The sequence below is a fragment of the Taudactylus pleione genome, unplaced genomic scaffold (genome assembly GCF_031769625.1).
Source record: "Taudactylus pleione unplaced genomic scaffold, aTauple2 ptg000051l, whole genome shotgun sequence".
Taxonomy (NCBI): domain Eukaryota; kingdom Metazoa; phylum Chordata; class Amphibia; order Anura; family Myobatrachidae; genus Taudactylus; species Taudactylus pleione.
The window spans coordinates 1,348,073-1,636,430 of NW_028284453.1; the positions used below are offsets into that span (position 1 = coordinate 1,348,073).

At 43.8% G+C, this 288,358-nt stretch overlaps 2 protein-coding genes and 1 pseudogene across 3 annotated transcripts in view; all 3 read left to right on the forward strand.

Moving 5' to 3' along the window:
* The first annotated feature begins 12,571 nt into the window (after positions 1 to 12,571).
* On the forward strand, positions 12,572 to 39,586 carry LOC148535436 (cell adhesion molecule CEACAM19-like; annotated as a pseudogene).
* Positions 39,587 to 60,404: 20,818 nt separating this feature from the next.
* On the forward strand, positions 60,405 to 190,710 carry LOC148535437 (cell adhesion molecule CEACAM7-like). 2 transcript variants are annotated; one of them, XM_088462560.1, is made up of 9 exons: positions 60,405 to 60,452; positions 69,651 to 70,007; positions 82,419 to 82,685; positions 163,216 to 163,572; positions 166,481 to 166,504; positions 180,325 to 180,453; positions 183,286 to 183,347; positions 187,104 to 187,136; positions 190,361 to 190,710. In XM_088462560.1, the coding sequence occupies exons 1-9, from the start codon at positions 60,431 to 60,433 to the stop codon at positions 190,424 to 190,426; spliced, it is 1,317 nt and encodes a 438-aa protein (XP_088318686.1). In that variant the 5' UTR covers positions 60,405 to 60,430; the 3' UTR covers positions 190,427 to 190,710. The 2 variants fall into 2 exon arrangements, 1 of the variants encoding a protein (XP_088318686.1); XR_015875369.1 differs by lacking the exons at positions 163,216 to 163,572; positions 166,481 to 166,504; positions 180,325 to 180,453; ... (1 more) ...; positions 187,104 to 187,136; positions 190,361 to 190,710 and adding exons at positions 97,519 to 97,776; positions 102,688 to 102,819; positions 103,278 to 103,339; positions 116,461 to 116,493; positions 117,739 to 118,631.
* A 27,981-nt stretch (positions 190,711 to 218,691) lies between these two features.
* LOC148535438 (cell adhesion molecule CEACAM16-like) overlaps positions 218,692 to 288,358 on the forward strand; it is a 140,281-nt gene continuing 70,614 nt past the window's right edge. The window contains exons 1-3 of the mRNA XM_088462607.1: positions 218,692 to 218,788; positions 225,635 to 225,991; positions 237,433 to 237,699. Coding sequence (XP_088318733.1) covers positions 218,692 to 218,788; positions 225,635 to 225,991; positions 237,433 to 237,699 — 721 coding nt within the window. The remainder of the gene's footprint in view (positions 218,789 to 225,634; positions 225,992 to 237,432; positions 237,700 to 288,358) is intronic.

Genomic DNA, 288,358 nt, shown 5'->3' on the forward strand with positions numbered 1-288,358 from the left:
CAGATGTACAGTACAGCAAACCACCAGAGCAGCAGTGCACAGGGATTTTTTTCCATAAAAATAGCAAACTTGACTGCTAATATGTTGTGCGCGCAGTCTTTAATAAAATTAGATGTTGCCATTATAAGACATGTACTCTAGTTAAATGCTGACACATCCTCTAACAGCATACAGTACAGCCTATGCACTAAAAACCGTTAACCTAAAAAATGACGCAGACCAGTGTTATCGGTCTTCTGAGTAACCATGTCGTCACACCAGGGGAACTGAGCCGCCGGAGCCAATTTTCCTGTGTACAGGATCGCAGACGCAGGATGTGACACGCCCCGAAATGGTCACACCAACTTTCTTTGCCGTCACTCCCCATTATCAGCCCCAAATACTCCCTGACTGTCAATCAGGTCATGGGAAGAGCTAACCCACCCTACTTCTTAGAGAGGGTCTTTCTCTGAAAATACATTTTCGGAGGTTTCATTTTCCATACAGTGTATAGGAGGAATTAGTATGATTTACCGCCGGCCGACAGCGGAACGCCGGCAGTGAAGATCCAGACAGGTAAGTTAATTTTTCTATTTACTAACCTAACCTCCCCCCCTAATCCTAACTCTACCTTAAGGGTGCCTAACCCTAACCTTCCCCCCAAGTGCCTAACTCTAACCCCCCTCTAAGTGCCTAACCCTAATCCCCCCTTCCCCTAGCCTAACCCTAACCACCTGGGGGGGTTGCCTAACCTCAAGTCCCCCCCGGGAGCCCCTAACCTAACCCCCCCTCCCCCGTGGCTGTACGTGCCCGACGCCCGACTTACCTTCGTTCGGTAAGCCGGGTGTCGAGCTCTTGGCGTAGGTCGGGATTTCAACGCCTGTCATTATCATTAGACACTTGCCGGGATTAGACAGTCAGGATGCCGATGGTCGGCGTCCTGACTGCATACCATATAGGATAACATTAAAGAATGACGTGTGGCTATATATTACTTAGGAGGAAGATACTGTATGGAAAATAGTGTAAAATATTTACATCTTCTTTGGCAGCAGAATCACATTAAATGCCGAAGGGTGGCCTAACATATTTAAGCCAAGCCTTCATCAAGCAAAATAGTGCCTAAATAAGTCAGGGAAATTGATGCAACCGACGGAGGTGTATGTATTCTGAGATAAGGAATGAATCTTTCTCCTAAACAATTTTAAATTCCATTTGCAACATACCCAGGGAAGAGTATATAATATTAATGGGCAGTGCTTCAGACTTTCATGCTTAAATAGGGAAGCAACATTAAAGTGGAGTAAAAGGCCATGTAAGATGGCAATGAAGTCTCTGGGATGGGATGTCCAGGGGGCATTAAAGTTATCTAATAAGTCATCAAGTAATTTGGGTAAACATGGATCTAAAAATGAGGAAATGAAAGCAGCTGAAAGGGGATCCAGTCAAGAAGCCGGCGGACGAGTTGCCGGACATCAGGATACCGACGCCGAAATCCCGAAGCTCCTCAGAATGCCGACGCCGGCATCCCGAAGGGATCAAGATAACGATGTCGGCATCACGAAGGTAGGTATGCAGGTTAGGCTTAGGGTTAGGCTGGGGATGGGGAGGCTAGGTTTAGGGACCTGCCGGGGTGGGTTAGAGTTAGCCACCAACCGGGAAGGATTAGGGTTAGGCTACGGGAAGGAGGGGTTAGGTTTAGGCACCACCGGGGGAAGATTAGGGTTAGACACCGCCTGGGGAGAGTTAGATTTATGGTGCGGGAAGAAGGGGTTAGGTTTAGGCACCGCTGGGGGAGGTTAGGGTTAGGTACCACCAGGGGGAGGTTACTGTTAGGCACCACTGGGGGGAGGTTAGGGTTAGGCACCATCAGGGGAGGGTTAGGCTTAGGGGGGAAGAGGGGGAACTGTCCCCTGTTGGGATCTTCACCATCGGGATACCGCTGTTGGTCTTCTCACTGTCGGCATCCCATCCACCATTATATCATACCATATTCGCCTAAAGTCTTTCAAATTATAAAGATGGGCATAATATCTACCAAATTCAGCAGCATTAACCATATTAGTACTCTGTTAGATTATATGCTTGACACCGTTTTCGGCTTGACAAACTCATTTATGAATGGGCATCTTATCATCTCTATTCCCAGCTACATATAACTTCTGTTGATGACCCATAATAGAACCTAAGCTCCTTTTTCAATTTCCTTCCAGGTTGACGTTTATTACAGTCCTCCAATAAGACTACTTTCTTCTCCAAGTCAGCTTGATACTTGGAATGCTGCCTCGTGATTCTAGTCCGGATCTGTATAGCCTTATTCAGAAGCACCTCTTTAAGGGAACCAACAAGTAGGTATCGAGGGATCATCAATGTGGTGGGTAAGAATATATTTTGTAAGGTCCTTTTTGAACACTGTCTTAGCTTCCACAGAGGACAATTAATAATTTGGGCACCTCCAAGGTCAAGGAGGGAGAGTAGATTGGTGGATATCCCATATCCAAAAAAGCGGAGTGTGATCGGACAATGTAATTGGGAGGATTTTAACTAAGGGGCATATTCAATTAGGTGCGAAAAGCCGTTTTCGGCGAAAAAGTTTCGCCGGTGACGCCATTTTACCAGGCAAAAACTCATGCCCTTATTCAGTTGTGACTTTTCGCCATTGTGGAAACTCAATGTATTGGTATAGGCCTATGAACCCATAATAAAGTGCAGAATTTCGGTTTTGGGATGCAAAGGTGGGGAAACCACCCTACACCCTTGGGACAGGTCCCCAAAGGTTAACTGCATCAAAAAATAATCCATTTTTTTTTAAGAACACCCCAAAAAATTACTTTGAAAAAGGTGGCCAAAAAGTTTCAAAGTTGGGGTACAAACTTAAAAACTAGTGAAATAGACTTTGGGGGGGGGGGTTTGCAAGTATGAGTAAGGTTTTTTTTATTGCAGGTGCTTTATGAAGGTGCGTTTTTCATGTTTTTTAAAACCTATCTTTGTGATTTTTAACCATGCTTGCACCCATTTTCATGTACCCCAAATTTGCTAGGACTAGTTATTTTCACCAAAAAAACCTGCTAAATGCTATTCTTCACCACTTGTGCAAAGACGCTAATTAGCAGCTAATGAGAGCATTTAAGTACCCCAAATATCTTTAGTAGGGCTATTCGGGGGCATCTGCAATGATCCCCAATGTTAGTGCATCTTTTCGGGGGTGTCAGGCTGATTTCCCCAAATCCGATGGTACTTTTAGCCTGTTTGCTTTTTGCCGGGTCCCCTTTTCATGTCCTTTGGAATTGAATAGGGTGAAAAGCGGCCGCGCACAAAAAGTTTCCACCAGCATAACACGCGAAGATGGCGAAAAGTACGGCATACGAAACCTTTATATCTTTTTTGCACGTAATTGAATATGCCCCTATGTGGGAGTGTTGTAAGGTCCACCTATCATATAGGCTGAAATCTATTCAGGAATATATATATTATGTACAGGGGAGAAAAAAGTATAAAAAGTATAATCTCATTCTCGAGGGGCATTCACTATCTAACCACTTGTGATAGCAGCCAGCATCAACATCAGTACTCGTCTGTACCAGCCTCATTCTTGGTGCAAGAGACCTGACTAAAATCTCTGCATACGCACAAATCTATATAGTTTGCAATTCCAACAATGGTTCCACGCAGGGATGGCTCTTGGGGTGTTCAAATAGCGTGGTCGAGCAGGGGCACCACCCCATAGAGGACGCACCCCTCCCAACCATCTTGATTTCAGGAGGACAGTCCAATTTTTTGGGCACTGCCCCGCTTGTTGCACCCCCAACTGAAGTGTCCTGTGGGTGCTCGGGAGGTTGGGGACCCCCACCGCTGCAGCTCTGCTTTGCTAAGCAAAGCGCAAAAGAGTCGGACTCCGGAGAAGCTGAATGGATGCCGCACTCATTCAGTGCAGGGAGAGTGCTGGGGGCAGCCCAGCTATTGATGGAGTGGGCTCGCCCCCAGCCTGACATTAAAAGGGAGGCGTGCCATACGGTCATGACCCCAAATAACATCATCCAGGGGGAGTGGCCTATGGTAATTAGACCACACCTAATTCCGGTTGCGCACGGCTTTGCCCGGTCAGGATTAATGGGCGCAGGAGTCTCGTTCATGCACAAGGCCCAGCTCCTCCTGGAGCCGGCCCTGGTTCCATGACATGCCCACTTATCCTACATCCAAATGCCACATTGTCACACAGTTATGCCCACTGCCCACCCAGTATAGATCTGGCTGAGATCTATATACCTGTGAAGCGCCCCCCCTGCTCTGAGTTGCGAAGGCCCCAATATCTGCTACTGTAAAAATTGTGAGACCCGACCACAGATGGAATTGTGGGCCTGATTCAGACCCGTTCGCTAGACTGCGTTTGCACGCAGCCGTCAGCAGCCAAAAAAAGCTAATTCCACAATCGCTAGCAAAACATTAGCATGCTCACTATGTCTTGCCATGAGATCGCAGTGTGTATTTAGACGCCCACCAGCCTGACACAAGACGCCCACTTTCCCTTTGTAACATACGTCATCTCCAGGAAGTGTATTAAACAATCGGTAACATTGAGTTACACCGGACCCATACGCAGCACTTGTGGCTGACCATACCCTACCGCAAGCACTGCGAGTGCTGCTGTGTGTAATTCAGCCATGTGACGTGTATGCTGACGCTGCGTCTTAATTATGCACACCTCTGAAACGTCGTTCAGATGCACAGACACACCTGCGTTCGCACCACCACACCCCCATTACTCTCGACCACCCCTATCACCACCCACAAACGGCACGTCCTGATACTCATGCTTGCGGAGCATCTGTGTACAGGGTGCGAGCGCTTCCCAATCGCATGGACTAGTTCGCGCACATGCACTGCATCTTCTACGCATGCGCAGGTTGCAAACATCGGCAGGCTACGTGCGAACGCAGCCTAGTGAATGGGTCTGAATCAGACCCCGTGTTTGATGACAGAGAAAAATATTTGTACTGAGTAAATTATTAAACACTTCCATGAGACAAAAGAAAGTGATAGTCTGAGTATCAGAAAGGGGGAGGTTAGTTAAACATTACAGCATGGGAAAACTAAATCATCCTCTTTATACAGGACATAATACAGGACTAAGGTATGACCTACTGGTCACAGACATCAGGCAGGATCACTGATAAGATGTGCTACAGACTAGCAGGTACAGAGGAAGCTTTTATTTTATTACTTTACTGTATACAATTTCTATAATATTATATGATGGTTCATATGATACTTGTACATTTTGTTGTACTTTTAAAAAAAATATATATCTGTAGTAATAAAAATGTGAAGTTCCCCTATTGTCCTGGGGCATATTTTTCAATTATTTGGAACTGGTCCTGGTAGTTATAATTTGTTATTGCGGCTTATTCGGTTCACGGATGGTGGCCATGAATTTACTTCCTGGTTCTGACCCCAGTCTTACTTCTGCCCATGCACGGTCATCAGACCACACATGTGCACATAAGCAAACAAGAAATCTGACAACTGTATTGCCAAAAACTTTGCCAAAATCAACTAGCAGCACTTGGGTTCCCAGTTCCCAGAATGATGTCTTTATCTCAGATGATATGTCCACGCTGAGGGCAGTGAGCATTTGGTTTAGGGTCCGAACTGTTAGATGTGCAATCGGTTTGTTGCATCACATCATGCATTAGAGGGAATCAGTATGAATTACCGCTGGACTGGCCGGCGGTTCAAATCCCAACAGCGCGTGGCCGACAGAGGAAGAAATCCCGATCGTCCCTAGGTAAGTACTCACTAACCTAATCTACCCCCTAACCCTAACCCTCCTTTAGGGTGCCTAACCCTAACCTCCCCCCCCGTGCCTAACACTAATCCCCCCTCTAAGTGCCTAAACCTAACCCCCCCTTCCCTGCTGCCTAAACCTAAGTCCCCCGGGGGGGTGCCTAACCCTAACCTCCCTCCGGGGGTGCCTAACCCTCCCTCCCCCTAGCCTAACCCAAACCTCCGGGGGATGTGCCTTACCCTAAGTCCCCCCGGGAGCACTAAAGCGAACCCTCCGTCCGCGGCTGTTTGCTGCGGGCCCGGCATTCGCTTGATCGGGATGCCGGGCGCCGGTCTCCCGACGTCGGTCAAATCACAGGCGTCTAGATTTAGATGCCTGTCATTTGGCCCTAGTCGGGATAACAATGTCTGGAAGCTGGCGGTCGGCATTCCGTCCACCGGCTTCCTGAACGTATACCCATGGAGGATCACCGATAGACAAGATTATCAGACTTTTGACATTGAAACTCTCATGGCGGAACACTAGTCTCATAAGGAGTTATACGGTCCTGATAATGACATACCTCCTTGTTTTGATATTATTTATCCCATCAACTATGCACCCTAAATTTTGCCATATTATAGATATCATAATCAGAAAGTTGAGAACCCTAATCTGGCATTCTAAGATGGTCTCTTTCTCCTGCATTCTATACTACTTGCAGACATTTCCATTTTGTTGAGTTGGCGTCAGAACACAGCATAAGACCCATAAGCATGATTTTCATCCCTAGAAGCCCTTTTCCCATTAAACGTACCCTGCTCGCTGGTACTTGGTTGGCCCTAGGTTTTGAGCATGTATTAGTAGGAGATATTGGAGACACCATAGCAACCAGAAATACACCTAGAAGGGAAATAAAGGTAGATTCACAATTGGTTCTAGGTGCAACAGGTTCCTGCAAGAGTTCCAGTTCCAGGCAGAGAAGCACAGAAGGCAGAATATGCCTGTCGTAGGTTAAACGTAGGGCAGCACAGACAGTGAAATGGTTAGCGTGGCCCTAACTGTGTGGAGCTTATATATTCTCCCTGTGCTTGCGTGGGTTTCCTCCAGGTACTCTGGTTTCCTCCCACACTTCAAAAATATACTGGTAGGTTAATTGGCTCCCAAAAAAATTAACCCTAGTGTGTGCATGTGTGTGTGTGCATGTGGTAGGGAATATAGAGTGTAAGCTCCACTGGGGCAGGAACTGATGTGAATGGGCAAATATTCTCTCTCTAAAGCGCTGCGGAATATGTGTGCGCTATACAAATAACTGGTAATAAATAATAAATAAATAAACCACAAGGCTATGGGTGGTTTGTGTGAGGTCACATGGGTAAATCTTAGCTACTTAGGTGTTAGTGGGTGGGGTTAAAGGTCATAGGTTTTGTTTGGTTGTTGGCTATTTTCCATTGGTGGGAAAGAACAACAGGTCATTCAGCCCAAGTGCAGTTGATTTGTATTTGGGTGCACTCAGGGACTCATTCAGACCCGCTCGCGAGCACAGGACGCTCGCAAGCGGGTCGATGGTACCCAAATGCGCATGTGCACGATGGAGGGAGCTCCGTCGTGCGCATGCGCGAGACCTGGCGAGCAACGGGGTTATAGCCGTTGCTCAGGGTCTCGCACCAAAGGGGGCGTGCTGTCGATGGTGAGTGACAGCACGCCCCCTTTGGTGGGCGTGCCGGGGGCTTGGCTTCCAGACGGAGGTGTTCCCATGGGAACGCCTACCGTCTGGGTCCGGCCCCACTGACATCACAAGTGATATCAATGGGAGTGATTTTGGCTCTGATAGAGCCAAAATCACTCCAGGGCTTGAGGCAGCGAGACCCTTCCGCAGGATCTCGTCGCAAGCCCGATGGTCGCGATGGTCTTGACCATCGCAACCATCATCATGGACGCTCGCATAAGCTGTGGGTGGTAACCCACAGCTATGCGAGCGTCCAAGAGACCGCTCCAAGTTTAGGTAGGAGGGCCCTGATTCAGAGCGAGGCTCTGGTCAGAGTGTCCGGCTCTGAATCAGGCCCTCAGTTTTGTCTGAAGTCTGAACCACCCCACCGGGGGCAGCACTACACCTTTCCGGATGATTTTTATGTTGCAAGATTGAGTTGGATACCTCCTTTGTTAGTTGTGTTTTGTAAGCACCCATATCGCGGACTCCACCTGTAATGCATGTTTTGTGTTTGCGTTGGTACATTGCTGGGCTGCGATGATTATTGCCCGTCTTTTCTGGCTACCATACAGTCTTTTATTTTGTGATCTTTTTAAATATAGAGCTAACCTTTTTTAATACCATTCCTGTCTCAGTGTCATTATTTTATATAACTTTAATGTTATTGGGACCTAAGCACAAAACACACGTCAGCTGTCAGGTCAAGAGCAATAGGCTGGGTACAAGGTTACAGACAGAGAAGGCAGTGGTCTGAGAGTGAACAAAATTGCATGCTAATGTACAGAGATGGCAGTGGTCACAGGGAGTAATCTGATTTCCAGACAAATGTTCCCGGAAGTCAGCAGTTGGAGAGGGTGGTTAAATTACAAGTCAAAAGCTTAGAGTAGGCATTGGTCAGAGAGAGAGGTTACATTCCAGGCAAAGGTTCAGGGAAATGATCCATCAGAGAGATAAGGAGCAGGAGCACAGTATAACAAAAACAACATATAACCAGTATATATAGAGGCCTATTCATCATTGGAGGCCATATGCAAGGGATACTTAAGTGTCCAACTCGCAGCAGGTGAAACTGGATAGCGGCGCAATTCATCATTGCTCCAGTGCGGGGACAGGTGCTCAGAAAAGCAGCTGTCCCCAAGGTTAATATCACAGCCAGGGGCGCTGAGAGGGGGGGGAACGGGTACAGATTACCCGGGCCGGGCTTCCTGAGGGGCCCGGGTCCGGTGCCGCTTCCCCTCCCTCACAGCAGCCCAGCACACAGCGTGTGCTGATCTGCAGTGGAGACTGCTCATGGCTGCTGAGCAGCAGCCACAGCAGTCTCCTAAGCCTGTGGGGGGAGCGATCACACTGATCGTGCCCCCCCTGGCTTTGCGCCGGGCTGAGCGGGCTCAGAGCGCCCCCCTCCCCAGCTCGCATATCTTTTTTTTTTTCCGGGAAGGGGGAGTGGCCACGTCTCCCACGATTAGGCCATGCCCCCTATTACCCGGGCCCGCCGGAGCTCTCAGCGGGCCTGATCGCAGCTACAGAAGTAGAAGTAGCTGCATTATTTACCTCTTCCCCGTCGGCCTGGCTACGCATGCGTGAAACGCGGTCAAGCATGCACACAGCTGCCGGGGGGTCAGTGAGGAGGTGGCGGAGGGATCCACTCGGATCCCCGGAACTCCTTCCCATAGGAAGGAGCGGGGATCTGAGAACAAGCAGCATCTGAAGATGACGCTTGTTCTCGGAAGCAAACTCAAAAAACATTCAGTTTTCAGAGTTTGCTAAATATCAGGTGGTCTATTTGGGACCCCTGATGATGAATGGCCCGGTAACTAAAATATGCGGAAACTAGCGTTTCCGCGTGGTTACTGGGCAATTTATCGATGATGAATAGGCCCCATAGAGAACTTCCTGCTTTTAAAAAGGCAGGGGATCAATCAGAAAAGAGCTTCTGGGCAGAGGCTTCTCTGTAGCATATATACGTTTAGTGTGATCATGTAATTTCCTGCACACTCATTTTGGCTGCTCATGCTGTAGGTTTCCTGGGTAACTGAGCTGCTGTGTAAAATAACAGTAAATCGCAGTGGGCACATTTGTACCCACCACTCGTAACACTTTTATGTTGATTAAGCCACTGTTTGCGAGATTGCAGCGATCAGGTTTATGTGGAGGGGGAGTCTGCAATCTCACCATAGTAAATATTATTTTCTTTCTTTAAGGATGGAATCGGTCACCCTAACCTAAGCAATTTCAGTGCGTGGCTCTAATTATAATGTATTCTTACAGCATTTGTCGTCGTATATGAGTCTGAATCATAAAACCTAGTCTGGGCATGTGTCACACGATGTATCCAGAGATGCAAGTAGGTGCTTCGGTACCGCATCTTGTGTGAATGGGGCCTATTCATCATCGATAAATGGCCCAGTAACCATGCGGAAATGCTAATTTCCGCATATTTTAGTTACCGAGCCACTCATCATCAGGGGTCCCAAATAGACCACCTGATATTCAGCAAACTCTGAAAACTGGGGAGTGGTCTGCAAAACGCAGGCGTCCCAGTGCGTTCCCACGCCATTGCAGGGGCGTGCATAAATTATCCACTGCGATTGCCATACGCAGCCTGAGGCCTGATAGCGTGTGATGAGGTTAGCAATTCCTGAGTAAGGTCAGGGCTTGTGCAAGTGTGTGTGAGGCTGCAATGGTACTCAATGGTACCATTGGTTTCGCAGTCTTGCTAAGGATTACGGATGTGTGCTGAGTAAAGTGGGCGTCCTTGTGCAGTGTTGCGTCGGAATAGTGATCGCAATTAATTAGCATACTATCGCAGTTGTACTGCGTGCTAATAGCAATTGCATACACAGATGTGTACAGCAGTGAATCAGGGCTTCAGTTCAGACAGCCATTCTACACCACTGTAGACCTACTCAGATGGACCATTACTGAATGATCTGCGATGGCGGCTGCGTATGTGTACACAGTTGCTCGGACTTCCGATGGCCCCGGTGGGTGTCTTAATACATATCCTGGCGTCTACGACATTGGCATATTTTCACCCAGCAGCTGCGTGCAGGATCTCAGCTGTGATTGCATTAGTGTACATATCTGACTCAGCCCTGTGTGTTCACTACACTGTACAGAATCATTTGCACTGACTCTTTCTCAAGGCTGGGTAATTTATAGACTTTCCATACGGGATTTAAAATAATGTTGTCCTTATACTGTATACCAGTGATTCCCAACCTCGGTCCTCAAGGCACACTAACAGTCCTGGTTTTAGTGATATCCATGGTTAAGCCTGGATAGTAAAGTCAAAATAACTGAGGCACTAATTAAGTCAGCTGTGTTCAAGTATGGTTATCCTTAAAACCTGGACTGTTAGTGTGCCTTGAGGACCGTGGTTGGGAACCCCTGCTGTATACACTAGATAGAATTGAAATTTAATTACAAATTTCATTAGATAGAACTGAAATATTGTCCTGGAAGCAGTTATCAGACACTGTCTATGTTGGAAATTTGTACAGAACAGAAGTAGTCAGTAAATGATTAAACCGCCTTGTGGATGTAGCCGCAGCTAGTGTGCGGGTAAAGCTCCAGCTCGCTGACTGGTTCTGGTGTCTCCCATAGGGATGTGCTCTCCGCTCTCTCCCAGTCTTAAAGGGATAAACTCCCCTGAAGTCACATTTGCAACAAATTCAACCCTGCAACCTATTTAAGGCAGGCTCTGAGGTCTATACAGCGCTAGAGCTTTAGGTCACTTTACCTGCCGCAGTGTGTGTTTGTGCTTCTGCCTTGTACCATATCCTGATATTTTGTGATGTGCCCCAACTTTGGCTTGTCTCATCTTTCTGCTATTTGCCTGTGCCCCTCACCTCAGCTTGTCTCACTGTTCCGCTACTTTGCCTGTGACCCTGACCTCAGATTCACTGATTCTGCTTCAGACAGCTGATCCTGTACCTCACTATTGTTACACTCCCACACTGTCACCTCGAGGGGGCAGCTACCCGCGGACATCCAGGAGCAGAGTCCATCCTACAGTACCTTGCAGTGGTTCTTGGTGAATACTGTGGGGCCCTGTTAAACTCTGTTACTCAACCATGCCAGTGCAAATCCTGGCCTGACAGCATCCATCTGCCCACAAATGGGATACATCTAGAGTCCTTCTCGATTTTTGGATGATCCAGTCCCCAACCTGTTTTTAAACCAGCTTTTATTAGTGCTAAGCCTTTTGGAAAGAGGTAAATCATTAACCTTATGCAATTAATGGGCTACATAGAAAAATGGGACCAACATACAGGCCATCTATATTCTTCCCAGTGTTTCTATCAGGATGTAGTTGGCTCCAGAATCCCGACCGCTGACATCACGACTGTGAGTATTAGGGTTAGGTTTAGGGTTTGGCACTAGAGAGAGGGTTATGGTTAGGCTGTGGTGGGGGAAGAGTTAGGGTAAGGGTTAGGGTTATTTACCTAATTCTGTCAGGATTCTGACTGTCAGGTTGCCGCTATCGGTATTCTGACCATCAGCATCCTGACCGCCGGGTATCAGGAATCAGGCCCATAATACGCATGGAGTTCTTGCTTCCTGATTCAGTGTTGTACGCTATTGCCATCACTGCTGCGATCCCGTAAGCAGCTACTGTGCGAAAATATTCAAATATCTCAGACGCTGAGGATTGAATTGAGACGCTCACCTGCAGCTTTGCAAATCCAAGCGTCTGCAGACAAAGACGCAGCATTAGCCCCATTCGATAATCGGACTTCTGAGTAGACCTACGGTCGCCCATAATGGCCGTGTGTACTGAGACACCGAAGCCACTTTCACTGTGTTGTTCATTCTATGCTCCATGTACATTTTGCAGCATATTCACAAATGTTGCCTTAATGCCTTATTTGTGTCTGTTGTTTTACTATACTAGAGTGCTTGTATGTATGCAAACTACCTATGAAAAATAATTATTTCATAGATATAATATGCTACACAAAGCAGATAAATAAGTAGTTATCACACACTAGGCCAGGACCAGTGGAAGATGTAACTTGGATTACTACAGTATATGTCTTTGCCTTTATCTTTGGATAAGATGAGCGGATGTGTCACCATTTCTCCTATTGAGATTGGTCGGAGTTTGATGTTTGGGTTCTTGTCTTCCAGTTCTCCTCAGTCTGTGGATGGATCTGACCATTGGACGGATTATTATTCATCTGATCCCTCGGTATCCAGTGATCCAGGAATCCGTCACTATGAGTGTTATTGGGAGTAACAGGAAAATGTTAGCAGTCAGTTGGTATAAAGGGGCAAACATGAATGCTGGGGATCAAATCCTCACGTATCTTCCTGGTGGTTCTTCCTCACATGTTTCTGGACCTCTGTACTTCCCTCGGGCCAGTGTTTTCCCTAATGGCTCATTACTGATCTCAGATCTCCATATAACAGATAGCGGTGACTACACAGTAAAGATACAGACTGAGAGACAAATAGAACAAGCCTCTGTGACCCTGACTGTCTATGGTGAGTAACATGTAATCACTGGGCCCATCAGACATGTGAGTAGTACTTACTTTTGCTTCTTCTACTTTGTGTGTAGCTGAATACAGTAATAGTTTCATCTATGAGTTTTAACCCATTGGGCTTGATTCACAGGGAGTCGCAGCTGCAGCCGCGACAAAAGACGCTGCCCCAACTGTATCTTTATGCTAATGCTGCAGCCGATGGCCTTCCTACTGAGACACCCACTGGCTGCCGAACTAATCTGTCACTGCGCGTACTAAGACGCACCATGGAAGATTGCACCAGCCATATGGAGGTGCAGGTTTTCTGTCGGAACATGGGCACCGGTGTCGGCGAATCTTCGGCTTTAGAGGAAAGACAACCAAAAAATTAATGACAATAATTACATTTAAAATCATATACTAAGTTAATAATGTTGATGCACATATAAATGATAGTATTTCTACTTCAGGGTCCATAGGGGGTCCACAGGGTTGATCTTGGGGTATAGCTGGATCTGGATCCACGGGCACCACACAGTTAAAGCTTTAGCTGCTCCCAGGATGCACTTGGGTCCGTCCTCCTCTATACCCCACCGCCGAGCCACAGGCACCCCAGTTTAAGTTGGGAGTCATTTCTTTTTTAACATATTTGGCTCTTCAGAGCCGCAGCAATGGACTGTCTATATAGACGTCCATGCGGCCGCTTCTACTCCCCGCTGGCGCCGCGATGCCATTATTGCACTGGGGATCGCGGCGGGATGCCAGAGTCCATACTAGCCGGACTCTGGAGACCTCCCTGGACTGCTGCCGGAGACGCCGGGGAGTAAAAGGTAAGCTGCGTGTCGCCAGTTAGCGGCGGCTCGCGGGTACCTTTTTAAAATGCAGTCCGTTGTCCCCCGGTTCGTGGGGATAGACCGGGGGTTGCTAGCTGTGGCGGCGGGCTCCCCGTCCTCGGAGGCATACCCCGTCAGACCACTAGACCACCAGGGATAATTGCTAGCCTGGGGAGGAAGCCTTCCCTGTTAAGCGGCTCCTCCCCTCAGCTCAGCACACCTTTCAGCACGAAGTCTGGCGTCGCTTAACTGCAGATTCCTCTGCCACTCCTCCTCTGGGGTCTCTGGCAGCCATTTTCTCTGTGGCAGTGCAGATCTCTCAGGGAGCACGCGTACCTCTCTGTATACCTCTCCCCTGTTTTAGGACAGCGTACACAGCACTATAGCCCTCCCAGACACTGAATCTGGGCGGTTGATTGTAGTGGAAAGGTGCAGTGAGTATATCTTCTCTGCATGGTATGTGAATTTTGCTAGTGCTGCCTGTCTATGCTTATTTCTACTTACTGTCAGCCTATACCTATCCCTTTCCTTCTCCGATGCCCTGCAGGTGTGTGGGGGAGGGGTGTTTCTACAGACCTCACTTATATAAATCACGTATTTGTGAGGTCCGTCACATACAGTTGTGTGCTACACAGTGCCATATTGTGGGCTGTTGTTCAGCACACGGGTGAGTGTGCTTGATTCTGCTCTGTTGCCATATATATTTATTTATATAATATACTTTGTCATGTCAGAAGAGGAGATTGAGCACTCCATGGCTCCGGTGTTGGTCTCCTGCAGACGCTGTTCTGCAGGAGTGGATGGGGAGGATTTATCACAGGATGGCCTGTGTAGACGGTGCCAGGTAGTTCCTGGCCCATAAAAACCCCCTATGACGCAGGAACCACCATGGGTGATGTTTTCTCAGGTGCTGGTGTCTATTGTGGACCGTCTGTCAGTCTCGTCTGCTGTCCTTAATAGGGCATTGCCCCAGCCTGCCATCCCACATTCCCCGGGTGTCCCGCAATTATTGCAGAGCCCCCCCCCCCCGGGTCTCAGTCTGATGGTCCTTATGCGGGGTTACCTATGTATATACAATCTACCCCTATGACACAGCAGTCTGTGGTGCCCTTTCAGGCCCCTGTGTGGATGTGTTCTCCAACTAAGTCCAAAATTTGGCAAGCCATTCTCCTAATAGAGGATGAGGCACCAGCTCCTAAGTCGAAGTATCCTAGTTTCAAAAAGACTAAGGTGGCTTCTGCGGTGTTTCCCCTGTCTGATCAATTGACGGATCATATGGTGGTGGCTTGGCAGGCGCCCAGTAAGAGATTCCTTCGCTTCTAATTATCCTTTTCCTGAGGCACATTGCAAAAAATGGGAAACTCCACCGGCGGTGGATTCCCATGTCACCCGTTTAATAAGGAGCGCTACTCTGCCATTACCGTCTATATCCTCGCTGAAAGATCCCACGGACAGAAAAGTTGAGACTTGCTTAAAGTCCATTTACTCCCTCTCAGGGGCAGTGGCCTGACCATCCATGGCCATCTCCAGGGTGGCCATGGCCATTGAGGGTTGGGCCAACGCATTAGAGGATACCTTTCCGGACGATGCTCAGGATGTCCAGAGGGCATTGTTAGGACAGATGAGAGACGCTGCTTCCTACATTGGAGAAGCCTCTTTGGATGCTAGTCTGCTGACCTCTCGAGTAACGGCTGCAGCAGTGTCTGCCCGCTGATCCTAATGGCTGAGGTCCTGGAGAGCAGACGCTGTTTCAAAGAAAAGTCTGGAGGCCTTACCTTTCAATGGAGAATTGCTATTTGGTCCGGACTTGGACAAAACAGTGGATACCCTGGCTAAATCCAAGTCAGCTTTCCTCCATTCAGCAGCAACACCTGCCAAGGTCCGGAGCTCGGCCTTTCGTTCCTTTCGGGTTCAGGGTAAGGCAAAAGGTCAGTCCTTCCCGAGGCAGTCGGCAGCTAAAACCACCTCTAAACCCAAGAAGCAAGCCTGGAGTGCTCGGCGCCCTTCTTCCAAGCAGGAGGATAAACCTGCTGCCTGATGGGACGGGCCTCCCTCTGGGGGACCTCAGAGTGGGAAGCCAACTTCTCCAATTTGCCCAGTGTTGGCACAATACCAGCACGGATGCCTGGGTTCGAGAAGTAGTCTCTCAGGGATACGCCCTGTCTTTTCAGTTCAGGCCGCCCCACCAGTTTTTTTGCACGAATCCTTCTCTGGACAAGACCAAAGCTTCCCAGATTCAGGTAGCTATAGAATCCTTGCTACAAGCAGGGGTCATTGTTCCTGTTCCGCAGTCTCAACGCGGGACTGGGTACTATTATACTCTGTTTCTGGTACAGAAGCCCAATGGTTCTCATTGCCCTATCCTGAATTTGAAGTCTCTGAACAATTACCTCAGAGTTCCCAAATTCAGTATGGAAACGTTACATTCTATCATTCTGGCGATGGAACCCGGGGATTACATGGTCTCCCTCGATATCCAGGATGCCTATCTCCACGTGCCCATAGCACCTGCACACCAGCGGTATCTGAGGTTTGCTATCCTGCAACATCACTACCAGTTTCGGGCGTTGCCTTTTGGCCTTTCCACGGCTCCGAGGGTGTTCACCAAGGTGATGGCAATTATGGCCGCCAACCTTCGGGGCCAGGGTATATGGCTGCTGCCGTATCTGGATGATCTTCTTCTGCTGGCGAGCTCCCCGGAGGTACTTCTTCGACATCTCCACCTGACCATTGCTTGTCTTCAAGCACACCGGTGGTTGATAAATTGGAAGAAGTCATCTCTGATCCCATCGCAATGGATGGTCCATTTGGGAGCCCTTCTGGATTCTCGTCAGCAAAGGATTTTCCTGACTCCAGAAAAGGTGTCCTCCCTACAACTGAGGATTCACAGTTGCCTGAGCAGTTGCAGGGTGTCGGTCCACTCGGCAATGAGAGTCCTAGGGTCCATGGTGTCGGCATTTGACATGGTAGAGTTTGCCCAGTTCCATTCCAGGCCCCTGCAGGGGCAGATTCTGTCCGAATGGAACGGGTTCCCTCACCGTATCCGATCCCAGATGCTGGTCTTGTCCCCGGCAGTGCGCCGGTCTCTAGCTTGGTGGCTTCAGACAGCTCATCTCATTGAGGGTCGCCCCTTTTGGATCCCGGACTGGGTTCTGCTCACAACAGAACCCAGTCTCCAGGGTTGGGGGGCAGTGACTGGCTTACGTCTGGCTTCCCTAAAGGTTCATGTATCGGCTCTGTCTGTGTGGTTCCAACGTAGGATCGCTACACTGCCTGATGTTCACACCTTTTTCCAAGGTGTTCTTCGAATCCAGCCTCCCTTTGTGCCTCCAGTGGCTCCGTGGGACTTGGCGGTGGCTCTTCGGGTCCTGCAGGGACCTCCTTTTGAGCCTCTTGAGTCGGTTGACCTCAAGTGGTTAACACTTAAGACTGTTTTTCTCCTGGCAATTGCTTCACCCAGGAGGGTATCTGAGTTGGGGGCGCTTTCCTGTAGTCCCCCATTCTTAATTTTTCACCAGGACAGTGCGATGCTTCGCACTCATCCTGAGTTTTTGCCTAAAGTAGTCTCTAAGTTCCACATCAATCAGGAACTTGTGGTGCCAGCTTTTCAGTCACCTGATCTTACAGCTGGTGAGGCTTCATTGGACGTTGTCCGTGCCCTCAGAATTTATGTGGACTGGACTGCTTCTGTTAGAAGGTCTGATTCTTTGTTTGTCCTCTTTGGTTTTCACAGGAGGGGTTGGCCTGCCAACAAACAAACTGTTGCCCGTTGGCTTTGTTCTGTTATTCGTGAGGCTTATATACAGGAAGGTTTACCTGTCCCGGCCTCTGTTAAGGCTCATTACACTCGGTCTGTGGGTCCTTCTTGGGCTGCTAGACGTGGTGTCTCCGCTGTTCAACTGTGCAAGGCAGCCACTTGGTCTTCAATTCAGACGTTTTTGAGGTTTTATGCGTTTGACACCTTTGCCTCTCAGGATGCATCCTTTGGGCGCAGGATTATCCTTTCTGCACAGGAGCGTCCCTGCCCTTAGTTGAACTGCTTTGGGACATCCCCAAGGTCAACCCTGTGGACCCCCTATGTACCCTGAAGTAGAAAACAAGAGATACGGTAAGAACTTACCTTTGTTATATCTTTACAGTATGTCAATGTCACATTTATAACTAGACATCAATGACTGTACCTTTCCAGGCTTCAAATGTTTCTTCTCCCACTGGTACAGGCTGAATACCTGAAAATATCCTAAGTCGCCTATAATTCCCTTTATCAGTGCCACAGTTCTAATTGAGTAACTACCCTCTCCATTATATTTTAAAACTGGTTACCTAATGTTCGCTGACACCAAAGGTACAGATCATCCCTATTGAAATATTCCATTCTTTAAACATAATAATGATACTCCTGAGTAGTTTATACTGTAAATCTCAGCAACAGTGACTCCAAATATAACCCACGTTAAGGAGTTAACCGAAAGTGCCTCCACCCAGATTATATTTATTTTATGCTATCTAGGCTAACCTGGGAAAGCCTGAACAGGGTATTGGTTGGTTGTATTATCTAATATACTGTGTGTATGGTGTTAGTGCAAAGCATGGCCGTACAATACGATTCGTATACATAACAAACTCAATCACTTGTTTTCTTTAGGTTCCTGTGACCCTGGGACGTTCTTCGACACTTCTTCCGGTAAGTAAATCACACAAGATATATTTACATATTTCAGTTATTATTTTAGAAAAGAAAGGCAACATACTGTACATAGGCAAGTACAACCTATCATTATCAGTACAATATAAGATTACCTCATAACATATTATCACATAATCTGTGCTAGGTTTAACTAGTACAGTGGCATCACAAGGGGGTGATTACAATCATGGGAGTAATTGTAGCAAACTGTGACCTAAATAGAGATGCTGATTACACAGGAATAGAATGACATAGTGTTAGTGCAGTAAGAACAAACAGAACTGCACCAGCAGGATAACAATGACTGTAACCAGAGCACAGCTAAGCTTCACTCAGTAAAGGACCGAGCTGGACAATGTACTGGCAATGGCTGAGAGCCAGCAGCTAGAATATATACCCCAGGGTTAGCCAAAATTGGATGAGCAGCGTCAGATGGTCCCGGCTGACTCAGACTGGGTAGTGATTGGCTGGATCAATCAGGTGATCGGGAAAGTAGTTCTCTGGGGCTGGCTGGATGTGAGCTGCGTTGCAGCAGGCCGTAAATGATGGAGCCTGTGAGTCTCACTGGGACGACAGGGGACACACAGACTGAGTTCAGGGAGGAGTGGTAAGAGACCCAGCGGCAGGGGTAACAGGCCCAGGTTGTGACAGTACCCCCCCCCCCACCTTGGGGAGTGGCCTCAGGACATCTCTTTGGTTTTTTAGGAAATTTGATATGAAAACCAGAAACAAGACGAGGAGCAGTAACATATTCGGCACTCACCCAGGATCTCTCTTCAGGACCGTATCCTTTCCAATGGACCTGATACTGAAGTTTTCCATAACAACATCGAGAGTTGATGATGCATTCAATCTCAAACTCCACTCCACCCTGAGTCTTAACTGGAGGAGTCTTGGGCAGCAATGTCTGGAACCTGTTGAGAACAAGGGGTTTGTTGGGAGATGCATGAAAGGAATTGGGAATTTTGAGTGATGTAGGAAGCTGTAGACAATAAGCCACCAGATTAATGATCTTGATGATGGGGAATGGACCGATGAAATGGAGTGCAAACTTCATGGATGGTACTCAAAGTCTGATGTTGCATGTAGATAGCCAAACACGATTGCCCACCTTGAGATGAGGAATATCCCTTCTTTTCTTATCGGCAAAAATCTTGTAGCAAGCAGATGACTTTTTAAGTGTGGCATGAACTCCTTCCAGATGTTTGCAAAGTATTGAAGAGATGCTTTGGCAGCTGGTATATCGAATACTGGAAGAGATTGAAACTCAGAAATTCGGGGATGCCGTTCATACATAAAAAAGGGAGTAGTTTCAGAAGAAGTATTGTAATTATTAAGAGCAAATTCGTGCCATAGCAAAAAGTCTATCCAGTAGTTTTGGGAAGAAGAGATATACAGTACATGCAAAGGAAAGTCTCTAAGTCCTGGTTGACTCTCAGTCTGTCCATTGGACTGTGGGTGGTAAGCCGTGGAGAATTTTAGTTGGATCTGTAAAGATGAATGAACAAAGAGCTCACCAGAAACGAGCAACAAACTGTGATCCTGTGTCTGATACAATCTCCATGGGCAATCTGTGTAGGCGGGATATTTCGGAAATATAAAGCTGAGAGAGACATGGAGCTGCAGGCCTGCCAGGGGTACAAAGTGTGCTATCTTGGAAAACCGATCGACTATCACCCAGATGGTGGTAAAACCTTTGGAGGCTGGGAGATTGGTGATGAAGTACATTGAAATATGGGTCCATGGTTGTAATGGAATGGACAATGGTTGTAACGGACCCACTGGAACCTGGCGAGAGATCTTATGCTGAGCAAACTGAGGACATGAGGAAACAAATTCTTGTACAGCAGAATGTAGAGAAGGACACCAATAGGAACGTTTAATGAATTCTAAAGTCTTTTTGACTCCTGCATGACAGGAGAATTTGGAAGCATGGGCCCATGACATTAATTGCTTGCAAAGCTCTGGAGCCACAAATGTTTTTCCTGGAGGAGGAGCGATCGCATCTGTAGCCGCAAATACCATGGGATTCAACAGTGGATATTGTTCAGACACATCAGATTCATCCTCTGGATTCATGGAATGAGATAAGGCATCAGCCTTGCAATTACGAGATACAGGATGAAAATAAATTTTGAAATCAAACCATGAGAGATGGGGTAATTTTTCTCAGCAGTCAGGAATTTTTTGGAAACAAACCCACTGGGGTGTAATTTATCCTCAAGTGTTTGTGATGGAACTGCACCCACACCTTTTGAGGATGCATCCACCACCAAGGATGAATGGTTGAGTAACATCTGGCTGAGTACAGGAGCTGAAATAAAAGATTGTTTTCACAGTTGAAATGCTGACTTTGCTTCTGGAGATCATTGATTTGGATTGGCACCTTTTTGGGTTAGGGCAGAGATGGGTGCTGCCAATGTAGAGAATATTTTGATAAATTTCCGGTAATAGTTGGCAAAACCCAGAAACCTTTGAATGAAAATTTGGTTCAGACCAGGAGATGACTGCTTGGACTTTCTCAGGATCCATTTTGAGACCGGCACCTTGAAATAATGTACCCTAGAAAAGGAATGTCAGGAACTTCAAAGACACATTTCTCAAGCTTGCACTAGAAATGGTTTACTTGGAGCCTCTGGAGGACTTCTTTGACTTGATCGCGGTGAGACACATGATCATTGGAAAAGCTGAGGCTCTCATCTAAATAAATAACAACAGAGTGGTACAGAAGGTCACAAAAGATTTTGTTCACCAAGTGTTGGAACACTGCAGGGGCGTTACTCAAACCAAAGGGCATGACAAGGTACTCATAGTGCCCATCTCTTGTATTAAAAGCTGTTTTCCATGTGTCTCCCTGGCAAATAAGAATCAAGTTGTAAGCACCCCTCAAATCTAGGTTTGTGTAGATAGTCAACCCTTTCACCCTGTCAAAGAGCTCTGTGATTAATGGCAAGGGGTATCGATTGAGTCTCATTGAGACCCCTGTAATCGATACAGGGACGAAGTCCACCATCTTTTATTTTAACAAAAAAAACCCTGCTCCGGCAGGAGGAGTTGATGGGTGGATGAAGCCTTTCTCCAGATTTTCTTGGATATAATCGGACTTTGGTTTGGTCTCTGGAACAGGCAATGGATAGGTGCGATCCCTGGACAGAGATTTGCCAGGAGCCAAGTCTATGGGGCAATCCCACTCTCTGTGAGGAGGCATAACAATAGCTCCCTGTTTGCTGAACACGTCGGTAAAAGAATGGTACTGGGATGGTAATTTCTTATTGATAACTGAGGGACTGATTCAGCAAAGGATTGCCGCTGCTTATACGCAAGCAATCGGCCGATTGTTGCGTTCTGCGCATGCGTATGCATGTGGGTGATAAAGCGTGGTCCTTGATTTAGTAATATCACATAGAGAACACAATTCCTTTATCAATCTACTCTCAAAGTCTCTGACTTGGTCAGAGTGCAATCGATTTAATAATTCATAAAGGATGAAGAATTTATCCAACAAAGTACAGTCCACGGTGGAGGCTTTCTGGTTAGTAGTGACATACGCCTGTGCATAGCGTGTAAAGTGATCAGTGACTACAAGAACATTACATTTCATATCGGCTTCTACTTCCAATTATAGATAATGCACATGAGATCCATAGGGCCATTACTTTGTATATTAACTAAGGGAGCAACTCTAGCTGGCAGCGCTTTCCACACAACACAATTTCCATGTTTGGCAGTATTCATAATCTCAGCCCCCCATACCAGGCCCAGAGAATCGATCAGCGATCTAACCAAAAGTCTTTTCATACCCTAAATGTCCATGGCTGTCATGTAAAGACTGCATCACCAAGGCATGGAATTTCTTGGGGTTTTCTTTTCCCATTTGCTCTCACTTGGTCTCTTAATAGTAGTCCTTTCTCTATGTACAAATTCTTCTGTTGCCTATTCAATAATTTGATTTCATTAGACCATCTCTAAGGAATAGACATAGTTGAAGATTTGGTATTTTGCGACAAAATGTGTCAGAATCCCGCTGTTGCTCATCATAAAGTTCTCTATGCTTGATTCTAGGCTCCCCTTCCAACTCCATGGTACTAAGCCAACAATAGGATAGGGGCAGAGCTTGGTCAGTGGCCCCAAAACTACTAATCAATTCTTGTCCCTTCCTTTCTCCAAGTCTTACCATGCAACACAGTCCTTTTATTTTCCTCGCAGGTACTTCCACTCACTCCTTTCCAGCTTCATCGGGCAATTGATTTGGTATTCTTGAGTGAGAATTTGCATCAATATTATTAACACCAGGCCGATATTTTATCTTGAAGTCATTTAAGGCTAAAGCCGACAACTATCTGTGACCCGTAGCAACCAGTTGAACTGTTGATTGAATGTTAGTTAACGGATTATTACCCGTGTGTACTTCAAAAAGATCCCATACAGATAATTGTGGAACTTCTCCACTATACACCATTTTAGTGCTAAAAATTATAATCTATGGGTTGGGTTATCTTTTTTCGCTTTTTGACAGCCCCTCGGCTGACAAAATATATTGGTCTTAACCTGTCCTGCTGCATCTGGTACAGTACTCCCCCAATTTCTTCCTGAGATGCATCGATGAGCAAAGTGTATGGTAGGCTGGGGTCAGCATAAGCCAACACGGGAGCATTGGTTAAACTTGTTGTTGATTTGACAAAAGGACGCTCACAATTAGGGGACCACCTGTCCCCAAAGGGTTAATTCATCTTAAAGTACACCCAGGCTGGAAGCACTTTTTTTTCTCCCACATTCTTTTTCCAAACAAGGGGGTACTCTTTAGTGAGATCCATTAAGGTTTTAGTATTTTTGGAATACTGAGGTTCTAGCCTGCAGTAATATCTGCAAAATCTTAAAACAGAACGTAATTTCTTTAACTTGAGGGGTCGGGGCCATTTATTCACTGCCTCTACCTGGAAGGGTCAGTGGCTACCCCATCACGACTGACTATATGACCCAAATAAGTTACAGAAGACTGACATAATCTACATTTCTCCAATCCTCCCCCTTCCAGTCGGTCTAGTACTTTCAATAACCGCTTTGTCAGGATGTGGCCTGGGATCGTCCACTACTCACCATTGCACCAGATCCCCTGATCTTCCAGATGGTCAGACGCCAGGTTCAGCGGCGGAAGGTGCGCTGAATATTCTCACCAGGGTCTGCTATGACTTTTATGCGATGCTCCATTGTGGAGTTCCTGTGGATGCAGTCATGGGCACATCTATGTTGGTCTGTATCACCTGATTAGTGGTAGCCTTGTTAGCTCTCAGCTGACTCTCTCCTCCAATGGACAGCTACCTAAGGGTATAAAGCAGCACTCCAAGTAACAGGAAGTGGCCTATACAACTTCGCTCACTACTCCAGTGACTGTGGCTATTACACTGCTCCAATGCTACTCCACGTCAGGATCTCTAGTGTTATATTATTTCAGCTGTCACGCTGATTCCCAGGGGTATATTTACTAAAGTGAAAGTTTTTAGAAATGGAAATGTTGCCCATAGCAACCAATAAGATTCTACTTAACATTTAACTAGCACCTTCTAGAAGATAATAGCTATAATCTGTTTGGTTGCTACTTCTAAAAACTCTTACTTTAGTAAATATAACCCCCAGTGTTTCATTATCAGTCTCTGTACTGATCTCCAGTAATTTACTACATGGTTTCACCTGCGTCTAGATCTTCTGTGTGTGTACTCAGTACATCATCCGTGTACTGATTCCAAGTATTTACTAATGTTTTACCTGCATCTGGATCACCTTGTGTGTACTCAGTACATCTTCCGTTTACTGGTTCCAAGTATTCTATCACAGAGTTTCACCTGTGTCTGGATCACCTGTGTGTGTCCTCAGTTCGTCATCAGTGTACTTCCTCCACGTATCATTCTGCAGTTTATCCTCCACGTGTTATTCTCCAATGTATTCTCCACGTATCATTCTCCAGTGTATCCTCCACATGTTATTCTCCAGTGTATTCCCATGTATCATTCTCCAGTGTATCCTCCACATGTTATTCTCCAGTGTATTCCCATGTATCATTCTCCAGTGTATCCTCAACGTGTTATTCTCCAGTGTATCCTCCACGTGTCATGTTCTAGTGTGTTCTCCACGTGTCATCCTTCAGTGTATAATTTGCAGTGCATTCGCCAGTGCAAGTAGTTACTCCTTTCAACTCTATCACCTTGTTTCTCGCTAGTTTCCGGGGACCTGACCAAAGGGCTGCGACCTGCTCACTGCATGCTGTGAAGCCCAAATCCCAATTGGAGGGGTCACTGGTGAAAACCTCCAGTGGGTTAGACTAGGCACCTTTGGTCAGGTCTCGCCAACACTCGGATCTAGCTGAAGAGGCAGACATACCTACTTCCTCCTAATCTGCTGTCACTCCTCACCCTAGTACCCTGACTTCCAACTCTCCTGCCGAGGTTCCCAGTGTGTGGTCGTGACACGCTTATTGTGTTCTTTCAATGTACTACCAAAGACAATTATGTCGTCAAGGTAGACAATGACTTCCCGACAGTTCATGTCTCCTACAATTTTGTGCATGGTCCTCTGTAAGATTGCTGGGGCACCCTTGATCCTTTGTAGCATAATTAAAAACTCAAAGAACCCCACTGGGCGCAGATAAAGGTGTTTTTCTCTCTATCATCAGAACACATGGGAATCTGATAAAACCCACTACGTAAATCTAGTACAGAGAACCATTTGCTGCCTTGAAGGCAGTCTAAAGCTTTGTCTATTTTAGGCACGGCATATTGGTTTGGTACCGTTCCCTGATTAAGCGTCCTATAATCATAGCATATGCGTATATTACAATTTTTTTTCCATGCCACTAGAATGGGGGAGGGCTGCAAGATTCAATGATCCACTTGGTTTTCTAGAAAACCCTTAAGGTGTAACCTAGTATCCTCAAAATCAGCAGGGGCTATCCTAAGGGAGCACTCTCAAAAAGGAGTTCCATCAGTTAATCTTATGTGGTGCTCCATCCCTCTGACCACACCCAAATCCCATTCCCTTAAGGAGAAAGCCTGTTCTCTCTTTCTTATTTCAAGTTTTCTCTATCTGTTAGGGAGATGTCACTTCCTCTAAAACAAATAAGAAATATGTCCTCATTATTAATTTCTAGGGTTACTATCTCTGGTTGTATGGAAAATGCCCAAGCTTGGAGTATTTCTGATTCTTTTTTACACCAATTAGAAAGTTTGTGGTTTAAGTTAGTATTAGTCCCTACTATAATGGGCATATCATCTCTTCCCCCAGGATACTAGGGCAATAAAGGGAACCTGCCCCTTCCCATCATTGGGATCTTCAAGCTCCAATGCCACTTGCACATATCCTAGATAGGGTTACTTTTCATCCCTATATATGTATATGTATAGTTACGTCAGCCAAATGTTCTCTGTACCAGGGTTAAAAAATAATGGAAACTTGAGAACCACTATCAAGTAACACATTACAAGAATGTCCATTAAATTTAGCCAACATCATTGGGGTTGGTCACATTATACCATCAGGTAGGGCCCCATTCCACCAGATATTCCCCATAGCACATAAACTGATTTCTAGGGGGCCTGTGAGGGGTCACAGACCTCCCCCTGCCGTATCCCTGTTCTCCTCTTACCGCAATTCTGCTCATAACTATCATAAGAAACAATAGTGGCAATATCTGGGTGCTGATTACACTCAAATGCATGAAGTCCCATCCTTTCACATCTAAAACAAACCCTTGTCACTAGTCTGACTCCTCTTCCCATACCCCTGCTACGGGCAGCCGAAGATACTTCCCTTGTAGAATAAACCCTAGTTTGTGCCTCTAGAAACTGATCTATTTTTTTGTTCTGGTCTCCATTATTTTTGTTATCTTTTCCTCAAACAAATTTTGTTTTAAAGTAGGCGTCACCACCTTCACACTAAACCTAAGTCATCTCTCCATTTATCTACATTGTGAGGCCGTACTACTCCATATAATGTCTTTACTTAGTTTATAATATAGTCATCAGTAAACTTCCTTCCTACTCCAAAACATCTTTTTGGATTCTTTCCTTTTCTCTGACACCAAAGGTACAGATCATCCCCATTGTAATATTCTATTATTTAAATAGGATACTCCCAAGTAGTTTATAAATCTCAGCAGCAGTGTAACCCATGTTAAGAAGTTAACCGAATGTGCCTCCTCCCAGATAATATTTAGCTTATGCTATCTAGGCTAACCTGGGAAAGCCTGAACAGGGTATTGGTTGGTTGTAATTTCTAATATACTGGTGTTAGTACAAAGCATGGCCGTACAATACAATTCGTATACTTAACAAACTCAATCACTTGTTTTCGTTAGGTTCCTGTGACCCTGGGACGTTCTCCGACACTCCTTCCGGTAAGTAAATAACACAAGATGTATTTATATATTTCAGTTACTATTTTAGAAAAGAAAAGCAACATACGTAGATAAATACAACCTAAATTTTTCAGTACAATATAAGATTACCTCATAACATATTATCACATATTCTGTGCTACTGTAGGAACTAGTCATTGCTTTTATCATCTATTTGTTCACCTATAATATTCCTTAAAGATACAACTGGAATACTATAAATTTCCTACGATATTTAAGTGTCACAGTATAATTTCAACAAGTATAAATATATTTTGCATTATACAATCTTTAAGAGTTCGGTTAATTAATTGTCCTTTCAACAGTTCTAGATCAATCAATAAATTACTGCCAATTAGTTTAGTCCAGGTTTAGTGGTAACAGTACTGCCATCAGAATTTGTGGGGCCCGGGACTGACAAAATAGACAGCCCCCCTGTTTCTGCAACTCCAGACCCACAGTGTCTCTTCAGCTCCAGCCAGCCCCTTTCTGTCTCCACATCCAGAACCCCTCCTGTCTCCCCAGCCAGCGGCTGCCCGGACGGACTCCACAGTAATGGAGAGGATAGATTCATCTGTGATCAGCAAGGAGCAGGCAGTGGTTATAGATGGATCTCTCTGTGCCAACCTGACAGCTGGTGTCCAAAGGCCAATGCTTCTATGGCCTCTGGGCATTCAGGTACTGTGCGGCTGTCAGGTATCAGTGGTAGGAGCCAAGGGCAGGCCCCCTCTTTGTCTGGGCCTGGGACTCCAGTCCCGGAAGTCACCCCCTGATGGTGGACATGAGTGTTAATATTATACGTCTGTCCTCTGTTAGCTTTAAACTATCGCTTTGCACAATGTTGACACAGTTTGTAGCTTGCAGAGTTATTTAGCCTTTGTCTCTAAATTTGCATATGTATACAGAATTAAGTAGAGCGGCAGTAGTTAAGGAAATAATTTATATGTATTAAGGTTACAAACTATCCTCAGACTATTGTGATACGGGTGGTTACTTTGTAATCCTCACTGTATTTGGCTTCTATTAGAGTCCCACTTTATATAATATTGCAATATAGAGTCCCAGGGACGTAGATTAAATCTCTCTGTAATTGTTGTACTGGATACATGGGCTGAAGTTGCTTTCTCCTAAAGGTGCCCATCCACTAGACGATTAAGTTGAGCGATTGAACGATAACGATCGTTCAATCGTTCAATTGTTCATAAATCGTTTGCAAAAATGTCCAAAACAACCAGCAATGCGTGTGCCTGCTGGTCGTTTAGACATCTATCATGGTGCAAACATGCTGGACAATATGACGATAACGTCAGGTTGAGCATGTTTGCAGATGACTGATGAGCCTGCACTGAACTACTGATCGTTCAGTGCAGGCTCATCACAGACTGACAAATGACTGCACCATTACAATGTCGTAGTAATGCAGTCGTTTTCATGTCTGCTAGTGGATGGGCACCTTTAGTCCTGAATTTCACTATCACTTCTTTAACCCTGTGCACACCTTCTATTTAAACTTACTCCTGCTCCTCCAATATAGCTGCTATCGATATTACACATACATCAACTGCAGGGTGATGATGATTATACAGTATTTGGTTGATGACCAGTGTCTTAATTGGGATATAGAAGGTTTTACGGTATATGTATATAATTATAATTCCCCTCTTACTCAACCTTGCCTTTAAGCTGACCCCGACAGTCTAAATTAGTGTTTCTGACAGGGGACGTCTGTGTGACTGGAGTGTATTGGCAAGACATTAATCACTCACATAGTACAGTGCTGCTGCTATACCTTTCCTAGTCCCTGAGGTGTACACTGGCTGTAATCTCTTTGACTCCTGTTTCAACAAATGACAGCAGCTAATGGTGCTACACTGAAACGCTGCTCAGCCCAGCCGGTACTCGGCTCCAACTGCGACCTGCAACTATGGCCGGCTCCAGTAGGAACCACGTCCTGTGCCAAACAAGATGGAGTCACCAGTTGTCCCATAGGCCACACCCCCTAAATTACATTATTTGGGGGCGTGTCCGCATGGCAATGCTCCAGTGTAATTTCAGGCTGGGGGTGAGCCAAGCCCTCTGTCGCTAGCTGGGCTGCCCCCAGCCCTCTCCCTGCACTGCATTTTCCCGCTATACTAATAGCTTGAGCCCCAACCCTGTGTGCTCGTGTGCCCTACCATGACTTCTGTTTACCCTGTACAGCAAAAATATACATTATTATACACCATACATTCATATACTGTATAATCACCTATATATATAACAACCCTTACTGTATTATAATAGCCATTTTATCATCAGAGCACATGAATAAAGTACCTTATACCCAGTCTATAGATGAATTATTACTTATTAATTCTTTGTTAAATTAGGTGTTATAATTGACCAATAATTAACCTTTCCTAGAAACGGTTTTATTATATTAGCCATAAATTTTGACATTATGGCTACAGAACTAAAAACAATGGCCCTCATTCAGAGCCGCTCGTTAGCGGCAGTACGCTCGTTCCGAGCGATGTTTGCACATCTGCGCATGCGTACGCTTTTTAGTACGCATGCGCGAACCAGTCAGTGCGGCCGAAAATCCTTTGTACGCTATATAGCGAGTGCCTGCTATTTTGAGTGACAGAATGAGGCGTATGTGGGTGGTAACAGGGGAAGGTGCTTGAAAATGGGGAGTGGAGATCCGAACGCAGGCGTGCTTAAAGGTCAAAGCGGGCGTTTTATGGGTGTGTATATTTAAAACAGCAGCGTCATTGACCACGTCACTGGGTTATTTTATAGCCAGAACTGCACGCAAATTTGTGGTAGCAAACACCAACCACAAGAATAGCGAGCAGTTCATACGCTGGTCGATGTACTCGATTAATCTAATAAATAGCGGACATGACGTAGGATGCGAGCGGCCAGGGGGCGTTTTTAAGAAATAAACGAGCGTATGTTTTGCACGCTCGTTCAGACTTAGAGGTGTGAACAGACTGCAATGTGCGTACGGATCATTTGAATAGCCACCCCTTGTTTTTGAACGAACGACCGCAAATAGCGAACGGCTCTGAATGAGGGCCAATGTCTCTGCAACTAGAAGTAGCAAGTGCTGTAGTCACAGATGCTCAACGCGTTTCTTTACTTAACATGCTTTCATCAGGAGCGCTCCTTAGGAAAGTACGTTGAGTACAGACTTTAAAAACTTAAAAATACATAACATTCAGCACGATCCATGCCTTTTAAAAATAACCTTTACTAGAAATTAATAGGACCCATATGTAAAAGTGTTATCCTTAGAACCTTCAGTGTTATTGACCCTTGGAGATAGACTTATTGCATTTCCCAATAAAACATGTTCAATTTGTTCCTTTATGACAGGACATCTTAATTGTCAATTCTGAAAGATTGCACATAAATGTATATAATGTAAAAAACTAAAAAATTACCAAATTATAAATGAAATATTCAAATACACAGACACTTTTGAAACTGGTTGAACACTCCATTATGCCATTTAAAATGAATAAATGAACAATAAATATTATGATTAGAGATTGGTTTCCTGAAATACGAACATACCAGAACTTAAGGGTTCTGAGTCAAATCGAGTCTCAGCTAGGATCACTTTTGGGGTTCCGAGTGGAACAGAGTCCCCGCTCGGCTGTGCTGTCAGTTCGGAATTCAGATTTAAAAACCAAACTCAGGTTTTGGATTGCATGTAAACAGGTTTGAATTACAAGCTGGGAAAGTGAAAACATTCACAGATCATGTGGAATATAGCAATATCCAATATCCATTTAGGTAAATAGCAGTCAGAACTATTCATGAGATCACAGAAGTTATTGAACTGAATTATTTTTGTATTTGGATTTAGTTTTACCTGCTCATTTTAATTTATTTTTTACTTGATATCTGCTTACATTATAGGACCATCCATTCCAGGTGTCTGTGAATCTCTTCCTGGGCTCAGTGCTGGAGAGACAGCTGGAATCATCTGTGGGACGATCCTTGGAATTGTGCTGATTGTTAGTGCAACTTTTCTACTGTATACAAGATTTGTCCTTCCTGTGAGAGAGGAGCAGAGAGGTAATGGGAGAGACATGCAGAATACAGTACATGTGATTGGATGAGATTTAGGGTGTCATTCAGGGGTGGAGCAGACGTGCTCGTGGGTCGCCCACCTCCAACTTTATGCAAATGCCTCTACAAAGTCCTTTCCAGGTGTACATCATATCAATGTGCAAGCACTGAGACACCTACTTTGAATGGGATGTAGTTGGCATCCCATCGGACAGGATCCCGGTGCCAGAATCCCAACCGCTGACATCACGATGGTGATTATTAGGGTTAGGGGTTAAGCACTGGGGGAGGATCAGGATGAGGCTGCGGTGAGGGGAGGATCAGAGTAAGGCTTCGGGAATGGAGGGTTAGTCTGTGGGAGGGGAGGGTTAGGTTTCGGCTTTGGTAGGTGAGGTTTAGGGTTAGGCTGCGGGAGAGGAGGGTTAGGGTTAGGCTGCGGGAGAGGAGGGTTAGGGTTAGGCTGTGGGAGAGGAGGGTTAGGGTTAGGATGTGGGAGGGGAGGGTTAGGTTTCGGCTTTAGTTGGTGAGGGTTAGGGTTAGGCTGCGGGAGAGGAGGGTTAGGGTTAGGCTGTGGGAGAGGAGGGTTAGGGTTAGGCTGCGGGAGAGGAGGGTTAGGGTGTGAGAGGGGAGGGTTAGGGTTAGGCTGTGGGAGGGGAGGGAATAGGCTGCAGGATGGGAGGTTTAGGGTTAGGCTGTGGGAGGGGAGGGTTAGGGTTAAGCTGCAGGAGAGGATGGTTAGGGTTAGGCTAAGGGAGAGGAGGGTTAGGGTTAAGCTGCAGGAGAGGAGGGTTAGGCTGCGGGAGGGGAGAGTTGGGGTTAGGCTGTGCGAGGGGAGGAAACAGGCTGCAGGATGGGATGTTTAGGGTTAGGCTGTGGGACAGGAGGAGAAAAGGGTTAGGCTAAATGTGGGTCATGGTTAGGAGGAGATTTAGGCTAAAGGTTAGGGTTACTTACCACATTCTGCTGGGATTCTGAATGTCAGAATGCCGCTGTCTGTATTCTAACTAACCATTAACATCCTAAATTTTGGGATCCTGTACTCAACCCACTTTGAACATCTGTGGCTTGCACCATTGAAACTTGCACCAGCCCTATGGTAGGAGCAGATTTTTCATCTCAGTTTGGCCTACAATGTGAACAATTGAGTGTCTGTGTGCATAACCGCTTCAGTGACACACTCGCGACACTCCCATAACACATGAGTCTGTTGAGTCACCTCCTAATTCACCGCCCAGTAACGCCCAGCACATTTCCAAAACATTTCTGATTTCATGGGCTGAGTTTAAAGCTACAGTAAACTCACATATTATTACAACTTGCACATGCAATACGGTGCGAGTACATACAAACTCGCATGTTTCTCGCATTGCTGCAACTCGCAATGGTCAAACTTGCATCCAGATGTTTTCCCATGGAAAACATACAACTCGGTCAATGTAATAGAGTGCGAGTTTTTAACTCGCACAGAATTACTTACAGTAAATAACACTCGTAAAATAATAGACCTGCTTCAGGGTAACGAGTTTAGCCTGAGCAGGTGCAAGTTTCACAGAAGCTTTCACAGATCAGTGAGATCCCTAACCATCCCCTCCCCTCTCAAAAGCACAACCAGCACCGGGCTGTGTAAGCTGGTTTGAAAATATGGGGGAAAAAAACGTAGGGGTCCCATGTATTATCCAGAATAGCACCAGGCTCTTTGTAACAGGGGTGTAATGCCGCAGCTATGCGACCCGCTTTACGGGGTCCTCTGGCCAAAGCATTCAGCACCCCACGCTAGTCAGCAAAGACCCCTTTATTGGATAGATTCCACTTCTGCAGGAATCCACAGCATAGGTTATCTAGTTAGGGAGATAAATGGGGAAGCAATCGGGAAGCCGACTGCCTAAATACCGGCAGCCGGCTTCCTGACTGTCATTTCCTGGCAAGGGTGAAATGCCGGGTGTCTAGATGTAGACGCCCGCATTTCCCCAACGCCGGGAGACCGGCGCCCGGCATCACGATCGTACTGATGCCGGGCGCCGCGAGCAGACAGCCGCAGGGGGGAAGGGTTAGGTTTAGGGCTCCTGGGGGGGACTTAGGGTTAGGCACCCCCCCGGGAGGGTTAGGGTTAGGTTAGGGGGAGGGAGGGTTAGGGTTATGCACCCCCGGGGGGACTTAGGGTTAGGCACCCCCCTGGGGGACTTAGGTTTAGGCATTGGGGAAGGGGGTGGTTAGGGTTAGGCACTTAGAGGGGGGATTAGGATTAGGCACTTGGGGGGGAAGTTAGGGTTAGGCACCCCTAAGGAGGGTTAGGGTTAGGGGGGTTAGGTTAGTATATACTTACCTATCCACGATCGGGATTTCCAGCGCTGTCGGGCTTCCGCTGCTTCGAACTCTGCTCCTGTCGGGCTGCCGCTGACGGGAATCGAACCATGCGGCCGGCGGTATTTCATACCAATTCCGATAAATGTTATGGGTGGGGGTACCCCATGAAATGTGTTGCCTGGCTGTAGCATTTACCCCCTGTTAGTGGAGCTGGGCGCAGGTTCTAAAAGTATGGGGGACCCCTACTCATTTTGTTCCCTGTATTTTTAGAACCAAGACTGGTCCAAAAGCCTGGTGCTGGTTCATTAAATCCAGGGAAACCCTACATACTTTTTCCACTGTTTTTTTTTAACCAGAGCATTATGCTTTTGGGGGGGGGGGGGGAACCCACACCAATTTTTTCTTGATGTTTGACCTTTCACACACAGAAGCATGCACTGATCCCACTGATCTGTGTCTGCTTCTGTCAAACTCACACCTTGTAATTAAACTTGCATTACAAGGAGCTTGTTTACCTGCAGTTTACCTCGCATGCACTAGCATGCCAGTCAAACTCACACCCACAAACTTGCACCATATTACATTTGCGAGTTGCGGGACAAACTTGCATCTTCAAAATGTGCAAGAAGGTGCAAGTTTGTACTAGTGCATTAACTCGCACCCTATTACATTCCGCCCCATGTGTCTCAATCGCAACAGCGCCTCTGTGTGTACACTTGTGCAACGCATGCACCATAGGAGATTTTAGGGATTTCACCTACATGCAGCAAAGCATTTCTGAACTACTGTACATGAACATCGGCATTGCATGTGACTCTGGACCTCATTCAGAGTCGGTCGAAGCGGCCGCACGGTCGTACGCCACCGATGTTCGCTATACTGCGCATGCGTAAAGTTCGCAATGCGCGTGAGCAAACTAGCGGCTACGATCAGAAATTTCTCTCTCCTTGAATACAGCCTGGCCGGTAGTTTGAGTGACAGATTGAGGCGTTTGTGGATGGTAACAGGGGAAGGTGCTTGAAAACGGGGGAGTGGAGATCCAACCGCAGGCGTGCCTAATTATGCGAACGGCGTTTTATGGGAGTGTATACGGTTTATGGGAGTGCATAATTAACAAAGTAGCGTCATGGCACATGTGACATGGGTGGTTTTTACACTGACATGATCGTAGAGCTTAAGAGAGGGTATGGTCAACCTTAAGCTCTACGACCAGGTCCGATGGTTCCCGATGGTCTCAATTAATCATTATATTCCCGGAGATGACGTGTAATGCGTACGAGAAGGGGGCGTATTTTTGTCTTCCGGCCGCTTCCTCCCCTTGGTCGGCCAGCAGCCGATCCTACCTTAGGGACGCAACTTGCGAGGGAATCATTTGCATATCCGGCCCCTTTTCCCGTACGACCGTGCGGCCGCTTCGACCGACTCTGAATGAGGTCCTCTGTATCAGGTTCTTAGTGTACAAAATCTGGGGTGAAATAAAAGCAGTAAATGTTTTTCACAGTGTATACAGTCCTAATATCAGTTTACACAGTAATGGACCTGCATGAAAACCATAAAAACATTTACGTACACAATGGGCCGAATTCAATTCAATGTGAAGATGAATAGCCGCGGGAGGAAGCTCCCGCAGCTATTCAATACACCGCGCTGTGGGCCTAATTCAGAGCCGCTCGCTGCTAGCAAGCACTCACTCTGAATCAGGGCATGTTTTTTTTTTTTTTTTAACCAGGCCACTCGCAAAGCTGTGGGTGACCACCCACAGCTTGTGCGAGCAGCCTGGAGCCCGTCACGATTATCGCGACCATTGGGCTTGCGATGAGACCCTGTGGTAGGGTCTCGGCTGCCGCAAGCCCGAGTGGACTTCCTGCTCTAATGGTGCATACAGTACTGATGTCAATAGGTCCGTCCTCAAATGGCAGGCGTTCCTTAGGGAACGCCTGTGTTTGCCTAACCATCCCCCCTCCCCGCCTTCAAAACGGTCACTCACCATTGACAGCAGCTCCGCCTTGTAGTGAGCCCCGGAGCGATTGAACTTCAGTCGCTCGCCGGGGCTCGCGCTCGCCGGACGCGGCGCATGCGCAGAAGATAAACATTGGGCAGCTTGCGAGCGCACAGCGCTTGTGAGCGGCCCTGAAATAGGCCCAGTGTGTCTTGTTGGGTATTGGTTAAGTCAGAGAATGCCTCTTCTAGCGACGTAACCTGGGTGTTTAAGCGTGAGAACTGGCATCTCCTAACTAAAGTGCGGGGCGTGCGGCTGTTAGTGCCGCACTAAGCAGGAAAACAGCTGCACGTCCGGTACTTTTGTTTTTAGTTATGATGGATAGCAATCTGAATAGAACAATATTGTATAAAGTATAATGTATCATTATTCCTTTCTGATACAGTAATAAAATATTCTAGATCATAGTCAATTATCATATGTCTAAGTATTTTTTTTATGCAACCCACAGACACATCAAATAAGACTCAAGAACCACCGTCAGAGTATTACAACATACATGCTGCAACAGTGGTGAGTAATATTTGCTGCTGGTTGACAATCAGACATTACATCATACTTACCTAGTCTTCCTGAATGTCAGGGACATTACCAGAAATCACTCTCTACCTACCAATGAGGAAACACTGGGAAGAAGATGTGTGCTACAAGAAAATGGCCAGTGTTCTCCAGCAAACTGACAGCTCCATGAGTGGCTGCGCGCTAAAGGATGTGTGATGAATTACTGGAGATGTGTGTTTACATTTTTTGTTTACTTTAACAACAACACATGGTGTGTAAATCTTAAATACTTGTGTCAGAGCACAGCCTACAATCATGTTTGCACCTAATGGTGCATACACATGGTCCAACTTGCAGGATGATATGAACGATAACGATATCATTTATCGTTATATCGTTCATACTGTTGACCTTTTTACATTGAATGACCATCGATGCGTGTGGCCGTCTGGACGATAATGATATCGGAGATCGACCGTACATGCAGGCCAACTTGGTCGAAATCATTATTTAAATACTGTCAGATAACGTTCATCGTTCATGAAATCGTTCATGATCAATGATATCGAAGATCGAGCAAGTTGGACCTTATGTGTATGCACCAGTACAACCATTATCTAGCTGTCACTTGGAAAATAAAGAAACATCATAGTACACATGTCATAGATAAAACACTCCAGCTGCATAGTACAGCATGTAGGTAGTGTGGGTTGGGCTCAGGATCCTTTTGCTTAGAATTCCAACACCGGCATCCTGACAGGGTTAGGATACCGGCATCTGTAGGTAAGTATCCTAACCCTAAACCAACCAATAATCCTCCGTCCCTGCAGCCTAAACCTATCCTTCCCCCCAGCAGCCTAACCCTTCCCCCGAAGCCTAACCTTAACCCCCCCCCTAGTGCCTAATCCATAACCCTAACCCTCCCCCTAACCCTAATACTTACCATCTGGATTCTGGCAGTCAGGATTCTGACTGGTGTCGGGCAGTGGCGCCGAGAGGGGGGGAGCGGGTACTAATTACCTGGGCCCGAGCTTGATGGGAGGGCCCGGTGGGGGCCCAGGTCCGCACCGCTCCCCCCACCTCTTACATCACAGCAGCCCAGCACAGGCTCACTGTGCCCATCCTCCCCTACCTAATGGGCGTGGCCACGCATCCCGCAATTCAGCCACGCCCCCTTTTACCCGGGCCTGGCGTGGCTCTTGGTGGGCCTAGTGTCGGGATTCCGGCACTAGTATACTGAGTGCCAGCACTACGACAGCTGGGATATAAACTACATCCCAGTTGTGCAGATATACATATATACAGAAAAAAATGGTATGGGTACTCACCTGTCACTTGTCAATATAAGATTTAAGTCTAAACTCTGGACATGTCTTCAGCAGCTTATTTTATTAATTTCTCAAATGAATACATCAATTTGCTCTGGTTTCTGCAACTAGTTATGAGAATAAAACAAAAAGACGTTGCTAGTACTGTTGTGTACCATCAGAAAATAAGCTGTGTGTATGTACAGTATATACTGGATAGATCCGAAAACATCCATAATTCTCATTTATTAGTATACACAATTAATGACTGAGGGGGTAGATTACTCAAATTGGTGCATGTGTGTTAAAAATTTATGCAACTTGCAGTCAAAAAAAGACAAGATGACATTTAGCTCTCACTGGCAGGGGTCGTGGGTGCCGGAAAAGCGCACATAGATGCCCGCTTTGACATCTATAAATTACAGTACACTTTACATTCATATTTTTCAACCTAATCTACTTTCCCACAAACCATAGGATACAACAATGTTTGTTACTGTATATATACTGTATGCTGCATTTTAGAGAATGTATACACATTGCATTCCTTTTAGAGATTCTACAGTACAGTCCTGAATTCTCATGAAACTCTACCATCTTACCATGATCAGGATGTCTGTTCCAATTTGCGGTTAGGTTGTATCTATAAACTCTGTGCTGCAAACTCAGCCTTTTGTTGGCTGGAAATCCGTTGTGAGCGACATACCCTCTGCACGGTGGTGCACTGAAAATGTTAATGACTAGTTCCTGCACTGTATTATATTTAATGTTCATTTATATTTAATTTTAGTGTGCAGATCACTTCTATTTTCTAATGTGGATGGGTGACACCACCTTCACAGATGGAATCACTGTATATATCTATAATAAATACACATTCTACTACTAATTACGCTCCTCTGTTTTTGTGATCTTTTGTAGTGCCAACCTGCTAACCAAGAGTCTATTTATATGGTAAGTGTTTTTATGGCATTAAAGAACTGATTGACACAGGTTGCGGCCGTTTAGCGGTGGGGAGGGGTCGGCACCGCGCTGCTGTCCTGGAAACGGGGTCAGCGTCATGGACGCAGGTTTCCTGGCCTTACAAGCGGACAGGAGCTGGCCAGGGTGATAGTCACAGTCGTGTTCCGAGGCAGCACCAAAGGGACGCTGAACTCGAAGCGCATATGCCAGCTGGAGGGGTCCATCTCCTACAGACACCTCCTGCTGCATTTGCATATTAGTTGGACGGTATTGCTCAGCCGCTACCGAACCTGAAAACAAATTGATACAGTTCTGATTTAGGCCAATGAACTTGCAAGACATTTTTGCTAATATTCATTTTCACTTTGTGAATTTAGTCAATAATATCACATCACTTCCAAAGTAAAAAATGCAGGATGTGATAAATAGGGCACTTAGGAGCATATTTATCACAATACGCATCGCGGATGCGGACTGGCTGTGATAAATTCGCCCAATATCGCAATGCGATATTTGAATATATCAAAATAATGTATCAAATATCACATGCAGGGACAGAGCTTGAGCTAAAGCTCTATCCCTGCGAATCCACTTCACACTTTCACTCCACTTCTGTCCCTGCAAATTCACTTTTCACAACAAATACAGTGAGAAGGTGTCCGTGCATGCACAGCCGGCTCACCAAACCCCCCCTTGCGCCCGCAATTGCAGTTGACCAGGGTCACAGTGCAGGAGCCCATAAACCAGCTGACCGGATGCACAGAGGACCTCACCGGAGCATTGATCACCAGTCCCTGGATGCAGGTAAGTGTTTCGTTTTTTTATCCTTTTATCTATTTAGACCACAAAGCTGATCAGAGGGGCTGGCTCTTGGCTCTGCTCTGCCTGAGAGCAGAAGTCGGGGAAACAGGGGAAACCCTGGATAACACCATCTGAATCTGAAGATGGGTTTATTATCACAGGGCTTCACCGGTATTTTTTCACATTTTATTTTTAGTAAATCTCAGCAGATCACATTTCCCATTACAAGAATGGGAAATGCGAACTGATTGCTAAAATTATGTGAATTGAAGGGATTGGGGTAGTTTTCATGAAAACTGCTCCAAAAACCCATTAATACATTTATATGATACTAAAATAATTTGAAAAGGAAGCGAAAACACCCTTTTTTGATTTTTTTTTGTGAAAATAATATTGATAATTAGGGCCCTCAGTATCTAAAGCTGTATACTTCTCTCCCACACCCATGCATTAATGTGCCCTCAACCTTGAGCTTGCTTCAAAAGCACTCAGTCGCCTAAATGTGCATAGCCCAAATATAGCAAAATGTACCCCAGTCACTGTTTCTCCTTCCACCAAAAAATTGAAAACGTTTGTACTTCCAATGAGGATGGTGCCATCAAAATGAGCAGATCCATGCTCTATGTATAAAATAGTAATCTACGATATGTGAGGTCCCTGTTTGTGAGTTTGTATACTGTACATATATCTATCTTTGTAGTGTTGCCCATTTATTGTATAAAATGTATAAACAATATTTGTATCTCTTGTAGGATTTGCAGTACAAATCTCAGGACACTTATAGTGATCTCCAGAGTTGAGACGGATACACAGCATGACTGAGGCTCCCGTTATCATCCGGTCGCACCAGTTTCTTTATAGAGTGGACTCTCATTTGCAATCATAATTACAGTGACATATTGTGTAGGGTGTATATTGTAAAGACTGACATATCGAGTACATTCTGCTTTATAGGTGTGGTTATGCTTAAGCATCTCACATCCAACATATTATCTATTATCTGCCAAGGGAGGTTGTGCTGGATAATACAGTACGTAAGATAACCGAAGTTCGGATAGATCAGAGGGCACATAAACCCCTAGTCAGGGATGCGTGGGGTTAATAAAGTTAGGTAGGGGAGTGTTAGTTTTTTATGGTCAGATTGACATTAGGTTAGGATTGGTGGAGTGTTGTGCAAGGGGTGTGGTTAACAGGAGTATGGGTAGGTCTGTAAGGTTAAACTGCCTCTTTGGATCTGATCTCCCACCCTCCCTCCCACTTTTTTCCTCTTGTGTCTTGTGTCGGCTTTATTTCCAGGGCGGGAAAGAACGGCAGTGTCTATAAAGCGTCCACCTTGCTGCAGTACGAGCGGTGCGCCCCCTTCAATGCACTGGTTAGGCTGATTTTACCCTACAGGGGTCAGAGGCACCTCTCTTCGGAGAGGGCTAAAATAGTGCTTTGGGATGGGGCTGGATACCGTTTAACTTGCCAGAGAGGGATATCGGCCCTTGCAAGTTTTATATCACTATTACACTTGAATTGGGATATTGGCCCGTTCAGTGAGTATTTTACATCCTTGCATATGTCAAGTGTGGGGCGTCAGGTTACTGGCCGTTCTTTCTTATGCCACCATATTCTGATTGTAAATTAAATAAAGCTGACCATATATTTTTGATTGCATATATACTTGGTCTGTCTCTTTATTTTATTTAAGCTTGGTTTTAATAACTTTATGGTAGCACGCATTATCTGACGATAGGGAGTTTAATACATATGAATCCAAATTACTGTATGTGACGTATTAACAATGGTGCAGTGCACATGGGCCCATGAGCCAGGGGAGCCCCATGCAGCACAACTTACACCCCCCATCTGCCATGGGGCAGAAGAAGTATTTAATGAGCAGAAGAACTACTGGCCATAGTCCCCATCAGCATATTGGAACCTATTGGCTCCACCTCCCACCTCCCATGTTGCAACTGTCGCTTTCAGAGCTGTTGTCCACCGTGACTTGATCAACAGACAGCACACAATGCAGGACAGTCAGAGCAGAGCTTGAAACCACAACACTAGCATGCAGAGGACTTAAAGGCATGTGGGCAATTTATTGCTATGCTCATTTGATGCCCTTTCCACTGTTGTCCTGCAGGGTTGTCGAGAGCTGTGACAGCCCTTGGTACTGGGGGCTATAGCCAAATCCAGGAGGCATGGTCTCTCCTCCTCCCAAAAAAACTGGCTCCAGGGGGAGGATTGGTCCAGGGGCCCACCTGTATCAATTATTCTGTCTGCCCACCACTGCTGCAGCCACTTCTGTACAGCAGCACATCTTGCAGTTAAAAAGAGGAGACTGCTTTCACTGCCGAATGTGCAGCTATACAGACTCGGCAACAGTGGTAGTGGGCAGTTTGGAGAATTTTTCAGGTTGTGGCAATTGCTGATCACAGTCCCTGCTGGGCTCCTTCAACTGGCCTATGCCCAGGTTAGTAGTACCAGCTCCCCCTCTTTCTGAAACTTCCCACACTAGTGGGTCTTGCATATGGGCCCACTAGTTTCTAAAACAACTCAGTCTCCTACATATGGGATTATACAACAGTTTACAGTAACTTAGTGGCTCCCTGACAGCAGCAGTGAGGAACCTTTTATTCTGGTGATACGGGCATGAGACCAAGTTGCTCAGATATCTTAATATTCATAAATACTGCAAACTGAGGAGGGGCATAGTGTAAAATTTTTTGTTTCTATCAATTAAATAACACACATATTTGATTCAAAGTAGAAGAAGATTATGAATAAGGCAGAGCAGTGCCCACTAATTGGGCTCATTAATGGCATAAGAAAAATAAATTTTCTATAACCAGTAATAGTAAATGTCCTACCACATTGAACTGTTCATATTTTCATCTTAGAATTGTGCAATTTATATAATACAATTCTTATTAAACTAAATTATTTTCTGGTTATTATATTTCTAACTTTCAAAGAAAATACACAGTAGCACATCCCACATCCCTACTACAGTACAGTGGGTATAAAAGGTATTCACCCACTTTGGGCTTTCTCATTTTGCTGTTTTACAACATGGAATCCTGTTGCAGACTCTGGGATTAATGTAGAGTTGGGCACAATTTAAACTAAATATGTAGGCATAAATTGCATACAGAAAGGTATACCAATAGCTTATTGTGAGTAGTTATTATTAGAAATTATGATTATGAATGAAGAACACATGGATTGTCATCATCCAAAAGTGGCATTACGAGTTTGCACCAATGCCTATAATGCCTAGAGAACCTATTCCAGCTCTTTTGCCCAAAACAGGACCCATTCGCTTTGCCAGGCTTAAAGACAGTGATGGGGACATTGATGTTTACAAGCAAACGCCATGAGTTGCCAAGCAGGAGTGGGTTCAATACCCAGTGCCTACTCTACATGGAGAGGCACTAGAGGCTTATCGAGGAATGGCCACTGTGGAGACTATGAAGAATTTGTAACATCCCTCCTAAAGGAATATGTAATACCTTTTGAGTCTTAAAGGAAAAAGTTTCCAAGAGCCTGGCTTTCTTATTTGACCTGTGGAGGTGAGTCCAAAAAAGGCTGTTACCACTCATCAGTCCAATGGAGTGTAGTGACAAAAGGAGAACTCTGCAAAGAGAATCCCCTGCTTGGCCAAAGGTCCAACACAAGATATGTAGAGACAGCTACATCTGGTCTAAATGGGACCCCTGCAGGGAAAACAGCTGAGAGACTCTATGGCCCCAAGAACTGTAGTGAGCCCCCACCTTGCTGATCCTGCTGCAGTGTTACAGGGCCATACTACCAAAGTGACTGTAGCAGGTGCACTGAAGTAAGAGGTACCCATGGCGAAGGTCTATCAGGATTTTGGAGCTGGACAGAAGTTGAGAGATGTTGCTGTCATGATGGGCTCTTATCGATATGGTGCAGGGAATTGATCTTGATGGAGGAATCATTACCACATTTCTAATGCCATCACCTGGAGTAAAGTTGTCAGACTGCAGTCTTCATCATCTGACCCAGCACTGCCCAGCCCAAAGAAAAAGGTCACAGCAAGTAGACAACTGCAAGCGCACCAACCAAAGCATCAACCAGCCCAAAGGAGAATTAATCAATAACTAGATTTAGTCATTTACTCAACATGTTTTGCCTTTAGTATACATGCTTCCCAAAGCAATTCAGAGGGTGTTTGTTCCAGATCATTGGATCTTTTGGGGGTGCCCAGAGAAGCTTCTGTCCTAGTGGTTTGCCATCTCCAGCAGTGAGTATGAGTGACTGCACTGACCTCCCTTTAACTGACCCCAATCAAACTGAACCTAGCAATCCAACTTAGACTACCCTGTAGAGTGTCCCAACTTAGGAGAGAATAAGGGCTGCAGAGAAGTGTTCAGGGAAGCTAAGCTCTCTGACCCATTGCTGGAAGGCACAAATGCCAAACTTCTGTCTGCCTTTCAGAGAAGGGGCATTGAATGTAAACTAGCAGGAATGGTTCATGTACAGAGTAGCCAGGAATGTTGAAGAAAATATAACAGACAGGAAACATGTACAACTGGTTATCCCCTGGAGCTTTTGGGCACTGGGGTCATTTGCCCATGAAACACTTTTGGTCAGTTACTCAGGGATGGACTGACCAATGAAGAGCTTGACACCAAACATGTCCTAGGCTGGAATGTAGGAGTGATGAAATAAGCCCAGTCATGTTGTTCAAGGCAAAATAACCTCCTCTGCGTACAATAATATGTGATCACCTAGTGTGTAGAGGTCATCTAGTCACAACATACATACAAAAGATATGAAAGTTGAAGTCTAATTCACATTGTAATAACTAATAGTAATTAGGCGCCCATAGGTAAACATCTTAAATAGTGTACATGCACCTTATTGAGATTTAGTTAAATTTATTATGTAACTACTGTATGTATTTTTCCTCATGCATTTGAATGACAACAGATCTATAATACATCACATGTGTATATTCCATTATCCACGTGAAGAAGACAGCATATGGTATGTGGATGACATTACAAATGGCTTATGAAGATAAAGGGGTAATGAGAACAATTATATTGAGGCACACACTATGTGTAACTAAGCTTAGTGCATATAAAAATATGAACAAATATATAGACAGTATGTTATCCATCTCTCAACAATTACCTTTAGTGGGCATTACAATAGATGATGAGGAGGTTGCAGTGGCAATGTTGCAAAACCTTGAGCAAGAGTACGACTTCTTGGTTGTGGCATTAAAGTCTAGTACTATGAAGCTAACTACAGAGACTGTACATGCTAAATAACTGCAGTTTCAAGAGTGCATAACTATTGGAGATGTGCGGTTCGGTTTTACTCGGATATGCTCGGATCTCAATAACTGCATCATACTGGCTATCCGGCTGTCACGTGTTTGGATAGCCAATAATAGAATTACAAACTAATTACAAACTAATACAAAGTTGCGGTAATTTGGTGATAAGAGCCGAATAAAACTGAACCCGCACATCTCTAATAACTATAGAAACAAACGCAAAAAATTATTTCCTACTATCTAAAAAGTTCAAAGCACACATAACCTATGTACAGATGCATCCCCCCTCATTGTTGCTCAGGTCGTGTCATATAGGCATCTTAGTCATGTTATAAAAATACCATGGGTGGGTGTGGTAAGATGCACTGAATCCATGGGATGCAATACAGAGCTTATCCGCTGGGTGGCCAGTGCTCAACTGAAGAAAATGACAGAACTGAGGGACTGATTCAGAGCCGGACGCTATTTGCCGGCTATTTAAATTGAGCGCTCGCTAATTGCGGTTTGTTGACACCTCTATGTCTGGGCGAGCAGACGAAAAATGCGCTCGCTATTTTGTAAAGACGCCCCTTTGCCATTCGCATCAAACGTCATCTCCGGTATTTATTTGATTAATCGGGTACATCGAAAGGCATCTGAACTGCTCGCAGTGCTTGTGGTAGGTTTTTCCTACCGCTATCACTGCGAGCAGTTCAGGCTAAAAGACAACCAAGTGACGTGGTCGATGACGCTCCTTTACTAATTATGCACTCCCATTAAATGCCCTTTTTACCATTAGGCACGCCTGCGTTCGGATCTCCACTCCCCCATTTTCAAGCACCTTCCCCTGTTACCACCCACAAAAACGGTACATTCTGTCAATCAAATTAGCAGTCCCTCGCTGTTTTGCGAGCGCACGATTCTCGACCGCAATGACTGGTTTGCGCATGCGCATTACGACCCATAAGCATGCGCAGTTGTGCGAACATCGCTCATAGCGAACGAGCGGCCGCTTACGAGCGGCTCTGAATCAGGCCCTGAATACAATAGCAGTGGATGCAGATGGCAAAAAAGTATAGCAAGTCCTGACAGGCAGGCCATGCACATGCTGCTCGTGGAAGTAGTCGCTATAATGTCGCAGATGTATAGTACGGAAAACCATCATAGCAGCACTGCACAGGGATTTTTTCCTGCCTATAACTTGACCATTATTATGTTGAATGTGCAATCTTTAATAAAGTAGGATAGTTTCATGATGAGACTTGGGGATAAATTTACTAAGATGGGAGTTCTATTTAGAAGTGATGTTGCCCATAGCAACCAATCAGATTCTACTTCTCATTTATCTAGCACCTTCTAGAAGATAATACCTGGAATCTGATTGGTTGCTATGGGCAACATCACTTCTTAATAGAACTCCCATCTTAGTCAATTTACCCCTTGTACTCTAGCTAAATGCTGACATATCCTCTAACAGCATACAGGATAGTATCTTATTGCTTGCAATAATGACGCAAATACATCGGCCTTATTCAAGGTGTGAGCATAGGGACAGGCCTCAATGCAATAACAGTAAGAATAATCAGGGCCAGCACAAGGGAGGTGTGCAGCTGCTTAACATTCCTGTTAAGGATTGTGGTATTGAAGAATCATTTCAAATTTGATTTTGTTATCAATAGTATATAACAGTATATACAGTATATTTTTAAAATGTTAATTTTAGATTGCTCTGCAAGTGAACTATTGACAATCAAGACACTAAGTAGTATATGCTATATGTACAGTGTACATCTCTTACTGCAGAACTTCACTAACTCTACCATTGCAATCCAGGTTTTCAGGATATACATTCTTATCAATGGATATCAATAGAAGTTTAATATAATTTGTTCTCTTAGTAACTGTATAATGTAGGGGATGGGTGAATTTCTCTTTGGCAGAATGTGTAACAGTAAAGTGACCCTTATGTACTGTGGGGTGAGCTGAATGAAAACAGACCAACATTAGGATAAAAGGTGGAAAAACCCATCACTACAGTACCCTACTTTCGTATCTTCTAAATAACAAAACAAAAGAAAAACAGAAAACATGCAATAAATAATTAAAATGGGGGGGGGGGGGAAATGTACTAAGCCTTGGAAAGAGAAACAGTGGAGAGATAAACTGCCAACCAATCAGCTCCTAACTGTCATGTTACAGGCTGTGTTTGCAAAATTACAGTTAAGAGCTGATTGGTTGGTAATTTATCTCTCTGCACTTTATCTCTATCCAAGGCTTAGTACATTTACCCCCCTATGGAGTTTTATTGTATTTCAATACAAGTCCCTGCGGCTGCGATGTTTTAAAGTCGCAGATGCACAGAATGGTAAACCACCGGAGCAGTAGTGAACACTGATATTTTTTCCTGATCTGTGCAGGCATCTCAGTGTTACTGTATACTGTTGGTTTAAAAAAAAAAAATGTTGTGGGGTCCCCCTACTAAAGGCATAACCAGCCCTAGACCTCTGAACTTGGGGTCTCATTCAGAGCCGCTCGTAAGCGGCCACTCGTTCACTCCGAGCGATGTTCGCACATCTGCGCATGTGTATGGGTTTTAGTACGCATGCGCGAACCAGTCAGTGTGGTCAAAAATCGTGTGCTCGCAAAATAGCGAATGCCTGCTAATTTCAGTGACAGGATGAGGCGTTTGTGGGTGGTAACAGGGGAAGGTGCTTGAAAACGGGGAGTGGAGATCCGAACGCAGGCGTGCCAAACGGTCAAAACGGGCGTTTAATGGGAGTGCATAATTAACAAAGCAGCGTCATTGACCACGTCACTTGGTTGTATTTTAGCCTGAACTGCTCGCATGATTGCGGTAGGAAAATCCAACCACAAGCACTGCGAGCAGTTCATACGCCTTACAATGTACTCGATTAATCAAATAAATAGCGGAGATGACGTAGGATGCGAGCGGCCAGGGGGCGTTTTTTCCTAAATAGTGAGCGCATGTTTCGTTCGCTCGTTCAGACATAGAGGTGTCAACAGACCGCAAAGAGCGAGTGCTTAATTCAAATAGCCAGCCCCTTTTTATGAACGAGCGTCCGCAAATAGCGTCCGGCTCTGAATCAGGTCCTCTGTGCCTGATTCAGAGCTGCTCGCTATTTGCGAGCGCACGCTCTGAATAAGGGTGGGGAGTATTTATTTATTTTTTCCCTGTCCACTCGCTAAGCTGTTGGTGCCCACCCACAGCTAGTGCGAGCGGGCAGGATATGGTCGCGATTATCGCGACCATCGGCATTGCGAGGAGACCCTTGTGGTAGGGTCTCAGCACTCGCAATGCCGAGTGGACTTCCAGCTCTAATAGAGCCGGAAATCCACTACTGACATCACGAGTGATGTCAGCAGGAACGCCCACAAATGGCAGGCATTCCTTCGGGAACGCCTCTGTTGGTTCAGCCACCCCCGCCTACCCCCCTACAAAATGGGGCGAGCTGTCGATCAACATCGACAACCACCCTGTTTTGCTGCGAGCTCCGGAGCGAGTGAAGGTCTCACTCGCTACGGGGCTTGCGCATGTGCGTTGTGCACGCTGCGTGTGTGCACTGGGCCACCATCGACCCGCTTGTGAGTGCAATGCTCTTGCGAGCGGGTCTGAATCAGGCCCTTGGTCTAGTAGAGGAAAATTTTGGGGGAAACCAATGTGGAGTTCCCCCTATTTTCATTTAAGCAGCACCGGAATGAACCAGTCAGTGGGGTTACACTACAGCAGGGAGGTACACATTCGGGGGTCCCCCTGTCGTAAACCAGCCCCAAACTGGTCAGCCCAGGAATGGCAATCTTTGGGAAGTGGAGACCACCAAAAAAAAGGGGTGCCCCTTCCCAAACATTAACCAGCTCCGGGCACTTCCCTGCTTCCCTGGAAGCAGTCGATGCAGTGATAATGGTCTGTGCGAATGTATGCAAATATTGCAGCTACCTGGATTTGTTTTGAGATCCCCACTGTAGGCGTCTCTGAACCGCCGCTTGCATACAAAGACACAACCATTGGATGCACATCAGACAAACATCGACCTTCTAAGTGACCCTTTGGTAGCACAGCATAGCCATTGTAACTACGTACAGGATTGCAGTTGCGAGCTCTGACACACATCAGAAGCAATCATGACACACCTGCATTACCAATACAGATGCTCCTCACTTAACGAATGAGTTCTGTTCCCATGACTAGGTTGTTAAACGAATTGGTAACTAAACGAGGAGCCATATATACTTTATACAGGTAATGATTTTTATTTATTCTGAAAAAAGAAAAGGTCTGAAGGAAACTCAAACTTGATACTGTATCTGTGTTTTACTTTGCATAACTCTTACATACTGTGCAGTACAATTAAAGGGCCTGATTCAGAGCCGCTCGCGAGCGCTAAGCGCTCGCAAGCGGGTCGATGGTGGCCCAGTGTGCATGCACACGATGGAGCTGGCTCCGTCGTGCGCATGCGCGAGACCCAGATAGCGACGGGCAATCCGTTGCTCCGGGTCTCGTACCAAAGGGGGCGTGCTGTCGATGTTGAGTGACAGCACGCCCCCTTTGGTGGACAGGCCGGGGGCGTGGCTGCCCAGACAGAGGCGTTCCCATGGGAACGCCTACCGTCTGGGGTCGGCTCCACTGACATCACAAGTGATGTCAATGAGAGTGCTTTCGGCTCTGTTAGAGCCGAAAGCACTCTGGGGCTTGCGGCAACGAGACCCTACCACAAGGGTCTCGTCGCAAGCCCGATGGTCGCGATGGTCTTGACCATCGCGACCATCTTCCTGGCCGCTCGCTATACCTGTGGGTTGTCACCCACAGCTATGCGAGCGGCTAGGAGGCCGCTCTGAAAAACAAGAAGGACGGCCCTGATTCAGAGCGAGCGCTCTGTCAGAGCGTCCGGCTCTGAATCAGGGCCAAAGTTCTATAAAAAAAATAAGACATTCAGAGTAACATTTTAGTCATTGTACTATGGGTTCCAGCTGGTCATAAGTCCGAGCGGTTGTTAAACGAGTAGGTTGTTAAGTGAGGAGCATCTGTAATATGCATACATGAATATTGTTTTTATATGTATTATGAAAATGTATCAGACTCTGCATGATATAAATGTATGATTATGTGCTGAACGACCTGCTACATGAAACACATCTGTTTACAACTATGGTTTGTTTTCTAATTAGTGATACCTTCCCCTTAATGGTTACTTGAACTCAGTATTATACCTAAAAGGATTCATTTACAGTATATATCACTTTGTTTATTTCAGCCTTATATATTTATACTAGGGATGTGCGCCGGACCATTTTTGCCGGATTTGGATTTGGATTTGGTTCTAATTCGTCGTCCGGCTTTGGATTTGGATTTGAATTTGCCAAACTGCGGTGACTGGCTTTGGATTTGGATTTGGATTTGGATTTGGATTTTTTTTACAAAAATTGACAAAAAAAGCTAAAATCACATAAATTGGTCTTTTTTTTCTTCCTAGAGTATTATTAACCTCAATAACATTAATTTCCAGTCAATTTAGACCATATCACAGCTTATAATATTGTTTTCAACATTATTGGCCAAAGGTTGCAGTGAGCTGACTGGTTACTAAGCGACAAAGCAGCGGCACAACGACACAGACACCACAGTATAAAGCACATCTATGACACATTGCCACACAGCAGTGGCAGAAATGAAAAGTAGTGCACCCACCCAGTGGGGTACGGCCAGCAGAGTCACAGTACTTGTTTACAAAGTGGGCTACGGCCCTAGGAGTCACAGTGCACAATCTTATTAGCATTACACCGCACATAGGGCCTGATTCACATTACACCATAAAGTAGTGTCTCTTATTTATGTTACGACACACAGTAGTGCCCCTTTTACACAATGCCCACAGTAGTGACCCTTTTACACAATGCCCACAGTAGCGGTGTCCCTTACACAATGTCCCCCAGCAGTGGTGCCCCCTATGCAGTCCCCTTAGTAGTACCGTCCACTATGCAGTGCCCCCAGTTGAATGCTCCCCAGTAGTATGCCCCCCATTAGCAGGCCCCCCCAGTAGTATGTCCCCCATTAGCAGGCCCCCCCAGTAGTATGCCCCCCATTAGCATGCCACCCAGTAGTATGCCCCCCCAGTAGTATGGCTCCCCCAGTAGTAGGCTGCCCCAGTAGCAGGCCCCCCCAGTAGTAGGCTGCTCCAGTAGTAGCCCCCCCTGTAGTATGGGCCCCCCCCTGTAGTATGGCCCCCCCTGTAGTAGGCCCCCCCAGTAGTATGGCCCCCCCCAGTAGCAGGCCCCTCAGTAGTATGGCCCCCCCAGTAGCAGACCCCCCCAGTAGTATAGCCCCCCCCAGTAGCAGGCCCCTCTGTAGTATGGCCCCCCCAGTAGTATAGCCCTGCCCAGTAGCAGACCCCCCCAGTAGTGCAGACCCCCCCAGTAGTATAGCCCCCCCCAGTAGCAGGCCCCTCTGTAGTATGGCCCCCCAATAGTGCAGATCCCCCCCAGTAGTATGGCCCCCCCAGTAGCAGACCCCCCCCAGTAGTATAGCCCCCCCCAGTAGCAGGCCCCTCTGTAGTATGGCCCCCCCAGTAGTATTGCCTCCCCCAGTAGCAGACCCCCCCCAGTAGTGCAGACCCCCCCCAGTAGTATAGCCCCCCCAGTAGCAGGCCCCTCTGTAGTATGGCCCCCCCAGTAGTATAGCCCCCCCCCAGTAGCAGACCCCCCCAGTAGTGCAGACCCCCCCCCCAGTAGCGCCCCCGGACCTTTGACAAGTAAAATAATAAAAAAAATAAAACTTACCTGTATCCACCGCTCCAGCGCCGTCCGCTCTGTCACACGCTGAGGAGGGAGCCGGAAGACGGAGCTCATGTGTGAGCTCCAGCCGGCTCCCTCCGTGCAGCAGCCAATGAGAGTCTGTGTGACTCTCATTGGCTGCTGTAACAAACACACAGCTGCCGCTGGCGGCTGTGTGTCTGTGTCTGTGTAGGGCAGAGCGCTATCACTGCGCTCTGCCCTACACGCGAGGAGACCTGATGTCGGATTCTCTAGTGAGAATCCGACATCAGGCGGCCGCCGTTCGGCCCCGAACGGGGATCCGAGTCAGGCGGTGAACACCCGAACAGGGTTCGGGTGGACTCGGATCCCCAATGTTCGGAGCGGTTCGGATTCCACAGAATCCGAACCGCTCATCTCTAATTTATACAGATCATATATTCCACTGTATGTTTCTATATGATTGGTGGTATAACTTTGAAGATTCATTTGAACTGTAGAGGAATTATTAAGTGTCAGGCTTTTGCTGTTTATTATATCATTGCTATATATGTGGGCTTGTCACAAACCACCACACTGCAATGCTGTGTGGGATGAATGCCGGGCAAGCGTTCGCTGAAGTCTCCTCCTTCCTCCTGTTTGGATCTGTGGTTAGCAGCATATTGTTTGCAGTTGCAGTCTTGGTTGCTGCTGAGGCTCTGCACTAATTACTGCCTGTTTGTGTGCAGTATCAGGTGCACACTAATTAATATTCCTGTCTGTGCACTGCCCAGGTGCTCAATAGTCTCTCATTAGGGAGCCTTGCTCTGGTTGGGCCCTGTGTTTGTTAAATTCCAGCCAGCCCTTCACTCCATGCCGGTGACAGGGTTTACTCGTGTTTCCGGTAGTGCCTGTCTCCTGTTATTCAGTCAAGTTCCTGTGTCCAGTTTGCTATCAATCTTCTGTCGTTTGTTCCATCCAGACGGCACAGTCCGCATTCCATCTGCTGTGTGCTGCTTGAGTTATCTAGGCAGCAAAATGTGCATCTCTATCCTCAGCCATTTGTATCATCCCAGTGGTACAGAGTGCATCCATGTCCAGGGGCGCACACCAGTGTTCAGCGGCTAGTGTCAACCCAGCAGCAATGGTCGCACCCCAGCATCCAAAGTGAGCAATCCGGCGCACCAACCCCAGTGTCAACCTAGCGGCATTGGGTGCACATCAGCGTCCAAAGTGCGCAAACCAACGCCCCAACCCCAGTGTCAACTCGAAGGCATTGGTCGCACCTCAGCGTCCAAAGGGTGCATCCAAACCAAAGACTTTTCAGCCATCTAGGCTGCCACACAGCCAAAGGGCTGCATCTCATCCTCGGCCCCCAGGCCGTAGCTAGCCAAGGTCTCCCAGCCCTCAAGGCTGCTACCCAGCCCAGAGGCTGCTACCGGCCCAAAGGCCGCATCTCACCTTATTGGCCCACAGGCCCAACCAGCCCTCAAGGCTGCTACTCAGCCCAGAGGCTGATACCGGGCCAAAGGCCACATCTCACCTCATTGGCCAACAGGCCCAACCAGCCCGGGATCCTACCGGCCCAAAGGACGCATCTTACCTTTCTGGCACACAGGCCACTACCTACCAAGTCACCTCCAGCCCTCAAGGCTGCTACCGCCCAAAGGCCACATCCTGCTTTACTGGCCCACTGGCTACAGTCAGCCAAGACACTTCCAGCCCTCAAGGCTGCTACACGGCCGCAGCAAGCCAAGGTATACCAGCCCTCAAGGCTGTGGTGGTACTAATACCCTATTGCCTCACCTGAGCCTTCAGAGGGCCATTGTATTAGGGGAATCGGTGTGCAATGTCGGCGGCTTATTAGCCCCCGAATGAAATACTGATGCCGGAAGCCTGAACAGTCTACATCCAGCCAGGGCTGGTAAGTACTCTAACCCTAACCTTCCCCCCCTAATGCCTAAACCTAACCTCCCCCCACGATGGTCGATGCTTCTATTGTCGGGATTTCGACGGCCAGCATTCCGGCCGGCGATAATCTGACTACATCCCGTATGGGGATTATAAATATCCAATATCGTGCGTAATATTTTGATTTGCGTGGTGCTGGCAAAATACACTTGACAGTTTAGATAATTGTTTATAGTATTTCAGTTTATACTTTAGATATTAATCCACCAGGATAGGCAGGGACACAGTTTCTACATTTTTAACTTTTACAGTATGTTGTCATGTTGTTACATGGTGTCTTTTGTTTACTCCATACAGTACAGTATGTCTGTTACTGATGTGCATTCCTTCAGTATTTCCCCAATTTCATTGTATATTTTGCTGTTTTTTATCACCAATGAGTAATCAAAAACTAATTCCATTTTTTAGTAATATTTCAATAAAAGATATGTATTATGTATATGTATTATTGATTCAAATTCCTTATTGAGTGTGTCCACAAAATATCTTGATTTCTTTCTTCATTTTTCAGTATGCGTATCTAGCACTAACAATATGAGTAGTCCTGTGAGATAATTGGGTATATTGAAGTTTCATTCAAATTGAAGATTATTGAGGTTGATCCTCTTCCCTCACAGACCTCTTATCCCTCTGAGGCCTTACCTGTATAAATTAGAGATGTGCACCGACCTCCGAGTTTTGGTTTTGGTTTTGGATCTGGATTTCCCCTGGTTTTGGATCTGAATCTGGTTTTGGATTTTTTTCCCTCCGTGTTTTGGTTTTGGATCTGGATTTTTTGCAAAAAAAATCATAAAAACAGCTAAAACAACATAATTTGGGCCTGTTTTTGTATTATTAACCTTAATAACAATGATTTTCAGGCATTTCTAGGCATGTTTAACCACCGCACAATATTGATTTCACTATTTTTCACCAATATAGGCCAAAGGCTGCAGCGAGCTGGCTGGCTAAAGTAAGTGACAGAGCAGCGGCACAAACGCACGGCGGTTTAAAAAATATCAGACATCTATGAAACATTGCCACACAGCAGTGGCAGACAGGATGGCAGTTTAATAAACTATAATAATGTCAGTCGACAATGCCCCAAATTGTGCCAAATGTAAAGGAAATAGGTGCAAGATGGAATTGTTCCTCCCACCCACTCTTATGTGGGATATTACAAAGGACATGCACAGTTTAACAAACCAAGCACTTTAGCCACTAGGACTGACACTTTCGTGGCTGAACTCCTTGGTTTGTTTGGGCCCCACAAAACATTTTTGGAAGGACTACCTTCAATTATTAAGGAGGAGATTGATGATGAGGGTGTTGGTGGTGGATATTGCATGTGCTGGTCCAAGCTACTGGTAGCTGATACTGGACTGCTTGTTATTCATTTACAAATTATAATTTTGTTAAACAAATTGCATGAACTCGCTGCAAATGATGTAACAGGGAGGAGGTGCCTAAATGGTTAACGTCCCTTCCTCTGCTAACTTTGGCTTTACAAATGGAACAGATGCCTTCACAACTGTTGTCAGAATTTAGATTAAAATAATACCACACCCAAGACGTTGCTTTTCTGGCTTTCTTTTTATCATTAGCAAGAACTGCTGCCACTGGTGGCTGATTTACGCAAACCACATCCTCATCATCAACATCCACATTAGCGTCAGATAGGACACAAATTTCCCCCTCATCCTTCTTTTGCACTTCCTCCACACTATCATCGTCATTTTTTACTATTTCACCATCTAATACTAGCACAGCCATAATGGCGTCAGTGATCCGCTGTGAAACTGGGTGACAGCTGTTATACTTACTTCCTCTATCAAAGGACTGTTTAATAGTCAATTGTTTGTTTAAATTACTTCTGATCACGAATGAGGATGTAGATGATGATGATGCAGATGTTGGTGTTGGAGATCGAAGGCTCTTGGATCTCACAGAGAGGGAGCAGGTAGATGACACTGGACTTGTTACGTTTTCAGTTTTGGAACTTGGCGACGTACACTTGATATTTGATGAATGCGCTCCAAGTGACGTAACAAGGAGGAGGTTCCTAGGTGGTTTAGGTTCCTCCCTCTACTCACTCTTGCATGGCAACGGGCACATATGGCTTGACAACTGTTGTCCGGATCGGGATGGAAATAATTCCACACGTGAGAAGTAGATTTTTTTGTCTTTTGTCCCGGCATGACAACAATGGGCTTTGGCTTTTTCAAAGCATGGGCAACAGCTGTTGCCTTACTTACACAAAAGACATCCTCGACATCAACATCCTCATCACCAACACCAACATCCTCATCATCCTTAGCACCTTCATCCACCACAATATCCTCCATGTGCAATTCCACAGAAGCATCCTCAATGACTATGTATGCAAGATGTTGACTTCCCCACATTTACAGAGGGCACACAAATGTTTGAACTTGGAGGATCCTCCAGTACACTAGTATTTAGGTCGGGCTCACACATGGCAACCGCGGACACACTTGCACTCTTCTCAGGGATTTGTGATTTCGATTTCTCAGGGCACAAAGTTGGTTTTTCCGGAGCTGTCTTAACAACTTCACATTTTTAATTGGACCGCCACCACTACTACTACTACAAGCAGAAGGGCTATCAGAATCAGCAGTCTTCTCCATAAAGTAAGAAGGCCAAGGCCTTATCCTTTCCTTGCCACTTCGTGTAGTGAATGGCATATTGCCAATTTTTTGTTTATCTAAAGTCAAATATCCTTTCAATTTTTTTTCTTCATTTCAGTAAAACCTGCTTTACTATTACTACTATATTGATTGTATTTTTTTTAAGAACGATTGGAGTCTGTCAGCACAATGTTTCAACTTGCATTATGTTTTGGATCTTGTCCACTACTATGGTTAAGCCGAAAACCCACCCACACAGAAAGAAAAAAATATAACACTTTAATTGTTTTTTTTTTTATTGAACACGACTGTAGTTGCTGGATCTTGTGCGCTAATGTGGTAACACACACGCACACACAGAAGAAAAATATATATAAGACAGTGACACTTGTATTGTTTTTTTTAAGAACGACTGGTGTCGGGCAGCACAAGGTTGCAAATGCAACGTGCGTTGCTGGCTGGCTTTTGTGCGCTACTGTGGTTAAGCCTAACACGCATGCACAAACAGAAAAATATAAAAAGACACTTTTTTTTTTTTACTTTTTTACTTTTCTTTTTGGAGTCCAGAACTTGGGCCCAGAGATGGACACAGCACAAGACCAGGACACAGCAGACAGCCCAGGACACAGCAGACAGCCCAGATGGATCACCAGACAGCACAGTGACAGTGACAGCACCGTGACCAGAATGGATCAGCACAGACAGCACAGTGATAGTGACAGCACCGTGACCAGAGACCAGAATGGATCAGCAGACAGCCCAGTGACAGTGACAGCACCGTGACCAGAGAGACCAGAATGGATCAGCAGTCACCAGCCCAGGACACAGCAGATAGCACCAGTACCTCTCCCTGCCCTACAATACCCACCCTCCCTGTTCACTTTACACAGCCGGCGTGGAAATGTGGCATCTGTCGCGTGCTCCCTTATATACTACATTCATCATAGAGACGAAAGCTCGCGAACCGCGAGATTTCCGTCTCTATGGTTTTGCCTCGGTTTTGAGAACCGAGTAAGGTGGGAACCTCCGAGTCAGCTTGGATTTGACTCGTATATGCTAAATTCGGGTGGCCTCGGTTCTCTGAGAACTGAACCCGCTCATCTCTAGTATAAATGCAGTTGGAGAGAAGCAATACCCATTGTAACCTCTTCAAGAATTACATATATATTTATTGATTTATTTACCTTTCTTCTCCAAAGAAAACGATCTTAGGAACACTGATTTGACAGCATCTCAGCAAGTGGTGGGCGTATAGCCAGTGGAAGTGCTCCATTCCTGTCAAGTGTGTTTAAACCTGGAATGGTGAGGGTGAGATCAAGAATGCTCGGGAGAGATGTATCAATCCTTGGAGAGAAACAAAGTGGAGAAGTTGGCCATGGCAACCAATCAGCTTCTAACTGTTATTTATCTAGCACAGTATTTGAAATGACAGTTAAAGCTGATTGGTTGTTTTGGGAAACTTATTTTTATCTCTCTCCAAAGCTTGATACAACTGCCCCCAGGCCTTTACCGTTCCTCCAACTGCCATTTTCACTTGTGAATCTATAGACCCCCATATACATTATCTGATGGATTGCTCGATCCATCGATGTTCCATGAGCCATTGGAGGATCTGTGAAATTAATTTTAGGGATGTGCAGGCTCGGTTCTACTCGGTTCCGTTCGGTTCTTTTTACCGGATCTTATTGGGTTTCAGCTGTCACGAGTTTTGGATAGCCAATAAGATTCGGTAAAAAGAACCGAACGGAACCGAGTAGAACCGAGCCTGCACATCCCTAGAAATTATACATTTTAAATTTCACAGATTTGCTAATCACGTTCATATTTTGATTGTGAATGGCAAATTGGTGAAATCCAACACTGATCCTCCAACCCGGCATCGCAGGTTCGTAGCATTGCGGCAATCCATTGATGGTGTATGGGGGCCATATACAGTATGATGGTTGACATATTCTAAGAATATTGATTAGAAATGACAGATGATTTAGTTAAATCAATGTTGGGTTTTATTTTTGGATGATTGAGGGGGGGCGGGGGTATGAGAGATGCGGTATGTAAAGAACTCTGGGAGTCCAACCGTGCTGATTGCAAATCCCTGGCTGTAATAGATATCACTTTGCTTTGGGTAAATAATATGTGGAAAAAAAATAACTGAGACCTAAAATAATACAGAAAATCAAATACAATTTTTGATAACTATTAGCACAATAATTACTATGTTGAACACTATTTGTAAAGCATCAATATAAAACAATGATAAGTAATCTCAGGGAAATACTGTACGAAGGAGTGAAGTTAAAAAAAAAAAGGTTTCTTACAGTTACTCAATATAGTCCGAGTTCCCCATAACATCTTCCACTTTGTAGAGAAATAGGACATGCAATACTTCATATACAGTAAGTCTTGTTTTATTACTTTTTAAAATACTGTACATACAATTCTTATCCAGAGTTTTTTTTTTTTTGTTTCCTGTACTGCACCTAAAGAACTAATACATCTCTTTCTAAGGGCCTGATCCAGAGATGGAGGCTACTGCACAGACACAGGGCAGCGGCTGTGCAGTATCGCCCAACTAAAATGCAAATGCAGCAGTAGGCTTTTGGCATCTGCCATCCGAGTGCAGCATCCGTACACGCTGCCTTGGATCACTATCATCGGTTTGCCACTTTGGCCGGGCTGCGTGAGCTAAAGCTTACTCAGTCTGGCCGTTGGAACTGGACAGCGTGGTCCAGGAAGCCTGCATCCAACCCAGGGCTTGAACGGCCGCTCACCAAATGCCACAGCTAAGGGGGGACTGTGAGCGATCGAGCAGCACCCTTTCTGCACATGCGCAGGCTCCCAACAATCAGAGATGTATGCAAACCATCAGGTATAATAGCAGTGAAAGATGTATTGGACTCTGGTGGCCACTTACTCTTGTTTTCAAAACCTAATAGACAAATATAAGCTATGCCACACACCCTGCCATGCGAGTCACACAATAGGCCCTCTATACATTTCAGCTGCAGGCCCATGTGGACCATAATCTGGCACTACTTGAAGGCCATCCATAGACACAGCGGCTCATTAAGTGAGGAGGGGTCTGTATGCAATCATTGTCCGGGCCCCCTACTCTCTAGACGGCGCCACAAGTGAGTAAACTCTGCCAGAATTTAAAGGGCTTGAACAAGTCTCTGCGAAAATGGTACGGCTGCCATTCTCCCGGTGATTTTTGTACTGTCCATCATCTTAGTGATATGTTCAATGCTACCATGGGGCTACGAAGAGATAAAGAGATAAGTATTACAGAACATGGGTGCAGGGTGTGCCCCCAGAACCATGTGCATGTGCACTGCATACCCTGTACCCATTGTAGATACTCCACTGCCTAGTCAGCGGATGTCATTACACAGCGGTAAAGAAACCAATTTGTGGCTTCAAAAATATGTAACGTTTTCCCATAGATTTGAGAGCTCAAAGTTTCTGTATAGGGCCCCATGTATATTAGATCTGTATAACACCTTTGCCAATATCTGGCATAGTGGATAGTCTTTCCAAATTTATTGTACCATCTGTAGAAGAAGAATTTTAACAAGGAGAGGGGAGGAACCACTTTAGGCCTCAGGTTCTTAAACTCAGTCCTCAGAACCCTAAACAGTGCATGTTTTCCAGGCCCCCTCACAGAATCACAAGTGAAATAATTAGCTCCATCTGTGGAACTTTTAAAATGTGTCAGTGAGTAATGACTACACCTGTGCACCTACTAGGTGACCTGCAAAATGTGACCTGTGTGGGGTCCTGAGGACCGAGTTTGAGAACCTGTGGTATATACTATAAACCACAGGTTCTCAAACTTGTTCCTCAGTGAGTAATGATTACACCTGTGCACCTTCTGGGTGACCTGGAAAACGTGAACTGTGTGGGGTCCTGAGGACTGAGTTTGAGAACCACTGCTTTAGGTCAGTGTTTCCCAAACTCATTCCTCAGGGAGCGCCAACAGTGCATATTTTCCAGGTACCCTCACAGAATCACAAGTGAAATAATTAGCTCCACCTGTGGATATTTTAAAATGTGTCAGCCAGTAATGACTACACCTGTAAACCAACTAGTAAAAATGGAAAACATGCAATGTTATTGCTTCCTGAGGAATGAGTTTGGGAAACAATGCTTTAGGTTGTAATATGTTTAGGCTTACCATACTATCCCTTTAAACAGGGACACTCATGAATTAAGGCCCCCATACTTCAGCAATCTGAAAACCACAATTGAACAATTTGAAGATTTATTGCCCAATGTTAAGAATTCACAATCTAGCAATCTGCGCCCATACATTACAGATCTTTTTCAGTGATTTACAGATTGATTGCAGCAAACACAGATCTGCCAATCTTGAAAGGCCCATTACTTTACTAGTAACGGTCTGCAAATCTGCTGATCATCTCCATACACTAGCAATCTACAGTCCCAATCCATCTGTGAAATCCAACATGTTGGACAATCTGATTTAACAATTCCAATCACTTTTTGGTTGCAATCTGCCTTCTGTGAAGCCCATACATTGCAGATTTTTATACTCGATTGCAAATTGCAGAATTGCCACAATCGATTGCTGATGTATGGGGGCTTTAATTCATATGTGTCCCGGTTTAAAGGGATGATATGGTAAGCCTATGTTTAAGGTCCCCTGGTTTACTGCTGGGATTTTCTCTCTCTATTTAACACTGGAAGTGTTTTCCAAATACTGCATTGCTATGACCTTATGTGTGTTCTTTTCTTTCCCTTTTTTGTTTGTAACATGTTGCCATGGTTTCTTTACACTTTATATCATGTTTTTTTCCTTTGTCGAAAATTCCTTAAATACATTTTAAAAAAATAAAAAGCATTGAGCGTCACAGCAGGTATACACTGTATTTCTCAATATACTATGTGTCATTTGCCAATGCAACTAGGGTATCCTCAGGAAGTACTATGGTTATAGTTGCAAAACCAGAAATTTCTGCTCCCAGGCTATATAGCCACACAGATTTCTCATTCTACAGATGATTAACAGGAGAAACACATCTACAATGAGGGGTTCTATAATAACAGGTAAGGTTCCTGTCCACATGCAGTACCACATTCACAATGGTACAATATTACATTTATGTACTAGTATAGGTCACCATGGACTATACAGCACAGCTACTGTAGGATCCTATTTCTTTCTAATGTTAGGCTTTGTCAGTCTGTAATTATTTGGGATACTGTGTAAACTATGCCAAATTATACAATTAACAGCTGCTATACAGGAAGGAGCGTTAATGTAATCACTCTAGAATAGATATAATGAACCAATTTGATCAATAGTTCTACAAAATGTTTTAATATTCATTCATATAATAAATTATATACAATATAACATAGAAAAAAAACAGAAAGACAGAAAAAATAAATAAATATTAAATATAAATCTTGGGACTTGCTGGAGGAATTCAGTGACTGTATTTTATGGAAATTACATAAGATGTTTTGTATCCAAAAATGGTGATGAAGACAAGACAGTAAGAGCCCTGAGGTAATTAAAGTACTTCAGGGGTTAGAGAACAATGAAAAAGGTGTTGTATAGAAGGATCATTGTGTTTATTACATATTTTAGATATATATGGCAATTGCTACCCTCCTAAAAATATACATCTGAATTTATGGTCCCCATGAGGGTCAGTGGAGGGGGAAGGTTCTACTTACATGGGCCCAGGCTGGCTGGAGGGGCCCAGTGGGGGCCTGAGTTAGTAGCACATAGGGCAGGGAGAGAGAGGAGACTGCTGCTGTACAGTGGCAGCAGTCTCCCTCCCCAGCTCAGTCCACCTTGCTGTGTGCTGGGCTGCAGAGGGTCCAGATAGGCTGCTGCCGCTGGGCAGTAGCAGTCTCCTCTCTCTCTCTGCAAGTGTCATGGGATGAGGATGATCGCACTGATCACCACCACTGGATCTTCCCTCTAGCCAAAGTCAACAAATCCACCACCCTTCTCAGCGTGTGGTGCTGCTTTGCGGTGCCACACATAGTACTTTAAAAATAGTTTTTAGGGCAGACCTCTCCGCACCTGAGCTTCAATTAACTGAGGGAAACTCTTCATCATACATGATGTTCAGAAAAAAAAATCTATGGTCAGTCACCAAGGCAGAGTACCAAGCATATATACATGTTGCATGCTGCACTGTCTTAGTTTCTCAGTTGAATTCCAACATGCACAACACTCCCTTGGTTCTAACTGGTCTTACTGTCCCAGCACAGACACCAAGTCCATAAACAAGTAGCTTATGTAAAACTAGCTGGGATACCCGGCATTGCCTGGATTGAAGACTGGACCCTGAAGTCCACCTGCAGCATTGTCCTTGTCTGTAACCCCATTCCATTGATCCTGAAAAGGACCCCACTGTTTTCCTAACATGCATGCAAACAGTGGCATAACCACTGTGGGTGCAAAGGGTTCGGCTGCTATGGTGCACGAGCTCCCTCTGTGCCCCGTCGCTCCCCCTGCACCCAGTCATGCACACAAGGTGGGTCTATCCAGTCTGGGCCATTGAGGGGGGCCAGGGTGTTAACAATGTTGTTTTCGTGCCGGCCCTCCAGATGATTACAGCTGGCATACTGGCAGGCAATCATGGAGAGACAGTGCCCCTGGTCACGAGGCAATCAGAGCTCACAGACCAGCAGCCAATCAGCAGTGATGGCTCCTGATTGGATGCTGGTCTGCGAGCTCCGATTGGCTCGCGACTGACAGGGCCACCATCAAGGGAGACCACCTGGCCTCGAGTACCGGCCCTGGAGAGAGCGGAAAGAGAGGGGGGCCCAGTTAGAATTTAATTGATATACTGTACATCACCGGCGGCATGTCATTTATGGTGCCAGTCACGAGCTAGCCAGAGCTCGCAGAATGGCAGCCAATCAGGAGCGGATGCTCCTGATTGGCTGCTGGTCTACAAGCTGTGATTGTCTCATGGCCGGCACCATATTTGAAATGCCGCCGGTGCAGCATTACTGCCAGAGCCACCAATGCCCCCCTCTCTCTCTCTGCTCTCTCTCTTTCTTGTAATTCAGTCGGCGCTGATTCTGGTTGGCTGGCTGCACTGGCAGAGCCAGCTGAAGAAATTCTACAGGTACACTACTATTACTATATCATAATCTGACCTAGCCCTGTGCCCCCCCCTAGTACATCCAGCTGTCCCAGCCCTGTCCACTCATTCCAGCCATTTTTCCCTGCCCAGTGCTTACACCCTTAGTCCAGGTAACCTTCCCTGTCTCCCTCCTAGTCCTGCCAGCCTTCCCTGTCCTGCCCCCCCATCTTAGTCCAGCCAGCCCCCTCTGGCATGATATGTGGATCCAGCTATTTCAATGTATTTATTCTATCTGCAGCCAGCCCTTTTAGTGTATTTTATGCAGTCTAGCATTTTCAATATATTACATGGTTCTGCCCTTTATTTATATATATATCTATATCAGAAATCAACGTTGCTTTACAGCTTTTTAGACTGGCTTTTTAAATGAATTGGTGTACTACCCCCTGGTGTAGCGCCACCCACTTCTACCACATACACACCCCCTCTGGTGGGGGCCCTGCCTATTTTGTCAGTCCTGGGCCCCACCATTTCTGATGGCAGCCCTGGCAACTGGCGCAAGGTTCAAATTGTGCTGACACTGTCTGTCCATGTCTGCTGCTGCCTGCTGTAATTAGCTGGTGGCCACACCTGCTGGCTGCTGATTGCATATAGGGGAAGGCGAGAGGCTGCTGAAGGGATACGGGAAGGTGAGTTGCTGGGGTGGGGGGTAAAAATGTTTAGGGGCACTACTATTGTGTGGAATAATGTGTTATATGGGGCTTTACTACTATGTGGCATAATCTGTAATGGGTATAATGTGTAAGGGGCATTACTGTGTACTGTGTTCTAGTTACGCACTTGTATGCAAACACAGACACTCTGTATTTAATATGAACTTACATGAATCATCAAGTTTGCTCAGACTGAGGTTAAATTATACTTTATTGGCATTTCACGGGTTTTTGGCTGACTGCCAATTTCCACTTTAGCCAGCACTGGAACCTGTATATTTTAAGAGTGTCCACATTTTTAGAGATTGTGTAACAGTGTGTGGCCCTGATGAAGTTCAAACCTAGGAAAAAATGTAATAATGGTCAACCTACGCCACCATGCCAAAATGGTAGTGCTAGGTCCAAAACTGTGGTCGTGCATAAAGAACAAAAAGAGGTACGGACAGACAAGCTTTCTCTCTTAGTATATAAACAACTTTTTCCACATATCAGTATAATAGCAATATTTTGCACAATAATAACTTTCCTGCACATGTCAACACACAGGGCCGGACTGCCCATTTGATACTTATGGCAAATGCCAGAAGGGCAGATGGCAAGATGGACTGGTCCAGTGTCAAACCATGACTACCAGTACTGACTCCAGTAAACTAAATTCCAGCTTTGATCTATTGCCCAGTGACTTTCAATTTAAGAGACCTCAACATTCTGGTTACCCTCTTGGTATCCTGCCTACTAACAGCTATTCAAGGCTCTTCTCATTCTACCTAAATCATTCTACATATTTGTTCATGCTCAGAAATTATATCAAACCTCCAAGCTTTCTGCACATTGCTGTGTCAGCAATACCAAACCCAGACACCAGGTCTGGAACACAAATTAACCATGTACTGGCACCTTGTGTATTACCCTTGCCCTCTCAGTACCACCTCTCCATCCCTTGCCTCCTACTTATCCTGCCTTTTTTTATTCTACCCTTCTCCCCCTCTTTTGATGGTCCTGGACTTACTCTATGGATTGTTGTCCCTTTCACACCTGGAGTTTTGGATTTTGGAGTTGCCAGCTTATCCACTATTACCGTTTTTTTTGCTCATTCCCTTTTTTATATGGACTTTCTCTTTACTGCCCTTAACCTACTCACTACACCAGGGTTTTTTGCATTCACTATAAGAACTATATGTTCTAGGTATATTCATTGTACCATTATATTACTATTTTGTTGATACCTTAACTTGCAGCTCATTAATAACTGTGATAGTTGGTTTAAACCTGTAGCTGTACTTTTCCATATGCAACACCCCCACCTAGTGGTGTTGCAAGGAAATTATCTTAGTGGTTTCTTTCCATTACCTTTCTCAGGATTGTTATTGTGTGAACCTAAATACTGTAACCTTTGTATACTTCAACTAGTGAAGTTTATGATTGTTTGTGTATTATTGGTGACCATATAGTTTAATATACAGCTTCTCTACACCCAAAGCTGTATTACTTAGTTTTGTGCACTAGTTATACTTCTCCTTATACAATACTCCCACCTTTTACAGGGTAAAAAGTTCTCTGCTGTACAATGTTTTACATTTATGAGACTCTTTGGCAGCTGATTACATCACCATTATTAGGATCATCACTATTTGTTCCTAAATGTGATGTTAGGGATAAAGTTTAAATTTTCTTATTGTAACCTGTGCATAATCTAACTGGTAAAGCTTACAATTGTGTGTGTATTAATGGAAACCACATAATTTTTGTAACCTGCTTTGTTATGGCCTACAGGCCCACAGGTATGGATAGAAGTTTGGCTAAGGCCTCTTCATCCAAACCCTCAGAGACACCGTCATCTGTTAATATGGGTAAATCCGAGTCAGGATCTAGTAAAACTGCTACCCTCTCCTTCCCGTGAGCAACAGGATGCTCTTAATCCTCCGGGTCCCGCTGCACCGGGCCTCACCCCCAATTTCCTCCTTATCAAGGTCTGAGATAGTTGAGGCCATCTCTAAAGTGCTCATGCCCCAATTTGATAAATGATTGGAAAGCACCGAAATTAAGATAGAGGCAGCCCTTGCTAGAATTGATGCAAATGCTGCTCGTTTAACCAAATTGGAAATGAGGGTCAGTGACGTGGAGGATAGGGTCCAGACTATCCAAGATGACAAGACATCTCACTCCTCCACTATTAAGACCATTTTAGAAAAAAATAGATGATCTTAAAAACCGACACCGTAGAAACAGCATTTGGTTCACTGGCATCCCGAGTTTTACAAGGGCCCACAAGGATTTTCTTGCCAAGGATATGCCCTTGGCCTTAGATATTACAGACACGTTGGGCACCCATCGCCTGGGCCCAGAGAGGCAAGGTGATAATAATAGGCCCCAGCCTGTAATAGCAAAATAACTAGACTAGAGTGCTAAGGAACACATTCTGACCGCTTATCACAGGGCTGACTCCTTAGTATTCCAATCCCACAAAATTATAATCTTCCATGGTGTTTCTGTGTTGGTCGGCAGAAATGTAATCACTTCCCCGATGTTTGTAAATACCTACATTCCCATAACCATAGATTTGTCCTCCTATATCCGGCAAAATTTTGAGTGTTTGAGAATGACTGCCCAGTGATCTCTGAAGACCCTGATCAGGCTAAACGTTACCTTATGCCCGATTGTTGAACTTCTCGGTCACCACAAACTCCTTGATTCCTGCCTATTCCATTTTTCTGAGACCTTGATCTATGCACTCCCTTTACTGTAGTATTTGTCTTAGGTGTCGTGGCGAACTATTGTTGTTTATATTTTGTTTTTCTTCACCACACCTGAATTGCGTTGTTGAGCCTATTACTCTAGCTGCTTTGGTCAGTTTGAAATAGTTATGTGATCATTTAAGTAATTTAAATGGCCTACACATTGGTTTTCCTTGTAAATGTCAGACTCCTCTATTCATTAGGGTTTCTTTGTTCAATGTTCTTATTGTTCTATTTATTTATTTATTACCGGTTATTTATATAGCGCACACATATTCCGCAGCACTTTACAAAGAATATTTGGCCCCTGCCCCAGTGAAGCTTACACTCTATGGGCCTGATTCAGAGATGGACGCTAAGCCGCGATCACTTGCGGACAAAAGGGACTGGGTATGCAAATTCCGCGATCGCACTGTGTGGCGTAAGGATGCCCTCTATGTCTTAGAGAGCGACGGCAGTGAGCGCACGCTGGTGTATAAAGACGCCCCCTTTCCCTTCGCAGCACACGTCATCTCCAAGAAGTGTATGAATAATCGGTAACATCGAGAGCCATCGGAGCTGCACACAGCGCTTGTGGTAGACCCTACCCCACCGCAAGCACTGCGATCAGTTCTGGCTAAAATACAACCAAGTGACGTGTACAATGACGCATCTTTGCTAATTATGCACACCCATAAAACTCCGTTTTGACGCCCAGACAGGCCTGCATTGGCAGCACCACTCCCCCGTTCACAAGCACCATCCCCTGTTACCACCCACAAACGGCGCTATCTGTCACTCAAACTAGCGCTCAGTCTTTGTGCTACGAGCGCACAATTCCCGATCGCAGTGATTGGTTCGCGCACGTGCACTGCGACTTATACGCATGCGCAGATGGGTGACTATCACCCATAGCGAGCGTTCGCAACTTAGTGTCCAGGTCTGAATTAGGCCCTATATTGCCTATCACATGCCCACACACTTACACACAAGGGTTAATTTTGTTGGGAGCCAATTTACTTACCAGCATATTTTTGGAGTGTGGGAAGAAACTGGAGTACCCAGAGGAAATCCATGTAAGCACAGGGAGAAAATACAAACTCCACACAGTAAAGTTGGCCATACACTAGACAAACTTTCATCCAACTATCCAACTAGTTGGTTGGTTGGAATGAAAATATAGCAAGGTATGAAAACAAATGACAATCAATCATTTACTCCCAAACCCTGTAAAACGGACAAAAACTAATATTTAAACAAATTGTTTAAAACAAACATTTGGGTATCCAATTCACCATGAACATTGTTCGGACGCTAATTGGGTTTTTTCGACGATTATCCCCGACTTTCGACAATGTTTTTTTTCACCGTATCCCAGAGGTTCCCAAAGTCCGCCATTACAGTCCACGTTTTAGGGATATCCATGCTTGAGCACAGGTGACTTAATTAGTACCTCAATCCATTTGTTTTAACCATCTGGACTCAAGCTTGGATATCCCTAAAATGTGGGCTGTAATGGCAGACTTTGGGAACCTCTTCCCTATCCTATTATTTTGGTCAAAATAATAGGATAGTTCTCACGAAAACACATAGGTGCCACGATAAGCTCGCAGACTATGTGTTTTTGCAATTTTTCAGGTGAAAAAATGTCAATTTTCGTGGATTCTTTTTTGGGACACATCAGGCTGACTTTGGGGCTAATTGGATTGCCCCGGGTGAGCCCTGGACTAAGTAATTAGCCACAGCTAATTGGATACCCCCCTTTACCAACTTGCTTGAACAACCATTTTCGTCTGTTTCCCGGCATTTGGGAGCAAATTTCTGATTATCATTTGCTCCCATACCTTACCAGAGTTTCATTCCAACTGGCCAACTAGTTGGATGGTTGGATGAAAGTTGGTCTAGTGTATGGCCATGTTTAGGTCTGATCTAGGGTTCTAGATCACAGTTTCTCAAACTCAGTTCTCAGGACCCCAAACAGTGCATGTTTTCTACATTTCCTCACAGAATCTCAAGATAACTAATTAGCTCCACCTGTGGATCTATTAAAATGTGTCAGTGAGTAATGAATACACCTGTGCGCATGCTAGGTGACCTGGAAAATGTGACCTGTGTTGGGTCCTGAGGACTGAGTTTGAGAACCACTGTTATAGATTAATCATGTTAAGTCTTTGATTTATGCACCAATATAATATTTAGTTCATGTTTTGCGATCACTCTGAACTACGTTTCTGAGTCCTCTATTTTAGTCGTTTTGACAGAAGAGTGAACTTTACATAGTTGTATGTGCACTTGCATTGTCGAGTTCCTCCCTTTTTAAAAGATTGGGCTCATAGGCAGAATCTACAGTTTTTTTAGTGATGTGAATTATATTTCTTGTTTATCTCAGCCATGTAAATGGATTACACAATAGTATTCTCGTACATGTCATATACTTCTACCTACTTTGTGTGTGTTAGTCCAGGGTGCACCCACCAGATATTAAGCAGCATAAATCCTTCATTGAATAAGCATAGGAGCAGGCAGCAGTCCAACGTTTTCATTCTCTATGGAACCATTATATAAGTATGTATACTTTACACAGAATGTCAGACACTAAATACCCGAATCCCTACCCCCAACAACAACCCCCAAACAAAACTAAAATAAAACCAGAGATGGATCACAGTGACCATACAAATTCCTGAAAGGGCTCACACATATTAAATAATAATGTAAATGTAGTCAATGCTCCATACCTTATAGGCAGCCAGGTGTTAATGTACTGTATGTAAATAAGTAACAGCTGTGCAGAGCTGTACTATGTATGTGCGTCACATGACCATGACATCACATCTAGTTCAGCAGTAAATATAGAAGCTGGATGTTTGTCTGACATCCCAGTACTCAATGCCAACCTAATCAGGAGTGGACCTAGCGGTGGTGCAGCTGGTTCATTGCACCAGCACATTCAGCAATGAAGGGGCCTGCTGCTGCCCAACAGCATTATCAGCAGGAGGAGAGATAGGAGCCCCTTCCCTCAACTTACCCCTGACTCCTCCTTTCTGCCCTCTCTTGGAGGCTGTCCTCCTCATGTTGTCACCGGTGATCTGACAGAGAGGAGCCATCCTGCCTGAATAAGATGTGTAGTGGCCAATCAGTGTACATCAGGAGTCATCCCCAGCAGATCCCTGTACATGCCCATGCTGAACCACAACCAGGCCCCATACTGGGAAGGCAGCCACCAGGTGTATTATACAGCCTGTCATTAAGAGATTACATTGTGAGCCAGTGCCCTGAAACACATGCAGACATGGACCTCAATTTTATAGACTCTGTGGCATAATGTGAATAAGGGGCACTACTGTGTGGCACAACATGAATTGTGGACACTACTATGTGACATAACATGAATTGTGGGCACTACTGTGTGGCATAACATGAATTGTGGGCACTACTGTATGGTGTAATGTGAATTTTGGGCACTGCATTGTGGTGTAATGTGAATAAGGGGCACTACTGTGTGGTATGTGAATAGGGGGGATTATATTAAAGTATTTATGATGCAACTGTGATACATTTAATGCTAATGTTATATTACTGGTGTATACAGTATATAACTGTTTACATCAGCTTTAAAATACTGTATGCTACCAAAATTTTGAACTTCAAAATGAAAATGAGTCCTCCTCAGGGGTCAGCACCCTGCCCAGAAAAATCCCACAGTAATGTGTGTGTGTGTTTGTGTGTATATATAAGTTTCAAGTCTGAATTGTTCTTTTCCAGCTCTCCTCAGTCTGTGGATGGATCTGACCAGTGGGATGATCACTATTCAGCTGATCCCTCAGTATCCAGTTATCCATGAATCTGTCACCCTGAGTATTACAGGGGTCACTGGGAGGATTCGGTCTTTCGCTTGGTATAAAGACCCAGACACAGATACTGAATTTAATATCCTCATATATATTCCTGGTGATCCTCCCCTACTACTTCCTGGACCTCTGTATTTCTCTCGAGCCATACCTTTTCATAATGGCTCATTATTGATCTCAGATCTGCAAATCACAGATAGTGGTAATTACTCAATAAGAGTACGGAAAGAGGGAGCAGAAGAACGAAACTTCATGACCTTTAATGTTTATGGTGAGTAACATGTTATCACTGTGCCAGGCAGCTGTAGTACTGGGTTGCTGCTCCTGCTCTTCTATTGACTGATTCATGATTGGTTTTATTTTTGACACCAGTCAGGAAATTAATTTTTTACACTTAAGAATTGTTTTGGGGTGTAGATGATGGGATACCACTACATACAGAACAGTAATATATGATGTGTCACTCGTCTGAACAAACACTAAATAAATACACAATATAATTTTTTAATTCATTTTGAAAAGTCTGCAGGGTTTTTTGTTTTAGACAACAACAGGAATAAAATATTTTATTTTGCTATTTTTTTTTATAGCTGGAACTCGTGAAAACAAACAGGTCTTCTTGGGGTGCACCATCCTCAAACACAGCCGAACAAACACATTTTTGGGCAAATATTATACAATATAGTCTCCTGCACTGATAGATTTCCGAGAATAAAAAAAGGTGCAGGTTCACTTTAATGGCACCCTAATAGCGTTGAATTTGTTTAACACAGTGCCTCACAGCGCTCTTAGTAATGGTACCCTAATGACATTATTTTTTAACACAATGCCTGAACTCACAACAGAGTCTTTTATTTACATTTTTTTTAAACACGGTGCTTGGATGGGTTGTGTATGGGAAGCCGGCGCTCGGGATCCCAGTGGTCAAAATCCTGACATTGGCATCTTGACAGGGTTAGGATATCAACACCTGTCAGTCAGTATCCTAACCCTACTGACTGACAGTAGGGTATTCTAACCCTACGCCTCCCCATAATCCTCCTTCCCCAGTGCCTAACCCTAACCTCCCCCCTAGTGCCTAAACCTAACTTCATCCTCCCCGCACCCTAAACCTAACCCTCCCCCCTAGTGTCTAATCCTATCCCTACACCTAGTGCCAAACCTTCCCATAACCCCACTATTTACCTTCGGGATGCCAGTGGCCGGGATGTATGTTTATATGTGTGTATAGATATATATATATACAGACTAGTAGTGCCTTCCCTTCATTGTTGAGTGTTTATTAGTTTTATTCAAAGACAAGGAGACATCACCCTGGGTGCTCCTGATCGCTTCCCGGGTGTCCGCTCCTCTGTACATGGTCTGATGTCCCAGCAAAGTTTCCTGGATAAGTTTCAGTTATGACAGAAGTCGTCCTGGAAATGCTGGCCAGGTAGATCCCAGAGACTGCGGTGTGCCCGGAGCTCAGAGTGGCTCACTCCCACCAGCAGATGGGAAATCAGCAGTAGCAGCAGCCCCGAGGACTCATGCTTGGCGGGAGGGAGGGACGGCACACACGGGTAGGGGCTGGGTGAATGAAGCCCCAGCAGTGGTCCCTAAACATCCAGATGGAAGAGGCTGATGGGGAGCATAGATCCTGTGTGGCCGGTGCTGGAAAACAAGCATGCAGTAAAGACACAATAACATCTCTGAGCTCTTCCTCCACCTCCCCAGGCACAGAGCACCGGAACCAGGTGGCACAGACCCGCACAGTCTTCTCATCACACCATGCAGCTGGCACTGTATGGGGCCATTGGTGTGATGGGGCACATTCTCTAGGCCTTGGTTGAAACTGTCTTAAGTGCCCTGTACCCCCAAAGCCTTAATCCAGCTCTGAATATGGCAGTGGCAACCTAATGAAGTTTTTTTTTTTAAATAACACACTGCTCCTTTAACACAATGCTCCTAATAGCTTTTTTAAAACAGTTCCTAAACACACAACACAGTGTTTTATTTAAAAAAAATTTAACATAGTGCCTGAACATACAACACAGTGCCTCACAGTGCTCCTAGTAATGGCACAGTAATGACGTTTTTTTTTAAAACAGTGCTTGAACACACAAAACACTCCTAGTATTGGCACCATAATGGCATCTTTTAACACAGTGCCTGAACACACAACATAGTGTCTTATTTTAATTATTTTTAACACAGTGCCTGAAGAACACACAGTGCCTTTATGGCAGTGGCACCCTCATGGAGTTTAATAACACAATGCTCCTAATGGATTTTTTTAACACAGTACCTGAATATACAACACAGTGTATCACATTGCTTCTGTGGCAGTGGCACCCTATGTGTGTGTTATTTTTTTTATAATGCAGTGCCCCTTTAACACAGTGCTCCTAACTGCATTTTTTAGTGCCTGAAAGTGAACACACAACACAGTGTTTTTTAGTACTGTGCCTGGTCCTGAACACACAACACAGCGCCTCACAGTGCCTCATCCCACAGTCCACACCCTCTCCCTCTGATCTCCTGTGTGAAATGACACCTGATCACGAGGGAGGGACTTTTATATGCAATCCAAAACATGCAAGATCCGGCGCTGGGAAGATTACGGTATGCCTCGTTTTTGGTATCCAAACTTGGCGGGAAGACCCAAGCCGCGACTCGGTTCAACTTGTAACCTCTAAGTTCGAGTGTGTTCTGTTTCCAGGAAACTGACCCCACTCATCTCTAATAAACAGAACCCTTAGAGGACATAGCTGTGGAATCACTGACTTAAAGTTTTGTCCACTAATGGATATCATTTGTCATTCCACCAATGAATATCACTTGTGGGCACAGAGCTGGTTTTAAATATATGGAGAAAAAAATGACATGAGGTCCCCCATATATTTAAAACCAGCACTGGACCCTTTCTAATGGGGGACTGATGCCACAGCCAGGGCCCCCCAGCCGCAGCATCAGCCCTGACCGTTAGTCAGCCCAGGCCAGGGATCCCAGGGGAGTTGGTGACCCCTCCAATAAAGGGGACACTCTCTCCAGGGCACCCCTGGCCTAGACTGTTAGCCCAGGGCTATCCCCGCCACCCCTTGCTGGTGGGTGGCGGGTTGATAGTGCTTTGTGTTGTTTAAAAAATAGATTGTTCATCATTGTCTTTACAGTGTCTTTACAGTGGAACTACAGGTCCCAGCCAGCCACCCCCGCATGCTGGTACTTGTAGAACCACAAGTACCAGCATGCAGGGCATTAAGGGACCACTGGTACCTGTACTTCACCTGTAAAGAAATGGTTAAATAAAAACACAACACACCGTGATAATAAAGCTTTATTACATACATACATACGCATACATAGTCACCTGGTTCCAGATATTCACATCCACTTGTCATCGTAAAGTATCCATTTGGAATTACCTGTAAAAAAGATCCAATACTCACCTTTCTGTCCCTCAATGTTCTCCGCAGAAATCCAAGACCGGCCCCTGATACGGTGTAACAGCATGCTTCTGCATGCTGTTATACTGCGCTACTGTCTGCTCGTGGGAATGAGCAGACTTCAATGCCGGGCCGCAGGCCAATCAGCGTCGGCTAACATTAGCGGCCGCTCATTGACTGGGGCCCACGTGGGCTTAGCCAATGAGCGGCTCCTCCACGTGGGTCCCAGCCAATGAGCGGCCGCTAATGTAAGCCGCCGCTGATTGGACCGCGACCCGGCATTGAAGTCTGCTCGTTCCCACGAACAGACAGTAGCACAGTGTAACAGCATGCATGTCACAGCCAGGGTTTCTCGGCATGGTGGTCACCGGGTATTACCTGTGAGGTCATTGTGGTGAGGGGTGTCTGGCAGCGGTGCTGGTGTTTGGCGAGGGGCATTGGCTGCGCGTGGTTCTGTGCGGGCACATTGTCACTAGGGCTGGTGAGGCCTGGCGGTGCTTCTGTTCCGTTTGGTATGGGCGCCGCCATCTTGCCTGCGGCCATGTGATTCAAGCTGTCCAATCCTGGTGGGTCATGTGTTCTTTCCAGCCAGTCACAGTGCAGCATCGGGTATTTAGGAAGATCCAGAGCCTTTCTTCCTTGCCAGTGCAACGTGTTTCTCAGCTGCGGCTAAGAGAGAGTACCTATGCCTTACCTGCCTCCATGGAAGCACTACTAGCCTGTACCTTGCCTGCTCCAACCTGCTGGACTTACCCTGCACCCTCCATTTACCTTTTCCACTGCCTGAGTACCTGAACCTGCTGTTTCCCTGCACCTTGCCTCCACTTACACCCAGCTGGACTTCATTACCTCTGCCTGCATTCTGTTACAGCTCACCATACCTGCATACTGGACTGTTCCTGCCTGTCACTATCTGGACATTCTCCCATTTACCCCACTACAGTTATCAAATGCACTTTAGTGCTATACCTGGACTCTTTTGTTTGCCATTCCCATGTCTACTAAGTCACTTATTAAAAGCTCCACCTAATTAATTAAATCTGCTTCTGTGTTTGCTCCTATCACCACTCTGGGTCCACGACAAAATCAGAACCTCACAGTTTGCACTGGCCCCATAGATCCGGCCACAGAACACGAGTCTGGAGTGGATTTATTCCGCTGTATTGCTGGCCGTTTAGAAAACCTGGAAGCTATGCTGCATCAAATGGCTCAGTTTCTACAGGAGATGTCTAAATGACAAGATAATCTGCAAACCTCATTAATCACCCCTGGGGTATCAGCAACTACACCTCCTCCTGTGCCTGGTAATACAGGGACCAGGGTATCCCCTAGTTTACATCTTCCTATGCCAAGCAAATTTGATGGCAATCCTAAACTCTGTTGTGGTTTTTTAAATCAGTGTGATATACACTTTACATTACAGCCTGATAACTTTCCCACTGCTAGAACTAAAGTGGCATATATTGTGTCTTTGTTGTCCGACTCGGCTTTGGATTGGGCCTCCCCACTCTGGGAGAGTTCAGACTCGCTGCTGGATAACTATACAGACTTTGTATCATCATTCAGGAGAATTTTCGATGAACCTGGATGCACTGTGTCAGCATCATCCAGTATCATGACCCTGAGACAAGGAATCCGTCCTGTCAGCCAGTATGCCATACAGTTTCAAACCTTGGCATCAGAGCTTAAGTGGAATGAGGAGGCCCTCACCTCAGCCTTTTGGCATGGCCTTTCTGACCGACTAAAAGATGATCTGATCACCCTTGAGCTTCCCACTAATTTAAATGATATGATCTCACTCTGCAACAAAATTGACCTACGCTTCAGAGAACGTCAGGCTGAAATGCACAGAACTGACTGCCAAAGGTCATTTATGCCTCCCTTGCCTACCCGTCCACCCCATCCTCCTATAGATGAGTAGCCTATGCAGGTGAACCAAACCCATCTCTCCAAAGAGGAACATCAGAGAAGGATGCTAAAAAACCTCTGTCTATACTGTGGAGATTCGGGTCACCTGGTGGCCTCCTGCTCCCGTAAATCGGGAAACGCCCGTTCCTAACTGACCCTGGGGACATCAAGTTAGGAGTTATGAGCCCATCCCCAAATACTAAAGATTTCAAATTTTTCTTAGCTTTGGATCTCAAGCCTAACCCTGTCTTTGTTTCTGCTCTATTAGACTCTGGAGCAGCTGGAAACTTCATGACTTCCAGCCTAGTTGTTAAACTACAGATTCCTTGTTCATCTCTCAATCACGCAATTTCCCTGATTTCTGTAGATGGATGGCCTCTAGCTAAAGAAGTGGTCACCAAGGAAACTCAATCAGTATGTTGGGGCACTTCACTCCGAGTCTTTAAAGTTCTTAGTGATACCTGAGGCTTCCCAAGAAATCATTTTAGGACTACCCTGGTTACGCCTGCATAATCCCAGGATAGATGGATGTTCTATGCAGATTCTTTCATGGGGAACTGACTGTCAGAAATCCTGTCTTCCCAAGATATGACCTGTAAGAAAGACAGCTTTGTTAATATCTCCAGCTATTCCCAAGGAGTACCAGATGTTCTCTGATGTTTTTTCCGAACAACAGGTGAATGTCTTACCTCTCCACAGAGAATGGGACTGTCCAGTCGAGCTGCTGCCTGACAAGATGCCACCTCGTGGTTGCACCTATCCTCTATCCTTGCCTGAGACTCAAGCCATGTCTGAATACATCGAGGACAACCAAGCGAAAGGGTTTATTCGTCCTTCCACCTCTCCTGCCGGAGCTGGGTTCTTTTTCGTCGGCAAGAAGGACAGTGGCCTAAGACCTTGTATAGATTACCGGGGCCCTAATAATATAATGATCAAGAATCGATATCCTCTTCCCCTGATCACAGAGTTGTTCGACAGAGTTAAGGGGTCTATCATATTCTCAAAGTTGGATCTGAGAGGGGCTTATAATCTCATCCGTATTCGTGCAGGTGATGAATGGAAGACCGCCTTTAATACTAGAGATGGACACTTTGAATACCTTGTTATGCCCTTTGGGTTGTGCAATGCCCCTGCTGTGTTTCAGGGCTTTGTTAATGAGATTTTCCGGGACTTGTTGTACGTCTTGGTTGTTGTTTACCTGGACGAAATATTGATTTTTTTTCGTCTTCTGTAGCAAAACATCATGAACATGTGAAGGAAGTATTATCCCTTCTAAGAAAGAACCACCTTTACTGCAAACTGGAGAAATGTGTCTTTGGGGTACCCAGTGTGCCATTCCTTGGTTACGTCATCTCTGGCTCCAGTCTAGAAATGGACCCCAAGAAGGTGCAGACGATATTGGATTGGTCCTGTCCTCAAACTCTGAAAGCCATCCAGAGATTGCTTGGGTTCGCCAACTACTATAGATGCTTTATTAAAGGATTTTCATAATTATTGGCTCCCAATACTGCTCTGACCTGAAAAGACGCTAATCCTGTCCTATGGTCACCCGAGGCAGAGATTGCCTTCCAGCTTTTAAAACAGGCATTTATTTCTGCTCCAGTCTTATGACAACCAGATCTGGATAGGCCATTTCTATTGGAAGTGGATGCGTCATCAGAGGCCGTGGGTGCAGTTCTTTCCCAGCGTTATGACGATAAACGAGTTCATCCATGTGGGTTTTTCTCCAAGAAATTTTCTCCTGCCAAAAGAAATTATGCTATTGGTGAACAAGAACTCTTGGCATTGAAGTTGGCATTAAAAGAATGGAGATACCTGCTGGAAGGGGCCAAGTTTCCCTTCACTGTCTTCACGGACCATAGAAATCTCCTCTCCCTCAAGAATCTTCAGTGCGTGAGTCCTCGTTTGGCCCGATGGGCAATATTTTTTGCTCAGTTCCAGTTCACCTTGACCTTCCGGTCTGGAGCCCTTAATCAAAAGGCAGATGCTCTGTCCAGATCTCTCCTCTGTGATGACAAATCAGAGAATCAACAAAATACACCTGTTTTGGAGTCAAGAGTGTTCACCACCTTACAGTTACAGCCCCCTACTGGGAAGTCCTTTGTGGCCCCGGAGTTAAGGAAGCAACTCCTCACCTGGGCTCATTCCTCTCACTTTGCAGGTCACTACAGGTACTCGGAAGACATTGGAATTTTTAAAGAGAGGCTATTGGTGGCCATCCGTGAAAGCGGACGTGTCAGAGTTCATTTCTTCATGTTCTTCATGTGCCCAGCATAAATCTTCACGTCAGGCTCCGGCTGGTGAGTTGTTGCCACTACCTATTCCATCACGTCCATGGACGCATCTCTCCATGGACTTCATCACGGATCTGCTGAACTCTCAAGGGTTCACTACCATCTAGGTCGTAGTAGACCGATTCTCTAAAATGGTCCATTACATACCACTAAAGAAATTGCCTTCTGCTCCTGACTTGGCTCACTTGTTTGTTCAACATATTTTCCGTCTCCATGGTCTTCCTGCTGAGATAGTCTCTGACCGTGGTGTTCAGTTCACAGTGAAATTTTGGAGAGCCTTATGTTCTGCATTGCAAGTGAAGCTAAATTTTTCTATGGCTTATCACCCACAAAGCAATGGTTCCACTGAGAGGGTTAATCAAGACCTTGAGACCTTCCTGAGGATTTTTATGACATCTTCCCAAGACAATTGGTCTGTATTGCTGCCATGGGCTGAATTTGCACATAATGCCTCCTACCACTCTTCCACGAACCAAACTCCATTCCAAGTGGTCTACGGTCTTCATCCTCGGGTCCCTGAGTTTCAAAGCCTGCCTGTCTTTAATGTTCCAGCTGTAGAAGACACTGTACAGAGATTTGCATCAATTTGGACTCAAGTTCGTGCTGACCTGGACCTTTCATGTCTCCCTGCTTAAACCCCTGGTGCTGAACAAATTCCTGCCTGCTTCTCTCCATGACTGAAAGGGGCGTGGAGTTTGAGGTCTCTCAATTCTGGGATTCTCGTATCTGCAGAGGACATTTGCAGTACATGTTGGATTGGAGGGGCTACGGCCCAGAGGAACGTTGTTGGACCGATGCCCGAGATATCCATGCTCCTGCACTCATCAAGAGGTTCCATGCTGCCCATCCGGATAAGCCTGGTGAGTGTCCTGAGGCCCCCCATAAGGGGGGCATACTGTCACGGCCAGAGTTTCTCAGCATGGTGGTCACTGGGTATTACCTGTAAGGTCACTGTGGCATGGGGTGTCTGGCAGCGGTGCTGGTGTTTGGCGAGGGGCATTGGCTGCATGTGGTTCTGTGTGGACACATTGTCACTAGGGCTGGTGAGGCCTGGCAGTGCTTCTGTTCCGTTTGGCATGGGCGCCGCCATCTTGCCTGCGGCCAAGTGATTCAAGCTGTCCAATCCTGGTGGGTCGTGTTCTTTCCAGCCAGTCACAGCGTGGCACTGAGTATTTAGGAAGGTCCAGAGCCTTCCTTCCTTGCCAGTGTAACATGTTTCTCAGCTGCAGCTGACAGAGAGTACCTGTGCCTTACCTGCCTCCTTGGAAGCGCTACTAGCCTGTACCTTGCCTGCTCCAACCTGCTGGACTTACCCTGCACCCTCCATTTACCTTTTCCCCTGAACCTGATGTTTCCCTGCACCTTGCCTCCAATTACACCCAGCTGGACTTCCTTACCTCTGCCTGCATTCTGTTACAGCTCTCCATATCTGCGTACTGGACTGTTCCTGCCTGTCACTAGACATTTTCCCATTTACCCCACTACAGTTATCAAGTGCACTTTAGTGCTATACCTGGACTTTTTCGTTTGCCATTCCCATGTCTACTAAGTCACTTATTAAAAGCTCCACCTTTTTATTTAAATCGACTTCTGTGTTTGCTCCTATCACCACCCCGGGTCCACACCTAAATCAGAACCTCACAATGCAGAAGCATGCTGTTACACAGTATCAGAGGCCCGTCTTGGATTTCTGCGGAGAACATCGTGGGACAGAAAGGTGAGTATTGGATCTTTTTTTACAGGTAATTCCAAATGGATACTTTACGATGACAAGTGGACGAGAACATCTGGAACTAGGTGAGTATGTATGTGTATGTAATAAAGCTTTATTATCACGGTGTGTTGTGTGTTTATTTAACCATTTCTTTACAGGTGAAGTACAGGTACCAGTGGGCCCTTATTGCTCTGCATGCTAGTACTTGTTGTTCTACAAGTACCAGCATGCGGGGGTGGCTGGCTGGGACCTGTAGTTCCACTGTAAAGACAATGATGAACAATCTATTTTTTACACAACACAAAACACTATCAACCCGCCACCCACCAGCAAGGGGTGGCGGGGATAGCCCTGGGCTATCAACCTAGGCAAGGGGTGCCCTGGAGAGGGTGACCCCTTTATTGGAGGGGTCACCAACTCCCCAGGGATCCCTGGCCTGGGCTGACTAATGGTCAGGGCTGATGCTGCGGCTGGGGGGCCCAGTGAAAGGGCACCCCTGGCTGTGGCATCAGTCCCCCGTTAGAAAGGGTCCAGTGCTGGTTTTAAATATACGGGGGACCTCATGTAATTTTTTTTCTCCGTATATTAAATATCAGCTCTGTCCCTGATGCCTTGTGCTGGTTCTTGAAATACAGTGAAACCCTACACATTTTTTCCATTGTATTTTTAAGAACCTGGACAGGCTGGCTAGCCCAGGGCTGGTTAGTGTTTTTTGGGGGGCCCTACATAATTTTTTTTAAACATTTATCTATTTTTTACAAGGGTTAACAAACAAGCAGCAAGCACCTATCTCACTGATATGTGCTGGCTGCTAGCTCGGGAGAGATTTGCAGAGAGAAAACACTGCAATCTCGGGTGGCAAATCTCCTGCAAAACGAGTTACTCGGGAGAGATATCTCGTTCTGCTTCACCATTGGCAAACTTGTTTAGCTTCAAATCGCCTGTTGGTAAATTTAGTAAAAGAAAAGGGATTAAATCACCCGAATTTTGTCGAATTCCAGCGAGTTAAATCACTTTGAAAACCGGGACCATCTCGAATCTTAGTAAATTTACCCCTAGAATCACTGATAGCAGTTACTGGTATTGTACCTATGGAGTGGATAAGTAATTAATAAAGATTAATATACAAACATTGACTTCAGAGAGGAGTGCTTTTATTTCACGTAAACCCAACACCACTAATTTCACGATTGTCACCATATTTTTTGCCCTCCATATGATTTTAAGAATTTGTTAATAAAAGTTATATTTTCATATATTTGGATTCCTTTTTAGGTTCTGTTTTGTAAGAATTACTGTATTAGTCTAACAATTAATCCCATGAGTGCCACATATAGGACTACTGTTGTCTTCCCTTGTATTATGTGCCTTGGGGTCAGACCTGCCTTGAAGAAAACTAAGGGCTTTATGTATCAGGCAGTGAAAAGCATGGAGAAGTTGCCCATAGCAACCAATCAGCTTTGAAGTAGCATTTATCAAGTACAGTCTATAAAATAATAGGTAGGAGCTGATTGGTTGCTATGGGCAACGCCTCCACTGGTCCACTTCTCCACGCTTTTCACTGCTTGATTACACACAATATAAAATTACTTACCATCAACAAGTATCAGTTCACTTGGTGAGACCCTCCATCCCCTATCAATTTGGCCATCTTTACGGTATTGAGCATATAACATAATCTTGCTTACCTGCCTTGGCAGTGGATGGTACTGTTGATAGAAAAACTGCTGTGAGAGAATGCCCCTGAAGGATCCATTTATCAATAAATATTTGCAACTTATTTAGTATGGGTGTTTTCAGGGAGTAACCGAAAGTATTTAGTATCCCCCAAAAGTACGACAGAGGGACCGCAGCAGATATCTCCAATACCTGCTGCGATCCCTCCATTCCTGTCAGCAGTCGCAATCCCCATAACTTCTATGGATGATGCGATGCTGCTGTATTTAACAACTTACGGAAAGCAATGTATTCCGGAGATTGGCCCCCGCAGCTGCCGCAATCTGAAGCCCGTTGTAGACTATTGGCTACACATTGCAAAATTAGCCAGCAGAGGGTTCCCCCTGGAATCCACCCCGGAAATGGGGAGGTCCCTGTTTCTGCGGATGCCAGATAATACATTCCTGTGCTATGATCGCATCTTGCAGTGCAATCATGGGCGGTAATATCATGCTCGGATCGCATTACAAATGTGATCATTAATAATTGGGCCCTGAGGTCCCAATGAGGTAGATCTTGTTTCTGTTGTGATAATGGAGTACTGCAAGTTCTGACTTTATGGTAAGGACCCAGCTGTCAAAGTGCAGATCTGGTACATCGTATTTCCATACTGTATATACTGTGCTGCAGGGTCTGTGCTGCAGCCGTAACGTCAATGCCAGTTCCTCTCAGAAAATATACAGCAAACTCAGGCTCTCCCTGCAGCCTCTTTTATCCATTTCCTCATGTCCAGTTCTGGGTCACCAACCCCACCTGCCATTTTTCAAACACAACCTGAAAAATGACAAACAAAATTACAGCTAGGAGCTGATTGGTTGGTACTTTATCTCTCTCCACTTTATCTCTCTCCAAGCTTTGATAAATTTCCCCCATTCTTCCATATGTTTTTACAATTAAATTGCTATACCCCCAGCCTTTTACACAACAGGTAATAAATGCAAACTAGGGTCTTGTAGTTCCTTCTCTCTGCACTTACTGTAAATATTGAAAGAGAAAGTAAAGGCTGTAAAAAGGTAATTTTCTGTGTCACTACATTGTATAGGATGAGTTGCAGAGGCTAATAACACGATGATGGACCTTCATCTTGTCACAGATTATGGGGTACATTTCTCTAAGATTCGAGTTTGCTCAAGATTGCCATCTCGGGTGAGATTTCTCTCTTTTCACTGAAAAACTCAGGTGAGAAATCTTGTTCTAAACTTGCAACTCGGGTGAGAAATCTCAATCTGCTTCACCATCGGGCAACACGATCTCAGCTAAACATGCATCTTAGTAAATTTTAGATTTTCAGCCTCGGCGTTGCAAATAGAGTTTTAAAGAAAAACAAACTCGAACAACCTCGAATCTTAGTACATTTACCCCTAGGAATCTAACACATTTCGGTTCGGTCCTGATTTAGAATATAATGATGTTGAGACGTTTGGATAGACCCTTTTATGGTATGGATTTGACACTGAAGAAATAACTGTATCCACCATGCAGGTAATTCCAGCGTGCACTTCTACCGTAAACTTTGCATGGTATTACATTACCTCATTCATTTTATTTCTGTATTATATTACTTATTAATATGAGTGGTAGAGTCTGTGTGTGACCTCTTAACTGTCCATATATTATTACATCCACAGAGCGGGTCAGGAAGCCTAAGGTCACAGCGTCTACCTCCCAGCCCAAGGAAAATGACACAATTACCCTGACATGTGACGCCAGTGATGCTGAGAGGATAACATGGAGCAGGAACAGTGCCGGTCTCCCCTCTGAAACCAGCTTATCAGCAGATAACAGGACTGTGACACTCTCCAGTGTTACACGGGCAGACTCAGGAGAGTACAGATGTGAGGCTGAGAACCTTGTCAGTAAGAGTATCAGTGATCCCTACACAGTAACCGTAGCCTGTGAGTACTTGTGATATTACTGGTTGATGAAGTAAACTTACTAGAAAATGTTTACTTTGTAATTAATGTGTGTTAATGTTAATAGCCATGTATGTATTAATTATAAATTAATAATTTCTAATGAAATGTCACTTTATATATACTAGTGGACTTGGAGGATATTGGTCAGCTCCAAACCTATGTACCAAAAACTACAACCTGATTGGGCAATATCACTCTGGCCCATATCCTCTGCTAATATTTGCTTATTGCATTTAACAGAATTATAAACAGTCAATTATTTTAGGTTTACTTTTTGGTTAATTGTATATTTATTGGCATTAATGTATTACTTTTTTTTTCCTTTGTTCATGTTTTTCATTTTTTATGGATAATATTGCATTCTAAATATAAATACATTCTAAATATATGTCAATTATAGTACATTGGTTGGAGTGAGCTTTACAACACACACACACGTCAGATAATATTCCTATATACGGTCCTGTGCAAACGTTTTGGGCAGGTGTGGAAAAATGCTGCAATGTAAGAATGCTTTAAAAACTAGAAGTGTTAATAGTTTATTTTTATCAATTAACAAAATACAAAGTTAATGAACAGAAAATAAATCTAAATCAAATCAATAGTTGGTGTCAAAGCAGCATCAATTCTTCAATTCTTCTAGGTACACTTGCACACAGTTTTTGAAGGAACTCAGCAGGGAGGTTGTTCCAAACATCTTGGAGAACTAAACACAGATCTTCTGTGGATGTAGGCTTGAGCAAATCCTTCTGACTCTTCATGTAATCCCAGACAGACTCGAAGATGTTGAGATTAGTGCTCTGATGGGGCCATATTATCACTTCCAGGACTCCTTGTTCTTCTTTAAGCTGAAGATAGTTATTAATGACATTGGCTGTATGTTTGGGGTCGTTGTCCTGCTGCAGGATAAATTTGGAGCTAATCAGAGGCATCACTGATGGTATTGCATAAAGGATAAGTACCTGCCTGTATTTCTCAGCATTGAGGACACCATTATTCTTAACCAAATCCCTAACTCCATTTGCTGAAATGCAGCCTCAAACTTGCAAGGAACCTCCACCATGCTTCAATGTTGCCTGCAGACATTCATTATTGTACTGCTCTCCAGCACTTCAGCTTAGAACTGGCAGAAACCAGTGGACCACTGTAGATAACAGATAGATGTAGAAACCCACCAGAGGGTGAGAGGCTATGGATAGATAGATAGATAGATAGATAGATAGATAGATAGATAGATGTAGAAACGTCCAGGGAGTAAGACACTGTAGATACAGTAGGTAGATAGATAGATGGGACAGCACAAATGGAGATGGGAGCATCTAGTAGCAATTGCCAGTACTGAACTCAGGGGTGACACTGACAGCAGCTCTTTATTAAGAGCCATCCTCTGGTCAGAACTGTAGATAGATAGAGTGTCTGCCAGCCAGTACTGATCAGGGGAGGGGTATCTGGGAAACCTCCCCTACATGCACTACTGTAGAGCATATTCTAAGGTCAATATTAAATACTTTAACCCCTTGGCTTATGATTAGGGGTGTGCACCGGCCACTTTTCGTGTTTTGTGTTTTGGTTTTGGATCTTTCTTCGTGTTTTGGATCTGGATTGGTTTTGCCAAAACCACCCTTCCGTGTTTTGGGATCTGGGTTTGTGTTTTGGATCTGTATTTTTTTTAAAAAAAGCATAAAAACAGCTAAAATCACAGAATGTGTTGATTTTTCTGCTCCTATGCTATTATTAATCTCAAAAACCTTAATTTCCACTCGTTTCCAGTCTATTCTGAACACCTCACACCTCACAATAGTGTTTTTATGTCCAAAAGGTTGCACCAAGGTGGATGGATGACTATGCTAAGCGACACGAGTGGGCGGCACAAACATGTGGCCCATCTAGGAGTGACACTGCAGTGGCAGACAGGATGGCAGTTTGAAAAACTAGGCCCCAAACAGTACATAATGCAAAGAAAAAAAAGAGGTCCAAGATGGAATTGTCCTTCGGCCCTCCCACCCATCCTTATGTTGTATAAACAGGACATGCACACTTTAACAAACCAATCATTTCAGCGCCAGGGTCTGCCACACGACTGTGGCAGTAATGATTGGTTCATTTGGGCCCCCACAAAACAAACTGGCAATTAATTTGGCCCTGCACAAACTGGCTCTACGGAGGCAAGATGTCGTCCTCATCCTCCTCATTCACCGATTCCTCACCCTCTTCAGTGTTGTGTACATCCTCATCCTCACAGAGTATTAATTCATCCCCACTGGAATCCACCACCACAGGTCCCTCTGTACGTTCTGGAGGCTGGTCTCCCTGGAAGAGTTGATAATTAATTTTTATGAACATCATCTTCTCCACGTTTTGTGGAAGCAACCTCCTACGCCTTTTGCTGACAAGGTTCCCGGCTACACTAAACACTCTTTCGAAATGCACACTGGAGGGGGGGCAACTCAGGTAAAATAGAGCCAGTTTGTACAGGGGCCTCCAAATTGCTTCTTTTTCCTGCCAGTACATGTACGGACTGTCTGACATGCCTACTTGGATGCTGTCACCGATGTAATCCTTTAACAGACAGACGCACGCTTGTCGCTGCTGCTTTGAGGATGCAGGTGCGGCTACAGCCCACACAATTCACAAAGACAGGAAAAAAAAGAATTTTTTATTTTTTGTGAAGCGCACTTTGAGGGTTACACCACCCTTTAACAGACAGATGCACACTTGTCACTGCTGCTTTGAGGATGCAGGTGCGGCTACTGTGCATACATTTCACACACAAACACAGAAAAAAAGAAGATTATTTTATTTTTTGTGGAGCGCACTTTGGGGGTTACTCCACCCTTTGACAGACAGACGCACGCTTGTCGCTTCTGCTTTGATGATGCAGGTGCGGCTACAGCCCACACAATTCACAAAGACAGAAAAAAAAAGAAGAATTTTCTTATTGTTTGTGGAGCACACTTTGAGTGTTACACCACCCTTTAACAGACAGACACACGCTTGTTGATGCTGCTTTAAGGATGCAGGTGCGGCTACAGCCCACACATTTCACAAAGACAGAAAAAAAAAGATTTTTTTATTTTTTGTGGAGCGCACTTTGAGAGTTACACCACCCTTTAACAGACAGATGCACGCTTGTCGCTGCTGCTTTGAGGACAGTATCATATGCAGTGACAGTAGACTTGTCAGAAATTGTTGACACGTCCTTCAGTCCAGACCAGATGTCCAAACCGGCCCTTGACTTATGACACAGGCGCACGCTTGGCGCTGCTACTGTGTTGCTGCATGTGCAGCTACATCGCACTCAAGTCACAAACACATAAAAAAAATATTTTTTATTTTTTGGAGCACTTTGAGGGTTACACCATCCTTTAACAGACAGACGCACGCTTGTCGCTGCTGCTTTAAGGATGCAGGTGCGGCTAAAGCCCACACATTTCACAAAGACAGAAAAAAAAGAAGAATATTTTTATTGTTTGTGGAGCACACTTTGAGGGTTACACCACCCTTTAACAGACAGACGCACGCTTGTCGCTTCTGCTTTGAGGATGCAAGTGCGGCTACAGCCCACACAATTCACAAAGACAGGAAAAAAAAGAATTTTTTATTTTTTGTGAAGCGCACTTTGAGGGTTACACCACCCTTTAACAGACAGACGCACACTTGTCACTGCTGCTTTGAGGATGCAGGTGCGGCTACTGTGCATACATTTCACACACAAACACAGAAAAAAAGAAGATTATTTTATTTTTTGTGGAGCGCACTTTGGGGGTTACTCCACCCTTTGACAGACAGACGCACGCTTGTCGCTTCTGCTTTGATGATGCAGGTGCGGCTACAGCCCACACAATTCACAAAAACAGAAAAAAAAAGAAGAATTTTCTTATTGTTTGTGGAGCACACTTTGAGTGTTACACCACCCTTTAACAGACAGACACACGCTTGTTGATGCTGCTTTAAGGATGCAGGTGCGGCTACAGCCCACACATTTCACAAAGACAGAAAAAAAAAGATTTTTTTATTGTTTGTGGAGCGCACTTTGAGAGTTACACCACCCTTTAACAGACAGATGCACGCTTGTCGCTGCTGCTTTGAGGACAGTATCATATGCAGTGACAGTAGACTTGTCAGAAATTGTTGACACGTCCTTCAGTCCAGACCAGATGTCCAAACCGGCCCTTGACTTATGACACAGGCGCACGCTTGGCGCTGCTACTGTGTTGATGCACGTGTGGCTACATCGCACACAAGTCACAAACACAGAAAAAAAATAGTTTTTTATTTTTTGGAGCACTTTGAGGATTACACCACCCTTTAACAGACAGACGCACGCTTGTCGCTGCTGCTTTGAGGATGCAGGTGCGGCTACAGCCCACACAATTCACAAAGACAGAAAAAAGTAGAATTTTTTAATTGTTTGTTTAGCGCACTTTGAGGGTTACACCACCCTTTCACAGACAGACGCACGCTTGTCGTTGCTGCTTTGAGGATGCAGGTACGGCTACAGCCCACACATTTCACAAAGACAGAAAAAAAAAGAAGAATTTTTTTATTGTTTGTGGAGTGTACTTTGAGGGTTACAGCACCCTTTAACAGACAGATGCACGCTTGTCGCTGCTGCTTTGAGGATGCAGGTGGAATCTAGACGGGATTTGGAACCGGGGACACACTACCTCCATCAATTGTCTAAATCCCACTGCACTAATGGCGGATACTGGACGCACGTCTAACACCAACATAGCAGTCAAGGCCTCAGTTATATGTTTTGCTTCAGGATGACTGCTGTCGTACTTCATCCTCCTCGCTAGGGACTGTTGGAGGGTCAATTGTTTAGTAAAAGTAGTGGTGTTCCTACTTCCTCTCTGGGATGATGAACAACTCCCAGCAGCAGCAACAGCACTAGGTGGAAGTGGTTCTTGATCTTTCCCTATTTTATTTTTATCGGAGAAAGTTTGGTCCTCCATTTATGTTATATTGATATATACGTGCGGTTAAGGCACGCACAAACACAGAAAATATTTTTTTATTTTTGCTGGAGAGTAGTGCACTTTGTGGGTTACACCACCCTTTAAGAAATGAGCCAGCCGGCACTTTACATATGGAACACAGGCGCACGCTTGGCGCTGCTCCTTTGTTGATGCACGTGCAGCCACAGTGCACACAATTCACAAACACAGAAAATATTTTTTTATTTTGTTTGGAGTGTACTTTGGGGGTTACAGCACCCTTTAACAGACAAGCCAGCCGGCCCTTTACTAATGGGACACAGGCGCACGCTTGGCGCTGCTCCGTTGTTGATGCACGTGCAGCCAGAGTGCACACAATTCACAAACACAGAAATTTTTTTTTATTTTGTTTGGAGTGTACTTTGGGGGTTACAGCACCCTTTAACGGTCAAGCCAGCCGGACCTTTACTTATGACACAGGCGCACGGTTGGCACTACTTTGTCGATGCACGTGCGGCTACTGCGCAAACAATTCACAAACACAGAAAATATTTTTTTATTTTGTTTGGAGTGTACTTTGGGGGTTACAGCACCCTTTAATGGACAAGCCAGCCGGCCCTTTACTTATGGGACACAGGCGCACGCTTGGTGCTCCTCCTTTGTTGATACACGTGCAGCCACAGTGCACACAATTCACAACACAGAAAATATTTTTTTATTTTGTTTGGAGTGTACTTTGGGGGTTACAGCACCCTTTAATGGACAAACCAGCCGGCCCTTTACTTATGGGACACAGGCGCACGCTTGGCGCTGCTCCTTTCTTGATGCACGTGCAGCCACAGTGCACACAATTCACAAACACAGAAAATATTTTTTATTTTGTTTGGAGTGTACTTTGGGGGTTACAGCACCCTTTAACGGTCAAGCCAGCCGGACCTTTACTTATGACACAGGCGCACGCTTGGCACTACTTTGTCGATGCACATGCGGCTACTGCGCAAACAATTCACAAACACAGAAAATATTTTTTTATTTTGTTTGGAGTGTACTTTGGGGGTTACAGCACCCTTTAACGGACAAGCCAGCCAGCCCTTTACTTATGGGACACAGGCGCATGCTTGGTGCTGCTCCTTTGTTGATGCACGTGCAGCCACAGTGCACACAATTCACAAACACAGAAAATATTTTTTATTTTGTTTGGAGTGTACTTTGGGGGTTACAGCACCCTTTAACGGTCAAGCCAGCCGGACCTTTACTTATGACACAGGCGCTCGCTTGGCACTACTTTGTCGATGCACATGCGGCTACTGCGCAAACAATTCACAAACACAGAAAATATTTTTTTATTTTGTTTGGAGTGTACTTTGGGGGTTACAGCACCCTTTAACGGACAAGCCAGCCAGCCCTTTACTTATGGGACACAGGCGCATGCTTGGTGCTGCTCCTTTGTTGATGCACGTGCAGCCACAGTACACACAATTCACAAACACAGAAAATATTTTTTATTTTGTTTGGAGTGTACTTTGGGGGTTACAGCACCCTTTAACGGTCAAGCCAGCCGGACCTTTACTTATGACACAGGCGCACGCTTGGCACTACTTTGTCGATGCACATGCGGCTACTGCGCAAACAATTCACAAACACAGAAAATATTTTTTTATTTTGTTTGGAGTGTACTTTGGGGGTTACAGCACCCTTTAACGGACAAGCCAGCCAGCCCTTTACTTATGGGACACAGGTGCATGCTTGGTGCTGCTCCTTTGTTGATGCACGTGCAGCCACAGTGCACACAATTCACAAACACAGAAAAAATATAATTTTTTTTGCACTTGGATGGAGCACCCCTGATGGACAGAGCACCCCCTGGACAACACTACAGTGCCCCTTTAGGACTGGGACACTGCACAGGACTTTGGAGTGGACACAGCCCCTATGGACAACTGACTGCACAACACAGTCCATCCAGCCCCTATGGACTTTGAAGGAGTGGACACATCCCCTATGGACAACAGCAGCACAGAGCAGCACAACACTACACTGCACTACACTACACAGCCCAGCCAGCCCTAGCTCCCACCCTCCCTCTTCACTGTCCACAGCCGAGTGAGAAAATGGCGCAGACGCGGGTACCTTATATAGGATCCAAAACCCGCGAGACCCGGAAGGCGGGATGATGACGTTTTGCCTCGATTTCAGATCCGAGTCAGGCGGGAAAAGTCGAGCCTGACTCGGATCGGCCTCGGATCGGGGTGGCTGGGGGGTGTTCGGATTTCTGAAATCCGAACCCGCTCACCCCTACTTATGATTCTATCACTAAAATAACCTTATTTTAATAACACACACTTAAAAAAAGTCATTGATTTTGCTGAAAAATTCACTCCTTATAAAAAAATTGCTTCATGTTCCCTCTGGGATTAGAGGTCCTGAAGCCTAAGCTTCATTAGTTTCACTGTAAATCCGCCTCTGCCCTATGGGCGGCAGTTTACTGTCCAGAACATTGCTATAGAGCACCAGTTTGAACTAGGGGTGTGCACCGGCCACTTTTCGTGTTTTGTGTTTTGGTTTTGGATCTGGATCTTTCTTCGTGTTTTGGATCTGGATTGGTTTTGCCAAAACCACCCTTCCGTGTTTTGGGTTCTGGGTTTTGTGTTTTGGATCTGTATTTTTTTTTTAAAAAGCTTAAAAACAGCTAAAATCACAGAATGTGTGGGTTTTTCTGCTCCTATGCTATTATTAACCTCAATAACCTTAATTTCCACTCATTTCCAGTCTATTCTGAACACCTCACACCTCACAATAGTGTTTTTATGTCCAAAAGGTTGCACCGAGGTAGCTGGATGACTATGCTAAGCGACACGAGTGGGCGGCACAAACACGTGGCCCATCTAGGAGTGACACTGCACTGGCAGACAGGATGGCAGTTTGAAAAACTAGGCCCCAAACAGTACATACTGCAAAGAAAGAAAAGAGGTGCAAGATGGAATTGTCCTTGGGCCCTCCCACCCACCCTTATGTTGTATAAATAGGACATGCACACTTTAACAAACCAATCATTTCAGCGCCAGAGTCTGTCACATGACTGTGGCTGAAATGATTGGTTCGTTTGGGCCCCCACAAAATAAGCTGGCAATTAATCTGTCCCTGCACACACTGGCTCTACGGAGGCAAGATGTCATCCTCATCCTCCTCATCCACCGATTCCTCACCCTCTTCAGTGTTGTGTACATCCTCATCCTCACAGAGTATTAATTCGTCCCCGCTGGAATCCACAACCACAGGTCCCTCTGTACGTTCAGGAGCCTGGTCTCCCTGGAAGAGATGATAATTCATTTTATGAACATCATCTTCTCCACATTTTGTGGAAGCAACCTCCTACGCCTTTTGCTGACAAGGTTCCCGGCTGCACTAAACACTCTTTCGGAGTACCCACTGGAGGGGGGCAACTCAGGTAAAATAGAGCCAGTTTGTACAGGGACCTCCAAATTGCTTCTTTTTCCTGCCAGTACAGGTACGGACTGTCTGACATGGCTACTTGGATGTTGTCACCGATGTAATCCTTTAACAGACAGACGCACGCTTGTCGCTGCTGCTTTGAGGATGCAAGTGTGGCTACAGCCCACACAATTCACAAAGACAAAAAAAAGAAGAATATTTTTATTGTTTGTGGAGCGCACTTTGAGGGTTACACTACCCTTTAACAGACAGACGCACGCATGTCGCTGCTGCTTTAAGGATGCAGGTGCGGCTACAGCCCACACATTTCACAAAGACAGAAAAAAAAAAAAAGAATGTTTTAATTGTTTGTGGAGCGTACTTTGAGGGTTACACCACCCTTTAACAGACAGATGCACGCTTGTCGCTGCTGCTTTGAGGACAGTATCATATGCAGTGATGGTAGACCTGTCAGAAATTGTTGGCACGTCCTTCAGTCCGGACCAGATGTCCAAACCGGCCCTTGACTTATGACACAGGCGCACGCTTGGCGCTGCTACTGTGTTGCTGCATGTGCAGCTACATCGCACTCAAGTCACAAACACATAAAAAAAATATTTTTTATTTTTTGGAGCACTTTGAGGGTTACACCATCCTTTAACAGACAGACGCATGCTTGTCGCTGCTGCTTTAAGGATGCAGGTGCGGCTAAAGCCCACACATTTCACAAAGACAGAAAAAAAAGAAGAATATTTTTATTGTTTGTGGAGCACACTTTGAGGGTTACACCACCCTTTAACAGACAGACGCACGCTTGTCGCTTCTGCTTTGAGGATGCAAGTGCGGCTACAGCCCACACAATTCACAAAGACAGAAAAAAAAAAAATTTTTTTATTGTTTGTGGAGCGCACTTTGAGGGTTACACCACCCTTTAACAGACAGACGCACGCTTGTTGCTGCTGCTTTGAGGATGCAGGTGGAATCTAGACGGGATTTGGAGCTGGGGACACACTACCTCCATCAATTGTCTAAATCCCACTGCACTAATGGCGGATACCCGACACTCGACTAACACCAACATAGCAGTCAAGGCCTCAGTTATATGTTTTGCTTCAGGATGACTGCTGTCGTACTTCATCCTCATCGCTAGGGGCTGTTGGAGGGTCAATTGTTTAGTAAAAGTGGTGGTGTTCCTACTTCCTCTCTGGGATGATGAACAACTCCCAGCAGCAGCAACAGCACTAGGAGGAAGTGGTTCTTGATCTTTCCCTATTTTATTTTTATCAGAGAAAGTTTGGTCCTCCATTTATGTTATATTGATATATACGTGCGGCTAAAGCGCACACAAACACAGAAAATATTTTTTTATTTTTGCTGGAGAGTAGTGCACTTTGTGGGTTACACCACCCTTTAAGAAATGAGCCAGTCACAAACACAGAAAATATTTTTTTTTTTGGTTTGGACTGGAGTGTACTTTGGGGGTTACAGCACCCTTTAACGGTCAAGCCAGCCGGCCCTTTACTTATGACACAGGCGCACGCTTGGCACTACTTTGTTGATGCACGTGCGGCTACTGCGCACACAATTCACAAACACAGAAAAAATATTTTGTTATTTGGTTTGGAGTGTACTTTGGGGGTTACAGCACCCTTTAACGGTCAAGCCAGCCGGCCCTTTACTTATGACACAGGCGCACGCTTGGCACTAATTTCTTGATGCACGTGAGGCTACTGCGCACACAATTCACAAACACAGGAAAAATATTTTGTTATTTGGTTTGGAGTGTACTTTGGGGGTTACAGCACCCTTTAACGGTCAAGCCTGCTGGCCCTTTACTTATGACACAGTCGCACGCTTGGCACTACTTTGTTGATGCACGTGCGGCTACTGCGCACACAATTCACAAACACAGAAAAAATATTTTGTTATTTTGTTTGGAGTGTACTTTGGGGGTTACAGCACCCTTTAACGGTCAAGCCAGCCGGCCCTTTACTTATGACACAGGCGCACGCTTGGCACTACTTTGTTGATGCACGTGCGGCTACTGCGCACACAATTCACAAACACAGAAAATAATTTTTTTTTTGGTTTGGACTGGAGTGTACTTTGGGGGTTACAGCACCCTTTAACGGTCAAGCCAGCCGGCCCTTTACTTATGACACAGGCGCACGCTTGGCACTACTTTGTTGATGCACGTACGGCTACTGCGCACACAATTCACAAACACAGAAAAAATATTATTTTTTTAGCACTTGGGGGAGCACCCCTGATGGACAGAGCACCCCCTGGACAACACTACAGCACCCCTTTAGGACTGGGACACTGCACAGGACTTTGGAGTGGACACAGCCCCTATGGAGAACTGACTGCACAACACCGTCCAGCCAGCCCCTATGGACTTTGAAGTAGTGGACACAGCCCCTATTAACAACAGCAGCACAGCACAACACAGCCAGCCCCTATGGACTTTGAAGTAGTGGACAACAGCAGCACAGCGCAGCACAGCACAGCACAACACTACTCTGCACTACACTACACTACACAGCCCAGCCAGCCCTAACTCCCACCCTCCCTCTTCACTGTCCACAGCCGTGTGAGAAAATGGCGCCGACGCGGGTACCTTATATAGGATCCAAAACCCGCGAGACCCGAAAGGCGGGATGATGACGTTTTGCCTCGATTTCAGATCCGAGTCAGGCGGGAAAAGTCGAGCCTGACTCGGATCGGACTCGGATCGGGGGGGCTCGGGGGGGTTCGGATTTCAGAAATCCGAACCCGCTCACCCCTAGTTTGAACATAATGCAAATGAAAAAAGACCAGGTCCTGCATGATGTTCTCTAGCCAATTAGCAGCTCCACTGTTTGTAGCCACAAATCTGATGTTGTTGGCCATCAAATCAGCAGAGGATGAGGAGGAGACTTTGGAAAGTATACTCACCCAATTTCCCTTCTGCTCCACAGCACCAGGTCTAGGGCCTGATTCAGTACGGATCGCAGATGCGATTGCAATAGCGATTACCAGTGGCGTAACTTCAACCCTGGTGCCCGGAGGCAAGATAAATGTTGGTGCCCCCCCCCAAATTAAAAGGTACCACCCCCCTAGCACTATGCCAGCCCCAGCTGCCGCTCCTCCCCCCAATGCAGTTCCTCTTATACAATGCCCCCAGTAGTGGTCCACCTATGCAGTGCCTGCCTATGTAGTGCCCCCCAGTAATGGTCCCCCTATGCAGTGCCTCCAGTAGTGGTCCCCCTATGCAGTGCCTCCAGTAGTGAGCCCCCTGTAGTTGCCCCTGTAGTTAGCCCCCTGTAGTTAGCCCCCTGTAGTTCCCCCAGAAGTGAGTCCCCAGAAGTGAGTCCCCTGTAGTTAGCCCCAGTAGTGAGCCACTTGTAGTTGCCCCCAGTAGTGAGCCCCCTGTAGTTAGCCCCTTGTAGTTGCCCCCAGTAGTGAGCCCCCAGTAGTGAGCCCCCAGTAGTGAGCTCCCTGTAGTTGTCCCCTGTAGTGAGCCCCCAGAAGTTAGCCCCCTGTAGTTGCCCCCAGTAGTGAGCCACCCCCCTCGCACGCGCACACACACACACAAAAAAACCCAACAAACTTACCTTTATCCCCACTCCAGTGCTGCTGCCGTCCATCCCCGGTGTCCTCTCCTCGGCACTATGGGAGTGACGTCATGACGTCACTCCCATAGTGCAATGCGGGACCCGGAAGATGGAGGGAGCTCCGTCCTCCGGTTGCCGTCGGGGGTTTGAATAGGAGCCGGGCGCCCGCTGGTAACACACTCAGCAGGCGCCCAGCAAATGGAGGGTGCAGGGGGTGCGACCGCACCCCCTGCACCCTCCGTAGTTACGCCAGTGAGGTGGAGCGCCGATCAGTGGCGCTCCTTCTCCATACAGCTCCCGGGGACAATGGAGCCAGGTGGCAAATGACTCCATTGTCAATAAGCTTTATAAATATATCATCCCCCGCTCCCTCAGCACACCCCTCCCCCCCCAACATGGCAGTGATAAAAAATAAGCTTTATAAATATATCATCCCCCGCTCCCTCAGCACACCCCTCCCCCCCTAACATGGCAGAGTGACAAAATATATGCATAGTAGATATATCATCCCCCCCCTCCGCCGAGTCCAACGCCAGGCAATGACCCCACTTGCTTGGCTTGCCAGACACTGTGACAGACAGACAGACTCACTTACTTGATTCTTGCTGCCTGAGTCCCCAGTCACAGTGCCACAGCCCTCTGCGCTGCCCACGCAGATCCTGTCTCCCGGGTCCCAGTCGCACTTTATACAGACAGTGTCTTGTCTTCACCACGGTCCGACTCCATCTGCACTCTGTCTGCAGTGTCGGGCGGCTCTTCAGAGGAGCACGGGGCAGGCACAGCCAGGGTAGGTCGCGGGCGGTCACATGATACGTGGTGACGTCCGCGGCCCTCCAAGAGCACAGTGTGTAGTAGAGCCGGAGGAGGAGCGCCACTGATGCTGATTGGCGCTCAGCTCAGCGGCTCCTCTCTCTGGCTTTCTTTTATTTGCAGTGAAGCTGGCGGTAGCGGTATAGGGGTAGGTAGATGCGGTGGAAGGAAGTGGAATGGCCGGGACCCTGGAGACAATGGAGCCAGATGCCCCCTTCAGGGCTGGGCGCCCGGCGGCAACTGACTCCATTGTCTCCGGGAGTTCCGCCACTGGCGATTACGTATGCAGTCTCATTGTGATAGTATGCTAATCCATTGCGATCACAATGCAATCTCAGCACTATATAAGGACGCGCACTTTACCTTACACACATACGTAATAGTTAGCAGAATAGCGAAATCATCGGCCACATCGAGTACCATGGGTCCCTCATGCACACTTGCACAAGGTCAGAAATTGCTAACATGAACGCACGCTATTGGAGCTGAAGCTGCGTAGGCCATCGCAGTGGATAATTTATGCATGCCCCTGCAACTGCGTCCAAACACGCTGGCACGTCTGCGTTTTGCTGACCACCCTCCCCCCCCCGACACCATTCACAAGCGGCACTTTCTGTCGATCATTGAGTGATGGCTCTGCGTGGTCACTGCTATTGCAGTCCTGATCGCAGTGGCCGGTTCGCGCACTGCGATGCATGCACATGCACAGAACGCCATAATCGGCCAATTGCGTGCATATTAGCAACTGCGTTCTTTGCTGAATCAGGTCCTGCAGGCTCCTGCAGTAGTATGGCTAATTAGTGGGGAGGGGGACCTCACCAGGCCGTTTATCAGGATGTTTCCAACTTTGTGATGAAGAAATAGAATGGTGATGGAGAGCTGGGACTTATGGTGCCTATTTTTCAAACTTCACTCACCCTCTTTTCCAACTTCACTCACCCTCTTATCAAAAGCTGATTATGTCACTGCTCATATGTAAATAATATGCAACCCTCTTACGCCCTGCATATGACACAGTCCTATACAGATGGATCAGATATTTTGTATTGTGTTCTATAGAATTTGCCCTAATGTTTGCTTTACCTGTATGCCAGAAACTACAGGTCTCGTAAATATACCCCTTTGACAGAACTAAGATCAGGACCAAAATATTGATGTTATACAGATGTGTCCTCGCTCATCTTTGCCACCAGTGCGGCAAACTTGAGCACTCATCGCGGCATGTGATTTGCCGCACACGTGTACACAACAGTATGCCAAGCCGCAGTAGCATTCGCACCACGCAATCCAATTAATCGCAGGAGCGAAGAAGATACATGTGCCCATTCACGGGTACATGACTTGTGGCATCCATGCCATGGCAAGTCACAGCAGCAGCAGCAAAGATGAGCGTGTACACATTTGTAAGTAACTGTATATTGTAATCATCTTAAATATAAAAATGTTCTGTGCTTATTATTGTGGGTCATATTTATCACAATCCGCATAACAGATATGGATGGAATGTGATAATATCGCCCGAATTCACGTAGCGATAATTGAACACAAGAATGTATCAAATATCGCAGGCAGGAACAAAGCTTGCAAGAAAGCCCTGTCCCTGCGAATCCTCTCTGTACAGTTCTCATAGTATGTTTTGCAAAAAATACCCTAAGAGTGTGACTGCGGATGTGCCGCTGCCATCTTACCCCGTTATTTTTTTATACAATTCAACTTTAGTTAATCTGAGCAGATTGCATTTTCAATTACAAAGTGATCTACTTACTAGAAAAAAACAATGCAATAATTAGTTTTTGGAGGAAAACTTAAGTACTTTACAAATTCTCCTATAATTGCCTTTAAGTACAATTAGGTAATACTAAAATAATGTGAAATGGGTGTGAAAACACCCGTTGTCACAATATTTTAATAAACATAAAATTGATAAACATTCCCTGATGTTTGTTTCTGCTGATAAAGCTGCTGGTCCTGACATTATAATGTGTATGCTTTTCTGTCCTACTATTATGACATTGTTTTTTTTTGTTATTGCAGATGACCCAGAGAAGGTGCAAATTACAGGCAGATTACATGTGAGCTTTGGTTCGGACATCTCATTATCATGTTCTGCTGATTCTGTGCCACCACCCGACTACCAATGGAGATTCAAGGACAGCGTTTTAAATAAAACACAAAACACGCTCATACTTTATAATGCATACTGCGCGGACCAGGGGATTTATACCTGTGTGGTGACTAACCCGGTGACACTACGTACTGCTACTGCCTCTGTGTTTGTGAATGTTACAATGGGTAAGTCTATAATTAATGTCTACAACAGAAACCTGGATATTCCAAGCAAAACAAAGGAGACATTTGGCAACATAATCTCTTTTGCACTTTGCTATAATCGGGCAGCACTGCGCCCTATCCCGGCGATGTATCTGGGTGCATGACGTCATGACACCATGTCGAGGGGGCCACCAGCATTTGGAAGTACAGCACTGCCCAGAGTGTCCTCCGGTCAGATGTACTGTACTGTACAGGCTGCAGAGTGCGTGCCCAGAGCATACAAAGGATGCTCCAGGTGTCACTACAGCAGTGGTACTTGCTCTAGGTGCCTTTTCATGCACTCTGCTAGCTAGATGCAGAGGCCATGGGGCAGTAACATTGCTGCCACCAGGGCTCTTTGCTCTGGGAGATGACACCGCTTGTACACCCCTAGTTATGGCCCTGCTCTTGTACATAAAGTGTAGTTGGAAATTGTGTATGTTTGCAAATAATGTTCAGATTACACTTTTGCAGCTTAGTCTTGAAGAGAATTAGAGTTTACTGCATTCATTCTAATTAACTGCCAGACTGGATGCTCAGATGAAAGCCAACCACAGTGCAAGACATTTACTGTACAGGGAGATCCGTATTACCATTTATGTCCTCAATGAACCCCAGAGTTCATTGAGGACAACTGCTCGATAGATATGGACTGCATTGTGGGGAACAGTTCAGGTTAAAAAATTCAATACTGTGGCAAAAACATTGCTAGATGGGCAATGGAAATGGTCACAATTAGCTGTGGCTCAACCTACAGGTGCTTACTGTGTAATAGTAGACATAATAATTTAGACATAATAATTAAATAATGGATAATGTGTTCTCTCTCCAAATCATCAGCTAACACCAATGCTAGACAGCCTGTGCTACTTCCCCTATAACATGTAGACTGTGATCATGAAATTCCCTTACTACAATGAGAAGCAGCTCCTGGATGGTCAGAGATGGGCCTCAGCCACTAGTGGGAATATTCTGCAGATCTAGCCTAAAAGTTGACATTGCCAGGAACAGGTATGTTGGGGGCCACTGCACATGTGGCCCCATCTGCCTCAAAACATCACTGAGTTTGTTTAATAAGAACACTGATACAAAATTCCTCAGAAGAGTAAATTATAGCCAGGTTGCAGTGCAAAAATAACAGCACTTGGTAATGCAAATTCTTAGGTTTTATTGAGTAAAGAGTACAAGTCATGGACTATAGAGGAGTGGAGGAAAGTGATATGGTCAGATAAATCATATCATATCTGTACTGTGTACAGGGTGTGTAGCCAGAGCCACCCTGAACCCCTGGGCCTATGTGTAGTACACACCCTGTACCCATCAGAGTTAGGCAACTGAACAAAATACTGCACCACAGGATGATGTGTGCAGTCAACTGACCTGCAGTTGTTTTGCTCTGCCATTTTAAGGATTGACTGCATTGCGGTCTTTTGCCGCTAATGCCACTAGTCATGTATGCAACTTTATGCTAATGCTTATTAAAGCCCTTCCCCTGGTGAACAAGCATGTGTCTGAATGTGGAAGGGCTAGGACACCCAATTTGAGCGGCTTCAGTCATAACCATTGGAAGCATCATCAGTACTTGCACCAGTCCCTTGCTAGATTCAGAATCTATGTTGGAGAATGGCTTCCAATGTACGTGATTAAGTATCTGAGTTCACAACCACTCCTGTGCAAGCTCGTGACACTCCCATAACATGCCCATCAGATGGAAGATTTTTGAGTGTCTGTTTAGACACCTCCCAGTCATCATCCAATACATTCCACAGTCAATGCGACTCAGTCCTGTAAATTAGTACTTAGACACATATCGCCATATTGCTTTTAGCTACTTTCCTGATGTGCTTGCATCTTTTATGACTATGGAAAGAACAAAGATGAGTCCGCACTAGTAATAAATCTTGTGATTTTCAAAGAAAGATCAGTAGAAGATTATAAGAACCAACATACAGGTTAATTGCTTGGACAATCCTAAATAACCAATGGTTCAGGTGACCAAGCCCTCCGGCAAAACGCGCGTCTTACCGTTTGTAGCCTGCATGCTGCCCTCCACTCCTTATGCTTTTCAACACCTTCCAGATTACAGGTATCTTTCTGTCTCTCCACCGCACCGCTGCACTGAGGACATCAGCGGGTGACTCCCCCTGCAATACCCGACGGTAACAGGGGAGAGACACAGCTGACATCTCTGCTGTCAGCTGCATTCTTTTTCTTCCTCCTGTGACCCCGGTGGCTACTCCTCCTCACGTCCCCCGTTTGATACAGACTGGGGATTTGGAGGGGCCCCCGATCTCTTGTGATCACAGGACTTACTTCCTTATTCTTTTTCCCAATTTACATCTGTCATTTGACGGCGTATATTATTATCAATAATAATTTTTTTCTGTTTCTATATGTTTGTGTGCCTGTTATTTTCCCAGCACCAGTAGTACACTAGTGTATAGCCATAATTTATGGTGACAATATTAATATTTTTTACCAACATTAGCTATCAGCTCAATTTATGAGACTATTTAATTCTCAGGTGCGGACTGGATTTATCATAGCACACATCTCCACGTCTTCTCTATCCCTCTAACAAGCTCTCTCATCTGGGTTACTTCTCTGTCACTCCCTCTGCAATGCACCTTGTATCAGAGGTTAGTTACATTTAGATATCCCAGAAAGCAGAAGCGTTGCCTTCCTCTTCACCTGGGACAAACGCATCAGACACTCTCTCATCCCCTGTCTTATATAGACAGGTGACAGCAGAAGTATATGGGCGTTTATCCATCCCAGGTCTTACTTTCTTCTTCTGGTTTAGGTTATCAATATGTGTTAATGGGATCACAGATACCTATTTACGGGTACATTAATTATCCAATACTATTCTAATATCACGGATGATCCCCATATTCAGCACTCTACATACTACTTTTATGTGTGGTTTCATTTTAATTGATCAATACAATCTGTCTATTGAGGGTCGCATCAGCAATATTTTTCCCTTATGATATATTTTGATATTTGTTGTGTAACAGAGTCATTATATGTGTCACAATAGATGTCTTCTTGTGACTAGAATTTGTTGATATATTCCACGATTTTGATTATCATCATTTTTAGATGACTTATATGTATATGTGTTAAGTGTGTACGTCAATTGTTATGAATTTCACTGGACATATCGTTATGATTGATTTGTACACTTTACCTTAACTAACTCCTTGTAAAAGAGTCATTACATGTGTCACAATAGATGACTAGGATGATTAGTTAATTGATTATTCATTTGTATATCCAGTGTACTTCTAGATATTCTATCTTTTTCTTTTAAGGTTCTTTATTAAAGGTTATGTTTTATATTCTCTTTCATATCATCACAATACAACTATTACATCATATGCAAGAGTGCCCCAACATAGACATTATTTGTCTTTCCCCCTGCCTTTGCTTCCAACAAAGGTATTTATTTTAATCTTTTATGACTATGCCAGGCAGTACGTTACCTGACATGTTTGGAAACAATGCGACCAGTTAAAAAACAACATTGGGTGGCAGCTGGAAGATAATCTTCCAACAGCCGCCAATGACAGAGGGACCTCTTGGCTCCTCTGCATCCCTGTACCCTCCCCCATTGTCTGACATGCAGCCAATCACTGCTGATCAGGCACCCTGGCAGTAACTCTACCTGGAGGCTGCATAGAGGAGGAGACACCAAGGAAATAACCAGCTCTCAGCTCCCCCAACCCCCCACCCTGCAGTGTTTACCCAGCAGTAGCTCAGAGGAGCAGTTGTCAGGAAATGCAAAGTCACAATGTCATGCTGGTCATCGATGGTTATATAATTTATCTTATAGTAAAAAAAATTGGTATTAATGTTATGTGTTTAAAAAAAAGTGTTTTAATAAAATTGTGTTGGATAAGTTAGAAAACTGTGTTTTTGACCTAATTCAATCATAAAATACTCCAACAATTTCTGAGTGTTTTTTGGAAAAAATATTAGCCACTTAAGTGGTTAAGAGATTTAGGTGATAAAAAAAACACTAATTTAGGTAAACATTGGCATTGTGTGGTGTTTACAGGAGCCAAACTTTGAAATAAATATTGTGTTTTGCAAGTGGTGAGGGCCCAGTATATTGAACATAATATATATATTATATCTACTGCTATGTTTTCATGTATAAAAGCTTTTTTTTTTTCGTTTTTTCTACTTTTATAAAACTGTGGGGAAGAACATGGGCTCCAGAAGCCATTAGTAATATATACCTTTCAATTTGTGGTGAAATTTTTTTTTATCGCTTTAACATAATGACCAATCTTCAGTTTGGTAATGAAGCCCCTAAATTCTCTATTATACTAAAACATGTACACAAACAAACTAATTTGAAATTGGAACATAACATAAAAAATTATATGGTTAAATCCTCAAGACTCAAACCTTGGGCGGCATGTAATACAGATCGAGTCTGCCGGAGGTGCGGGATGCAGACTGATCTCGATCGTTTTTTAAAGTTGCAGTCATTTACAAGGCAAAGCCAGTTCGGCCAGTTCGGCCAGTTCGGCTTTGCCTTGTAAATGCCTGCAACTTTAAAAAAACGACCGAGATCAGTCTGCATCCCGCACCTCTGGCAGACTCGATCTCTATTATATCCCGCCTTAAATCTTTGATTTAAAAAAAAAAAAAACAAGGAAGAAGAAAATCAAAATTGAAGGAGCTGTTCTATTCGGTGGAAGAGCTGAGACGTTGATAACTTTTTCCTTTTAAATCATGTTTAATATAAAAATATAACGTGTGGGATCTGCTGTGTAGACAAATAGGACACAAGTATTTTGGGGTCAGACTAGAAACTATTTTAATTGTTAATGGTCTGTGGCAATATTATAAGAACTTACACATCCATTTACTGTACAGGTGACCGTGGATCGTCTGCTGAGCTCAGTGCTAGAGAGACAGCTGGAATCATCTGTGGGACAATCCTCGGAATTGTGCTGATTGTTAGTGCAACGTTTCTACTGTATAAGAGATGTGTCCTCCCTGCAAGAGGTAATGGAAGATGCAATATAAGTGTGATTGGATGTGGTGTTCTGGAATTCTTCGTGATTGATGTAGTCAGAATTACAAAAGAAACTTGTTGCGATTTACCAAACCTTGGACAGAGATAAAGTACCAACCAAACAGCTCCTAACAGTCATTTTACAGGCTGTGTTTGGAAAATGACAGTTAGGAGCAGATTGGTTGTACATTATCTCTCTCCAAACATTTGATAAATATCACCCACTGTCAAAGGGTTCAAGGTCCCAATCATTTCAACATATGCATTTGCTGCAATTTAATAATTTATATAACAGATAATATTTATAAAAGTTGTCTTTCTGAATAGCCCTATACCTTATATTACAATCATAAGTCAACACACTTCGCATCAGTAAGCCTTTATAAAATAGTAATACCCTAATCATGATCAATGTAAATGTATATAAATATTTATGATTAATCAACAGAGACATCAAATAAGAAGCAGTAGGCAGTGACTGAGTATTACAATGTACCGGCTGCTACAGTGGTGAGTAAGGAACCGATGTGCCCCTAAATTCAATTTCTCAAAACATTATATGTATTCTATGAAATCAACATATTTTAAAACAAATATTTTATTGCATATATCAGTGTTCAGTTCTTTCCCCATAACATTAATTCCAATAACTGAATCTCATGATCTCATGCTACGACTCTTATTTTATAATTTGCTCTAATACTAAAACTGTATTTACATTACCAAGTACAATTATATAATATTCAGAGCTGGATTAAGGGTCACAAGGGCTGGGATCTGCAAATGAATAAGGGTCTATTGTGAAAAGCAGATGAGGTGTGACCCAAGATGTGTGGGTGTGGCCAATACAATATGGGCGTGAACACCCCCAACACTATCAGCTCCCATGCCTCTCTAAGGAGGAACCCTTAAAATAGATGAAATGGAGAAGTTGCACATAGCAACCAATTAGTTTATAGCTATCAATTATCTAGTACAGTCTAGAACATGACAGATAGAGACAAATTTCTTGCTATGAGTAACTTCTCAAGTTTATATCTCTAAATTGTTTGATACATCTAGTACATATAAGTAGCATAATTGTATAATTTTTTAAAGAATTTTAATACTACGATAATGATGTCATGATGAGCACATATTACATAGAATTATTAGAGATGTGCAGTTCGGTTTTCCTGAAATACGAACACATCCGAACTTAGGGGTTTCCGAGTTGAATCAAGTCCCAGTTCGGAATCACTTTGGGGTCTGAGTGGAACCAAGTTCCGGCTAGGGTCTGCTATATCAGCTCAGAACTCAGGTTTTAAAAAACTAACTTTGCTTTTGGATTGCATGCAAACAGGTCCAATGTACATGATTTTAGCTGGTTTTATCAATATTCTTATAGATTTTTCAGGAATCCAAAACCGAATCCAAAACCAAAACATGGGGGTCTATGCACATTATGTTATAAGTTAAATACTCAAATCTATATCTAATATTTCATTTACGCAGAGTGGAAGTTGTAGGCAGGCTGCATAGAACTGGATCCATAATATAGGATTGTAAAAGCAAGTCTTATATAATGTATGCCTGCTAGAATGCACTAAACAACAACAAAAAATGAGAAAAATAAATCCAAGATCTCTAGTGCTTTCATACACATGATAGGTGGTCGAGAATAGGGTCATAGGTCCATATATTGAAAGGAAGAAGGAAGAGAGATCAAAAGTATTCAACCTATGTATTCTACTTGTCTTGGTTGACAACTTCATTTTAATTGTTAACAGAATGTGAATGTCCAATCTATGACAGTAAAATACAGAAAACTTGACTATAAAGGGTAATTATGGGAGAATTTGGTCACTGTTTAGAGAGTACGGAAATGTCACCATGCAGAACTCCACTTTTTCTTTACTTCACCTTCATGTATTCCTTACATTTTAAATATGACATAATCCATGCACCTCGGAGTAGTCGGAATATATATAATTTTTCAGAGGCTGGATGAGTGCAGTACTTAAGTATCTTATTGCAGAACTCAGTAGAAATCTAGGAACATCCATTGGACATTTTTATTGGCTTCCATATTACAAAATGAATGTTGTATTATTCAATATTGCTTTACAGAGTTTATTATACCTCACCCACAAGCTATGTTAGTTAGAGCAGGTTCAGAAACACAACCCTACTGACAGAAACATTCAGCTATTGTCCACTCGCTGAAAGATCATCTTCTTATGATCGAGAAAACTGACAAGTCTCATCGTTGGTTAAGTCAGCATTATTATGGCAAATGCAACAAAGCTGCTTGCAAACAAACAGGTAACAATATAATTCTTCGGCGATGAATTACATCTTTAGTTCATACTATCAAACTCTCTACAATCTACACTTCACAGACCAACTAGAATCTGATTCATTACCTGTAGTCCAAGTTTATCTCACCTCATGCTTACTACCTTGTCTAGCTCCTGACATGTCATCCACACTAAGTCGTCCTATTACTGAAGAGAAAAAATTGCTCACTATTAAGGCTCCAAAACCTTCTAAAGCCTCTGGCCTGGATGGGTTTTTGATGTCTTAGAGTACTTCAGGACATTTCAATCTGATTTAGTCCCACCTATAACTGATTCATTCAACTCCATTTTCGATGGCCAATTCTTCCACCCCAACATGACCAAGGTGAAGATCACAGTTATTCCTAAACCAGGAAGAGATCCAATGGTCTGTTCTACTATCAACCTATCTCCCTTCTGAACACAGACCTGAAGATATTTGCCAAATTATTAGTGAACAAGTGGGCGTTGACCCATCAAGACAAGCATTGGACAACACCAGATATAATGTTGACATAATTTATTACATTAATAGTTTTAAAAAACCTTCTTTCATGCTTGCAGTGGATGTAGAAAAAGCCTTTGCAGGATAGCCTAGCCTTTCATGACTCGAACACTACTGAAATTTGGCTTTACAGGTAAATTCTTACAAACCATGTTGGTGCTTTATCATAACCCTTCTGCATTTGTCCTGGATGGAGCAATGCTTTCTGACAGTTACCAATATTACCAATGGTAGCAGGCAAGGATGCCTCATATTGCCACTGATCTTCACCTTGGACATTCAGCCTCTAGCCTCGCGAATCCGATCCAATCCAGGCATTATCGGCATCACCGTCAAGGATTCCCACTACAAAGTATCTCTTTTTGCGGGTGATGTCCTTCTCATGCTCTTGATATCTTTCACTTCTCTCCACAATCTGTTTAAGGAGTTATCCAAAATCAGGCAGAAATCAATAACACCATCAGAGACACTTTCCTTCCATCTCTCTAATTCCCTCAAAAAGTTACTCAAACTTATTTTTTACTTTAAAAAAGATGTAGGGATGTAGGAGGATGTTAACATCTTTAGTAAATGTATTGGCATTTGCAGCACCAAGTCATTCTCCAACTCTGTAATGCTAATTAATCTTCTCTTATCGCCCAAATTGAAAATGTCCTCTTACCCTAGTGAAAGCATTACATTTTCTGGGTGTGACAAATTAACATGGTAAAAATGAATCCCAGAGAGTCCTGTGTGTTAGAGTCTGTGTTTGTTGTGGACCTGGGGTGGTAACAGGAGTAAACACCAGAACAGGTTTAAACTGAAAAGTAGGTTGTTTAATGTGAATGTTGGTAGACATGAACAATAAGATAAACTAGTCCAGTCATAACAAACTAATAAATGTAGCAGGAGGAAACTATAGTGAGTGTGAATAAACAAATGTCCAGCACGGTGACAAAGATGAATAAGGTGAATCCAGAGAGACTGTAAAGGTGAAATGGATATCTGGGTATGCAGAGTAAAGGCTGAGAGGGATATCCGGAAATGCTGTGATGATGGCTGAAAGGAGAATCCGAAAATGCTGTGATGATGGCTGAAGGGAAAATCCTGTAATGCTGTGATAACGGCTGAAAGGAGAATCAGGTAATGCTGTGATGATGGCTGAAAGGAGAATCCGGTAATGCTGTGATGATGGCTGTACAGGAATGGGTTAACTGTGGAGTCAGATTCAGGCAGGAGTGGGTCTGGTGGAAGGTGCAGGGCGATCTCCAGCAGAGTGCAAGACAAGGCAGAGCAGTGCAAGCTGCAGGGAGCCGAAGGCAGACAAGGAGCTAGGGCAAGCATCGGAGCACAGGTCTCAAGTTCAGGAGTGCAGGAACTCTCTCTCACAGCTGACGCTGTAAAACACGTTGCACTGGTAACTACAGGGCACTCCAAACACCCTTAAGTACCCAGCAACAGAATGTGATAGGCCAGAGAGAGCAGGTGACCCACATACGATTGGCCTGCTATGTCACATGGCTAAAGACAACATGGTGGTGCCCAGACAGCCATGATGTGGAGACGCCACTAATCTTACCTCTGTCAGCACAGCCCAACGCTGGCAGACCTCTGCATACACGCAATGCCAATCTCCACACACCAGCTCTACTGCCAGAAAGACCGCGCCACAGTGCCCTCACCAGTAAGTACCGCAAACCTCCACGCCGTGAAAACTGGGTCGTGACACTGTGCCTCTTTCAAACATTACCAATACCTGTGCCCGTTCATTTGATTCACTCTCTTCATTTTTCCTGTTCTTGGTTTGTGTGGAACAACAAAAAGCCTTGTCTGGCAAAAGACCTGATTTCTAAGCTGACTTCTGCTGAGGCCTGTGCCTACTTAACTTTTTCAGGTACCACAATGTCATGTGCCTTAGTCAATTGCTAGCCTGGCACTCTTTCCCATTTACTAAGTGCAGGCTTGATCTAAGTTTCTGACATGGTGACTGTAGGTCTGCTCAAACACATCCCCTGACTTTCAGCAAAATACCAAACATGGGCCGGTTGGTCCCCACAGTCACCCTAACACTCTCTCTTTGGGACAAGATCAACTCTACCTTCACCCTCTCTAATTATGCTTCCCCTTTGATCCCCTGTGAAATGATTAATTTTTTCCCCAGGGCAAAAGGCTGACATGATCTCACTGTGGTCTAACACAGGAATGACTCATATTCACAACAAGCCAGGAATTGGCAGATGAATTAAATAATTTTTATTGTAGATTTGAAAAGCTGGATTTAATGTCTCTCTCTCTACTTTTGATTATGGTTAAATAGACGGGCCCTTTGGTATTCCTCCGCCATGTGGTACAGGTAGTTCACCTGTTCTGAAGGTGGAGGAGATTGAAGTGGTTAAACAGTTCAGGAGGCTGAGGACCAGGAAAGCACCTGGCCCAGATGGTGTGTCACCAACTAGCCTGAAGATCTGTGCTGAACAGTTGGCCCCTGTTTTTGCAGGAATTTTTAAAGCATCTTTGGAACTGTGTGTAGTTCCATCCATCTTTAAGTGTGCCACAGTTATTCCAGTGCCTAAGAAATCCCTTGTTAAGGGTTTTAATGACTACAGACCAGTCGCTTTGACTTTGGTGGTCATAAAAACCTTTGAACGACTAGTGTTGAACTACCTGAAGGATACTATAGGCCCCCTTTTGGACCCTATGCAGTTTGCCTATAGGGCAAATTGGTCGGTGGAGGATGCAGTCAATTTAGGGCTGCATTTTATCCTGCAACATCTCGACTTGCCGGGAACATATGTAAGCGTCCTATTTGTTGATTTCAGTTCAGCGTTCAACACAATTGTTCCAGGAAAACTTTACCCTAAGCTGGTTAGTTTGGGGGTTCCTGGTCCGATGTGTCGTTGGATTATTAATTTTTAAAAAAACAAGAAGCAGCAAGTGAGGTGGGGTAGGGTTACATCTAGTGGTCGAACAATCAGTATAGGGGCCCTTCAAGGATATGTCCTCTTGCCACTGCTCTTTTCGTTGTACCCAAACGACTGCACTTCTGGTGAGGCGTCTGTGAAATTATTGAAATTTGCGGACGACACCACCATTATAGGCCTTATTAAGGATGGTGATGAGTCTGCTTACAGGAGAGTGGTTGAGCGGTTGGCCTTTTGGTGTGGTGAGAATAATCTGGAGCTAGATCAACAGAAAACAGTGGAGATGATAGTGGATTTTAGAAGACAGTCGTCTGTGATGCCTCCTGTTGTTATCGGTGATACGGTGGTGTCTGTAGTGGACTCCTTTAGGTTTTTGGGGTCAGTGATCTCACGGGACCTAAAATGGGGAACTAATGTGGACTCCATTGTGAAGAAGGCTCAACAGAGGCTGTATTTTTTGTGCCAGTTTAGGAAGTTTAATCTGCCACAAGAATTGTTAGTCCTTTTTTACTCAACAATAATTCAGTCTGTTCTATGTACATCAATTATTGTTTGGTTTGGCTCAATTACAGAACGGGAGAAGAACAGACTACAGAGAGTGGTTAGGGCTGCAAAAAAAATTGTTGGTACTGATCTCCCCCCCTTCAAGATCTATATTTAGCCAGGATTAGCAGGCAAGCTGGTAACATTGTAGCAGATCATGCACATCCAGGATTCCACCTGTTTCAAATGTTATCCTCTGGTAGGCGGTATAGGTCACAATGGGAACTTCCAGACATTTGAATAGTTTTTTACACAGGCTGTTATTGTGTTAAATAGGTGAGGGGGTAGGCTGGGTTGTTACTGTGGTATGGTTGATTGGTATTGTTACTGTGAGTTCTATGGGAGTGTGCTAATCCGGAATCAAATTCCTTGTATATTTATGCATTTATGTATATTTTGCCAATAAAGCTGAATTGAATTGAACTGAATTGAACATTGTTGGTTAATTCACCTCAAGTTCTTTCCAGGAAAGTCAAGGCAAACACCAGTTCCTTCAATATCTACAGATACGTCACTTTGTTTGCTCTCTGTTCCCGACCACACATATTAAGCATCTTACTCCTATGGAATGTTATTGTGCCTATCACCCCACAGATAGAAGCTATATTTCTCATCTCTACCATAGTATCTTATCTGGCTCTCCTCCCCAATTTCCCCATGAACTAGCTTGGGAAACAGACCTCGGACACTCGCTAGGGCCAGATACATGGGACCTGATCCAATCTAACACTTTAAAATCTTCCCTTAACATTGCTAAAAAAGAAAATTCCTTACTATATGGTACTTGGTCCCAGATCTCTTACACAAGATGTATCTTAATGTCTTTCCCACTTGCTGGAGACAGTATGGTTTGCCTGGCACATTCTTTTCGGTGGTCTTGTCTTAAAATCATTTACTTTTGTTCACTGATGCACTCTCTCATAATGGCTGTTACAGGATTCACCCTGCTACTATAACTTTTTATTTAATTTTTCTTCTAATGCATACACCAATCTATTTTTCTGCTTCTCCCCCCACTTCTTGCTGTTCAGATACCCCCTACAGTCACCATCTCCCTATTTCGACTCTCTCTGTTTCACGGCTGTTGGATCCTTGCTCCTACTATTGTTAAACGTGTCATGTCTTATTCTGGTGTTTTTTTTATCATGTCACACATTGTTTCTTCTGAAAATTAAGATATTTAAAAAACAATATTGCTTTATACGCTTTGCAATATTACATTTGACATAATGGATGGGTTGGGTATGGGCAGAGCTTAAAGTGGTCCTGGGGAGGTGGTGGAACTCATCTCTCCGGCTGCCTACTCCCCATCCCTCCGCCACGCTAGCCTCACAGGCCAAAACAAGTGTGAAAACTGTTCTTTACACACACTGTTGTGTATAGGAAACGGTAAAGTGAATGGTTGGGGGCCGCCTAAGCACTATATCATCTGAGTAATTTTTCTGACGTGTCTCTAAATTTTTTATGGGGTCCCCACAAAGTACCGTATATACTCGAGTATAAGTCGACCCGAATATAAGCCGAGGTACCTAATTTTACCACAAAAAACTGGGAAAACTTATTGACTCGAGTATAAGCCTAGGGTGGGAAATGCAGCAGCTACTGGTAGTAATCCCCCCTCTGGTACTGTCCCCAGTAGTAATCCCCCCCTGGTAGTGCCCCCAGTAGTAATATCCCACCCTGGTAGTGCCCCCAGTAGTAATACCCCCCTGGTAGTGCCCCCAGTAGTAATATCCCCCCTGGTAGTGCCCCCAGTATTAATCCCCCCCCTGGTAGTGCCCCCAGTAGCAACATCCCCCCTGGTAGTGCCCCCAATATTAATCCCCCCCCTGGTAGTGCCCCCAGTAGCAATATCCCCCCCTGGTAGTGCCCCCAGTATTAACCCCCCCTGGTAGTGCCCCCAGTAGCAACATCCCCCCTGGTAGTGCCCCCAGTATTCCCCCCCTCCCTGGTAGTGCCCCCAGTAGCAACATCCCCCCTGGTAGTGCCCCCAATATTAATCCCCCCCCTGGTAGTGCCCCCAGTAGCAATATCCCCCCCTGGTAGTGCCCCCAGTATTACCCCCCCTGGTAGTGCCCCCAGTAGCAACATCCCCCCTGGTAGTGCCCCCAGTATTCCCCCCCTCCCTGGTAGTGCCCCCAGTAGCAACATCCCCCCCTGGTAGTTCCCCCATTATTAATCCCCCCCCCTCTGGTAGTGCTCCCAGTAGCGATATCCCTCCCTGGTAGTACCCCCCGGTAGTAGCCCCCCCAGTAGAAAGAAATGTAAAAAAAAAAAAACCACTTACCTGTAACCACGCTCCTGGTCCCGACGCTGCTACAGGCTCCTCCGCCGCTTTGCATAATGGGAGAGACGTCGTCATGACGACGTCTCTCCCATTACCCACTGCGGGAGCCGGAAGATGGCTCCCGCAGTGGGAGCAGCAGTAGCCGCTGAGAGTCTGACAGACTCTCAGCGGCTGCTGATTACACCAAACACATAGCTGCCGGCTCCGGCGGCTGTGTGTTTAGCAGTGTGTAGTGCTGACCGAACTCCGTCCGGTCAGCGCTACACACGCGGTGCAGGCTGTGTCACAGTGACACAGCCTGCACCACGGCCCGCATGGTACTACTCAGCCCCTAACTCTCCCTTCCTGCATCCTAACCCTACCCCCATGCACCCTAACCCTCCCCATTGGTGCCTCAACCTGACCATCCCCATTTGGTGGTCACCCACAGCTATGCAAGCGGCCAGGGGGCCGCTCTGAAAAAGAAGAAGGACGGCCCTGATTCAGAGCGAGCGCTCTGTCAGAGCGTCCGGCTCTGAATCAGGGCCTATATCCCTAATGGTTAGTATCAAATTTGACTTTGTATTGCATGTTTTATGATTTTGTTAGCATTAGCTTTAAACAGCTACTTTTGTGTCTACAATCTATTTTGTACCATCAGGAATAATTTTCTCTTATAAAAGTTTTCTGTTTATATAACACTTGTGTGATAAAGTATATTTTGTGCTACAAGATTGTTTTGCTGACAATGTTTATGGCAGTGTACAAATCACAAATCACTTATTTAGGAGCCTAATACTATAAAGAGGTCCACTTACAGATTTAGGTTATCTATACTGCCTTTGTTTTTCTTTTTGTTTCATAATCTCCCTGTGGGGCATATTTATTCATTATCGGGTTCTAGACTCAATAATTATAATTTCTTATTGCTGCTTACAGAGGCAATACGAGTTGCTTGGAAGATCCTTTGCAGACAGATCTCTCAAATTTTTAGCAAACCATCCATGCATCAGAGCCTGCATATGTAACTTACAACAGTTACAGATGACTCGGATTGGGCTTATCTGGGCGTCAGTGGGGCGTTCTCAGGTTGGATACATTTTCATGAGCATAGAGATGGAATTTCTGGTTATTCTGAAGTAAGCGTGTGCAGTGATCCCTCTGATTTCAGACGGATTTCTTTCACCAAGGATAGGGCTGGTGCAAGTGCTCGCTGATAATAATGACAGACACATGTGCACGGATGGCGGTGGTGTGGTCACAGATGTGGCTGAATGCTGACGGAGATCCACTTTTATTTTTGAGCACACAATGCGGCTTTACCACTTTACGTGTAACTCTGAATGAGGCCCCTCAATGTCACTCTGTGCTGCTGTCCAAGTGCTGAAGCAGAAACATGTCTGGGTAAAATGATAAATGTTCCTAATATCATTTCCCACAGCTACAGTCACTGTCACACAGTAAAGGGGCGTAACCATGAAGTGATTTATCTCATGGTAAGCTGTACACAAACACCACTTTGACCCTTAATAATAGACTCCCCCAAGTGTACGATTAATTGACATGTTAGCTAGACAGACCAAACTTCAGGTAAGCTCATTATATTTTCTCTGCCACTCAGGAAACTCAGATCACATTGTCTAAGGGCCTGATTCACTATGGATCGCAATATTGCATACACACGCATTTCAACTGCGATAGCAAGCTAATCCATTGTGATCGCAATGCAAACTCATCTCTACATATGGACGCCCACTTTACCTTACGCACATCCATAATACCAAGCAGAATAGCGCAACTATCTGTACAATCGAGTACCATCGCAGCCTTGTGCCAGTTGAACAAGCCCTGCCCTTACTCAGAAATTGCTAACATCCACACACGCTATGAGACCTCAGGCTGCGTAGGCTATCACAGAGGATAATTTATGCACGTCCCTGAAACTGTGTGCGAATGTATTGGCATGCCTGCGTTTCCCCGACCACCCCCCTGTCACCACCCCTAAATGGTGCTTGCTGTCAATCACTCTGCGAGGGGTCTGTGTAGCCTCTGCGATCACAGTCCCGATCGCAATACCTAGTTCGCGCATGCGCAGAACGCAGCAATCGGCCGATTGCATGCGTATTAGCAACTGCGATCCTTGCTGAATCAGACCCTAAGCTCACTATAGAATGTTTTCCATTAATCATTAATACCTGTCAATGTCTCTATAACTTACACCAAATCTAAGAGGGCAGATGGATGTGCGGCTACAGGTCACTGTCACAAGATGAGCCCATGCCAGCCTTTCAATTGTGCTGGGTTCTTCCTTGGAGTGAAATATAAGAAAGTTTCCTACTGCTAATATACTCTCCAACTACCTACCCATCTTTCTCCTCCCTTTTGCTTCCAAACTCCTTGAGCATATTGTTTACAACCGCCTTACCACCTTTCTTTCCTCCCACTCCCTCCTTGACTCATTTCAATCTGGCTTCCGTTCTCTCCACTCCATTGAAACTGCCCTCACGAAAGTCAGCAATGACCTCCTTGCTGCCAAATCCAAGGGCCACTACTCTCTGCTCATTCTCCTTGACCTCTCTGCTGCATTTGACACTGCAGACCACCCTATCCTCCTGCAAATCCTTCACTCTCTTGGTTTCCGTGGCATTGCCCTCTCCTGGCAGTCCTCCTACCTCTCTGATCGTTCCTTCTCTGTCTCCTCTCAGGACTCCTCTTCCCCCCCCACTTCCACTAACGGTAGGAGTTCCCCAAGGTTCTGTACTTGAACCTCTCCTTTTCTCCCTATATACATCCTCTCTAGGTGAACTCCAATATCATCTCTATGCTGATGATACTCAGATCTACCTCTCCTCCCCTGATCTCTCCCCCTTGCTTCTTACCCATATCTCCAACTGTCTCTCTGCTATCTCTTCATGGATGTCTCAGCGCTTTCTTAAACTTAACATGTCTAAGACTGAGCTGATCATCTTCCCACCCTCTTCCATTACCTCACTTCCCACTATTTCTTTATCTATTGATGGCACAACTATCTGCTCTGTCGCCAAAGTGTGCTGTCTTGGAGTTATTCTTGACTCCTCCCTCTCCTTTAAACCACACATTCAGCACCTCTCGCAGTCCTGCCGCTTCCACCTAAAAATAATTTCCAGGATTAGACCCTTCCTCACCCAGGATGCCACTAAAACCCTCATCCACTCACTGGTCATCTCCAGATTGGACTACTGTAACCTTCTCCTAGCTGGCCTCCCAGTCTCCCACCTCTCTCCACTACAATCGGTCCTCAATGTTGCTGCTCGGCTCATCTTCCTCTCCAGACGTTCTACATCTGCTTCCGTTCTCCTTCAAGCCCTACACTGGCTCCCCTTCCCCTTCAGATGCCAATTCAAGATTCTTACACTCGCCTACAAAGCCCTCACTAAATCCTCCCCCACATACATTTCTGACCTTCTCTCCCTTTACACTCACGCCCGTCCACTTCGCTCAACAAATGCATGCCGCCTCTCTTGCCAACTGATTACTTCCTCCCACTCCCGCCTCCAAGATTTTGCTCGTGCTTCTCCCTACCTTTGGAACTCTCTCCCTCTCCCTTTCAGACTCTCCACCTCACTGCATATCTACAAACGGGCTCTCAAGACCCACTACTTCATCAAGGCCTTCCAGCTCTCATCCTAACCCACATAATACTCTCTCCTCCCTATCTTCCCCTTCTGTGTCTCGCCTATCTGTCTGCCCCTCCCCTTTAAAATGTAAGCTCTCACGAGTAGGGACCTCTTCCCTCATGTGCTTCTCCTTACACTTTCTTCTACTCCTTACTCCTCATAAGGGCACCTAACACTTCTCTGCCAACTCCCTGCTGCTTATTGTGAGTGTTTTAATCACCATTGCAGCGATGTATATAATGACCTTCACTGTACTGCAAGTTACTTGTTTTTTTTTTTTTGTTTTTTGTTCACTTATTAGTTTTATGTACTATGTAAGGCGCTGCGGAACACATGTGGCCCCATATAAATAAAGGATAATAACAATAATAATAAATATGTTTCAGCAATGAGATAATTAATTTCCTGATGTCAAGTAATTATTCATTTTTACTGTAATATATAATATTCAAACAAGGGAATGTTTGAGTAAGACTATGCCTGTCTAGCCTAGATTGTAAGCTCCTAGCCCTAGATTGTAAGCTCCTAGGAGCAGGGTCCTCCTCCCCACTGTCTCACAGCCTACTTCTCTAGCACTTCTATGACAGCCTTCACCTTCCCAGCTGTATTGTGTATGGAGAATTGTGTTGCTAATTGTTACTTGTGTTCTGTTTATATTTTGGCTACTGTATTGTAATGTAATGTTCTGTGTACCCTTTACTGTATGTACGGCGCTGCGGACCACTTGTGGCGCCCTATAAATAAAATGTAATAATAATAATAATAGCCTTCCTATTAATGGTAATACAGTATATAAGATATTATCCCCTTTACTGTAAATTATACGATATTAGATGCTCAGAGGCAGGGCCGGATTAAGGCTAATGGGGGCCCCAGGGCAACTAAATTGCGGGGGCCCCTTCAAGCCACACAGAGCTTCCCCCCTAAGCCTTCAGCCCTCCTACCCTACCCCCAAAGCCTCCGCCGCTGACTTACCAGAGTGTCGGCATGCGGACGTGACCTCCTCCCGGCAGAGCTGCTCCCTAGACTTCACATCGGCATCACAGACGTAATGTGTCACTTGGCACCAGTGAGAAGACTCGGGAGCCCCTTCATGTGTGGGGGCCCAGGGAAGACCGCCCCTATCGTATATCCAGAAGTAGGTGGAGCTTCTAAGTAGGGGCATAGTAGTGAATGTCAGGGAAGGGACTTAATTTGCCCAAGTAAATGTTGGAAGGTATGCCCAAACAAAAACTCTGTCATTACAGTCCATGTTTTAAGGATATCCATGTTTGAGTCCAGATAGTTAAATCAAATTGACTGAAGTACTAATTAAGTCACCTGTGCTCAAGCATGGATATTCTTAAAACGTGGACTGTAATGGCGGAGTTTGGGAACCTCTGCCCTAACAAGTGTAATCAGTGAGTATAATAACACCCCTCTTTTTTTAATCCTCTTTTCTAGTTTAATCCTGCAAGCCAGGAGTCTGCATATATGGTAAGTGTTATAAGAAACCCAAAGATCTTTTATTTGGTTATAAAGAATCATCAAAATCTACTTGAAGGACTTTATGTCACTGTTGGAGTTACCAATTTCCTGGGAAGAATTAACATTTTGAAGCATTGAATTAGAATTTTTAAATTATGTACCATTGTTTGTACCAAATAAATTGCTGCCTAACCAAGGATTGTACCCTTTCCGGTGGAGCTTTCAATCTATATTCCCTAACACATGCATGCACATATACACAATAGAGTTCATTTTTTTATCAGGAGCCAATTAATCAACAAATATATTTTTGGATTGTGGGAGGAAACTAGAGTGCCTGGAGGACACTCACGCAAGCACGGGAAGAATATACAAACTGCACTCATTTAGGGCCATGGTAGGAATCGAACCTAATATCTCAGTTAGGGCTGTGGTAGGAATCAAACCCAAGACCTCAGTGCAGTGGTCCATACTGCCCAAATATGCAGACACAATAATAGGTGCACACAATTTACATAGTGAAATATGCCCCAAGCTCCTTAGCTCCTTCCACCATGATAACTTTTTAGACTTTTGTGCATGGAAATGTCCGTTTTCAATGTTGACCATCAGCACAATACAGTTCTTTTATTTAGTGCAACATCCACAGTTTATTATTACTCTCTGAGCTCTGTGAGTTAATTACCGAAAAAGAATATTAAAATGAGCCAAAAATGTAAAATATAATCCAGATCAATAAAATCAGCATGACGATGGGTATAATACACCAGGGCCAGCCAAGACTGCATCACGTGTGAGATGCTTATTTACACCAGGATGTAATCAACAGACAAAATACTGGCGCCAAAATCCCAACAGCCACCATCCCGAAGGTTTTCGGGAGTTACAGGGATGGTTAGGGTAAGGCATTAGGGGGAGAGTTAGGTTTAGGCACCCAGGAGGGAGTGTTAGGTTTAGGGTGCGGGGGGGGGGGGAAGGTTAGGATTAGGAACTAGGGGTAGAGGTTAGGGTTAGGCACCGGGGAGGCTTAGGGGTAGGGGTAAGGGTTAGTCTTTCCTTATGTGTGTTGGTATTCTGACTATCGGGATGCCAGTGTGGGTATTCTGACCAGCGGCATCCCGATCTCATAGCCAACCCATTTACACCTGCTCAACATGTAATGATGATGTTGTTGTCTACATTGCTGTGTGTGTATGTGTCTGTGTGTTTATGTAAAATGTATACAATGTAATAATATATTTGTATTTCCTGTAGGGTTTGCAACACAAGTCACAGGACACGTACAGTGATCTACTGGGAGGACATGGATACACTGGATGACTGATACTCCTAATATAAAGCTGGTCATACTCACTGCTTGCTATAATGTAATAAACTCACACTTGTAATGATTAGAGATGAGCGGGTTCGGTTCCCAGAGAACCGAGCCCACCCAAATTTAGCATATCCGAGTCGGATCCAAGCAGGCTCGGAGGTTCTCGCCTTACTCGGTTCTTGAAACCGTGACAAAACCACAGAGATGGAAATCTTGCGGTTCGCAAGCTTTTTCGTCTCTATGATCAATGTAGTATATAGGGACCACGCGACGACGCCGTTTCACTCCGGCTGTGGAGACTGAACAGGGAGGGTGGGTAGTGTAGGGCTGGTTGAGGTGCTGGTGCTATCTGCTGTGTCCTGGGCTGGTGCTGATCCATTCTGGTATCTGGTCATGGTGCTGTCACTGTCACTGTGCTGTTTCCTGAGTCCTGATCCATTCTGGTCTCTGGTCATGGTGCTGTCACTATTACTGTGCTGTCTGTGCTGATCCATTCTGGTCGCGGTGCTGTCACTGTCACTGTGCTGTCTGCTGATACATCAGGGCTGTCTGCTGTGTCCTGGGCTTGTGCTGTGTCCATCTCTGGGCCCAAGTTGTGGACTCCCAAAAAAAAAAGTAAAAAATAAAAATCAAAGTGTCTTTATTATATGTTTCTGTGTGTGCTGGTGGGTGTTAGGCTTAACCGCAGTAGCGCACAAGAGCCAGCCAGTGCTGCCCGACTCCAGTCATGCTCAATAAAAAAAAAAGCAATACAAGTGTCTTATATAGTTATATTTTTTTCTTCTGTGTGTGCGTGTGTGTTAAGCTGGTCACACATCTAAAGATTATCTGTCCAACCAGCCAACTAGTTGATTGGTTGGAATGAAAATCTGGTAATGTATGGGAGTAACTGATGATCAGCAATTTGCTCCTAAATGCCAGAAAACAGATGAAAATGGTCATCAGACAAGTTTGTTAAATATTTGATCCAAACAATTTGTTCAAACAACAGTTTTTGTCCATTTTCCGGTGTTTGGGAGCAAATTGCTGATTGTCATTTGCTTTCATACCTTACCAGATTCTCATTCCAACCAATCAACTAGTTGGCTGGTTGGATGTAAGTTGTTCTAGTGTGTGGCCAGCTTTAGGCTTAATCACAGTAGTGCACAAGATCCAGCGACTCCAGTCGTGCTCAATAAAAAAAAAAAAACAATACAGGTGTCGTATATATATATTTTTCTTCTGTGTGTGCATGGGTGTTAGGCTTAACTACAGTAGAGCACAACAATCCAGCGACTGCAGTCATGCTCAATAAAAAAAAAAAACAATTAAAGTGTCATATTTTTTTCTTCTGTGTGCTCGTGGGTGTTAGGCTTAACCACAGTAGGGCACAAGATCCAGCGACTCCAGTCGTGCTCAATCAAAAAAAAAAACAATTAAAGTATCTTATAGATTTTTTTCTTCTGTGTGTGCGTGGGTGTTAGGCTTAACCACAGTAGCACACGAGATCCAGCCAGCAACGCAAGTTGCAACCTTGTGCTGCCAGACTACAGTCATGCTCCAAAAAAAACTCTGGGGCCAAGTTCTTTTGGAGCTGACAAAAACTAAAAATCATCATTTGTCTTTTTTTCTAATATTTTTGTGTGTGCGCACGACTGCACGTGTGTGAATTTTGTAACCGCACCTTGGCTACACTATTGTTGATTGTGACACTGCTTCAAGACTGCAGAAAAAATATGGAGGGCTGTCACATTACAGGAGAGCAAGGCCAAGAACCACATGTTGTAGCTGCCGCCAGCAGTGCAAGGTCGTCAACTTTCTCGACCTCTAGGAAGGCCCATGCCCCAGGGCTTAAGTCACGCCATCGATATGGTAAAGCATGTTTTACTGAAATTAAGAAAAAAAATTGAAAGGATATTTGCCTTTAGATAAACAAAAAATTGGCAATATGCCATTCACTACACGAAGTGTCAAGGAAAGGATAAGGGCTTTGCCTTCTTTCTTTATGAAGACTGCTGATTCTGATAGCCCTTCTGCTTGCAGTAGTAGTGGTGGTGGTCCAATTAAAAATGTGAAAGTTGTTAAGACAGCTCTGGAAAAACCAACTGTGTGCCCTGAGAAATCGAAATCACAAATCCCCGAGGAGAGTGCAAGTGTGTCCGCGGTTGCCAAGTGTGAGCCCGACCTAAATACTAGTGTACTGGAGGATCCTCCAAGTTCCAACATTTGTGTGCCCTCTGTAAATGTGGGGAATGGCAGTCAACATCTTACACATGTAGTCATTGAGGATGGTTCTGTGGAATTGCACATGTAGGAGGAGGATATTTTGGTGGATGAAGGCGCTAAGGATGATGAGGATGTTGATGATGAAGATGTTGGTGTTGGTGATGAGGATGTTGATGCCGAGGATGTCCTTTGTGTAAGTAAGGTAACTGCTGTTGCCCATGGTTTGAAAAAGCCAAAGCCCATTGTTGTCTTACTGCATCGGGACTTGGAGATCTGCATGAACGCAGTTCTGATGCTTGTGTGATACAATCAAGATGAATCAAACTTCTGCCTCTGGCTATAGTCAGAGTGCAAACATCAGGGATACTTACTTGGGTCCATGACAATAAACAGTCCTCACTATGTGGGTTGCGGCCAATTATTGCGGTTTAGTTATTAGCTTCATGCATAATGTCCAGCTGTGGACATGACAGCCAGTCACAAGGAGAAACCACTTGACCATCTGCTCCCTGAAGACAGTAACATGTATGGAGAACAGGGGAGGCACAATAATGAGACAGCTTTGCAATGCAGGGATCATTGGCGCATGTAACATGCTTGAAGTTCTTCAAATGCCAGCTTGCTTTAGCAGCCATGGATATTCCGGAACTGCAATTCTATGAGTGCGAGCATACCCAAATAGATTAAGATCACCAGGACTTGTTTGGATCAGTAACGCACCAGAAAAAAACATATTATAATTTAATCCACCACACAGGAGTGTTGGGAGGAGCCCTATTGCTTTCAGCATTGGACAGTTTTCTTCCACTGGGGACCTAAGAGTGAGTGACAAGTTAAGGCTGAGACTCATTAAGACATTAAAAAAAAACATGCTGGAGATAACCTGTATCCTTTATAACCCCAAAACCTGAACCACTATTTATGAATTCAATTTTTTTTTTATAAACATATTTTTTTATTGAAGTGTCAAGTGTCACATTTACAGACATCACAACGAACAATGATACAAATGCAAAGATCACAATAGTTGTACAATAGTGCAAATGGTGAATAATATTATCCGAACAGCAAAGAGAAGAACCAATAGGTTCTATTTACATAAAGAATAATTGCCATACATAAGAAAATTAGAATAGTACAACAAATCATTTTAAGGACATAGTAGAAATATAAATAAACTAGATAGCCCGCCAACCCCCCTGGCCCCCCATACTCCACCAAATGTACATATAAAAAGTTACTGAAAAGAAAAAATCAATACTGCAATCTTATTGGAAGGTCATTAGCTGCAAGTTGTAACAGATCTCAGGACGAGTTCGGTAGACTATTATGGATTTGGGAACGCATAGAGGTAGAAAGGGAGAATTTCTCAGTTTTAAGGTCCTTATCTAAAATGACTTCAACCCAATTCATTCTAAACAAGTAATTTAACTTGGCTTTAAAAAGAGAAAGTGAGGGTAAGAGGGGTTTATCCAGGTTTGTAGAACAGCCTTACATGCCGCTGCACCTAATGCCAATAAAAGGCGTCTGTTACCTTGAGTAATATGAATATTGGGGGGAATTATACCAAACAAGGTCCATTCTGGTGTAAAAGGTACATAATTGATCAAATTAGCAATAGAGTAGGTATGCACTTGAAGCCAAAAACCACGAATAATGGGGCATGCCCAAAGGCAATGATACAAATCTGCTGATTGAGCTCCACATTTATAACAATTTGAGTTTGGCGAGGATCCTATCAAGAAACCCCTATGGGGAGATAAATAGGCTCTATGTAGGATATGTAAAAACATTGCAGTATAAGGGGAGTAAGGCATCAATGTACAGGCTTTATCATGAGATCGAATTAAATCATCTGCTGTCAGATGAGGAAATCAGGCTAGCCAAGGTGCAAGGTTTGTAAGAGGATTGTCAGTTAGTAATATGGGATGAAGAAGGCTATAAATTATGGAAATGGCTTTTGTTGTCAGAGATTGGGTTTGTATGAGGGTATCCAGTGGGTTATTCCAATCTAAGTCTGAAAAAACTCATACAACTGAGCTAATATAGTGTTGCGCTTGCAAAAACGCAAGAGGGTATGCTGCTAATGTGGGATAACTCTCCCTAGATTCCTATAAACGTGAGGGGCTTTTTGGTGGATTTATTAACAAGTGTTCCTATATCACCCACCCCCTGAGTTCGACATATGTTAAATGGATATGATGCCCTATCATTTTGAAAGTCTGGGTTGGAAAGAAAGGGGAGGTACAAAGACTTATACGCATTCAGTCCAAATTTGTGTCGAAGAATGTGCCACGTTTTCCTGGTCTGCCAAAGCAATGGGTTATCCCGTAACGCCTGGCTGACCTCCTGATCGTGAGTGTGAAGAAAACTAATAAGACCACCACCCTCCAAAAATTCCCTTTCAAGAGAAGTATTAGCGTGTAGGTCTCTGTTGCACAGCCAGTCCTTAACGTATCTAAAATCAGTAGCGTAAGAATACAATTGTACACTAGGAAAATGAATTCCCTGATTTGACCTGAGTTGTTGCAACTTATTTAAACCAATTCGTGGGTACTTCCCCCTTCCAAATGAACTTCCTGAAAATATAATTGACCAATTGTGCGTCTTTATTAGAAAGAAGGAAGGGAAGAATTTGAATAGGGTACATTAGCTTAGGAATCGACATAATATTAATTAGGTTGGCAATGCCTAAGTAAGCTCCATTGAAACAGATCTGATTACGGAGGAAAATTTTAAATCATAGAGAAGATGAGGATTACTTGAAATCTGAACACCTAAATATGTGAAACTTTGCGTAGCCCACATAATGGGGATATTGGAAGGAAAAGGGATGCGAGAAGAGGGCTGACCCAGACGAAGCGCCACCGACTTAGTAATATTAACCGAAAAGCCTGATATGGAGCCGAAGTCAGCCAAAACACCAAAGATACGATCAAGGGACACCGAGGGATCCAACACATATAGCAGAATGTCATCTGCGAAACCTGTGAGCTTAATTTTCTTGTTGCCTATTTTGATACCTTGGAATAAAGTACCAGACTGTAAAAGTCTAAGCAGGGGATCAAGGGCAAGGTTGAATAAAAGGGGCGAGAGGGGACACCCTTGCTGAGTACCTCTATACATAGTAATGGGATTGCTGCAGCAGCCATTGATCAATAAGGAAGTGGAAGGACTGGAGTAAAGACACCTGATAAAATGAATAAATGATGGATGAAATTGTCTCAAGTGAAGGACGGCAAACAGATGCGGCCACAGGACCATATCAAAGGCTTTCGTTGTATCTAGACTAAGAAGTACGTTTGTGTGCGACTTTCACCATGAGACGCCACTACCACCGCCATAGCCGTTCTAATCCCTATTACCAGTTGTGTGTTTTTGACAAATCCAAGCTGGTGTTCTGTGAGTAGCTGAGGCAACAAAAGCTGAAGTCTATCAGCCATGATTTTAGCAAGTATCTTCATATCCGTATTTAACAATGTTATGGGTCTGTAAGAGTCTATTGATTTGGGATCTCGATGTGACTTAGGGATCAACATTGTATACGCATCATTAAAATATGGGAAAGCTGTGCAGCTGCCAAGAAGGTTGTTAAATAATTCAAGTAAAGCAGGAGCTATATGTCCTTTTAGTATTTTATAGTATTCATTTGAGAGTCCATCCAGACCCAGGGATTTGTGTAATTTTAAAGTGGAAATTACGTGTGTTAATTCGACCAATGTGATTTCTTGTTGCAGTGTTTCACTATCAGAAATGGACAATGGGGGGATAGCCACCTCAGACATTAAATGGTCATGAAGAGTTTTATCAAATGGATGGGCATCATATAAATTGGAATAGTAGGCCTCAAAATGTTGAAGGATGCGGGAAGTAGAGGTATCAACAAGGGTGGAATTGGGATCTTTAATTGCTGTGATCAGCTTCCTCGGAGTCCCTGTTTTAGACATACTGGCCAATAATTGGCCTGTTTTATTGCCCCAGTGAAAATATTTAAAAACTTTGAGAAAGTCAAATCACGCTTCGCCTGCGCCAGCAAAAAGTCATCCAATGACTGCCTCGCCTGGGTGTATGCCAATTGTGTGTCATGAGAGGGAGTCTCCAAATAAGCATGCATTGCATTAGTCAGAGAACTATAAAGATTTTGATATTGAGAGGAAGATTTATTTTTCTGTTGAGAAACATAGTCAATAATGTGTCCCATCATTGTAGCCTTGGAGGCCCCCAAAATGTAGCAGGCCTATCCCAGAAATCAATGTTATCATCAGAATAGGTCATCCAACAATGAATGAATAAGTTACGAAAGTCATCTGATGTGTAGAGATAAGACGGAAATCGCCATTGGACGAAATCCCCCTGTAAGAGCAGGCATAGTGAGCGTAAGGGAGATAGGAACATGATCGGAAATGACTATATTATGTATGTCAGTCTGGTGTGTATGTGAGACCAATGCATCTCCTATCAGAAATGCATCAATGCGTGACCAGGAACTATGTACCGCAGAAAAGAAAGTAAAGGAACGATCAGAGGAATTAAGAAGGTGCCAGATATCAGTGAGCTAAAGAGTAGCTTTTAGACATTGCATCTGTCTGTATAAAGGCAAAGTGGGGTTTCTAGAAGGAAGTTGTTTGTCCAAGGAAGGGTTATCTACTGAGTTATAGTCACCCTCCACAATCAGGAAGCCATTTTGCCGCTGAGCCAGAAGCTGTGTGATGACATGTAAAAACTCAGAGGTGGACACATTTGGTGCGTACAAGTTGACTAGAGTGTAATTCGTACCCCAAATTTGTTGCATCGAATATTAAATAACGCCCCTTCAAGTCTGACACCATGGAAGTAATAGTATATTGAACATCTTTGTGAAATAGAATGGAGACTCCCTTGTCTTTCTCTGATATTTAGAGGAATACATTCACCCAACCAGGGGGCCCGTAGTGTAGAATCGCCTCCAGCTTCCCAGTGAGTCTCTTGTAGGAATATGACCTCAGGGCGGACTTACGCAAATGCGTAACTACCCGCTTTCTTTTGACAGGGGAGTTGAGACCCCCCACGTTCCAGGAATTCAGTTTAAAATGGGTTAAGGCAGTGGATATAGGGTCAGTATTGGGGCTTGATGACATTTATCCTATACTCAACTTAGCGAAATTTTAAAACAAGGATATAAACCACGGGTAAATGACTCTTCTGTCCCAGCCAGCAGAAGGTGTTGACCATTTGCAGCAAATAGAGAATAAAAACAGGGGGGGGTAGAGGGGGCAGACAGCGAGCACCAACAGTACCTGAGCAATGGACACAAAACACTTCAAAACATGTTTTCAAAATTTTCCAATTCCAAACAAATTTAGGGTGAGTATCACGGTTAGTGAGTAACACCCAAAAACAAACAAACATAGAGAATCATGTTTAATAGAAAAAAAAGAACAATTGTAGTGGCCTAACTATATAGACAACATGACAATCATTAACTCAAACTATATTCTAAATAAATACATCTCAGCAGTGAGGTGAACCAGCTAAATTGAGGACCCGAGTGAAGTAGGTTCTGGCCACAGTTGGGTCAGAAAAATAAAGGGTTTGGCCATTCTCTTGCACCCATAACTTAGCAGGGTACATGAGTTGAAAGTGTTTGTTATTGTCATGGAGCAGTTTACATATATCGGCGAATTCTTTTCGCTTTTGCGAAACAGAAGCCGAAAAATCCTGAAAGATCAAAACGCGAGATCCTTCAACCTCCAATTGTTGGGCTCTACGATAGGCACTCAAGATTTCCTCTTTCATGCGATAGTCAAGGAATTTTGCTATCACTGGGCGGGGTCTAGTAGCGGAATTAGGCCTTTCAGGACCAATGCAATGAGCTCGTTCGATATGCGGTAAAGAGGAGTTACCCAAAATCTGCAGTTCTCTAGGGAGGGCAGTCGTAAGGAATTCAGTAAGTGGGGGTCCCTTAACTGTTTCGGGTATACCAACAAATCGGAGGTTATTATGTCTATGACGGTTTTCTAGGTCGTCAACCTTAGCCTGGAGAGATTGCATAGAGGTGGCCTGTGCGTCTACCAGATTTTGTAAGGAATTAGTACGATCTTCAGAATCACTGGTCCTCTGTTCTAAGGAGGTAATATGGGATGTACTAGTGTCAATTTTAGCTAGTGCAGCATCAAATGCAGATTGTAATGCCTCCAACTTTATATCAATCAATGGCATGAGAATTTTTTACATTTCTTGGGCAATTTCAGTAGCTGAGGGTTGTCTAGCAGAAATACAGTATCAGGGGAGGAGGGTGCGCTCAGGGAGTTGACCTCAGAAGGATCACATATGGGGGGGTTAGAGCAACCCACATTTTGTTTAGCCTTCCCCGTTTTGGATGTGTTAGCAGAAGTCTGAGATCTGTAAGAGGATGACCTTTGACAGTATTTATCCATACCTCACAGCACCCCAATACAAAGGAGAATGCCTTCCAAAGCAATATCAGAATACTGAATAAGAAAATAAATCACCACTGTCACGTCTAATATATGGCAAATAAATGCAGATGTTATGAGTTAAATAAAATATTAATTCATAAACTTACCTTCCCTCTCCAAGCAGAGGACATTTCCATGTCTAGGAACACTGATTGCAACTCAGTAACTGTTAGGCGTTTAGCCAGTGAAATTGCTCCATTCCTGACAATTGTGTTTAAACCACAAGTGGAAAGGGGAAGGTCATGGAGGCCCAGAGTTCTCAGCCTGTCAGTAACCCTGTGTCTGATTTCATCCAAAGAGAGACACAGAACTTTATACAACTGTTCCTTTGCTTCTCAGTATATAACTGCTGAGAGAATAAGCAATTTAATCAAGAATTGTCCATGTTGCCTGGTACAGATGTGTCCATATGCACCTATCCTCAAATTGCGCCAAATAGCCCAACTTGGTGTGCCACAGATTTTGCACCTAAGCCACGCCATGTTCCCACCACACAATTCATGGTCCCTGGGATTACATCACTAGACTTGCAGGCTCCGTGCCTGACAGGTAGGAGAGGGGGAGTATTTAGGTACCATAATAGGGTTATGTCACGCTTGCCACTGGAGGATTGAAACCAGAGGTCCGAGGTTGTGGAAGAAATCGTAGGCGAGGGGCCTGAATATATGATCTCCTCATCCACAGATATTGGTGAGACCTGGCCAAAGGTGCAGAGTCTAACCCACAGGGATTTGTTCACCAGTGATCCCTCCTAGCGGGATATGGGTTTAGCTGCACCCTGTAGGCAGGTCGCGGTCCTTTGGCCAGGTATCCCAAATCTGTGGGTATAGAGACTCACAATTCCAGTGGCCCAAGAGTAATGCCTTACCTGAGGCACTATAACACCGAGAACAGACACCTGGAGACTGTACACAGACAATGGCATTCTGATGCACCATTGCACCAGAAGGTGGCACTTGGAGAAGTACACAGACAGGGTACTCTGACACACTGTTGCACCAAAAGGTGGCACTTGGAGAAGTACACAGACAGGGTACTCTGACACACCGTTGCACCAAAAGGTGGCATTTGGAGAAGTACACAGGCAGGGTACTCTGACGCACCATTGCATCAACAGGTGGCATTTGGAGAAGTACTCAGGCAGGGTACTCTGACTTACCGTTCCACCAAAAGGTGGCACTTGGAGAAATACACAGGCGAAGATGTTCAGATGCACTGTTGCACTATGAGTTGACACTGGAAGTTTGCACACAGGCAGAGTTGTTCAGACACACTGTTGCACTATAAGATGACACTGGAAGTTTGCACGCAGGCAGAGATGTTCAGACGCACTGTTGCACTATAAGATGACACTGAAAGTTGCACACAGGCAGAGATGTTCAGATGCACTGTTGCACTTTGAGATGACACTGGAAGTTTGCACATGTATAGTAACAAGGGAACCCGGAATGAGGACTCAGCTAGTAGACACTAGTAACGATAAACGTTGTTCAGGCAACTTCCTGGAATCCTGGTGCCGCTTATATACTCAGAGGTAGCAGTTGATAGGAGGACAATGTCAGCTGACCAAGACCATGCTACCATTGGTTGGAAATACTGTCATATGAGAAGGACTGTTATGGCGGCACCCATGACGGGAACCACAATCCCCAAGACACAGGACCGGCCATGGAAGTCCCCAAATACCTTAGGTAGAATTCTCAGTGCATCACCTGCCGCCACAACAGACGTCTGACCGCATGAGAAGTCAGGGGAAGCCGGCGCAGAGGTAAGAGATGACCGATCTGACAGGTTACTGTTTAGTGCAATATTTTGACATACTATATCCATGTCTCCAGCCAACACCTTAACATCACTAGGGGTGGTAACTTGACAAAAAGGGATAAAAGCCAAGGCTGAAAGGACCCAACGGTGTTGATGTTCTGGCCCAGAGAGATTTGGCATTGAAGTTGTGGCTTCTTACAAGACTAACGAGAAGGACATTGGAACCCACCAGAGCCGGCCCTAGGCATAGGCATTCTAAGCAACTGCCTGGGGGAAACTGGAATGCCTAGGGGCATTCCAGGGCTCTGCCGATGCCCTCCACCCCCAGTGTTCGCAAATACTCGCTATAGCGCGTATTTTACCCAATATCGGGCACTGGGGACTCACTTTTTTAAAGAACCCGGGTCCCCGGGGACGCGCTGTGCTGTGGCCAATCCCTGACAGCTGGCTGCAGCACAGCACGTCCCCCTGCAGAGACAGACATAACGCTGTCTGTTAGAGCAGCCAATGAGAGTCAGATAGACTCTCATTGGCTGCTGCTCTGGAAAGCCGTGCTGGGATCAAGTATCTGATCCCAGCATCGGCACTGCGTCCGTGCCCGGTGCTGGGACAGTGTTTGTTCCCAGCGCCGAGTAAGCCACCGCGGCGGGTACCTGGTGAATGGACCGCCTGGTCCCTTCCACCAGTGGCGGCGGGAGAAGCCTGGCTCCGGGCATGAGCTGAGCGGAGCTCACTGCCTGGAAGCCAAGTAGTGGAGGCGGTGGTTTGGTACTGGCCAATAGGAGGCAAGACGCGACGATCCAATCGCGGCTCGTCGCATCATAGCCACGCCCACTTGCGGCGTCTTTAATAGACGCTGCTGAGCGGGAATGCTCAGTTTGTCGGCGGAGGGGAGGAGTGAAGACCTCCCGAAGACAACTGAAGAGCGGCTTGGCAACAGTTCCGGCGGCCGCGCAAGAGGCCAGAAGACGGCGCGATGAAGAAGGAAGAGGCGGCACTGCTGGCCAGGACGGGCCAGCGGCAGAAGACTGAAGCTGAGAACCGGAGAGGAGACTGCGGGGGTGGAAAGTAAAAGAGCTATCGAAGCTGCCCCCCGCAGCCTCTTCCACCGTGTGGGAAGGCGGCCTTGGGCCACCATTATTTACCCCTCCCTAGACCACCAGGGTTGACGGGCACTAGGCCCGTGGCATAAATTCAGGCAATAGGCCTGTAGGTATATAGGCGGGCACAAGGCCCGGGCTACATAATTAGGCCCAATTGAAGGAATCTGCCCCCCCTCCAAATAGGTGTGTGACCTGGGCATTAAGCCCAGGTCACTAAAGGGCAAATAGGTGGGTCCCAAGTAGTTAACCCACCAATTTGTCCTTTAGTGATCTGGGCCTATTTGAGGGGCAGCTACCTCCACTGCATAGGGGGTTTGAGAGGCATATGGGGGACTCCTGGGGGCACTGCAGAGGGGAACTACTACTGGGGGCACTGCAGAGGGGGGCTACCACTGGGGGCACTGCAGAGGGTGGCTACCACTGGGGGCACTGCAGAGAGGGGCTACCACTGGGGGGACTGCAGAGGGGGGCTACCACTGGGGGCACTGCAGAGGGGGGCTACTACTGGGGGTACTGCAGAGGGGGACTACTACTGGGGGCACTGCAGAGGGGGACTACTACAGGGGGCACTGCATAGGGGGACTAAAGGGCATAAATGTGCGGCATCATGTGTAAAGGGCATTAATGTGCAGCATCATTTGTAAGAGGTATTACTGCATGGCATAATGTGTAAAGGCTGGGCATTGCTGTGTGGCATAATGTGTAAAGACCGGGCATTAATGTGTGGCATAATGTGTAAAGGCTGGGTATTGCTCTGTGGCATAATGTGTAATGGCTGGGCATTGCTGTGTGGCATAATGTGTAAAGACCGGGCATTAATGTGTGGCATGTGTGAAGGCTGGGCATTGCTGTGTGGCAAAATGTGTAAAGGGCATTAATGTGCGGCATAATGTATAAAGACCGGGCATTTATCCTTTGATAAATATGCCTATTACCTAAAGCATTCATAGGCTAACCATACTATCGCTTTAAAACGGGACAAATGAATTAATTACAAAGGTTCTGTGACTGGCTGACTTCATGCCTGGATTTCACCTGGTTTTAATGAGCCACAGAACCTGTGTAATCCATTAGTGTCCCAGTTTAAAGGGATGATATAGTAAGCCTACTTATTCACTATGGGTTTTGTGAACAGACAAGTCATATTACCTGAAAGATCATGGAGGCATTAAAACATGCATTTAAGGGGCTTGTGGGGATATCTGATGCTGTTGGGGGTATCAGATGGACATTTTAGGGGGATGTGGGGAAGTCTGAGAGGCATATGGGGAGCTCTATAGCATAAATTATGATGGGACCCAGAAATGGTCAGACAGGGTCCCATTTTTTTAAAGTGGTGGGTCCCTGGGACCCACAAATTTTGTCACTCACCGCTACGCCTTCCCCCAGAGCTGGGGGTGCACTGGGGTTAAGTACCCCTGGGCCCCCCTGTGAGGGCCCCCCGCCAGAAATCGGATCTCTACAGTGATCCGATCACCAGCGCTGTGCACACGTCGCGCAGCGCACCTTAGTGACAGTCACACCCGCCGGCACAGCAGAGAGGTACTGGGCAACTGAGCGATGGCTCAGCTGTCCAATGGCTTGTGCAGCCTGTGGCTCAGTGACTGGCAGGCTGCAGGAAGAAGGGGGCGGGAGGAAGGAAGCTGTTTGTCCTCTGAAGAGAGGAACGTGGCCATGCAGTCTGCAGCTTTTATTTTTTTTTACTAATTAAATTTGAAGGCACTGGGACCTGTGTGTGTGTGTGTATATGTGTGTATATATTTATATATACTATGTATGTATATTTATAGGATGTGTATGTATGTGTACAAAACATGGATATGTGTATATATATATATATGCATATATGATCAGTATGCTATGTTGGCGGTTGAATAGACGGAAGCTCGATCACTGAAGATCCCGACAGAGGAGATAAGTACTCTCCCCCCCTTAACCCACTCTTAGTGGTGCCTAACCCTGACCTCCCCTTACCTGCACCCTAAACCAACCCTCCCAGCGGGTGCCTAACCCTAAACTCCCCCCGGTGGTGCCTAACCCTAACCCCCCCCTCCCCGTAGCCTAACCCTAATACACTCCATGGGGTGCCTATCCCTAATCTACCCCCCCGGGAGTTCCTAAATCTAACCCCCCCCCCGTTCTGGGGAAACTTAACATACTTACCCAGGTATGGACGTTAGGGGTTCTTGCATCAGTATATGGACAGCTGGCATCCCATCCGCCAGCAATATAACTACATCCACATATAAACACTTAGATTGCTGGTGGGATTATCTGCTAGGGGGCACCAGTCAAAATTTTGCTGAGGGCACCAAATTACCTAGGGCCGGCTCTGGAACCCACTGAGGGTAGGTGACATGTATAAAGTAGAGAGAGATAAAGTACCAACCAATCAGCATTTAACTGTTATTTTTCAAACACAGCCTGTAACATGACAGTTAGAAGCTGATTGGTTTGTACTTTATGTCTCTCCGCTTAATCTCTATCCAAGACTTAGTACATCTAGTTAATGGAAACTTGGTAGCGGCAAACTGATGAAGAAATATCATACTGTAGCAGAGGGACTCTGAATTCCCGCTGCACCCCATTACTCCAATGGGAGCGCTCGTGGACCTTGTAGATTTTAGTGTACCTCATGGATAGGGGCTGACTGACCCCTGGTCCCTATCAGGCAAGGCAGAGGGTTGGCTGAGCAACCGGGATCAGCATGTTTAACACCAAGGGCGGTATTCAAATAGTTTTGCGTCAGCGATAAAGTTTTGCCTGCCCGACTTTCCGCCTACATCACGTGTTTTGGATGCGGAAACTTTTCGTGCCCCCGCTATTTTCTTTTTCTGCCCCCGCTATTCGCCCTATTCAATCCAAACTATGCAAAAACGGCAAGCCGCAAAGTCGGAACAGGCGGAAAGTGCTGTCTGAAATGGGGAACTCAGCCTGAACCCCCCCAAAAGATGCACTAACATTGGGGTTCAATGTAGATGCCCCCGAATAGCCCTAATAAAGCTGTTTGGGGTACTTAATTTGTTTCAATAGCTTCTTATTAGCGTCTTTGCACAAGTGGTGAAGAATGGCATAAAGCAGTATTTTTTGGTGAAAATAAGTAGTCCTGTCAAATTTGGGGTACTTGAAAATGGGTGCTAGCATGTTTTAATGTCTCTAAATTTAAGTAAAAAAAATTGTGAAAAACCCCTCTGCTGCATGCACCTGCAATCCAAAAAACACCTGACCCATCCTTGCAGACCCCCCAAAAATCTATTTCGCTAGTTTTTATGCTTGTCCCTATCAGGCTTTGTACTTTTCGCTCCCAAAATGAAAGTACTTTTATGAGGTGTTCTTACATTTTTTTTAGGGATTTGTTGACACATTTATACTTTGGGGGGCTGTCTCAAGGGTTCTGAGTGGTTTCCCCACCTTTGCACCCCAAATAATGATTTTGCACTTTTTTGCTCCTGCTATTCAGAGGCTAATCTTTTTCGCCTATTACATTGCATTGAGTTTCCGCGGACAAGAAAACCATTTGGAATTGAATACAGAGATAAGTTTCCGCCACGCGGAAAGACGAGATCGGCGATACCTTTACGCAGATCTCGGCTTTTCGCGGCTAATTAAATACAGGCCCAAGGATGGAAACTTCATTCAGTGAGAAATCTGTCAGCGGCTTACTTCTCAGGGACTTCCCTTTCAGCAATACTTTCCCCAGACAAAGCAGGATAAGCCAGAGACTGTTACTGACTGTAAACTGCTGTACTGGTACATTTCCCAATAGGGAGGGGGACTCTCAGAGTACATTAATACTACTGGGATCCCTGTATATTTTGTAAATAGTTAGTTATGACATGTTACATTGTGTAATTTGCAAAATAAAGTTACTGTATCATTGTACCTTTGCTATTGTGTCTTTCCTGTGTGATCTGGGGACTCACAAGGTGCCGGGGTACCACGTCCTCTATAAACAACCACCTTTTTTAAGGAGATATGGCACACATAAACCTGGTATCCTCAACTCTATATAAGAGTTTCCTGCACACTTTACATGACATTGGCTAATAATAATGGTTGTAGGCGACAGTGTATTTAGTTAATGCAGTGTTGTTGTTTTTATAGGGGAGGGGGGCTCTTTTTGGGTATGAGAGCTGTGGCAGAGGTAATATAGAAAGACTGATACTCAGGGCCGTAACCAGGGTGGTGCGACATGCAGGGCAGGGGGCACTGCTCAGCGGCACCTGTCAATTGTCTGTTTAACAAGGAGCTCTCAAGTGAAGTGCATGAATGTGGTATAAGAGGATTGGTGTCCAGATACATTTTCTTGGAGGGGTCTTAAAGTATACAGTAGGTGTTCTATAAATGTTATATATATATATATGTATATATGTACAGTTTGTTACACACACACATATATATATATATATATATATATGCAGTATATAAAATATATGCTTATTTATTTATATATATGTGTGTGTGTGTGTCATGTGGGAAAAGGCATCATCCTGTAGCATGTGCTTTCTCTGGGTACGATGGCTCATTGGAACTTTGCATTGAATAGGCCGGGGTGGGGGGATAAGGGGGGTCCTGTATGTTACATGTATACTTGGACCCACAATTTCCAGGATGATGGCAGCCCTGAGCACAGCCACTGACTTGTAACCCAGTGTTACCAGCACACCTCGAGTACCTTTTCTGGGGAGCTCAGTTGGGGGTGCAGGGTACACACGCTGACCTCTCCGCCTCTGGTATGTGCTGCAAATACAATACAAGTAGCACTCTTGCTTGTGCACAGCTGTTCTGATGGACAAATCCTGCTACAGCCACAGATTCACCAGATCTCCTACATCTACAGCTGGTGAGTTATACTGTATAATTATTGTGTATCATCACTGCAGCCATTGGTTTCACACTGTATTTAGCAGTGATACCTGGATAACAGATTTGTCATACCCCTTCCCCCTATTCGGATGCACATTTTATGCCCCTATTTCAAAAATGGGGAGGGGGGTGCCAATGCTCTTTCTGGCCCAGGGCACCAATAAATCTAGTTACGTCTCTGATTATACTGTGGTCAGGAACCTTTATGTCAGGAGAGTAAATGACTCTGGGAGTGTTTATGTCAGGAGAGTAAATGACTATGGGAGTGTTTATGTCAGGAGAGTAAATGACTATGGGAGTGTTTATGTCAGGAGAGTAATGACTACGGGAGTGTTTATGTCAGGAGAGTAAATGACTATGGGAGTGTTTATGTCAGGAGAATAAATGACTATGGGAGTGTTTATGTCAGGAGAGTAAATGACTGTGGTAGTGTTTATGTCAGGAGAGTAAATGACTGTGGGAGTGTTTATGTCAGGAGAATAAATGACTATGGGAGTGTTTATGTCAGGAGAGTAAATGACTGTGGGAGTGTTTATGTCAGGAGAGTAAATGACTATGGGAGTGTTTACGTCAGGAGAGTAAATGACTACGGGAGTGTTTATGTCAGGAGAGTAAATGACTGTGGGAGTGTTTATGTCAGGAGAGTAAATGACTACGGGAGTGTTTATGTCAGGAGAGTAAATGACTGTGGGAGTGTTTATGTCAGGAGAGTAAATGACTACGAGAGTGTTTATGTCAGGAGAGTAAATGACTATGAGAGTGTTTATGTCAGGAGAGTAAATGACTATGGGAGTGTTTATGTCAGGAGAGTAAATGACTATGGGAGTGTTTATGTCAGGAGAGTAAATGACTGTGGGAGTGTTTATGTCAGGAGAGTAAATGACTGGGAGTGTTTATGTCAGGAGAGTAAATGACTATGGGAGTGTTTATGTCAGGAGAGTAAATGACTCTGGGAGTGTTTATGTCAGGTGAGTAAATTACTATGGGAGTGTTTATGTCAGGAGAGTAAATGACCATGGGAGTGTTTATGTCAGGAGAGTAAATGACTGTGGCAGTGTTTATGTCAGGAGAGTAAATGAGTGTTTATGTCAGGAGAGTAAATGACTGTGGGAGTGTTTATGTCAGGAGAGTAAATGACTATGGGAGTGTTTATGTCAGGAGAGTAAATGACTGTGGGAGTGTTTATGTCAGGAGAGTAAATGACTATGGGAGTGTTTATGTCAGGAGAGTAAATGACTGTGGGAGTGTTTATGTCAGGAGAGTAAATGACTGTGGGAGTACTGCCATACTGTGTGCTCATACTTTGGTGTAATCAATGTTACTGTGTTTTGTGTAATATACTGTATGTTACATATTTAGTATGAATAGACCTAACCTATAACATAATAAAGAAACTCTCATGCATTTTTATTTCAAAGGATTCTATTACTGTACACTATAAAAAAAGCACAAAAAGATTGGAGCAACACCAGATAAGTCATGTGCTGACATACAGGAGGAGTGATATTAGGAATCGTTTCTCACTTACTGTCAGTATAGTCTGAGTTCCTCATACAGCTTCCGTTTTGTAGATGATGAGGAAATACCCCCCAAAAATGCTAGTTGTTATATTTTATAATACCAAGAAACATCACATCACACCTGATATCATCAATGTGTGAGAACCGGTAATCACACACGTTTAGGATTCTAGGAGCCAGATCTGCTCTTCACAGTTCTACAGAACAACCATCCTCACTGTACAGCTTCAACTGACTTTGTGATTTGTGAGCAGAGGCATTATCAGGACAAATAGGCCAGTATTCAATGTGGAGCGAAAAACCGTTTTTGCGTGTATTTGGCGAAAACTTTTCGCCAACGACGTAATTTTCGCCTGTTTTGATTTTACTCTGTATTCAGGGCCGCTCGCAAGTGGATCCATGATGGCCCAGTGGGCATGCACACGACAGAGCCGGCTCTGTCGTGCGCATGCGCGAGACCCGGGTAGCGACGGGCAAACCGTCGCTCCGGGTCTCGCACCAAAGGGGGCATGCTGTCGATGTCAAGTGACAGCATGCCGCCTTTGGTGGGAGGGCCTGGGGAGTGGCTGCCCAAACGGAGGCGTTCCCATGTGAATGCCTCCGTTTGAGGGCTGCTCCACTAACATCACGAGTGATGTTAGTGGGAGAGATTTCGGCTCTGTGAGAGCCGAAATCTCTCTGGGGCTTGCGGCAACGAGACCCTACCACAAGGGTCTCGTCGCAAGCCCGATGGTCGCGATGGTCTTGACCATCGCGACCATCTTCCTGGCTGCTCGCCATAGCTGTGGGTGGTCACACACAGCTATGCGAGCAGCCAGGAGGCCGCTCTAAAAAACAAGAAGGCCGGCCCTGATACAGAGCGAGCGCTCTGTCAGAGCGTCCGGCTCTGAATCAGGGCCTCAGGGAGAGAGGGAGCTCCGTCGTGCGCATGCGCGAGACCCGTGGAGCGACGGGGGAAGCCGTCGCTCCATGTCTCGCACCAAAGGGGGCGTGCTGTCGATGGTGGGTGACAGCACGCCCCCTTTGGTGGGCGTGCCGGGGGCGTGGCTGCCCAGATTGAGGCGTTCTCATGGCTCTGATAGAGCCAAAAGCACTCCTGGGCTTGCGGCAGCGAGACCCTACCGCAGGGTCTCGTCATAAGCCCGATGGTCGCGATGGTCTTGACCATCGCAACCATCATCATGGACGCTCGCATAAGCTGTGGATGGTAACCCACAGCTATGCTAGCGTCCAAAAGACCGCTTCGTTAAAAAAAAAACATGCCCTGATTCAGAGCGGGCGCTCGTTCAGAGCGTCCGGCTCTGAATCAGGCCCTCAGTTTGAAAGACTTTCCGCCTCAATGCAATGTAATAGGCGGAAAAGTTTCGCCTATGAATAGCAGGCGGAAAAAAGTGCAGAATTGGGGATTTGGGGAGCAATGTTGCGGGAACCCCCGTGCAGCCTTCAGACAGTCCCCCAAAGGTAAACTGTGTAAAAAAAATATTTAAAAACACTGAAGGACACCCAAAAAAATGACTTTGAATATGGGGGCAAGAAAAAAAAGTTGGGGACAAAGTTAAAAACTAGCGAACTTAACTCTGGGGGGTCCCCAAGTATGCCCCAAGTGTTTTTTTTTCATTGCAGGGGTTGCGGCAGGTGGATTTTTCATGATTTTTTTAAGCTTTAGCAACTTTAAAATATGCTGGCCCACATTTTCAAGTACCGCAAATTTGCTGGGATGTTATTTTCTGCAAAAAACCCTCCAGAATACTATTCTGCACCACGTATACAAAAACGCTATTTAGCAGCTAATGAGCCCTATGTTAAAAACACCAAATACCTTCAGCAAGCCAAATCGGGGGGTACCATAGGGAACCCCCGTGTCAGAGCATCTTTTGGGGGGTGTCAGGCTGATTTCCCCAAATCTGACAGTACTTTCCGCTTGTTTAAGTTTCGCCGGGTCCCATTTTCGCCTACTTTCAAACTGAATACGGCGATACGCGGGCACTCGCGCGATACTTTTACACCTGCAAAACACGTGATATAGGCGACAAGTCCGGGAGGCGAAAAAGTATCGCGGCTCGGCTCAAATTGAATACGGGCCATAGTCGGCTTCATAAGTCCTTTTATAATGCACAGCTTAGCAGCAAATGGTTCTTGTGTTTTGTCTACTGCACCAACAGAGCTTATAGTGCTCTGAGGACACGTGTAATCAGGGTTGCCATCAGAATTGTGGGGCCCGGGACTGATAAAATAAGGGCCCCCCACCCCACTCCTCCTTATTCCATAAAAAATTTTTTTTAGTCAATCCTCTCTAGCCCTTGCGGTGTCTCCCTAACCCCAGCCAGTCACTTTCTGTCTCTCCAGCCAAGCTTTGCCTCTCGTCTCCACTCTCCAGCTCTAGCCAGCCCCTGCATCCACATGGTAGTCACTTACCCCCTTATTCTGTTCTGGCTGCTCCGTCCTCATGTACCCCGGTTCCTCTCTCTTTCAGCGTGTGACATCACGACGTCAGGTGCGCCTGCTCGCAAAAAAAAACTTTATTGCACACCTGCACATTCAGAGACAGTGCGGCGGTAGGATGCAGAGCGACTGGTCCCCCTGTCTCTCACTTTGATTGTGTTGTGTGGGGTAGTAGCGGGCAGTGCACCAGTAGTATCGAGGCCCCTCTCACTTTTAATTCAAGGGGGTGGTAGCGAGCGCCGGTAGGAGTTGGATGGCCATCCCCTCTCACTTTATTGAATGGAGCAGGCTCCGGGTGGTAGGAGTGGGCGGTCCCCTGTTCTCTATCTATGTGTCCAGACAAGGGTCGCCAGTCCCAGCAGTCCCCCTCTGATGGTGGACCTGTGTGTGATGGATGTGGTGGTGGACCTATTATCAATGTCACACATGTATAATGGCGGTGGGGCCATCTAATGGCAACAAACACACATGTTTAGGTGCCTTTGACAATCTGTACACAGTATAATTGTCAATGTTATTAGCATCTCGGATATAAGTTAACTTATATTCTAATTGTCCTTCAGTGTTTTACTGTTAATTTTAAATGGCCCTACATAGTGGTACTGGAGTACTTTCAATATGCCATTAGCAGGGGCAGATTTAGGGGTCAGGCCCCCCAGGCACAACATTATTGAACACATTGGCTTTCCTTACACACACATACATGATGCCCCTTTATGTTGGGGACAGTCCAAATGCCTCCAGATAGGCAAAGCATCCCTGACCTCAATACCACCCCACCAACTACCTCATGTACCACAATTTGCCATAAGTTGAAATGACAAAAAAAAGGAATCAACTGGCCTCCAGGTGGCCCCATCAGGCCAACGAATTAACAAGGCTCTAATTATACTACCAAGATAAATATGGAATTTCTTGCACAGACAAGACAAGAAGACTCCTTTTTGGGGCACTCTTATAGTCCGTATAATATGTAACGTGATGAATGAATAAAATGAAAACATCAATTTTATTAATAATATACTCATTAAAATATAAAGTGCAAAATGTTGTACGTTTAGAATGTAGTGACATATAATAAATGTGGTATCAATTATGTATTAGGAGACTCCAAGGCTGACCCTCAATAACAGAACTAGTTGGGTGAGTATATTAATTTGTATTCCTTATTAAAAAGGGTATATTATTTAAAGGATTTGTCAACAGTCACAAACAGATAGATTTTTTAGTATGTATCATGCACTTAGTACAAAGTGAAGCATACAGTATATATTTTAGTCAATAACACCAAGTTTATAGATTTGCTACCTATATAAACCAGATTATAGTGCATAGTTGATACATAAGGTTTAAAAAATCTTGCTTAATCACAAATTCTAGACATATCACCAAATCTCGTCAGCTCTATATTTCTTATTTACTGTACTCTATTTGCAGGAAAAAGAAAATCGTGCTGTCTTGAAAATGGGGCACTGTATTATATATATTGGTTTGGAAGCTAAATTTTTTATTTTATTGAATTTTCATTATAAAAAGAACCTAAGAAGGCTCAATGTAAACAATTCATTGACATGTCCAGCAAAATATGTTAAAAATGCACATACAGTATAAAGATGAAGATAAAGAGGGCTCAGACTGAGAAAACTTATTGTGAAAATACAATAAAAAAATGTATTGTCCTACTGTGTGTCCTTGTCTCATTTGTGTGATAGTATGAATTAATTTGTATTCTATATTCTTTGTTGTCCCTTATAGGTTTAATAATTTCTATGTTTGACCTGTTAGATAAGGAATGCATTGAGTAGGACTAGCAGATGAATGTTATTAGTCATAAAATTCTTGCTGTAGATTCATTAGTTGTCACCTTATTATGATAATTATAATCAAGATTTTTGAAACCTTAAGTAGCAACTATGCACTATAATCTGGTTTACATAGGTAACAAATCTAGAAACCTGGTGTTATGGTGCATACACACGGTCAGATTTTTCCTTCAGATATGAACGATAACGATTTAAAAATCGTTCAGTCGTTCATATCTGAAGGAAAATCTGACATATCTGACATGCCTGAACGATGGACGATCTACAATGCGCATTCCCGTTTGTCAGATAACGATATCTGACATCTGATGTGTTTGCAGTCAGACTTGGACGATTCCATTCATTTTAATGCAGTCAAAAATCGTTCAATCGTTCAAATCGTTCAAAACTTTGATAAAATCGTTCAAATCATTCAAATTTTTCAATCGTTCATCTGACAAGTCTGACAAGTCTGACAAATCTGACCGTGTGTATGCTCCATTAGTGACTAACAGATGCTTCACTTTGTACCAAATATATGAAACAAACTAAAAAATATATCTCTGTTTGTGACTGTTGACAAATCCTTCAAATAATATACCCTTTTTCATATGGATTACGAATTGATATATTCACCCAACTAGTTCTGTTATTGAGGGTCAGCCTTGGACTCTCCTAATACAGACTTGATACCTCATTGATTAAATGTGACCTCATTCTAAACGTACAACATTTTGCACTTATATTTTAATGGGTATATTATTAATAAAATTGATGTTTTAATTGTATTTATTCATCAAGTTACATATTATATGGACTCTAAGGGGTACATTTACTAAAGTGAGAGTTTTTAGAAGTGAGTTTTAGAAGAGATGTTGCCCATAGCAACCAATCAGATTCTACCTAACATTTAACTAGCACCTTCTAGAAGATAATAGCTAGAATCTGATTGGTTGTTATGGGCAACATCTCTTCTAAAACTCACTTCTAAAAACTCTCACTTTAGTAAATTTACCCCTTAGAGTGTCCCATAAAGAAATCTTCTTGTCTTGCCTGTGCAAGAAATTCCATATTTATCTTGACTACTTTTTGACTCCAGAGTGCACCATCAACATCCTAAATATAGAAGGGAAGGGTTACTTCCTATAATCATTATTTACAGTTGGTTCATAAGATACATCAGTATTTTCCTGAGCAGAATCTTCTTCCTAGATTCCCCTTCCCCATCTTTTCTTGACCTCTAATTATGCTGTGCCTGTTATGAAGCTGAAAGTGGCATCCCTAGGCACATCTTTTGTATACCATCCAACTGCCTCCAATTCAACAGGACAGTCCCGCTCTTCAGGTGTACAGTCCAGTGGGCCATGAGGAGGTTAGTTGGGCACACTGTAGTGCTAGGCAAGCCCCCAGTGTGATGAGAATCAGACATGATGTGCTGTCACCCCCCCAAAATGTGCTCACCAGAGGACATGGCCTCATGTGTCATAAGGTCACAATTAGTTTTTCGGGCATGTGCCTGAAAGTTCTAACACTGTCCTCCCCGATGTTGGAAAGTATGCTTTTGTGTGTATTTTGGGGGGCCCAAAGCATATTGTTACTCCTGGGCCCACCACTCAGTAGTCCTGCACTGACATCAGTGTCTACTCACTTGTGATGCTGGCTAAAGAGGAGGAGGGTCGGTGACTGCACATAAGCCCCCTCCTCACTTAATATGCCCCTGACTGTGACGTAGGTTCTGCTGCTATCACTGACACGCCTGCGACATACGCATCACCTGCCATGAGACAGAATGTTTTTTGCATTCACATCTAGGGCAAAATTTACTAAGCGGCGGGTTCTAAACCCAGACGGTTTGGTAGTGGTTTGATGGCGGGGTCTATTCTGTTCTAAACCCCAGGGGTTTGGTGGTGGTTTTGCAGCAGTTTCTAAATGACAGCCCTGTTCTATTCTATTCTAAAATGTGTTTTGAGGCGGTTTTTGCAGCGGTTTTGTGTGTGGAGCTCCTGGCCACCTGGAAAAGTAGGCAAGTCTCCCCCACCCTCCTCCAAGCCCCCCCCCTGGCCTGCCCTCCAATCGCAAGCACAACCCTTACCCACCTCCATGGCCGCCCACTTACAGAGCTGGTCCAAGTGGGCAGTCCAGGGGGAGAAGCAACGACACAATTCAAGTCATCATAGCCCCCCCAATACCTGTTTCTTGGTACTGTATAGCGGGGTGTATGGCCACAATGACACTTTTATGGTACCACACTTCCTGCACCACCCACTTTCCTGCCCACAACTCCACCTCTCTGCCGACCTGGCTCCAAAGTAGGTAAGTATGCTAATAACATTCTTAAATACTGTAGACAGTATATAGACACATTAATGAAATATTCAGAACTGAAAGAAACTGTGATTACTAGGAAAATAATTTTTGTCCTATCTACAGCAGATTCCCTGTCTGCAACCAAACTGTAAATTACTTACCTCTCTTTGTCACCCTTGTCTGCAATGTCGCTCCTATAGGTTGTAAGCTCTCACGAGCAGGGTCCTTTTCCCATCTTCTATCCTCACTCTTGCCATTATCAATCCGGCCACCCCACCAAACTCCATGCTTACAGTGTTCCTGAACCAGCCAAATAGGACACAGGTTTGAGGCATTCAAAATGTCAGCTTTTTATTTATAGCAAATAAGATAGTGAAAAAAAGATAAGCCAAATAATCGATGACAACTCGTCTTACTCAAGTAAGATGACAGCAACAACGTGCGAGAGCTAATTGTCTTTTTCCAATAGTCAGTGTTAGGTTTTTGATCCCCATACTAATCACTTATAAGGCCTGCCCAGACGGAAATCAGCCTACCTGGTGTTTTGAAGGGGAGCACACCAGATACAAGGGTGGATCCAATGGTCTGTGTCCTGCTGTAGTAGTAGATGTCACCACGTATTGATTTTCTGTATGTATGTAGTGGAGGTATTAGTGGAACACAGTGGCAAGGATCCAATGGTCTGTGTCCTGCTGTAGTAGTAGATGTCACCACGTATTGATTTTCTGTATGTATGTAGTGGAGGTATTAGTGGAACACAGTGGCAAATTACAGCACATTTCTTTATTTTTGCAGATATTGAATAATAAATGGAACAACGGCACTAAAAGTTGGGAACGACATCACTAAAAGATGAAAACAGAAAATACTGAAAAATGGAGAAAAATGTTATTTCTTCCACCAATAAATACCTGCAAATGATGACGCTTACTGAGATTTACACTCAAGCTCAAGGATCACATTCGTGGGAAGACTTTTGCGGTTGATGATGATGTCATGACTCCTGTACAGGGCTGGTTTGAGGACCAATCACCAGACTTTTTCCTGAACGGAATCAAGAGGTTGGAGCATCAATGGGAGAAGTGTATTGAAGACAGTAAATAGAGACTATGTTGAAATATATATGCTATTTGACCTTAAATTTTGGCCCCTTAAAAAGTGGGAGGCACATATAGAAACCGTTGTAATTCCTACACCATTCACCTGATTTGGTTGTAATTACCCTCAAATTAAATCTGAAAGTCAGCAGTGAAAGCAGATCTCGTTTGTTTCATTTCAAAGCCACTGTGGTGGTGCATAGAGGCCAAAATATGAAAATTCTGTCAATGTTCCAATATTTATGCACCTGACAGTATATATATATTTATATATACATATATACATATATATATATATATATATATATACACACACATATTTATATATATATTTATATATATATAATATATATATATATATATATATATAAAAAAATAGATCCTTTGGTTCGGCACTCCAATGATAAAGTAAATGTAGCCCTCGTGCCCTCTGCAAGGGGAAGAAAGCAGCGGCACTGAAGGTCTTGAATATGATATATTTAATCTCCAACATTTCAAGGCTACAATGGCTTTTTATCAAGGTATAACAAACAAAGTAAAATGCGGTCTTACCTTAAGTAGCATCACCATTCAAGTGTGACTAGCAGCCTCGTGGGGCGCGCGCACCCGCACATTGCAGGGCGCGTCCCTCATTGATGACGTCAAGGCCCTCTCCATGGTCATGCTGCTATGGCAACAGGTCACACAACGGAGTTCCCTTCCGTCTCCCAGCTGCAGCACTAAGAAAAACATATAGTGAAACACCAACAAAATATGTACATGGGAAGTTAGATGTAATTCTGTCAGACTATAACGAATAGCCTGATTCATTAAGCAGAGGCAATCGTAGGATATAACATCGCCTTCAGAAAATAATAACAGTAGCTAGTTACCAACTGCACTCATATATGTAGATGCTAGGTGCATATATGGCATCTTACAGCAATATGAATATAAACATCTATAATTAGCTCAGGCAACCAAATTATGAGGCAATATGAGCAAGGACGTATGATGTAACGACCAGTAGAGAATATAGATAACTAAAAGAATGGTTAGCATATCTTAGTATTAATATCTAGTATGATAATTATAGCATATTCCAACAAATTTTATCGTTCAATCCTTTAGGATTGATAGTGTCCAATGTCATGATCCATCTGGCTTCAAGTTTTAAGAGTTGTCCTGCTCTGTCCCCTCTTCTCGTTAACTCTGGTATGTGATCAATAATTTGATGTTGGAAATTAGACAAACGATGTCCTCTTTCGACGTAATGTCTGGCAACTGGCTGGTCTGTACATTTGCCTGAGAGAGCTGCACGTATCGCTGAGCGATGTAGTGCCATTCGTTCGCGCATTGTTCTGACCGTTTTTCCAACGTATAACATACCACAGGGGCAAATAATTATGTACATGATAAATGGAGTAGTGCAGGTGACAACATGTTTGATCTTGTATAGTTTGCCACTATGGGGATTTTTAAATTCCGAACCTGTTACCATATTGCGACAAGTGGTGCATTTTAAGCACCTATAGCACCCTGGGGATTTGTGCATTGCTGTATTTCCCTGCTCTGTTGATTTAAATCCCGTAATATCCGTTTGCATAATGTAATCCTTTAGATTGCGGCTTCTAGTGAAGCATGTCATTGGTCTATGACCATGGAGGCCTGGCAGTTCTTTGTCAGAATTAATAATAGGCCACAGGGCTCTAGTAACATGTTGCAAAACAGGACTGGTAGTTGAATATTGATGTTTCCAGGTTATCACCTTTTCACTTTTTTTATTAGTAGTTTGTAACAGTGTAGTCCGTGAAAGTTGTAGTACTTCTTGTTTCTGTTTGTTTAGGAGATTATAGTTATATCCCCTGTTCCTAAACTTGATAATGACCTGGTCGATGGCTTTCTCAACTTCCTCTTTCTCGCTGGTAATTCGTGCTGCTCTCATCATCTGCGATTTAGGCAGGCTTTTCTTCAAAGATGGGGGTAGATGACTCGTTGCCAGCAGCAGGTTATTATTATCTGTGGGTTTAGTATAGACTCTGGTACTTAATTCACCATCCTTTACTGATATTTGTACATCCAGGTAATTAATGGTTTCCTTACTGTATTGGAAAGTTAGTTTGATAGGTGAAGGTCTCGTATTGATCTGCTGCATGAGTTCCAAAAATAAGTCTTCACCTCCTGTCCAGCACATAAAGAGGTCATCTATATAATGACAAAAGTACAGTATGTGTTCAGTAATGGTTGGTTTAGAAAAGAACATCTGTGCCTCTTCTTGTAGCATATAAATATTAGCGTAGGTTGGTGCCACGTTGCTGCCCATGGCACAACCCGCTGCCTGTAAGAAAAAGGTGCCGTTATATAGAAAGTAATTTCTTGTCAAAGTTAGTTCCAAAAGCTTTAAAAGGAAATCCAAATCCAATTCATGCATTTTTTCAGCGATCAAGAAACACCGCATTGCTTCTAAGACTTGTGTATGGGAAATTACTGTGTATAGGTTACATACATCCATAGTACACAGCAATGTACCAGAGGGAACAGTCCTCACCCGGTTGATGTTATTCAGGAAGGAAGTCGTATCTTTCAAAAATCTAGTATGTTTGGATAAGTATGGTTGTACCATGCTATCTAAAAATTGAGAAATTGGTTGAAAAATTGAGTTTCTAGCAGAGATTATTGGGTGACCTGGTGGGTTAATTAAAGATTTATGAATCTTGGGTACTGTATATACAATTGGTACCACTGGGTGGCTTTGCATCAATGCTAATTGTAATTTCTCTGTAATAAGGCCCTGATTGGTCGCCTCCTGTAGGATGTTATCCAATTCGTTTTTGTATTCCAAAGTAGGGTAGGTTGTCAAGCGGGTATACACTTTTTCGTCCGATAGTTGTTTTTGTAGTTCATTCTTATAGTCCTCGAGATTTTGAATTACGACCGCTCCTCCTTTGTCAACTGGTCGAAAGATGACATCACGATATCTACTAAGATTCCTCAAAGCAGTTCGTTCTGCTTTAGATAAATTTTGATGTAGAGGTGTATCTGCCGCTTTGTAACGTTGGACTGAATCATCCAATAGTCTAGTAAAGGTTTTAATTGATGGATTATTAGATTGCGGATCAAATTTGGATGTTGATCTTTTCTGTAAGAAGGTTGAAAATTATCATACTAGATATTAATACTAAGATATGCTAACCATTCTTTTAGTTATCTATATTCTCTACTAGTCATTACATCATATGTCCTTGTTCATATTGCCTTATAATTTGGTTGCCTGAGCTAATTATAGATGTTTATATTCATATTGCTTTAAGATGCCATATATGCACCTAGCATCTACATATATGAGTGCAGTTGGTAACTAGCTACTGTTATTATTTTCTGAAGGCGATGTTATATCCTACGACTGCCTCTGCTTTATGAATCAGGCTATTCGTTATAGTCTGACAGAATTACATCTAACTTCCCATGTACATATTTTGTTGGTGTTTCACTATATGTTTTTCTTAGTGCTGCAGCTGGGAGATGGAAGGGAACTCCGTTGTGTGACCTGTTGCCATAGCAGCGTGACCATGGAGAGGGCCTTGACGTCATCAATGAGGGACGCGCCCTGCAATGTGCGGGTGCGCGCGCCCCACGAGGCTGCTAGTCACACTTGAATGGTGATGCTACTTAAGGTAAGACCGCATTTTACTTTGTTTGTTATACCTTGATAAAAAGCCATTGTAGCCTTGAAACGTCAGAGATTAAATATAACATATTCAAGACCTTCAGTGCCGCTGCTTTCTTCCCCTTGTTATATATATATATATATATATATATATATATATATATATATATATATATATATATAGTACTTATATTGTTTCTGAAAAACACATTGGAAACAAAAGCAAAGGACGCACAAGAGCAATGTAAAACCTTAATATGACTGGGATGAATAAACACTGTTGTGTATAGGAAAATATAAAGTGAAAGGCTGGAGGCCCTTGAGGTTCCCAGAAGCTTTAGGGACTATCGGCCTGATCAGCAGTGCACCGCTGAACGCAGATTCCCGATGTTTGGGAATCTGCACAGGCGCATGACCCATTCTGCGTATGTGCAGAATGGGTCTGCGAGTACACTTGCAAACTGGTAGCAGGCTGTCAGTGATTGACAGTCTACTCCCATTTGAGGGCGGGAAGGGGGCAGCGACAGCCTCTGTTACCCGAAACTGAGGCGTTTCACCACCGTTGGGGGGGGGGGGGGAAGAGGCCAGGATCTCCGTCGGGTGATGGAGATTTCCTGGCCTCTTCCTCTAAACTGTGGTGGCCGGCTGCGGGACCCTATGGGTCACCGCAGCCAGCCAATGGTACTCAGACTATCCGATGAACAATGCAGCTCGGTTAAGTAATGCACAGGGGGCGTGATACCTACTGCTGCATTACCATATAAGCAAGGATCGCAATTGCAAAGCTGACTGAGTGCAGCTTTGCAAATGAAATGCTTACTGAATCAGGCCCTATAATAATATAAAATATTTTTTAGATGCTTGTTTAACACACATGCCACCAGCTGGGACAACAATGTTAGGTCACTTAAAAAGAAAAAATGTTCTATGATATCAGTGTCACTATTAGTTAATTTTCTGCCACTCCACTGGTTAACTGACCCCATTGCCGCCATTGATCAGAGCCCATGTCCCAATCCAAATCACCGCCATATGCAGAAATAAAGAATGTTCATTTTCAGGGCTGGACCATAAATATTTATAAATAGGCTACTATTGTCTTGTTTGTCTACATTTTATGGGGTTCCCTCAAACAAGTCTTTGTCACTTGGATACCCATGTTATTATTATTATTATTATTATTATTATTATTATTATTATTACAGGTTGAGTCTCCCATATCCAAATATTCAGAAATACGGAATATTCCGAAATACGGAATATTCCGAAATACGGATTTTTTGTGGCATGACTGAGATAATGAAACCTTTGATTGTTGATGGTTCAATGTACACAAACTTTGTCTAAGGCACAAATTATTAAAAATAATGTATAAAATTACCTACCGGCTGTGTGTATAATATGTATATGAAACATAAATTAATTTCATTTCTGTACATAAACTTTGTTTGAGCCACAAAATGATTGAAAATATTGTATAAAATTGCCTGCAGGCTGTGTGTATAAGGCAGGGGTTCCCAACCACGGTCCTCAAGGCACACTAACAGTTCAAGTTTTAAGGATAACCATACTTGAGCACAGGTGACTTAATTAGTACTTCAGTTATTTTGATTTAACCATCTGTGCTCAACCATGGATATCACTAAAACCAGGACTGTTAGTGTGCCTTGAGGACCGAGGTTGGGAATCACTGGTATAAGGTGTATATATCACATAAATGCATTCTGTGTGTATATTTGGGTCCCATTCCTAAGACATTTCATTATGATATGCAAATATTCAAAATACGGAATATTCCGTTATCCAAAATACCCCTGGTCCCAAGCATTTAGGATATGGGAGACTCAACCTGTATTATTATTTTATTTTTTGCAAACCCTATGTATCTAACAGCAGCCTATTCCTAACCCAAATTGATGCCTTATTGTGCCCATACACGATGCGATTTGTATACGATGCAATCTCGTATACGATTTCCCTTGAAAATTCTTCCCTTGAAATTCTTTATGATTTGTGCCAATAAATGGTATGATTGTGAAAGCAAGCATACAATTAGATGTGTCATAAAGCAATTAAAAATAGTTTAAGATATATCGTATGCAGCAAACAACCTCACAATGCATCTGCTGGAATCTCAATAGGGGAGAGCTTATCTACGGGATATAAAATTTAGCATCCATTTTAGATCTGGGCACACTCTGCTCAGTGACTAGTGAAGCTTGGTTTTATACCGTGCTGAATGCTGTACATTGCTATTGTGCTTTGCTTTGTTTTGGGCTTGCCTTTAACGTGTGTTCTATACTACATTCTATGGTGATGGATTCCTATTGCTATAAGCTTCTGCTAGCCTATGGCTATTTGAATCTCAAAGGTGATGGAGCTGAGAAGAGGAGGAGGATGAGGTCGAGCTGGACCAAGGAGTGGCTGATGAGGAGAGACCCGCTCCCAAATGTCCCTGTTGATGGAGATTAGGGAGAACAACCCGGATGATTACCGCAACTACCTGCGTATGGATGATGCCACCTTCCAGGAGTTGCTGTGTCTGGTGACCCCCTATATCCAGAGGCAGGACACCGGCATAAGGAGAGCCATCCCGGCTGATGATAGGCTAATTTGTACCATGAGGTACCTGGCTACAGGAAGGTCCTTTGAAGACCTGAACTTTGGGACCCTCATTTCTCCTCAGGCTTTGGGGAGCATCATTCCGGACACGTGTGATACCATTGTCAGTGTCCTGAAGTTCCACTACCTTAAGGTGAGTAAAAACACTAAACATTTTTTTTTCAGGTGAAAGAAAATATTTTTTTTATTTTTTTTCACACTATGGGAAAAAATCAACCAACATGGCTGTAAATATCAATTAACAGATTTTACTTCAAAGCAAAACCAACATGGTTTTAAATATATACAAACTGTTATATCAACAAGTTTTATCTCTCCCAATAGCTATGCAGTTATATGGTATATGGTGTGTCAGACGACCAAGAAACACATGGCGCAAGTCCAGACTGAGGCCCCGGCATTCCGCAATCTATCCTTGCGCCGTGTGTTTAGTGACCTTGTCCAATCCGCATCATCTGCACTGTATATACCATGCAGTAGCTATTGGGAGAGATAAAACTTGTTGACACTGAAGGCAAAAACCTTCTGAAAACTATTTTATCCTTTTCAGGACTCAATAGATTCAAAGTAATGTAAACTAACTGCTATATCAACACATTTTATGTCTCCCAATAACTAGGCAGCTGTATGGTATACGGTGTGTCAGACTACGGATTGAATAGGCCAAGAAGCACATGGCACAAGTCCAGATTAAGGCCCCGGTATTCACCAATCTATCCTTGCGCCATGCATTTAATGACCCTGTCCAATCCGCGTCATCTGTACCATATACCATGCATATTGGGAGAGATAAAACTTGTTGATATTTTAAATTATAATTTAAAAATTTGGGTGGCTCCACATCCTCAGCCAACATGGCTCTATAAAGAACCTCAGAAGAGGATGTGGAGGGGTTGGTTGGTTTTGGTGTAAGGTAAGTGGAATGGGGTCTAGGGTGGGATGGGGTTGTGCCCAGTTGTGTGGCCTGGTAGCTTGGTGGTGGGTAGGAATGGGATGAGGATGACCCATAGCATGGCTGCACCATTGTCAGGGGCAGAGGCTCATCGATCAGCCTTTTTGTGGTGCCCAGCTGCTTCAGTCTCCCCTGGATCACTGTCTTGTAGATGATCCTCTGGGTATGGATTTGTTGGCATTCATCCATTTCTTGGAGACTACTGGCTATATGAGTGCCCAGGTGGTCGAACATGTCCGCGGTCTTTTGTAGGGCCTGCTCTACTTGTTTAAGCAGCAGATATGGCTGCGCCTGGGTCTTGTGCTGGTACCTACGTCATCTTGAAGCAGGCTGAATAAATTCAGCCTCGCTTAGGGTGGCCATTTGCGGACTAGTTGTGAGGTCGAGGTCTGATGTAGTAGAGGTGAGAGAGAAAAGAATTATGTTAATAACATGTTTTGTAATATTTTTCTTTTCCTTTCTTTATTCTAGTTCCCAACAACGGTGGAGGAGTGGCAGACCATGGTCTGCTGAGGAATTTGAACTTAGGTGGAATTTCCCCAACTGTGGTGGAGCCATTGATTTCAAACATATCTGCATTAACCCACCTGCCCACAGTGCATCCTTTTTTTACAATTATAAAGGTTTTTGTAGTATAGTACTCATGGCAATGGTGAACGCCAATTACGAGTTTATTTTTGTTGATGTGGGCAAAAATGGCCGTGCTTCTGATGGAGGATCATTTAAACAAACCCTCTTCTATGAGAGACTTAACATCAACTGTCTGAATTTGCCAACTACAGCAGTAATGAAGCACAGCCTAAACTACGTTTTTGTGGCTGATGAGGCGTTTGGTCTCCATGAACACTTGCTGAAGCCATATGCGCAAAGGGGCCTGATGTAAGAAAAGCGCATCTTCAATTACCGTCTATCCAGGGCTGGGAGGATAGTGGAAAACACCTTTGGCATTCTCTGCAACTGATTCAGAATTTTCCATTTGGCTATAAATCTTCGTGTGGACAAAATAGATTCAGTTGTCTTGGCCTGCTATGTCCTCCACAATTTCCTCCGCAAAACATTGTCTATACAACAGAGGACATTAGACACAGTTATGGCAGATGACCTGGACCATCCACAGGAGACATTACAAATGCCCTCTGTGGCCCCATCTGCATTTGTGGAGTCAACAGGGACTGCGTGGGCTAAAGAGGTCCGTCCGCTAATGTCCATACTGATGCGCTAGGCTGAGAAAACATCGGGAACATCGCAGACTAAAGGTAGACCTGACCCTGCCGCAGGAGAGAGAGACTTCCTGCACGCAGCATCCGTCATCTCAGTGAATAATTTATGCACACCACAGTAATGGGGTGCGAACACACTGTCATGCCTGCGTTCGGCACTCAACTCCCCATATCCACTCACAAATGGTACTTCCTGTCAGTCACTTTTCCCTGGGTGTACTTATTCACTGCGCTCGCTTTTGCGGACGCAGCGAGCAGTTCGCGCACGCACACTGAGACCCAGATGCATGCGCAGACTGTGAACATCGGCTGATTTTGTGCGTCTGCATACGTGCGTTCCTTGTTGAATCAGGCCCTATTCGCATATTTTGCTGAATTATTAATGGTTGTATGGTGCATCTGGTTTCTCTTTTTTTTTTTTTCTATGTTTGATCAGGCCCTATGTCTGTGCTTACCACATCCGAAGAGGACTCTTTCAGCAGGGTCCTCTTGCTGCTCCTCCGGGACACTCTCTACCATGAGCGCTTGTGAAGCTATCTGCGGCCCCTGCTCGTGCATGAACTTGAGGAGGTTGAAGTACCACAAGGTCTGGTGTATACCTCATCTGCCTCCGCTCCAGATGCACGCGACTCCTGCTGTTTTTATATTTTTTTTTACTTACACAGTACAAAAATTCAGGATTTTAGCTTTCACCCTCGGGGAAGCCTCATCGTGGAATGGCTTGCTGAAAGTTACGAGCTCTTCAATAGCAGCAGCTCTCTTGAATTTATTGCTGTAGTCGGGTCCCTTTATGTACCACAGACATTCATGGGCACGACAGCATTCGAGAAAACCGGTGACAAATTGCCGCTCTCTTGCACTGGTCATTTCTGTGGGAAAACAGAATTTTAAATTTTTTTTAAATTTGAAAGTTTTAATGTTTTAACAGTTGAATTATTTAAATTAGTTATGTTTTTAATGTGTCTAAATACATTTTTAAACCTGTGTTAGTTGATTTTCATAGTACATTTCTTTTTTATAAATTAATTGGTAGACAACTTGCATGTGCTATAATGTCATTATACTGGCTTATCAGTGGGTACATTGCGGGTGCGGTGGATATTAACCATTGATGGGCTAGTACATTGGTGGCATAGGGTACATTGGGGGTGTAGTGGTTAATACACATTGGGGGTGCAGGGGTTAAAACACATTGGGGGTGCAGGGGTTAATACACATTTGGGGTGCAGGGGTTAACATGCATTGGTGGGGCAGTGGCTAAGATGAGAAGAGAGCTGCATAGGCTTAAGGCTATATAAGAGTCCTTAGTTTTTTGTAATTGGTTAGAATTTGGTCAACTATTGCTAGGTAGAGTAGTTTGGTGGGTTTATTTGGTTGGTTTGTTTCTGACCATGTGTAAGCTCGAGGGAATGGCTAAATGTGGGCTTTATAAGGCTGGTGTATGTCCAGCAACTTCCTTTCTGGATAGTGTTTGTCCCTCCCTCCCCTACCTCTTTCCTATGCTCTTTATTGTGGGACATGTATTGCCTACCCTCCAACATGACCCCTTCAATCAGGTACAAAATGCTCTGCTCCTGGACTTCCCACCTGATGTATGATTGCAGACACCTGTGTTGAACTAGGTGATTGATGAGACAGGTGTTTCAACACAGGTGACTGCAATCATAAATTAGGTGGGAAGTCCAGGAGCAGAGCATTTTGTACCTAATGGAACGGGTCATGTTGGAGGGTCTGGTATCGCCATGGTACTGGAATATGCCACTTTTTACATGATTGGTCATTACGAATGATCGAAAATGGCTATATTGTGTTAAAAAATTGCACTGTGTATGGGCATCTTAACTCTAACACTAACCCTAAAATGGTAAGTCAACATTCTGGCAGTCAACAAACTAACTGCATACCATGTGCTCTTATCAGAACCAGAGATATCACAAGGTGGGTGTATGGGGTGTGTACTGCACCAGGATATCAGCCTTCCAGGGGGTGACACCAAAATGCTGGCTCCTCTGCAGTGATGTGAAGCCAGGTGCTGCACTGTGACAATATTGTGCAGCAGCCAGTTTCCATTACTGGGGAGGAGCCAGCAGTGCGGCCACAGTTTCTGTGGGCAGCCCAGCATTTTTTGGGAATGCTAAGCATACCACCGAAGTGATGTAACCAGGGGCTTCCAGCAAAGCCACACTCCAGGATTGAAGAAGACACAACTTTCCTGCAAGGCCATGTCCCATTCTCATATGGTCACGCCTTTTTTCAGGCATGTGAAGGGACTATTTACCACACTGGGTGTTACTGAACCTAGTGCCACCACTGATCAAAACCCATGTCCCAGATTATCCCCTTCATAAGACATTCCAAATCTCTGCAATATGCGGACATTAGGAATGGTCATTTTCAGGGTTTTGCCATAATATTTATAGATAGGCCTCTATTGGCTTGTTTGCGTGCATTGGTTACAGGGTGCGCGGTGCACATAGGCCTCTGGGTCGAGGGGGCTCCAGACCGCACACCCTGCACCCATATATAATTATACTTACCTATATAGAGTTCTCTATCTGGAGGCGGTCCAGAGCTGCAGAGCCAGCCAGAGTCTACTGCACAACCAGAAAGGTGGGGGCCCACACGGAGGCAGCACACAGCCCTCTCCTCTCTTAAACTGCCCCTGTTTATGTATAATAAAGGGTAGAGGACTTAATGGTGTTGCCAGGGGGGTGTATAGGGTCACTACTGAGATGTCACTTGGGGATCCAGGTGCTTTTTGTAAAGGATAGAGAATTACAATTAAGTTGCCACCAATTTGTAGCTGCTGCTTTAGTACACATATGTGTATTACATTCTAGTGTTTGTATGTTTGTTATTGTTTGTTACTGTATTTATCACTCAAATGGGTGATAAATGTTGTTTTACAATATTGTTTAACCTTATTACGGATTGTTTTATCCCTGTATGATATCTTAATTAAAATAAATATATTAAACATAAGTACTTTAAAAATGATAAAAAAAAAAAAATTAGTTTTAAAGAAACAAATGAGTCACAGCATGTGTGTACATTGTATCCCTCACTACGTGGTATTTTGCAGTATGAGGAAGTACTATGGTTAGAGATGTGACACAAGAAATGTCTGCTCTATAACTAAGTAACTAGACACAAATTTTTCATTCTGCGGAGACTAACAGGAGAAACACTGAGTACATCTATAATGAGGAGCTCTATAATAATAGGTAAGGTTCCTACCCACACACAGTGATGCACACATAATGATACCACAGGTTCTCAAACTCGGTCCCCAGGACCCCACACAGTGCATGTTTCCCAGGTCGCCTCACAAAATTGCAAGTGAAATAATTAGCTTCACCTGTGGATCTTTCAAAATGTGTCAGTGAGTAATGAATACACCTGTGCACCTGCTGGGTGACCTGAAAAATGTGACCTGTGTGGGGTCCTGAGGACTGAGTTTGAGAACCACTGTTCTACACTATTACATTTATGTTCTAGGACATATTACCATGGACCATACAGCACAACAAGGTTCCCATCCACACACAGGGCCACAGACATAATGATACATCTGTACTACACTATTACATTTATGTTCTAGGACATATTACCATGCACCATACAGCACAACAAGGTTCCCATCCAGACACAGTGTCGCAGGTATAATGATACATCTGTACTACACTATTACATTTATGTTCTAGGACATATTACCATGCACCATACAGCACAACAAGGTTCCCATCCACACACAGTGCCACAGGCATAATGATACATCTGTACTACACTATTACATTTATGTTCTAGGACATATTACCATTCTTGATTTTGATTTAGACCTTGATCTTGTCATTTTATGTTTGTGTGTTATTGTCGCATTATATGTAAGTACGTTTGCTCTTAATCATTTTCTTGAATATATAATGAAACTTGTTTTATCTATATGACATTTGCTCTCATCAATGATGGATTATTGCCCCAACAAAGAGTACTTTCTATTTCTCTTCTCCCTTCAAATACTCCACTTACTCTCATGGGAGCACCTTTGTGAACTTATTTACTCTCCATTTTATTATATATTACTAGATCACAGTGTTTATCCATTATCTACGAAAATATATATATTTTTCTGTATTTTTTCCTACCAGGTCATATAGCGAGTGCTCTGGTCATATCCCAGTCCTCCCCATCCCCCCACAACAGTTATTAGAGATAAACTAGTCTGGAAAAAATATTTAGAAACTGTAAGTTACAATTATCAGCAAAACTTGAGCAGTGATAACCCCGTGTGATCTATGCCTTATACCACAGTCTCTCAGTCATGCTGGTTTTTATTGCATGTTACATCTACAGTATGTGTGATGTGAAGATTATTATTACATTGCTTTTAGTGCACCCAGTAATGTATTTATCTTTAGAAAAGCTAACGGAAAGTGCATCTCATAGAAGTATAGGATGAGACTGAAGCAGCGCCTCCTCTGTGTATAGTGACAGGACTGAGCATCCATACACACAGTCACCCAAAATATACACTTTCTGTACCCCTTTATCTCATTCTAGTAATCTTGCTCTACATATAAAATGGTATTTCAAAATATCTCATGCAAGTGCACCTTCTTCGAAATTACCTGGAATACCTTTACTGTACCCAACCATCTCTGATTTCTGTATGTCCTCTGTGTTCTCTTACCAGGCAGGTATCTCAAACACATGTTTGTGTGTGTGATATTTGTGTTTTTAAACTACTATATCCTTAGTATCATCTGTATTTACTGCTAAATGTGATTCTTATGTTTGTATTATCTATATACATAGGACCTCATTCAAGGGGCTGATTGGGAAAAAAATTTGAAAGTGGCCTCAATTAGATGGACCCATATCACCTGTAGGTACAGCCAAAACAAAAATAGGTGGGGTTAGTATACACAAAGCACAGACTGTCTTAGTGAGTGCAGTAAGATACAGAAAACATCCTAGTGACTGCCATACAATACAGAGAGCATTTTAGAGACTGCAATACAATACAGAGAGAAACCCATTGATCATCATACAATATAGAGGGGATCCTGTACACCATGTGGTGTTTAACAAATAAAAGATAATAATAATAATTCTAATCACTGCCATACATTACAGAGAGCATTGTATGGCAGTCATTAGAATTATTATTATTGTTTCGAGGAGCATTCTGGAGAGTTCTGACAAATGGTATGGGCACATTCCCCCAACATAAACCCAATCGAGCATTTATGGGATGTGGTGGAGAGGTCCATTCAGGGAACTGTGTGAAGTTATCCAGTTGCATTGGTCAACATCTCTCCAGAGGTCTTCTGTCCACATTTCACCAGGCCAGAGGGGTTCCTATACAAGGCATCTATATTATAAGTGTGACCCTTCAGTGTGTATATAGTTATATATATACTGTACACATATATATATATATATATATCCATCCATATGCAGCGGCACTCGTCGGACACTTTTTTAGAATAAGCTGAGAGACTGCTTCAACATTTCGAGTTTATTGCAACTCGTCATCAGGAACAACAAACAAGAATAAAACCTTACCTTAAATACCCCCATTGTGAGAGTAGATGCCAGGATCTCCACTGGCTCCGTCAGCGGCACCCGCAGGACTACTGGTAAGCATCTGGAAACACATGACTCCGGCACCGCGTCCGTTGCCCTGGTAACCCTGGAGCGTCCTACATCAAAAACAACACTCACGTAAGCGTCCTGCCCATAATAACAATACTTCACATGTAATAAGTGCAACATAATACATAAAGAATTGTATGACTATATAAATATAGCCCACATCCTAAACAATAACAAGCCCGCCATACAAATCCATCATAATCTAATATCAGAAAAAGATATGCAACATACCAACACCAAGTCACCATAAATATAGAGATATCATATTCATATAAATTAGAAAAAAGGCAGTATAATAGTAGACATATAATATGGGGCCTGATTCAGACTTGGTCGCTATCTGCGTACGCTCGCTGGAGGCGTATGCAAATTTGTCAAAGTGACGCCACGGGAAGCGAACGCTCGCCAAGGCATATGCACGCCCACCATGTCTTAGCGAGCGGACACTTTGTCTGAGCGTACACCCAATCGCACAGGTAGAGCTGCCCACCAGCACACGTCATCTCCAGGAAGTGTATTAAAACATTGGTACATCGAGCACCATCGGATGTGAACGCAGTGCTTGCGGTTGCTTTACCCTACCACAAGCATTGCGAGGAAATCAGTGTAAAAAAAAGGCAAGTGACGTGTACTATGATGCTGCCTGTTAATTATGCACGCCTCTAAAACGGCGTTGAAACACTCAGACACGCCTGCGTTCGCATCTCCAACCCCTTGTTATTAGTGTCCTGCACCTCTTACCACCCACAAATGGCCTCTCCTGTCACTTATTACCCTGGGCTGCCTTTGCTGGGCGAGCGAGAGGGTTGCGATTGCGGTGTGTAATTCACGCACGCGCAGAACAAAGCATGCACATGTGCGTACGCAGAACATCGGGCCGCTTGCGAATGCACAGTGCGAGCGATCGGCTCTGAATCAGGCCCATAGTCCTATCTATACCCAAATAATCAAAATAGAATCAGCAGAAAACATTACATTGTAAATGGTCATTTAGACCTCTAGGCTTAACAGTATCTAAATAAAAGTTCCACTTAGCTTCAGTCTGCAGTCATTTTTTGTGTCTATCACCACCACGAGGACTTTCGGGCACATGATCTATAATCATATATTTAAAATTTGATAAATTGCGCCTCTGTTCAAAAAAATGTCTTGCAATTGGCTGTTCAGAGGGTTTACCACCCAAAGCCGCCCTAATAGCGGACCTATTTAACGCCATGTACTCTCTAAAGGAGCGCATGGTCTTACCTGTGTAACATAGGCCGGACGGGCATTTCACCATGTAAACAACATAGCTACTTGTACAAGTTAGAGCACATTTAATGTCATATCGTCTACCATTGTGTGGGTGAAAAAACTATTTGCCGGCAGTCATGTGTTTGCATTTTGTACACCCTGTACATTTGTAGCATCCACCTGCTTTAATTTGGATGGGAATACTCATCTACATCTGTTCAGTCACATCTGCTTTTACTAACCAGTCCTGTAAATTTCTTCCTCTTTTAAGGCAGGACATCACTTTCTAGAGACAAGGTATGAGTCCGCACTGGTGGTAGAGTTTAAGTAGCTAAAAAATCACTATTAAATGATTATTACCAACATAAAGGTTCATCACAACACAAAATTCTGGATGACTCTAAGTTGGTGGTGCGCCCTTAAGATTTGTGCTAAATACGTTTAAGAGTACTTTCTGCAAGGAACAGAAAAGAAAAAAAGACAAATATGCCTTTGTAGGGGCACTCTTATATATAATTAACTTAGAAATAGATAGTAATGAAATGATTAATGTAAATGAAACTGAACATTTAATATACAACTTATTTAAAAGAAATTCTCCCCAAGGGCTGATGTGCACTTTATATAATACATGAATATATTAAGGACAAAAAAGTACGTACACTGGGGTAGATGTATGAAGCCCAGAAATGGTATCAGCGCACGTTATGTGCGCTGATACCGCTTCTCCCCGATGTATGATCGGGGGTCTGGGCGGTAAATGACAGGGGCGCTATGCGCCCCTGTCATTATCGGCGCTGCTATCTACAAGATAGCAGCGCTGACGGCAGGGCTATGTACGAATGGTCGGATCGTCTGACCCTTCGGCTGGCTGTAGCTGTCGTTATCGACAGCTACAGCCTGGCGCTGCCCTATCTCCACAGCAGGGACAGCGCTGTCCCTGCTGCGGCAGCTACCGGCTCCAGGGCTCCATGCGGGGATCTCGCGATACTTGTGAGATCCCGCACATGCTCAGTGGAGCCGGCCAAGAAGAGACACAGGGCATCAGCACTAGGCTGATGCGCTGCTGTCTCTAGCGGGTAGCGCCGGAGGGGGGAGTTAACGCTCCCCCTCTCCGGCCGATGAGATGTTTATACATCTCATCGGTAGTGCTTCCTGCTTCGCCTCGGTAAAGAGGCGAAGCGGGAAGCGTTATAGCGGCATGTTAAGTGCCGCTATAATACATCTACTCCACTAAGATAAAAAGTATTAATGAGTAATCTGCTCCTATCTAGGGTAAGGAAAAAAATGTAATAAAATAATTACCCCTAGCACAATCTCGAAAGAAGCATATTAGATTACACTAAAATATATGTGTCGGGCAAAAAATAATTGCAATATATTAGATCTCTGTTGACGATCGACATTTAATAAATAATAGTTGGGGAAAAAAATGAAAGAACCACACCTTGGCAAATGAAAAGAGTAACCTGATAGGATAACATTCGTGAATGTCTGTTATTGGTACACACAATCAGAAATGGATTACCTATATAAATTGGGATATTGAATGGCAGCTTTGAAGTCAAGCAGGGCAATTCAATTTGGAGCGAAAAGTAATTTTTTGCGATAATTTCGCACCGATGACGTAATTTTCGCTTGTTTTGGTGTTACACCGTATTCAATTTCAAAGACTTTTCGCAGGTTCAAAAAGTCTTTGAAACAAAACGGAGATAACTTTTCACCACTGAATAGGTGGCAAAAAAAAGTGCAGAATTGGGGTTTAGAGGTGCAGGCTTCAAAAAAATAGCCTGCGTCCCTGGGAATGTCATTTTAAAATAAACTGTGTCAAAAAAAGTTTAAAAAAAAAATAGGGACACCCCAAAAACATTATTTAAAATTTGGGGTGAAAATAAAAAAAAAGGGAAAAAAGTGTTTAAAAATAGGGAAATAGGTTCAGAGCTATTCTGCAAATATGCGGCAGGTGTATTCTAGAATAGGCTATTAGCGGCAGGTGCATAGTTGCAGAATTTTTTAAAACTTACTTTAGAGACTTAAAAATATGCTAGTACCCATTTTCATGTACCCCAAATTTGATGGGACCACTTAAAAAAGCGAAAAATAAACCTAAGTGCTCTTCAATGTCGGGAAAAAACAATGTCGGGAAAAAAACACCTGCCGCGGCTATTTAAAACCCCGACTTTTATTTGCAGGCTAAAACGGGGGTACCCATAGTGATCCCCCATGTTTTTACAGCTTTAGGGGGGTCCTACAATTTATTCCAGGAAAATATTTTTTTTTTTTCGCTGATCCAACTTTGCCGGCTCCCGTTTTCGTAGCTTTTATATTGAATACAGGGATAAAGCGGGCGCGCGCCCGATACTTTATCCCAGGAAAATCTCCGATGTGGAGCGAAAAGTCCAGCATGGACTTTTCTCTCCCATGTTGAATACCCCTGTATGTTCCTATTTATCAAATAGCAAGCGGAGATATATGCTGGACTAAAATATCCAATATATATACATTGATATTTGGTTACATATAACGCGGTCTGTTTCCCCATGTGAGTAAAAGAATTTTGTTCTAGATTATTGGATTTAATCCAAAATTAGTAGTTAACATTTAATTCAGCAGAAATACCAGGTAAGTAATGTTATATACCTTGAAGCAACTATGGATTCATCAATAAATTGATCTATGTACAGTATGTTTTGGATCCAAAAAAGAATTAATATAGTCCAGACTGATGATCTATGTTGATATCCAGTACATGCATCGTTGCTTCTTTCCATTAATTCATTAATATTGTTTGGATAATAACAAATCATTTCTATGTCCAGCTCATGCTTTGATAAATTTGTGCATTTATACCCTGCTTTTGGTATACAATCTTGCTTTATTGTGTAATTCTGCTGAATCCAGTTTGAGATCCAGCATATGCATTGATTAATCTCCCTGTTTAATCCATAACTGCCGTCTGGACTATATTAATTCTTTTTTGGATCCAACACTTACATTGTTCAATTTATTGATGAATCCATAGTTGCTTCAAGGTTAATAACATTACTTACCTGGTATTTCTTCTGAATCAAATGTTAACTACTAATTTTGGATTAAATCCAATAATAATAATAGGTGTCAGAGTGTGCTGTGTAACAGTGCAAACATTACATTTCATTGCGCCTTGATACCATTTTGTGAACAGCTCTTTATTTACAGTACAGTACTTAAAACTTTGGGCCTGATTCAGAGACGGACGCTCTTTCAGAGCGCTCGCTCTGAATCAGGGTGGCATTTATTTTTTTTTGAACCGGCTTCCTGGCCGCTCGCTAAGATGTGGGTGACTACCCACAGTTTTTGCGAGCGGCCATGTGATGGTTGCGATGGTCGCGACCATCGGGCTTGCGACGAGACCCTTGTGGTAGGGTCTCGTCCATCGCAAGCCCCAGTGAGCTTCTGACTCTAATAGAGCCGGAAGCTCACCACTGAGGCTGCCCTCAAACGGCCGCGTTCCTTCGGGAATGCCTCCGTTTGGCCAGCCACCCCCCCTGCCCGCCTCCAAAACGGGGCGAGCTGTCAATCACAATCGACAGCCGCCCCGTTTTGGTGCAAGACCCGTAGCCGGCTCTGGCGTGCGCAGTGGGGGACCATCGACCCGCTTGCGAGCGGGTCTGAATCAGGCCCTTAGAGCATTGCACTGTGTAGTTTTAATTATATATTATCTCTTAATTAAATCTCATTTGTATTGACAAAATAAGCAGATATGTGTTCTTACTATACCTATGAAATAGGGGTGCAGGGTTCTGGGATCTCACAAATCGGGAGGTGTGCTAGCAGTTTGGAAACTCGCTGTGTAGTTGCTGAACTGTCCCCTTTATTCAACTCTGCATTATCTGAGTTTTCCATGTTTATCATTGGTGACAGTTGGACTCTAAAAAAATATCATAATCTATTTTCTGGCCTATTTATCAGATTATACAAGTCAGAATAGCTGTTCCAATAAGCAGCTGTCCGAACAAATGCTAACATCTGTACTTCTGCCACTAATAACAACAGCACAAGCTCACATTGATGTGTTCTGCAGCGGCAACGTTCCTGTGCACGAGCAGCCGCAAATAGATCCGGAGGGAGTGGAGGGATCTGTATCAGATATTTATGCCTCTGGGCTGTAGCTTTGCTGGCCAGGAGGGGATTAGAGTATGTGTATGAGAGGCTGGGAAGTGACTACTAGGGGATGGAAGGTGCTAGGGAGAGGATTTTTTTCCCTATGGTGCCAAGAAGCCCTGATGACAGCACTGGATGCAAAACATTATGTGTACAGTATATAGAAATGTATATCTATATTCCTGCTCCTTGTTACAGTATAACCCATATGTATATTGCCATCATTCTTCTCCATTATGTGGCTTTTCTTGCCCAAGTTAGGTCTCCTACCACTACTAGACCCCCCCTGGGGCTACAGCTGTAACTATCATAAAACAACAGCTCACAATAACAACATGAGATTGGCCGGAGTTTAATATCTGTATTTTTCTCTTCCAGCTCTCCTCAGTCTGTGGATGGATCTGACCAGTGGGATGATCAATATTCAGCTGATCCCTCAGTATCCAGTGATCCAGGAATCTGTCACCCTGAGTGTTACTGGAGTCACTGGGAGGATTCTGGCTGTTACTTGGTATAAAGGACTAAGCGCCAGTGCTGGGAATCAAATCCTCATATATCTTCCTGGTGTTACTCCCCCACTAGTTACTGGACCTCTGTACTTCCCTCGGGCCAGTCCTTTCCCTAATGGCTCATTACTGATCTCAGATCTGCATATAACAGACAGCAGTAATTACACACTGCAGATACAGACAGAGAAAGCACAAGAACAAGCCTCTGTGACCCTGACTGTCTATGGTGAGTAACATGTAATCACTGTGCCAGGCAGACGTGTGATGTATAATGACCGGTGTCTCCTCTGTGTGCGGCTGCCGGGTACAGGGGTAACTCCAGCACTGAGCTGTTACCTGTGTTAGCAGAGGTCTTACTAGATCAGATCTTCTTCCCTGCCATAGACAGAATGCACACACTGGGGAGCTCTTTGTGGTAATACTATTTATAATAAAAGATGGTTTTGTTTATCAGCAGCAGCAAACAGACATGACAGGATTACCATGACTACCAGACATTACTTCACTACATCACATCTTCTACGGTTAGGTCTAGACTGTACAGAGCTGATGGCCCTGTGACGTCACACCCACGTAACTCGGCCAGAAAGGGGGAGGGGCGGGGATGGTAACGGGAGACCAAAGGTGTCCCCTCGCGGGCTCGCTACGCTCGCCACGCTTCGGGCACGGTGGCTCGCTGTGCTCGCCACAAACATATATTTCCCCTCTATGCCCTAGTGGATGGTAACGCAGGAGCGGTCCAGCCTCCTGCAGCGGTCACGTGGTGTCTACGTCACAGAGGTCCTTTCTCCAACTTGGAAATAGCAGCAACCCATCTTCTACATCTAGATAATCAATAACAACAGAGTACAGTACTTATTACAGAGGGATAACACACCAACACTTTGTAACACCGCCACCTGCTGTCCCTCCAGTGTAATCACTCAAACAGCACTAGTCTCAGAGCTCCATTTAGTAAGTGTGAAATTAATTTGAAATACACCACTTGTTTTCACAGCAAATCTCCAAACTATTTCACCTTATTTGATGCCAGGACAGACCTTGCGATAAACCAACTGTCCCAGCAAAGTTCCTGGAGATCAACCTCACTTTTCTGAAGACAGGTTAATCTCCAGTGCACATGCGCTGCCTCTTGCAGAGCTGCTTCTTCCTGTGTTTCCGGCTGGTTACTGCGACCCCTGCCTGGCAGCAGCCTCCCTCTTGTTGTGTGCTGGGCTGGGGAGAGAGGCTGCTACCAGGCAGAAATCCTGGAGCAATAGCCAACCATATGCTGGGCTGCTGCTGTGTGAAGGAGGAGCTTCCCACTGCCTGCTGGGGGAAGGGGGCCACTCGCTGCCATGTCCTGTGGGAAGTAGGGCCACCTGTTGTCATGTGCTGGGGGAAGGGGTGGCATCTGCTGCTTTGTGTTTGGCGGGGAAGGGGGGGTCTTCTGCTGTCATAACATATCTGGCTGAGAATAAGGCACCAGCGGGGAGGAGAAGCAGGTTGCAGCTGCCCGGGGTGACAGAATGACTGTGTGCAGAAGCTGAGGGAGCTCTGCACTGGGAGAGAGCAGGAAGAGAACAGTTTCTTCTTGCTTTTCTCCTATTCTGCCAACTTTATATACACATAGGACCTGATTCAGACCTGCTCGCTAGGATGCGATCGCTCGTAGCTGGCTGATTTTTGCATTCTGTGCATGTGTATGCATCACAATGCGCGTGCGTGAACCACTGCGACACATCAGGAATCGCTCGCTCCCCCAGCATAGACAGCCCAGTTGAATGAGTGACAGAAGAGGCCATTTGTGGGTGGTAACAGGGGCAGGCCACTAGAAATGGGTGAGTGGAGGTATGTATGCAGGCGTGCCTGTGTGTTTCAACACAGTTTCATTGGCGTGCATAATTAAGATGCAGCGTCATTGTACTTGCGGCCAGGTATAGTCAACCTCAAGCACTGCGAGTACATCCGATGGTGCTCGATGTACCAATGTATTCATGCTCTTCCAGGAGATGACGTGCACAAGTGTTATGAATGGCTGGTGGGCGTCTGGTTACATAAAGTGATCGCTCGCCAACACATAGTGGGCGTGCTAATGCCTTGCCGTGCGATCGCCTGCCTTGCTGGGCGTGCGCTGGATTTGCATACGCTGGGAGCGAGCGATCACATCTAGCAGGTCTGAATCAGGTCTATATCCATCCTGAGATTACTTTTTTTTTATACAAAAGATGATAGAATCGATATTTATAAATATTGATCCTGCGAAGTTCTGATCGAACAGAACTGCAGAGGGAGAAGCAAAAAGGTGGAGAAATCAGTAATTTCTCTACATAATGCAGTATACTAATTACTAACTATGGAGATAGGAGATTTTAGGCTTCATCCAGCTAAAATGCTAGGGAAATTCATTTTTGTTTTTGGTTTACTTAATAGGCCCCTCAGTCTGGTGCAATATCCCAAAATATTTCAGTATCCCAGCAGCTGCTCACTGGGTAAAGAACTGGCTCTATCTCCCATCAGCCCTCATTACTACCAGGCTGGAAACCATAGGGAGAGATGATATGTGATAATAAACAGTCCATAGTCATGATGATGATGACCTGGGTAAGAATCTGCTGTATTTGAATGATAAATCTAAATTTAAAGCTGAATCTAACCTCAATACTTATGTAGCACCCCTTTCCCAGTTAAGCCTATGGGAAGGGTGTTAGTATAAGGATAGCGGTTCTCACCATTATATCTTCTATGCAGTAGCCACACTGGCACATGTATTGCTAATGCATGGGGGGCACTAAAGTTTTAACTCTTTTTATCAAAAAATATATTTGCAGTATGTACATTAGAAAAGGGGTCACTTCAATTCCAGGAACAGGTGACAAGCATTTCTTAAATCACATTAAATACAGGTTACACTATGTCTATATCCAGGGGTGTAACCCCCCCCCTTACCCTCAAAGGGACACTCGGTTACTATGTGGCTGTATATATCTTAATATCTGTGATGTATGTCTGTGCCTCCGCCCAAGTTATTTAAGGTTTGCCTGGGTAAACCTACTGACAGAGTGTATAGTGTAGCAAAAGGTCAATATGCAAATTACCATACACTATTATATTTATTTTCTTTACATTTATCACCTGGTTCTCTTCTTCCACAGAACGTCCCACTATATCCACTCCAGGTAAGCAACTACACAGTAGTTAAATATTAAAATTAACTTTATGAGTAATATAAGTAAAGGATATACAGTTTCAATTTACCTATACCTTATATTTAGCATACAAATGATGAACAAAGTTTCCACATCCTGACAAATATATAGTTAATCACTAAGAGCATTTGACCAACAGTTCTACACCTATATCTGGTAATAGTTACGTTTGAGCCAAAGAACTGAGCAGGTTGAAATAGTCCAAGTCCCGAATGTTTGCTCCAACTCAGGCCATTAAATGTGGATTATTTTAGCGTATATATAGATGCGCTTGTATTTATCTGTATAATAAAAATGTTACTTTTAGATAGGATGTGAGAAACTCCTCACAGATTTAATACAATGAAATAAATAGATAAATAAAATTACAATGTAGTTCAGTGAAATAAATAAATAAAATGAAGACAATAACGAATAATAAAGACCAGCAATGTCTGATAAACTGTGGACTCAATATAAAACATAAATCAAAAGATGTTTATAGCTCTTCCAATGCATGCTTGTGTGTCAGTTCAGGAATCCCGTATCTGTAAACTTAGACTGGGTCCGGAGCACCGGTTTACTCACCCTATCTTACCCTAACGGCAGCAAGGGCTGAGGTATGCTGGCAACTGTCGGAGCGGGTTCAGTCAGCTGTAAGCTTCGAACGTCCTGCTTCTGCTGGTCCAGGCTGTACTTTCTCCCTGGCTCTATGTGACGAATCTAGGATTGTGCCTTGTACTAAGGTGCAGTCAAAATGCCATGTGGATATCGTCCTTATTATCCTTTCTACTGAGTTATATGACACTATTTCCTGTTGCTATTCTCTGTCTGTTTGAAGGTGTAGTCAATAATATCCAACAAATTAATACGAGCTGGTTCCATTTAATAGGAATGGTAATCCATAGATTAGGTTGCTGGACTACCTTTGCAAATATATACATAAACTTTCCAAATGTCATGTAATAATCCTGTGGGGTTATAATTGCAAATTCCAGAGAACGAGGATGTATGACTACTCTAAAATAGCATTCCACTAGCTGCTGCTGTTACATCTTAGTCACTTTGTTCCAAGCTAATAGATTAGATAATTAATATCCTTTTCTATGTCCCAAGTTGTTACACTGTAGCGCCTTATTTGACTTAGCTCTCCTGCAGGGAATCTGTGAAGTATAGCAATATTAATATAGTTGTGCAATTTAACTGGGACATACTCTGCCTATGTTCACAGTAAAAATTATTACAGCAGAGCTATACTGGTTCTAATCTCTTCAAGCCTAGCATGTTGAAGGCCTTATTGTAATATGGGCAGCCAATGCTTTATATATAAAATATTTATATACAATCTCCCCCTGGTGATCTAGTTAAACATTAGTAACTAGATCACCAATACAAACGAGCCACATAAGTAAATGATAAGTTTACTCTTCCTCTACCACCCAGTTTCTGTGCATCCAAAATAAGGCCAATTATGAACTATACTGGGATGGATTATTCTTTCCATCCTCCTAGGTTCTAAAATGTATCATCCCAGGGGGGTCTTATCTGTCTTTTAGGCCTTATTCTATTGTCTAAGTCATCCACTTCCACAACATTATTAGTTGTGTCCCTATTTTCTGGATTCTCCTCAATGTTTTCACGAGAGATTTCATCAGCAAATTCACTTGTTTAGGATATCCCTGTAATTCTTAATATCTCCCTGTAGGATTCCAGGTAAGTATTCCTTTCCTGGTGTGTTCTCTTTTCTATTTTCCTGTAGGATCTCAGGTAAGTATTCCTTTCCTGGTGTGTTCTCCTTGCAAAAGTATCCTTGTCCATTGCTTTCAGCCTCCACTTCTTCCAGATCACTGTGATCTAAATCTTTAGTATTTAAGGTTATTAGTTCTTCCTGTGCTAGCCTTTTAGGTGAAACAGATACATCTTGACTATCAAAACTGTCTAATTTAATATCTCTTCTGATAGGCAGCAAATGTTGTCTGTGATAAGTATTTTATCTGACCCATTCTCAGGCTTGATTTTATAAACAGGCAAATCTGGGAACTTCTCCACCTATTAGCAATCTTAAATTTCCGAGGCATTCCTAGTTGCCGGAAAAGTACTCTGGACCTCATTCAGAGTCTCTCGCTAGATGCGATCTCTCGCCCCCAGTATATGCAAATTTGTCAAAGTGACACCACGGGAAGCATCATCTCCAGGAAGTGTATTAAAACATTGGTACATTGAGGACAATCGGAAGTGATCGCAGCGCTTGTGGTTACCTTACCCTACCGCAAGCACTGCGAGGACTTCAGTATAAAAATAGGCATGTGACGTGTACTATGAAGCTGGCTGTTAATTATGCACGCCTCTAAAACGGCATTGAAACACTCAGGCATGCCTGCGTTTGCACCTCCACTCCCCCGTTATTAGTGTCCTGCCCCTGTTACCACCTACAAACGGCCTCTCCTGTCACTGAATTCACTGGACTGTCTTTGCTGGGTGAGCGAGCGGCCTGCAATCACACAGAGTAGTTTGCGCACGTGCAGAATGAAGCGTGCGCATGCATGTACGCAAACCATCAGGCCGCTTGCGAGCACACAGTGCTAGCGAGAGACTCTGGATGAGGTCCTCTATCGCCTGGGGCCAGTTCTTGATTTCGTACCTTCCGGTCGTAATAGGTTTTATTTTTTTTTCCTAGTTTGGTAGCTGTTTTATTGGCTATTTCATAAGCTCTCTTTAACTCTTCCCTTAGATTCTCAACATACTTAGTATGGGAAATGTGTGTCTTCTTTCCTGGGGTAATCCACATAGATATGTCTATGGGACATTTAGCCTCCCTCCCAAACATTAAGTAATAGGGAGACAATCCTGTAGCCTCATTCTTTGTACAGTTATAAGCATGTACCAGCTTAGTTATGTTCCGCTTCCAATTGTACTTGTCCAATGGGTTCAGAGTACCCAACATATTAAGTAATGTGCAGTTAAACCGCTCTGGTTGGGGGTCACCTTGAGGGTGGTATGGAGTTGTTTGAGACTTGGTAATGCCACAAATGTTGCAAAGCTCTTTGCTTAACCTGCTCTCAAAGACCCATCCTTGATTGGATTGCAGCCTATTGGGCAAGCCATAGTGAATTAAAAACTTGTCCCACAAGGTGTTGGCCCCGGTAGATACTTTCTGATTGGGTGTGACATACGCTTGGGCATACCCGGTGAAGTGATCAGTCACAATTAACACATTGCATTTTTTTCCTTGCTCCACTTCCAAGGTGAGATAATCTATACATATTAAGTCCATAGGACCACTGCTCTGAATGTTAACTAGAGGAGCTACCTTAGCTGGCAATGATTTTCGTACAATGCAATTTCCACATGAATGACAGTACTCTTCAGTCTCAATCCTCATGCCTGGCCAATAGAATCTATCAGTTATTAAACCCAAGGTCTTCTCAAATCCCAGATGTCCATGGTGGTCATGTAATGCCTGCATCACCACTGTCCGATATTTCTTTGGCAATACCACTTGAGGTTTTCCCTTACCGTTTGCTCTCAGAGTGTTCTGATATAAAATCCCATTTTGTATGTACATACTCTTCTTTTGCTTTATCAACATTTGAAGGTCTTTTGATTTTGTAGTTCTCATCTGATCGGGGGCTCGTGACAGTTCTAGCATTTTCCTCATGTCCTGGAGCCCCCTATCTATTTCCCCAGAACAATTTAATAAATTAATGTACTGCCCCTGCTGTGGCTTCTGCTTACCCCTTCGCAATCTATAAATATACACATTACATATATTAAATTTTTATACTTTAACCCATACATCTCTATGTATATATAATATAAGCCTCTAACCCCAAGCAACTTTTTAATACATTTAAACTGCTTCTTTCCCCTCCCTCACCCAAGCCACCTGCTACTATCTGTGCACAAGATTTTGCTTCCTATTTCAAGGACAAGATTGATAAGATCCGAAATTAAATGGTATGCTCTTCCTCAGCTAATGACCTGCTCAATTCCCTACCTGAACCCTCTGGCACATTCTCTTTGTTTGACCCCACAAATGAAGATGAAGTATCTACACTCTTCTCATCCTCCTACTCTATTACCTCTCCTCTAGATCCTATACCCTCACAAATCAGTTAAGCTCTGTCTCCAATGCTCATCCCAACTCTAATAAAATCTGTAATCTCTCTCTCTGTACTGGCATCTTTCCATCACTGTTCAAACATGCAATGATTACTCCCATTCTGAAAAAACTAAATTCTGACCCTAACACTCTCTCAAATTACCGTCCTATCTCCCAGCTCCCATGCCTCTCCAAGCTACTTGAGAGACTTGTCTACACCCGCCTCACACACTTTCTTAACTCACACAACTTATTGGACCCACTTCAGTCTGGCTTTCGTTCCCAACACTCCACAGAGACAGCACTGACTAAGGTAGTAAATGATCTGTTCACTGCCAAGGCTAAAGGTCATTACTCACTCCTAATTCTTCTAGATATTTCTGCTGCTTTTGACACTGTTGACCACTCTCTTCTCAAACAAACACTACAATCCCTAGGTCTTAAGAACAAAGCTTTTTGTAGTTTCTCTTTCTACCTATCTGATCGCTCTATTACTGTTCATTTTTCTGATTCTGCCTCCTCTTCGCTACCTCTATCAGTTGGAGTACCGCAAGGCTCTGTCTTAGGTCCTCTGCTATTCTCATCTATACCACCTCTCTTGGCAAACTAATCAGCTCTTTTGGATTTCAGTACCATCTGTATGCAGATGATATTCAAATCTACCTATCATCCCCAGATTTATCACCATCTGTATTGGTCTGTGTCACTGAATGTCTTTCTGCCATTTCATCTTGGATGTCATCTCGCCACCTGAAACTTAATATTTCTAAAACAGAATTAATTATATTTCCACCAGCCAATAACAGTTACCAACCTGATCTCTCAATCTCTGTTGATAACTCGACAATCCACCCTGCCCCACAAGCTCGCTGCCTAGGTGTCATACTTGACTCTGAACTGTCCTTTGTTTCCCACATTCAAAATCTCAAAATCATGTTACATACATCTAAAAAACATATTCAAAATTCGACCATATCTCACACAAGACACTATCCATGCATTCATTATTTCTCGCATTGACTATTGCCATAGTCTCCTTACTGGCCTTCCCAAAAACAGGCTATCACCATTACAATCCATTATGAATGCAGCTGCGAGGCTTATATTCCTTGCCAAATGTTCATCGTCTGCCGCACCACTCTGTCAGTCCCTCCATTGGCTGCCGGTTTTCTACAGTATTCAATATAAAATACTTTTACTTACACATAAGGCTATTAACCAAACCACACCAACATACATCTCTACATTCATTTCAAAATATCTCCCAACCCGATCTCTCCGCTCAGCACAAGATCTGCATCTCTCATCCCCACGCATTACTTGCTCCCACTCACGGTTACAGGACTTTCTTTGGGCTGCACCCACTCAATGGAGTACCATGCACAATAAGACTTTCCTCTAGTCTCCAATCCTTCAAGTGTTCCCTGAAAACTCACGTCTTCAGGCAAGCTTATCAGATTCCAGAACCGCCCACATAACCTTCATAGCTTCCATATCTAATTACATCCCCTTTCACAGTCCACACATAACCTCACACATTGTCTTTCTTTCACATCCTCCTGATATTTGGCCAACATTCCTGTGTGACTGGATCATGCAGCCCACCAAGAAACTCTCCATTCTGGCTGGACCAAAATTGCAATATATAGCACCTATCCTTGTGTATCAATGCCTATTTCCCTATAGATTGTAAGCTCACGAGCAGGGCCTTTCTACCTATATATCTGTGTGTTATTACCCTGTTTTGTTCTATTTATGTTTCCAATTGTAAAGCGCAATGGAATATGCTGTGCTATATAAGAAACTGTTAATAAACAAATAAATATAATACATTTTCAACATTGAATACATAACTGAATGCTCTAGAAACTGTTAATAAATAAATAATAATAATAATAATAATATGTAAATATATTGAGGTGCCAGACAGCTACTCTCAATATATTTATGTTGCCTATATATATATATATATATTTATATTAGGGATGTGCAGGCTCGGATAGGTTCGAGTTTGCACGTGGAGTTCGGATTTTTCCCTCCAAAAAAACGGAACTCAGAACGAGGCAAAACGTCATCTTACATGGACGAACATCATCATTCCTGGTCTTTTGTCCAGGAATGATGATGTTCGTCCATGTAAGATGACGTTTTGCCTCGTTCTGAGTTCCGTTTTTTTGGAGGGAAAAATCCGAACTCCACGTGCAAACTCGAACCTATCCGAGCCTGCACATCCCTAATTTATATATATATATATATATATATATATAAATAATATATATATATATATAAATATATATATATGTGTGTCATCTGTGTCCACCCCTCTTTAGCCATATGTTAATGTGGCTACATAGGTATTTGAAGGTGCTGCAAAAATAGTATTTTGTTCCCTACGTGGGTGTGGCCACGCCTCCCGTGATTAGGTCACACCCCCTTCACACGGCCCGGTGTCGCTCTTGTCGCGCCTGATGACAAGGGGGCTTTTATGGCTGCAATCTGTGATTCTGCCTGCAGGGTGCAGTTCCAGGCACCCTGCTAGCCAGATACAGGGCCAATGGGTGGTCAGCGGTGCCACCCACCGAGCGATGTGCTCTGTGCGGTGCATCGCTTACTCATAGCTAGTCGTTATGGACCTGGTTGTATATGCAAACACATTAAGTCCAATGTCTGCAATTGTGCAGTAGAGATGCAGCTCTATTCTTACACCAACAAGTCACTTAGTTGATAACTGTTTCCTGGAGTCTCTTTTCGTGATTTGTTTCATTCACTCCTGAGTATGAGGTGGCATCACCAGTACCTGTGTTTCATTGAAATACTAAATCACCCATCAGGATACCAATAGGAATGAGGAGCCATGCTATACTGTATATCATTTTAGTTAATATACTTTTGTGTTAGGTGCATTATTATTGTGTGTTCTGTGCAGGACACCTCCCCTTTTGTTACTGTTGCTGCCATCTCAGTATGAAGTTACAGTAACAGAAACAGACCTTTGAAAAATTAAACAATTATTGATTAAATGTAGTTTTTTTTAGCAGAGTTAACTTTAACTACAACATTTTTTTTCTAAAAGCTCAAAGAAGCCAGAGTCTCCAAGCGTTTTAAATAATTTATAAATTATGAATTTGGTAACTGGTTATTTTTATATCACTTTAATAATGAATATATCTATCTTGATTTTGCTAAAAAAAAATGCACTTGAATTCATTATTGTACACACAAACTATCAAAATTTATTTAGACTGGACTGAATATAAAAATTACACACTGACAGACATTTACTCAAATTTTATTAGAGGAGCTTATACATCCTTATTTACAGGTGTTTATTATATGTGTAATATGCATGCCCTGAACTATAGTATACATAAAGGAAATAATTATTATATACACTTGTGCCTTTATAGTGGCAGATTACAGATTGTACTTTAATGCAGTTCACAACTTAAAACTCTATATAAACATGTCTAAGAGTAAACAAATTGACAACAATGTGGCATTTAGAAAGGTCAGCCTTTTATTAAGGCGTCAATTATTTATTGTAATTAAACCTTGGATACCAGCCATTAGGCTAACTTAACACTAAAAAATAATGACAATGACACCACTGCAGTGGATTAAAGATCAATGTTATCTATTAATTGTAATGACCAAATATTAGTTCAATAAGGGTGGCAAAGAAGGATGCTACTAAGAACCAGCTCTAGCCATCTGACTCTCTTAAAAAATTGGGGGATGACTAAAATGCCCCCCTCTATAAAGGCATAACCCATGCTGTGAAGGACTCACCACCTTTTACTATAGCACAGTACAGACGCTTCATAAGGAAGCACCCTCTGTCCTCCCGCACCAAAAGGGTAAGTGCCCAACAACGACCACTTATACCACATGTGGCCACTGGCTAGTAGCGCCTTCCTGCCACAGCTAGGTTCTAAACTGCAGCATGCCACCCTTAATTAACACCTATCCCCAACTGGACCTAGCCCCTACTCAAACAAGGAATATAAAATACCCTTAAGGAACACACGCAAACCTGACTCAGAAAGATGCAACCAATCTCACCTAACATATTGTGGACTCTGTAAAGTCAACAACGGGTGTCTAACCACTATGCCCCGGAAGAAGCTTCAGACCTGAAAATAGCCGCATTGATCATTTTCCTAGCTTTGTCCACAGCCACCAGATCCCTGGAACCCCTCCAAACAAATCTAGGTATCATCTCCGACCATACCACATGAACATCGGGCCAGCATGAGACCACCTCTGCCAAATCAGCCTACACTTTCAGAATACGGTAAACTCCTTTAACCTGCCCTATGTCATTGCCCACAAGGTGCACCACCAACCAGTCAGGACACCCCCATAACTGTTCTTTCTTAAAAATCAAATCCAAAAGGGCTGCCCACCTTAAACCTTGAACCCCTAACCACCTAACCCTTCGCCCCCCCCAACATCGAAGAAGCCTACCTAGCTAACGAATGCCACTCAGCCCAAAATATGTAGTAATGACCCACAATCCACAGTTGCTCCGTTGACGTATGGGATGCTGTAAAAGAAAGATCCCTAAAAGTCAGTATCCTCACCCAGAAAAACCAAGTAACTGAACAAAATAACCAGGAACTGTGTTAGTGACAAAAAGAACCCAAGTGAAGGAGAAAACGTAAAAACCTCCCGTGGACCTTGATATTCAGCCAATAGTAAATAGGCCCACTTGGAGGAAAATTAAAAATCCCTTCACACCCCCACTTTTTGAATACTAGTCACTCAAAAACTGACGGGTAAGAAACGTTTTTGTGTTAGCGCAAGTAGCGCAACATCAAACCTTATCACAGCGAACATAAGATTTAAAAGCCGCAGACTTCCAATAGCTCCTGTATGGCTGAAGCTGTCAAACTGCTGGCCACAGCGCAAGTAGCCGCTCTAATGCAAAAAGAGTGGGTGCCGGAGTCAACACTCCTCAGGCCCAACTTCATCAGACAACGCTTGAACACCGCTGCAAACTGAAATTTAGTAAGAAGTAGGGAATATGCGTCCAAGAAAAATTGCCCGTCTCCTACCGGCTGCAACTGCAAATAATGCTTAGCTAAGCACAATGGGCAAATCTCAGCGACTAGATTACTTTTTAGAGACAACCATCAACCCCTTCCCATGTGATCCGTTTTGAGCAGGGAATCGTACACAGAATTGCCTCTCCCTTCAACAAGATGTTTTTAAATAGCAAACCGGTGTCCCCCGAATTTGAAGCCACTAACTCACTAATTCTAAAAGCCCCAAAGAAAGCAAAGGAAAAAGCCAGTTGGAAAAGAATTGCCTCAAATTCTGAATCTGCCACCGATTTCAGGATAACAAAAAGGTCTTGCAATAATCCCAAATCAATGGATGAGAATCAGCTGGAGATGGCCTTTCCCTAGCCCATCCCTTAAGAGCCTTGGACAAAACAAATGACTTAGTAGGATCATTAACTTGTTTAATTATAGCAAAAAATGAATTCACGGCTAAAGCGGAAGCCATGGAAGCCTTGGACCTACCCCGACTTTTTTGGCCCCATATGAATGCCAGCAAACATTGCTCGGCTGACTTACCCTCCTGTCGGTACCTAATACAATATGCTTCCCACTCCTGCCAATCTGACACATACGCTTGCAGTGTCGATGGTGCCAAGGATTTACGTGCCAATTCCGCTATGCCTGATCGATAATCTGCCAGACATAAGGAGGACATGTTAATCCAGAGGGTTCGGCTTCCTGCACAAAAAGTGAAACTTATCAAAGTTGAACCGATACAAGCATCTGCTATCCTGTTATCAACACCTGGCACGTGCTTCGCAGTAAAATTGATGTTAAACTGTAAACAGTTCAAAACGAGGTACCTTAAAAGCCAAAGAGCCTGAAGTTAAGAGGAATGCTGGATGTTAACCACGTGAACAACTCCCAAATTGTCACACCTATAGACAATGCTCTGATTCGACAATTTGCTGGCCCACAGTTCAACTGCCACAATTATTGGAAACAACTCCAACAAAAGCAAGTTGGCCGTGAAACCACGCTAAAACCAAGATGAAGGCCAGGGAGCAGCACACCATTCCCCTTGGAAAAAGGCCCCAAAACCAGAAGATCCAGCTGCATCAGTAAATACCTGAATGTACGAATTTGACACTGGCCAGGAGGGCCAGATAAGTTCCAAATTGAAATTAAGTGAAATCTATGACCAAACCCGTAAATCATCCTTTATTTCCTTTTACAATTGTATAGTATGATGCGGCTAGGCAACCTCTGAAGTTGCCATCTCCAGCTTCTGTCCCCATTGGAATTACTCTACAGGCAAAATTGAAGGAACCATGAAGAGACTGGACCTGACTTAGCCTCACACTATCCTTGCTCAAGCACTCCTCTATCTGGGCCAAAAGCTTCTGGACTTTGTCCACAGAAATGCAACAACAACCTACACCTGTGTCCACTTCAATACCCAGGTATGAAAAACAACACGTCGGTCCCTCCATCTTGTCGTGTGTCATTGAGACCCCCATAACTTTAAACAACGCGCCATCCAAAAACAAAGGATCCTGACAAATGTTACTGTCTCTTAGGCCTATACAGAGAAAATCGTCTAAGTAATGTGCTACTCCGCTGTGACCGGTGCCTGATTGGATGCACCAATGTAAAAACATACTGAATTTCTCAAAATATGCAGAAGAGAAAGAACAACCCATGGGTAAACATTTATCTAAGTAAAAAAGCCTGTCTAACTTAAAACCCATGAACCTTAGGCAGTTGGGATGAAGCGGAAGGAGATGAAAAGCGGACTCAATGTCTAATTTCGCCATCAATGCCCCAGGGTCAAAATCCCGAATCAATTTGAGAGCCTCTTCAAACAACTGGTACCAAACTCTACAAGACTCCTTAGCAATCGCGTCATTAACAGAGCCCCCATGAGGGTAAGACAAATGTTGGATTAAGCGGAACTTCCCCCCTAATGGGGAAATGCACAAGCTGGGCATAGGGTCGGATAAGAAAGGACCGCACATGCATACCAACTTAATTTCCGCCTCCACCTTCTGTCCCACCACGTGAGGTAACTCTCTCGCTGACCTTAAATTCCTGAGCGCCACAACCTGTACAGAATCAATAATGGGTAAAGGGAAACCTGTACTAAATCCCTCCTACAAAAATTGAGCATCATCTCTCCTGGGGTATCTTACCAGCCATTTACTCAAATCCAACAGCACTACTGGGGATGAACCCTTACTTATTAAATCCGCTGCCTGTAACCTGATCGGACTGACCCTCCCTTGCTGATGACTTGCACTCTGAAGCTGGGTAACTTGCTCCACAAATTCTACACGAGTGTCGAAAACGACCACTTGCACCCCTGTGACATTTAGAGTCATTGTAAGCAAAGCATTTTCCCTTCTGCATGTACCCAGCGCCTGCCTTGGAGACAGAGGTGTTTTTTTTATCCTGACCCTTAAGCAAATATTTGCTTTGCTGTGTAACCTCCAACCAAACCTCCACATCTTTAAAACCAAGAGGCGTTATTGGGTTTCCGTCTTGTTGCCGACTAAAGTTTTCGTCATACTCCCTCCATACGTAACCACTTGATTTCATGAACATTTCGTGAACTAATAACATGTATTTTATGATGTTTGTATGTTCATTGGGCCTTGTTTCCAAATAAGATGCTGAAAAAACTAAGAAACCCCTTAACCAATGATGAAAACTATGGAAAGCACTTTCTACCATGCCTCCCGCCTTTTTCGCCTTTTCAAAAGCCTGCCTAATTTCATCAGGCAACGTGAACACATCTACTGTACATACTTCCCCTTTGTATTTTTTCCCTCATTCTTTTCCTTAACCCCCTAGTCACGGCTGTGTTTGTGCAATGCACCACCTCTGAGAAAAGCGCAGACTAAGAAGGAGGTCCTGCTGTACACGTATCTTTCTACTTTGCAGCTTTCTTAGCTAATCGGTGTGCAATTAACTTAGCCAATTTTCGCGGGCGCTTGGGGGAACCCGAAGATTCACTGCTAGTTGAAGATTCGGATGATGAACTGACAGACTACATATGAGAAACAACATGCTCACCAGATTCAGATGGCCCAGGAATATCCAAAGGGTCTGTGTTGGTTGCTGCCACCAAACTGGATGAATCTCTGGTTAATGCCATTTGTTCGCCCGCCATTTGTCTCTTCCTCTGAACCACCTCCCCTGGTAGAACCTGCACAGTTGAAGTGCTACCTACAACTTCAGAACTGCAAACAGAAATTATTAACGGATTGGTTATGACTAGTTCTGTAGGGGGAAGGGGGGGTTCCGCACTGACAGGAACTGGGGAAACTGGAGGTAAAGGAGGTGCGGGGCAAGTCATAACTGTGGAGTCGCTGACATAGTACTCGCAGTGGATACCAAGGACTTGATGTTACGGGAAAGAAAGGGTGGGACAGAAGGGGGAACACAATTTAATGTGAAAGGGAGAATTAAAAAGGGGGGTAATGCAAACAAAAGGAAAAGAGGAGAAAGTACAATACAATTAAATTGACAGGAGAAATTTAAATAAAGGGAAAGAATAAAACAGTTTAACAACAAAAGCAAATTCTTGAGGTAACAGAAATATAACACAGATTCTACTCAGCCTGACTTCCAAACTGAGAAGAGGCTGGAGCAAATTAAAATCTCTCCTTAAAAAGCCCCCTTAAAGGTATATGCCCCAAACCATACCCATAGGCTAACTCTTTTGACCAATCAATATAAACGAACAACAGAATCTACCTAGCAACAGGTTCTTAATCTCTAACCAATTACAAAAAATTAGGTCTCTTATATAGATTTGTGCTTATACAGCCCTCAGCTCATTTTATAATTGCAAAAATACATCGGTGAAAAAAAGAATAGCAGTTGATCAGTGACCATTCGTCTTATGCCAAGAGATGTCAACAACAACTTGCAGCTTACTGACCTTCACAACGGCAAGCACAAGGCTTCCAACTCCGATGCCAATACACGTAAACAACCAAATAGTCTGTGACACTGACCCCAGTATGGTAAATTAGCCTACTCAGTGTATAGAAGGGGAGCGCACCTACATATACAGTATATCATAATGCAGTGAAATGGCCACGACACTGCCGTTCTTTCCTATCCAATAAAAAGGACTGACAAACAACAAAAAAAAATGGAGAGAAATTCAGCAAAAGAGGGAGAGCGCAACCTTCAGCTACAGTAAGAAGAGAATTCCACACCCCTAAACACGCCCCCATGAAACTCATTGGCTAGGGCAATCACAACAATAAATATACCCATAATGCACTGCTTTTAATTAACCCCAATCTTCCCTAGCTTGGGGGTTTAAGGTCCATCTGGCTCATGAAAAACCATCCATCATCAAAACATTATTATTGCTGAAAAAATATTACTGAAACTGTCAATGGAAGTTGTGCACTTACTAGCAGATGGGAATTTGTGCCCATATTCTTCTATTCGAGAGAAGAGCAGTGACATTGATTATTGTCGCACTTCTGCTTTTTGTCAAATATGCCAATATTCAGGGATATATAGAGACAAATAAGATGTATGGCACGGTTGGCAGTATATTGGGGACAGAATAGAAATTATATTACGTTAATTGTATTCATTGCTTTCATGTTTACTTTATTTTATATGCTACTTGGTCTGTGACAATATTATAAGAACTTACACATCCATTTACTGTACAGGTGACTGTGGATGCTCTGCTGAGACAGCTGGAATCATCTGTGGGACAGTCCTGGGAATTGTGCTGATTGTTAGTGTAACTTTTCTTCTGTATAAGAGATGTGTCCTTCCTGTGAGAGCAGAACATAGAGGTAATGGGAGTAGCATACAAAATACATGGTATTGAATATGATGTAGCAAATAAAAGCCCTGCGCAAATGTCTATAGCAAAAAATATTTGTCTCCATTTTGTTATGTGTGTATATATATACATATATATATATATATATATAATTGATATATATATATATATATATATAATTTATATATTACATCATCTCCAAGTGTCCACTGCAACGCCGGAACAGCCAAGTCACTGCAGACCCGATTCCGGTGTGAATGGCGTAGACTCAGGAATATCCTGGGCCGACACCGCAATATGAAAGGGTTCTGTGCCGGGTCTGATCCAGGTTCCAACAGAGTGCCTGATTCATACCCGCTCGCTACATGCATTCGCACGCAGCCATCAGCTGCCAAAGTATGCAAATCCCGCAATCGCACGGCAAGACATTAGTACACCCACTATTGCGTGCGATTGCGGTATTTATTTAGATGCCCACCAGCCTGTCGTAAGATGCCCACTTTCCCTTCAAAGCACACATCATCTCTAGGAAATGTATCCAACAATCAGTAACATTGAGTAACATCGGACCCATATGCAGCACTTGTGGTTGACCATACCAAGCACTGCGAACGCTGCAGTGTGTAATACAGCCATGTGACATGTACTATGATGCAGCATTTTATTTATGCACGCCCCTGAAATGGCGTTTTGATGCTCAGGCACGCCTGCGTTCACAGCACCATACCCCCTTTTCTATCGACCTTCCCCTGTCGGGAAGCAATCGGGAAGCCGACTGCCTAAATACCGGCAGCCGGCTTCCCGACTGTCTTATCCCGGCAAGGGTGAAATGCCGGGCGTCTAGATGTAGACGCCCGCATTTTCCCAACGCCGGGAGACCGGCGCCCGACCTCATGATCGTAGTGATGCCGGGCACCGTGAGCGGACAGCAGCGGGGGGGAGGGTTAGGTTTAGGGCTCCCGGGGGGGACTTAGGGTTAGGCACCCCCCCAGGAGGGTTAGGGTTAGGCTAGGGGGAGGGAGGGTTAGGGTTAGGCACCCCCGGAGGGGACTTAGGGTTAGGCACCCCCCGGGGGACTTAGGTTTAGGCAGCGGGGAAGGGGGTGGTTAGGGTTAGGCACTTAGAGGGGGGATTAGGGTTAGGCACTTGGGGGGGAAGTTAGGGTTAGGCACCCCTAAGGAGGGTTAGGGGTAGGGGGGTTAGGTTAGTGGATTCTTACCTATCCATGATCAGGATTTTCAGCGCTGTCGGGCTTCCGCTGCTTCGCACTCTGCTCCTGTCGGCCTGCCGCCGATGGGTATCTAACCGCCGGCCATGCGGCCGGTGGTATTTCATACCCATTCCCCCCTGTCACCACCCACAAACGGCACATCCTGTCACTCATCCTTGCGAGGAGTCTGTGTACTCGCTGCAATCACTTCCCAATCGCGGTGACTGGTTCGCGTACGTGCACTGCATCTTATACGCATGCGCAGATTGCGAAGATTGGCCGGCTACGTGCGAACGCAGCCTTGCGAGTGGGTCTGAATCAGGCCCAGTGTTCCAACTCCAGGATCAGACCAGGCAAGTTGGTGTAAAAGTGGTATTACTGTGGACATAGTAAGTGTCGACCTCCTGCACCGAACCCGTTAATAGTTGTGATAACTGTCTATCAGAATAAAATACTTAATATTACAGTACAATCATTTATAACACACTTTGGGTAGTATTCAAGTAGCCACAAAAAGCCGAGATCCGCTGAAAATTACCGCAGATCTCAGATTTTCACATGGAGGAAACCTATCTCCGTATTCAATCCCAAATGGTTTTTGTGTAAGCGGAAACTCAATGCAATGTAATAGGCGAAAAAGATTTGCCTCTGAATAGCAGGAGAAAAAAAGTGCATTTTCTTTATTTTGGGGTGCAAAGGTGGGGAAATCACTCAGAAACCTTGGGACAGCCCCCCAAAGGATACTGTCAAAAAATCCCTAAAAAAAAGTTAAGAACACCCCAAAAAAGTTCTTTCATTTTGGGGGCAAAAAAGTACAAAGTGGGGGGACAAGCATAAAAACTAGCAAAATAGACTTTTGGGGGGTCTGCAAGGATGGGTCAGCTGTTTTTTTGATTGCAGGTGCTTGCAACAGGTGCATTTTTCACAATTTTTTTAACTTCACTTTAGCAAGTTTAAAATATGCTAGCACCCGTACCCCAAATTTGACAGGACTACTTATTTTCACCAAAAAATACTGCAAAATGCCATTCTTCCCCACTTGTGCAAAAGCGCTAATAAGAAACAATTGAAACAACTTAAGTACCCCAAATAGCTTTATTAGGGCTATTCGGGGACATCTACATTGATCCCCAATGTTAGTGCATCTTTTTGTCTGATTTCCCCATTTCTGACAGCACTTTCTGCCTGTTCCGACTTCGCGGCTTGCTGTTTTTGCGTGGTTTGGAATTGGAAAGGGTGAATAGCGGGGGCGCGCATGAAAAGTTTCTGTGTCCCAAACACGCGATTTCGGTAGAAAGTCCGGCAGGCGAAACTTTATCGCTGACGCGAAACTCATTGAGTACCAAACTTAGGGGCAAATTTACTAAAGTGAGAGTTTGTAGAAGTGAGTTATAGAAGTGATGTTGCCCATAGCAAAGAGTCATATCCTAGCTATTATCTTCTAGAAGGTGCTAGTTAAATGTTAAGTAGAATCTGATTGCTTGCTATGGGCAATATCACTTCTAAAACTCACTTCTAAAAACTCTCACTTTAGTAAATTTACCCCTTAGCAGCAGTACGTCTCAATAAAACAGTAATACCCTAGATCATAATCAATGTAAATGCATCTAAGTGTTTCTAATTAACCAACAGAAACATCAAATAAGAAGCAGGAGCCAGCGATGGAGTATTACAATGTACCGGCTGCTACAGTGGTGAGTGAGGAACTGATTTTCCAATAATTTCACATCTCAAAACATTATATGTATTCTATCAAATCACCACATTTTAAAGCAAATGTGTTATTACATAAATCAGTGTTCAGTTCTTTCTACATAACATTAATTCTAATAAATAAATCACATGATCTCATGCTACAACTCTTATTTCATAGTTGGCTCTAGTGCTAAAACTGTGCTTACATTAACAAGTACAGGTGCATAATACTTTACAGCAGAAGAAGAAAGATATTCTGGGTGTGATTATTAAATTAAGTAATTTAATCACTTATCAATTTCACAAATTGATCCATATTTGAAAAAAAAAAAATCTATTACACCAACGGGAAAATCAGGCATGCTTGTCCCATTAACACATAATCAGTGACCTGCTATAGACTATCGCTAGGACTTTGCTGCTATACAGTACGCAATGTATAAATGCAAAATAACTGTATTAGTATTGTATATGTGTATAATGTTGCAGGAACTTTCCTTTAATATGGGGAGCAGTTTGGTAATTGGTAATTCTGTCCATAATGTAGTTGACAAATAATATAATGTAAAACAATACTCCTAATACAAAATGTCCAGATGTTACAAAATAGATATTGTTTTCAACCATATACATTTTGTAAACTATGAAATTAATATTTTTTTTTTTAAAGAAATCAGTGCTGATCTTTTGCTGAAATAATTGTGTGCCAAGAAATGTAATTTCTACTACAAAAAAATGATTTTACGCTATAAAACAGATCTACGCTTTTAAATATGATTAATAAATTAAATACGTGAACCCTTTAAATATTGGTGTTGTGGAGAGGCCACATAGAACTGGGACCATAGTATCAGAATTGGAAGGACCTGCCATCTTATATACTGTATGCCTGCTAGCAATTAAAAATAAAAAAGTCAAAGTTCATACTGTAATGGTGCGTACACACGGGACGATCTCTTTTGAATTTCCCGGTGTGTTGACAGATATCACAAACTATGAACGACCAACCATATTGTCAGTGGCGGAACTTGTGAGTGTTGGGCCCAGGTGCAAAAATTTGCTTTGGGCCCCCCTCCTCCGCCGTACAAGGAGAGGGTGACAGGGAGAAGCAGTGGGTGACAGGGAGAGGGAAGAGGCAGTGGGTGACAGGGAGAGGGAAGAGGCAGTGGGTGACAGGGAGACGGTGATAGGGAGAGGTGACAGGCCTTGGGTTACAGGGAGAAACAGTGGTTGAGAGGGAGAGGGAAGAGGCAGTGGGTGACAGAGAAGGAGAGGGTGACAGGGATAGTTGACATGCAATGGGTGAAAGGGAGAGGGGATAGTCAGTGGGTGACTGGGAGAGAGTGATAGGTAGAGGTGACAGGGAAAAGCAGTGGGTGAGAGGGAGAGGGTGAGAGGGAGATAGGGAGAGGTGTCAGACAGTGGGTGACATGGAGAGGGTGACAGGCAGTGTGTGACAGAGAGAGAGCACAGGCAGTGGGTGAAAGGGAGATGTAGTGGGTCCCAACACATTATACCACACTGTAGTACCCCCACATTAAGTCACACTGTAGTGCCCCACACATTATGCAACACTGTTGTACACCCCACATTATGCTACCTGTAGTGCCCACACATAATGCTACCCTGTAGTGCCCACATGTTATGCCACCTGTAGTGCCCACACATTATGCCACCTCTAGTACCCACACATTATGCTACACTGTAGTCCCCACACATTATGCCACCTCTAGTGCTCACACATTACGCTACACTGTAGTCTCCACACATTATGCCACCTGTAGTGCCCACACATTATGCTACACTGTAGTCCCCACACATTATGCTACACTGTAGTCCTCACACATTATGCCACCTATATGCAGCATCCTAAGGCAGCCAGCAGAGCAGCAATCACAGCCTCACAATGAGTCACACCCATGAGGCTACTCTGCTGCTGGGTCAGAGGAGCATGTGATGGGCTCCTCCAATCAGAGCTCAGCACATGGTCCTCTGACCCCACTGCAGAGCCTACTGGGAATTATTAACCAGTAGTGCACTGCAGTGCTGAGCCTGGTTGCACTGTGCTTCTGTCCCCTGCGTGTAGCTGCCGGCCGGGTCAGTCACAGCCTTGATGACTGCCCGGCAAGCAGCTGCTCTGCACCTGCCATACAGACAGTATGGACCCCTATATTGCGGTGGGCCTTGGTGCAGTGCACCGGCTGCACCGGCCGTAGCTTCGCCCCTGGATATCGTTACGTTGGTCGTTCATTGGACGCTGGTTGCATAAGTAGGAATGATATGAACAATTTAACGATGAACGATATCGTTCATTGAAATCGTACCATGTGTACTCAGCTTAACTCATACAGATAATATGTGGTCAAGCAAAGAGAGATAGATCCATATAATAAAAGGAAGAAAGAAATGGAAGAAAGTGGGCTGCTGATAAAAAAAAAGTTAAATAAATAAATAATTATAATACACATTAGAAATTATGGAATTGACTGTGTTTGTGTCACTGTAAGATTGTGTGTCCTCTTTTCAACCTATTGATGTATGCAGCATATGTATTTTACATGTTTTGTTTTAAATGGATGACGTTGCAATTTTCAAAGAGAATGTGAATCTCCCATCTATGACAGTAATATATAGAAAAGTGGAGCATAAAGGGTAATTAGGAACTTTTTGGTTGGCTCCAGTGTCGGCTCCTGCCTATAACTCCCAGAGGGTCTGTGCAGCTGGCTTGTGCGCATGTGCGGAATCACTGGCTGGCGTCCATGTTACACAACAAACTTTGTGTTGAAAAATATTATTTTACAGGTTTTGTAGTGTTACATTTTTTTTAATGTACAGTAAATGATTTTTATTAAACTTTATTTTGTATTGCGTGCTTTATGGTTTTGTTAGCATTAGCTTTAAAAAGCTTCTTTTGTGTCTATAATCTATTGGAATGCAATAATTGTGTCAACATTCAGAATGTTGACATGGGCCGTTATTCAGACCCGCATGCAAATGAGGATGATTATGCAGATGGAGCGATTGTCAGCCATTGTGCACGTGTGAAAGCCGCACAGCGCACGCTCAGTGATTGAATTGCAATTATACTCATACAGAGGATTCACTTGCAAACTGAGTGACAGGTAGGCAGCATTTGGGAGAGGTAACGTGGAGGGTGGCAAGAGAAACACAGATGAGTTGGTAGCATTTAAACACTGTATTCTGGACATCCATAAATTAGCCACTGCGTCTTTGATCTCAGCCGGAGAGCCCTATGTTTCTGGAGACCCGCTGTGTCTGCGGCAGATTACTGTTTCTGATGTTTCCATGTTTCTGATGTTTATGGTTGTGTGTGTGTGAGCGGCGGATGTGAGATGCGGTCAGTGGGCGTCTCTAAGCGCTGGGTGACAAGTGAGACATTAGCATATTTTTGCAAATTGTGATCCGTGAGAGATCGCAGCTGTGATGGCGTTTGCGTGCGGATCTGAATCAGGTCCATGGTCTGAATGCGACATTCAAACTGTTGTAATTCCCCATGTCCACACTGACATAATATCGACATTGATGCAATATTGATGCATGATTTTTGGGTTAGGGTTAGGCTTTAATTAGGGTAAAACTGCAGACATCTATAATGCTGACATTTTGGCAATGTAAACATTATGTGAGCGTTGACATTGTGAATGCCGACATAATATACCACATATACTATATATAAAACCGAATAATACATATTATACACATAACACACCTCTTTTTTATTATTATTTTTCTAGCATCATCCTGCTACCCAGGAGGCCACATATATGGTAAGTGTTTATAGAGAGGCAACAATCTCTTATGTTTCTTTAGTAACAAAGAATCCACTCAAAGGAATTTATTACAGTGACTAATATGTGAGAGTAAAGGAAATAATGGTGACTGTTCTAAGTGATTACATTCTTTATATTTCATTGCCCCAAAAACTCTGCTGCCTATCCAGCCTGAAATGTCACCATCTCCACCCCTTATATCTCTTTATATGGTTTATCCCACATAATGACATCTTTGTGTTACATGGAGGAGCATAAAATGTACTGAGCCGGCACTAACCACTAAGCACACTGTGCCCCCATCTCCCCAGCTCCTCCCATCAGAAGTCACAGCATTGTACATCCTCATAGATGGTGACATCCAATTGGCCAGATTTAGATATTGCAGAATATAAAGCCTGGTTCAGACCCCCTTGCGAGCGCACATCGCTCACAAGTGGGTCGATGGTCTCCCACTGCACATGCGCACACCGACTCCAGCGTGCACATGCGCGAGACCTGGCCAGCGACGGGCGCTCCGTCGCTACAGGTCTCGGACCAAAACGGGGCGGCTGTCAATTGTGATTTACAGCTCGCCCCATTTTGGAGGCAGGCAGGCGGGTGGCTGGCCAAATGGAGGCGTTCCCAAAGGAACGCCTGCCGTTTGGGGGCAACCTCAGTAGTGAGCTTCTGGCTCTATTAGAGCCGGAAGCTCAGTGGGGCTTGCGATGGATGAGACCCTGCCACCAGGGTCTCGTCGCAAGCCCAATGGCCGCAATGATCACGACTATCGTGACCATCACCTGGCCGCTTGTAAAAGCTGTGGGTGGTCACCCACAGCTTAGCAAGCGGCCAGGAGGCTTTCAGAGCGAGCACTCTGAAAGAGCGTCTGGCTCTGAATCAGACCCTATGTTTACCATTTACATTGATCTTTGCCTCATTATAGTTTACAGTATAAAGCGCTGATTCTGAGTCACATGTAAAAAGGCTGCAGCTACAGGCGGCCGCTGAAGCCTGATTTCCTGTCTTATGTGAACGCATAATAGGATTAATAGGAGTATCCATAGAACTAATGAGGGGGTTCATGCGTGTGCAAGCAGAGACCTCTGCCGCCCATTGGTTTTACACAAGCCTCCGCAAACACCATCATTAGTATCTGCATGTGCACCAGCTCTATGCTAGGGGCAGGAGATCCATTAGACACAGGCTTCCCTTCCCCAAACGCATGGAGCTTTAGGGGTCTATTTATCAAGCAGTGAAAGTGTGGAGAAGTGAACCTGTGGAAAAGTTGCCCATAGCAATCAATCAGCTCCTACCTATTATTTTATAGACTGTACTTGATAAATGCTGCTTGAAAGATGATTGGTTGCTATGGGCAACTTCTCTACCAGTTCTCTTCTCCACATTTTTCACAGCTTGATAAATAGACCCCTTAGATACACGCCCACAAGTCAGGGCGGTTACATGTGATGACATTGTCACTGCCCATTCCCGCCCCAAAATGTACTACTGTAGTTCATGGAAAGACAGATCCATCCAAGCTCAGGGCCTGATTCAGACCCGCTCGCGAGCGAAGGACGGCAATCGGGTCGATGGTGCCCGAATGCGCATGTGCATGACGGAGGGAGCTCTGTCGTGCGCATGCACGAGACCCGGCGAGCGACAAGGAATTTGTCGCTCGGGGTCTTGCACCAAAGGGGGCGTGCTGTCGATGGTGAGTGACAGCACGCCCCCTTTGGTGGGCTTGCCGGGGGCGTGGCTGCCCAGACGGTAAGCGTTCCCATGGGAACGCCTACCGTCTGGGTCCGGCCCCACTGACATCACTAGTGATGTCAGTGGGAGTGATTTTGGCTCTGATAGAGCCAAAATCACTCCAGGGCTTGCGGTCACCGAGACCCTACCGCAGGGTCTCGTCGCAAGCACGATGGTCGCGATGGTCTTGACCATCGCGACCATCATCATGGACACTCGCATAGCTGTGGGTGGTAACCCACAGCTATGCGAGCGTCCAAGAGGCCGCTCCATTTTTAGGGAGGAGGGCCCTGATTCAGAGCGAGCGCTCTGGTCAGAGCGTTCGGTTCTGAATCAGGCTCTCAGTCCGACTCAGAATAGGGCAGACCTGTGTAATATGTACTTTTACATCTGCTCTATATGCAAGAACTCCCCATTTGTATCCGTGAACATAGATCTGTGCTAGTCAGCGTCAGCCCCTAAGTTCCCAGATACACACACGCGCAGTTATTTATTTAGATGTAATACAACATCCCCAGCATATTATTACTCTCTGAGCTGTATGAGCGCTTATGTATAGAAGAGGAGTATTACAAAATTGGCAGAAAATGTAAACACATCCAAGATCAGTAAATGCAGCATTGCCATGTGTGAGAGGTTCATTGGCACCTGCTCATCAAATATCCCTAGAAATGATGACGAAAATGTTGCCACAGTACCGGGTGTGTATATATGTGTATAGTCTATATGTGTATAGTCTATACGTGTATGGGATATGCGGTCAATATCCCGACCATGGAGATTCCGGCTCTCAAAATGCCTGAGCCGGAATCCCGACACGTGTCAGAGTCCCGGCACCGGCATCCCGACCACCGGAGTCCCTAAGGTAAGTAGCATGGTTAGGGGGAGGGTTATGATTAGGGGTTAGGGATAGGCACTAGGGGGAGGGTTAGGCACTAGGGGGGAGGGTTAGATTTAGGGTGTCGGGAGTGGAAGGTTAGGTTTAGGCACTGGGGCGTGGGTTAGGTTTAGGGTAAGGAGAGGGTTAGGATCAAAGTCGTAATGCTCTCTCTGTGCCAGAGAGAGCATTGGTGCCCCCCCATTTTTCAAATAAGGACATAAGTTAGTGCACCTGAGAAAGGACCATGGCCTCATGGGAAGGGCCAGGGAAGAGATAGGGGAGGCCAGCAGATGCTGGGGATAAAAGAAGTAGTAGTTACAAGTGACAGGAAAATTGACAGGTCCAAACAGCCCCCCCTGCCCTGCGATGCCCTGTGCCATGGCACAGGTTGCACCACCCTAGTTACGCATCTGGTTAGAATACCTACCGACAGATGTTGGTATCCTAATCCTGTTGGGATGCTGGCATCGGGATTCTGACCACCAGGATCCTGAGTTCCAGGATCCCCTACCCATCCCATGTATGATATATATGTGTATGGAATATATGTGTATGTTTCTATATACTACTGTATGTACAGTGTAACAATATACATTTGTATTTCCTGTAGGGCTTGCAGTACAAGTTACAGGACACGTACAGTGATCTGCGGAGAGGACATGATAACACTGCATGACTAATACTGCTGATATCAGCTGGTCATACTCACTGCTTACTATAATGGACTCACATTTGTAACAAATGATCATAGGGGCCAAAATCAGAGTTGTAAGCAGGGAAGTAACTATTATAAGTGCAAGGGGTGCAGCTGCTATGGGGCCCAGAGATGAGGGGGGCCCATCTTCCTTGTCAAAGTTACATGTGCTATATACATTTTTCACCATTGGGCAGTACATAGGGGCACTTACAAACTGTTGTTATGAGGCCCTCAAATACCCGTTTTGACTGTGACTTTTCATGCAGCTGCTATGTGATAATATGGAAATGTTGCAGCCACTGGGAGATGTATTGAAACGTCCAACTGCGGCTTTGCAAATCCAAACATCTGCGTACAAAGTTACAGCATCTGCATAAAATGTTGCTGCATCGGCCGCAGCTCAGTCGGTCATCGTCCTTCTGGATCCAACACTCCTATAAAACCATTGCGACACACCCACGCTTTTATAACCAAAGCTCCATTACCACCCACAATTGGTCAATCACTTTGCATTTAAATCCTCTCTGCGAGCAATATGGCAGAGTCACTGGGACGCAGGATCTGTGCGACTTAAATGCATGTGCTGTCATAAATATATTGGCCAACTGTGTAAATATCGACATAGCGTACAACTCAAAATCAGGACCATAGGGACATATCGTGGAGAAAGGTTGTAGAGAAGAGTGCGTGAGCGCTGCCGTCATCCAGAACACAGGAGCCCGGGAGGGAATCCATCTCTACCCCATATCCCCTGCATATGATCAAAGGTGTCTGGAATGGCACCCAGCAGCCCACTTTCTGCTGCCACCAGCTCTGCCCACTTGCATGACATCATGTGTGCGGGGGTTGAGCCGGCACAGGGCGGCAGTGAGCCTTGCTGTAACGCTGTTGAGGAGGTTGTGTATTGTAAAAGACTGACATCAGTAGAACATTCTGCTCTATATAACATTCTGCTCTATATAACATTCTGCTCTATATATACTGTATTAGGATTAAGCATCTCACAACAAAAATGTTTTTGATTTCAAGTATGTTATTATGAAATACAACATAAGGGAGGCTGGGCATGTGTTGGGTGATACAGTAGTTATTGTCAATAAGTTAAAACATATAAATATACAACTTTATTACCTGCTAAAATATAAATCATCAATAACAAAACAGTTATAAAAGTACTGTACAGTATTACATTTTTAATTAATTGGATTTTATCTACAAATAGAACTAAAGTAATGACACCTCATTTGTAAAGATTCCTAATATAGGAACCACTGCGTCTCTTAAAAAAATGTTACCCTGATATCATAGCAAAACTTTTTCACAGTTTGAAGCAGAACTCCGTCTCTGATTATCCACTGGATTACACTGCAGTGGCATCACTTACGGGATGTGGACAACACCGATAGACACCATCCGAGGGGGATGACAACCAAATAGCAGAGCTGCTTTGCTATTTGGGTGTCAACCCCTCGGATGGTGTCACCCAGCGGCTAGCAGCAGCGATGGATGGTGTGCGCATGCATCATCCATTACAGACACCCCTGTGTATGGAGAGAGTGGGGGTTTCCCAACAGATCCTGGAGCGCCAGGATTGCCCCCGGCATTACGACAATGGGAGGCGTGGCATACAGTCATGCCCCCCAAAGCGGGATGACTAAGGGGCGAGGCCTCGTGGACATGATTCCTCTGTTCACTCAGATAATGGGGCAGATGTATGAAGCTCTGGGAAGTGATAAAGTGAGTGATAAACGACCAACCAATCAGCTCCCAACTGTCAGTTTTCAAACACAGCCTATAACATGACAGTTAAGAGCTGACTGGCTGGTCACTTTCCAGAGCTTCGTACATCTGCCCCACTGTGTGATATATATTGTAGGGGCTGGTCCTGAGTCACATGGTGTCTTTGCAATAGTCGTGTCTGTGGCTTTATGCTAATGCTGGAATCAGCCCTTCCCCTGGTGTACAAGCGTGCTTCTGAGTGCTCAAGGGGTGGGGCACCCATTTTGGTTGTCTGCAGTTGCAACCATCAGAAGCACCACTGGGACTTGCACTAGCTGCATGCTAGGTACAGTACCTCTGGTCTCTAATGTATACAGTTAGTCATCTAATTTCGCAAACATTCCTGTGACGCACCCGTGACATTCCCATAACACACCCATCATACAGAATATCTCTATGCTTCTGTTTGACCACCTCACACTCACTGCCCAGGAACCCCCAAAACATTCCACAGTTAGTGTGGTTCCATCGCTCCGGCAGCTTCTGTACACAGACACAAGCCTGGTTTAACATTGATTTCTGTTGCTGTTATAAAAATATCGGACAAACTCGCCGATGATTGGCGGCTTTGATAACAGATGTTTAGTAAATCCACCCCTTAGAGTTGGAAGCGTTTGCGTGAAAAACCCTGTTATAAATATATTGTGCAAATTGATGTTGATAAATGCCGCCGCTCTATGGAAAAGAGAGCAATGCCACCATCGTTCACAGTCTTTGCTGGTAGAGGCAATTTTAAATATTGGTTCTATTATCACTTTGCGGTGGAAGAGGGGGGGTATATAGTATCTATTTCAGAATTGTTTGTTATTTTTGTAAGGAGGTGGGTGCTGATGGTTATCATCAGGTCAGATTGGGGATGGGATATTGAAGTCCTAACATCGATGTTATCATAGAGAGATAACTGTGGGAGGAAACCACTGACCTTTTAGCATGGTTGGCATAGAAAGCCCACCTTTGGTCATCATCTGCACAACATCAATGATTGCAAATATGTGAAGTTCTATTTCACTTTCCCCTGTCTTTTCCGAGAGATTCATGCCAATTTAGAGTGCAAAAGAGCCAGAAATCCACACAAAATCTTCAATGGTGGGAAAACATCGGTCTCCCATCATTGATGGAAAAATCAAGGGTCATTTGTCACAAAACATCACAGACAAGTCTGACAGTCCTTTCCCTACCCGATTATGCCTCTTCACACATAAAGCCCCCCATACATCAGCAATCGATTGTGGCAATTCTGCAATTTGCAGATGATTGTATAAAAATATCTGCAATGTATGGGCTTTACAGATCACAGATTGTAACTAAAGAGTTATTGGAATTGTTAAATCAGATTATCCAACATGTTGGATTTCACAGATGGATTGGGACTGTAGATTGTTTGGAGATGATCAGCAGATTTGCATACCGTTTGTCACGACCCTGTCTAGTTGTCACCTTTTTGCTTTGAGACTTACCCCTGTCAGCTTCCCCATGGATCTGTGTGTGTAATTTGCCTGGAGGATTTGCTCTGATTATTGCACCTGGCCTCTCCTCTGTCTGTGAGCACTGCTAGCCCTGATTGGATTCAGAGCTGCAGAGATGTATACTCCCTATCCACCAATTGATGCCAGACCCATGGTATATATATCCTCTCCTGATAGCATTCTGGGCCTGAACATCTCGTCTTCCCGTGGTGTATGGTTCATGCATTCAAGTCTGTCCCTGTAACCTGCTACAGCAATCCCTGGCGCTATCCAGAAAACCTGTTTCAGCTGTACCTGGCAATCCAGTAAATCTGCTGGCAGCAACCCCCGGTGCTTCCAGAAAACCTGTTACAGCCAAGCCTGGCGATCCAGTAAGCCTGCTGACAGCAACCTCTGGTGCATCCCGAAAACCTGCTACAGTAATACCTGGCATCCAGACGTCCTGTTACAGAATACCTGGCCTGTGCTCTCCTGCTAGTCCTACTCCTGGTTGGTCCCTGGCACTCTGTAAAACTGCATCATGTTACCCTGCCTTGCTTCCTGCTGTGGATCAACTCCTGCCCCTGTTACCTACCTATTCCCTCCCTGAACCTAAAATTCCCAAACCTACCCATTCCTTCCTGAAACCTGTCATTTCCAATTATCCTGTCCAGCCTGCAAATTCCCAAACCTACCCATTCCTTCCTGAAACCTGTTATTTCCAATTATCCTGTCCAGCCTGCAAATTCCCAAACCTACCCATTCCTTCCTGAAACCTGTTATTTCCAATTATCCTGTCCAGCCTGCAAATTCCCAAACCTACCCAATCCTTCCTGAAACCTGTTATTTCCAATTATCCTGTCCAGCCTGCACCTGAGTTCTAGCCTTTGTCATAGTAATTCCAGATTACCCTGTTTAGCCCTCGTCTCAGCATTACCTGACTTCCCTTCAGCCATTGTCACATTCCAGTCCTGAGTCAAGTTCCAAGCTCATCAGTTCAACTCAACAAGTCTTCCTGCCGGTCCCAGTCCGGTCCCTCCAGTTCCTGTCATTTATCATCAAAGGCAGTTTTCACTGCTACCCAAGTCTTGTAAATAGAGCTATTTACATTATCTGTGATTCCAGTCATGCCGGCCTCCGTTGAAATCCGATCACCACCTGAGACAGGTAACTCGCAGACACCAATTGTGACACCGTTACTAGTAAAATGATGGGCCTTTCAAGATTGGCAGATCTGTGTTTGCTGAAAACGATCTGCAAATCACTGAAAAAGATCTGTAGTGTATGGGCCCAGACTACTAGATTGGGAAATCCTAAATTCGGGCAATAAATCTTCAAATTGTCCAATTGTGGTTTTCAGATTGCTGATGTATGAGGGCCTATAGTCAATGATATACAAATAGCACAGTACAAAAAAAGCTTACTTTAGATGTCTATCTTCAAGTGAGTCCCTATGTGAGCAAATTCATTGATGTAGAGATTATTATTATTATTATTATTATTCTTTATTTATATGGCGCCACAAGTGTTCCGCAGCGCCTTACATAGTACATAGAACTAATAGGTGAGCAAGAAACAAGTAACATACAGTACATTACAGTACAGGACAAGGACACAACTTATATACATTGCTGAAATAGTGATTAAAGCACTCACAATAAGCTGCCGGGAATTGGCGGTCCCGTGTTAAGTGTAAAGAGAAGCACATGAGGGAAGAGGTCCCTGCTCGTGAGAGCTTACATTCTAAGGGGAGGGGCAGACAGACAGTCGTGACACAGAAGGGGAAGATGGGAAGGAAAGAGCATGAGGTGGGTTAGTATATGAGCTGGAAGGCCTTGATAAAGTAGTGGGTCTTGAGAGCCCATTTGAAGATTTGTAGAGAGGTGGAGAGTCTGATGGGGAGAGGGAGAGCATTCCAAAGGTAGGGAGCAGCACGGGCAAAATCTCGGATGCGGGAGTGGGAGGAAGTAATCAGTTGGCAAGAGAGGCGGCATGCATTAGTTGAGCGAAGTGGGCGGGCGGGAGTGTAAAGGGAGAGAAGGTCAGAAATGTATGCGGGAGAGGATTTGATGAGGGCTTTGTAGGCGAATGTAAGAACCTTGAATTGGCATCTGAAGGGGAGCCAGTGTAGGGCTTGAAGGAGAGGGGAAGCAGATGTAGAACGTCTGGAGAGGAAGATGAGCCGAGCAGCAGCATTAAGAACAGATTGTAGTGGAGAGAGGTGAGAGACTGGGAGGCCAGCTAGGAGAAGGTTACAGTAGTCCAATCTGGATATGACCAGTGAGTGGATGAGGGTGTTAGTGGAATCCTGGGTGAGGAAGGGTCTAATCCTGGAGATATTTTTTAGGTGAAAACGGCAGGACTGCGAGAGGTGCTGAATGTGCGGTTTAAACGAGAGGGAGGAGTCTAGGATAACTCCAAGACAGCGCACTTTGGGGCTAGAGGAGATAGTTGTGCCATCAATAGATAATGAAATTGTGGAAAGTGATGTAGTGGAAGAGGGTGGGAAGATGATCAGCTCCGTCTTAGACATGTTAAGTTTAAGAAAGCGCTGGGACATCCACAAAGAGACAGCAGAGAAACAGTTGGAGATACGGGTAAGGAGCTCAGGGGTGAGCTCAGGGGTGGAAAGGTAAATTTGAGTATCATCTGCATAGAGATGATATTGGAGGTCAAAGGAGTTAATGAGTTCACCCAAAGAGGATGTATATAGGGAGAAAAGGAGAGGTCCAAGAACAGAACCTTGGGGAACTCCTACCTTTAGTGGAAGTGGAGGGGAAGAGGAGTCATGAGAGGACACAGTGAAGGAACGATCAGAGAGGTAGGAGGAAAGCCAGGAGAGGGCAGAGATGTTTATTAGTTTCATTAAAACAGTAATAAAATCGCCCTCTGAGTCCTAGATGGTAACAGTCTCACTCCAGGTTCCGATACCTGCAGCCTATCTTAGGTACAGAGCGCAATCCAAGAAGGCACAAAAATCCACCAGTCATCAGTCACCCAGCTTAATGCGTTTTGGACTTCTTGTCCTTCCTCAGAAGCAGACCAAACCCACACCAGGACCCCTATATGGGTGATATTTAAATGCTTTATTTATTTTAAATAAAAAAGTATAGACTAGGCGCTATTGTTAACTTTGTATGAACCACAATGAAATGTAATAATTATTATATACTCTCTTTATCTATTCAAGAGCTGCTATTTAATATAGGGATATGGTTAACCCTATAGATACCAAAAAGAATAAAATACAAAGAAAAACTGTGCTAATTAAAAAGTTTATTTTTAATAAATAGAACTAAATAAACATAAAAATGATTTAATGAATTAAATGCATAAAAATACATTAAAAAGTATCGTCTGGTATTCACAATAAAAAAACAGATATATTCTTTTGTTATATGCAGACCCCTTGCACTCCTTTCCTATGCTACTATTACAATAATGACAATAATGTGCTTATCTACTCCCTTATACACCAAGAAAAAAAAAAAAATATATATATATATATTTGTACACTGGTAGATAGTTTGTTGGTATATTTAAGGTTTTATGTTTCCATAGTAACTGAAACTCACATTAGAATACAACCCACAATCTTCGGCAACAATTGAAACATCAGTGATTAGTTGTTAATCCAGTGTTAGTGCAAAGGCATTCATTTTCATTAAGCAGGGTTAGTAAAAGCACCTTCTGTGTTAGCACAAGCAATGTATGTTGTAGAAAAAATAAAAAAATAAATCCCACCAGATGAAGTTAGTATTGTATAGGCACAGGAACTATCTGTTGCAAAATAGTAGTTCTTAAAAGGATACAACGTATTCAGCTGTTTGCAAGGAGTGGTTCTCACTGCATGCAAAGGAAATATTGTGATCGCACTAACGATATTTGTTACCAATAAAAAGGGCAATTCCCATTATGATTCAAAGTAGGGGTGTGCACCGGCCACTTTTCGTGTTTTGTGTTTGGATCTGGATCTTTCTTCGTGTTTTGGATCTGGATTGGTTTTGCCAAAACCACCCTTCCGTGTTTTGGGTTCTGGGTTTTGTGTTTTGGATCTGTATTTTTTTTTTAAAAAGCATAAAAACAGCTAAAATCACAGAATTTGTTGGTTTCTCTGCTCCTTTGCTATTATTAACCTCAATAACCTTAATTTCCACTCATTTCCAGTCTATTCTGAACACCTCACAATAGTGTTTTTATGTCCAAAAGGTTGCACCGAGGTAGCTGGATGACTATGCTAAGCGACACGAGTGGGCGGCACAAACACGTGACCCATCTAGGAGTGACACTGCAGTGGCAGACAGGATGGCAGTTAGAAAAACTAGGCCCCAAACTGTACATAATGCAAAGAAAAAAAAGAAGTGCAAGATGGAATTGTCCTTGGGCCCTCCCACCCACCCTTATGTTGTATAAACAGGACATGCACACTTTAACAAATCAATCATTTCAGCGCCAGGGTCTGCCACACAACTGTGGCTGAAATGATTGGTTCGTTTGGGCCCCCACAAAGCAAGCTGGCAATTAATGTGTCCCTGCACAAACTGGCTCTACGGAGGCAAGATGTCATCCTCATCCTCCTCATCCACCGATTCCTCACCCTCTTCAGTGTGTACATCCTCATCCTCACAAAGTATTAACTCGTCCCCCACTTGAATCCACCACCACAGGTCCCTCTGTACCTTCTGGAGGCTGGTCTCCCTGGAAGAGCTGATAATTCATTTTGATGAACATCATCTTCTCCACATTCTGTGGAAGCAACCTCCTACGCCTTTCGCTGACAAGGTTCCCGGCTGCACTAAACACTCTTTCGGAGTACACACTGGAGGGGGGGCAACTCAGGTAAAATAGAGCCAGCTTGTACAGGGGCCTCCAAATTGCCTCTTTTTCCTGCCAGTACAGGTATGGACTGTCTGACATGCCTACTTGGATTCTGTCACCGATGTAATCCTCCACCATTCTGTCAATGGTGACAGTATCATATGCAGTGACAGTAGACATGTCAGAAATTGTTGCCAGGTCCTTCAGTCCGGACCAGATGTCCAAACTTGGTCCTGCCTGCCCTGCATCACCGCCAGCGGGTTGCTTAGGATACCTAAGTTTTTTCCTGGCAGCCCCAGTTGCAGGAGAAAATGAAGAAGGAGCCGTTGACGTGTCACGTTCCACTTCAGCTGACAGTGTGTTCACCAGCAGGTCTTTGCACCTCTGCAAGCTTGTGTCGGCCGGAAAGAGAGACACCACATAGGCTTTAAACCTAGGATCAAGCACGGTTGCTCAAAATGTAGTGGTCTGATTTCAACAGATTGACCACCCTGGAATCCTGGCAAAGCGAATGAAGGGCTTCATCCACAAGTCCCACATGCCGAGCGGAATCGCTCCGTCTTAGCTCCTCCTTCACTTTCTCCAGCTGCTTCTGCAAAAGCCTGATGAGGGGAATGACCTGACTCAAGCTGGCTGTGTCTGAACTGACTTCACGTGTGGCAAGTTCGAAGGGCTGGAGAACCTTGCACAACACGGAAATCATTCTCCACTGCGCTTGAGTCAGGTGCATACCCCCTCCTTTGCCTATGTCATAGGTGCATGTATAGGCTTGTATGGCCTTTTGCTGCTCCTCCATCCTCTGAAGCATATAGAGGGTTGAGTTCCACCGCGTCACAACCTCTTGCTTCAGGTGATGGCGGGGCAGGTTCAAGAGTGTTTGCTGGCGCTCCAGTCTTCGGCACGCAGTCGCTGAATGGCGAAAGTGGCCAGAAATTTTTCGGGCCACCCGAAGCGTCTCCTGCACGCCCCTGTCGCTTTTCAAAAAATTCTGCACCACCAAGTTTATTGTGTGAGCAAAACATGGGACGTGCTGGAATTTGCCCAGATGTAATGCCCGCACAATATTGGTGGCATTGTCAGATATCACAAATCCCCAGGAGAGTCTAAGTGGGGTAAGCCACTGGGCGATGATTTCCCTCAGTTTCTCTAAGAGGTTGTCGGCGGTGTGCCTCTTACTGAAACCGGTGATACACAGCGTAGCCTGCCTTGGAACGAGCTGGCGTTTCTGAGATGCTGCTACTGGTGACGTTGCTGCGTAAGGTGATACATCTACCCAGTGGGCTGTCAGTCATATAGTCCTTAGTCTGCCCTGTTCCACTTGTCCACATGTCCGTGGTTAAGTGGACATTGTGTACAACGGCATTTTTCAGGACACTGAGGACACTTTTTCTGACGTTTCTGTACAGTCTCGGTATCGCCTGCCTAGTGAAGTGGAATCTAGACGGGATTTGGAACCGGGGACACACTACCTCCATCAATTGTCTAAATCCCACTGCACTAATGGCGGATACCGGACGCACGTCTAACACCAACATACCAGTCAAGGCCTCAGTTATACGTTTTGCTTCAGGATGACTGCTGTCGTACTTCATCCTCCTCGCTAAGGACTGTTGGAGGGTCAATTGTTTAGTAAAAGTAGTGGTGTTCCTACTTCCTCTCTGGGATGATGAACGACTCCCAGCAGCAGCAACAGCAGCAGCAGTAGGCGTAGCAATGCAGGATCCTCCAGAGGAATCCCGGATAGGAGAGTCAGTCATGCCAGTGACATGGCCTGCAGGACTACTTCCGATCCTGACTAAGGAGGAAATTGACGAGGAGGGAGTTGACGGTGTGGTTTGCAGGCGCTTGGATACAACAGGACAACGGGATTTAGGTGTCCCTGGACTGCTTACGGTCTTAGCCAAAGTTTCTGAACTTGACAGTAACTTTTTATGAACGCGCTGCAGGTGCCGTATAAGGGAGGATGTTCCTAGGTGGTTGACGTCCCTACCCCTACTTATTTCACCTTTACATATGGTACATATGGCAAGACAGTTGTCCGGATTTGGATAGAAATATTGCCAGACCAAAGAGGTGGAATGTTTGGTCTTCTGCACAGGCATGACCGTGATGGGCTTTTTCATCCCACGGACAACAACTGTCTCCCCCGGAGCCTGATTTAAACAAACCACATCACCATCAGAATCCTCCTCGCCAACTTCCTCCTCAGCGCCAGCTACACCAGTATCCTCATCCTGTTGTACTTCAACAGTGACATCTTCAATTTGCATATCAGCAAGTGGACTGTGGGTGCTCCTTTCAGCACTTGCAGGGGGCGTGCAAATGGTGGAAAGAGCCACCTCTTCCCGTCCAGTGCTGGGAAGGTCAGGCATCGCAACCACCACCACACTTGGACTCTCCTTGGGGATTTGTGATATCTTCTTAGAAAGCACAGTTCTTCGCTGTGCTTTTGCCAGCTTAACTCTTTTGATTTTTTTTAGTGGGAGGAGGGCTTCCATCGTCATGTGAAGCTGAACCACTAGTCATGAACATACTAGGGATCGACCTTAGCCGTTCCTTGCCACTCCGTGTCGTAAATGGCATATTGGCAAGTTTACGTTTCTCTTCAGCTGATTTAAATGTCTTTTTCAAGGTCATTTTCCTGAACTTTGCCATTTGGGATTGTATGTGCCCTCTACTATGACATTGGGCATCGGCCTTGGCAGACGACGTTGATGGCATGTTATCGTCTATGTCATGACTAGTGGCAGCAGCTTCAGCACTAGGAGGAAGTGGTTCTTGATCTTTCTCTATTTTATTTTTATCGGAGAAAGTTTGGTCCTCCATTTATGTTATATCGATTTGATATATACGTGCGGCTAAACACAGAAAATATATTTTTTTTTGGTTTGGACTGGAGTGTACTTTGGGGGTTACAGCACCCTTTAACGGTCAAGCCAGCCGGCCCTTTACTTATGACACAGGCGCACGCTTGGCACTACTTTGTTGATGCATGTGCGGCTACTGCGCACACAATTCACAAACACAGAAAATAATTTTTTTTTTAGCACTTGGGGGGAGCACCCCTGATGGACAGAGCACCCCCTGGACAACACTACAGCACCCCTTTAGGACTGGGACACTGCACAGGACTTTGGAGTGGACACAGCCCCTATGGAGAACTGACTACACAACACAGTCCAGCCAGCCCCTATGGACTTTGAAGTAGTGGACAACAGCAGCACTACACTACACTACACTACACAGCCCTAACTCCCACCCTCCCTCTTCACTGTCCACAGCCGAGTGAGAAAATGGCGCCGACGCGGGTACCTTATATAGGATCCAAAACCCGCGAGACTCAGAAGGCGGGATGATGACGTTTTGCCTCGATTTCAGATCCGAGTCAGGCGGGAAAAGTCGAGCCTGATTCGGATCGGACTCGGATTGGGGGGGCTCGGGGGGGTTCGGATTTCAGAAATCCGAACCCGCTCACCCCTAATTCAAAGTATCCCGCTTGTGGTTAGTAGTGCTGTCTGATATTCCTTTCCACTTAATATTTATGTATTAACACGGCATATTCATATTACCACCAAATATTCAACCTCCAATTATTTACAAGGCTGCCGTGCCTTTGTGATTAGTGAGGGGCACCGTGATGTAGTATTCATTTAATGTCAGCAAGGTTTCACATGCATGCATAAAAAATATATAAAAAAAGGGTATTTGATAGTGTGGTAAGAACCAGCTACAGACAGGTGTCGGTATCCTAATCCTTATATTTAACAACCGAATAAAAGACAAAATGTTTTTCTAGTGCACTGCATGGGTCCATTGTTTCTTATGTTTCAGCATACTAATGTCAGGGCAACTGTGGGATGCTAGGTCTTAGGGAGCTTGGCTAACAGCAAGAGTACAGAGGCCAATTTATGCACAGACTGTCCTTTCGGAATACATACGATTTATGCGGCCGGCGGTTCAAATCCTGATAGTGACAGCCCGACACAGGTGGAAATCCTGATCGTCTATTAAGGTAAGTATGCTAACCTAATTCCCCCCCCCAACCCTCCCTTAGGGGTGCCTAACCCTAATCCCCCTCTAAGTGCCTAAACCTAACCCCCACTTCCCTGCCACCTAAACCTAAGTGCCCTGGGGGGGTGCCTAACCCTAACCTCCCAGGGGGTGCCTAACCCTAACCCCCCCCGGGAACTCTAAACCTAACCCTCCCCACCCACGGCTGTCACGCCCGTCGCCCGGTTTACCTTCAGTCGGGCTCCTGGCGTAGGTGTAATGACCGGCATTGGGATTTCGACACCGGTCATTAGACACCTGCTGGGATTAAACAGTCGGGATGCCGACGGTCAGCATTTACACCATCGGCATCCCGACTGCATCCCGTCCTTTCGTTTAGAGACCATTGTTTGAGAGAAGGTAAGTTGGATACCAAATGTCATAATGAGTCATACTAACTCATAAAGTGTGGATGCTGAAGGCCTCCAATTGAACAACTCCTAATCAGTACCACTGGTTGAAGCATTGGCCTCTTATTGCCCCAAAAAATCTCCCAACTATCCCCCGCAATTCCCTAAAAAAAGAATTTGGATTAGAAATAGCCATAGTTTTAAAAAAGTATAACACCTCTGGTATTTTATTCATTTTAATTGTATTAACTTTTCCCAGCCAGAACAGCCTCAACAATAACCATTTGTGGAAGTTGTCTTTGAATTTGACCAACAAAGCTATTAAATTAAGGTAGAACAAATTAGTGTTGTTTTTGGTAGGGGTAATCCCAAAGTAACGAAAATGGGAAGGATGCTATTTTAATGGAAACACCCTCTTAAGTTCTTCAATGATGTTAACCGGCATAGAGAGATTCAGAAACACAGATTTTGTAAACTTGATTTTGAAATTCGATTGATAGTCAAATCTGTAGAATTCACCAAGAGAGCAGGGAGGGAAACCACCAGATTAGAAATTGAAGTGAGAAGATCATCTGCAAATATTACGAATTTATGATCTGTCTCTCCAAACCAAATTCATATAATATCACCATTTGCTATATTTGCTCTCGCTAAGGCTTCTATATAAAGAACAAATGTTAAGGATGAGAGAGGGGACCATTGCCTAGTGACATTCTCAATAAGGAAAGACTCAGAAAGTGCAACATTGACTCTGATCTTGGCAGAGGAAGAGCTATAGAGTGCAAGAATGCTATGAAGCCTATGAAGACAATAAGTACCCAAACCCATGTGCCCAAGCCTAAGGAGATTATTAAGGGAATTCCTAGCTCAGGCCAGTTACTCATATGTGTCTACAGACAAGGACACTTTACAAGTCATCTTTAGCAATCTAATCCTTTTCATGAATTGAGTTTTCAGGGGGCGATTCAAATGTTTTGCCGGCGGATTTTTTTAAAGATACCCAACAGAGCAATTCAATTGTTGCTCTATCAGGGCGCTATAGCCGCCAGCGCCGGCATTTCTGCATGCACTCAGGAGGGCGCGAGCAGAAATGTGTCTGAAACACTCTGGTTAAGGCGCACACTAACCACAGATAGCATGCCATAACCAGAAATTACGACGGATTTAGCCGTTTTATATAGCTAAACCTCGTCTCATCGTCGGCGAAGAGGGCGATAATTTATGAGCGCCCAGAACAATTGAATAGCAAACTGGGCACTCACTAATTATCACGACCAAAATAACATTTGAATCGCCCCCTCAGAGTCTAATTTTGATTCTTGAGAAACAAGTCCATTTTGATGCACTTCCTTCTAATCACACATTTATGTGCCTCCTATACCATGATCCCAGAAGTGTCTGGAACATCATTCAAGGCTAAATAGTCTGCTATAGTGGATTCCAGTCATTCAAAAGAAGTTCCTTGAATCACCACACCAGGGTCAGAAAGGTACAGAGTATAACTGTAACAAAATGTGGATCTGGGCTTGGTCACATTTTGGCCAATTGCACTAACTGAAAATAAATGTAGATGCCTATGTTCTACTAGGAAATAAGTTATCTTGGAATATGTGGAGTGAGGTGGAGAGTAATATATGTAATCACTTACCTGGGGATGGTGTACTTCTCAAAGATTGACCAGCTGCTGAACATCTAGTAGGCATACTCTACAATGACTATGCAATGTGAGATGGGAGGAGACTAAAGAACAATCAATAGCAGGATCCAAAGTCCAATTAATGTCATCCCTGATAATTAAAGACCTCTCTCAATGGTTCAAAAATGTATAGCATCCTGCACAGGAACAGTGGTTGATGCTGGTTTGGGGAGTAGAGGTCAACAAACGTGTAAATCTGGTTAAAAAATGTACACTTAAGGACCTGACTCCTACCTTCTTCAAGAATGTAATGAGAGATCTCAGTAAAGGGAAACTCTTAGGAGATTAAAATCGAGCCCCCAAAGATTTGACAGAATTTTTATTACAAGAGCCATGGGAGTAGTAATAATTTCTTAGTTTTGGAAGTAGGGTGGCAGCAGCCTCTGCCTGGATAATCAAAAATACAAAGAAACAGTGGTAAGAAACAGTAGTAAGCAACACATTACTAAAACCTGGAAAAAGAAACAATTATAAGTGAATGCATTCAGTAAAGTAGAAACCTTACAATAATCTGGAAAGACATGTTGTCAGAAACCTGGAATGGAAGAAGAAATAGAAATGTTACATAAATATACAATGCAAAGAAAACTCAAACTGTTTAAATAGAAATCAGGGCTAAAAGACATCAATCAATAAACTGATAGGAGAATTTACTCCTTTGATAAGGAGGTCAGATATAATCTGGAGGGGGCCAGCTAGGAGAGCCCAGAGTCAGAAACAGAGGCTAGACTTCCTGTTGAAGAACCAGAGAATGACCAATAACAGAAGCACAACTCAGAAATAACAACGTAAATTGAAAGAAAAGGAAGAGGTGCAGTAAAGTCCAATTGTCAAGACAAACAATTCTCATAAGAAAGTCAAATGTCCACTTTGAAGACTGTAAGGAACAATCACCCACGGGCATCATTCAGTATTTAATATTTGACTTCTCTGGATGTTGTGAGGATGGGCTTTGCTTGTTTCTCCGTACTGGTTCGAGCATGATAACATTATTGGGATTGGACCTGGACCCACTAATATGGAGGCTGTCCGTTGTTGTGACACCTTTTATTATCAAGATCATTCAAACCACATATCACAGCTTTAATTTTTTGGCCATGTAGAGAAACAGTATGATGGAGTTTAACCTGAAAATCCACTGTAATATCAGTCTGTTCCTCCAGATCAGTAGGTGGGGGGGTGACTTTGGAAATGTCCACTTGCAGTGTGGTAATCTCTTTTTATACTGCTACTTTAAGACTTCTCTCCAACTCAAGAAAATCTTGTTTAGAAGGGAGGTTTTGTTTAGTTGGCAAGAAGCGGATGTGGATGAATATATCTTCCAGGCTAGCCTCATGCCCCCGGTCAACATCTAAGTGGGCAGCGAAAGCTATGTGTCCATCCAACTATTGAGGATATACTGAAAGGGTTGAATGGACTCTAGATAAGAATCAGCGTCTGGTCAGATAACGAAAGTTTGGTTGCATCAAATCATCACACGATTTCCATACAGCCGTTTTTGACAACACTTCTTACACTTCCCCATTAGGTTACATAAGAAAGAAGCAGTTATAAAAACAGCATTTACATATCCGAGCAGGACCCAGGACAGCAGATGCTACACATTGGGTTAGGTCAGGGGATCATGGGGTCATGGTGTGCAGATGAAAATGTGATCAGGCCATATGAAATAGAGGATGATTGGCAGATGCAATAGAACATGTTACTTACTACACTGAGCGCCTTCCTCTTCTGTTCTTCTCTGTTATGAATTTTGATCCTCATCTGTCAATGTTCTACAGTAGGAGCTGCTAACTTTATTGTATTCATAAATTATTTAAGTTTTAGCGACTTATATTGTACTATACTATACTTATGGTTTTGTGCATCATCATGAGTACATATTAATGATTATTATTACATTGAGTTATATTTTTGATATTCTTAGTTCACATAAATGTGGTTCATTGAATATACATGGTATCTGTATTATCCCCTTTAAGGGTATTAAACTCCATTAATCACTATAAAATATACAATATTATTATTATTATTATTATTATTATTATTATTAAGTATTTTATTTACGTATATATTCAAGAGCAAATAACATCTAAATAAAATTTATAAAAATTAGATGTCCATAACAAAATAATTAGTGATTAAAATATACCAATAAGCCATTGTCTTTATATATTGGGCCACTAGTACAGTATTTACGTTTGATTTCCACTGAATAAAAGAAGAATTTGCACATTGGGCTTGATTTAGAAATATATACGCTAGTGCAATCGCAGCTGCCTTCTCTCACGGATCACAGTTACTAAAATATGCTAATGCCTTCCAAAGCACAGCCAAGCATAGGGACGCCCACAGCTGCCTTCTCCTATACGTCCGATGATGTGTAACAGCGTGAACATCGGAAACATCATTGCACATCGGGCAGCCATGCAGCATATGTAGCAAAGTCTGACCAGCGGCAAACACCGCGGCTCTCCTGACATGCTGAGAGCTCATGCTGCGCAGGAGAACGCAATAGCTAATTTATGTACCCAAAGAAAGGGTGTTTAAAAGGTAAGAGATGCATTTTTCTAACCATCCATCGTTACTGCCCCATAAATGCTGACTACCGGTCACTCACTTTGTGAATGGATCCTCTGTGCAGGCATAATCACAAAGCAATCGATGCCCTTGCGCAGTGCAGCAGACATGCATACGCAATGACAAACAATCATTCAATCTGCGTAAAAATTGGCATTGAAAACATCTCTGAATCAGGTCTATTATCCAGATGTGGTCTTATATTCTCTTAATGTGATTTTCAGATGATTTATCTATAAGGCTTAGGTTGTGGCACTTTGTATAAGCTAATGTTTCATTGGGATAGCAACAAGTGTTTAATTCTATTTACTGTTTCCCATTAGTGCAGTATACTGTAATATCTTTTCACATACATGATGAAATTCTGATCATACTCAGCTCTCCAACTATAATACCCAATATATGAATGTAAGGTGGTACCTTTATTTTTGTATCCATGTGTAATCACATTTTATTACCTGTGTTCTTCCTTATAGCTATTCCTTCAGTTCTGCACAACCCTATTTTGTATGTTATTAGTATGACCACAGAAAATATGTCTCTGAGTGAGCTTGATATATATATATATATATATATATATATATATATATATATACATATACATATATTTTTTTTTTGTTTTGTTGTTAAAATAAATCTTATCCCCACAGATCTGTATTTTCTCAGTTTACCTTCAGATACAGTATATGCACAGTAATTTCTCTGCTGTGATGCTAGCTACATGGGTGAGCATACAGTAAAAGGGAATCTTCAATCAGCTGTTTATCCTTGCATATAGAGAAACTGGGCTTTTTTCTGAGTTGCTCGCAACTTTGACATCAGTCAGTATATTTATAATTTATAATTACAATTGTACGCGCACACAGGGCCGTGACTTAAGGGCCTGACTCATAGATGTACACAAATGGCTGTGCAGCTGAGATCCCATGCAGAGCAGCTCTGTGAAAATATGCTAATAGCTTAGCTGATGCCTTGTGCATGGACACACACACCCTCCTCCTGCATATCACATCCTCTGTTAACATACTGTATAAAATATGAAACATCAGTAACATTGGTCACACATCAAACCTCCAAGCAGGTCTACAGTACACTATGCTGTCTTAGAATGAGCTGCTGCCCTAAGCCTGTGGGGCCTCTGCAGCTGCAAACTAATTTGCAGTGGCTGACTCAGGAACGCCCAGGAAGTGGTCCCAAAAGGCCTGCGTATTTCTAACTGCCCTGTTACCTCCCCCAAACACTGACTACCTGTCACTCACTTTGCACATAAATCTTTGCTGCGACCACTGTATCAAACCCATTGCTGCATGTGCAAAGTGCGGCTTTGACACATGTACAGTAGCCAAAAATCTCTTCACTGTGACCGACATTGCTTGCCAACTCTCTGTCATTGTCAGGGAGACTCCCTGACATGGCAGCAATCTCCCTGACTCCCTGACGAGTCTAACAATCTCCCTGATTGCACCTTACCCCCATTATGTAGCTGTTATATTAAAAAAAACAGAGATATATACATTCAATGGGATCATTAGTTTCATTTCCCTGCATTGGCTCAGTGGCGGAACTCCCGAAGACAATGGAGTCATTTGCTGCGGGGCGCCAGCCCTGAAGGGGGCACCTGGCTCCATTGTCACCCGGCCGTTCCGGGCACTGCTGAAGAGGAGCTGTATGGAGAAGGAGCGCCATTAATTGGTGCTCCACCTCCATGACCTGCTGCTGCCAGAGTGCTCTATGGTCGTGGACGTCACGTAGAATGTAACCGCCGCGACCCGCCTGATCACCCGACGTGCACGGAGGGGGGGTTTCTGAGCAAACAGAAACCTCCCCTGCCCGCTGATCAGTAACAAACACATCGCCGGCGGCAATGTGTTTGCTTTAGCAGCCAATGAGAGTAAGATAGAATCTCACTAGCCGCTTTATCCACGGAGGGAGCCGGGCGGAGCTCACTCATGAGCTCCGCCTTATTATGGGGCACTGCATAGGTGGAGACCCACTACTGGGGGCACTACATAACGGGGCACTGCATAGGGGGGACCAACTACTGGGGGCATTACATAATGGGGCACTACATAGAAAGGGCTACTACTGAGGGCACTGCATGGGGGACCACTACTGGGGGCACTGCTGGAGGCACTTCATAGGGGGACCACTACCGAGAGTACTGTATAAAGGGCACTACTGGAGGTACTGCATAGGGGGACCATTATTGGGGGGCACTACATAGGCAGGCACTTTATAAGGGACTGCATAGGGGGACCACTACTGGGGGCACTGCATAGGAAGGGCCACTACTGCGGGCACTATATAAGGGGCACTACTGGGGGCACTGCATAGGTGGGACCACTACTGAGGGCACTGCATAGGGGGATCACTACTGGGGGTAATTGTATAAGGGGCACTACTGGAGGCACTGCATAGGGGGACCAGTACTGCGGGCACTGCATAGAGGGACCACTACTGGGGGCACTGCATAGAGGGACCACTACTTAGGGCACTGTATAAAGGGCACTACTGGAGGCACTGCATATGGGGACCATTATTGGGGGGCACTACATAGGCAGGCACTGTATAAGGGGCACTGCATAGGGGGACCACTACTGGGGGCACTGCATAGGGGGACTACTACTGGGGGCACTGCATAGGTAGACCACTATTGGAGGCACTGCATAGGGGGACCACTACTGGAGGCACTGCATAGGGGGACCACTACTGGGTGGCACTACATAGGCGGGCACTGCATAGGGGGACCACTACTGGGGGCACTGTATAAAAAGAACTGCATAGGGGGGTGGCATCAGCTGGGGCTGGCATAGGTGCTGGGGTGGTGGTACATTTTAATTTGGGGGATGGGGGAGGCACCAACATTTATCTTGCCTCCAGGCACCTGGGATGAAGTTACGCTGGCTATAAGGCACAATGATCCCTATGCATTTTCTGAAAAGTATCAGTGTGTTTTCATCAACAAATAGATCTTACTAACTACTTTGGGGCTGGTTTACAATTGGATGTAAATAAATTTTATGACACGCCTCTCAGATGTAGCAGTATACGCCCACTTTACTGCCACGCTTATAAGTGCTGCTTTCACAATCTCCCTGAAATGCTTTTTCAAAAGTAGGCAAGTATGCTTCCATCTCTGAATCAGGCACTAAGACAGGAGAGTGCCCGTATGGACGGTGCAGGTGATTAGACTCTGGCACTTTGCCAGTGTACTGCGCATTCACACAGGTCTCTGGAAACATGGCACTTGTGCCATGTACCAGGTCGAATTTCATTGTGCATGGGCAAATCCACAAGACAATAGTCACCACACCATTTTCCTAGTGGTTTGTGCTGCCCTAATGATGCCAACAATGCCAATTATAGATAAGTCACTGTACACACAATTCAGAGTCATCTGCATCTCAGGCTCTTATTTCTCGGTGGCTGCTAAAGAGTAATTTCTGGTTGATAAATGCGGCAACAATGCAAAAGACCCATCCTGTTAGTGTGTAGAGGTGTGTTGTGGGTGTATAGAGGTGTGTTGTGGGTGTATAGAGGTGTGTTGTGGGTGTGTACAGGTGTGATGTGGGTGTATAGAGATGTGATGTGGGTGTACAGAGGTGTGATGTGGGTGTGTAGAGGTGTGTTGTGGGTGTGTAGAAGTGTGTTGTGGGTGTGAAGAGGTGTGTTGTGGGTGTGTACAGGTGTGATGTGGGTGTATAGAGATGTGATGTGGGTGTGTAGAGGTGTGTAGAGGTGTGATGTGGGTGTGTAGAGATGTGATGTGGGTGTGTAGAAGTGTGATGTGGGTGTGTAGAGGTGTGATGTGGGTGTGTAGAGATGTGATGTGGGTGTATAGAGGTGTGATGTGGGTGTGCAGAAGTGTGATGTGGGTGTGTACAGGTGTGATGTGTGATGTGGGTGTGTAGAGGTGTGTACAGGTGTGATGTGGGTGTGTACAGGTGTGATGTGGGTGTGTAGAGGTGTGTACAGGTGTGATGTGGGTGTGTGTGTGGATGTGTGTGATGTGGGTATGTATAGGTGTGTTGAGAGTGTGTAGCCAGAGTTATTCCCTATTCTGTGTTATGTGTATGTATTGATGGCGCCAAATTCAGGAAGAGCTCCTGCACCTACAGGGGATAAGTGCTGATGATAATGATGATGACTGCTCTCCTATGCAGAAGACTGGGGCAGTGCGATCATACAGAATGTGCATATGATCACGTTACCATTCCATGTGCAATTCATTCACACTAATTAAGGACAGTGTAGCAACACCGTGAAACCACATACAACAAATTGCAGCACTGTATACATTAAATAAATACAATTCAATTTAATACATATCAAATGAATACATCATTTCATATAATGGAGAAAATAAATAATTGCTAGTGTAATACCTAGATCAGAAGAATAGATCTACTAAATAAATTATAACATACAGCATAGCAGCAGATTTTCTTATTGCACCACAAAAAGTCCGTAGAGACCTATACTTTCACAGTCTAAATGTTATTAATTGACCTCAAAAAGTATATCAGTCACCCTTTAGCCAGTATAAGCGTGTGGTGGTCTGGGGCGCCCCCCCGTACCACTAAGAGCAAGGTATGAAACTCACGTCAGCCTAGTAAGGAGAGTAAGGTTGCCGGATGAAATGTGTTTCAGAATCCTGTCACTGCCGTTAACCACCGGGAATGTGCCACCCGCACTACAAAAAGCTGGCCTCGTATCTGAGATAATGTACTGAGATAACCTACAGACAATAAACCTGCTGCAAAGGGGAATCCAAGCGCCGCTCACAACAGCAGCATGTAGCGGCAGACTCCGACGGGTGGAATGAGATGGACTGGAAACCGCCCAGAGCCTCTCCACATAGGCGCCATGCACAGTAGCACTTGAGGGGCAACAGGTGATGATAGATATAAATGATAGGCTGAATATACCCAGCACATGTAGATATTAACTCTGTGTTTAGAACTCCGGCAATCCTTTAGGGTGGAGAAAAGTCTCTGGGTTCTGCTAATCAATCAGGCAAGGTGCAATAATAAAATAAGTGCAAATGAATATAATCCAAGGTATAAAAAACGGGACAGCAACGCGTTTCGTCTACACTGTAGACTTTCAAGCTGAGTGTTCCTAGCTTTCCACACATATATTATGGAGAGTTTTCTTTTTGGTTGCTTTGAAATTCCTCAATAATCATTTAACTAATGCACCTGTGTTAAAAGTCTTAAAAAGGTTTAAAAAGCTCACTGAATGAGCAAGATAATTCCAATTACACATACACAAAGTTGATACAATCTTGATAAAATAAACATAAACAATCGCATAGCTCTAAAAATATATAAATAAAAAGTAACATTATTCTTATATGGCATCTGACACATAGTACAAAATTTATACATATAAAAAAATATACATATAGAAAAATAATATAAAAAAATGATTAGTAATAATATGCAAAGTATAATTTTAATATCTGTATATATGCACACACAATGATACTATATTTTATGTATAAATTAGCACCAATCATGTACAGTATGAATAATAAATTTAGATTAACATAAATTAGATTAACATAAATTCAATTCGGTCCTTGCAGGTACAGAGGTTGTATGCATCTATAAATCCACATGGCAAAGAATTGTAATTTTCTCTCATGGCAGAGCTCTTGCCTGAATGATTAGCCAAACCCAGAGAGAAACTTCTCCACCCTGAAGGGCTGGGAAGTGGTACAATAATGAGTATCTGCAGGCAACAGTGAAGCGGGGTGGAGGTGCCTTGCAAGTTTGGGGCTGCATTTCAGCAGGCAGGTACGTATCCATCATGCAATACCACCAGGGAGGTGTCTGATTGGTTCCAAATTCATTCTGCAGCAGGATAAGGACCCCAAACATACAGCCAATGTCATTGAGACTTATCTTTAGTGTAAATAAGAACAAGGAGTTCTGGAAGTCATCTGTGGTTAGTTCTCCAAGGTGTTTGGCACAACTTCCCTGCTGAGTTCCATCAAAAACTGTGTGCAAGTGTACCTAGAAGAAATTAAGAATTGATGATGTTTTGAAGGCAAAGGGTGAGCACACCAAATATTGAGTTGATTCTAATTTCTCTCCTGTTCATTCACTTTGCAATTTGTTAGTTGATAAAAATAAACTATTAACACTTATATTTTTGAAAGCATTCTTACTTTGCAGCATTTTTTCTGCACCTGCCTAAAACTTTTGCACAGTACTGTCATATATTTATATATATATATATATATATATATATACACTGTACATACATACAGAGATGGCCTGTGGCACTCCATTCTTAATCAAACAAAAAGGTGCCCTCATAGGGAACAACTCAGAGTAGAAGGTGCTGCACTCCTATACATATCAAATGGCACACACTGGCATTAATATCAACGTTTCAGTGTAATGACACTGTCTTTAGGATACAAAGAGGAATAAAAATATCTTACCTTAAATAAGCACACCACCCAAATGTATATATATTAGGGATGAGCGGGTTCGGATTTATGAAGTCCGAACCCCCCAAGCCCCCCCAATCCGAGCCGGGAACCGAGTACGTCTCTGGTTTTCCCACCTGACTCAGATCTGAAATCGAGGCAAAACGTCATAATCCCGCTGTTGGATCTTGGGTTCGCTGTGGGGTTTTGGATTCTATAAAAGGTCCCCGCGTCGGCGCCATTTTTCACTCTGGCTGTGGACAGTGAAGAGGGAGGGTGGGAGTTAGGGCTGGCTGGGCTGTGCTGCTGTTGTCCATAGGGGCTGTGTCCACTCCAAAGTCCATAGGGACTGTGTTGTGCTGCTGTTGTACATAAGGGCTGGCTGGGCTGTGTTGTGCTGCTGTTGTCCATAGGGGCTGTCTGGGCTGTGTTGTGCTGCTGTTGTCCATAGGGGCTGGCTGGGCTGTGTTGTGCTGCTGTTGTCCATAGGGTTGGCTGGGCTGTGTTGTTCTACTGTTGTCATAGGGGCTGGCTGGGCAGTGTTGTGCTGCTGTTGTGCATAGGGGCTGGCTGGGCTGTGTTGTGCAGTGTCCCATAAAGGCTGTAGTCCTAAAGGGGTGCTGTAGTGTTGTCCAGGGGGCGATCTGTCCATCAGAGGTACTCCCCCCAAGTGCAAAAAAAACATTATTTTTTTTCTGTGTTTGTGACTTGTGTGCGCAGTAGCCGAATGTGCATCAACAAAGTAGCAGCGTCAAGTGTGCGCCTGTGTTATAAGTCTAGGGCCGGCTGGTCTGTTAAAGGGTGGTGTAACCCCCAATGTGCACAAAAAATTATTTTTTTTCTGTGTTTGTGTGTGCCTTAGTTGCACGTGCATCAACAAAGTAGCAGCGCCAAGCGTGCGCCTGTGTCATAAGTCAAGGGCCAGTTTGGACATCTGGTCAGGACTGAAGGACCTGCCAACAATTTCTGACATATCTACTGTCACTGCATATGATACTGTCACCATTGACAGGATGGTGGAGGATTACATCAGTGAAAGCATCCAAGTAGGCATGTCAGACAGTCCGTACCTGTACTGGCAGGAAAAAGAGGAAATTTGGAGGCCCCTGTACAAATTGGCTCTATTTTACCTAAGTTTCCCCCCCTCCAGTGTGTACTCTGAAAGAGTTTTTAGTGCAACCGGGAACCTTGTCAGCAAAAGGCGTAGGAGGTTGCTTCCACAAAATGTGGAGAAGATGATGTTCATCAAAATGAATTATCAATTCTTCCAGGAAGACCAGCCTCCAGAAGATACAGAAGGACCTGTGGTGGTGGATTCCAGCGGGGATGAACTAATACTCTGTGAGGATGAGGACAACACTGAAGAGGGTGAGGAATTGGTGGATGAGGAGGATGAGGACAACATCTTGCCTCTGTAGAGGCAGTTTGTGCAGGGACAGATTGACAGCTTGTTTTGCGGGGGCTCAAACGAACCAATCATTTCAGCCACAGTCGTGTGTCAGACCCTGGCGCTGAAATAATTGGTTTGTTAAAGTGCACATGTCCCGTTTATTCAACATATTTTTTCTTTGCAGTAAATACTCTTTGGGGCCTAGTTTTTCAAACTGCCATCCTGTCTGCCACTGCAGTGCCACTCCTAGATGGGCCACGTGTTTGTACCGCCCACTTGTGTTGCATAGCATAGTCATCCAGCTACCTCAGTGCAACCTTTTGGCCTAAAAACAATATTGTGAGGTGTAAAGTGTTCAGAATAGACTGGAAATGAGTGGAAATTAAGGTTATTGAGGTTATTAATAGCGTAGGATCAAAAAAAAACCCAATTCTGTGATTTTAGCTGTTTTTATGCTTTTTTTCCCAAAAAATACAGATCCAAAACACAAAACCCAGAACCGGCCAAAACACGGAAGGGTGGTTTTGGCAAAACTAATCCAGATCCAAAACACGAAGAAAGATCCAGATTCAAAACCAAAACACGAAAAGTGGCCAGTGCACACCCCTAATATATATATATATATATATATATATATATATATATATATATATATATATATATATATATATATAGAGACAAGAAAAAACTGGCGGCACTCAGTGTCTGTTAAAATTAATTTCTTTACTCCAATGGCGTTTCGGGCGGGTGCCCGTTATCAAGGATCAAGGAGCCCGAAACGCTGTTGGATTAGTGAAATACATTTTAACAGACGCTGAGTGCCGCCAGTTTTTTCTTGCCTATGTATTAGAACAGCCTTGGAGGGCACCAGCGCAAGTAGCTTCATTATCAACGAGTGAGTGCCAGGACATTGTTGGACATATATATATATATATAGATATACACACAAAAGGTCTGCGCTGGTCTTGTTTTATTTATGGTTTGTGATTGGTGAATACATACCCCTTCTATGCGCTCGTGGGATAGTATTAGTGGTATGGTATGAGATTATATATATATATATATATAGTGGAATAATAGGGATAGGGTACCCGATAAGGTCGTGCAGCTGAGCAACCAGCATTCCATTCCCTAGTGAAGCGCAGGTTCCCATTCCCCTGTTAAGTACACCACCCAAGTGAACCAAACTTACCGATGCGGAACAAAGTCTTCTACAGAAAGGCTTATCATTTTATACCAAAGGCTTAACATTTGCTTATCATTTTGTACTATTTTTGATGATTTACAATGACAGACAGAGAAATATGGTTTTCAAAGACAAGTTAAAATGTTTTGGAAAATAGGATAATGTACCTGTCAATCATCAGAGATTAATTCCATCACAATTAAAGAAACCTAAGTCATCAAATGCAGCTATAAAAACCTTTATGAGAATGTTGGATTATGAAGTTACAGGCCCTGCTTCTAAACCTCCACCTCTACATCATAACTTGACCCCACTGGAACTAAGTTGTTTGAAGTCTCTAGCATCCAATTCTAAGATCATCATCCTCCCAGTGGATAAAGGGGGAGATATTTTAGAAAGAAGAAATGTATCATCAACTTAGTGATACACTGGTTTACTCTGACCTTCAAGGAGATCTAACTTTATTATTTAGGAAGGAACTTTAGCATGGGGCAGCACAGACGGTGTAATGGTTAGCATTACTGCCTCACAGCACTGAAGTCATGGGTTCGATTCCCACCACAGCCCTCACTGTGTGGAGTTTGTATATTCTCCCTGTGCTTGCGTGGGTTTCCTCCGGGTACTCCGGTTTCCTCCCACACTCCAAAAATATACTGGTAGGCTAATTGGCTCCCGACACAAATTAACCCTAGTGTGTATGTGTGTGAGCATGTGATAGGGAATATAGAGTGTAAGCTCCACTGGGGCAGGGACTGATGTGAATGGTCAAATATTCTCTGTAAAGTGCTGCGGAATATGTGTGCGCTATATAAATAACTGGCAATAATAATAACTGTCTGAATGTTTGTTGATGGCTAAAGATATGCTACTCATCAATGATGAACTATATCAAGCACTTTGCCGAAGATCCACAAGGGTGTAAACTCTCTGCCGGGACGCCCTATCATCTCGGCCCTAGGGTCGTTATTATAGACTTCTATTTTTCCTGATACAGTGTTGCAGCCACTGATACAGTGCCATAGGAATTTTCTCTTGGACACAACCATGCTATTGAATAAACTGGCTAATCTTGGTCCCTTACCTTTAAGAGTCTGGTATGTGTGTGCTGATGTAACCAGCCTTTATACAATTATTCCATATGGGGCTGGTATAGCTGTGGTGAAAAAGTTATTACTTTCCAATTAAACTTTGCAATTACCATTTGTTGAATTCATATTACAGCTGTTAGAACTCATTTTGACTAAAAACTATTTTTCCTTTGATGGGAAGTATTATTACAATGAATGCGATGTGCTAGGGGTCCTCTGTGGCCCCGGCATATGCCAATTCTTACATGTTTGGTATAGAACAGGAATTGTTTTTGATACAGTTGAGATTAGCTAAAAAATTATATTTTATACACGCTTCATTGACAATATTTTTTTAATTTGGAACGGGTCTAAGGAGTCTTTTCAACTGTTAATTGAATAACAATATCTCACCATGTCCTGCTAAAATGAACATTAACTTGAATCAAGAACGTATCAAGTTTTTGTACGTACTGATTATTCGCAAGGAAAATGATATCAGTACTTATGTATTCTCCAAATGAAACTGACTGTGGGCGCATTTAGCGCGCGCTTGTTCAGAAAAAGGGGGTGGCTATTCAAATGAACCGTTCGCTCCATGCGGTCTGTTGACGCCTCCATGTCTGAACGAGCGAACAAAACATGCGCTCGTTTATTTGAAAAAAACGCCCCCGGCCGCTCGCATCATACGTCATGCCCGCTATTTATTAGATTAATCGAGTACATCAAACAGCGTATGAACTGCTCGCTAGTCTTGTGGTTGGTTTTTCCTACCGCAATCTTGCGAGCAGTTTTGGCTAAAAGTCACCCAACTGACGTGGTTGATGACGGTGCTGTTTTAATTATACACACCCATAAAACGCCCGCTTTGACCTTTAAGCACGCCTGGGTTCGGATCTCCACTCCCCGTTTTCAAGCTCCTTCCCCTGTTACCACCCACATATGCCTCATTCTGTCACTCAAAATAGCAGGCACTCGCTATCTAGCGAACAAACAATTTTCCGCCACACAGACTGGTTCGCGCATGCGTATTACAATCCGTACGCATGCGCAGTTGTGCAAACATTGCTCGTGCGAACGAGCAGCCGCTAACGAGCGGCTCTGAATCAGGCCATGTATGCCCTGTTACATATGAACAGCTGTCATCCACATAGTCTTAAACGTGGGTTGCCATACTCCGAAATGGTTAGAGTTAGGCGCATAAGGATTATGCTCTAGTAACATGCCAACAAATTGATGATGTAATTGATACATTTGTAGCCAGAGGGTAATTTTGAGTTCTTTGTTGAAATCTAAAGAAAAGGTATTATCCTTAGATCGTAGCTCCTTACTAACTAAAAAAGTGAGTGACAAAAAGAAAAATAGATTCTGATTTACTAGATTTAACCCTCTATACCCTGACATTAATAGAATAACTAAGAATCTATGGCTAGTTATTAAGATGGATGAATATATTTGTTTATCTGATATGGCTATTATGCCCTGCTATTCTAGAGGTAGAAATGTAAAAGACATCCTTGTTAAAACTGATGTTACAGGTTTGGGTAGTAGTACTCCCAAACATTTTCTTTCTAATAAGAAATGGGGTTGCTTTAGGTGTTCATGTGTAATATGTAGTCACCAAATTGTTGATATCATTTTTTACCATCCGCACTTACGGAAAGAATTTCATATAAGACATCACTTAACATGCAACAGTTCTATTGTGGTCTACCAAATTATATGTCCTTGCAGACTTTCATGTAATGGTAAGACCCAGTGCATGTTCAAGAAACGTATGGCTGTATACCGGTTGGCAATCCATGCTGCGATTTCCAGTGGTACCAGCAAGCAGCCGGTTGCACAACAGTTTGCTACTCAGGGCCATTGTTTGGCTAGTTTAAAATACAGGATGATTGATTACATTCCCCCTCCTGTTAGAGCTGGTGATCGCAACATGTTATTATTAAGATGTGAGTCCCAATGGATCCATCGGATGGATGTGATTTACCCCCGATGGCTAAATGAGTGTCTTCCACTATCTTGCTTTAGTTAATCCACAGACAATTTCTATATCCTCCGGAGGCCTCTTTATGATTAGGAGCCTTATGTAGTTGACTAGGAATTTTGTAATAATCTATTTTGTATTAGGATGGCATGCTTAATATGCCTGTAGTACTTTTGTTGTATTATTAATTGTAGTATTGTTTGTATTATTACTTGTAGTTACTTTGGTATCCATGGTGATGATTTATCACAGATGTCAGGGGCCGGGAGTGCAATGATGTCTTCTGCCAGCAACGCCGACTGGGAACTGCATCCCATTCTCGGCAATGCGGCTCACTTGGGTGGTGTGCTTATTTATGGTGTTTTTATTCCTCTTTGTATCCTGAAGATGATCTGATTACACTGAAACGCTGATATTAATGATTGTCAGTGTTTGTCATTTGTTATGGACGGGAGTGCTGCACCTCTCTCTCTCTCTCTCTCTCTCTCTCTATAGATTTAATTAGATAAATATACTGTACATGTAAGCAGGGCTTAAAGTGGTTCTAGAATGGTGGTGGAACTCATCACCCCCCTCCCTTGTTTGGCGGAGCTACTCTGATATAGTGCTTTGCCATTGCCACAGGCACAACTATAGATTACAGTGCCCAGAGAAAATAAAAAAAGTCATCCCTTTGGAAACTATTCTTTAAAATTCTAGCTGTATACAGTACTTATAATGTTACAAAAACAAAGGACGCTCAAGAGCAAGGTAAAACCTCAGTATGACTGGGATGAATACACACTGTTGTAGGAAATATAAAGTGAAAGGCTGGGGGTTGCTGAGGTCCCCAGAAGTTTTAGGGACTATGCTAGCATGAATTCTTTTTTTAGATACTTTTATAACACATCTGCCTCGAGCTGGGACAAAAATGTTAGGTCACTTAAAAAGAAAAAAATGTCCTATGACATCAGTGTCACTGTTATTTTTCTGCCACTTGGGTGCCCATGTGATTATTATCATTATTTTATTTTTTTTTGTTGCAAACCCTATGTATATAATAGCAGCCTATCCCTAACCTTAATTAATGTGCAACTCTAATCCTAAACCTAAAATGGTGTGTCAGCATTCTGGCAGTCGACAAACTGACTGCATACTGTGCTCTTATCAGAATCCATGTCCCAGATTAGCCCATTCATAAAACATTCCAAATCACCACAATATGCGGATATCAGGAATGTTAATGTTCAGGGCTGGACCATAAATATTTATAAATAGGCCCCTATTGTCTTGTTTGTCTGCATTTAGTGTGTGGTATATATAATGAAGGATACAGGATTGGATGGCCATGGGGGTGTATAGGGTCACTACTGATCTATGACTTAGGAATCCAGGTGCTTTTAGTAATGGATGGAGAATTAAGCTGCCACCAATTTGTAACTGCTGTTTTGGTGCACATACGTATATTGCATTCCAGTGTTTGCATTGTTTGTTATTTATCACTCATAACATTTTGCTTTACAATATTGTTTAACCTTATTATGGATTGTTTTATTCCTGAATGATGTCTAATTTTAAACAAACATAATAAACACATGTACTTTATATAACTAAAGGTGCCCACACACATACCGACTTTTCATCCAATTTGGCCGATTTCGACTAATCATGACGACAGATCGTGTAAAAAATGGCCAAATCGTGAGTTTCTACTCTTTATCACGATGCCGATGCTCGTCCCCGCTCGTCGTACCTCGCATCTTCAGATCTGCCGTGCTGTAGGCCAGATTAGCCAATCTGGGATACAATGCACTGGCTGCACGATAGATCTTACGTCAGATTGGACATTTTTAACTCCAAATGGTGACCACGACTGCCTGGGGAGAGTTCAGGGGAAATCGTGTACATCGGCTGATTGGGAGCAAGTCGGTATGTGTGTGGGTACCTTAAAACTAGAAAATTATAAAAGAAACCAGTTTAAAGGAAATAACATGAGTCACAGCACATTGTATCCCGCAATATGTGGTATTCTGCCAATGTAACTAGGTTACAATATGAGGAAGTACTATGGTTAGAGGTGTGACACAAGAAATGTCTGATTTATAACTAAATAATTAGATACAAATTCCTCATTCTACGGAGACTATAGGGAGAAAAGCTGAGGACATCTATAATGAGGAGCTCTGTAATAACAGGTAAGGTCCCTATACACACTGTGCCACAGGTATAATGATACATCTGTACTACACTATTACATTTATGTTCTAGGACATATTACCATGCACCATACAGCACAACAAGGTTCCCATCCACACACAGTGCCACAGGTATAATGATACATCTGTACTACACTATTACATTTATGTTCTAGAACATATTACCATGCACCATACAGCACAACAAGGTCCCTATACACATGGCCAGTGCATGGTCTCTCTGCATCCTAGGCAAAGTTTCAGCCTAGCACCACCCCTCCCCTCCCCCCTCCGACACAGGGATGCAGGTGGCCACTGGATGGGCTGGGGTGAATTGTGTCAACTGTACACTTACTATCTATGAAGATTGGCTCAGTCTCTCAGCCCGGGCGGAATCCCTAGTCCTCATCTCTGAGATTAAGAGTAGGAGCTAAGGGAATGATGGAGGAGGGCAGGGGCTGGGCACCATAGGGGTGATGTGAAAGCAAGTGCACGTCAGTGCAGACAGGCAGCCTGGACAGACGCTACGGGAGGAGCCCAGTGTGCAGCACTGCGGTTGCACACTGTCACAATGACTGACAGCGGTGGCTGCAGCTGCCTAGACCTGTGCCACGGCTGCCACTAGGCCATCACAGACACAGCCATAGCACAATATTATGTTGTATTTTAGTTAAGCAAGTTTATCAGAGGCATGCAGCGCCCTTCAGTGGCTGGCGCCTCTAGGCAGCTGCCTAATGATGGCACCAGCCCTGCCTATACATTTCTCATGTGATGCTTTGTCAGTCTGTGGTTATTATGGATAAACTAGTCTGAAAAAAAACCACTTAGAAACTGTAAGTTACAACTATCAGCAATACCTGAGCAGTGATAACCCCGTGTGATCTATGTCCTCTAGCACAGTCTCTCAGTCATGCTGGTTTTTATTGCATGTTACATGTATGTGTGGTGTGAAGATTGTTATTACATTGCTTTCAGTGCACCTAGTAATGTATTTATCTTTAGAGGTGCAAACAGAAAGTGCATCCCATAGAAGTATAAGAGGAGACTGAAGCAGCGCCTCCTCTGTGTATAGTGACAGGACTGAGCATCCATACACACAGTCACCCAAAATATACACCTCCTGTACCCCTTTATCTCATTCCAGTAATCTCGCACCACATATAACTGTTGTTATAAAACAAATCACACCAATGTGCTTTCTTCAAAAGTTACTAGGCAGGAATACTTTTACTGTACCCAATCGTTTGTGATTTTTCTATCTGCATGTCCTGTGTGTTCTCTTACATCAGGCAGGAAATGTTTGTGTGTGTATAATATTTGTGTTTTCAAACACTTGTATCCTTAGTATTATATGCATTTACTTCTACATGTGATTTTGTTATCTATGGGCCTGATTCAGCAAGGAACGCAGTTGCTTATACGCATGATTGTCACGTACTGAGAATGCATCGCATTGTGTGCAAACTAGCCACTGAAATCGGGAAAGCGATTGCAGAGAATACACAGACCCATTGCAGAGTGATTGACAGGAAGTGCTGTTTGTGGGTGGTGACGGGGGGTGATCGGGTGAACGCAGGCGTGCTAGTGCGTTTCAATGGCATTGCAGGGGCGTGCAGAAATTATCCACTGCGATTCCATACATAGCCTGAGGCCTCATAGTGTGCGCTAAAGTAAGCAATACCTGAGTGAGGTCTGAGCTGCCTTAACTGTGCGTATGGGTCCGATGTTACTCAATGTTACCAATTGTTTCGATATATTTCCCAAGTATACGGATGTGAGTAAGGGGAAGTGGGCGTCCTTATGTTAGGCTGTGATCGAATGCAAACATTTACATATCACATATGCAAATATTTACATATCACTGCTGATATTAGCAACTGCGTGCATATAAACAGTCCATAGTGAATCAGGCCCTACTGTATATACGTAGGATCACTTTTAGGGAACTGATTGGAAAAAAATTCTGAAAGTAGCCTTAGGTTGAACCAAATTACTGTAGGTGGGTCCAGTAAACTGTTATTTTAGTAATGACTTTACAAAGCACAGACCTTTTTATAATCAGCAGTAAAATACATATAACATCCTAGTGACCACCATACAATACAGTTAACTTTCTAAAGACTGCAATACAGTGATCACCTTAAAATAAAGAGTGCATCCTGTATACCATGTGATGCTTAATAAATAAAAGATAATAATAATACTAATGACCACCATACAATACATAGCGTATCATGTGCACCTTGTTGTGCCTAAGAAATAAAATATAATAGTAATTCTAATGGCTGCCATGCAATACAGAGAGCATTCTAGTGACTGCTATACAATGCAGAGATCATTCTAGCAACTGCAATACAATAAAGGAATCTTCCTCTTATCAGACATTGTGCCCACAACCCTTTACCCTTTCCTTGTAATATATTGTGCCTGTGACTCTCCCTTTCCACGTACAAATGTAGCCAGTGTCATCGTTGCGACGATGCGAGTGAATTGCGGCATGGATTGTGCGTCTATTGCGCCTGCGTCTATGGAATGCACGTGTATTTACGCGCATGCCATAGACTTCAATGGGGAGAATGCCAACCATGCCTAGTCACAGCCCGGCAAGAGCTGCGCTATGCCGTGATGCGTGACACTGTGCGTGTGCATCACAGCAACGATGACGGCGTCTACATCTGTATTATGCCCCTCTATATCATGCCCCCTACATATTAATTCTCACTCTCATATCATGGCCCCCTGTATTGCTATTTAAATCATACCCCCATTTCTGGATTCCTCCCCATAGCATATACCCCATCTATTATTGTGCCGCTACATCATGGTTACAAGCCCACCTTATATGGTCCCTCATATGATGCTATCCCCCCCCTCAAAGACACATATGCAGTGTCATGTTCATAATAGTGGAAGTTCCCTGAGCAGGAAGTCTAGCAGGTCTGCTGCGAAAATATGCTAATGTCTGCAATTGCACTGTCATCACTCTGCAAGCATGGTGACACACACTACCACTATCTCACATCCGTAATACTTTGCAGTCCTGTGTACACCACGGGAACATCGAGTAACATCGGACCCTCACACACAATGCAACAGACCAGACCTTACTCTAAAATTGCTAATCTTGTCATACACAGTGAATCCTCAATCTGCGTATGGCATTGCAGTGGCTAATTTATGCATGCCCCAGTAACGGCGTTCAAACGGACAGACACACCTGCGTTTTTCCGACCACTCCCCCTTCACCACTCCCTAACGCTGATGTCATGTCACTCACTCTGCGATGGCTTTCTATCTGCATGCGTGATCGCACGGCGATCACTATGCTAACTCACGGTCTCACGCACGTACACTGCTAAGCAACAATTGTCCGACTGCATGCGTAACCGCAGTTGCGATCAGTAATGGATCAGGCCCTCTGTTCGAACCGGGTCAAACCTGTCTCCTCCTCTTATTGGCTGCAGGGTTCTGTGATTTCACAAATGGGGAGGTGTTTCTGCAGTTAGGAAACTCGCTGTGTAGCTGCTGAACTGAACCCTTTATTCAACTCTGCATTAACTGAGTGTTCTATGTGACACTAAGGGGCCTGTTTATCATTGGTGGCAGTTTGACCCTGAAAAATATCATAATCTATTTTCAGGCTAAATTATAAATGTATACAGGTCAGATCAGCTGTTCCAATAGTGGTCCCAGCAAATGCTAACACATGGACTTTTGCCACTGATCACAGCAGCAAAAGTTAAATTGATGGGTTCTGCTGAAGCAGCGTTCTTGTGCATGAGCAGCCACAGAGGGAGTGGTGGGATCTGTAATTTATGCATCTGGGCTGCAGCCTAGCCAACCAGGAGGGGATTAGAGTTATTTATATTATACAAAAGTCAGGTATGTGTATGAGGGGCTTGGAAATGACAGCTAGAGGATGGAAGGGTGCTAGGGAAAGGATTTGCCAAAGGTGCCAAGCAGCCTTGCACCGACCTTGCTGACAGCACTGGATGCAAAGCATTATGTATGCCGAGAAATGTATGTCTATATACCTGCTCCTTGTTACAGTATAACCCATATGTATATTTCCATCATTCTCCATTCTGTGGCTTTTCTTACCCAAGTTAGGTTTTCTGCCACTACTAGAACCACTCCTGGAGCTACAGCTGTAACTGTCATATAATAACAACTAACAAACATGAGATTGGCCGGAGTTTGATATCTGTATTTTTCTCTTCCAGCTCTCCTCAGTCTGTGGATGGATCTGACCAGTGGGATGATCAATATTCAGCTGATCCCTCAGTATCCAGTGATCCAGGAATCTGTCACCCTGAGTGTTACTGGGGTCACTGGGAGCATTTGGTCTGTTACTTGGTATAAAGGACTAAGCGCCAGTGCTGGAAACCAAATCCTCATATATATTTCTGGTGATATTTCCCCACTAGTTACTGGGCCTCAGTACTTCCCTCGGGCCAGTCCTTTCCCTAATGGCTCATTACTGATCTCAGATCTCCATATAACAGATAGCGGTAATTACACAGTGCAGATACAGACAGAGAAACCACAAGAACAAGCCAATGTGACCCTGACTGTCTATGGTGAGTAACATGTAATCACTGTGCCAGGCAGACGTGTGATGTATAATGACCGGAGTCTCCTCTCCTCTGTGTGCGGCTGCCGGGTACAGGGGCAGCTCCAGCATTGGTTTTGTTTATCAGCAGCAGCAGCATACAGACATGGCAGGAATAACATGAATACCAGACATTACTTCACTACATCACATCTTCTAGTCTAGAATAATCTCTAACAACAGAGTATAGTACTTATTACAGAGGGATACAACACCAACACTTTGTAACCCCGCCCCCTGCTGTCCCTCCAGTAATCACTCAAACAGCACTATTAAGGCTCAGGGCTCTATTTAGTAAAATGTGTGAATATAGTTTGAAATATACTGCATGTTTTAGCGGCAAATCTCCAAACTATTTTGCTTTATTTGATGATGGGACAGACCTTGCAATAAAGGTCCTGGAGATCAACCTTGCTTGTTCAAAGATAGGTTAATTTCCAGTGCAGATGCGCTGCCAGTGCTGCTTCTTCCTATGTTTCCAGCTGGCTACTGCTCCAGGCTCCCTCCTGCTGTGTGCTGGGCTGAGGAGAGAGACTGCTGCCTGGAAGGGATCCTGGAGCTATAGCCGGCAATGTGCTGGGTTGCAGCTTTGTGAAGGATGGGCTTCCCGCTGCCTTGGGTGGGGGAAAAGGGGGGTACTCGCTGCCGTGTGCTGGGAGGACACTCACTGCCATGTGCTGGGGGAAGGGGGGGCTGTCCAATGGGATGTGCTGGGGGTGAAGGGGGGTCTTCTGCGTTCATAACATATCCCTACCCTTCAACATGACCCCTTCCATCCAGTAGCGGATCTAGACTTTTCTTTTAGGGGGGTCGAATTACTGTTTAGCACAGAATCCTCCCCTTTACAGTCCTGACTCCTCCCCCTCCAATTAATTTAAACAACACCTTGCCAGCCAATTAGGTGGGTGTGATAGTGCCAGATATATCTGTGCCCTAGTTTGAAGCCATGAGAAAGCTATATTAACCATTTCCAACAAACCTTTATATTTTACAAACAGGACATATTATAAGACTTTGTCAAAGCATACACACACACACACGCTCACACAGATAGCCAAATATATACACACAACCACATACTGTATGCACACACATATAGCCACGTATGCACACAGATAACCACATATATACACATACACCCACATATGCACACACAGATAGCCAAATATATACACACAACCACATATGCACACATATACAGCCACGTATGCACACAGATAACCACATATATACACATACACCCACATATGCACACACAGATAACCACATACATATATAGCTACATATGCACACACAGATAACCACATATACACACATACACCCACACAGATAACCTCATATATATATACACATACAGAGATAACCACATACACATATACACACACACATATATGCACACACAGACACCCACACAGATAACCTCATATATACACACAAACACACATATATAGCCACATATGCACACACAGATTACCACATATACACACATGCATACACATAACCTCATATACACACAGCCACATATGCACACACACACACATATATGCACACAGCCACATATATACACACAGCCACGTGTATACACACAGCCACATATGCACACAGCCACATATGCACAAACAGATAACCACATTTGCACACACAGATAGCCACATATACACAGTCACATATGCACACACAGATAGCAACATATACACACACAGCCACATATGCACACACACACACACACATATATATGCACACACAGATAGCCACATATGCACCCACAGCCACATATGCACACACAGATAACCACATATATACAAACACTGAAATATAAGGAACATATGTGCTGTTATTACCTTGTTATGGTACTACTTCATGCCTGAACTGGGTGCTGTCCTGTGATGTTCTATATCTACAGTCTGCACTCTGCTTTTCTCCGCCCTGTCACTCTCCCCCATCAGTCCGCTCTTCCAGTCTCACCAGTTCCTTGCTCCCCAACAGCTCCCGAACCTAACCTTGAGCTGGTCCTCGGGAAAATGGCCTCCGCTCCTTATATCTTGCACACAGACACAGCCAGGGCTCGGGGACACCTGTTACTACAACAAGTCACACTCTAGTGCCTGGATCTCCCCCTGGTGCATGCAGCAGCAGCAGCGTGACATGACTGGCTGCTTGATGCTATGGGGAATGGGGATGCGGAGCGTTGTCCTGCAGCAGCGGAGTCTGACTTCTATGGGGGGCGATCGCCACAATTGCCCCCCCTGGATCCGCCAGTGCTTCCATCAGGTACAAAATGCTCTGCTCCTGGACTTCCCACCCAATGTATGATTGCAGTCACCAGTGTTGAACTAGTTAATTGATGAGAAGGGTGTTTCACCACAGATGGCTGCAATCATCAATTAAAAAGGAAGTTCAGGAATGGAGAATTCTGTAACTAGTGGAACGGGTCATGTTGGAGGGTCTGCATATCCAGCTGAGAGCAATGCACCGGCAGGGAGGAGAAACAGTTTGCAACTGCCCAAGGTGACAGAATGACTGGGAGGAGACGAGGGAGCACTGCACTGGGAGAGATCAGAAAGAGAATAATCTCTTCTTGCTTTTGTCCTATTCTTAAAATATGTTAATGATGGTGTTCCACTTTGGGGGGGGTGCGGTCAGAATTGTTATTTAATTAGTCTATTATAGCTGGTGGGCAATAACTGTAGGCAGGATGTTCAAGCATCTTAAGCATACAGGTTTATGTCCTGAAAAAAATGGTTCTTATAGTGAGGTGGGCAAAAACTTTAGGCCGTGTTTTCAGTGCAGCTCGAATAATTAATTAGAAGTGAGTATAAAGGAGGGTAAGCCACGGAACACTCCATTTGCCCTTGAAAAAGTCCCTATTGGGGACGTAAAGCGTTTGGACCATCCGAGATATACCCACATTGACTTTTATTTAGGACCTAGCAGCTATTATAGCAGCAGTATACTTGCTGTAGTAGAGTATAAATAAAGGAGAGGCTTTTTTAACATTAAGTGTACTCTCACCCTTACTATTAATACTTCCACTACCATCACTAACCCTCTTACTTGCAAATCAACACCCACTGAAGTACAAATTGGCAACCAGAGGACCAGCAGAAGCCGTTTGGTAAGTAATATCTAACTTACCTAATACCTGCACCAATAGTGTCCGCACCACCCTGATACTGCACCCATTATTTTGAGGTACCCGTGGGATGATAAAGAGGAGGATGTACACAAGAAGTGCTTAAAAGGAGGAATCACCGGAATTCAATACACTATTCAGGACTTTATTCATATTCGAGCTGCACTGAAAACACGGCCTAAAGTTTTATCCACCTGACTATAAAAACCATTTGTTTCGGGACATAAACCTGTATGTTTAGGACACTTGAACATCCTGCCTACAGTGATTGCCCACCAGCTATAATAGACTCATTAAATAACAATTCTGACCACACGCACTCAATGTGGAACACCATTATTAACATATTTTAAAAACACTAATAAAACATTGCCCACATTGTTGTTCTCATCCTAAAAGATATAGGGGTCTAGCTATTAATCAGTGTTAGGAGACAGAGTCAAATGAGATAAGGTACCAGCCAATCAGCTCCTAACTGTCATCTCACAGGCTGTGTTTCAAAAATGACAGTTGGGAGCTGATTGGCTGGCACCTTATCACTTTTCACTCTGTCTCCTAACACTGCTTAGTAAATAGACCCCATAAACTTGTATACAGATATATAATACACCATACATTAACAAGCAATTATAACACACATCCCTATATATAGAGCGCCTACTCTTCCGCCCATTTTTCTTGATTGTCTATGCAGGTGGTTGGAACACCTCATACAGTAAGCAGCTAGTGGTATAGATAGAAGGTTATCCTGAGAGCACCTACTGCCAACCCCTATTGTCAAATTCTGCCTACTAAATATTCACATAATGCCATCCTGAGATCAAAGAAAGCTTCTCTCATCACTATAAATATTGATTCTGCGAAGCCCTTATTGGAACAGAACAGCAGAGGGAGAAGCAAAAAGGTGGAGATATCAGTGAGGTCTCCACACTTTGCAGTATAGTAACTATGGAGATAAAAAATTTTAGACTTTCTCCATCTAAAATGCTGGCGAAAAGCATTTTTTATTTACTAAATAGACCCCTCAGTCTGGTGCAATATCCCAACATTACTCAGTATCCCAGCAGCTGCTCATTGGGTAAAGAACTGTCTCTGTCTATCTCCCATCAGCCCTTATCACTACCAGGCTGGAAATCATAGGGAGAGATGAAGTGTGATAATAAACAGTCCATAGTGATTATGATGAAGGGTAAGAATGTGCTGTATTTGAATGATGAATCTAAATTTAAACCTAAATCTAACTGCAATGCTTATGTAGCACCCATTTCCCAGCCTATGGGAAGGGTGTTTGCATAAGGATAGCGGCTCTCACCATTATATCTTCTATGCAGTGCCTCCACCTTAGTCAGAATCACTTAGAGCTCTATTTACTACAATCCGCATTTGTAATGCAGATTGTAGATGAGATATTACTGACTGAATTCGCATTGCAAATTCAGGCAATATCACAGGGATTTACTACAAATCCCTTGCAGGGACAGAGCTTGCGATAAAGCTCTGTCCCTGCGAATCCCCTCCGCACACTAGTCATGGTATTTTCTGAAAAAATACCGTGACAAAGTGCCCGCACATGCGCCGACCGGCCGCTGCTACCCCCCAGCGCTAAGCACCACCCCCGTGATCGCGGACCCCCCCACGACCCCCCTCCCTCAATAGCACCTGCAGTCATCGGTGCTTCGGTGATGTCTTCCATGCCTCTGGTCAGCTGACATCCCATACTGCACTGGGACACGGTCACCTGATGACCAGGCCGCAGTGCAGCATGGGACACCAGCTAACGCGGAGGGAGAACATCACCGGAGCCCCGACCACCGGTCCATGGACTCAGGTAAGTACATTTTTTTTTTTTAGCAGAGATCAGCTTGCAGTCTGTTTAGACCACACAGCTGATCATTGGGACCGGCTCCGGGCTCTGCTCTGCCCATTACAGCAGAGCAGGAGTCCAGTAACCGAGGGGAGGCCCTGGATAACGCAAACTCCAGGTGACATTATTATCACAGGGCCTCCCTAGGTATTTTTTTCACTATTTATTTTTAGTAACTACCAGGCAGATCACATTTCCCATTACAATTATGGGAAATGTGATCTGATTACTAAAAATAAGTGATACTTAGGGGTTGGAGTAGAATTTTATGAATTCTGCTCCAATTGCCCTTTAGTAACTGTAGGTGATAGTAAAATAATGTGAAAAGGGTGTGAAAACACCCTTTTTCACTTTAGTTTAGTAAAAATAAATATAAAAAATAATGATAATAAATAGAGCCCTTAGTGTCTTCATTGAGTAATGTCTAGCAAATCTTCATTGAGTAATGTCCAGGAAATCTGCAACACCAGAGGAAGACTAAGGGAACCTTCTGCCCACCTACTATATATATGACCTCAGACACACAAATAAAATAGCAATGCTTTAGACTGGTCTTAAGAAGCCACACTGGCACATTTATTGCTAAAGCATGGGCACCACTAAAGTTTTACCCGTTTTTATAAAAAAGATATATATTTGCAGTATGTACATTAGAAAAGGGGTCACTTCAATTCTAGGAACAGATGACTAGCATTTTATAGATCACATTTAATACAGGTTACGTTATGGCCATATCACATTCACCTACTGTAGGTGACGCTTTCCACTAACCATGATTTACCTACTGACTATATGGCAAATTCAAAGTAATTAGCTCTTTACAGATGCTTATTATTATGTATCGATAAGTCTAGTCCTACCTAACATTTCACAAGAATACCTACTTAACGCTTCACAATAATAATTCATTACTTAAGCATGCAATTATCTTTTAGAATGTAAGCTCTTACGAGCAGGGCCCTCTACCCTCTTGTGCTTCTCCCTACTTTAGTTTCATCTACTTCTTACTCACCACTAGGGCACCTAACACTCGGTTGCTTATGCTCTGTTGCTTATCTGGGTGATATGGTCGCTAATGTAGCAATGTATATTATCCATATCCTGGTCCTGTATTGTATTGTTCTGTAAGTCGCTTGTCTACAATTTGTTTATGTACTTTGTAAGGCGCTGCGGAACATTTGTGGCGCCATATAAATAAATGATAATAATAATACAGAGACATTGAATTTATATATGCTCAGTACTGTTCTGTCCAATGAAGCTCTCCTTAAATACTGATCAGATATAAAAATTCAGGCGCACAGAGAATACAAAATTATTAAATAAATAACTAAATAAACCAAGAAACAATTACCGATCACCTACAGCCCAATACATGCGGCTCCCAATACAGAGCACTGGAATGCACACAAATTGCAACACTAGAAAATGATAAACTTATCAAAGAGGGCGCATAAATAAAAACTTTGCATACATTTATTAATACATATAAATTGCACAAATGTTAAAAACAGTCATTAATACAAATAATATAGGACTATTCTAATCCAGAATGGTCAGTTCAAGTCCACAACGGACAGCAACATCTAGCAACTGTATGCGTTTATGATGCCAGCGGTCGCTATGCCGAACGCTGGCATCTCCACTATAGAATCCCGGCGAAGGTTAATTAACCTGCGCCGGGAGACCGGCGCCCGGCATCCCGATCGAAGGGATGCCTAGCAGCTATTAATCAGGCATGCAGTATATAGCAGTATTTTCCATTGTGATGTATTTGTAAAAACTCCCCAGGGTAATTGGCTAAATAGTGCCTTTGATTAATATAAAGTATCAAATTGGTGCTATCCTAAGGTCCCTAATATATAACCAACACTAGTTGGTGCAGTCCTGAAGTCACTGTTTGTAACCAGTACTTACATCAACCTCACAGTTCACAGTGACAATTGACTCCAAATGGCAGGCTGATCAGCGAGATGTAATAACCCCAGCCGGGAACCAGCAGTAGAGCAGGATCTTCTGATATTCAGCCGGGGGAGGGACAGCATTTCTGTCTATAGTAGTCTAGGCAACTGTCTGGGCATAAGACAGCCATAAATTAAACCAAGGGGGTCCAGGGAGCATCCAATACTGAGCCCTCATGGTTTCCCCAGAGGGTTGTCCATTGCCTAAACAGGTATTATATTTAAGCTTAAGGTAGCAATTGACAGTTTTGTAATTAGTTATTCATTAAATACACCTGCATAAAAGTGGCCAGTTTACCAAGGTGATCGTTAATTGGATATTCATGTTAAAGTATTAAGAGATACAAATTATATTAATTCAAACATATCCCAAATTAGGTTATTAGTCAAAAAGAAAATAGATACGTTTACCATTTTCTAGCTCTCCTTAAATACTGTAACTGTACGGTTCCTCATACTTTTTGGTAATGTCCAGAATACAATTATTATTATTATTATTATCCTTTATTTATATGGCGCCACAACGGTTCCGCAGCGCCTTACACAGTACATAAATGAGCACACAAGAAAAACAGTTAATAGTAATACAAAGCAATGTAGGACAAGGACATGGTTTATAAACATAGCTGCATAACACAAGCAGCAGGACATGAGCAACCAGGTGTTAGGTGTCATCGTGGGGAGTTAGGAGTAAATTATACTATACGTAGATACAATAGATACAATGCAATGTAACAGAACTAATAAAGCAGTTTTAACCATTACAAGCCGGACTGTATTTCAGAATCATTGTGTGCACAGATGGGGCCCTAAAATACGCAAAAACAGTCTTCTAGTGCAGTGCTGTTACATACTTAAATGCTGCAGTCTCTCATGAAATAATAAGCCACAATGCATAAAGTCACATGTCCATTGTAAGAAAACGCATTAGAAGACGTGATGTTTGAACAGTGCAACTGTGTCACGCTCCAGACTTTTAAAACTACTTTTTTTATCTTTACGGTGCCTATCCTGGCTAGCACTGAGGTCCACTCGCGCTGGGACCACACATCACTCTCAGATAATGCAGAGGTACGCTCACGCTGCACATCGCTCCCAGCTGGTAGTAAGCTTTGTCTGTCCTGTTCCTGCTCAGGCCTCTAAGGGTTCTGTCTCTGAGTGTGGTGATGGCTCTCTGTAGTCCCTTGCTCATAACGACTCTCCTAGGCATGATGGTACACAGGCTGCACACCAGAGTTCCCTCCAAAATCACAGTTTTGGCATAACCATGTTAGACTTTGTCACCTGATGTTCCTCCACCACTCAGAGCGCTGCTCCCAGACGATATGATCACAGAATCCAATCCCTGGGGGTCCACCCCTATAAATTCAATTTCCGGATTGTCCCACATTGCCAGTACAACGTTGCTTTTGCTGAAGTTACAGCTCTGTGCTGAGCTCCCAGGTACTTTGTATCTGCATGGTTCCGGTCCATCCAATTCACTTCCAAGTCTGGTACATGCAAGTCTCCATCTCCACTAGTACTCCAGTCTGGACTTACCTACTGTAGAGACACTGCCTCCTCTCTTCCATCAATGCATGAGGAAGAGCTGCTTAAACTACCCACTTTTATTCATGCCTCTTTAGTCTCCACTTCAGCCTCCCATGCCAGTTCCAGCCAACCCCAACCCTCAGGTGTGACAAACTTCTCCTGAATTAGTCATTCATTTGGACTTCATGGGCGAGATGTAATAGGGTCCGAGTTTTTTGTGTGAGGCAAACTCTGACCTTCTCGCACACTTAAAGGTCCGAGTTTGTGCAGACCCCTACCTCACAAGCATAACCTGCCCTGGGCCTGCATTTTATGAACACCAGGCTCTATTGAGCCGGTCCTGGTTGTGGAAATAGAGGGGACAAAATGAGTAGGGGTCTCCTGCATTTTCCATAACCAGCACTAGACATTTTCTAACAGGGATGTAATGACACAGCCGGGGAACCCTTTCACCGGGTCCCCTTGCCAAAGCATTATTATTGACCGCTAGTCACCCCAGGAGTGGATCCCTGGGGAAGTGGGGACTCCCCCAATAAAGGGGTTCCCCCTCTCTAGGGCACCCCAGGCCTGAGCTGATAGCCTGGGGCTATCCCTGGCACCCCTGGCCGATGGGTGCCGGGTTGATTGTGTAAATGTGTGTGTAAAAAATAGAATTAATAATATTATCTTTTACTGGAGAACTAGAGGTCCCAGCAAGCCTCCCTGCATGCTGGTACTTGGAGAACCACAAGTACCAGCATGCGGGGCATTAAAGGCCCACTAGTACCTCTAGTTCATCTGCAAAAATAAATATTAAAATAACCACAAGACTCACACAGCATGAAAGTAACATTTTATTTAAACATACAAGCACACTCACATTCACACTCACGCATACTCACCTATAATCCCTGTAGCCATTCACATCCACATGTCCAGTAACATCCATAATACCTGTAAAAAATATATATATACTCACCTATTCCTAGTATAGATCATGTCCTCTTTGGTCCAAGTAGGCTTTGAAGGAGTTAAAAACAAAAATGGACACACAAAATTAGGTCGGACAGAAGTGTATGTGTTTACATGCGAATGACCGGGACCCACGTGACTCCTGTCATTACAGGAACCGCTAGCCAATCATTGAGTAGCTACGTAAGAGCTGCCTGCTGATTGGCTCTGAGTGGTCAGCCTGCCAGTCAAACTTTCCCCCATAGACTTCAATGGTGGGAAACTGCCATTGAAGTCTATGGTGGGAACCGCTACATTGTAACCTATGATGGAAACCGCAAGATTACAGGAAACACATGGTGCTGTATCTACTGATAGCTGCGGGGACAGATAAAAAACTGGTGCAGTCTTTCAAGCAGAAATTATTTCAAAAGTCTGACCAATAACAAACAGTTGAAATACCTTTATAAATCCCAAATCATTTCCCAATAGATGTCATCCCTAACTGTCATGTTACTTATTAGCAGTAGCGTCACTCACCTTGGAAACATCTGGTGCGGGCTCCGGAGAGGGAATCGGTATGAAATACCAACGGCTGAATAGCCGCAGGTTCTCATACAGACGCCGGAAGATCCTGATAGTGACTGGTAAATATACTAACCCAACCCTGTCCCCCCCTAACCTTAACCCTAAAACTCCCGGGGTAGTGCCTAACCCTAAGTCCCCCTTCCTGCACCCTAAACCTAACCCTCCTGGGGGGTTACCTAACCCTAACCTCGACCCTGTGGCTGCATAACCCTAAACCCCCTTCCCCTAGCCTAACATTAACCCTCCCCAGGTGTTGCCTAACCCTAAGTCCCCCTGGGGGTGTCTAAACCTAACCCTTCCCCCATGGTTATTGCATTTCCCCTGCCCACCTTGTTTGGGATGCCAGGCATCGGGATTTCGGCATGGGGCTAAAGATAGGCGTCAGCATTTTGACGCCTATCTTTAGTCCTGGGTCGGCCTTCCGCTGGCATTCCGGGCGGTGGTAATATAACCGCAACCCCCGGAGAAGATAGTAGTGCACACGGTGAAGCTACAGTGCAGCATTAGGCTCCTGTCATAGAGGAGTTGGCACTTTGGTGTCACCCCTTGCCAAGTGACACCCAGGTACGACCCGCACCCCACTCGTGATGACACTGTTTGTTAGCTGCTCTCTGACTCTGTTTTATTGCAGCTAGAATGACCATTTAGTTTCTGGCTTAAACCATAGAATTTCCCATGTGCAGTAGGCACTTAGTAAAATATATGCAGAATGCCATTGGCCAGGTTTAGGCTGGGGTATATAATAACCTCTGATTTTGTAGAACTCATGGATTTCTGGCGATTTTCCAGTGATTTGCAAATTGCTGTGTTATGATGAGATAGGTTGCAAATAGCTGCCTATGGGCTTCTTTATGCAGCGTTACCCAAGCGGGACCCAGTAGGATCCCTCCTATTGACCCCCGCAGCTCGCACATGCACAGAAGGACTGCCAGGTCATACACCTGTGAGTCCTCATACTGCAAAGGACAACTCTTATTTTCCAGTAATTTGCAAATCGCTTTATGTGATAGGCTGCGAATAGCTGCAAAAGTGCCAGAAAGTTGTGACTTATTTCATTGTCCAAGTCACATCTGTAATAGGCTTCTTACTACCAGCCCCTGCAAAGCTATCCTGACTGCCACTGTACATGGGACATTAGAAAGAAGTCATCAATTTCCCAATGGTTTCCTGGTGGCAAATATGCTACTTGTCCTCACATAGGATTGTTTCCCCACTATGGATTCTTTAGTAACTTAAATGGTCTGTTTTAACATGATGGGAATGTAATCATTCATATCAAGGAGCAAAATGTAATTATGAGTTATTATTATATAAATTTTATTTCTGTATTACTTTATTTAGTAACATGACTGGTGATGTTTGTAAGTGATCTCCTAACTGTCCCTATGTTCCCCCATCCACAGAGCGGGTCAGGAAGCCTAAGGTCACAGCGTCTACCTCCCAGCCCAAGGAAAGTGACACAATCACCCTGACATGTGACGCCAGTGATGCTGAGAGGATAACATGGAGCAGGAACAGTGCCGGCCTCCCGTCTGGAACCAGCTTATCAGCAGATAACAGGACGGTCACTTTCTCCAGTGTTAAACGGGCAGACTCAGGAGAGTACAGATGTGGGGCTGAGAACCTTGTCAGTAAGAGTATCAGCGATCCCTACACAGTAACCGTATCCTGTGAGTACTTGTGATATTACTGCCTGTTTATGAGTAACATGACTACATAATGTATTGTTCCATTTATAATCCATTTTGCAAATAGGATAGTATGTATTAATGGAAGTAAACTCTGTGTAATGGGGTCTATGTACTAAGCCTTGGAGAGAGATAAAGTGGATGGAGATAAAGTACCAACCAATCAGCTTCCAAAGTGACAGCTAGGAGCTGAGTGGTTGTTATTTTATCTCCGTCCACTTTGTCTCTCAGAGCCTGCTCTAGGCATGGACAAACTAAGCAAATGCTAAGGGCATTTGGAAAGTCTAGGGGTATCCAAGCCCACCTAGGGCTGACGTAGGTTTGGGGCAGGCATGGCCAGGGCACATGCTGCTGGCTGGGCAGAGTTCCTGACAGCTGCTACTGCCACAATGTAGTGTCCACAATCCGAGCTCAGCTGACAGCTCCAGTCGAGCCTGGCAGCAGCAAAAAGTGAGCAGCCAGCAAAGAAACAGCCGGCGGCGGTTTGCGGGGGTGGGGTACCTGGACACTGGCTAGTTGTCAGCGCCGGGCCTGCTCTAGGCTGGCACACACCAGGATGGTGGCCGCTACAACAATCAGAATATGATTCTGCGCATAGGCTCGTTCAGCTGCACCCGCAACAGCTCCTCCCATGGGCCTTTACAGAACTTGGAGTAGTGAATCACACCTCATGTGCTGTGCTGGGTAAGGGCTGGGGTATTGTGCTGGGTGGGGGGGTGGGAGCTGTGCTGTGATAGGCGTGGTGGGTCAGGTGAGGGGTGCTGACACCGTGCTGTGCTGGGTGAAGGCCGGGGTGATGGGTACTGTGATCTGTGCTGTGCTGGGAGAGGGGTGCTGGGCTGAGAGAGGGGTGATGGGTGGTGTACTATGTTGGGTGATGAGTGCCGTGATCTGTGCATTGCTGGGAGAGGAGTGAAGGCTGCTGTGCCTGGTGAATGAAACTGTGCTGGCAGAGGGGTGATGGGTGCTGTGATCTATGCTGTGCTGGCAGGGCCGCCATCAGGGGGGACTGCCAGTACTCCTGTACCGGGCCTGGACAGCTGAAGGGCCCGGCCGCAGGCAGAGTTTATTGCTAATTAATCACCTGTAAACACAGGACAGCTAAAGCTGCTGTAGTGCTTACCGGAGAGTTATATGAATGAATCATTGCACAGCTAAGCTGTGATGAGTCATTAATTAATGAAGTCTAAAGACATCATTAGCAGCACACAATGCACAAATATGTGGAAATTCTACTGGGTGCCCGGAAGTTAGGCACCCCTCCCACAGCCCCATCACTTCTTTAGTGAAATAGACTGGGTGAGAGTGTGATGCAGCATTTTGCTGTGAACTGTCATTAATTTGTTGTCCTTTGCCTCATATTGCCGCAATCACTGTCCGACAAGCTCTGCAATAAGTCCTACAGGTGGTTTATTTCTATATTATAGGGACGGACTAATATGTTTAACACTGTAGACATACACTATATAGCCACACAAATATGGCAAGTGTGATTCACAGCAAACATATACCCATTGGGACAAGTAAAACACTTCTTTTAGGTACTCTATGTGTGCACCAATGGTAATGTAAAATGTGCATGACCATGCAGCACGGGGGGGAGGGGTGTGTCCATGTACCCACCCTCTCCTCAGCTCAACCAGTGCTCCTAGAGCTGTTAGGCTGCTCTTGGTCACTCACAAGCCAGGGTCCATCTCTCCAGGTGGTATACAATCGGGAAGCCGGTTGCCTTAATACAGGCAGCCGGCTTCCCGACTGTCATATCCCGGCGAGGGATGAAATGCCGGGTGTCTAGATGTAGACGGGTGACATTTCCCCGACGCCGGGAGACAGGCGCCCGGCATCCTGATCGAAGGGATGCCGGGCACAGTGAGTGGACAGCCGCGGGGGGGAAGGGTTAGGTTTAGGGCACCCCCCCAGGAGGATTAGGGTTAGGCTAGGGGGAGTGAGGGTTAGGGTTAGACATCCCCGGGGGGGACTTAGGGTTAGGCACCCCCCCGGGGGACTTAGGTTTAGGCAGCGGGGAGGGGGGGTTAGGCACTTAGAGGGGGGATTAGGGTTAGGCACTTGGGGGGGAGGTTAGGGTTAGGCACCCCTAAGGAGGGTTAGGGTTAGGGGGTTAGGTTAGTAGATACTTACCTTAGGTCGATCGGGATTTCCAGTGCTGTCGGGCTTTCGCTGCCGGGAACTCTGCATCTGTCGGCCAGGCGCTGCCGGGAATCGAACCGCTAACCATGTGGCCGGCGGTATTTCATACCAATTTCCTCCAGGTAACTCACCTCCGAGCTCTGTGGCCTGCTTTGCGGCAGAGACATACAGCTAATGGCGGCAGTAAGGTGGATAAGCAGTATGATATACCGGCTACTAATTTCTTATTGGTATGCCATACCAGCCCATACTAGCTTACTTGCACTACTGCATATACTGTACCTAGCAGACAGTTTTGGGGGATGTTATAATCCAGTGCAAGGGGAAAATCCATTTGTGTCTCAACATCAGCACTGACCAAAAGATTTCTCTCCAAAATCAATGTACTGTACTGTAATGTACTGTACTGTATGTACACTACTTGATATAAAACGTGTATTTGTGGAGCACCATCTATCCATGCACCCTGGAGAGATTGATGTAAATGTAACTGTAATATTCATGAGTTGCCTATATCTGTATGTGTCCCTGCTGATCATGCTGCTGGTCCTGACATGAGAACTTATGGCTTCTTTGTCCTTCTAGTTTCATATTAAGCATTTCTGTTTTTGCAGATGGTCCAGAGAAAGTGCAAATTACAGGCAAATTGTATGTGAACTTTGATTCGGACATCTCATTATCATGTTCTGCTGATTCTGTCCCAACACCCAACTACCGATGGAGATACAAGGACAGAGCTTTATATATAAAACAAAAATCACTCCTAATTCCTAGTGCTTCGTCGGAGGACCAGGGAAATTATACCTGTGTGGTGACAAACCCGGTGACACTGCATACTGTTACTGCCTCTGTGTATGTGACTGTTACAACAAGTAAGTTTATAAGGAATTCTTCTAACCCAATAACAGCCAGAGCTGACACTTTGTAACGTAAAGTGCAGTTGGAATCCTCTATGTTTATACTGTAAAACACTGTTGCAATCTAGTCAGGGAGACAATCAGAATGAAGCTCAATGTGTGATGAAGCATTTTGCTGTGATCCGTGTCATTATCTTTCTGTCCTTGCTTCATAATGCCACAAATAGCTGTCTGACAAGATCTGCAAACATCCCAACAGGTACTTTTTTTCTGTATTATGGGGACAGACTAAAGAGTTGAACACTGTGACATACATAGAGCCACACTAATATGGCAAGTGTGATTCACAGCAAACATATACCCAGTGGTACAAGTAAAACACATTTCATTATGGTATTCTGTGCATGTGCTGAAGGCCATGTAAAATGGACATGAGCATGCATCATGAGGGGCATGATCATGCAGCACTGGGGCTTGTCCATGTGCCCTCCCCCCCTCTCCATGGCAAAACCAGTGCTCTTGGAGCTGTTGGGCTATTGTCGGTCACTCACAGGCCAGGGTCTATCTCTCCAGGTAACTCACCACTGAGCCCTGTGACCTGCTTGATGGCAGAATCATACAGCTAATGGCGGCAGTAAGGTGGTTGGGGCGGTAGGGCATACCGGCTACTAATACGCCATACAAGCCCATACTAGCTTACTTGTACTACTGCATATACCTAGCAGACAGTTCTGGGGCATGTTATAATCCAGTGTAAGGGGAAAATCCATTTCTGACTCAACATCAACACTGGCCAAAATATTTCTCTCCAAAATCCAAACTTATGCTATGTATGGATGAACCCTCCCAGATATAAGATGTGTATTTGTTGGACCCCTATATATCCATCCAGCCTGGGTAGACTGATGTAAAAGTTACTGTAATATGCATAAAAATGTTAATGTGCTGCTTATATCTGTGTGTGCCCCTGCTGATCATGCTGCTGGTCCTGACATCAGATCGTGTGGCTTCTTCTCTGTCCTGCTATTATGACATTGGGTATTTTTGTTATTGCAGATGGCCCAGAGAAGGTGCAAATTACAGGCAAATTACATGTGAACGTTGGTTCGGAGATCTCATTATCATGTTCTGCTGATTCTGTCCCACCACCCAACTACCGATGGAGATTCAAGGACAGAGATTTACATATAAAACAAACAACACTCCTAATTCCTAGTGCTTCGTTGGAGAACCAGGGGGATTATACCTGTGTGGTGACAAACCCAGCAACACTGCATACTGCTACTGCCTCTGTGTATGTGAATGTTACAACAGGTAAGTTTTTAATGGATTTTTCCGACCCAAGACCAGATATTCCTAGCACAACAGCTGACACTGTTTAATGTACAGTGTACAGTGCAGTGGGAAATCCTGTATGTTTATAAATATGTTCAGGCAACACTGTTGCAGCCTAGTCAGGGAGGGAATCAGAGTGACGCTCAATCATTCTGAATAACTGCCAGACTGGTCTCTCAGGTGAAGGCCAATCACAGTTTGAGACAGATGCAGGGAGACCTGTAGTAGCACTTCTGCCCCTGTGTCCTGGTATTACCTTTATCTATTGTTCTTCCTGCGCATAATGGGCCTGATTCTGAATCAGACGGATCTTGCAGATATTAGCAGACTGCGCATACACCATACTATGCATACACACACAGACCGAAATTGAATTGGGAGTTTCTGGACTCTTACTGTGCAGACCCACAGAACAGCGATAGCTGTGGCTGCAGATGGAAAAACAGTGGGTGACATGGCCTTCTGCATGAAGACAGATGATAATGGCATAGATGGGGGAATACTGGCATTACCATCACCTATTCTCCTGGAATTTCTGCGAGATTCACAAATTTGGGGGCGATCTACTGGGCCCCTGGGAAAGTAGACAACTGTCCCACATCCCAACCACTGTCTCAGTGAAGTAGGCTGGATGGGAGTCTGCTGATGCAACTTGCTGTGAATCACATCCTCATGTCCCTACCCTCATGTCATAAAGCTGCAGATCAGATTATTATGTCACAGGGGCAGGGAGGGAAATGATGACGCCTCCGTCCTTCCCACCTGACCTCCCCCTCTCCAAATATCTCAGAGCATCAAAGTGAAAAGTACTGTAGGTAAGTATGTACAGAAGTTACCTCGCTGTCATATTCTTGTCCTAAATACCTCCATCTCCACTGTCTCAATCACACAGTTTTGTTACTTTTTGTGTCACACAATTTCCCTTCTTTTAAAAATTATTTTGTATATTAGTTTTTATTCAATGCTCTCTGAATTTACTGCACATTTTGCTAATTCACACTGTGAAACAAATATACTTCCAATCTGTCATCTCTGCTGAAGCCTCTAAGACTGTGCACCTTTTTACTACTGTACATTTATATCTCTTCTCACTGCACCCACATCAACTATTGGCTGCTATCATTACCCACAATCTTGCTTGGAAGCCCCCCTCTGACTGGCACATTTCTCCTGCATAACAGTGCAAACAGAATTGTCTCCATTTAAATAACAGAACTCAGCCCATCGGGGATGGGTTCCTGGGTACTTAGGGCCTGATTCAGACCCGGACGCTATGCTGTGCTCGCTCGCATTGAGCTATTTTTTGCAATCTGCGCATGCGTATAATTCGCAATGCATGTGCGCGAACCAGTCGGTGCGATGGGAAAGTGCTCACCCGTAGCCGGGCCGCTATTTTGAGTAACAGATTGTGCCGTTTATGGGTGGTAACAGGGGAAGGTGCTTGTGAATGGGGGTGTGGATGTGCAAATGCAGGTATGCCCGACCATCAGAACGGAGTTTAGTAGGTGTGCATAATTAGCAAAGTAGCGTCATTACACATGTGACTGGGTTGTATTTTAGCCTGAACTGCTCGCAATGTTGTGGTGGGAAAAGGCTACCACAAGCACTGCGAGCAGCTCCGATGGCTCTCGATGTTCCCAGTTAATCCTACAACTGCCGGAGATGACGTGTGTTGCGAGTGGCAAAGGGGCGTCTTTATACAGGTACGAGCGCATAGTGCTACCGCTCACTAATACTTACTGGACGGCTTTACGCGACGCAGTGCGAGTGCATGATTTAAATATCTGCCCCATTTTAGCCAGCGAGCAGGCGCAAATAGCGACCGGGTCTGAATCAGGCCCTTAGAACGCCACTAGCGTGCGCTACTGCGCAGGGTTCATAGACTGGTCTCCCTGCCATTAATATCTGCTGCATATACTCTACAAGTATCAATCTTTCTACACCTTTAGTCAGTGATCTACACTGCTGGCTCCAGGCATGTGTCCAGCTGTCCTGATGTGCCAATCCTGTTGTAGGTGAGCGCTGGTGAAGCTGCACCTGCATCTAGAGCTGGTGAGCTATATTTTGTATCATCAATGCAGCCATTGAATTCACACTGTCTCACATTTGGCAGTGACACTCGGATAATAGTGGTACAGCAGGATTCAGTGCCTCTTCATCATCATACAGGAGAAATTAGATTTGCAATGATTGTTCTCCATGAAGCCATGCCCCTTTTCTGGGGGCACATTTTATGTCCTTGTTTGAAAATATTAGGAGGGGGCGCCAGTGCTCTTTTTGGCACAGGGCACCAAAAGTTCTAGTTATGGTTCTGTAATCATTACTGTATATACACTTGTTGATAGTGCCTTTATAGTGGCAGATGACAGATTGTACTTTAATGCAGTTCACAACTTATATATGGTGGTGAAATAAAGAACGGCCAGTTAATCAATGACCAATCGTCTTATGCCAAGAAACATCAACAACAACTTGCAGACCAATTGCCCTTCGCAGTGTAAATGACAAGGCTTCCAAATCCCATGCCAATACACTTAATGCCCAACTAGGCAGCTACTGCTGATCACCCTGGTAGAGTAAATCAGCCTACTCAGTGTATTGAACTGAGAGCGCACCTACATAGACTATACTGCAGCAAAATGGACACCAGACTGCAATTCTGTCCCATCCAATAACAAAGGCTGACAAACAACAAAAAAAAAAGGAAGAGAAACTCAGCCAATGACTACAGTAGGAAGAGAAATCCCCAGCCCTAAACACGCCCCAGTGAAACTCTTTGGCTGGGACAATCACAACAATAATTATCCCCATAGCGTCCTGCACTAAGTAACCCCAATCTTCCCTGAACTAAGGGTTTAAGGTCCATCCGGCTCATAAAAAGCCTTCATCATCAAAACATTATTATTCCTTGGTATTTCATTAAAAACATAATACTGAAACTGTCAATGGAAGTTGTGTACTAACCTCTAGGATTAAATTTTTGGCTATATACTGTACTTACTTTTTGATTCGAGGGAAGAGCAGTGACATTGATCATTGTCGCACTTCTACTTTAGTTCATGTCAAATATAGCAATATTCAGGAATATACAGAGACAAATAAGACGTATGGCATGGTTGGCAGTATATTGGGGGGCAGAATAAAAACTATCTTACGTTAATTGTATTTTCTTCCTGTTCACTTTATTTTATATATTACTTGGTCTGTGACAATATTATAAGAACTTACTCATCCATTTACTGTACAGGTGTCTGTGGATCCTCTGCTGAGCTCAGTGCTATAGAAACTGGAATCATCTGTGGGACAGTCCTGGGAATTGTGCTGATTGTTAGTGCAGGTACTGTATAAGAGATGTGTCCTTCCTGTGAGAGAGGAGCAGAGAGGTAATGGGAGAGACATGCAAAATAAATGTTATCAAATATGATGTAGTATATAAAATCACTGTGCAACTGTGAATAGAATCTATTTGTCTCCTTTTAGTTATGTGTCATATATATATATATATATATATATCTCCTTTCAACTTAAATATTGCGGTGCCATCCATTAGCTCCCATATGGTGAGAGGTTGTACATACGGTCCTTAGGCAGGTGGCAATCGTAGAATAAAAAAAGAAAAAGAAAGATACGGGCAATGATTGAAAAAAACAACAATGTTTCAATGCAATTCAGTACATTTACGTCAGAGTGCTCAAACAGGATGAGTATGGGATGCTGGCTCTCCAGATCCCGGCAGTTAGAATCCCGACCCGGCATCCCGACAGGGTTAAGATAACGACACCTGTCAGTAGGTAGGTAGTCCTAACCCTCCGTCTCTCGCTACCCTAACCCTCCCTCCCTGATGCCTGAACCTATTCCCCCCGCCCCTGAATCAGGCCCATTGTCCGTGCAAACCATGCAATTCAGCAGCATATGAATAAAGTGCTAAGTTATTTATAATCAACGTAGCAGCAATTTGTCACTGAATGAAAATAGACAAACATCAAACAATGGGGTGCCATGACTAAAATGCATCCAGATAGCCTGTCAGGTTGCACAACATGTAAAAAGCAAGGATAGTCCAGCACTCCTCTAAAAATGAGATCCTCAGCTGGTTGCCCCCACACACTTTCAAAGCATACTTATCACAACATGCGGCACTCCAGGCTATAAATAACCACATGACATGGCTTATTAATGAAGAGTCAACGTTTCAATGCCTAAACAGCAGCATTTTCATCAGGACATGTACAAATACACAACTGTTCTTACCTTACAGTAGATCTGTGTCTAACACCCAGTGTTCCAATCGCAGCCATGCCTGGGCGGAACCGCACACCCTGCCGACGGGGCGCAACTATGTGATGTCATCACTAGGGCGGCGGCGGCGGTGATGAGTCATCTGTATACCATCACCATGGTGACAAATGCTAAAAAAACAATGCACGGATCAAAATACATAGCAAACGGTCATGAATATCTTACATTGTGTCAGTTGCTAGATAGCATGCATAATAAATAACTATGGTTGCTATAATACTTGGTTCATAGATAAATTATTGAATCTACAGTAACTACATGATTTTATGCATGTGCACTAACAGACACAATAATATGTACCATAAGAGGGTATAGCTTAGGTAAAAATATTGTTTAAAATACTGTGCTAATGAATGTTATATATAAAAGCAGCTCCATTCACAATAGATAAGTAATAAACAAAAATAGAGCGCTTGTAAGTACAGATGTGTCCTCTTACATCCTTACCGATTGCGCTACAAATGTGCGCACGCATTGCACCATGTGATTACCTGCAGCAGCGTACTCTAGGGTACGCTATGGTTCACACTGCGATCGCACCATGCAATTCTATGGTGTCGCGGGTGCGAACACAGTGCGGGTATCCGCTTGTGGGTGCACGCCTCGTACCATGCTTGGCAGCGAAGATGTAGCAGGACACATCTGTATGAATAAAAAACTATAAATGAATGCGTAGCGCATTACCTGTGGAATAAAAAAGGTTAATGTATCAAGGATGTTTATAGCTGCTTTTGCCAATGTGGACAGTCTGTACAAATTTTCATGCAGGGTTCCGATCTATCCAACTAAACAACCACATGGTTGATGACAGCATCAATAGCTGGTCTGGCTGTCCCTATCGCTGCCTATCTTCTATTCTGTGCAGTGTTTGCCACCATCTGGTTCCCTTCTCTTGTACGTCCGCTTGGTGATGTAGTGCTATGACGATACTCCACGTGTCCTATGATTCCAACGCGTTTCAGGCTATTTGCCCTTTGTCAGGGATAGCATTTGTAGTCCTGGGTCTCCTTTTTATTTGGGGAAATTTAATTAAGGAACGGAAATCATTCTGATCTCCTTGTTAAAAAGCGGTAACCCAGTGGTCCATGCCCTCTTAGTTCTGCTGTAGTTAGTAGGTATTGCGTTTCTATCTGAGAAAACTTTGTCTTAATTGAGTATAGACAATATGTTAAAACTCTACTAGTGGTAGTGTAAAATATTTAAAAAAATTGAGAAAAAATAAATAAAAAAAAAATTCATGATAAAAAAAAGGGAAGAATAGTTATGAAATATACAGTTCTATTAGGTGGCTTCTTTTGCTCTATAAAAAAGCATTGAAGTCCATATCGATGTTTAACCCTTTAGGTTGCAAGGTTTCCATGAAATAAATCCATTCTGTTTCTTTTTTCTTTAATGTTTGGGATAAATCACCCCCACACCAATGCTTAGTGATTTTTTGTATTCTTCTAAAGTTTAGTTCTGTAGGGCGTTTATTATGGAAATCTAAACAATGTTTGGACACAGTGTGAGTCTGTAGTCTCTTTTTAATGTTAAAACTGTGTTCTGCAGTTCTGGTTTTCATTTTTCTTTTTGTTCATCCTATGGGCCAAATGTAATAGGGTGAGAGATTAGAAAAGTGAGAGTTTCTGACACTTTTTAAACTTTGCTAATGTAATAGAGTCCAAAAACAAAGTAACAGAGCGAACTTGCATGTTTTTTTAGACTTAAAAAACTCTCACGATTTAAAATCTCATTCAGATGTTTTCCCATTTTGAAGATAAAACTCAACCAATGTGAGAGTTTACTGCTAAACTCTCACATTTTCTAAACTCTCAACCTATTACATTTGGCCCCATATATTGGTAACCACATTTACATTCTAACATATATATGAGTTCTTCTGTTTCACATGTAATCCTGTTTTTGATCTTATATTCTTTTTTTGTTACATTTGATGGGAATGTTGTTGGTTGTGTTGTTGCCTTCTTTGTGGTTCTGCATACTAGACATATTAAACAGTACAAACATCCTTTTTTCTCTGTTCATTTCACTATTAGACTTCTCGGTTTGGGTGTAACTTTTAACAAGTTCTTGTTGTAAGTTTTTGCTTTTTTATATCTAATACGAGGTCTAACTTGTATGAATGGTTTCAGTTGATTGTCCAGATATAGAATATGCCAATGCTTTTTGAGTTTTGATTCAATCAGATAATGTTGGCGATTAAATTGTGTTATAAAAGCTGTGTTGAATTCTTCTTGATTTGTTCTTTGTTTGTATTGTATAATTTCCTTTCTATTTATTGCAGCTATTTTCTCTATTTCTTTCTCCAATTTTTGTTCATCAAAACCTTTTTGTATGAATTTAAGGGCCTGATTCAGACCCGCTTGCTGCCGGAGGCAGCTCGCAGGTCTGATGGGCGTATTTTTTTTTTTTTCATCAGGGCGCTCGCTAAGCTGTGGGTTACCACCCACAGCTTTTGCGAGCGGCCTGGAGCCCGTTGCGATTATCGCGACCATCAGGCTTGCGAGTAGACCCTTTGGTAGGGTCTCAGCTCTCGCAAGCCCGAATGGACTCCCTGCTCTAATAGAGCAGGAAGTCCACTACTGACATCACTAGTGATGTCAGTAGGGCCACCCACAAATGGCAGGCGTTCCTAAGGGAACGCCTGAATTTGTGCAGCCACCCCCCCTCCCCGCCTACAAAACGGGGCGAGCTGTGAATCAACATCGACAGCCGCCCCTGAGGCGGCGCATGCGCAGTGGGGGACCACCGACCCACATGCGAGCGCTGTGCGCTTGCGAGCGGGTCTGAATCGGGCCCTTAGTCTCCATTTCTTTGCTATGTTGTAAGAAGGTTTCTTGCTGGGTGCAATTCCTCTTTAATCTTCTGGATTGGGCACTGGGGATGTTCTGTAGCCAATGCTTATGATGGTTACTGGTTTGTGAAAGCGTGTTGTTTCCACTAACCTCTTTCATATGATTTACTGTATGTATCTTGTTATTCAGGATGTAGATTTCTAGATCTAGATATACCACTTTTTCTTTACTTGACTTGGAGGTAAATTCCAGTCCAAAGGTGTTGTCTCCCAGATATTTGAGGAAATTCTTCAATTTGTATTCCGGTCCATCCCATACAAAGATGAGGTCATTTATGTAATGCTTCCAGTAAACTACATTATTTTTGTATGGGTTGTCATTACAGATTTTTTCTTCCTCCCACCTAGCTACTAATAGGTTCACGTAGCAAAGTGCGAATGATGAACCCATCACAGTCCCTTTGATTTGGTTATAAAATAACCCTTGATTCCAAAAATAGTTCTATTATAGAATATAATCAATACAGCACATAATAACATTTATTTGAGCATTTGGCAAATATGTGTGACAGGAGAGGAAGAATCTTGTTGCCTTGCAGCCGATGTCATGAGTTATACCTGTATATAGAGAATGGACTTCACTTGTGCAGAGAATGTTCTCTATCCATTGGATGCTTTCTAGTTTTTGAAGAATATGTAAAGTATCCTTTAAATAGCTTTTTTGATGCTGTACAAGATCCTGTAGATATGAGTCTATGTATTTTGTATAGATTGGAGGATAAGGATCCAATCCCTGATCCAATCGGGCAACCTGGAGGATTCTTGTGGTGTTTATGAAGTGGGAATCTTGGGTTGTTTAATATAGATGAATTTGTGCTATTTTTCTGTCAAGATCCCTATCTCCAAACCTTTGTCCAGGAGTTCTTTTAACTCTTTTATGTATCTTAAGGTGGGGTCTCCTTCTAATCGTTTATACGTTAGGCTGTCAGAAGATTCATAACTTCTGCTTCATGGTGATCCTTATCCTTATCCATGATGACTTATCCTCCCTCTTTATAGATAGGTAGGTTTCAGAACTAATGTTTTGTCATTCTTTCATTCTTGTAGTCTCTGTTGTTCTTCTTTTGTTAGGTTATATGTTTTTTTCTCTCCTTTCCTGTGATTGTCCTAATGTCTTCTTCCACAAGTTTATATACTTCTTAAATAAACGGTATATAATACCATATACATCAAAATAACTAGACTGTTGTTTGCTGGAAATTAGGTGTGCCGGTCACTACGCTGCAGTTAGAGGAGTATGATTCGAATGCGTTAAACTGTATACACTATGTGATATATATGTTTTTTAATATTGAATGTGAATGACCATTTGTCACTTTATTATATATTTTTTAGTAAATAAATTACTTATTTTAGATATGAACCAAAGTATTAATTGAATCTGTCAATTGTATTCACCCCTGATTCATAAGCTGCTTTTATATACACTACAAGAATTAAAAAATGACAAAACATTAGTTCTGAATCCTGCGGATAAAGGGGGAGGATTAGTCATCGTGGATAAGGATGACTAGGAAGCAGAAGTTATGAATCTTCTTTCTGACAGCCTAATGTATGAGTGATTAGAGGGAGACCCCACCTTAAGATACCAAAAAGAGTTAAAATAACTCCTGGACGAATGTTTGGAAATGGGGATCTTGACAGAAAAAGAACACAAATTCCTCTATATTGAATATCCCAAGATTCCCATGATTTACCAACTCCCTAAACTTCATAAAGACCCCAAGAATCCTCCAGTTTGCCCGATTGTACCAGGGATTAGATCCTCCAATCTATCAAAATACATAGACTCATATCTACAGGACCTTGAATAGCATCAAAAAAGCTATTTAAAGGATACTTTACATATTATTCAAAAACTAGAAAGCATCCAATGGAGAGACAGTTACATTATCTGCACAAGTGATGTGCATTCTCTATATACAGGTATAGCTCATGTCATCGGCTGTGAGGCAGCTAGATTATTCCACTCTAATCACACATCGTTACCAAACATTATCTGTTTGAATCAATACTCAAAAATCATTGGCTTATTCTATATCTGGACAATCAACTGAAACCATTCATACAAGATAGACCTTGTATTATTATATATAAAAAAGCAAAAACTTACAACAAGAACTTGTTAAAAGTTATACCCAAACTGAGAAGTCTAATAATGAAAGAACAGAGAAGAAAGGATGTTTCTACTGTTTAATATGTCTAGTATGCAGAACCACAAAGAAGGGAAAAACACAACCAACAACATTCCCATCAAATGTAACAAAAAAGAATACAAGATCAAAGACAGGATTACATGTGAAACAGAAGGACTCATATATATGTTAGAATGTAAATGCGGTTACCAATATATAGGGCAAACAAAAAGAAAAATGAAAACCAGAACTGCAGAACACATTTTAATATTAAAAAGAGACTACAGACCCACACTGTGTCCAAACATTTTTTAGATTTCCATAATAAACACCCTACAGAACTAAACTTTATAGGAATACAAAAAATCACTAAGAATTGGAGAGAGAGTGATTCATCCCAAACATTAAAGAAAAAAGAAACACAATGGATTTATTTCATGGAAACCTTGCAACCTAAAGGGTTAAACATAGTTATGGAATTCAATGCTTTTTTATAGAGCAAAAGAAGCCACCTAATAAAAGTGTATATTTCATAACTATTCTTCCCTTTTTTTTGTCATGAATCTTTTTTTTTTCTCAATATTTTAAAGTATTTTACATTACCACTAGTAGAGCTTTTACAGTGTTTTAACATATCGTCTATACTCAAATAAGACAAAGTTTTCTCAGATAGAAGCGCAATACCTACTAACTACAGCAGAACCATGAGGGCATAGACCACATGGTTACCGCTTTTTAACAAGGAGATCAGAATGATTTCCATTTCTTAATTAATTAATAAACTTTTTCTAAATAAAAAGGAGACCCAGGACTACAAATGCTATCCCTGACAAAGGGCAAATAGCCTGAAACGCGTTGGAAGCATAGGACACCGTACACGTGGAGTATCGTCATAGCACCACATCAGCAAGCAGACGGAGCGGACGTACAAGAGAAGAGAACCAGCCGGTGGCAAACACTGCACAGTATAGAAGGTAGGCAGCGATAGGGACAGCCAGACAAGCTATTGATGCTGCCATCTACCATGTGGTTGTTTCGTTGGAAAGATCGTAACCCTGCATGAAAATTTGTACAGACTGTCCACATTGGCAAAAGCAGCTATAAACATCCTTGATACATTAACCTTTTTTATTCTACAGGTACTGTGCTACACATTCGTTTTATAGTATTTTACACATACTTACAAGTGCTCTATTATTGTTTATTATAGCTTAGATAAACATAATAATGGTTAGCTAAATATAAAACCACGAGAAGGCCATAACCTAATGAATAAGCTAATACTTTCATAGAAACGAACCTAGACCTAACTGCTCATTTGAACCCTGGGGTGCCAAGGTACCCAGATGGAATATCCATCAGGCTTCACATTGTATCAATTTTTCTCATCTATTGCCACCTCTGACGGATGGGAGCACATGGTCAATCATTCTATATTTAAAGGCAGACAGAGGATGTCTGGCACAGACAAAATGTCAGGCTACAGGTTGTTCGATATTCCCTGAGTTAATGGCTGCTCTAGTAGCACTTCTATAAGCGGCATTACACTCTTTGAAAGTTCTTTTGGTCTTCCCAATATAGGAAAGGACGCAAGGACATATGATCTGATTTATCTATGAAACAATAATTATAGCAACCATAGTTATTTATAATGCATACTATCTAGTAACTGACACTATGGAAGATATTCATGATCATTTGCTATGTATTTTGATCCGTGCATTGTTTTTTAGCATTTGTCACCATGGTGAGGGTATACCCATGACTCATCACCGGCACCGCCTACGTGATGACATCACATAGTTGCGCCCCGTTGGCAGGGTGTGTGGTCCTGCCCAGGCATGGCTGCGATTGGAACACTGTTAGACACAGATATAAGGTAAGAACAGTTGTGTATTTGTACATGTCCTGATGAAAATGCAGCTGTTTAAGCATTGAAACGTTGACTCTTCATTATTAAGCCATGTCATGTGGTTATTTATAGCCTGCAGTGTTGCACATCGTGATAAATATATACAGTCAGGTGCATAAATATTGGGACATTGACAGAATTTTCATATATTGGTCTCTATTCACCACCACAATGGCTTTGAAATGAAAAAAAACAAGATGTGCTTTAACTGCAGACTTTCAGATTTAACTTGAGGGTAATTACATCCAAATCAGGTGAACGGTGTAGGAATTACAATGGTTTCTATATGTGCTTCCCACTTTTTAAGGGGCCAAAAGTAACGGGACAAACTAAACAATCCTAAATCAAACTTTCACTTTTTAATACTTTGTTGCAAATCCTTTGCAGGCAATTACAGCCTGAAGTCTGGAACGCATAGACATCACCAGACGCTGGGTTTCATCCCTGGTGATGCTCTGCCAGGCCTCTGCTGCAAATGTCTTGAGTTCCTGCTTGTTCTTGGGGCATTTTCCCTTCAGTTTTGTCTTCATCAAGTGAAATGCATGCTCAATCGGATTCAGGTCAGGGGATTGACTTGGCCATTGCATAACATTCCACTTTTAGCCTTAAAAAACTCTTTGGTTGCTTTTGCAGTATGCTTCGGGTCATTGTCCATCTGCACTGTGAAGCGCCGTCCAATGAGTTCTGAAGCATTTGACTGAATATGAGCATATAAAATTGCCCAAAACACTTCAGAATTCATTCTGCTGCTTTTGTCAGCAGTCACATCATCAATAAATACAAGGAAGCCAGTTCCATTGGCAGCCATACATGCCCACGACATGACACTACCACCACCATGCTTCACTGATGAGGTGGTATGTTTTGGATCATGAGCAGTTCCTTTCCTTCTCCGTACTCTTCTCTTCCCATCACTCTGGTATAAGTTGATCTTTGTCTCATCTGTCCATAGGATGTTGTTCCAGAACTGTAATGGCTTTTTTTAGATGTTGTTGTTTTTGTAGCTCACCAATGGTTTACATCTTGTGGTGAACCCTCTATATTCACTCTTGTGAAGTCTTCTCTTGATTGTTGACTTTGACACTTATACACCTACCTCCTGGAGAGTGTTCTTGATTTGGCCAACTGTTGTGAAGGGGATTTTCTTCACCAGGGAAATAATTCTTCTGTCATCCACCACAGTTGTTTTCCGTGGTCTTCCAGGTCTTTTGGTGTTGCTGAGCTCTCAGGTGCGTTCTTTCTTTTTAAGAATGTTCCAAACAGTTGATTTGGCCACACCTAATGTTTTTGCTATCTCTCTGATGGGTTTGTTTTGATTTTTCAGCCTAATGATGGCTTGCTTCACTGATAGTGACAGCTCTTTGGATCTCATATTGAGAGTCGACAGCAACTGATTCCAAATGCAAATGTCACACCTAGAATCAACTCCAGAACTTTTACCTGCTTAATTGATAATGAAATAACAAGGGAATAGCTCACACCTGTCCATGAAATAGCTTTTGAGTTGATAGTGCCATTACTTTTGACCCCTTAATAAGTGGGAGGCACATATAGAAACCGTTGTAATTCCTACACCGTTCACCTGATTTGGATGTAATTATCCTCAAATTAAATCTGAAAGTCTGCAGTTAAAGCACATCATGTTTGTTTTATTTCAAAGCCATGGTGGTGGTGAATAGAGGCCAAAATATGAAAATTCTGTCAATGTCCCAATATTTATGCACCTGACTGTATATACATACACACACTGTGTATGTATATATATATATATATATATATATATATATATATATGGGTACAACTCAAAAGCTATTGGAGGTACCCAGATGAACTTTGGCATGGTCGGGTAGAACTGTCACTTGGTGCTGCATGCTAAATGTAAGGGCAAAAACATAGAAAATGAGGATTTGGAAAAAAATCTACAGTTCCAACTGTCAGTTTAATAAACCCTTGCACCACTCACATTAATGAGTTTAATCATCTGGTTTGAACAGTGCCAGAGGAGTTTGATACAGCACTACTTTATTCATGTTCGTGCACTTATATTAAGGCTGAATCGAATAAATTGAATTCTCCAAGAGGGAATTCCTGAGATGGGGCATGGTGTTTGAGGGGCTACATCTCAAAAGCTATTGGATGTACTGAGTTGAAATTTGGCATGGAGGGGTAGAACTGAGGTTTGTTTTGTTAGGTAGCTCTTGTTACAGTGTAGGGCCTTTTGTGGTTCAGGTAATTTAGAGATACAGTTTTTTAACAATTGGTCAAAATATGCCCCTTTTTAAAGATAGGGAAGTTCAGCTTGCTGCACATGCTCAGTAGGTGGCCTCCTGCAGAGGGTGTACAGTGGGTTCACTTGGGTAAACAAACATGGCTGCCTTCTAGCCCGCATCCCATTTTTATTAAGTGTACAGTATATATATTAGATGTATATGGTGTATGTAATAATATATAGTGTATGTATTGGTGTAGGCTACAAGATATACAGTATATATATCAGTACAAGGCCCAGCAGCAGAGCGGCCACACCCCCTAGCACTGTCACGATGACTCACCCTTGCACAGGAGGACACACTGGGTCAGTAAGTGGAGACCGGTCCAGATCATGTCTCCGGGTGGATGACAGGGGGGAATGACCGAAACTACACCTCCAGGGCTTCGGGAGCGGTGGGCTGCACCGATGAGACACAGCAGCAGCGGGCAATAAGGCAGAAAGCGGGCAATAAGACATTGGCAAGAAGATGCGGCTGCACATCTTACAACTTCTATCCTTCACACCGAAACTCCTGCTGCCTCTGTGTGTAATGCCGCTGTCCTGGAGTGATGCCACTATGCTGAGCTGCCTTTGTCTGTTCACGGGGAGCATGTTCCCAGCCGGCTGTGTGTGAGTGGCAGCAAGCACTCCCTACCTGGTGCACATTTCTGTTGCCATCTACCAGATATTTCACACAGCTGGACCCCCTCGTGTACCATACAGTACACCAGCCAGGGGACCCTCCCACACTTTCTGGAGACCACGCAGCATAGTACAGAGCAGCCAGCGGAACCGAGAGGGGAAACACGGTGTTCTATGTAAATAATAGTTTCAGACAGGCTGTGAGATGAAGCCTCCTGCTGACTGAGCCCTCAAGCATGAAACACAGGCTGGCTGTGTGTGCTGTGAGCCAGCTGTGACTGAGAACTCTCTGTGGGAAGTAAATGTAAACTACGGTCAGGGCAGGTCCGGGAAGATGACAGCGTCCGAGGACACACCGGGTCAGAAAGATGAGAAGACCAGTCCGGATCATGTCTCTGGGCAGGGAAAAATGCCCGGATATCCCAGCAGCAGCGCTGCCCAAGCTCAGGGGGAGACTGATCTCAAGGTGTTAGACAGACTGAAACCAAAACTACGGTCAGAGCGGGTCCTGGAAGATGGCGGTGTCCAACAGCCTCATGTGTCCCCCTCACCTTCCACTATACCATATATGTATAATATACCATGTACATGTCCTAACACTTCACATATGTATGTCATATATACACCTACAAATATATACATGTCCTGTCATCCACACCTCCTAATATATCCAATACATGTCATATCACCTCATATATATGTCATATACACCTGCTAATATAGCCTATGCATGTCCTGTCTCCTCATATGGTACATAGGAGATACCAGCACTGGGCACTGCCATGTGTGCCCCTCTGCTCCGTGCCAGCGCTGCCCGCTCTGCTTTGTGTAATGTAACTACATAGCAATGCCAACCTCCTCATTTTACACACAGCGCTGCGTATAGAAGCAGCAGCAGGTCACCCACACTACTGGCGGTGGCGGCTCAGTCACTGTTACCCACCTGAAGCTGGTGGTGGTGTCCGGAGATTTTCTCCTCTAGCTGCGTGGCGACAGAGGACAGGACGGGGCCGCTGAGCTAGTTGTCACTTTCAGTGTCTCGGATGCGATGGGTACTGTAGTTCCGCGAAGGACGTGTTACTCAGTTGAAGCCACTACTAAGCAGCTTGCAAGGAACTACAACTCCCAGAGGACCTAGAGTGCAGCACATTCAACTGTCCTGAATTTGTGTAGCTTTATTTATTTCGTTATTTTTCTTCTTAAGGGTCCATAGGCTCCACAGGGAGACCTTGGGGTGTAGGTGGTGGTTGAGGACCGGGCACTGAACAGTTAAAGCTTTGCTCCCAGGATGCAACAGTCCTTCCCCCCTATACCCTGCCCCCAAGCCAGAGGCACCTCAGTTTCGTCAGAGTCGGGTCACCATTATAACAGTGGGCTGTTCAGCAGAAAACTATTGCAGACAACCTAGCAGTCCTGGCTGTAATTGCCCCTATGGGGTTGCCACAACAGGTACAAGCAATACAGGTACCTCCTATGCCCCCTCCATGGGTAGACTTACTCTCTAACTCAGTACAAAATCTGGCAGCTACCTCTACAGACTTTTAGAATATGTTACAAGGTGAAAAGCCCCTACCCAGTAAGACTATTAAGCGTCCTGTGTTATTTTCACAGTCTACACCACTCTCAGATTCTGAGGTGTCATCTGAGGAGGCAGAAGATGCTGATATCTCTAATACTGAGTGCCCTTCGGGGGAAGAAGCAGAGATTCAGTCTAAAATGAATACAGTATACCTGCTTTGGTGCAAGTGGTTAGATCTATCTTATAAATAGAAGATGATGAGCCCACCCCAAATCAAAGCACCCACTATTTAAACAACAAAAAGTGGCTTCAGCAGAGTTTCCCCTCTCAGATCAACTAGTTGAGCACATGGCAGAGGCTTGGCAGATGCCTGGTAAGAGATTTCATCGCCAAAAAATGCCTGACCTCTTGTTATCCTTTTCCTGTAGCTCATTGTGCAAGATGGGAGAGTCCCCCAGCAGTGGATTCCAATGTTACATGTTTGATTAAAAGTGCTACATTACCGATCAATACAGTTTCCTCACTAAAGGACCCTATGGTAGAAAAATTGAAACTGGCCTTAAATATATGTTCTCTCTTTCAGGCACCATTGCTCACCCGACCATGGCTATTGCATGTGTGGCTAAAGCAATTGACAGCTGAGCAGACGCCCTTGAATAATCTTTTCCCTCAGACGCCTCTCTGGATCAGATGTCTTATGTAGCTCACATAAGATACAGAAAAAGAAAAAAAGACAGCGCTAATATAGAAGAATTTTTAATCAGTGAAAAATATATATTACGATTAAAACAAATTAGTATAAAATCTAATCCAATATACCAGCCAGGGTACCACAGACATATTAGAATTTAATAATGCATCATTAATGTATTTAGCAAAATAACAAATACAATTCAGACTTATAGTGAACCTAAAACCTGAGTGCTTAAAAAGCTTATCGTTTCCGGAATAGGAACCCTTATAGGTTCCTTATTTTGCAATTAGTAAGGATCCGTTTTTACTAATATATAGCACATAAAAATGAAGGTCAGCTGGGATTATAATTGAAACCAGCTTGTGAATGTCTTTTAAAATAATCATTCAATTTAAACCAACATGTAATCTGTCAAGCCTATTCGTAGAACAGTTAACTGTAGTTGGTATTTCAGATAATGAGACAGACTTCACTTTTTAGGCAAGTAAGACAAAAATATATTTTTGGCAGTTCATTTGTCAGAAATAGAGGTGTTATTAAGGTTTGGTTAGTAGGAAGCCGTGCAAAAATATCCTAGCATATGTTCGCTTCTTTAGCATGCATACATAGTTGTATTGAAAGTATAGCGGGACATCCGGATTGAAAGATCCTCTATTAACTTTCCAACTTCAAATAAAAAACCTCCACTGCCTTTGTGAGTATTCACAATACACCTTGCCAATACGAGGTGGTGTAAACCAGCTGGTAATATATGGAGTAGGGTCCTTTACGCATTTCTCTGCCTATGTGGCTTGTCAGTGGCTTCCTCAGAAGTGTATATCATTGCACCATTGAATTGTGAATACTCATAAAGGCAGTGGAGGTTTTTTATTTGAAGTTGGAAAGTTAATAGAGGATCTTTCAATCCGGATGACCTGCTCCCCCTTCAATACAACTATGCAGGTATACTAAAGATGCTAACATATGCTAGGAAATTTTTGCATGGCTTCCTACTAACCAAACCGTAATAACACCTCTATTTCTGCCAAATGAACTGCCAAAAATATATTTTTGTCTTACTTGCCTAAAAAGTGAAGTCTGTCTCATTATCTGAAATACCAACTACAGTTAACTGTACTACAATTAGGCTTTATGGACTACTTGTTGGTTTAAAATGAATGTTTTTTTTTAAAGACATTCACAAGCTGGTTTCAATTATAATCCCAGCTGACCTTGACTTTTATGTGCTATATATCAGTAAAATCGGATCCTTACTAATTACAAAATAAGGAACCTATAAGGGTTCCTATTCCGGAAACGATAAGCTTTTTAAGCACTCAGGTTTTAGGTTCACTATAAGTAGAAGTCTAAATTTAATTGTTATGTTGCTAAATACATTAATGATGCATCATTAAATTCTAATATGTCTGTGGTACACCGGCTGGCATATTGGATTAGATTTTATACTAATTTGTTTCATTCGATATATATATTTTTCACTGATTAAAAATACTTGTTTTTTCTGTTTTTGTATTATTTGTCTTTTTAGGGTTGAGCTTATACCTAATTTTTTGACAGCTGCTGCCTACAAAAAATATATTTGCACCATAATACATGGTTTAAGTGGTTAAGCGCCTTTTCTTTTTTGATATTTGGCTCACATAAGAGATGCAGCTTTATATATTGCAGAAGTGTCCTTGGATGCCAGTCTCCTAGCTTCTGAAGCTTCGGCCAGGGGGGTGTCTGCCCACCACATTCTGTGGAAAGCCTTAGAAGCATTACCTTACAATGGAGAGATCTTGTTTGGTCAAGACTTAGACAAGATTGAATCAACATTAGCAGCATCAAAGACTGCCTTTCTACCTTCAGCAGCTACCGAAAAACCTAGGACAACATCCTTTATGTTCTTTCATCCCCAAGGAAACCTTAGTACCATTCCTTTCCTAGGCAGTCGGCTTCCACTAGGGCCACTTAGCCTAGGACCAAGCAGACCTGGACCACCAGACGTCCTGGTTCAAAATCCGAGGACAAGCCTTCAGCCTGACGGGACGGGCCTCCCCCTGGGGGACCCCAGAGTAGGAGGCCAACTTCTTCAGTTTACTCAGTGCTGGTGTCAAACCACAACAGGTGCTTGGGTAAGAGATCTCCCACAGGTATACACACTCATTTATAAGATAGCCATCCCACCAATTTTTCTACAAAGGTCCTCTATCAGTCCCAATCAGAGCCCTGCACATCCAGGAAGCCATTCAGTCCTTGCTGCAAGCAGGGGTAATATTTCCAGTCCCACTATCACAGCAAGGGAATGGTTATTATTCTACTCTCTTTCTGGTTCAAAAGCCAAATTGGTCTCATCGGCCTATCCTCAACCTCAGATCCCTGTACAAGTTCATCAGGATACCCAGGTTCAGAATGGAAACCCTATCTTCTATTATCCTAGTTATGGAGCCTGAGGACTTTATGGTATCTCTGGATATTCAGGACGCTTGCCTACATGTACCTTTAGCGCCCTCTCTTCAGCAATATATCTGGTTTGCTATACTACAGCAACACTTCCAATTTTAGGCTCTACACTTTGGACTATCTACAGCTCCTCGGGTGTTTACCAAGATTATGGCTAAAATGGCGGCCCACCTGCATGGTCAGGGGCTCCGGCTGCTACCATACCTGGATGGCCTCTTGCTCTTAGCAAGCTCCCCAGAGATGCTTCAATGCCATCTTCAGGTAACCATTGCCTTCCAACAAAAGCATGGCTGGTTAATCAACTGGAAGAAATCCTCCCTGAATCCTTCACAAAGGATAGTTCATCTGGGAGCTCTTTTGGATTCTTAGGATCAGAGAATCTTCCTGACAGCAGACAAGATCTCCACACTGCAAATACGTGTGCGCAGATTCCTACGCAGTCGCCGAGTGTCAGTCCACTCAGCAATGCAAGTTCTAGGATCCATGGTATCCAACTTTGACATGGTGGAGTATGCTCAGTTCCACTCCAGGCCCCTGCAACAGCTAATCCTTTTCAGGTGGAACGGGTTGCCCCACCGGATCAAGGCTCAAATGATGGCTCTCTCTCCAGAGGTCACCCCTTTTCAATCCCCGGATTGGGTACTCCTTACAACGGATGCCAGTCTCTGGGCTAGGACACAGTGACCGGTCAACACTCCATCCAGGGGTATTGGGCATCAGCCAAGTCGACCTTGCCAATCAATGAATTGGAACTCTGAGCCATCTACAAAGACCTCACTCTAGCTCAAGACATTCTTCAGGGCAAGTCTGTACAAGTGCAGTCTGACAAAACCACAGCAGTGGCCTACATCAGTCACAAAAGAGGGAAACAATGGATATTAAGCGCTAGTGTGACTAATAATCCTCATGTGTTAAAATACTAGTATACAAAGCTCCCTGGTCTGCTGCTGGTCAGAATGTGAAGGGTGAGACCTCACAAAAAACACAATGACAATTGGAAACAGATGAACAGCGCTGACCACAGTGAGCATATAAACAATATTTAATCACATAAAATATGATATAAAATGACAACATAAAACAGAAACTCTAAAAATAAACACACTGTGATTACACAGCTGATGTAGACTCTTAATAGCACCAGTGAAAATTGTTAAAACACCATTAGATGTCCAATGGGACTATTCCTGGAAGTACACAAATAGCGATCTGCGTGTGCCTAATCAGGCAAGCATGGTGAATCAGCTGATTAAAAATACATAAACCGGGTAGGATCGATGACTGGTATTCCCACACAAAAGCAGACCATATAATAATGTCAAAGATGCGGGCTATTTATCTATGCCCAGCTAAATAGCATCATCGGTGACAATAGCCAAGCTCCAAGATGGATAACTTTTATATAGTATTCTCTGGCTTATTAGCCTTCCACGTGTTAATGTTACTGAGTCTTTGGCCGTGCACGGCTCTTACAGCTGGAATTTCAATGTGAGTACTCACGTAGCACACCGTTGTGTGACAATTCCCATTGTCACACAACGGTGTGCCACGTGAGTACTCACATTGAAATTCCAGCTGTAAGAGCTGTGCTATCCTTTGGGAAACTAATCGCATTGGTTAGTAAATATGCGATTAGTCATTTTACTGTGATTTTACACCGCAAGGTTAGTACATCCTTCCCTTTGTGATAGTGCTGAATCTGCAGTTAACCACAGGGTGTGATGGCATACCATATCTGTATTGCACAAGGAACACGCCCATTAAGGGTCAGCCTTAATGATCAAAATTTATTTGCTTTTTTAAGTTTGAGTGGCAGAAATTCAGTAGGTTTTGTGACATTTCAGATCATGTCTAAGAAGCCCTAATGAGACATGTGAAAAGTTTTCTTGTCTATGGAATATATATATATATATATATATATATATATATATGTAGTTATATACAGTCAGGTGCATATACATTGGGACATTGATAGAATTTTCATATTTTGGCCTCTATTCACCACCACAATGGCTTTGAAATGAAACAAACAAGATGTGCTTTAACTGCAGACTTTCAGATTTAATTTGAGGGTAATTACATCCAAATCAGGTGAACGGTGTAGGAATTACAACGTTTTCTATATGTGCCTCCCACTTTTTAAGAGGCCAAAAGTAATGGGACAAACTAAACAATCCTAAATCTAACTTTCACTTTTTAATACTTTGTTGCAAATCCTTTGCAGGCAATTACAGCCTGAAGTCTGGAATGCATAGACATCACCAGATGCTGGGTTTCATCACTGGTGATGGTCTGCCAGGCCTCTACTGCAAATGTCTTCAGTTCCCGCTTGTTCTTGGGGCATTTTCCCTTCAGTTTTGTCTTCATCAAGTGAAATGCATGCTCAATCAGATTCAGATCAGGGGATTGACTTGGCCATTGCATAACATTCCACTTTTTAGCCTTAAAAAACTCTTTGGTTGCTTTTGCAGTATGCTTCGGGTCATTGTCCATCTGCACTGTGAAACGCCGTCCAATGAGTTCTGAAGCATTTGACTGAATATGAGCATGTAATATTGCCTGAAACACTTCAGAATTCATTCTGCTGCTTTTGTCAGCAGTCACATCATCAATAAATACAAGGGAACCAGTTCCATTGGCAGCCATACATGCCCACGCCATGACACTACCACCACCATGCTTCACTGATGAGGTGGTATGTTTTGGATCATGAGCAGTTCCTTTCCTTCTCCATACTCTTCTCTTCCCATCACTCTGGTACAAGTTGATCTTTGTCTCATCTGTCCATAGGATGTTGTTCCAGAACTGTAATGGCTTTTCAGATGTTGTTTGGCAAACTCTAATCTGGTCTTCCTGTTTTTGAGGCTCACCAATGGTTTACATCTTGTGGTGAACCCTCTATATTCACTCTTGTGAAGTCTTCTCTTGATTGTTGACTTTGACACTTATACACCTACCTCCTGGAGAGTGTTCTTGATTTGGCCAACTGTTGTGAAGGGGTTTTTCTTCACCAGGGAAATAATTCTTCTGTCATCCAGCACAGTTGTTTTCTGTGGTCTTCCGGGTCTTTTGGTGTTGCTGAGCTCTCCAGTGTGTTCTTTCTTTTTAAGAATGTTCCAAATAGTTGATTTGGCCACACCTAATGTTTTTGCAATCTCTCTGATGGGTTTGTTTTGATTTTTCAGCCTAATGATGGCTTGCTTCACTGATAGTGACAGCTCTTTCGATCTCATATTGAGAGTCGACAGCAACTGATTCCAAATGCAAATGCCACACCTAGAATCAACTCCAGACCTTTTACCTGCTAATTGATAATGAAATAACGAGGGAATAGCCCACACCTGTCCATGAAATAGCTTTTGAGTTGATAGTCCCATTACTTTTGGACCCTTAAAAAGTGGGAGGCACATATAGAAACCGTTGTAATTCCTACACCGTTCACCTGATTTGGATGTAATTACCCTCAAATTAAATCTGAAAGTGCAATTAAAGCACATCTTGTTTGTTTCATTTCAAAACCATTGTGGTGGTGAATAGAGACCAAAATATGAAAATTCTGTCAATGTCCCATTATTTATGCACCTGACTGTATATAAAATTAACGAAAAACAGCACTCCGTCAGGAATACAGAACACCTAAGTGTTTATTAGGACATAAGCCCAAGACAAAATTACAGCAACGTTTCAGGGCAGCCAAGCGCCCTTTCTTAAGTATATATATATATATATATATATATATATATATATATGATACCAATATAGGCGGCACTCTGGAGACTGAAGTTATGATATGTATAAAAGTTCTTTAATTTGCCGACGTTTCGGGAGTCACCCTGTCATCAGGGACAAGATACAAACATACTAAAAACAAACGTACATATATACATACACAGATCAATTACAAAGGCACATAATCTCACTCACCTGGAGGACGCTGGTGTTGACCGCCCTCTGGAGCGCGCTGGGAACATGCTGCGCATCCGTATGACGTCAACACGCCGCGCCTGCAGTCTGAGTGGACAACTATCGGCTGTACACAGTTGCTTAGCAACCTGCCGTATCGTGTAATGATCACTAAACAACACTTTAAAACATAAACATAAACATGACACTTATACTGACACAAAGTACATGCATAATATTACTTTGATATTTATCTATATCGTATCTAAAAGGCATAGCAATTAAACAATTCAATAACCAAATGCCTATATATTCTCCATCTTTAACTTGTCCAAATATAGATATCAATCCCTTAAATCATAGGTTTAAAACACAGTTATAGGTCACACTATAACATATTATCTGCACGATGATAGTAAACCCCGAATTTCCAAAATTGTGCAGCTAACTAGAAAATACTATAATGTATAGTTTTAAAGAGTAAGAAAGGTAATAACCACTAGGGGATGATCAATAGTAATTTGCCTCATACTTATAAGAAACATTGTAGGCCTAATGTTTCATTAAGGTCTTTGGGGAATATTGTGTTTAGCGTAAATATCCATTTACTTTCTATTTGTAACAAGATTTTAGCTCTGTTATCCCCTCGTCTTAATTGTGGAACATGATCGATCAGTATGGCTTTGCAACCCCATGTTTGGCCGCTATCCAATGTCTAGCCACAGGTTGGTCTGCCTGACCAGTTTCAATCGCCTGTCTAATGGCACTGCGATGGAGGGCCATGCGCTCTTTAAATTTTCTCTCCGTCTTGCCCACATAGCACAAGCCACATGGGCAAGACAACATATAGACAACATAAGTAGATGTACAAGTTAATGCATAATTGATTTTATATCTTTTGCCTGTATGAGGATGAGAGAATGTGTCTCCCACTAATAGCGACCTACAAGTCACACAACCAAGGCATCTATAACAACCCACCCGATGACTTAAAAAGTGGGTGGGTGTGGTTGTAGACATACCAGTGATGTCTAATTTAACTACTTTATCTCCAATGTTGCGACTTCTGGTATAACAAGGCATGAGTCATGTTCCAACCAATGCTGGTAATTGTTGGTCAGTATTCACAATAGGCCACCACTGTTTGGCTTTTTTGGCTATACAGCTACTAATAATGGAATATCTATTCATCCAAGGCAAACATTTCACTTGATTATTAGTATTCCTCGTTCTATTGGATGTCAATAGTTGTTCTCTAGTCATATTAAGCACTTTGTTTTTAATTTTGTCCAATTCATGTCTATGATACCCACGTTGGACAAATTTTTCCAGCATATCATTTAATGCTGGTTCCACTTGGATGTCATCAGAGGTAATGTGTTTGACCCTAATAAACTGGGAAAAAGGTAATCCCTTACGTAAGGGCAAAGGGTGGAAGCTATTGTGTTGTAACAGAGTATTGCGATCCGTACTCTTTGTGTATAATGAAGTAATGATAATTTAATATCCACATCCAAAAATGGAATATTTTTCTTATTTATTTTATAAGTAAATTTTACAACACTATCTGTTTGATTAGGTCTATCTAATAACTCTTCCAGTTGTACTTCAGTACCTGACCATACCAAAAATAAGATATCTATATAGCGAAGGTATGTCACAATGGGAGCGTGCAAGTGACCATGATCATAAAAAAGTTTACGTTCTACTTCATACATGAAAGCGTTGGCATACGATGGGGCCACATTCGACCCCATCGCACACCCCGCAAGTTGTAAATAGTATTTTCCATTATACAGGAAATAATTCCTCGTCAGTATTAATGTTAAAAGATGAAGAAAGAATTCTACCGGAGGGCCATTATAGTACGGATTATCAGTAATCAATTTGCGTACTGCCTCTACACCTTGAACATGGGGTATGCAGGTGTAGAGGCTAGTAACATCTGCACTACATAAGACTATCTGGTCTGATAAGATACATTGTGCATTCAAAGATTCAATAACCTGTAATAAGGAGGTAGTATCTTTTAAATAAGAGGGTATCTGTTGCACACATGGGTTGAGCAGCGAGTCTAAATATATAGATATGGGCTGATACAACGATCCTCTTGCCGATATTATGGGGCGTCCTGGCAGGTTATTCATATCCTTGTGAATTTTGGGCACCATGTAGAAGAGAGGTGTAATAGTATGTGTTGTAATAAGTGCCCTGGGCAGTTCTGAAGTAATAATGCCTTCATTAGATGCCTGAATGATAATGGCATCAAGTTCTTCTTTGTATTTGACAGTTGGATCTTTTCTGAGTAATGTATAAGTATCTTGGTCTTGAAGTTGCCGGAGACACTCTCTGTCATAGGCTTTGAGATCTTGAATAACTACAGACCCTCCCTTATCCGCTGCGTGGATAATTATATCTTTCCGAGTTGATAGCTCTTTAAGCGCTGCTGATTCTTGTTTGGTAAGATTATTATGTATTCCATGTGTATGGGGATCAATTTGGATCTATCCTGTATTTTACGGAGTTGTGGGGGAATAGTTCCTTGTTCTCCAATGGATGATGACATGCCAAAATGCTCCATCAATCTGAGCGATCTGCCAAATCAGTAAGTATCGATTTTCCACTGGAATGGATCGGGATAAATGGTAGGCATAAAGGGAAGACCTTTAGACAAGATTCTTTGCTCCACATCAGTTAAAGGATACGAGGATGATTTAAAGACTACATCACTTATTTGCGTGGCGGTTTTTTGTTCGGTTTTGCCCCGACCTCCTCGTATAGTGACGGTGGGACTGTATGTAGTTGTGCGTGTTTAACCTAAAGTGAAGGCACCTTCAGTAGATGTTGTATGTAAGGATTCATTATCACTAGCTGAAGTACTGGTGTAAGTAATGTCATGCCCAAATTGTCGCGGCCGTCTATATCTCTGTTGCGGAGGTTGGTAGGTATTGTATTGTAATTAGTACTATTACCCAACCAGGGATAGACTCTTCTTTGTTAATATCATAACTTCAGTCTCCAGAGTGCCGCCTATATTGGTATCATGTGGATGGGTCTTCAGCCCTAGGAGGGCATCGGAGCATTTGTTACCATCATTTGGAGTGCCGGGTATAGCTGTATTTATATATATATATATATATATATATATACACACATACGTTTTGTGCACATATATACACATAAACAAATACACATACTAATATATATATATATATATATATATATATATATATATATATATATATATATATATATATATATAGTATTGCAGATGAGTGGTTCGGTTTTTCCAAAAACTTGACAAACCTAAATTTTGGGGCTTCAGGTTGAACCGAATCCCAGCACGGGTCTGCTGTAAGTTCAGATCTTCTGTCTTCTGTAAGCTTCTGTAAGCAGAAAACGAAACAAATGCAGGTGCACACTCTAACTTTAAATTATAACCTCCTACTTATTTAGGACTTAACATAGGCGTTTCTTTATTATTCTTTAACCTTCACTTTAAATCTCACACTAGTGTGATGCCATGGGGCAGTTCTGTTGGGTTGGCCTAGGGCAGTGTTGGCTAACCTTGACACTCCAGCTGTGGAACTATATATCCCAGCATGCCCTGCCACAGTTTTAGCATGCCCTAATAGCAAAACTGTAGCAGTGCATGCTGGGTTATGTAGTTCCATAACAGCTGGAGTGTCAAGGTTAGCCAACACTGGCCTAGGGGGTCCCGTGCCCTGTATTTGTTCCATAGGAGTGTTAGGGACCTGCCTGATGGAGGTCACCTGGATATCTTGGGAAGGCCCATAACTATGATACAATTTAGCAGTATCATTATAAGGTTCAGCATGGTTAGAGTGTGCACCTGCATTTGTTTTGTTTTCTGCTTGCAGCACTAAAAGTCTCAGCAGGTAGCACCTCACATTGTGCTTAGGGTGTGCAATCTAGGGCCCCTATCCCTATGGTTTCGAAACTTCTGTCTCAGGTGCTTGAGTAATCTCCCAAATTCAGTAGCTGTTTCCTCCTCCAATAAGCAGCATGTTTTAAGTGATAACACCCACAGGGCATTGTCATGTCAACATACTCACTGTAGACATAGGGAGTGTCGACCTCCCATACCGAACACGTTATTGGTTGTGATAGGTGTCTTTAAGAATAAAATACTTTATATTACAGTATAATTTATTGCTAACACATTTAGCATCAGTACGTCTCCATAAAACAGTGATATCCTAGATCATAATCAATGTAAATGCATCTAAGTGTTTATTATTAACCAACAGAAACATCAAACAAGAAGCAGGAGCCAGCAAATGTGTATTACAATGTACAGGCTGCTACAGTGGTGAGTAAGGCACTGATTTTCCAATCATTTCACATTTTAAATCAATATATCTATTTATGAAATACCCATATTTTAATGCAAATGTCTTATTGCATACATCAGTTTTCAGTTCTTTCCACATAATCTTAAATTCAATATTTAAATCCCATGATCTCATGCCACAACTCTCATTTCAGTTTGCTGTAGTGCTAAAACTGTGTTTACATTAACAACTACAGGTACATAACACTATAAAACAGAATTATAATTATTAAATAAATACATTTAATCTAATCAATTAACAAATTCACAAATGACTCCGGATTTGAAATAAAACAAACAAAAAAAAAACATTTACACCAACTGGAAAATCAGGGACAAGCCTGTCCCATTAACACATCATCAGTGACCTGTGGGTCTGTTCCATTGACACATCATCAGTGACCTGTGGGCCTGTCCCAATAACACATCATCAGTGACCTGTGGGTCTGTTCCATTGACACATTATCAGTGACCTGTGGGCCTGTCCCATTAATACATCATCAGTGACCTGTGGGCCTGTCCCATTAACACATCATCAGTGACCTGTGGGCCTGTCACATTAACACATCATCAGTGACTTGTGGGCCTGTCCCATTAACACATCATCAGTGACCTGTGGGTCTGTTCCATTAACACATCATCAGTGATCTGTGGGCCTGTCCCATTAACACATCATCAGTGACCTGTGGGCCTGTCCCATTAATACATCATCAGTGACCTGTGGGCCTGTCCCATTAACACATCATCAGTGACCTGTGGGCCTGTCCCATTAACACATCATCAGTGACCTGTGGGCCTGTCCCATTAACACATCATCAGTGACCTGTGGGTCTGTTCCATTGACACATCATCAGTGACCTGTGGGCCTGTCCCATTAATACATCATCAGTGACCTGTGGGCCTGTCCCATTAACACATCATCAGTGACCTGTGGGCCTGTCCCATTAACACATCATCAGTGACCTGTGGGCCTGTCCCATTAACACATCATCAGTGATCTGTCATAGACTATCACTCGGACTTTGCTGCTACTGTATACTGTACGCAATATATAAATAAATGCAAATAACTGTATAGGTATTGACATTGTATATGTATATAATGTTGCAGGAACTTTTCTCGCTCCTGTAATATGGGGAGCAGTTTGTTAATTGGTCCTTCCGTCCATAGCTGGTTGTTGTGTCACAAATTAATATAATGTAAAAAAATACTCTAATACAAAATGTCCATATACTATAAAATCGATTTTTGTTTTCAACCAACTACATTTTGGGAACTATAAAGTTTAAAAAATAAAATAAAAAAATAAAAAATTATTATTTTTTTTTAGAAATTCCTTTTTTTTGTAGAAAATTCTTTTGCTAAAATAATTCCTCAGCAATTGTATTGTGATTATGTTCACACAGAGGATTCACTCACAAACTGAGTGACAGGCAGTCAGTATTTGGAAGAGGTAACGGGGGGTGGGGGGGAACGCAAGCTAGTTGGTAGTATTTAAATGCTGTTTTCTGTGCATGCATAAATTAGCCACTGCGTCCTTGCTCGCAGCAGGACAGCTCTCTGCATGACTGGAGACCGGCTATGTCTGTGGCAGCTTAGACTTACTCAGAAGGATGATGGCCGCCAGATCTGCGTTCAATGTTTCCGATGTTTAAGGCTGTGTGTGTGAGCGGCAGATGTGAGAGGGCGTCTCTAAGCACTGTGCAGCGAGTGAGACATTAGCATATTTTCACAGTTGAGATATGCGAGAGATCGCAGCTGTAATGGCATTTGCGTGCAGATCTGAATCAGGTCCATGGTATGAATGTCGATCACCATGTGATAATATACCACATATATATAAAACGGAATAATACATATTATACACATAACACACCTCTTTTTTATTACTTTTCCTAGCATCATCCTGCTACCCAGGAGGCTACATATATGGTAAGTGTTTATAGAGAGGCAACAATCTCTTATGTTTCTTTAGTAACAAAGAATCCACTCAAAGGTATTTATTACAGTGACTAATATGTGAGAGTAAAGGAAATAATGGTGACTGTTCTAAGAGATTACATTCTTTATATTTCTTTGCCCCAAAAACCTGCTGCCTATACACCCTGTAATGTCACCGTCTCCACCCATTGTATCTCTTTATATATGCTGTCCCACATAATGACATCTATGTGATACATGGAGGCACAAGAAATGAGGAGCATAAAATGTGCTGAGCCTGCACTAACCACTAAGCACACTGTGCTCCCAACTCCCCAGCTCCTCCCATCAGGAGTTACAGTATTGTGTATCCTCATAGATGGTGACATCCTATTGGGCAGATTTAGATATTGTAGAATATATTTAGCCATTTACACTGATATTTGCTTCATTGTAGATTACAGTCTAAAGCGCTGACTCTGAGTCACATGCAAATAGGCTGCAGCTGCGGGCGGCCGCTGAGCCTGATTCACTGTCTTATGTGACCGCGAGTATCCATAGGACTAATGCTAGGGTTAGTGCGTGTGCAAGCGGAAACCTGTGCCATCCATTGGTTTACACTAGGCTCCATAACCACCATCATTTGTATCTGCACGTTCACCGGTCCCCAGCTAGGTGCAAGAGATCCATCATACACAGGCTTCCCTTCCACGTATGTATGGCTCAAAATCACACAGAGCTTTAGATATACGCCTACACAGGGCCTTAGCTAGGGTAGTGCGGCCGGTGCCATCGCACAGGGCACCACAGGTCAGGGGGCGCTTTTTGGGCCTGTCAAATTTCTGTTTATTAGCATTCTTGCTTGTAGCTTCCTCTTATTTCATCCCCAGCATCTCCTGACCTCCCCTATCTCTTCACTGGCCCTTCCCCATGAATCCATGGCCTTTTTTTGGGTGCATTATGTCCCTTTGAAAAATGAGGGGGGCGCCAATGCTCTTTCTGGCACAGGGCACCAAAAAGTAGTTACGGCTCTGCACCTACAAGTCAGGGTGGTTACGTGTGGGGACATTGTCACCGCACAGTTCCCGCCCCAAAATGCCCTATTATAGGTAAGACCAATCCAGCCAAGTTCAGTGTGACTCAGAATAGGACAGACCTGTGTAATATGTACAGTTACATCTGCGCTGTTTGCAAGAACTCACCATTTGCATCCATAGAGATCCATGATACTCAGTGTTATCCCCTACGTTCCCAGATGTGACACACGTGCTGTTTTTAGAATTTACATGTAATACAACATCCCCAGCATATTACTCCCTGAGCTTTATAAATTCTTATATATTGAAGATGAGTATTAACAAATTGTCAAACATTTAAACATAAACAAGATCACTAAATGCAGCATTACCATTTAATGTAAACTAAAGAGAATATCACAGAAGTATACACAAAGAGGTAATTTTCCATAAATACCATTATAACACTGAACCAACAGTAATTTTACCAGAGAGGATCACAGCACAATAGTCAGGTGATCTCAATACAGATTTTTGTATATTTTTTTTATACTTTTAAAATTGTACCTCATTGGGTCCTATAAAAAATCTTCATAATTTATATGTGTTCATAAGCGCCCTTTTTCTCTTTTCTATTTTGTATATATATATATATATATATATATATATTTATATATTAGGGGTGAGCGGGTTCGGATTTCTGAAATCCGAGCCCCCCCGATCCGAGTCCGATCCGAGTCAGGCTCGACTTTTCCCACCTGACTCGGATCTGAAATCGAGGCAAAACGTCATCATCCCGCCTTCCGAGTCTCGCGGGTTTTGGATCCTATATAAGGTACCCGCGTCGGCGCCATTTTCTCACTCGGCTGTGGACAGTGAAGAGGGAGGGTGGGAGTTAGGGCTGTGTAGTGTAGTGTAGTGTAGTGCTGCTGTTGTCCACTACTTCAAAGTCCATAGGGGCTGGCTGTGTTGTGCTGTGCTGCTGTTGTTAATAGGGGCTGTGTCCACTACTTCAAAGTACATAGGGGCTGGCTGGACTGTGTTGTGCAGTCAGTTCTCCATAGGGGCTGTGTCCACTCCAAAGTCCTGTGCAGTGTCCCAGACCTAAAGGGGTGCTGTAGTGTTGTCCAGGGGGTGCTCTGTCCATCAGGGGTGCTCCCCCCAAGTGCTAAAAAAATAATATATTTTCTGTGTTTGTGAATTGTGTGCGCAGTAGCCGCACGTGCATCAACAAAGTAGTGCCAAGCGTGCGCCTGTGTCATAAGTAAAGGGCCGGCTGGCTTGACCGTTAAAGGGTGCTGTAACCCCCGAAAGTACACTCCAGTCCAAACCAAAAAAAAAATTATTTTCTGTGTTTGTGAATTGTGTGCGCAGTAGCCGCACGTGCATCAACAAAGTAGTGCCAAGCGTGCGCCTGTGTCATAAGTAAAGGGCCGGCTGGCTTGACCGTTAAGGGTGCTGTAACCCCCGAAAGTACACTCCAGTCCAAACCAAAAAAAAAATTATTTTCTGTGTTTGTGAATTGTGTGCGCAGTAGCCGCACGTGCATCAACAAAGTAGTGCCAAGCGTGCGCCTGTGTCATAAGTAAAGGGCCGGCTGGCTTGACCGTTAAGGGTGCTGTAACCCCCGAGAGTACACTCCAGTCCAAACCAAAAAAAAAAATTATTTTCTGTGTTTGTGAATTGTGTGCGCAGTAGCCGCACGTGCATCAACAAAGTAGTGCCAAGCGTGCGCCTGTGTCATAAGTAAAGGGCCGGCTGGCTTGACCGTTAAGGGTGCTGTAACCCCCGAAAGTACACTCCAGTCCAAACCAAAAAAAAAATTATTTTCTGTGTTTAGCCGCACGTATATATCAAATCGATATAACATAAATGGAGGACCAAACTTTCTCCGATAAAAATAAAATAGAGAAAGATCAAGAACCACTTCCTCCTAGTGCTGAAGCTGCTGCCACTAGTCATGACATAGACGATAACATGCCATCAACGTCGTCTGCCAAGGCCGATGCCCAATGTCATAGTAGAGGGCACATACAATCCCAAATGGCAAAGTTCAGGAAAATGACCTTGAAAAAGACATTTAAATCAGCTGAAGAGAAACGTAAACTTGCCAATATGCCATTTACGACACGGAGTGGCAAGGAACGGCTAAGGTCGATCCCTAGTATGTTCATGACTAGTGGTTCAGCTTCACATGATGATGGAAGCCCTCCTCCCACTAAAAAAATCAAAAGAGTTAAGCTGGCAAAAGCACAGCGAAGAACTGTGCTTTCTAAGAAGATATCACAAATCCCCAAGGAGAGTCCAAGTGTGGTGGTGGTTGCGATGCCTGACCTTCCCAGCACTGGACGGGAAGAGGTGGCTCTTTCCACCATTTGCACGCCCCCTGCAAGTGCTGAAAGGAGCACCCACAGTCCACTTGCTGATATGCAAATTGAAGATGTCACTGTTGAAGTACAACAGGATGAGGATACTGGTGTAGCTGGCGCTGAGGAGGAAGTTGGCGAGGAGGATTCTGATGGTGATGTGGTTTGTTTAAATCAGGCTCCGGGGGAGACAGTTGTTGTCCGTGGGATGAAAAAGCCCATCACGGTCATGCCTGGGCAGAAGACCAAACATTCCACCTCTTTGGTCTGGCAATATTTCTATCCAAATCCGGACAACAACTGTCTTGCCATATGTACCATATGTAAAGGTGAAATAAGTAGGGGTAGGGACGTCAACCACCTAGGAACATCCTCCCTTATACGGCACCTGCAGCGCGTTCATAAAAAGTTACTGTCAAGTTCAGAAACTTTGGCTAAGACCGTAAGCAGTCCAGGGACACCTAAATCCCGTTGTCCTGTTGTATCCAAGCGCCTGCAAACCACACCGTCAACTCCCTCCTCGTCAATTTCCTCCTTAGTCAGGATCGGAAGTAGTCCTGCAGGCCATGTCACTGGCATGACTGACTCTCCTATCCGGGATTCCTCTGGAGGATCCTGCATTGCTACGCCTACTGCTGCCGCTGCTGCTGTTGCTGCTGCTGGGAGTCGTTCATCATCCCAGAGAGGAAGTAGGAACACCACTACTTTTACTAAACAATTGACCCTCCAACAGTCCTTAGCGAGGAGGATGAAGTACGACAGCAGCCATCCTGAAGCAAAACGTATAACTGAGGCCTTGACTGCTATGTTGGTGTTAGACATGTGTCCGGTATCCGCCATTAGTGCAGTGGGATTTAGACAATTGATGGAGGTAGTGTGTCCCCGGTTCCAAATCCAGTCTAGATTCCACTTCACTAGGCAGGCGATACCGAGACTGTACAGAAACGTCAGAAAAAGTGTCCTCAGTGTCCTGAAAAATGCCGTTGTACACAATGTCCACTTAACCACGGACATGTGGAAAAGTGGAACAGGGCAGACTAAGGACTATATGACTGTGACAGCCCACTGGGTAGATGTATCACCTTACGCAGCAACAGCAGCAGCGTCACCAGTAGCAGCATCTCAGAAACGCCAGCTCGTTACAAGGCAGGCTACGCTGTGTATCACCGGTTTCAGTAAGAGGCACACCGCCGACAACCTCTTAGAGAAACTGAGGGAAATCATCGCCCAGTGGCTTACCCCACTTAGACTCTCCTGGGGATTTGTGATATCTGACAACGCCACCAATATTGTGCGGGCATTACATCTGGGCAAATTCCAGCACGTCCCATGTTTTGCTCACACAATAAACTTGGTGGTGCAGAATTTTCTGAAAAGCGACAGGGGCGTGCAGGAGACGCTTTGGGTGGCCCGAAAAATTTCTGGCCACTTTCGCCATTCAGCGACTGCGTGCCGAAGACTGGAGCGCCAGCAAACACTCTTGAACCTGCCCCGCCATCACCTGAAGCAAGAGGTTGTGACGCGGTGGAACTCAACCCTCTATATGCTTCAGAGGATGGAGGAGCAGCAAAAGGCCATACAAGCCTATACATCCACCTATGACATAGGCAAAGGAGGGGGTATGCACCTGACTCAAGCGCAGTGGAGAATGATTTCCGTGTTGTGCAAGGTTCTCCAGCCCTTCGAACTTGCCACACGTGAAGTCAGTTCAGACACAGCCAGCTTGAGTCAGGTCATTCCCCTCATCAGGCTTTTGCAGAAGCAGCTGGAGAAAGTGAAGGAGGAGCTAAGACGGAGCGATTCCGCTCGGCATGTGGGACTTGTGGATGAAGCCCTTCATTCGCTTTGCCAGGATTCCAGGGTGGTCAATCTGTTGAAATCAGACCACTACATTTTGGCCACCGTGCTTGATCCTAGGCTTAAAGCCTATGTGGTGTCTCTCTTTCCGGCCGACACAAGCCTGCAGAGGTGCAAAGACCTGCTGGTGAACACACTGTCAGCTGAAGCGGAACGTGACACGTCAACGGCTCCTTCTTCATTTTCTCCCGCAACTGGGGCTGCCAGGAAAAAACTTAGGTATCCTAAGCAACCCGCTGGCGGTGATGCAGGGCAGGCAGGACCAAGTTTGGACATCTGGTCCGGACTGAAGGACCTGGCAACAATTTCTGACATGTCTACTGTCACTGCATATGATACTGTCACCATTGACAGAATGGTGGAGGATTACATCGGTGACAGCATCCAAGTAGGCATGTCAGACAGTCCATACCTGTACTGGCAGGAAAAAGAGGCAATTTGGAGGCCCCTGTACAAGCTGGCTCTATTTTACCTGAGTTGCCCCCCCTCCAGTGTGTACTCCGAAAGAGTGTTTAGTGCAGCCGGGAACCTTGTCAGCGAAAGGCGTAGGAGGTTGCTTCCACAGAATGTGGAGAAGATGATGTTCATCAAAATGAATTATCAGCTCTTCCAGGGAGACCAGCCTCCAGAAGGTACAGAGGGACCTGTGGTGGTGGATTCAAGTGGGGACGAGTTAATACTTTGTGAGGATGAGGATGTACACACTGAAGAGGGTGAGGAATCGGTGGATGAGGAGGATGAGGATGACATCTTGCCTCCGTAGAGCCAGTTTGTGCAGGGACACATTAATTGCCAGCTTGTTTTGTGGGTGCCCAAACGAACCAATCATTTCAGCCACAGTTGTGTGGCAGACCCTGGCGCTGAAATGATTGATTTGTTAAAGTGTGCATGTCCTGTTTATACAACATAAGGGTGGGTGGGAGGGCCCAAGGACAATTCCATCTTGCACTTCTTTTTTTTCTTTGCATTATGTACAGTTTGGGGCCTAGTTTTTCTAACTGCCATCCTGTCTGCCACTGCAGTGTCACTCCTAGATGGGTCACGTGTTTGTGCCGCCCACTCGTGTCGCTTAGCATAGTCATCCAGCTACCTCGGTGCAACCTTTTGGACATGAAAACACTATTGTGAGGTGTGAGGTGTTCAGAATAGACTGGAAATGAGTGGAAATTAAGGTTATTGAGGTTAATAATAGCATAGGAGCAGAGAAACCAACAAATTCTGTGATTTTAGCTGTTTTTATGCTTTTTAAAAAAAAAATACAGATCCAAAACACAAAACCCAGAACCCAAAACACGGAAGGGTGGTTTTGGCAAAACCAATCCAGATCCAAAACACGAAGAAAGATCCAGATCCAAAACCAAAACACAAAACACGAAAAGTGGCCGGTGCACACCCCTAATATATATATGTGTGTGTGTGTATGGTATATATACTGTATATATGTGTATGGTATATGTGTGTATGATATACAGTATATGTGTAGTTTTCTGTAACAATATATATTTGTATTTCCTGTAGGGCTTGCAGTATATGTCACAGGATACGTACAGTGATCTGCGGGGAGGACATGTACAGTGACCTGCGGGGAGGACATGTACAGTGATCTGCGGGGAGGACATGTACAGTGACCTGCGGGGAGGACATGTACAGTGACCTGCGGGGAGGACATGTACAGTGACCTGCGGGGAGGACATGTACAGTGATCTGCGGGGAGGACATGTACAGTGACCTGCGGGGAGGACATGTACAGTGATCTGCGGGGAGGACATGTACAGTGACCTGCGGAGAGGACATGGATACACTGCATGACTGATACTGCTGATATCAGCTGGTCATTCTCACTGCTTGCTAGAATGGTCTCACATTTGTAACAAGGATCAATGGGCCAGACTTGTACCCTAATCCCGTCATGAGTGACTGCTACTTTTTATACAGCTGCTATGCAAAAATATGGAAATGTTGCAGCCACAGGGAAATTTATTGAGACGGCCAACTGCAGCTTTGCAAATCCAAGAATCTACATAAAAAGTTGCAGCATCTACATAAAATGTTGTTGCATCAATCACAGATCTGTCGATCATTGTCCTTCTGGATCCGACACTTCTATAAAACCGTTGCAACACTCCCACGCTTTTCTAACCACCCCTCCATTACCACCTACAAATGGTCAATAACTGTCAATCGTTCTGTATCTAAATCCACTCTGCGAGCAACTTGGCCATCACCTAGACGCATGCTCTGTGCAACTTTGATCCATGCACTGTGATAAAACCATCGGCAAACTGTGTAAATATCCACATACTGTAGTGTAAATTGAAACTGTGGAGACATATTGTGGAGAAAGGTTATAAGGAAATGTATATGAACGGTGCTGTCACCCAGGGTGCAGGGTCCCAGTAGAGAAACCATCTCTACCCCAGCTAGTTGTGCTGCTTCAGGGCATGCACCCTGCACTCCACTTCCTGCTGCAACCAGATCTGCCCCCTTAGGTGACATCATGAATTCGGGGGCTGGGCTGGCACAGGATGGCAGTGAGCCCTGCTCTGCCACTGTTGAGGAGGTTGTGTGCTATATGAGGCTTACATTGGTAGAACATTCTGCTCTATACTATACATGCTATATGACCAAGCTTAAGCATCTCACAATGTTTTCTATTTCAAGTACAGTATGTTATTATGAAATATTATACAAGGGAGGCTGTGCAACAATTCAGAATCAAAACTATTCCTTTTTTTTTGGAATAAATTATAAGTGAGATCTATAGGGTTTGTGTTCCCCTGGATTATCAATAACATAACAATTGTAAAAGTACTGTACATTATTGCATATATAAACTAGGGATGTGCAGGCTCGGATAGGTTCGAGTTTGCGCGCCGAGTTCGGATTTTTCCCTCCAAAAAAACTGAACTCAGAAAGAGGCTAAACGTCATCTTGCATGGACAAACATCATCATTCCTGGACTTTTGTCCAGGAATGATGGACACAATATACACACATATAAACACTTTGAAATGTATCTACAAGTAGAACTAAAGTAATGACTCACCTCAGCCATCTTAACATTTGTAAAGATTCCTAATACAGGAACAACTGCTTCTCTTCCCCTGATATCAAGGCAAAATTTTTTCACAATTCGAAGCAGAACCCCTCTCTCTTATCTTTAACTTGGATTACACAGCAGTGCCCTCACCACAGGGGTGCAGGCCGCACTGGGTGACACCATCCAGGGGGGGGTGTGACACCCAAATAGTAGAGCTGCTCTGCTATTTGGGTGTCACCCCCTCAGATAGTGTCACTGAGCGGCTAGCTGTGGCAATGGACACACCTCCTTACACATCACTTTGCACACTCCCTTGTGGGTAGAGAGGCTGGGAGATTACCAATTGTCAGAATATTCGCAACGAAGCAAAGCTTCTCTTAAAAATTAACAGATTTGTAATAACACAATTTGATACATATAACCCACTGACATGACATACATGTTTTTAAATATTGTATGTCATGTCAGCGGGTTATTTGTATCGAATTGTGTTATAATAAATCTGCTAATGTTTAAGAGAAGCTTTGTTTCATTGCGAATATTCTAACAAGTGCTACTAAGGTTTAAATATTTATGCATCAAACAAATATAATTTCAATTATTAACTATAAAAGCGCAGTCCAATTAATGCTTTAATTAGAATATTACTTGTATCACACTTAATAACCATAAAAATTAAGGTTGGGGAAGGGGGGAGGGTACTACTTTATATATATCAGATCCTTTATCACAATACTACTCTATGGCCCAGATTTAACAAGTGATTTTCTTGCTATCAGTAGTTACTAATCTTAAATGATGCTCCAACTAATCAGCTCCTAACTGTCATGTCATTGAAAAATGACATTTAGGAGCTGCTTGGTTGGAACAACATTTAAGATTCATAATGAGTAATAACAAGAATATCACTTGCCTCAGTACTACAGTATATTATGTTTTCCATCACATACAGTGGGCCTGATTCTGACCCGCTCGCGAGCATAGGACGCTCGCAAGCGGGTCGATGTTGCCCTAATGCGCATGTGCACGACGGAGGGAGCTCCGTCGTGCGCATGCGCGAGACCCGAATAACGATGGCCAAGCCGTCGTTATGGGTCTCGCACCAAAGGGGGCGTACTATCGATGGTGACTGACAGCACGCCACCTTTGGTGGGCGTGCCGGGGGCGTGGCTGCCAGACGGAGGTGTTCCCATGGGAACGCCTACCTTCTGAGTCCGGCCCCACTGACATCAGTAGTGATGTCAGTGGGAGTGATTTTGGCTCTGATAGAGCCAAAATCACTCCAGGGCTTGCGGCAGCGAGACCCTACCGCAGGGTCTCGTCGCAAGCCCGATGGTCACGATGGTCTTGACCATCGCGACCATCATCATGGACGCTCGCTATAGCTGTGGGTGGTAACCCACAGCTATGCGAGCGTCCATGAGCCCGCTCCATTTTCAGGTAGGAGGGCCCTGATTCAGAGCGAGCGCTCTGGTCAGAGCGTCCAGCTCTGAATCAGGCCCAGTATTCCTTGAGAAACCACACAAAGAATAAAAGCTTTGATTGAATACAAGTCCCTTTAAAAGTCAAAAGCTACCTAAGTCCAGGGTAGTCCATCTAATTATCATTTTCCTACTCTTTGCACTATTTGTTATTTTCCTTCACATAGTGAACGAATTAGGTTAGTTAGAGATACTCCCCAAAGAACGACCCTTTTCATGCATAATTCATTTCTGCTTACCATGTAAGATACACATGTATAGCCTGCAACAATTTCTACATTCAATGTTTCATTGCAGCTCACCTCATGGATGAGGACACCGTTTAGTGGCAGGTAATAGCCCTTGTAACAAATACCGACACGTTTCTACTCTGGCTAAGTGGTTCCATCCCCTTATATCTCTCACTGTTTCCTTAATCACCTCAGCAATATTTATCTCATATAGATCTGTAGGGTTTTTAGGAAGTTTAATTCCCAAATACGGAAGGTTGATATTAGTCTATTTCAACATTCTAGAGTCTCCCCATTCTGGGCATTTTTCAGTAGAATTTAAGCGCATGGCTGTTGATTTATTAATTTTGAAAGTAAATCCTGATATTAACCCATAAGCCTGCAATTTCTGTAATATTGCCTTCAGAGATGCATCTGGAATACCAATGTATAACAATACATCATCAGCAAATGCTTTCAATTTAATTTCCTTTGTGCCTATAGGTATTCCCTAAATGTTTTCCAGTTTTGCAATATTCTCAATAGAGGATCGAGAGCTATGTTAAATAACATTGGGGAAAGGGGACACCCTTGACGTGTTCCCCTTCCCAACTCAATTGAGTCACCTCTAAACCAGTTTATCAAAAGAGAGGATCTAGGAGCCGTATATAAGAACCTCACTAAACTAATGAATTGTGCATCAAAATCTCTATGTTCTAATATTGCAAAAATATGTGGCCACAACACCATACCAAAAGGCTTTATAAGCATCCAAGCTAAGAAGCGTAGATTTAGTCTGATTTTTTTGAGATGCTAAGACTGCCGACGTATGCCTTTTACAGATTGGCGAGCTCCTACAAATCCCAATTGAGGTTCCATCAAAATATCCACCATTATCCAAAATATCCACTCGCTTACAAAGCCCTCACACACTCCTCTCCCATTTACATCTCTGACCTCATCTTCCTTCACTCTCCTGTCCGCCCTCTTCGTCCAACAAATGCACACCGCCTCTCATGCTAACCGATTACTTCCTCCCACTCCCGCCTCCAAGACTTTGCCGGCGCTGCTCCCCACCTTTGGAACTCTCTCCCTCTCCCCATCAGACTCTCCACCTCTCTACAATCCTTCAAACGGGCTCTCAAGACCCACTACTTCATCAATGCTTTCCAGCTCTCATCCTAACTTGCTACTACATGCTCGCTCCTCCCTATCTTCCCCATCTGTATCATGCCCGTCTGTCTGCCCCTCCCCTTGAGAATGTAAGTTCTTGCGAGCAGGGCCCTCTACCCTCTTGTGCTTCTCCTTACTTTATGTTCATCTACTTCTTACTCACCACTAGGACACCTAACACTTGGTGCCTGTGCTTTGTTGCTTAATTGGGTGTTATGGCCACCTATGTATCAATGTATATTATCCATGTCCTTGTCCTTCATTGTATTGTATTTTACTGTAAGTCACTTTTTGGTTATGTACCTTGTAAGGCACTGCGGAACACTTGTGGCGCCATATAAATAAACAATAATAATAATAATAATAATATGGTTGTATCCAGGTTGCCATAATTTTAGCTAAGAGTTTACAATCTGTTTTGAGTAAGCTAATTGGTCTATATGACATTGTTAGTTGAGGATAAGCCGGTAGTTTGGGTATTAATATGGTATGAGCTGCGTTGAAGCCTGGATATAATGGTGATTCTTGAGTTATATATCTAAAGAATTCTACAAGCGTTGGAGTTATTTCCGCCTGTAAACTCTTGTAATATTCGCTCGAGAGTCCGTCTGGCCCAGGTGTTTTATGTAGTTTTAATTCCGTAATAGCCTTTTTAATCTCCTCAATTGAGATATCCTGTGCCATAATTTCCCTTTATACCTGGGTTAGTTTCGGATTTGTGCTTCACTAAGAAGCTGTTTCTGTACCTCTCTATTTACCGTACTGCCTGTGTACAGGCTTTTATAATAAGTTTGAAATATGGAGAAAATAGTATTGGAATCCGAGTGCAGGTTGAGTCTCCCATATGCAAATATTCTGAAAGACGAAATATTCCAAAATGCGGAATAAATTTAGCATGACTGAATTAATGAAACCTTTGATTTTTGATTGTTCAATGTACACAAACTTTGTCTAAGGCACAAATTAATAAAAATATTGTATAAAATTACCTTCAGGCTGTGTGTATAAGGTGTATATGAAACATACATTAATTTCATTTCTGTACACAACTTTGCTTGAGCCACAAAATTATAGAAATATGGTATAAAATTACCTGCAGGCTGTGTGTATAAGGTGTATATAACACATAAATGCATTCTGTGTGTATATTTGGGTCCTATTCCCAAGATATTTCATTATGATATGCAAATATTCCAAAATACAGAATATTCTGTTATCTAAAATACCCCTGGTCCCAAGCATTTTAGATATGGGAGACTGACCCTGTATAATACCTAAGTGTCAGGATCTTTAATAGACACAATATAGTTCTTTTTTCTTTGAGGTTTCTACATATGGCCAATAATTTGCCTGTTTTATTTCCCCACCTATAATATTTATATTTAGAATATCCCATTTCTCTCTCAGCTTGGGGTAATAACATTTTTGGTAGGATTGGAAAAGTACATCACTTGGCCACGCCATTTCCCCCGGCGATCTGCACATGCGCCATAGACCCAGGGCACACTCTAGTGCCCAGTGTCTATTGATTCTGCGGTGGCCGGCCAGCCAGCCGCGTCAGTCAGCTGCCGGCCACCGGAGTGAGAGGAGGTGGCCCGTGTCGGGGGATGCACACAGGCCTCCTCCTCTCTAAAGACGCCCCTGATCCGGAAGCATTACATACTGATTCCCATAACTGTTTTGGAGGTGTCCCAAAATAGTAGTGGATAATCTCGGTGTATGCTATTACATATTCCTCCCAATGTTGATGGAAATATAATTTAAACTCTTCTGAGTTATATAAATATTGTGGGAATATATATGTGAAAAAGAGTGGTATACTTCTGAATTATACGTGTATGACCTGTTTGTTGCATGAAAAAGTCGCTAAGGATCTGTGACTTGGTGATTAGTTTTAATTGTGTGTATATATTTCCATACTGGAAGATTTAACCTCTATGCTGGTGGTGATTTATATATTGTCGGATCGCCGACCGTATTGAAGTCTTCTGCGTTCACTAAGTGATAATTTGTGCATTAAAATAACATTTTATTTAAATGTGTAATAAAAGCTTGTGAGTCACCGTTTGGGGCATAAGTATTAACCAATGTATATTTACCATTATATATTTCTACAACCTACTATTATATATCACCCTTCCGGGTCTGTTACTTGTGTCAAGATATTATATGGTGTTTGTTTATTAAAAATTATAGCAACTCCTTCAACCCAAAGTGTTTCCTGGAGGAAGATTATATCTGCACCCAATCTTTTAAGATGTGTAACTACTCGCATTCGCTTAATGGGCGAGTTTAATCCTCCCACATTCCAGGAAAGTGATTTCAGTTGTTTAGTCAATTATACATATCATTAGCCAGTTTTGTAATTTACTTACCCACCACAATGGTTTTGCTTAATCCTCCATATTCTCCCCTGAGTTTTGCAATAGACTAGGACAAATTGGGATCTCTCTTGTCAATCCCCGACACTATCACATAATTATGCACAAACAAAAAAGCAGGTTATACAGCATCATAAAATTATACAATAAGCTTATACCTAGATAGAAAATACATGACTACTATCCTTAGTGTTTTTTTAAGAGAACACTGTGAAACAACACACTTTTTTTCTGCTTCAAATATCTTTTTCTACTATTTCCTCCAAAATGCTTACAAAATTGTGTACCATTTTTGTTTAAACAGTACCCTTAAAATACCTTATTTGACCTTTGTGGTCACTTATAATAATTAAAAAAGCATAACAAGAAGAAATTATATGGGAGAAATCCACAAATGGATGTTTCCATATTCTTTTACATACAGTAACAGTAGGACAAACCTGACCAGTTGTCTTACTCCTATTTAATCAATTAATAGATCTCTATTCTATAAGGTTGGTTTACATTTCTCAAAAATTGTCTATTTTTGTAAGAAGTCGTTTTTAGCTTCTCCTGGATCGGTGCAATACCCGATTTGGTAATTTTCCATCAGTCTTAATTTTGCGGGATACATCAGCACAAATTTTATATGGTGTGTGTATATAGATAGTTACAAACTTCAGTGAATACTTTACGCTTTTAAGATACCGTTATTGAAAAGTCTTGGCAAATTAGTATCTTTTGATCTTTCACCAGTAAGCCCCATGTCTTGCGATATGCTCTGAGCATAGATTATTTAGCCCTATAATAAAAGAATTTAGCAATAACTGGTCACGGTCTAACTCGATCACCTTCCCTTTCTGGCCCTAAGGGATGTATACGCTCTATCTGTGAAATTCCAATCTCTTCTTTAATGCCCAGTGTTGTAGGTAAATCTACGCTAATGAGCTCCAATAAGGTTGCTTCTTTGAAATTCTCCGAAATGGCAATAAATCTTAAATTATTACAATGGTGTCGATTTTCTAAGTTGTCCACCTTTTCTATTAGCTTCTGAATCAGATTGGTATGAGACTCAACAGATTTCTTGCATACTGTATATATAATCTATCTTCATAATCACTTCTATTCCCAGGTGCAGTAATACGCAAGATATTACACTCAATACAAGTCAGGGCAGCATCAAAGTGCCCCTCTAGCTTGTCAAACCTTTTATCTATCAAGGGCATTAAGGTATCAGATATTTCCTTTGCTGTTAATGGTTTTGGTGAATTTGTCCCAAGTGTTTGTGGGCTTGATGTTGTTTGTTCTTCTCCACTAGTCTGTGGAGGTGATATAGGTGTGACCTTACTGGAACTTGCTTTAGATTTTCTCATCTGAGATGAAGCACTAATGCACCATGATTGTAACTGTTTGTCAGAGTTATCTAAAATTCTATCCATACCAAACCAAGATTTAGGGGTAAAGTGTATTTAACCTATTTCTTAATCTGTCATTTATCATTTCCTAGCCACCTAAATTGAAGACATGAAACCTTATTTCTTTTACTACCTTTCAAAGATTTGTCCCAACTAAGTATTAAACACTTACATTAAAAAAAAAAAAAGTTTTGGATCAAAGTGAAGCAATATGTGATTGCAGACCTAATTAATTATCTTCCATTAACACCAGAATGGGCAGTGTTGGGATATATTCCAGGAATAATTAGGGTTTCTAAGGGATGTAGAAAACTATTATTAATTATCTCGACTGTAGCTAAAAAATGTATCCTGCAACAATGGATTACTCCTACCCCTCCTTCATTAACTATGTTCAAAGAGAAATTATTCTATATTTTCAGAATGGATTGGGTCGACTCCTCTCTCAATAAAGAAAAGAAAACAGAACAATTCTTCTCAATTTGGGAGAGCTTTTTTGATACTTTAAATCCTGAGATTAAAGAACAATTACAAAAATGTTTCAAATCAAAACAATGGTACGAAACTAGACTGCTCTTACAAGATCCCCCAATAAATTGCGCTTAAATAAAAAAAGAGGATCAAAAAAACCAAGGTCCGTCTGTCCGTCCGTCCTTCCTTCCTTCCTTCCTTCCTTCCTTCCTTCCTTCCTTCCTTCCTTCCTTCCTTCCTTCCTTCCTTCCTTCCTTCCTTCCTTCCTTCCTTCCTCCCTCCCCTCCCCTTCCCTTCCCCTCCCTTCCTTCCTTCCTTTCCTTTCCTTCCTTTCCTTCCTTTCCTTCCTTTCCTTCCTTTCCTTCCTTTCCTTCCTTTCCTTCCTTTCCTTCCTTTCCTTCCCTTCCCTTCCCTTCCCTTCCCTTCCCTTCCTCCCTCTCTCTTTACTATGGTTGAATTCACTACAATAACTTCTTGATTATGTAGATATGGTCCACTAAAATAAGAAAATTGTGGTGTAGTCATTTTCGCAAAACCACAAGTGATTTGTATTTTTTTTTTTTTTTTTTATGTTATGAATGTGACATACTTTTGTGATATACAGTCAGGTGCATAAATATTGGGACATTGACATAATTTTCATATTTTGGCCTCTATTCACCACCACAGTGGCTTTGAAATTAAACAAACAAGATGTGCTTTGACTGCAGACTTTCAGAATTAATTTAAGAGTAATTACATCCAAATCAGGTGAACGGTGTAGGAATTACAACAGTTTCTATATGTGCCTCCCACTTTTTAAAGGGCCAAAAGTAATGGGACAAACTAAACAATCCTAAATCAAACTTTCACTTTTTAATACTTTGTTGCAAATCCTTTGCAGGCAATTACAGCCTGAAGTCTGGAATGCATAGACATCACCAGACCCTGGGTTTCATCCCTGGTGATGCTCTGCCAGGTCTCTACTGCAAATGTCTTCAGTTCCTGCTTGTTCTTGGGGCATTTTCCCTTCAGTTTTGTCATCATCAAGTGAAATGCATGCTCAATCGGATTCAGGTCAGGGGATTGACTTGGCCATTGCATAACATTCCACTTTTTAGCCTTAAAAAACTCTTTGGTTGCTTTTGCAGTATGCTTCGGGTCATTGTCCATCTGCACTGTGAAGCGCCGTCCAATGAGTTCTGAAGCATTTGACTGAATATGAGCATATAATATTGCCCGAAACACTTCAGAATTCATTCTGCTGCTTTTGTCAGCAGTCACATCATCAATAAATATAAGGGAACCAGTTCCATTGACAGCCATACATGCCCACGCCATGACACTACCACCACCATGCTTCACCGATGAGGTGGTATGTTTTGGATCATGAGCAGTTCCTTTCCTTCTCCATACTCTTCTCTTCCCATCACTCTGTTACAAGTTGATCTTTGTCTCATCTGTCCATAGGATGTTGTTCCAGAACTGTAATGGCTTTTTTAGATGTTGTTTGGCAAACTCTAATCTGATCTTCCTGTTTTTGAGGCTCACCAATGGTTTACATCTTGTGGTGAACCCTCTATATTCATTCTTGTGAAGCCTTCTCTTGATTGTTGACTTTGACACATATACACCTACCTCCTGGAGAGTGTTCTTGATTTGACAACTGTTGTGAAAGGGTTTTTCTTCACCAGGGAAATAATTCTTCTGTCATCCAGCACAGTTCTCTCCCAGCTCATCTGCTCTCAGTTTATAACAACAGGCACTGTTCCATCCCCTAACAGTAGCTTAAACCTGTGGCTTCTTTCACCTCAAGCCTCCCCCCTCGATCCAGCCACTCTCCAAAACCAGTACCAAATTTATCTTATAATCCAAGCCACAGTATCAAGAAGGCAGGCTAGCAATCAAGGGAACTATGGCTCTTATGTCGATCAGCACTTTTTTCAGCCCAGTTAGCTCTCACCACTCGTCGGGTGTCCCAGGGTCAGTCTCCAAGATGGTTCACTGCA

What these genes read in the sequence shown, in the direction of transcription:
- LOC148535437 (XM_088462560.1), top strand. Translation starts at nt 60,431, where the DNA reads ATGAGGGGTTCTATAATAACAG. An exon ending in TCCCACTATATCCACTCCAG is followed by an intron (nt 166,505 to 180,324) that starts GTAAGCAACTAC and finishes TTTACTGTACAG; the next exon opens with GTGACTGTGGATGCTCTGCT. An exon ending in TGTGAGAGCAGAACATAGAG is followed by an intron (nt 180,454 to 183,285) that starts GTAATGGGAGTA and finishes ATTAACCAACAG; the next exon opens with AAACATCAAATAAGAAGCAG.